This window comes from Taudactylus pleione, unplaced genomic scaffold (assembly GCF_031769625.1).
Source record: "Taudactylus pleione unplaced genomic scaffold, aTauple2 ptg000195l, whole genome shotgun sequence".
In the NCBI taxonomy this organism is placed as follows: domain Eukaryota; kingdom Metazoa; phylum Chordata; class Amphibia; order Anura; family Myobatrachidae; genus Taudactylus; species Taudactylus pleione.
The window spans coordinates 3,046,897-3,335,254 of NW_028284597.1; the positions used below are offsets into that span (position 1 = coordinate 3,046,897).

Below are 288,358 nucleotides of genomic sequence, written 5' to 3' on the forward strand. Positions count from 1 at the left end.
TGTAGTCTCGTCATTTACATTTGTAATCAATCAGATTTTCTAATGTTTTCCAGATTAAACAAGACCACCTCCACTGGCTTATTATCAGCAATCAGTTTCATGCTGTGGACAGGGAACAGCAGAAGTGCACAACTCTCTAAAAATAGTCATCTTTTATTAATATGATGAACAGAACACATAGATAGAATGGGCTGTGATTCCGCAATCTCCAGTCTAATCATGAAAGTGGCAAAAGAGTTTGGCTTCAAATAAATAGTAACTCCTTCACTGTGCGGAGAGATGATAAACTGGGGCCCAGTATGTGTATTCCCGCAGTATTAGTTATTTATTCCACGCCATTCATAAGGGAAACAAAACTAGGTCTAATCATAGTGTTAGATTTAATAACATTATCAGCGCAATAATAGAAGTTGGTCCAGTGCCTAGTATACTGTATGTTCTTATTCAGTCACTGCAGGTCTGGCAGATATTAAATAAATAAATGAATAAATAATAGGAATACAATGCTCAGAGATGTGTTTTAACTGTGAGTAAAAGCCTGTTTGTATTTAAATATATAAACCTACTTAGTATAAAAGTGTACAAGTAACCAATATATTAGAAGACTCAGAGGGTGATTCAGCATCCGACAGAATTGCGAAGCTGCACGCAGACAGTTTTGCAATTCCATCCTTGCAAATATACAAATACAGCAGGAGGTGTATGACACCCCCTGCTGCATTTGCGATCCCAGCACTGCGACCGAGGTCACAGGCTGGGATCACCATTGCGACTATCGGTGGTCGATGGTCGTGATAATTTACGGCGCCGGGCCAACGGTAACTGAGTAAGCCTCAGCTTACTCATGCTGGCCGGTTTGAGAGGCCAGGAAATTGCATCCGTCGACGCAGACCCTGGCCTTGCCACTCCCAGAAAACAGGTTGGACACGCCCCCGTTTCCGGGAATGCCGGCTGCCCCCGCACACGCAGATTCTTGATAATCGGGAATCTGTGTTCAGCAGTGCACTTTCTGCAATGCTGAATCAGTCCCTCAGTTTATGCAGAAAAGTTTATTTTAAAGCCGATGATGCAAGTGAAGGGTTGTTACAGGGCGAGTGTATTTGTAAGTCAGTTACTTACATTTATATACCAACAAAATGCAACCTATCAGTAATTAGCTTTGATTGACACAGAGAGATTGATGCAATTCCACCGTATATGCTCCCGCATTGCATGCATGTAAATAAATGTGCATACTGTATTTGACCATATACAGTGTTGTACAGATTTTTGTGATGCAACATCCAAGGTCTTGACAGTGAGACAGGAGTCTTGGTCATGGTGAAATTAAATTATTTTAATATTTTTTTTAAATAACAATTTTATACTGCTTGCTGTGGAGACACCTGCCTCTGCAGCATGCGAAACTGCATCACCTCCCAACCCCCTTGTGATTAGGGACAAACATCCTGCCCGCAGACAGTCCTCCAAAATCGGGACAGTCCTGGGAAAAGCAGGACAGTCGGGAGGTACAGTATGCATGCACATTCCCAGAAGAACACGGGCCCTGATTCAGAGCCGCTCGCAAAAAGCGAGTGCTCGCTCTGAATCAGGGCGGCCGCTTTTTTAAAAAAAACGGTGATGAAAAGGAGATATTTGCGATGGTCGCGACCATCGTGACCATCGGGCTTGCGATGAGACCCTTGTGGTAGGGTCTCGTTCCCGCAAGCCCCAGTGAGCTTCCTGCTCTAATAGAGCAGGAAGCTCAACTATTGACATCACGAGTGATGACAGTAGGGCCGCCCCCAAATGCCAAGGGTTCCTTCGGGATAGCCTCCGTTTGGCCAGCCACCCCCCCCGACCCGCCTACAAAACGGGGCGAGCTGTCGATCAACATCGACAGCCAACTTGTTTGTAGTGAGCCCCGGAGCGAGTGAATTTCTCACTTGCTCAGGGGCTTGCGCACGCCGCGCGTGCGCATCGCCCCACCATTGACCCGCTTGCGAGCACATAGCGCTCGCAAGCGGGTCTGAATCAGGCCCACGGTAGGAACTGACCCCCACATTCACTACAAATCAGTGACATATGTGTGGAACACTTAGGAGGCGGCCATTTTGCAGGTTTAACCAATTTTGAGATGGCAGTCAGAAACGAAAATCATCAGTGAGGCATGAGGCACTATGAAAACCCTAATATATATTGGTTCAACCCACAAAACTATCAGAAGTGGAGGAAAATATTGACAGAGAAATCAACTTTCTCAAGGTATCTTTATTTTTCGGTTTGTGAAATGTCATTTTTTCTTATATTGTATTATTGTACCATTACCTACTGATTTTTTTTTTTCCCTGAATGAAACAGTTAACCTGTCTGTAGCTTTCTTACACTCTTTGTCAATGTCTCCTCAGAAACTGAGAGTAGCGACTAAAGCAGGTGACACTCACACCTCACAGTATTCTAAGCATATCACAGTACAATCTCGCAGCTCAGTGTGACAACAATTGTATCTGCTTTATTGCCTGTGGAGATTATAATGCCACATACTTAGGAGAAAATGGAAAAAAAGATATTTGTTTGATGGTCACATTTCACATAGAAAGAAAAGGACAATTGCACTATAGTTTAATATAACACTGTGTATGACCCAGAAGGAACCATTTGAATGCAATCTTCTTCAAGCTCGTACATAAATTCTGCACCATGCATATTATACAGTAATTGTATACAGCACTCCCTGGAAATAAAGCGTTATATTTTAGTTTTTAGTTTTTGGAAATGTAATTACCCTTTGAGACATAATTGAGTTCATGCTGCTTCTACAATTTTTTTTTTAATGTACAAATATACAATTGTCTTATTTATATTCGCACAATTGTATGATTCTGTGGGCAGACATCTCCACTTTAAATAAAGGAAAGGTTGGATACTATTCTTTCTCTTTGTTAATAGAGCCACCAATAGCAAACATTAAAGTACAGTAATATGAACCATGGGGCTGATTCACAGATGTACGCTATGCACACAGCAGCCGCCATTGGCTGCATTTTAGCCCGCCTCCTCCCGACGGACCCACGTTTTCTCCCCATCCTGCCCACTTGAGGCCAGCAAATCTGTGCGGCAGACACTGGCCACTGTTGCCCAGGCCTTCCTCTCCATGCCTCCAAATGGCCGCAGCCTGTCAATCAGGGGGCAGACACAGCACCCCCACCATCAGAGATTTACGCAAACAATCAGGTTTGCGTACATCTCTGAATCAGGCCATATGTTTACAATATGAAGTGTGATCTGTGCATGCTTCTGAGTGTAATAAAGGTATTAAATGATTAAAAAAAAAAAATGGGGTTCCCCCCCCTAAAGCATCACCAGCACTGAACTCTTTGAGCTGGCCCTGGTTCTATAAATATGGGGAAACATTTGTGTAGGGGTCCCCTGTATTTTAAGAAACAGCACTGGGCTCTTTGAACCGGTTCTGGTTCTAAAAATACAGAGAAAAAATTGTGATGGGGTCCATCATATTTTAAGAACCAGCACCAGGCTCAACTAGCAGGGGGGTAATGCCACAGCCAGGGGACACACTTGACGGGGTCACCCTGGCCAAAGCATTAACCCCCCAACTAGTCAGCCCAGGCAGGGAATTCCTCCGAAAGTGGGGACCTCCCCAGTAAAGGGGTCCCCCCTCCTGAGTTGAAGTCTGGGGCTATCCCCCGTACCCCTGGGCGGTGGGTGCGGGGTTGATCTATGTCAAGAATAGATTTGAACTAATATCGTCCTTTAGAGTAGGACTACAGTTCCCAGAAAGCCTGCCCCGCTTGCTGGCACTTGGAGAACCACATGTGCCAGCAAGCTTGGGCATTAAGTGCCTGCTGGTATCTATAATCCCCCTGTAAAGGAAATATTAAAACAATGACAGTGAACACACCATTCCTTTACCAATCCTTTTCCGATTGGTTGACAAAGCAAAATTTCCCAGTATATAAGGGGTGAGGTGTATCGTATTAGGGATGAGGTTTTTTGGATCGGGGAGTGGTCTAGACTGATCATGAGGCACTCAATGTTGCACCAATTTTAAAAATACTTGTCTTCTTTTTGGAGGGTGCAGCTCTCTTCGATTGAAGGGGGTGTGGTGCCGCATTTGAGTCATTGTAATCCCACCCTCCACTGTTCAAAGTCGCAATTTGCAGCATTTTAAATTGGGTAGCGGGGCTACATGCCATCATGGTCCCATCTCCCGCTGTTCAAAACCACGATTTGTGCATATTACAGCAGTGAGGTGGGGCTACTGTAGGATGATGCAATTCATCCAACCTCTGGGGCACTCAGATTAGCTGTGAAGTGGGGTGGGCAGTAGCTGAGACAACTCTGTCGGGCAACCGGGAGAACCCCCTACATTCGGGACTCTCACGGATTATCTGGGAGAGTTGGAGAGTATGATTTTAAATATAGGCAATGTTGGGAGGTATAGTAAAATATGTACCCATAATGTGGCAAAACAGCTGTAGACACCACAAACCTGCCTTGAAAAAATTGAACCATGCACTCTATTTTCGTCACATTAGTGTTTGGAACTCATGACGATTGTGCTATTATATACTGTAGGAAAATCGACTTCCTTAAGAGCTATTCATTTTCTAATACATCTTCTAGGATTAGCTTTAAATTACATTCAGTTTACCGTCTCTTTTATCTAATGCTCTGTATTTATTTATTATAATTCTCCAGTATACATTCTGTAATGAAGTTACTATACGTGCTCTTCTAGCCTCCGACACCATCTGGAAGTGACCTTTTTCAGCGATTTATAATGGAGGTAAAATGAACACATATTACACTTGCTGAAAGCACGATTTCAAATTATACAGTCAGGCACTTTCAGTTTTATCTACGGAACTGAAACATAATATAAAGTAACAAACAATGATTTTACCAGCAATGAAAGTTTTGTGGAAAAGAGGAAAGCAACAATTAGACTTACAATGTGTGATGATTACATTGATATTGACTGAATTACTAGCGTGCGGACTCTCTGGGGCCTGCCGTTGTGTGGTAGGTTATGAAACAATAATGAACTAGTGAGAGGCCTTTGGAGAGTAAAGAAAAAATGTGTTGTGTTTGCCTCTCTGCTGCAAAACGGCCAGTTGTAAACTAAAAAGGGAAATATTAAATGAATATATAGCCTCTGTGGTTCAGGCAGGGAAATCTCTTTGAAATTGGTTCACAAAGAATTATTAACAGGGGTATTTCTTTTACAATGCAATTTTCCAAACTTTGCAGGTTTGCAGCTTGGCCTTTGATCAAACAAACATTAAAGCAAAATAATGTGTTAAATGTTAGGCGCATTCATTTGCATAATTTATTTTATTCACTACTTACGATATTTATGACAGTTTTACCAATAGGGAAATAAATACTTTTCGGGTGGAAAATCATGGAAGTGGGATAGCATTTTGGTGTAAACATATCATATAAGCCACTTATTGGTGTTCATGTCATGCAGTACATTGCTAATCAGAAAATTCAGGGACTGCAGCTAGCGTTCCATTTTTGCTCCATTCTGTACGATTCTAGCTACTAATGAGGCTGGGAAGTTATGTTTGCAATCACCGTGTGTGCCAGCAAGGATGAATTAAACCATAAGAAGACAGTTTTATATGTGGCATAGACAGAAGAATATACTGTCCAACCACACCCCGTCTCTTATTTTGCAATGTAGCTCACTTAAGATAGCGGCCTCTGTATAAGCCAAGAGTATAACTACAGACAGAATGCATAGGACTAGAACCCCGGTCTTGTGAGCAGTGTTGCTGTCTTCTGAGCCACTGTAGCAGCTGTTTATTTCAGTTGTTACGCTAGAGAACATCTGAATACCTACTGTCTGCATTCTGGGGGTATATAAATCTATTAAAGTAGCAATCAAACAGCCAGCTTGTTGTTCTAGCCATCCATGATCCAGCATTTCTCAGTATTCTGATTCTTTGTGCAAGACGTTAGTTATCCCTGACTACAGATATGTCCACATACATCTATCCTTCATACGCTACAAGTCGCGTTATACATAACATGTGAGAGCCGCATTACTTTGTAGCAACGAGCGTCTTTTCATGCAACTTTCTACCTTCTAAAGTGACATATTCACACAGCGATGTGAATGGGATGCACAAGCAGCTTCTGCTGATTAAAATGATATGCTGCATGCCCAGGGCCGGCTCTAGGGGTGTTCGACCAGTGCTGTTGAACAGGGGCGCCACCCAAAGAGGGCGCACCCCTCCCCAAAATCCCAATTTCAGTGGGACAGTACTGTCCCGCTGTTCCACCCGTGGGCCGAAGTGGCCTGAGGGTGGTCGAATCGGGAGGTTGGTGACCCCCACCACCACAGCTGTGTCGCGGTGCCGGACCCCCGGAGTGTGAATGGATGCCACATGCATGTGCGGGGCATCCATTCCTTGGTGGGAGAGGATTGGGGGAAGCCCATCCAGTGACGGAGGGCTGGGCTTTACCCCCAGCCTGATGTCATTTGGAGGCGTGTCATGTGGGCACGCTTCCAAATAACGTCACTTAGGGGACATGGCCTATGGTAATGAGGCCACGCCCCCAATTTCGAGCGTGCGTGACTTCGCCGTGCCCGATTGTAGCGAGCAACGTACCAGACCGACAGAGGGTGCTCAGACTCCTGGAGCCGACCCTGTGCATGCCTATATTCTGTGTGCGACAACATCTACATGCGAATTGCTATGTTACAGTGTTAGCGGCTATAGGCATGCTGCATATGATTTTAATCAGCAGAATCTGCTTGTGCTATCTATTCACATCACTCTGTGAATAAGATGCATTTGAAGGTAAACAAGTTGCACGAAAAACTACTGCATGGCGCGACTAGACGGGACGTTTAATGCAAAAGGAGGCTAGATGTATGAGGACACATCTGTACCTTCCTGGCTACCTCTGATCCTCACCTTGGCTGCAGACTTCTCTGTCCTGTGGACATTGCCGACTACATCTGTGACATAACTCGCAGAGCTCTCAGCATAGGAAATCATATTTCAGTCCTTCACGACCAAAGTTCCCTTGTATCCAGGATGTATCTGACACGCTGGTCCACAACAAGTTAGTTAAAAAATTCTAATGTGTAGTTATGCCCATATCATAGTAAAATAGCTACAGTAAATCTAACTTCCACATCTCTTAGTCACGAAATATAAGGTTTATAATAATTGTTTATAGAGGACAAAAAGTGCAAATGACAAAGCAAAGTATGTCAGTTATGACTCCGGTGACATCACTGCCTGCCATGATTTAACATACAGTGGGCCTGATTCAGACCCGCTCGCGAGCGCTGAGCGCTCGCAAGCGGGTCGATGTTGGCCTAGTGCGCATGCACACGACGGAGCCGGCTCCGTCGTGCGCATGCGCGAGACCCGGATAGCGACGGGCAAATCGTCGCTCCGGGTCTCGTACCAAAGGGGGCGTGCTGTCGATGTTGAGTGACAGCACGCCCCCTTTGGTGGGCGTGCCTGGGGGGTGGCTGCCCAGACAGAGGTGTTCCCATGGGATGTCAGTGGGAGTGCTTTCGGCTCTGTTTGAGCTGAAAGCACTCCAGGGCTTGTGGCAATGAGACCCTACCACAAGGGTCTTGTCGCAAGCCTGATGGTCGCGATGGTCTTGACCATTGCGACCATCTTCCTGGCTGCTCGCTATAGCTGTTGGTGGTCACCCACAGCTATTCGAGCGGCCAGGAGGCCGCTCTTAAAAATCAAGAAAGACGGCCCTGATTCAGAGCGAGCGCTCTGTCAGAGCGTCCGGCTCTGAATCAGGGCCAGTATCTGTACAGAGTATTCATGTTATCTAGGAAAATGTAAGCACGCCATTGAGATTTGCTTCTGCAGTGTTCATAGGTAATAGATGATGGAGAAGCACCACCCTCATAAACAGACATAATTTGGACAAATTAGACACTTCATTAAATCTGGTGTGTGATGGAGAAGAGTTTTTTAAACTCCCGAATTCCAAAATAAACATGTATAGACTGAGCCCTGGTGGAAGATCAAGGGAAGGAATGTAAGTAGTGCTATTAGTATATAAGACAAAAAAAGATGTACTAAGCTCTGGAAAGTGATACATTGGAGAGTGATAAACTACCAACCAATCAGCTCCCGTCATTTTTCAAACACAGCCTGTAACATGGCAGTTAGGAGCTGATTGGTTGGTAGTACAACCAGAGCATAGTACATCTCCCCCAGACTGTTTTTCTCTTGATAAAGAACTGAAAATAAATACAACATTTTAATAAAGAAATGTAACTAATTGTTAAAATTGTTATTACCCAACTGCCGTTGTTTGCTCTTTGTACTCACACCTGTCATTTATTAATCTGCAGTAGGGCACTTTGGATACATTAAAATCCATTAGAGGTTTCTCCCACACTCAGGATAATTTTCAGTTACATAGTTGTTGATTTGCTCTAAAAACTAATAACGTTTTATTACTTTAGTGTACCAAAATTTATTTTAAACTAATCTTGAAAAAGGTGTAATTCCAAAATATGACTTCAGAGACGGTGGAACAAAATGGCTGCTTCAACACATGGAGATTATAAAATGCATGATCCTGAAGTAGAAATAAAATTTACTTTTTGGAGCTGCTTGTAATGTGTAAAAAAAAATCAGTATTATAAATCAAAATTAAAGGATGTACTTGAGCAATTCCACTTTGGTTTGTTTAAAGCATTCTCCAATTTAAATTATAAATTGCAAGATTTCCTCCTCCAAACCTCAAATGCTACCATACTGTCAGGCTAAATGGCAACCAATGGACATTATATTAATTCAGTGCTTTATATTAGATGGCTCAAACCACTGAATTTCACTGAAGCCAATGGTTTCTAATGAAAAGGCATTTTTCATGTCTGTTACATTTGACTTAGCACTAAGTTGGTTAATGAATTGCATTTCAGATTCACTTTCAGGCTCATTAAGGATTTACCTACCAACATTTTTAAATGATACAGCAAAAGATGAATTATGGGATTGGGACTGGGAGGTGACTCTTCTCACATCATTGGCAGACATTGGCGAGCGGGTTTTGACTTCCTGTGCATTGGTCAGTGTTACATTATGTACCACAATATTAAGCCACTTGTAGATTTTCAGACATAACCCCAAAGTCCCCAGAGAAATAGTGTCTCATTATTACTTTTTGTACATATCAACAGCTCCTCAACAGCTTTGAAATATGTTCAACAAGAAACTTTACTTAGGTAGGGTTTCCTGTTGACCAAACCCCCCCACTGTCCTCTCCACGATTTCACTCCAGACAAGCCTCATACATGACTCTAATCTGGCTGAAGCATTTCTCTGACATTATGGCGAGTTGTAAAAACATGCTTGAATGTTTTTGGATGAAATGCATCAAAGCTGTGGTCAAACGTCTGAAAATGAAGTTTCCGCAGCTTGGACTGAAGGGCACAGGTCCGTAACGAGGGTGGTGCAACCTGTGCCATGGCACAGGGCACCGCAGGACAAGGGGCGCTGTTCGGGCCTGTCAATTTTCTGTTTATCATCATTCTCACTTGTAGCTTCCTCTTATTTTATCCCCAGCATCTCATGGCTTCCCCTATCTCTTCCCCGGCCCTTCCCCATGAGGCCATGTCCCTTTTTTCTGTGCATTATGTCCCTTTGAAAAATGAGGGGGCGCCAATGCTCTTTCTGGCACAGGGCACCAAAAAGTCTAGTTACGGTTCTGGGAGGGCAACACTATCTTCAGATGGTGCTGCCCAATAGAAGCCTAAGCTTTAATGGAGTGTGCTGTGAGAGGGATCCTCCCAGCACCCCCAGCAGCGCGCGCTTCATATGACGCATGCACAAAGGGACTTATGGGTCCCAAAACTAGAAGTCCTTCTATCGCAAAGGACAGCTCTTATCAGCAGCGTGATGCAGCAAAGTCAGAAATGCCGTCAAACCCCCGAAAATGCCATTTTTGGGGGCTTGATCGCATTTCTCATATGCACCAAATCCTGGAGTGCGATACATTCCCGGGTCTTGGATGCAGTGGGCGATGCCATCTTTAGATGCCGTTGCCCAATAGAAACCTATGGGCTTCTATTCACGGGCTTCCCCCCTGGGAGGGATCCAACAATATTAGGATGGCACTGGGTATTACTATGATAAACACATCTAATAAAATACAATATAAAAGTACAATACTAGTCGAAAATATCAAAGCTTCTAATATAAAGTATCACATTAAAACCAAATTGCATATGCATATATCATAATCAGGCTCTGTATACCAAAAAATAGCACAAATTAACAACTCTCAAATTACATAAAAACACTTTGGGATCTGTTCATTATCGGGAGCTGTATAGCCCCCAATGATGAAGTATCCACCTAGCTGCGGGGTATACTTAAATATGCACCTCACCGCTGCGGGGACAGCTGCTCCGAAAAGCAGCTGTCTCAGCGATCAGTAACACTGTTACTTCTGTAGCAACGTTACTCACCAGTTCAAACCCCCAAAAATGCAGTTTTCAGCTTTCTGCAGCCTGGACCCAGTGGGCAACGCCATCTTCAGATGGCGTTGTCCAATAGAAGCTATGGGCTTCTTTTTGCATTCTGACCCAAGAGGAATCCAATTGACTCCCTGCCAGCACCCCCCGCAGCGTGTACATCATAAGACGCATACCGGTGTTATCTACACCGGCATGCATGCGATGAGTGGCGGGATGCATTGCATGCAAAATGCGATGCTTGATGGTTTCTGCTGATCTGTAGCCCATAGGCTACAGCAGCTAACTCCATCTGTCATAACGCATTCCTGAGCTTGTTACATCCGACAGCCTAACAGCCCCCATACAAACCTACAGAGGCTGCTTCTGCTGTCGAAAATTGATGGACAGTGGCAGATATCGGAGCTGTCTGCTGCAGTTCCTCCATGTTACATTAAGGGGATACTTAATCATTTTGAGTAGGCCCCCAAAATTACTGTTTTAGGGAGATAGACTGCAAATATAATTTGATAAATAGGCCCCAGTGTGTGCACAGGCCCCTCAATGTACATTCTACAAGCCAGACTTTCTATATTCTTTGTAATATTCTGTAATTGTACATGACTCCTCATGATACCCATCAGTGACGTGCGGTGACGTCAATAGCTAGGCAGGCACACATGGAGATGGGTCTGAGTGCTGGGAGCCTCTCTCACCCCCTACTCACTGTAATTCTCCCCTCACTACACTAAGCTTCAGTGTCCACTGATTCTCCTACATGCATCACTGTCTTTTCTTACTGCTGCTGACTGAGCTCTGATCTCTAAACACTGCAGTGCACTTCCTGGTCACATGACACATCCAAGGTGTCCATCAGTGCTCAAGGCATGTCCCGATACTCAGAGGCATGCCTCTATTAGCTCTCTTTCTGTGCAGCTTACTGCCCGTGGTGTGGCCGCGCCCCCAGCTCTGAAAGCAGTGCCTGACTATACACAAGCTGTTGCTGCCTCATCTCAGTCCCAGGGATCTCCACAAAGCTGGCTAGTGTTAACTATAAAAAAAAATGATTACAATAATAAACAAAGATGTTTATACTGTAAATTATAAATATATTTTTGTATTATTCTAATCATTTTTATATCAAATCTCAGGAGTATGACAGGCTCCATATCCAGACTTCACATCCCATTAAACAGCACTGTGGAACTAGATGTTTGTAAAACATAAAATAAAGATAATAATGATCAAGTTTGTCAGTTATAATCTTGCAGAAACTTTCCGTGAAATTTAAATTCCCAAGTCAATGCCACTATGTCTACACTTTTCACTTTTACTTTTAAAAATCTGTATGTGGGATGAATAGGCTTTTTAACAAGATAAACAGCATAAATACAGATCAGTAGGAAAGTGTAGACTGTTGAAAGGGGTGATAAAAAATAGCTTCAGGCTTCGTATTCACACATCGGAGCCTGAGTACCAGACTTTACGTATGACATCCCCTCTCCTGCTGGCATCCTTATAGTCTCTATTACATTATTTACTGTACTTCTTATGACATAGCACTCCATTAATACGCCTTCAGGTCACGCTGCTTTTAAGACTTCAAGGGGAGAAAAAAAATAAAAAATAATAAAAGTTTTGCTGCAGCAGAAACCTCTGTTAGCGACTCGTTAATACTGCTTGGTAGAGATCATTATAAAAAGGCTTCATGTAGCTATTACTCCATGCCTCATTTTCTGCCTCAGCGCCTGGATTTCTGGGGTATTGGTCTCCAGTGAAATTAGCAGTACAGACGGCATTGATATTTCCTTCTAAAGAAGAGTTTGCTCCCCACTGTCATTTTACAGTTTATGTCTCTCAGCCACAGTAACGGTAGCAAAACAGCTCTTGTTGTGCAGATGGCTTTTTAATCTGATCGTTGCTTCCAACGGGGTCTTTGTGCATGGAAAATGGATCAAGCAGGGTTAACAGAAGCAAGATCACTAGAACATACTGTATTTAAATTGGCCTGGGCACTTCTCATAGCAATCAAAGAACCGTAGACCACAGTTACGTCTGTATTCTGTTTAAACTTGTTCTGTAAAAATAGCTTTTAACACATGTTCTGGGCTCGGGCATTGGATTTCTGAGAGTGTCAGCCTCCAGTCTAACCAATATACAAGTTTAGTTTTGTACATCAGAAAAATAATGAAGTCTTGAGAGACCGTCGCCTGCCAGGGTGTTTTATGGCATAGAGCAAACACTGTATCCTGTGTTGCATCTGTAGAACAGTGAATGCTCTAAGAGAAAATAATCCCACTTAATGTCAATTATTTGAGGGGCTATTAAAAGTGCTTTCATTACACGGACTGGGGGTGAGACTGGTGACTTTTTAAAATGTATGTCCACCTTCAGATTACTTGGTATGTATTCATGTCGCCAATTTTGTTATTAATGTCGAAAAGGGCATAATGTCAACATGCAACATGTTTCATACATGTTAAAAATGTCGACATTATGCATGTCTACAATATGAACAGATCAGCGTTAGGGTTAGGGGATAGGGTAAGGCTGCAGTTAGGGTGTTGTTGACGTCTCTCCCATCACCCGCTGCGGGGGGAGCCGAAAGGCAGAGCTCATGAGTGAGCTCCAGCAGGCCCTCTCCGTGGACACAGCAGCCAATGAGAGACTGTCTGACTGTCATTGACTGCTAAAATAAACATACCACCGCCGGGTAGTACGAGCTTACTACCCGGTGCCGGCGGAGGTGTGTTTGCTAGTGTCTAGTGTGGTCCTCACTCACTGCGGTCCACACTACACTCAGTGATCGGCGGGCAGGGGGGGTTTCTGGGTAAGCGTGTAGGGCTCCTCAGCAAGCCTGGGCCATAGATGGAGCCCTGGAGCAGCCCTCCCCCTACCCTGTGTAGGTGTCAGGTCCACTTTAGCATCCCAAAACATTATGCAGAAAATAAGTTAGCATATTCATATCACAACTTAATGTCATTTAACAGGAAGAGTTAAAATACAAATGAAAAAAGCTTGAAGTTTTATTAATATTCCATATTTATTTGCCATTTTAAAGTCTACTAATGAATGATCGTGCCACCAGCACACCCCTAACGAGGGTCGAGCGAGATCTAGACAAGTGTTGTGCATATGCAGGTATGAAAAGTCCATTATTTCCTTAATTAAGTGCCCTAATTGCATTTTTTTCCAGAAAGAAACCCAAAACACTTTCCTCAGAAGCGGGCGGTTTAATAACACAGCTGATCTCTCATGATGCACTGACCCAGATGTAGCGTGCAATCCGCTCCCATGATGAGCCTTTGAAAATATGTAACCTGTAAGCAGAGATGAAAAACATTAATATAACAGTATTTTACTTCTGTGAGATCAGAGGTGATAAAAGAGCTGAACGCTCACATACGTTCTTGAATATTATCACTTCAAAGGAGGTCTGGTTGTTTGCCTGGAAAAAAATGTCTGGCAACAGGACATTAAAAATGAAAATATACTGACAAAACTAGTATGGTAATGGGAATACTCTGTGACGTTGCATGTATTTTGTACAGGGATTTCACACAGGATTACCAGGCACACATGAAAAAACAAGGCTGCGTGGTGTTATTGCAATTACGGTAGTTTATACGCTATACTACAGTACACTGATACGGGTTGGGTCTGGGATGCCAATGCCAGCATAACGACAGGGTTAGAATACCGACACCTGCCGCAAGTACCATACCCCTAAATCTAACCCTCCTTCCCTACAGCCTGAACCTGACCATCCCCCCGTAGCCTAAACCTAAACAGCCTAACCCTACCCCTACCCCTAGTGCCTATCCCTGATCCTAACCCACCCCTAACCCCAATACTTACCACTGGTGTCAGCATTCCGGCGTCGGCATTCTGAGCACCAGAATCCCAACAGTGGGGATCTCAACTACATACTTATTGAGACATAGGAGTATATTTACTTAAATGAGACTTTTTAGAAATGGAGATGTTGTCCATAGCAACCAATCAGATTCTAATTCTCTACTTCTAAAACTCTCACTTTAGTAAATATACCCTAATGTGTTAACTTTATATGCTATTATTTATGTTTATATGTGGTATGTAGTAAAAATTATGACATTCAGAATGTCGACACCAGAACGTCGATTTAGGCCGATATTCAATTAGTTTTGCGTACGCGATAAAGTTTCGCCTGCCGGACTTTTCGCCTACATCTCGTATTTTAGCAGCAGAAACTTATCACGCGCGTACCAGCTATTCGCCCTATTCAATTCCAATAGACGCGAAAACAGAGATACGAGAAGTCAGACATGGATCCTTGCCTCTCATCGTCTTCCCAGCTGTCTGTGCAGCACGTTCTACCTCACCATTTGCCTATGGATGGTGAGGACTAATAACATGGTGGAAATCATATGCTTGTGAAAAAGTTTGATCTCAGATAATTTGTTATTGTGGCTGGATGACCATTACAAGCTCCTCTGGAATATCAAAGAAAGCAAGTATACTCATCAGTCTTGTTCTAACACTGCTACAGCTGGTGCCATCCAAAGAGAAAACAAGACCACTAGGACTAAAGAGTGCAGATCTTCCCAAGGTTTGATCAGTAATGTTGTAGTGAGTAACGGCTCTTACAGGGTTGGGTGCGGGTTGCAGGCACTCGGGATCTCGGGGGTTAGAATCCTGACACCGGAATCCCGACAGGGTTAGGATACCGACACTTTTCGGAAAGTATCCTAACCCTACCCGTAACCCTAACCCTCCGTCCCCGTACCCTAAACCTAACCACCCCACTAGTGCCTAACCCTAAAGCTGGGTACACACTAAACAATGTGTGAACCCAGCGATGTCGCTGACGATCCCAGCGCCGATGGCCCGTACACACTGGGGGATTTGGTGCCTGACCGCCCAATATGCCGCCCCCCCCCCCACATTGCACTGCATGGGATAATCAGCTGCATCACCTGATCTTACATGCTGCACATACAGTAAGATCAGGCGATGAGGCTGACGACCTCACGGGAGCACGCACTACACGATTTAGTGCATACACACTACAGATTTTTAACAATTTCTCGTTCCGATGTATCGGAATCGGCCAACTTGTTAAAGATATTGTGCAGTGTGTAGGGGCCTTAACCCCCCCCTGGTGCCTAACCCTAATCCTCCCCCAAACCAGGGGTGCCGAGAGGGAGAGGGAGTGGGTACAAATTACCCAGGCCAGGGCTTGCTGGAGGGGCCCGGCACTGCCCCCCCCCTTCTACATCACAGCAGCCCAGCACACGCTGCTGTGTGCTGGGCTGCAGTGGGAGACTGCTCGCAGCTGCTAAGCAGCAGCTGGAGCAGTCTCCTATGCCTATGGGGGAGCGATCATGCTGTTCACACCCCCCATTGGATGTGCACCGGGCTGAGGGGCTCACAGCGCCCCAATCCCAGTGCGCAGCGCCTGTTTTTTCTGTGTGTTTTTTTCCTAAGGGGGCGCGACCACGCCTCCCGCAATTAAGCCACGCCCCCTGTCACCCAGGCCCGTCACTGCTCTTGGCGGCCCTGCCCTTAACCCCACTATTTACTGTCGGGATGCTGGCTCCGGGATTCTGACTGGTGTTTGTATTATAAAATTGTAGAATTGGCAAACTAGTAAGTAGATCTTGATTTAAAAACTGGCCACAAAACTCAAAATATTGGATCTTGATAGTTGGCGCTTAGGATTGGCTACTGCTGATAGGTCTCTCAAATATTGCGACAAGCAAGTGACATTTCCTAAGTTCTGTAGTATTAGTTTCCCTTTTAGCACTTCTAGTAGATTGCACCATTTAATGGCATGGTTTTATTCTCTGTCCCAAAACCACTATTATATAATGAGGTCTGCCCCCCAAAAACTAGAACACAAGCATGTGTCCCAAAAATGGTTATCGTTTACTTTTTGATAATTACTGGCCTGTGAGTTTAGCTGTATCTGAGATATCTGGCCTGTAAGTTTAGCTGTATCTGAAATAGCTGGCCTGTGAGTTTAGCTATATCTGATATATCTGGCCTGTGAGTTTAGCTGTATCTGAGATATCTGGCCTGTGAGTTTAGCTGTATCTGAGATATCTGGCCTGTGAATTTAGCTGTATCTGAGATATCTGGCCTGTGAGTTTAGCTGTATCTGAGATATCTGGCCTGTGAGTTTAGCTGTATCTGAGATACCTGGCCTGTGAGTTTAGCTGTATCTGAGATATCTGGCCTGTGAGTTTAGCTGTATCTGATAATTACTGGCCTGTGAGTTTAGCTGTATCTGATATATCTGGCCTGTGAGTTTAGCTGTATCTGAGATACCTGGCCTGTTAGTTTAGCTGTATCTGAGATACCTGGCCTGTGAGTTTAGCTGTATCTGAGATATCTGGCCTGTGAGTTTAGCTGTATCTGAGATATCTGGTCTGTGAGTTTAGCTGTATCTGAGATATCTGGTCTGTGAGTTTAGCTGTATCTGAGATATCTGGTCTGTGAGTTTAGCTGTATCTGATAATTACTGGCCTGTGAGTTTAGCTGTATCTGAGATATCTGGTCTGTGAGTTTAGCTGTATCTGAGATATCTGGTCTGTGAGTTTAGCTGTATCTGAGATATCTGGCCTGTGAGTTTAGCTGTATCTGAGATATCTGGCCTGTGAGTTTAGCTGTATCTGAGATATCTGGCCTGTGAGTTTAGCTGTATCTGAGATATCTGGCCTGTGAGTTTAGCTGTATCTGAGATATCTGGCCTGTGAGTTTAGCTGTATCTGAGATATCTGGCCTGTGAGTTTAGCTGTATCTGAGATATCTGGCCTGTGAGTTTAGCTGTATCTGAGATATCTGGCCTGTGAGTTTAGCTGTATCTGAGATATCTGGCCTGTGAGTTTAGCTGTATCTGAGATACCTGGCCTGTGAGTTTAGCTGTATCTGAGATACCTGGCCTGTGAGTTTAGCTGTATCTGAGATATCTGGTCTGTGAGTTTAGCTGTATCTGAGATATCTGGCCTGTGAGTTTAGCTGTATCTGAGATATCTGGCCTGTGAGTTTAGCTGTATCTGAGATATCTGGCCTGTGAGTTTAGCTGTATCTGAGATATCTGGATTGTGAGTTTAGCTGTATCTGAGATATCTGGCCTGTGAGTTTAGCTGTATCTGAGATATCTGGCCTGTGAGTTTAGCTGTATCTGAGATATCTGGATTGTGAGTTTAGCTGTATCTGAGATATCTGGCCTGTGAGTTTAGCTGTATCTGAGATATCTGGATTGTGAGTTTAGCTGTATCTGAGATATCTGGCCTGTGAGTTTAGCTGTATCTGAGATATCTGGCCTGTGAGTTTAGCTGTATCTGAGATATCTGGTCTGGCACTAGAAAAAGAAAAATTACGTCTTCCACTTTATTTTCTATCTGTCTCTGTTCCCTGATGTGAGTTTTTAATCAGCTGGTGATTACAGATGCCGTGTAACGTGTTTTCTCTCAGTTGCATTATTCCAGCAAGGACTTATCTAGGATTCCCAGCACCAACCTGTCCTGGAAGGGCCGTCCTTTTTCCCTACAAATGAATATCGGCTTAGTATACAGCACTCTGCAGTTTCTCCTAGCGGTTGAGACCTTTGATAGAGAATAATAAACTCTATAAAGCACATTTCTTTGTGGGGTATAGTGTTCACCAAACTTAGGGCCTGATTCACTACAGATTACAACTATGCACGCAGCCTGACTGCGATGATTTGCTAAACCATTGTAAGCGCTATGCCATCGCAGCACTACATAAGGACACCCACCTTACCTTACACACATCCGTATTGTTTAGCAAGACTGCAAAATCATCGGTAACATTGATTACCATCGCAGCCTCACGCACACTTGCACACGGCCTGACGTTACTCAGAAATTGCTAACCTCGTCGCACGCTGTGAGTACTAGAGCTGCGTATGGCATCGCAGTGGATAATTTATGCACGCCCCTGCAACGGCGTTCGAACGCACTGGCACACCTGCATTTCGCCGACACCCCCCCCCCGTCACCACCCCCAAATGGTACTTCCTGTCAATCACTCTGCGATGGGTCTGTGTAGTCACTGCAATTGCAGTCCCGACCACAGTGGCCGGTTTGCGCATGTACACTACGATGCATACGCAGAACAATCGGGCGATTGCGTGCGGAATCGCAGTTGCGATCAGTAGTGAATCAGGCCCTTAGACAGCACTGCTTCCTAATCCTACTATGCTTTCTTTAGTAAATTTATAGATATGGTTGGTCTCTTGTCCCATAGCATAAAGATGTGAACTCACGTGCATCAGTTTATCTTCTCTCTATGGGGCCTATTCATCATCGATAAATGGACCGGTAACCATGAGTTTCGACAGGACCACTGATATTCAACAAACTCCGAAAACTAAAAGTTTTCGGAGTTTGCTCGCGAGAACAAGCGCCATCTTCAGACGGTGCTTGCTCCCGTAGCCCCGCTCCTTCCTATGGGAAAGAGTTCTGGGATGCGAAGAGGGATCTGAGCAGATCCCTCCGCTACCTTCTGACGGACTCCCCAGTGACTGCGCCGACGGCGGGGAGGTAAGTAACGCTGCTACATCTGTAGCTGTGATACCAACCAAGGGGACAGCTGCTTTTTGGAGCAGATGTCCCCGCACCGGAGCAATGATGAATTGCTCCAGGTAAACTATCCCTCGAAGAGAGTACAATACTTAATCATCAAAGGCCATACGGCCTCTGATGATGAATAGGCCCCTATATCCCAGTACCCTTATCTCCGCCAATTCAGGCCATGCTGCAGTATTATAGTACATATGATTCAGGTGCTGGAACCCACGCCATACCAGATATGAAAGAGCAATATGGTGGCTGCAGGGCCGGTGCTGCTATTAGGCAGCTGCATTAGGGGGGCACTGAGGCTGCTGTCAAAGAGCCCCTTCATTTTACTTAACACTGGCGGTGAATCCTACAAACCGCTGTCTGGCTGAGACTGCAGTGCAGACATCTCACAGTCTGACATGTCTAATACAGCATAGCCAGCAGCAGTGCCCGACGCCCGCCCCCTTCCCTCTCTGCATTGTGGCTGCTCCCTCCCCCCCAGACCAGCCACCAGTACTTCTGTCTATCTGTCCCTTCTCTCGCCCCTCCCGAGGCTCCACCCCCTCCCCCATGGCTCTGCCCATTTCTGCTTCTGTTTCTATAATCTTTTCCCAGCCCAGACAGCTTCCAGTAATCATTTATCAAGTATGTTCTATAAAACAGTAGGTAGAAGATTGCCAATAGCAACTTCTCCACCTGTCCTCTAAAGAAGATTTGATACATCTCCACCTATATGTAATGTGTCTGCGTGATCCCCTGAATGTACAGCACTGCTTAGTATTGCTCCTTTCACACTGCCAGCAATAACCCAGGTTATTTTACATGAACACCCAGCAAACTGGGATATTGCACAGTGTGAAAGGTCCCAGATGAAATAACCCGGGTAACGAGCAGGGATGAACACGGGTTCGACCTGGCTCGCGGTGCAGTGTGAATGGCAATAATATTAAGTGATATAAAATAGTGGCTTCTCAGATTAACTTAATGGTCTTTCCCAGGTGCCTGAAAGGGAGGGGTTTAATCTAAACAGGAAAAAAAAAGAGCAAAAATGTCCCACAGCACACTGCAAGAGACCAGCAATAAGATTTGAATATGATAATAGAAATCCAGAGATCTGTGTTGCATAAATTTGCAAAGATATGTTTAAGCCATCCGGGCCACATCAAGGCTTCTCTGTACTGGAGGTCCCTAACACTACATGATAATAACACCCACTTTGGGTCATATAATTGCATACTGTTATGCCACATGATAATAGCACAAACATTAATATATCTTATTTAAGAGACAGCTCACCTAGAGGTACTCCAAAATCCTCCAATTGGCAATACAGGAACCAGGACACCCTTCAAATGCTGGTCCCATCCGTGCCTCTCAGAACAGTTATATAAAATCGTGGCTGCTCAGATCAACTTAATGGTTTTTCACAGGTGCATGAAGTGCATGAAATAATATTGAGTGCAAAGCGCAGCGTGTTTCGCACATGAAGCTATTGTCGCTTTAACTGTCCAGGTCAAACCTGCCGAGAAGCAGCGGCTTACTAAAACTGCCGCTTCGTAAATCAGCCCCCAACTTTGTGATTGGTTGCTGTGTTTTTGTGCAAATTGTGTCTACGTGATAAATTGCTAAATTGAGGCTAGTGCTGGGAATGAATGCAGCAGATTATCCTTGCAGAGCCACACACGAGTCACAAGTATAAGGGAACAATGAAACATAATTTGAATCCCTACAGAAGAGATATTATACCGTTGTTCTCCAAAATGTATACATAAACACTCTGGATTTCTGCTGTGCTGTGTGTCCTTATTTCAGGAAGTTTTCTGCGAGTACTAAACTAAAAGACATAGGGTAGATGTATGTACTAAGCCTAGGGAAGATATAAAGTGGAGAGAGATAAAAGTACCAACCAATCAGAGTTTGGGAACCTCTATACTGCACTGTGTGTTCATTTGAACTTAGGGTCTCATTCAGACCCGCTCGCGAGTGCTGAGCGCTCACAAGCGGGTCGATGTTTCCCAAATGCGCATGCGCACGACGAAGGCGCCTCCGTCGTGCGCATGCGCGAGACCCGAATGACGACGGGGTAGCCGTCGTTATGGGTCTCGCACCAAAGGGGGCGTGCTGTCGATGCTGGGCGTGCCAGGGGCGTGGCTGCCAGACGGAGGCGTTCCCATGGGAACGCCTACCGTCTGGGTCTGTCCCCTCTGACATCACTAGTGATGTCAGTGGGAGTGATTTTGGCTCTGATAGAGCCAAAATCACTCCAGGGCTTGCGGCAACAAGACCCTACCGCAAGGGTCTCGTCGCAAGCCCGATGGTCACGATGGTCTTGACCATCGCGGCCATCATCATAGACGCTTGCATAAGCTGTGGGTGGTAACCCACAGCTATGCAAGCATCCAAGAGGCCGCCTCGCAAAAAAAAAACACGCCCTGATTCAAAGCGGGCGCTCGTTCAGAGCGTCCGGCTCTGAATCAGGCCCTTAGTTTGAAGCACTGGCATGCAATGCAAAGCCTGTATATAGAGTTTATTTTCATTCACTAGCCTTGGAGAAAGATAAGGTGGAGAGAGATAAAGTACCAATCAATCAGCTCCTAACTGTTACTTTTCAAACATAGGGGTATATGTACTAAGCCTTGGAAAGAGATAAAGTACCAGCCAATCAGCTTCTAGCTGTGATTTTTCAAACACAGCCTGTAACATGACATTTAGAAGCTGATAGGTTGGTACTTTACCTCTGTCCACTTTATCTCTCTCCAAGGGTTAGTACATATCCCCCACAATTTTTTATTTTTTTACAGGAATACAGATGCGCTCAGAAGGGAACAGTTGTACATAACAGGAATCCCATGTTCCCTGCTTACATAACCAACATAGCTAATGGTAAACAGGTGCAGATTCACCTAGTGATCAGGTAAAAAAGTCCTTTAAATTATTATGAATTTCAAAGACAATTGTTGATGTTATTCTTCAGTTATATTAATAGATTATCTTTAAAAAAATAAACCTTTTCATTTACATACGTATTACTCAGTTCAGTCTCCGAGTGCCCCCAGCAGGTCAGATCAGTTACTAAGATCTCACGGTGTTTGAAACAGGGATTTGTGGAACATTCCATCTAAATCAACTGCTCCGGACATTGATGTAAGATAGAGGCTGTGGAGTATTGTATTAAAGAGACCAGGCTTTGTTTTGATTCAAGATACCTATGATAAAATATATAATTTTATGATACGTTACTTAATATAAAAAAATACGTATTTAATGTTTACATGAATCACAAAAGTGCAAGAAGTTATTTTAAAATAATGTTCATTGACAGGGATCGGTATGATTTATCAACATTTACAATGTCGAAAATTACATTGTCAGCAGCATAATATTGAGCACAGTATGCCGACACAGTAGTACATTTAAAGAATTGTAACTGTGTTGGCACTTTAACTTAAAACAAGATCCTTTATTATCATGCTTAAAGTTATAGTGCCGACACAGTTACAATGCTTTAACTTATACCTCTTTTCCACCAAAAACATGGATCCGACCTGGGTTTACAGACATGGTTCTAACCCAGATCAGACCCAGATCAGTCACCCTTTACACAGCACAATCGATCTGGGTTATTCTCAGGTCAGCCCCGTTCACACTGAACCTGGGTCTGCCCTGCTAAACTTGTGAGGTCATAAAATGTGGGAGGTGACTGCTCCACAACCACCAATCAGCTCATTTTAGGCATGACCCAGGTCGGATAACCCAGGTTGCGCCGTTTACGCGGCACCATTACCCAGGTCCATCCAGGGTCTGACCCTGGTAGCTACCTGGGTTGGATTGCAGGGTCACTTGACCCGGGTTATTTTTCGGGGACCCTTTTACACTGAGCTGCAACCCGGGTAGACCCAGTAATAACCCAGGTTTTTGCTCTGGTGTAAAAGGGGTATAACATTACTACAGTGTCGGCATCTTGTGCTCGACATCACACTGTTGAAAATACCATTGAATGTCGGCAAATGTACTCCCTCTCAACTAGCCGTATGTAGTAGTGTATACCTATCAGTAAGAATGGTAACGTTGGTGATCGGCTTATTAATCTACTGTTGTTCCAGATGGGCAACATTACTTACCTCCCAGGATAGGTATTCAGATATAGAGCTGTTCTGGTGAAGTACTGAGTTCCTAGTTTATGACACGGGAGTCCTATTGTGCATACGCAGCCGTCAGCCAGCGCTTGCGCAATCCTCGGGGGGAAAGGAGAGAGAACCTCTCAATCCTTGGGCATGCCCTGGCCAGCAATGAATGACTGCCTGCTGTAATGGGGTTACTGCATCTGTTATCTGTAAACAGCATAATGTATAAGAATAGATGTGTGAAACTGTGAATAGATACTGTACTTGTAAAAACGTTCCATCAATAGTGTTTGTTTCCAATGTAGTTGGGTGAGGTATATAAAACCAATCACAGCCAGCTCTTTGTATATGTAAGCATGCATCTGTGCGTAGTGCTCTACCACCAGCCAACATATCTGTTTCATACATGTTTGGTTTTATTATATGGGTGAAAATGTGTTACTCAGAGATTTCAGCATTATATCATGATTGCTGAATAGCGGGAGGGATTATACCATCAATATATATATAACAGCACCTGGTATGGGGTGAACGACGCCAGGGCCGTAGCTAGGGTAGTGCTGCCGGTGCCATCGCACAGGGCACCGCAGGGCAGGGGGCGCTGTTTGGGCCTGTCAAATTTCTGATTATTATCAATCTTGCTTGTAGCTTCCTCTTATTTCATCCCCAGCATCTCCTGGCCTCTCCAATCTCTTCCCTGGCCCTACCCCATGAAGCCATGGCCCTTTATTGGGTGCATTATGTCCCTTTGAAAAATGAGGGGGGCGCCAATGCTCTTTCTGGCACAGGGCACCAAAAAGTCTAGTTATGGCTCTGATCGACGCCATGTTGCTACTTGCAGCATGGAACGATATATAGCGGGGTTGTACCCCGGAAGGTGTAGTGTGTGCGGCTGGTGTGATATATTGTTCTATCGTATAGTGTGTACCCAGCTTAAGAAGCTGATTGGTTAGTACATTATCTCTCTCCACTTTATATCTCTCCAAGCTTTGATAAATCTCCCCCAAAGTTTATAACCCTACTGTAGGAAGGATGCTTTCGCAGAATAAAAGTGGCGCGCTCTAATCATAAAAATTAGGGATCTGAGGGCCTCATTCAGACCCGCTCGCGAGCGCAGGACGCTCGCAAGGGGTCGATGGTACCCAAATGCGCATGCGCATGACCCGTCGTGCGCATGCGCGAGACCCGCATAGCGACAGCCAAGCTGTCGATCCGGGTCTCGCACCAAAGGGGGCGTGCTGTCGATGGTGATTGACAGCACGCCCCCTTTGGTGGGCGTGCCGGGGGCGTGGCTGCCAGACGGAGGCGTTCCCATGGGAACGCCTACCGTCTGCGGCCGGCCCCACTGACATCACTAGTGATGTCAGTGGGAGTGATTTTGGCTCTGATAGAGCCAGAATCACTCCAGGGCTTGCGGTCACCGAGACCCTACCGCAAGGGTCTCGTCGCAAGCCTGATGGTCGCGATGGTCTTGACCATCGCGACCATAATCATGGACGCTCGCATAAGCTGTGGGTGGTAACCCACAGCTATGCGAGCGACCAAAAGGCCGCTCCAAATTTAAATAGGACGGCCCTGATTCAGAGCGAGCGCTCTGGTCAGAGCTTCCGGCTCTGAATCAGGGCCTGAGTGAGCCATGTTGTCACCAGTATGAGCAACAACAAGGCGGCATTGCTACTAATGAACATAGACTAAGCACTTCACTAATGAAATCATCGGCACAACATCCCGTTTGGATATATGTGGAATGACAGCACATGAGCTAATTCTGCAGACTGCAGTAATTATAGCATTAATGTTCCTTAGCAACAATGTACCATATCTTCTGTTGGGTTACAATGGTCAGGAAGCAGCTACTGTAGCTATTATGCAATTCTAAAGCTCTCCTGTTGTGTATATGTCCTTAATGATTTTCAGGCCATGTGTTTATTACCAGTAGAGATTACAGATAATCATGTATATAAATAAATATTTAAATGTTTATCCTTTACAGCTTGTTGCAAATTAAAGGTATATAAAAAAATAGTACCAACGGTACTCAGAGATATAAAGGATATACCATGTCTAGAATAATTAATGGTACCCAATGCTTCCAGAAAATTTCAATCCCAACAATATAGGGAAGTTTCTAAGGGGTCTATGTTCTAAGCCTATGGGGTAGATGTACTAAACCATGGACAGTGATAAATTGGAGAGATATAGTACCAACCAAACAGCTCCTAACTGTTATGTTACAGGATATGGGGATATGTACTAAGAGGATGTGTTTTCGGCATCCCAGCGGTCAGGATGCCGACACTTACATTACCGTCGCCAGAATACCGACGCCGGTCAGAATCCCAGCGCCAGCATCCTGACCGCCAGGATGCCGACGGTAAGTAGCGGGGTTGGGGGTTCAGGGAGGGGGAGGGTTAGGGTCAGGCACTAGGGGGGGGAGGTCAGGGTTAGCCACCAAAGAGGGAGGGTTAGGGAAGGGAAAGGGGGACGGTTAGCATACGGACCAACAAGTGTCGGTATGTTAACCCTGTCAGGATCCCAGCATCAGGATTCTGACCGCCAGGATCCCAACTGTCGGTATTTCATACCGATCCCGTGCTAAACATTGGAAATAGTAAAAATTGTGGGGGAAATGTACTAAGCCTTGGAAAGAGATAAAGTGGGGAGAGATAAAGTACCAACTTCCATTTTTCAAACATAGGGGTATATGTACTAAGCTTTGGTGAGAGATAAAGTACCAACCAATCAGCTCCTAACTGCCATTTTACAGCCTGTCTTCGAAAAATGACAGGAAGTGATTGGTTGGTACTTTATCTCTCTCCAAGACTAGACCCCTTAATTTACAAGTGACTGGAAATAAACTCTATAGACAGGCTTTGCATGCCAGTGCTTTAAGCTAAGTTCACATTAACACATACTGCAGTATAGAGGTTCCCAAACGCCGCCAGTCCAGGTTTTAAGGCTATCCATGCTTGAGCCCAGATGGTTAAATCAAATTGACTGATATACTATTTAAGTCACCTGTGCTTAAGCATGGATAGCCTTAAAACCTGGAATGTATCGGCGGTGATTGGGAACCTCAATGAAACTTTGCTTTGTCAGCACATTACAAAACACTTTGGGGAGATTTTACGAAGCAGCGGCTTCTGTAAGCCGCTGCTTCCCGACGGGCTTTACACTGACTCCGGGTGCCGTTTTCAATATAGACCCGCAACCTTCAGGGAAACACTGGCTTCTCAACTTCTCCCCTTTGTTAAATTAAAGTGGTTTTAAATTCTAAAAGAACATTTATCCAAAGCCTAAAATTTCCGAATGGAACTGCAAATACTTTGGCAAACAGAATTGCTTAGCATCACTGCAGAGGATAGCTCGTGGATGATTTAAAAATGCCTTGACGTACGGCTAAAAGGCCTGCTTATAATGTACAGAATATAGTTGTGTTTAGTATATAGGTATAATAAACCAATACTGACTCTTTATGCCCCAAGCAGGAACATACAGCGAAGAATCTTCCAGCACCACAGAAGTTAACGCCTCAATGCAGCTCCGCGGGCAGCAGATTATATCGCGCTTGAAAACGACACACTTCAGGATATTTGGCTGTAAGCCAGCCTCATTGTCCAGCCGCAGATTTTACCCATGATTAATAACAATATGTGCAGCTTTGTTCCTTAAAGAAAAGATAATACATGGTGTAAGAGAGAAGGAAAAGAGAAAAGAAAAAAGAAAACGAAAATAAGACACAATGGCAGCAACTGCAATTTATGGATTTTCTGGCTTAAAAGCTTATATTTATATCTGTCGCTTTGGCACCTAACGACAAGTAAATCCTTTTCTTTGCAGCACTGTTCGTTTCTACAAAGAGGTAAAAGCTTGGAGTCACACCAGTTCACAGTATGAGTTTATTACTTTACATTTCATTCCTTGAAATAGTAACTCTTAGCTTGCGTTATGCTGATTGCAGCTGTTAGCCCTCTGACTCCCCCCCTCCCCTCCCCTAAAAATGTTTCCTACATGCATTCAATACTCACAAGTGTAATATATGCAAATTAGATGAGCGTTTAACCCTCTCGCTTCCACGGGATTAAATCAAACGGCTACAAGCAGAGTCACGAGACGTACAAAGGAGAATGATGAGATGACGTTAATGACTAATGTAATCCCCATAACCCCATTTTTCTTTGTAGCAACTTTCCAGCTCTATACTTGTAAAATAAGTACTGTGTGATGTTGAAAAATTCCTTTGTTTCTCATCATTATTACCTTTTTTCTCAATTGTTACCGTTCACACTTAAAAAAAAAAAATTCTCAATTTTAAACTAGAGCTTAATATTTCAAATGACAATTTGAAAGTTGGATAACTGTATTGGAATTTTTGTACTGTCCAATGTTGCCCCCTACTGGATGGTTTGCTAAACTGCAGCCAATTGTTCTATAATACATTATGCCAAATTATATAGAGGGCTTTGTTCTGAAATGACTTCTATACTTTGTTGTTCACCTACCAGCCCCCTGTGAAAATCCTTTCTCTTTCAGAACAGTTTTCTGTGCTTGAACTCGCAAGTAAACACATTTTCTTATCCTCGTTTGACTTCTATTAGCTATGCACTGTATGCTAATAGACCTGATTATACACGCTCGCTTAAAAGCCGAGCAGGGGAAGGTTAAAATCAAAAACAATTTAGCAGTTTTTGTTTCAGAGTTGTAAACATACACTCTTATTACTGACACATGCCAGGCTGAAATAAAGCCAAATAAACAGCTTGGGCATTATATAATGGCTTAATTCTGGTGAGCGTGAGTCCGTCCGTATTTTTAAAGCGGCAATAATTTAAAAGGCAAAACCAGGTTAGTTTTGCCTTTGAAATTCTTTGCAGTTTAAAAATACGCGTAGACTCGTCGGAATCTCACACGTCCCTGTATCTCACGGGCTACTACATAATGACAGTGGAGATTTTTTATGAGCTGTGAGTTCTATGTTTATATTTGTTTCTGTTGAAAAATTCCAATATGGTACTAGCTCTCGTTCATGTTGTCAATGAAAATGTACAGAAAGTAGTAAATATTTTAAATGCTGTGAAGATTATATAGTTTTTGTTATAAAATGTTCTTTGAGTTTTAGGAACTCTGTTGTAACTTTTACTAAAGGGTTGGGTATGAGATCCTGGATATCAGGGTGCCACTGGTCACAATCCTGACACCCATAAGGAAATAAGGTAATACTAACCCTTACCCCTAACCCTCCCTGCCCAGTGCCTAAACCTAACCTCCCCCTCCCCACACCCTAAACCTAACACTCCCTCCCCGATGCCTAAACCTAACCTCCCCCCTAGTGCCTAGCCCTAACCCTCTCCCTAATGCCTAACCCTAACCTCATACCCAAACCTCGCACCCTAACCCTTCCCGTAATGCCTGATACTTTCCTTCGGGATGTCGGCGGTTGGGATTCTGGTGCCGGTATTTTGGCCGTTGGCATCCCACATGCTGACTACATCCATTACTAAATATGCTGTCTTATGCTTTTAGCATCATTCTGTGCTTTTCATCAGTGTCTTCAACTTTTAGCTTGAGATTCTTACTTTTGTTTTATGACACACCCTGAGTGAGTCTGTGTGCCAGTCATTGTCATAGAGAGTCTGTGTGCCAGTCATTGTCCGAAAGCGAGTATGTGTGCCAGTCACCGTCATAGTGAGTCTGTATGCCAGTCATTGTCCGAAAGCGAGTATGTGTGCCAGTCACCGTCATAGTGAGTCTGTATGCCAGTCATTGTCATAGAGTGAGCCTGTATGCCAGTCATTGTCGGATAGCAAGTCTGTGTGCCAATCTTTGTTATAGAGTGAGTCTGTGTGCCAGTCATTGTCATAGAGCGTCTGTGTGCCAGTTATTGTCATAGAGTGCATCTGTATGCCAGTCATCGTCATAGTGAGTCTGTGTGCCAGTCATTATTATAGAGTGAGACTGTGTGCCATTCATTGTCATAGAGTCTGTGCGCCAGTCATTGTTATAGAGTGAGTCTGTGTGCCAGTCATTGTCATAGAGTGAATCTGTATGCCAGTCATCATCATAGTGAGTATGTGTGCCAGTCATTATTATAGAGTGAGACTGTGTGCCACTCACTATCATAGAGTCTGTGTGCCAGTCATTGTTATAGAGTGAGTCTGTGTGCCAATCATTGTTATAGAGTGAGTCTGTGTGCCAGTCATTGTTATAGAGTGAGTCTGTGTGCCAGTCATTGTCTTAGAGTGAGTATGTGTGCCAGTCATTGTCATAGAGTGAGTATGTGTGCCAGTCATTGTTATAGAGTGAGTCTGTGTGCCAGTCATTGTCATAGAGTGAGTATGTGTGCCAATCATTGTCATAGAGTGAGTATGTGTGCCAGTCATTGTTATAGAGTGAGTATGTGTGCCAGTCTTTGTTACAGAGTGAGTATGTGTGCCAATTATTGTTATAGAGTCAGTCTGTGTGCCAGTCACTGTTATAGAGTATGTGTGCCAGTCTTTGTTATAGAGTCAGTCTGTGTGCCAGTCATTATTATAGAGTGAGTAAGTGTGCCAGTCTTTGTTATAGAGTATGTGTGCCAGTCATTGTTATAGAGTGAGTCTGTATGCCACTCATTAATATAAAGCATGTCTGTATGCCAGTCATTAATATAAAGCGTGTCTGTATGCCAGTTATTAATATAGAGCGTGTCTGTTTGCATAGGCATTGGAATCGGGGGGGCACACATTACACCTCATCCTGCTCCTCCTCCTTCGTGCAGTGCAGAGGCTGTGCAGCCTATTGCTATAATGCACAGCCCCTGACCATCCGCGGCCTCCGCTCCAGGCAGGGACTGGAGCGGAGGCTGCGGATGGTCAGGGGCTGTGCCTGCTTGTAAAAGGAATACACTATATCAGTGCTTCCCAAAACTTATATGAATCACGGCGCCCTAGAGTATCACCATTGGTTTCACGGCACCCCTAAGCCAAACGTTTGTTATTGAGAAATTCTGAAAAAATTGTAGTGAAGTAGTACAGTGATGTAATTGTGCTCCTGTCATGCTTAGGTTTGGTTATATAGTGGTGGACAGGTTTGTGCTTCTGTTTGTGCACATATTTACATTACATTGACCATAAAGAATTTGATTTGGTGCTGGACCACCAACCTGAGGCACCCCTGCAAGTGTTCCGAGGCACCCCAGGGTGCCACGGCGCACAGTTTGGGAACCACTGCACTATATTGTAGATTATTATGGATTGTAGTAGCCGCCTTTGAGTTACTGTACGTGTAATGTTTTTGTTCAGTCACAGAACTCCTTGGTAGAACCTATAACCTTATAATTTGCAGTCGGGTGTATGTTATGATTGTTATCCCATATTATATACAGTAGCAGGGCCGCAACTAGGGAGGGGCTAGAGGTGCACGTGCACTGGGTGCCGGAATGCAGGGGATGAAAAAGGGATGACTCACGGTGGCTTGGGGGCTGCAGATTCAGAAAACGGCCATCCAAAAATGGCCACCGCCAAGGAGGAGACAGACACTACTACTACTGGACCTCTAGTGTCTGTTAGGCCAGCGCAAGTGCCGGGAGAAGATGCTGAAAGCTGCATCTTCTCCCGTGAAACCCCCTGGCAATGAGCATAAACCCCATAGCAACGAGCATGTAAACCCCTGGCAACGAGCATGTAACCCCCTGGCAACGAGCATGTAACCTACTGGCAACGCGCATGAAACCCCCTGGCAACGAGCATGAAACCACCTGGCAACGAGCAGGTAATTTTAAAGTAATTAGAAGCCGTACTGTGGGGCATAAAATGGTGTCGGGCAAATATGCAAGTGGCACTTTGGTAATAGGCATTACAGTGTGTGGCTTAATGTGTAATGCGCTTTATGGTGTGTGGAATAATGTAAGTCACTATACCAGGGACGTTTGACTAGTGCTGTACCTTATGGAGGAGTAAGGACAAAATCCAGGTACGGGAAGGGAGGGGGCACAAAATTGCTGCCTTTCACCGGGTGAAAGATATCGTAGTTTCGGCCCTGACAGTAGTATTCAAGTTGGGGGAGGGGGAGGGGGGTCTATGTTTGCCTAAGTTCTAAATTGTTCCACCTCATGATGTGTTTAAATTCACCATCCTTCCTGCAATTGTCCCTGGAATCCATGTATCCTCCAACACTGACAGGAGCAGCAATAATCATCCCACAATGAGTGTGAAACAGTCACAAAGTGCAGTAAGAGGCGAATAACACAGTGAAACAAATTCCCATGATGCTGTAGGAGTGCAGAAACAGAGATCTATCACCATAGAGCATCCAGTCAGCTGCTGTCTGACCTCTCTCTCTCCTGCACAGTACAGACTCCTCATCCATAGTCTGTAGCACCATAGTCTGTAGTGTCCAAGGCATAAGGTAAAAGTTTTACAGACTTTGCTGCAAATAATCCTCTCACTGGCCAAATTATTTATCCAATTCTAAGGAGAGCTGTAAAGTATCAGCAGATGGTGGCAGGAATGAGCGTTTCCATTGTACACTACTCATTGTATTCCACAACCTGCTTGTTTTTCCAGTCTTATAAATCAGCAAGTCCTAATATGAATTGTGCAGGCTATTAGCACCAATATGTAGTGCAGCTGTTGTTCTTTAATAACTTGTTGCCAGTCCTTAATGTGGTCTTACTGGCACAGACGAACAAAAGGAGGATATTGAAATATTAGCAAGGTACTAGAATTATGCGGGTCTGTACAACTGGAAGAATGAGCCTAATGAGGGGAAAAGAGCAACACTGACATCTAGTGGCTGATTATGGGAACGATTTCCATTTTTTTCCTTTTAAAGCAGTGGTATTCAACTCCAGTCCACAAGTAACTCCAAGCAGGTCATGTTATAAGGATTTCTGTTTGTGGAAACAGGAAGGGGTAATTACTGACCAAGCAAAACAGATGAACTGACCTGTGCATGATTAAAGAAATCCTGAAAACATTACCTGCTGTGTGTACTTGAAGTTGAGAACCACTGCTTTAACTTATGTACACATCCAAGATAGCAGATAGAGATGAGCAAAGTTGTGCAGATTATCACATGGCAATGCTACGGAATAGGTCGTTTCACATTGTTCAATTTTGCTGCTGTGTTCCACAGTTCGAGCCTGATTCAGGATTGTACGCTATTAGCATTGCTGCTGTATATTTGGATGCAGCAGCAATGCTAAAACATGCTAATACCACAGGAGCTGTCTGAGGACAATAGACGCCTCCTTCCGGCTTGTTGCATCCGAGTGCTGCATCCGAACACGCAGCCATCAGATCACCATCACAACCATCTGAGTAAGCCTTAGGCTACTTTGATGGGTCGCCTCATCTGTGCTGTTGAAGCCAGTAAATCTGCGATGGAAGACACAGACACTAGTGTCGATATTCCCAGGAATCTGGGACGTCACGCACTCGTTTTCAGGAATGCTGCCCAGCGCCGGCCTCTCCCCTGCCCCTAAACAGCCGCAGCCTGTCAATCAGACTGCAACTTAGGGGCCACTGCATGCGGCAATGCATGCAGTGCAGAACGGGTCATGTGCATGCACTGTCCAACCACTATTGGACTTGTAGGCAAGCCATCGAGTTTGTGTACATGTCTGAATCATGCCCTTCCTTTAGCTGTCTTTACTATTTTGCCATGCAGATAAAGCATCACATATGCACATGCCTATAGTAGTTACAGTTATAAGTATTTTGTTTTCATTTAAAAAATATATATATGTCATTAGTACTATTAATATTCCTCTAAAATAAGCTTAGATATCATAGATGATGTACAGAAAATATTATACTATCTAATATCATCTAATGAGCATAATCCTTAAAGATTACATAGCAGATAACGCCTACATAACTTTGCTTGTCTACATTTTCTTTATAACTACAGATATGTAGATTTACTACAGATAAGTAACGGTGATCTGACAGTAACAAATCTTGCAAGGAATTATTTCCTTTAAGAGCCGCAGTTGTTAGAGAAGTCAGTAAAATAATTACATTTTAATGCTTTCCAAGAATGAGATGCTTGGCAAAATATATCTTTATCTCTTGTGGGGTGGTGTTAACTCTGCAAATCTCCAGGCAGTGTAATAGTCTGTAAGATGCATGGTTTGGAAACTGAAAACCGGCTTCAGTCGGAAACAAATAATTCCACCTTTTCATTCTATTTCCACAGATTCTTTGGATTCTCTCAAAATCAATTTTTCCTAAATATTGAAAATGTTTTTTTTTTGCCTGTGAACCTAGATTCCAATCACATATGTCCTTTCCTCTGTGTCTGGGATATATGACTGCAATACATTTCTTATTATACAGTGATACAAAAGCTTTGTCCCCTAAATCACTGAATAGTAATTACAAACATTGCTATGCATTCCATTGAGGCCAAAATCATTCACTTGGTGAATTAAGGCTTAATGGTCAATCCAACATTAAGATGAAGAAATTTCATGAAGATATTTATTCCAACAGAAAATATAGTGGCTGTATACCCTGAGTGCACTAAGGAACTCATTCAGACTCGCTCGCAAGATGCAATCACTCGCTGGCAAAAAGGGGCCGGATATTTAAATGAAGCGCTCGCACTGCGTCGCGTAAGGACGCCCACTATGTTTTATCAAACTACGGCAAAGTGTGCTCGCAAATGTCTGAAGACGCCCCCTTGCCTCTCGCAGCACACGTCATCTCCGGGAAATGAAGGATTAATCGAGACCATCGTGAGCCATCGGAGCTGCTCACAGCCCTTGGGGTTGCCTTGGCCTTCCGCAAGCACAGCGATCAGCGCTGGCTGAAATACATGCAGGTGACGTGTACAATGACGCTACTTTGCTAATTATGCACGCCCTTTAAACGCCGTTTTGGCGGCCAGGCATGCCTGCGTTCGCACATCCACTCCCCCGTTTACAAGCACCGTCCCCTGTTACCACCCACAAACGGCACATTCTGTCACTCAAAGTAGCGACCTGATAGTGGCTTACGAGCTACCAAAATCAGATCGCAACGAATGGCTTGTGCACGCGCACTGCGAATTATACGCATGCGCAGATGGGAGAAAATCGCTCAGAGCGAGCGATCGCGTCTTAGCAAGCGGGTCTGAATCAGGTCCTAGGTCCCTTTGCTAAAAGTCATGGATGTATTTAACAAGCCTTTGTTTACATTTATGTTAGTATTTATTTCAAATTATTTAATTCATTGGGGGTAATGTATCAAACCTTTGATAGAGATAAAGTTGAGAATATGCACACAGCAAACAGTCAGCTTCAAGCTGTCATGAAGGGACAAGCTAATGTCTGCACCTGTCCTCAAGCACCTTCAAGTAATACACATATGTCGGATGCTGACGGACTAAACACTGGCGCCGAAATCCCGACAGGTCGGGATCCCGGCACAAGTATTCTGACCATTGGCATCCCGAAGGTAAGTATCGAGGTGTTAGGGGGAGGTTAGGGTGTGAGGATAGGGTTAGGCACTAGGGGAAGGGTTAGGTTTAGGCACCTGGGAGGGGGGGTGTTAGGTTTAGGGTGAGGAGAGGGGGAGGTTAGGCTTAGGCACTAGGGGGGAGGTTAGGGTTAGTCACCAGGGACGGAGGGTTAGGGTAAGGGTTAGGAAAACACTTACCGTTAGTTCCTATGGGTGTGGGGATTTTGGCTGTCGAGGTGCCGCTGTCGGTATTCTGACAAGTGGCATCCCGATAGCTGGGATTTCATACCCAACCCCATATGAACAGGTGAATCTGCACCTCCGTGGCCATCCTACTGTCCTCAGCCTCCTACCCCCTGTCCCACATTCCATTTGCAAAAAGGTGCCAGTGTAGGATGTAGGCAACTCTGAATAAACACATATGTGTGTGGTTTGTTTTGTGGGTATCCGCGGTACAATTTACACTATGAGGTTGTATGTCCAAACCTGCATCATCCCCATCACGTTTATTTTATATTGTTACCACACTTGAGCTACTTACTAGTGTCTTTAGAATCTCCGCAAGTTTTGTTATTTTTGTGTCACTTGTAGTAAGAAAAGCAAATATAACCTATACTGAACATGAATGGGGAATCAGGAGTTTGAGGGTGTCAATCAAACCAGAAAGTTCCCAATGCCACTTGTTTTTACAGCTGTTTGCCAGCAACAAGACAAGACCAGTAATGTCCTGGAAAAATGTGAACATAAGCGAGCCCTATGCAATTGTTCCAGGGCTCTTATATATAATCAATCATATTTCTGATGAATTAGGAAAGATGCCACTTAAACGTGAAAGTGTAGTAATATAAGGATACAGTCAAAGAGATGGTTCTTAGCTATACACTGGAGGATTGTTTCATGGAAGCCATTAAATTTCCTTCAGGTGGACTATAGGCTTCCAAGGATTAATGCATGCTTTATCCAGATAAGTGTATTTTATCACTTATGACGTTTTTTCAACGTTATACTATTTAGTGGTCCAATAGATAGCTAGATAGATAGATAGATAGATAGATAGAGTAGATGATAGACAGACAGACAGACAATAGACAGATAAATAGATAGATAGATAGATAGATAGATAGATAGATAGATAAGTAGATAGATAGATAGACAGACAGACAGACAGACAGACAGACAGACAGACAGACAGACAGACAGACAGACAGATAGATAGATAGATAGATAGATAGATAGATAGATAGATAGATAGATAGATAGATAGATAGCTCACAACTCCTGTGCAGAGGCTACCAGTCCAGTTCTAAATTAAAACTTTATCAAACCAGTGCTCCCAGTATAATAGGCAGAGAACCCTAACAATGAAAATCTTCTCAGTGACCTCATCCATAATACTGGAACCACTGCTGTGACTGTTGGATCGCAATCTTCTTATCCACCACGGCCATTGCCCCTCAAGGTAGTTGAAAAAGGCCATAGCCCTATGTCCGTGATGGGCTGTTCTTTGTATCCACCAGACACCAGCCCTGTCCTGACCAGTATGTGCCTGATTCTCTGACCCTTTGCTCCTAGTATACCGGGTATAGTGGAAATCAGGCATTCTATCTAGAAGTTCAGCCTCTTGAGACTTATATGGGGGTGGAGATGATGTTCTTTTATGAAAAATTGAATTTATTTTAAACAGTGCATTGTCTATAGGGACTGACCTTATTAAAGGTGGCAATTTTACACGTAAAGTGTTATTGCATCACTTCTAGTGATCCTTGAAGTCCTCTTTCAACCCACACAGATCCCATCTCCACCAGCCACCAAGCTGGATAATAATAATTATTAAAAAAAAAAACAGAACAAAAAACTGTCATCGTGATATCTTGAAACAACATAAATGCATAAGGATAGAAAATAGAGTTTCAAAAAAGCTGGAAAAATTTAAACCATCTCCTACAGTAATTTATATAAATATTCTGTAGTGGTGTACAAAGAGAGAACGTTATTTGGACATCCTGTGTCAGACATGAGCAGTGAGAGAAGTGGAACGTCTGACTTGGGACAGACTCAAGATGTCTCACCCACCCAACCACCCACCACCACCAACACTACGCTATCAGCTCCCATTTCTGGGGGATGGAGTGAAGGGACTGCGAGAAAGTGTATGGGGAGGGGAAGAGTCGCCCCTCAACCCGACCAGCTCCAATACACTATATATACATAAATTTCAGGCAGTAGTACCCTGGTCAGAATCAAACCCAAGGCCTGAGACCTGCAGCACTAACCACCATGGGACGTCCCAACTCATCACTCATATGGGCCCTCATTCAAACTGAACCCCAGCAATTTTCAAGTCTCAAAATATCAGGAAGTCTGTCAATTAATAAACTATTCAAATCCAAAATGTAGCAGAGGCTGAGGCTGCCAGAGTATTAACTTTCATGTGGTGCAAAGATACAATTTTCTTTCTTCTCTTGCAGGTATATAATAAGCCCATAGAGATAGGGATGTCTCCCAAGGCTTTTTGTTTTAGAAAATCTCCCTCATTCTTCTCTTATCATCTTTACCTTTGTCTCTAATTTTCTTTCTTTCATAAAAACTCTTATCCGGGATGCTGGATGGAGCTAATATCAGACCTGCTCTCAGTAATTTGTTCATTACAATTGGAAGCAGGGGAAGATCTTATCGTATTGAGAGCAGGATTGTGCAATCATACAGATAGGAGGAAACAGAGCATGAAACCAAACAAAATACAGTTGTGTTTACTGATGTAGTTTTGCATTATCCCTGCACACAAGAAAAAAATCATTTCAATGCACCATAAAACTGGACTCTCGCGGCGCCTCCATCAGTGTTTTCCCCCCAGGCTAATGGACTTCTAAAAAACATCCTGGCAAGGACCATTAATTGCATGTGAATTATTGAGCAATGGCTATTGTAAGGCAATACAGCATTTCAGAGTTCTGATAAACCAATTATTTTAACTGTGAACTTTTCTTAATTAGAAGAGCACAGCGAGGAGAGAGGACCAATGTGAGGTATAGAAGACATTCCTTAGGAAAATATAACAGTGCTCTATTAGGCATTAAATCAACAGGATAGAGGGGATTAAGTGCTGAAATTTACCAGGGCGCAAAGGGCAACAGTTTATGGTGACATGATGTAGATAGTAGTTTTGTAGCAGCTTACGACAAAGGTTGCTAATGCAGTTTTGTACGTACGTAGGTTTATGTAGCATATCTTACGCATGTGCCAGAACTGAGTACTGAATAGTACATGCACTGCAGAGTCATACACTTTTCGATCGTATCTACACTTACTTACTGAAGAGGTGTAACTGGGTTCCAACGGGGCGTTCTCACGTAGACAAAGACTTGTCAGCTCAACTTTGGGATATGCAGTGTTGGACATTTTTGAAAACGAGAGATACTGAAAAAGGATTCTGTCACCAATGGTGCCTTAACTATATCAAACAAACTATTGATGTACAGTACAGTGCAGCTACCAACTAGAAGAACACTGTTTTTTGCCCGATTAGTCATTAAGGAGGGTGTCCCAGTGGTTCTGAACCAAGTACCGGCATGTTTAGCCGAAAATAAGGGGTTTTGCACAACTTCTCACCTACTAAGGAGGTGGTGAAAACGTTTCCTGGCAAATGGTATGGAGAATTCGCACCCGTTAAAAGTCACGGCTAATACTGTAGGATTGCACAATAAGTACAAATTCACGCGATAAGCTGTTTTTGACGGAATAATGGCTTAGCGCGGCTAATTGAATTCCCCCCTATGCAGGGAGATGGTTTCAGGTTATCAGGTGTCTCTTCACTCGCATCGCAGGGACAGGTTCCGTTCTGAGCCCCTGTTCCTGCATGTGCAATTTGATACATGCCGGTGCTATCATCGCATCCTGTAATTATTATTATTATTATTATTATTATTATTTATTTATATGGCGCCACAACTGTTCCGCAGCGGCTTACAAGGTACATAAACAAATAAGTGACCAGCAACTTACAATACAATACAATACACGGACAAGGATAATAAACATTGCTATATTAGCGACCTTTACACCCACATAAGCAGCCAAGTGTTAGTTGCCCTAATGGGGAGTAAGAGATAAATGAAAATACAGTTGAGAGAAACAGAAGAGGGTAGAGGGCCCTGCTCAAAAGAGCTTACATTCTAAAACGCAATGTGATAATGGGCGCTAATATTGCGCCCAGATCGCATTGTAATGCCATTATTGATACATGAGCCCCTTAGAAGGGTACCTTTTTCTAGTGTTTTTATCAGGAGATGCAGCTTTGCAAATTGGCTGCATATTTATAAATCATACATATTTATAAATCATATGCAATATATAAATCATAAATAGTGAAAGCATCAATGTCCAGTCTCATATAAAGAACTGTAATAAGTTCAATTAGATACCTGGCGAGTTACAAACAACTATATGTTATAGTGAATAAATCGCCAGAAAAAGAGCGTAGCCCACCCTCCCTTTCTATAACAGGTCCATGCTATTCAGAATCACGTCCAGTCCTCTAGAGGGAGCTGGTCAAATCCTAGTACCCGTGGGCTGTGTTTACCAGAGTAATTATAAATAACATTGTACAGCCATTATATAATAATTACTAATTTATTGTGCCCTTATAGTAGTATAAATAATAAACTAATTCCCACTTTATAAAAAGGATAAAGAACTGCCCCTTTCCAGGTAATAATGAATAGAGATAAGCCGTTCGGTCTTTACTCGGTTCTTCGCCAAATTAGCACAAGTTCGAATTAGTTCTGGTTAATCTCATTGGCTATACAAAACACGTGAGAGCCAGATAGCCAATATGATGCTGTTTTTGAGATCTGAACATAACCAAGTAAAACCAAACTGCTCATCTCTATAATGAAATATTGGACCTTTATAATATAATTCAATATTGCTATCTTAATGATTAAATAAAAAAAAGTTGTTAAGTTTTGCTAAGCAAAAATGCTACCTTTGTAAAAAAAAATAATAAATAATTCCCCAAGTCAGGGTTTCCCAGACTTGGTCCTCAAGGCACCCTAGCAGTCCAGGTTTTAAGGATATCCATGCTTGTGCACAGATGGTATAATCAAACTGACTGAGATACTGAATAAGTCACTGCTTGGGCGTTGATATTCTTAAAACCTGCAGTTAGGGTGTCTTCAGGACCGAGTTTGGGAACCCCTGCCATAACTTAAGGTGGGTCGACTGATCTGCTGATGTATCTGCAGACTGAGCAGAACATGTGTTTTGCATACAGACAGCCCGATTCGTCATGACTGATGTCACAACTGGGCAAAATTTACATGGGCCCGCCTAGTTGAACTGTCAGTCACCGCCAGCACGTGCAGAAAGTGTACGGGCAATCGGCTGTCCCGTAAACACAGCACGATGCACCAATATATCTGCATATATACTACCCATCGGCTGTGCAGCACAGCCGTCGCGATATGTCTGTGAACAACGTCATTCACAGACATATCGCTGGTACACACTGGCTGACGCACACACAATATATCGGCCGTTCAATTGAACGACCGATATGTAGGCCAGTGTGTACCCAGCCTTAGGGTCTGAATCTGATGTGGACGGAGACAGCTACTGCGTCTTCAGATGCTGCAGTGATGCTGACATATGCAAAAGCAGGAGGAGGCATCTGTAGTAAAAGACACCTCCTTCATGTTTCAGTGATCTGCTACTGAATCTGAGGATGCAGCCATTGGATCACTTGCGTGACCGTTGCCCATCAGTGTACCCCTCAGGTTACTTAGGATGGTCGGTAGTTGCACACTGTCGGGGCCATGAAGTCTGCGTCGAAAAACGCAGTCCCTGGCCTCAGCACTCCCACTAAACGGAGGCAACATGCCTCCATATTGTGGAATGGAACCAGTCGCTGCCACCAAATGGCCGCAGCATGTCATTTAGGCTGCTGCTCAGGGGACACCGCAAGCTTAATTGCAGGACCCGTTTTGCACATGTGCAGTCACCCCACCATCGGGTTTGAATGGAAACCATCGACTTTGCGTACAAATCCGAATCAGGCCCTTAATACTTAACTATTCAACTATTCGATTATTCCTGGCTTGATCCAATGTAGTTCATGTTAATTGAAAAAAAAAAACAACTTACTGTATGTTCCATACACAACTTACTCCGAAGGGATTATAGCCAGACAGCCAATCAGGAGCTTTGTCAAGATAAGGTCACCGGTATTCAGGAGCTCGGGGGGCCCTGATTGGCTTTGTCTTATCTTGAACATAAAATAAAACTCCTGATTGGGTGTCAAGCTATTTATTTACACTGTTCTTACTAACGAGCACACTGGCATCTATAAGCCTTGCTATGGAAATGTGAATTTGTACCGGCAGGTTCACTTCATGATTTAAAAACAGATCTGAAAAAGATTCTTTAGGTCTCCTCTCTTTCCCCTCTTCCCCTCAGTCTATCTTGTACCAGTACTTATATTTCCCTCTGTATACTATAAGCGTGTAGACGTTACCTAGTTTTTGTAGGTGTTATGCACTCTATGTTTATGACTTTGGTGACCTCAATAAAAACTTTTATTTGTAAAAAAAAAATCAAAAAGAAAAAAAATTAAAAGTCTTCCAACATTGAATTTCTTTGAGTATTCTTTTTTTTTTTTTTAAAGACTTTCTTCTGTTATCACTGTCCTGAGATAAAACCACAAAAGTGCTTGTTAAATAGGTTTCTTAATCTCCGTAACTACATTTGAAATGTTTGAGTAAGTTGGGTAAACACCTAAAAGATATATCTGCAGATGATTGTTGTTCATACTCAATTAAAAACCATCATCTGACCGCGGGTTCCGCTGGCCGGGGGTCGCGCCGCGCCACCATATTCGTGACCTCTGCAGCAGGTGCGCTGGCGGTCATGTGACCACCCGTATACACAGCACGATGAGCAGATATATCTGTCATCGGCTGTGCTGCACGGCCGACGCGATATGTCTGTGAACGACATCGTTCACAGACATGTCGTCTGTAAACACTGGCCGACGCACCCACGATATATCGGCCGGTGTGTACCCAGCATTAGATTGAATTTTGTCACGTTAAACTATACTTTGATTTCTGTCATCTTTTGAATCATAATTTAAAAAAAAACACACACAGAGTTAGTGTAAGATTTGCTAATATGGGCGGGATGTACTAAGCATCGCATCCACGTCCCGCCTCTCATTGGCTACATACCGTGGTTGATTACGGCGGTATGTACCTAGAATATTGCAAAGGACAGCTCTCCCGATAAGAGCTGTCCTTTGCAATCCCCCGGGAGAGAGGGTTCTTCCGAGTTTAACACCCAGAAGTTCCTCTGGCAACCTTCTGCGTCAGAAGGTGGCGGGCGCGGGGGCGTGATAGGAGGGAACCAATTGGATCCCTCTCGGGGGAGCATCCTGAAAATAAACCCCATAGGCTTCTATTGGGTAACGCCACCCGAAGATGGGAAGAAGATCCGGTGCTTAGTACATATGAGGTATGCGGTAAAATCCCCGAAAACTGTATTTTGGGGGATTTTACCGCATTTTCCCCTTTAGTACATCCCGTTATTTATGTGAAATTAAAGAAAAATAAGGCATTGCTATGAATAAATATGATGCTGCCCTATAGTTTGCAATATTTTACTTGAATGCTCTGCATTGCAACAGAAACCTGTAATCTCAGCCAAAGCAATTAGCAATACATTGTCTGATGCTACAGTATGTACCAATAATGAATTAAAACACACAGGCACCTCCCCACAACATGATGAGGGACCATTGCTAATCTAATCATTCATGTCACTCCACTCATACTGATCAAAACTACAGCAGATTTTAAGCCCCATTTCACAGACACGAGCTGCTGAAACTGCATTTTAATTTTTACACAGCCCCCTTGTGCCCTTTTCCTATAGAATTAATTCCTTTTTAGTATCCAAATGACGTCCCCCAGAGGAGTTTTGCATACACCGGCCACTGATCAGCACAGAATTTGGTTATTAAACATGCAAGATAATTTTGCTCCACTGTACATCCCCCAGGGCAAAGCTCTCTGCGATATTCCATGGAATAATGCTTCTACTTTTCTACACTTTAAAATGAATAAAATATTATACAACTAACAATGCACAATTGTCTTTTTGCTGCATTATAGTAAGAAGAATCATAAAACGATTGGTATTTTTGAAGAACCACAGTGGAAAACACGTATGCACTTCAATGTGCCATTTTATCCATTTTCGGCTTTAGCCTGCGTCAGGTTGGAAGGCAGAACAACAGCTCCCCCCCCTAGGCGCACATTCTTTACAGGGCACTGTGTACAGAGTGGGGGTGTGGCAATGTGCACCAAATTTGGGCATTATCTCAAAGGTCAGTAACATGTTAAAATAATATCACAAGAACAGTATAAGATGTTAAACCCGATTTTGTTACCAACGATTTTATGAAAGATTTTATGAACGATTTTCTGTCAGATTATCTGTCAGATTTTTTAAAGTGTAATGAACGATTTTGAACTACAAACGATTTTTGCATATTCCCTTAATGAAAATTGTTGAGTTGACAAGTCTGACTGAACTACAAACTACAAACGTGAACCCACATGAACGATAATCGTTCATCGTTTGACTCAGAAAGTGAACGATTTTTTCAAACGATTATAGTTAAACGATATCGTTTAACGATAATCGTTCAAAAAATCATTGTGTGTGTATGCAGCTTTATTGTAACATTGGTATATCACCATATAAACAAACTGTACTTTATTCTATTATACATTTTTAATGTATGAATGTTATGAATATTTTATTAATGAATATTCTGCAGTGCTTTACAGTAGGGAACAAACACAGTGATAATACAAGACTTTGGGGCAGTGGCGTAAGTTCATCCTAGGAGCCCGGAGGCAAGTTATAATTGGTGTGTGTCCCCCAAAAAATGGAAAATAAATATGTTGCATATCTATCTATCTAAGGAAGAAGTGACATGTATTGGGCAGCCGTGACGGTACACTCCGGGTACATATTTACAGCCCTAAGTAGGGTGAGGGTAAGTAGGGTGAATATATTGTGGGCAATGGAGGAGGTGCCCCTTCAATGCTGGCGCCCGGCGGCAGCCGTCTCCATTGCCTCCCATAGTTCTGCCCCCGCGAGAATCCGACAGCGGGAGGATGATGTATTGCCTCGTTTTGAGATCCGAGTCAGGCGGGAAAACCCGAGCCGAGCCGGTTCTCGTCTCAGATCTGGAAGTTCGGGTGCTTCCGGTTCTCTGAGAACCGGACCCGCTCATCTCCAATAAAAAGTAACATACAACAAGCAGTTCTTAGTCTGCCATCCACATAGAGGTAAGACTGAAAGCCGAAGGAGTTTGTTATCCTGTGTGGTGGCCGCACAATGGGCCTGATTCATTACTGATCGCAACTGCGATCACGCACAGAATCGGCCGATTGTGGCATTCTGCGCATGCGTATGTATCGCAGTGTGTGCACGAAGACTTCACTGCGATCGGACTGCAATCGCAGTGACTACACAGAGTGATGGACAGGAAGTGAGCGTTTGGGGGTGCTGACGGAGGGGGGTCGGCGAAACGCAGGCATGCCAGTGCATTTGAACGCCATTACAGAGGCATACATAAATTAACCATTGCGATGCCATACGCAGTTTGGTTAGCAATTTCTGATTAAGGGCTGACCGTGTGCAAGTGTGTGTGAGGCTGCGATGGTACCCGATGTTACCGATGGTTTTGCAGACTTGCAAAGTATTACAGATGTGTGTAAGGTAAGGGAGGCATTCTTATGTCAGGCTGCGACGGCATTGCAATTGCAATCATTAGCACATTTTCGCAGTGAGACTGCGTGCGTAATTGCAGTTGCGATTGCAATAACGATCCGTAATGAATCAGGCAGAGGAGTAACTAGACTTTTTGATGCCCTGTGCCAGAAAGAGCATTGGCGCCCCCCTCATTTTTCAAAGGGACATAATGCACCCAAAAAAGGGGAATGGCTTCGTGGGGAAGGGCCAGGGAAGAGATATGGGAGGCCAGGAGATGCTGGGGATGAAATTAGAGGAAGCTACAAGTGAGAATAATAATAAACAGAAATTTCACAGGTCCAAACAGCGCCCCCTGCCCTGTGGTGCCCTGTGCGATGGCATCGGCCGCACTACCCTAGCTACGGCCCTGGAATCAGGCCCAATGTTCTTTAATGTGATATTCCATATCTTTCACATTGCATAGATGGCATTCTATATATACTAATGATGTGGAATACCTTTACATCTAGTAGTAAGGGACATGGGGCATTACTGGCCATTAAATAGAATATTGCTGAGATTCATCAAATCTCACATTTTCACCTGCAAAAGTGATTTAAACTATTTGTAAATCAGCTAATAAAATATTTTTTAATCCTAAGTAATCAGTGTATAACTGTGCAGTACAGTGACATTATTGTGTCTCTACAGTCCTACTCAGGGACATGCGGTCAGGGGAGGCAGAGCCTCCCCTGTCACTGCCTGTCAGGCTGCAGAGTCTGACTGTAAAAATTAATAGAATATTACAAAGAAGATATTTATAACTTATAAACATCTTTGTATTATTCTGGTCGTTTTTATTGGCAAAACCCACCAAAATTGCATCACTCCCTGGAAATACAGGGAGAGATGAAGCAGTAAAGAGCTCAGCCTCACCTCTGATAGTTCAGTCACTGCCTGGAGCTGGGGGCTGGGCCACAAAGTCCCTGGTCCTACTGTGTATGTAACCAGTAATATAACCTCAGCCATGCTGTAAAAGAACATCACTACAAAATGATGTGTTTTCACTGTAGCCACTAGGTGTCAGCATATGTCTTCCCGCAGTCTCACATGTCTTCCCGCAGTCTCACATGTCTTCCCGCAGTCTCTGCACCACAAAAGTAGATTATTAGTTTTTTTGTGGCAATGTGGAATAAAAAAATGCCTAAGAATAATTATATTATACACAAATATATCGAGCTCACTTCTCTTTATAATTATTCTGAGCTAAATTAGCTATTAAGTAACGTCGCTGATTTGGGTTATGTTATCATCATTGCACAGGTAGCTTTTCACCATGGGCATTTAGGTGCATTTTAATGTTTGCAATGAAAAGCTGTGTTGCAGATGCTGGAATACAGGTATTGGATTCTAGAATGTAAGGGGTCTATGTACTAAGCCTTGGATGGAGACAAAGTGGACGGAGCTAAAGTACCAGCCAACCAGCTCCTAACTGTCACTTTTCAAACACAGCCTGTGACATGACAGTTAGGAGCTGATTGGCTGGTACTTGATCACCGTTCACTTTGTCTCCATCCAAGGCTAAGTAAATAGACCCCTAAGTGATTATTCCGTATGACTTGCTTTGTAACATTTGGATGCTATTGGACACTGAGGGTGTAGGGATTAGTAAGGATTGGTCTCCAAGGTGCCACCAGAAGGAGAGAGTACCATTTTAAACACTGATCCTCATTTTAAGATTATCATCCATAATTCCATGTTTCCTGGATACCTAGCTTTGGTCGAAAGTGGGAGGGGTCTGATGCCAAAACCAGCAGTGGAGAGTTCAGTCCATGTCATTTTCCACCACTTATGGGGAAAGTGGAGAGAGGTAAAGTACCAACCAATCAGCTCCTAACTGTCATGTTGCCGGATGTGTTTGAAAAATGAAAGTAAGGAGCTGATTGGTTGGTACTTTTTTCTCTCTCCACATTATCTCTCTCCAAGCTTTTATAAATCTCATACTAAGACATGTTTGCAGAGAGCCTAAGAGCGGGATGTATCAAGTATCGCATTTTGAATGCGATACTGCATGCATAGCGCCGTTTATTAACGCCATATGCATGAAGATTTGCAATTAATTACGTAAAGGACATCTCTTCCAATAAGAGCTGTACATTGCAGTATTAGGACGTCTATGACCCAGGAGTCCTACTGCACATGTGCGGCGTCGGCCAGTGCATGCCTGAACTGTGGGGGGCTGCCTTCAGACGGTGCTTGTTCTTGTAGCCCCGCTACTTTCTATGGGATGGAGTTTCAGGGATGCAAAGAGGGATCCAATCAGATCCCTCCGCCACGTCCTCACTGTCTCCCCGGCGGCTTTGCGCATGTGTGACCTCATGTCACGTATATGTGTAGAAGCGGCAAAGAGGGACAGATAAGTAACGCAGCGCTACTGATTGCGGGGACAGCTGCTTTCCAGAGCAGCTATCATCGTGCCGGAACAATGATGAATTGCTCTGGTGATAAATATCCCCATCTGCGAGGGGGATACTTAAGGTCATATGGCCCCCGATGATGAAAAGGGCCATCTATCTATTGAACTGTCATATATATTATCTGCTACTTTTTCCATTCGTACTCAAGTAGGGAGCCAAGCAAGGCAAGGAAAAGGGGACGTGGGACCCCTGTACTGCATATTATCATAGCACATAAATAAAGATAAAAGCCCACAAAGAGTCCAGACATATCAAAACATATTTGTTTTATAAGACAGCAAAGTCACAAATTATAGCAATAGCAAATAGCCCCAGCAATGAAACATTGACCTCGATGCCTTAATGTGTACACACAAGTTTCCCCGGTTCAATATAAAAGTGCATTGTCTCATCACACTGACTGAAACAAATCTGAATCCAAGGGTCTTCCCCTATCTTGTACCTAGTGAAGCATAAGTGGAACAATTACTGCATTGATGAGATGTCGGAGCAGGCCTACAGATGGCACCTCATTACCTGTGAGATGAAATGGTGCCCGCAGCGAGCCCAGGTGTGCTCTGTGAATAGCTGCCTGTCTGCTCTCTTACTAAGCCTTACTGCTACTACTGCTTTCATCGCCGCTAAGCATGACACAACAAATATCCTAGCAAAGAATTTAAGAGAAACAGCATATTAATACCACATCCTATGGTCGCGAAGCGAATCGTTTGTCATGCACAGGAGGGGAGGCCGTGAGAGCAGCCATGTGCTGCTGATGAGCCACAAAGGTTTTCTCTCACTGGTAAGCTGATTAACCTATCTAGGGCTCTGGTCCTTCTGCAAGAATTGATATTGATCGTGTGTGAAAATTAATGACTATTACCTGACTCTACCAATAATATCACAAGTATGTCATAGCTAAGGGCCACATGTGTCCATTTATTAGATGTCAGGCCCAGGCGATTTCATTAACACGAGGAGCAGTGCTGCACCCGTTCCTGTCTCTAACAGTACCACATACAAACACACAAACACACACCACCTTTGCTTACAGTTCTTGATACATATTTACTATATTTCTCATAAAATGAGCGCAGGAGGAAGAGCATGATGTTATCTGTCACTTTATGCTTCCTCCTGCAGTCAGTGTATGAATATCGTGGTTACAGCGGTAGCGTGTATACAACAATGGTTGTATACTTCCTCCTACTGCACTCACTGTCCCATTTAGAACTGAACTCAAAATTGAGACTTGGCAAAGATTACGGTATACAAGTTACTTGCATAACTGCAGATTGCAAATTCACTTACAGTTTGTTTAATTCTGAGGCCTTATATGAGGAATGCAGTGAGAGCTTCCAGATTGCACTACAGAGACAGCTCACAGGACTCTCGTTGTTATTTTACATCACATTTTAGTGTTTGCAGGTCTTTGTTACATTGATTGACGTACTACGGATATAAACGCGTATTCTGCCAAATGCATATCATTTATAAGTACTGGATAAGAAAGGGTTTACACCAGTTCTCAGTGGCCAGAAAAATCACCCATGCAGACACCGCCATTTTGCCTGCATATTCCAATAAAATCAGGAGAACTCAAGGAAAAGTAGGCTCATAATGGCACAAAAGTATTTCTGCTGCAAATACTGTTGAAAGATGAGCACGCTACTGCACAGATTCCAACTTCCTGTCCATCCAGGACAGCTTCATTCCCTGTACCAAGATTGCCGCCAAGATTACTATTGAACATGTGCAGGGGCCATCTTAACTTAATTGTGTAAGACTGACATGGTGTGAGACAGAAGTCTCCTACTTAGCTCCTATACAGAAACTGGGTAATACCTGCATAAAGCTGTTCCAATTTCCTGCTCCACTACCCATAAGCAGCATACACTCACAGCTGGTGAGCTGTATGGAATCCCCCTTCGCTTAACCTCGCTCTATCACAAGTGTACATGTAACGGTGAGTACAGCTGTACCTGCTAACTCTCAATAAACCAACAGAACTAGTTAAGAACTGGGCTGTGCATAGTTTGAGTTAGACATGTGCGGTTTGGTTTTCCTGAAATACAAACACACCCGAACTTAGGGGTCCCGAGTCGAATCGAGTCCGGAATCACTTTGGGGTTCTGAATCATACCGGGTTCTGAAGTCAGTTTGGAACTCGGATTTAAAAAACGAACTTGGGTTTTGGCTTGCATGTAAACAGGTCCAAATTACATGATTTAGCTGTTTTATTTTCGATTATTTTATCGATTTTCAGCGATTCTTTAAGGAATCCAAACCAAAACTGAGGGCCTGATTCAGACCCATTTGCAAGCGCTGAGCGCTCGCAACCGGGTTGATGGTGGCCCAGAGCGCATGCGCACGACGGAGCCGGCTCCATCGTGCGCATGCGCGAGACCCGGATAGCGACGGGCAATCCATCGCTCTGGGTCTCGTACCAAAGGGGGCGTGCGGTCGATGTTGGTGGGCGGGCCGGGGGGTGGCTGCCCAAACGGAGGCGTTCCCATGTGAACGCCTCCGTTTGGGGCTGGCCCCACTGACATCATGAGTGTTAGAGCCGAAATCTCTGTTAGAGCCGAAATCTCTCTGGTGCTTGCGGCAACGAGACCCTACCACAAGGGTCTCGTCGCAAGCCCATGGTCGTGATGGTCTTGACCATCGCGCCCATCTTCCTGGCCGCTCGCTATAGCTGTGGGTGGTCACCCACAGCTATGCGAGCGGCCAGGAGGCCGCTCTAAAAATAAAATAGCCCGGCCCTGATTCAGAGCGAGCGCTCTGTCAGATTGTCCGGCTCTGAATCCGAACCAAAACACTTGGCGGTGTTGCCAAAACCTAAACCAAAACACGATGATGAATTAGAACCAAAACCATAATATGGGAGTCAGCGCACATCTCTAGTTTGAGTCATCTGCTAGTGGGTGCCTGTATAACTCTGCAAAAACAAAACTGCACACACATCATTTTAAACAAATATGGGGGTACTGTAGATTTACCCCATAGCAACCAACCAGATTATGGCTATCAATACATTCTAGAAAATTGTAGTTAGAATCTGGTTGGTTGGTGTGGGGCAACGCCTGCACTTTTACTTTTTAGAAGTTTTAGTAAGTCTATCCCTTGGACTTTTGCATGGTGGTACATGAGCCTTACCTATAGTGCATCTATAGTAAATGTCACCAAATACTTGTCCTAGGTCGCTAGGACATTGCATAGCGACACAGGAGTTTCAAAGTAGCCTTATCATCATATAAACGTTATATTATTATTTTAGAACTAATTAACATTCAGAACTGTATTATAGCAATATGCAACATTTTACGATCTTTTACACATGTCACACTTAATATTTTATTTTTTTTCATTTTAACTGGGATTCATCTGAGGTAATGGCGGGAGGGTTGTTTGTAGACCAGGATTAGAGAGGACCTGTCTGGTGCATGTCAATGGAATTTTGGCCTTGAGATGTGCATATAGGGCTGGTGCAAATGTGCCCTGACAATGATGATAGGTATTATACAAAGTGTATGAAGATGGGTGATACAGTTGCACAGATGCGTTTAATTCAGCATACATTAATTATCTGAATTTTTCTTGCAATCAACTTTGCATCAGCCTCAAAGCTTTACTCATGTACATCACGACCTCTCCTAATGCAGCTAACAGTCCAAATTCTCTACCACACAAACATTAAAATTATCCCACTAATGCTCAAGGTGCCCTGGTTGAATTAGAACTCTCTGTGTGGCAACATACAGTGACACTGTCACACTTGCAGAGATTAAAAGTTCAATGCAGAAGCCATTACTCGTACATAGTTCTGCCACAAAAGTCCAGTTTTGTGACATTTCACTTTAGCTGTGTTTGTCTTTAGTTTCAGCCCCTTTTTCATACTGCAGGCCTATGTACCATTTTATATAAATCGGTATGTTACTGTAATAATGGTAGTCTGCATGTTCACACACTAATGTGCTTGTGTGCACATAAACCCATCGGCCATAACATTAAAGCCACTGACTGGTGAAGTGAATAACATTGATTATCATGTTACAATGGTGCCTGTCAAAGGGTGGGATATATTAGGCAGCAAGTGAACACTCCGTTCTTGAAGTTTGATATGTTGGAAGCAGGAAAAATGGGCGAACGTAAGGATCTGAGCGACTTTGACAAGGGACAAATTGTGATGGCTAGACGACTTGATCAGAGCATCTCCAAAACGGCAGGTCTTGTGGGGCGTTCCTGGTATGCAACGATTAGTACCAACCAAACGTGGTCCAAGGAAGTACAACCAGTGAACCAGCGACAAGGTCATGGACGCCCAAGGTGTGTGGGGAACGAAGGCTAGTCCATCTGGTCTGAGCCCTCAGAATGCTGGCTATGATAGAATCGTGTCAGAAGTCAGAACACACAGTTCATTGCAGCTTGTTGTGTAGGGGGCTGCGTAACCGCACACCGGCAAGAGTCCACCACCGAAAGTGCCTACAATGGACACATGAGCTTCAGAACTGGACCATGGAGTTATGGAATAAAGTGGCCTGGTCTGATTAATCATGTTTTCTTTTACACCATGTGGATAGCCGGGTGCGTCATTTACCTGGGGAAGATGTGATGTTCTGCTGGGAAACTTTGGGTCCTGGCATCCATGTGGATGTAACTTTGATACATATCAGCTATACATTGTTACAGATCAAGTACACCCCTTCATGACAACGGTATTCCCTGATGGCAGTGGCTTCTTTAAGTCGGATAATGCACCCTGCCACACTGCAAAACTTGTTCAAGAATGGTTTGAGGAACATGACAAAGAGTTCAAGGTGTTAACTTGGCCTCCAGGTTCACCAGATCTCAATCTGATATGCTGGAAAAACAAGTCTAAGCCATGGAGGCCCCACCTTGCAATTTACAGGATGCTGCTAACATCTTGGACATCTTGGTACCAGATACCACAGGACACCTCTAGAGGTCTTGTGTAGTTCATGCCTCAACTGGTCAGAGCTGTTTTGATGGGACAAGGGGGACCTACACAGTTTTAGGCAGGTGGTTGTAATATTATGGCTGCTGGGTGTATGTGTGTGGGGTTTTTTTCATTGTTTTTATAAGGTGTGTGACAATGGTCAGAGCACGTTGTCATTCTTCATGTATCCCCAGTTGTGACGTGGGTGGAAATAGAGCAACATGTCGGTTAATTTGAATGTTTATGGCACCATAGACTTTTTCAAATAAGCAAATTGACCTCGTGGGAAGCAGTAAACTATCCACCATGTGAATGAGGAAATGAGGACAGGGCTTTATGTGACGGGATAGTGTTATGAGGTGTTATGTTATGAGGTGAGGTGTAACATGGAGGCAAGCAGGTTACCACAGGCTGAGGGTAATGCACACACGGTATGATTTAAATGAACGATATGAACAATAACGATATCGTTCATCGTTAAATCGTTCATATCGTTCATTTTTATGCTGCCAACAATTGACCAACGACCAATGATGCGCGTTCCCGCATGGACGGTAACGATATTGTTAATTGTCCATGCATGCTGGCCAACCTGGACAATATATATCAGTGCCTGTAGGAGGGAATGGTCGTTGGTCGTGGGTGATATTGTTTGTGTGTGGATGAACTATATCCTTCATCCAAAACACCGGGAAATTCAAGGGAGATCGTTCAGCGATATCGATCGCTGAACAGATCGTCCCGTGTGTATGCAGATTAAGAGAGGGGAAGAAAGCAGGGTCCTGCTTTAGCAGTGTAGCGATGTGACTCCTCTATCCAACCAATGCAGAAAGAATTGTGGGATCAAATGCACACAATGTAACCCAAAGATCATCCAGCCATCTTATATATTTTACTTTTTTTTTCTTTCTTTTTTTTTGTGATTATCTGTGACTCTTGTAACAAGATAGTAGAGTACATCCTGTTGGGGCATATAGCCAAGGGAGGTTTTACACCTGCCGAGAATTTACAAACAAAATGGAGCCAAGTCAGTTGGGGGTTTGGAACCATTTCAGCAAATACAGATGTATTCCACGTAGCGTTCTACTGACAGTGTGTGTACATGTTTAAAATTTGCATACCTCAAAGTGAGTAAAGTATGTTTATGGGAAAACCAGTAACCTTATAATTACACAACAGCATGGTGCCAGGATCCCAGAAGTCACAAAAATAGGCACTAGGAGGAAACATCAAATAAAGCCACAGTAGACGAAATGCAAGAACATTTTGGTTCCTTAAAATCATAAGCTGTATGTACTTATAATTGTGCTAAATTAAGCACTTTGGTAGTTCCTGTTGATATGCGTGTACTATTCTGCAGTATACTTTATAGACAAGGTGAGCAGTAGTAAGCACCGGCAGGATCTGTATCGAGGCACACCAGGCAGTGAGACTTAACTAGGAGTATAAGTGAATTGCAGGACAGAGTTTTGTACAGGCGTATTCACAGTAACACCAGCAGACAGCGGAGATGGAGCGGAGAATACAGCTGACCGTATGGTCATGTATGATGATAGCGATATATACAGGATACATTACAGTCTTCCCCGAAGCTATGTAATAGACGTCTGTGTAGAACTGTGCCGCTCGAAGACAGTGACAAGATGGCGCCACGCATACGCAATAGCACTGTCAGCGGCCATCTTAGTAAAGGACTGATGCTTCACTAAAAGAGCATCAGGGAGATCCATTCAACAACATTTACTTCATATGTTTACTGGGGAAATGTATTAAACGTTGGAAAGTGATAAAGTGGAGAAGTTACCCATCTATCTAGCATAGTCTATGAAATGGCAGTTGTAAGCTGATTGGTTGCTAAGAGCAACTTCTCCACTTCATCTCTCTCTAAAGGTGCGTACACACGGGAAGATGCTCCCTGAACGAACATCGTCCCACGTGTCCCCAGCAGTTTTTGCTCAGTGTCGTTAACGACACTGAGCACAAAACACTGTACTAAATCAAGAACGATTTCGTTCAGTGCCGGGTTCCCTCCCTCATCCCCGAACATGTCCAACATGACAATATCGTCAGGTTGTACAGGAAGTTCCGACGATGAACGAAAACTACAAACTACAAACGGGAGCGCGCATTTGTAGTTTCGTTCATCATTATACCTCAGAAAGTGAACGATTTTGTGAACGATTTGTTGTTAATGATAAATGTGCACCATAAGGTTTGATATATCTCCACCTAGGTAACTGGATGCAGGATGGCTGGAAGGAATCACCAGGCTAGCTATAGATCAAGTGGTAAAATACATTATTATAGCTAAAACATACATAAGGCGTCCATTATTTATTGTGAAACCATAACAGCCATCTTATGCTAAGTTAATCTCTAAAATAAAGACACCGACAACCATATCTTTGGTTCAAATTAATGTATTTATTAATTGCAAGACCTTATTTTATTTTAATAAAGGGTGGTGAAAAATGGAGGCAACTAAAACACCCCCCTTTCTATATGTGTAACCTGCGCTGTGATGGACTCACCACCCCTTACTATGGCACAGTCCGGATGCCTCGGCAAAGTACAGTGCCCAAAAGGGGCAAGTGCCCCACAACGACCACTTATGCAACATGTGGCCACTGTCCAGTATCGCCTTCCTGCCCAACTGCACCATAAGTGATTAGTAACAGACAAACAGAACACAAACACACGGTTTTAGGGAAGGGAGAACGGGCCTTCCTACTGGCAAAGAGGCTGGACCAATTTCAAATTCAGCCCTAAATAGCTAACTAATCATGCACGCCCCCATGGCGTCTAACTGGCCCATTGTAAGCGAATAAAAAACCTCCACACAGATAAGGCTGCCCAGCAACAGATTACATGATACCGACCAATCACAAAATGTAGGGCTCTTATATAGCTTCTTGCCTGTGCAGCCCTCAGCTAGCCTATCTACAGTATGCACTTACTGTACATAAGGCACTGTATATAAGGCACTTTGAGGCTGAGGGTAGCTCCTGACTATGTAGAGAAATGGTGACCTGCAGTCAATTATGTGCCTTGTAATTAGTTTCTTTCTCTTGCTCTTGCTGCTGCACTGGTGCTTCTCTGTGTCCTGCCACCAGGCCCGGTGACAGGGGGGGACTAGAGGCACAGCTATACCCGGCCCCCGAGATTCTGGGGGCCCCGGCGGGGCCCAGAGACAAACCCAGCTGTAAGTGCATATGGGCTCAGTGCAGGGGTGTTTCTAGAGAGGAGGGGGCCCATGTGCACTCTCCGTCACGGGCCCCCTACTCTACTCTCCGCCCGGCGGCCGACAGCGCACTGAGCTGTGCGCGGCCAGCATCGGAGTTATAGACTCTGGGCACTAGAGTGTGCCCAGAGTCTATAGTGTCTGCACAGGTTACGGGGAAAATGGCCATGGCGGCCATTTTCCCTGTACTGCGCATGCGCAAACGACGGGAAAATGGCTGCGGCGGCCATTTTCCAGTCGTTTTACAGCGTAGGACGCCCAGGCCGACATCGGACTCCGGAGAGGAAAGTAACATTATGGGTGCCGGGCGTGTGGTGCGGGGCCCCCCTGGACCCAGGGGCCCGTGTTCCCCGCACACCCTGCACCCATTATAGCTACGCCCCTAGCTCAGTGGCGTAATGTCCGGCGGGTGGGGTTGTAATGAGGGTGCCAAGCCGACCCCCCTCTTCCCCTCCTGTCTCCTCCTCTTGCCTTGAAGCTTCTCCTCTCTGACTTGCTGTTGCCAGGGGCCTGACGTCACACTCTAGTGACTGACCCCGGCGCAAGAAGCAGATGCAATAATGCGAGGAGTCTGGCCTATCTATGTTCCTGTCTCCTCCATCACTCATAGGGCTCTGGCTTTGCCGTGCTGGCCAGGAGAAGATGCCATTTTTTCTCCCTCTCTCTCTCTCTCTCTCTCTCTCTATCTCTCTCTTTCTCTCTCTAACCCTCTCTCCCCATACCACCCCATAAGCTCTGCCAACCCAATTAACCCCCTGTACACCCTCCTACAGAGACCTCACTTACCCCCTACCCTTCACCCACTGCCTCTCACCCGGGAATGGGGGTGGGGGCCTCAACAAATGTGTGTACCGGGTCCGGTGATTTCTGTTGCTGGCCCTGCCTGCCGCCACGTCTAAGGAGCAGGCGCAGCGAGGCAAATAGAAGCCAAATACTGCTGGGCACAGACAATGACAGCAGGCAGCAGCAAGTTCCACCACCACTGTAGCATCTCCAACTCCACTGCCCCTATTTTGGTGAAGGATGTGTGGGTTGTGTGGGGGAGAAATTGAGGGGGGTTGAAGAGGGGGGGTAGAGATATCATTGTAATGGGCCCCAAGATATCTGTAGCTGGCCTTGCCTAAGGGACCTATTCATTATCTCTTAAGTTCTACAAAAGTAGGTGAAAATTAAAATGTTCACCTGCTTTTGTAGAAACTAAGTAGAAACTAAGTATCAGACCATTCATTACTACAAAGGTGATACAGGAGATATCATGGATATCTCCTGCTTACCTTTCAGTTCCAATCTGTCTCGGCGACCCCATACTGTACATCAACCTCCGAAAACACTAAATTTTTGGAGCTTGACAGCAGGAGCCAGATGTCATTATTTCCCAGACGCCCGCTCTTGCCTATGGGAAGGAGATACAGGTGGCAAATAGGGATCCTTCCAGATTCTACCTCCCCATACAGATCCCTCCGCAGGGCGTCGGGTATCTTTGTAGGCACGTGTGCACTCGGTTTGCACATGGGCACTGATCAGAGACAGCAGTGCAAAGTTTCAGAGTTAGAGTTGATTTTCGGATCAGCTGTCCCGGCGCCGAAGCAATGTAGAATTGCTCCGGTAATTTAGGATCTACCGCTGCAACTCTGCTGGCAGTGATGAATAGACCCTTCAATGTCTACACCTTGTACACAGATATTTGTAAAACCTGGTAATTAAAATCACATTGTTTAAATTGATTAAGTAATTATTTAATTAAGAACAATGTAATTGATAAAAAAACACTATGGGCTCCAATAACTCTCTAAATAAATCAATTAATTCTATGGCGTTTGTGAATCACCTAAAGACCCATTATACTCATCTTTCATTGATAGTAAGTAAAGAGCTTAATTAGCAAATTGATTGCTTAAAAAGCTAGCAGTGGCCACCCGGAAAAGGAAACATTGCTGACTGGCATCTCACATACATTACCAAAGACCTTCATTACTTTTGCCTACCTGCTGTTTACACCACAGCACTGGTTAAGCACTAGGCTGTTTCTCGGACTTTGAGGGATCTGAAGGTGTATACTATTACTTTGCTATCACCATCAACAATAGTACACACATGTTCAACAGGATTAATATGGGAAACATGGGGGAGTTAATAGTAGAGTCATGTAGAAAATATATAGGTGATTCGGAGGGGGTGGGGAATCTATAATATGAAGGTAAATTTAGATTTGGGAGGGTGGCACGTCCTTGCTCTAAGCTGCAGTGTTACAGAAGGCCAGTATTTGTGTGCTATATGGAAGGGCAGGCGGTATTTTCTCTGCATGCAAATAAAAAATTGCCCTTGTACCCTCTGCATCTAAACATAGGTTGTCCTATATTCTACTTCACTTGTGTACTTTTTACTGGATTTGTTCCTAACCCCTAATTCTAAATGATGCCCAAAGTCAGTACCCATTTCTTCGCAACCCACACCACTATCTTTCCATTTTCTCTTCTCTCACTAATCATTATTACATCTTATCTAAAAATAAAAAGTAATTAAGAGGTTTCCCTATACTCATATCTTTGGTGGGATGTACTAAGTATCGCATCCACGATGCCGTACGACCTGATACTTTTCTGGTACATACCCATAGGCGTCTTTATAATGGGTGCAAGGTGTGCGGTGCACATGGGCCACTGGGTCCAGGGAAGGCCACACCTCACATCCTGCACCCATAGGTAATTATACTTACCTCTCCGACCGATCCCGATGTGCTGCTCCACAGCGCCGGACCAGCGATGCAGAGCAGCAAATACTCACTGGGAAAATGGCAGTGACCATTTTCCCAGTGATCTGCGCATGCGCAAAAAAGATCTCCCCGCCGGGAAAGTAGGCGCGGGCGCCATTTTCCTGGAGACCCGAGCATGCGCAGTAGATTCTGGCATGAAATCAGAATCTGCTGTTGAGCCGCTTACAGAAAGGAGGGGGCCCAAACTGAGGCTGCACACAGGCCCTCTCCTCTCTTAAAACTCCCTGTACATACCGGCATTAATTACGCCGGTATGTACCTAGATTTGCAATTCAAATCACAAAGGACAGCTCTCCCAAGCTGTCCTTTGCAATAGAGAGACGTCCAGATTTATGAGCCAAAAGTTCCTTTGGCGTCCTTTCCGCGCCTGCGAAGAATGACGCACACTCTTCCAGGAGAGCTGGGAGGAATCCGATTGTATCTCTCTCACTTAGGAATGCAGATATAAGCCTATAGGCTTCTATTCATTAACACCATGTAAAGGTGGTGTAATCCACCGGCTCAAAGCTTTTGAAATGTATCGCATTCCGGAGCTTGGTACATATGAGAAATGCGGTCAAACCCCCCCCCCCCCAACTTAATTTTCAGGAGTTTGATTGCATTTTTGACAATAGTACATCCTGCCACCTATGTTTCCTTTTCTCCTAACAACATCTGGACCCTATTCAGTTAATTCCCCAAACTCGGATGTTGCACTAAGGTGATTAATGATTAGGTCAATCTACTGTCCACCTCTCAAATTTAATGTTCTGTGACTTCTCTGTCACAATTACTTCTCAATAGCTGCATTCTCTGGTTCTCCTGGGGTACTATCATTGGTTCTTCTACTGCCTAGTACATTTTTCCTTCAATGGTTCTCTCTCTAGATCCACCTTCTCTCCATCCTAGACCTTGTGCTTTTCTCTATACTGTGGGTTTCAATGTTACCGCTATATGGATGACACCCACATTTATATATCATCTCTAGACATTTCAATATCTTTTTTTGGCCTATATTACTGAATATCCCTCTTAAATTTCATCATGGATGTCCTATTGCCTCACATCTGCTCTCATGTCCGATGGATTCGGTATGATACACCGCCGGCCGCATGGTTCAAATCCCGGCAGCGCCAGCCCGACATGGAAGGAAATCCCGATTGTCTAGAAGGTAAGCACTTACGAACCTAACTCTACCCCCTAACCCTCCTTTAGGGTGCGTAACCCTAACCCCCCCATGCCTAACCCTAATCCCCCCTCTAAGTGCCTAAACCTAACCCCCCCTTTCCCCGCCGCCTAAACCTAAGTCCCCCGGGGGGGTGCCTAACCCTAACTTTCCCCCGGGGGTGCCTAACCCTCCCTCCTCCTAGCCTAAACTTAACCTCCCGGGGGGGTGGCTAACCCAAACTGATCAACAACTCAAGGAGGGGGACTACATCAGGAACGGATGGTGGCCAACTGCCTACCCCACCCATCCCTTACTTGAGGTGCCCTGTCAACCTGTCACCCTGCGATATCAAGGAGCCCACCTGTGATGCCTCATCCACTCACAAGGCAATCGTCTACCCTCACGTTGACAGTCCCCCGAACACCTCAGGGTACTTACAAACTGAATACATGCCAACCAGGCCGTCCTACGCGCAAAGTTGACACCAAATCTAGGGATGAGGGGGTGAGTCAATGTCTTTAAGCAAAAGGAGCCACCCAACTCAGAGTCCTTAAATAGAATGAGCAAGGACCCCCTCATCACAGCATAATCCCTCACACCTCATTGGCCAATGCAATAAAACTGAGTTATAAGCTCCTCCCCTTTTACCGCAGTGCTCATTCCACACAGACCCATGCCCTAGAGTTTTATGACACTATGATCAAATAAAATCCCCTCCGTTAACTTTCTGGCTGCACCCACAGAGCCTTCGTCAGTGTTGGACATATATGCAAGTTGCCGCTTTTTTTCGGCTGCAACTTGCTTTACTTTTAAGTACTGTGCATATACTTCTCATTTCACACAATACCCTGTCACAATCTGTTGCAGTACTACTCTCCTACCAGTGGTGCTGCTCTTCCCTGTGGTGCTTGCCCAACATTTTCCTACTTGTTTCACCCCATGGCTTTCTGTGATTCTGGGATAATTGCCTATTAAGCAGATGTGGGATACACATGCAGACCCTCCAACTATACCGATTTGGCCGGTACAGTACCGTTTTTTTATGGTCTGCACCGGCTAACAGGGTCTATACCAATTGTACCTGATGAGTAGTACAATCTCCTGAATTCTATAGCAGCACTGCGGGGACATAGACTCCCGCAGCGCTGCTGACTAAGAGGCGGCTCCGTCATCTGTATGCTGAGTCAGCCCTTAGTCTCAGCTGTTTCTTGGGAGCTTCTCCCATCAAAGTCTTGTGAGATGATGACATCATCCCACGAGACAAGGACAGAGAGCAGTGAGGTTGAGCTAGGGATTCTGCATGATCACAAACCCGCCCCCTTTATCATTTGCCAAGCCCCCTTTATTTATGGCCACGCCCCCTTTACCGGATTCTATATTTGAAATGTTGGAGGGTATGCACATGTGTCTCACAGATTTATATCTGCCTCACAGTGCTTTCCTTGCCATTCATCGTGTCAGAACTTCCAAGTCTTGTGTTTAAACTGTCCTCTGGCTAAAGGCATTACCGGCCCTGCATCATACTACTCCCTGCTTCATAGCAAGTATTCATCATTTATCTCTGTGACTGTTTCTCAGGAACATTCACTAAGTGACTGTTCCCCTGCAATTGCTCTACTGTACCAAGTGCCTGTCTATCTACAGTAACTGTGTATCACAACCAGTGATCTGCATTCATCAGTGACTCATTTAGTGCATCTCCTACTCCATTGTGCTATCTTCAACATCTGCTTCAGTTATTGCCCAGTTCTTACCAAGTACCTGGTTATCAACTGTACTCTGCTAGTATACAGGGCCGAAACTAGGGTAGTGTGACCTGTGCCATAGCACAGGGCACCGCAGGGCAGGAGGCGCTGTTTGGGCCTGTCAATTTTCCTATTTATTATCATTCTCACTTGTAGCTTCCTCTTCTTTTATCCCCAACATCTCCTGGCCGCCCCTATCTCTTCCCTGGCCCTTCCCATGTAGCCATGGTCCTTTTTCAGGTGCACTATCTTATGTCCTTAATTAAAAAAAGGGGAGGGGGGGCGCCAATGCTCTATCTGGCACAGGACACCAAAAAGATCTAAATTGTACAGAAACACTCAAATGCGCTCTAAACATCAATGAAAAAGAAGCAGGTATACTCTCCTTATGGTATAGGCCCCAGTAGGTAGTAATCCATACCTCCCAACATTTGAGAATCCCTAGTCGGGACATAAGTGCGCCGAAGGCGCGCACATCCCCGAAAAGGGGTGTGGCCTACACGTAAAGGGGGTGTGGTCTAGCGGCACGCCCCGTTTACATTACTAAGGGGCGTGCCCAGCATCTCCGAGATGCTGGACTGCCCCCGGGGTTCCCCCCGTACTCTGAATAGACACTGTGCACATGCACAGCATCTGTTCTATCTCTGCATACATGCTGCTCTGCTATGCGGAGCAGTGGTGTATGTTTCCCCCAACTTCCCCACCACCGCGGGACACTGCGGCCCGCGGGTGGGACAGCGGGACAGTCCCATAAAAAACAGGACTGTCCCGCTGAATGCGGGACAGTTGGGAGGTATGGTAATCCTTTCAATCTCAGAAGGGCATTCAGAAGGTTCAAAACATGTGTGGAAAAACAAATGTAGAGTTGGGAATAGAGAGAGAGAGATAGCACTTAACTGTGTACCTGGACAAACCATGTTGCAATGCAAGGGGTGTAAATACATATTTAACATGGTTTAACCAAGATGATCAGTTGAGATAGATATCTCTCTCTATTCCCAACTCTGAATCAGGCCCATAGTGCAATAAAACACAAAATGTAATGTTTTCACATACATAAAATCCAATTCCCAACTAATATGGGTAAACCACACAGATAGACACACACAATTATACACAGAATGATTTTTTGCAAGGTGGATGTTTACCAGAAGTCCAGAAATAATGGGCATGTAGTAATAACGCAGTAGGTTTCCGGATACCCCAACGTAAGACTACTTCCTCTCTACCACCCAGGTTACTGCACCACAATCCGACTGTACAAAGCCTCCACACTCCAGAGCCGCTAACTTCCATTAGATGGAATGCACGTGAGCCAGGCGTACTTCCGTTCCTGTCTTTATTGATGTCCCTTGGAAACAAAGCGGACTCTACTACGGTTCCTAATTCTTTTCAAAGCAATTCAATATCAACCAAGAGACGGGCTAGCAAATGGTGGAGTTACCTAGTCCAGTCAATATGACATGACAGCTTATCCTGCAGTGTATGGCAGTGAGGGTATAGTTGTTATGCCAGAATTACACCTTACATTAAGCAATCTCCGTATTTAGCTAAGTTGTGCCATTACCCATATATTCTTCTGCACCAAAAGGTCTAGTTACGGCTCTGCTAGTATACCATAGGTTACAGGTGTCTGGTCTCTCTGCTCTGGGTTCATGGTAGTGAGGGCTAATGCTAAGTTTAGGTTCTTGTTCCAGTTCTGTCTTCATTGTGCAGGTTCCAGGCCTGTGTGTCTGTATGTCAGTGCACAGTCCTTAGTTCCTCATTTCTGGCTTCAGAGCTGAGTCCTAAGTTCCTGCTTCTAGCTGTAGTTTATCCAGGCCTGTGTTTCCTGAGGTCTTGTGTCCTTGAGATCCCAGTAGTGGGTGCCAGCTCCACATTCCTGGAATCAGGATCTGGGGTTGACTTCACCATGATCAGTTCCAGGTCACTCTACCCCGGATTCCAGTCCTGTACTCTGGGCCAGTTCCTGGTCTGGTGACCAGCCCCTTTACCTGTAGTTACCGAGTGCTCGGTCTCTGTTTACCGCACAATTAGGCTACACTATTCTATGTTATCCTGGACCTTTCTTTTACCGTGGATTCTGTGATTCTCGACAGCTGCCTGTTACTCTGATTTCTGTACTACACCCTGGGTGTTTCGCTATACTGGCAGTGGCGCTAACATTATTTCGGGCAACCACACATACACAAGGGTAACTCCCGTAAGAAACATATGTGTATTTTTTTTACTTGAAAGTTGGGCTTGTGACTACTTATGAAAATGGGTCCAGGACAGGTGTTGAGGGGAAATGTATATGTGTCTAAAGTACAGTAAGGACGAGTTACAGTAAAGTGAATTGCAGCCAAGATGCTCGGCGAAAAGTCACAGATGTGCCTGCCTTGAGTGACCTGATTTGCGTATGTTCACACCCTGGTGCAAGATTATATATACGGCACACATGTACGAGCAGAACATGAAGATAGAATACAATAAGCTTCTCAGAATATAATAAAAACACCTTAAAATGTGTAACTACAGGTAATAGTGAGTAAGCCCACTCCCTTCTCTGTGAAGCAACCCCACAAATGAATGGTCTCTGGATGCTTTACAGTTGGCATGACACAGGACTGATGGCAGCGCTCATCTTTCCTTCTCCGGACAAGCGTTTTTCCAGATGCCCCAAACAATCTGAAAGGGGATTCATTAGAAAAAATAACTTTACCCCAGTCCTCAGTAGTCCAATCCCTGTACCTTTTGAAGAAAATCAATCTGTCCCTGAAGTTGCTTCTTTGCTGCCCTTCTTGACACCAGGCCATCCTCCAAAAGTCTTCGTCCTGTGTCATGCCAACAGTAAAGCATCCTGAGACCATTTATGTGTGGGGTTGCTTCTCAGCCAAGGGAGTGGGTTCACTCACAATTTTGCCTAAGAACACAGCCATGAATAAAGAATGGTACCAAAACATCCTCCAAGAGCAACTTCTCCCAACCATCCAAGAACAGTTTGGTGTCGAACAATGCCTTTTCCAGCATGATGGAGCACCTTGCCATAAGGCAAAAGTGATAACTAAGTGGCTTGGGGAACAAAACATCAACATTTTGGGTCCATGGCCAGGAAACTCCCCAGACCTTAATCCCATTGAGAACTTGTGGTCAATCCTCAAGAGGCAGGTGGACAAACAAAAACCCACAAATTCTGACAAACTTCAAGCATTGATTAGGCAAGAATGAGCGGCCATCAGTCAGTATGTGGCCCAGAAGTTGATTGACAGCATGCTGGGGCGTATTGCGGAGGTCTTGAAAAAAAAGGGTCACCACTGCAAATATTGACTCTTTGCATAAACAATGTAATTGCCAATAAAAGCCTTTGACACTTATGAAATGCTTGTAATGTTACATCAGTATACCATAGTAGCATCTGGCAAAAAGGTCTAAAAACACTGAAGCAGCAAACTTTGTGAAAACCAATACTTGTGTCATTCTCAAAACTGTTGGCCATGGCTGTAGTACATAAGGGAAAAACTGTATTAAGATTTTACAATCTAATCTTCCTGTCACATAAAAAATGCACCTGCTACCCATCCACCTTTCAGTTCCAAATGAGTCAAAAGCCAATTCACCTGCCAGTAGGATTTTGGACTATTGAAGGAGAAATGCACCTAGGACACACAAATGAACATTGAGAGAACACACCGATCTCCCCAGTTCAACAAGGTAGCAATGCACCAAGTAGCAATACACCAGTCAGCAATACATCAAACAGCAATGCACCAGGCAGCAAAACACCAGGCATACCACTATACCATGATGCTCCAGTTAATAAATTAAAATACTGTAATTTATTTTCAAGGCTAACAATGTTACTAAAAAAATATACATAGAATTTCAGTAGCATTTAAGATATTTTATTGAAAAATGTACAACATGATAAAACAAAAGGCATTTATTATAAAACAGAAAATAAATATTACATCAATTTATGTTATAATACATCATATAATAAGTCTAACATTTTTTTTCTCCACTTCAAACATTCGAAGAACTGACCTCCTTTAGTGCCACAGGAGGTGAAACACACATTCTTATATAAAATAACAAAACAAATATTATACATTTTTTTGATTAATTTTTTTATCCGTTCACTAGAGGTGAAAAAAAATCAGACTGGTCTGAATACTTTATTTTATTTTTGTTTTAATGTTAATGTATAATACACAAGTGATGCTAATATATGTTTAAACTTCAGAAAACAATATCAATATAAAAGATGATTTTTGATGTCATCACTTTATTGTTCATTAGTAAAACTTGTGCATTATAAATAGAAATGTAATCCCTACTGTAAATGATTATGGCGATTAGAAGTCACCTTGGGGTTCTGCGAGCTGTATATTAGAACTCGGTGAAGAGCCCTGCACTTTTCCACCACCATAGAACTCCTTGTGACTTCCTTGTTACTTACAGTAGGGATCGCACTCTTCCTTTTTTTTTTTTTATCAAGCCCTTCGTACATTTTCTGGAGGGATTGAGTAAAGTATTTCAATAGAAACTATCAAAAATAAATATATTTAAACATTATACCACTTGAGAAAGAAAAATGTGAATGTTTATATTTATTGTTTTGTTGCAACTTCCCTCTTTTTTTTTTTTTATTGTATAGTATGTTTTTGTAAGCTGTAATTATCACTATGGGACATTTATGCATGCAAGTGGGCCTAATTCTCCTCCAAGTGCATATTAAGTGATCGCTCACTAGTCTTTGGAATCACGCCCCATTAAATTAATGTATGCCTTGATTTGCAGTATGGTGGAAGCTCCTGGAAAATGCCCAGGGTCAAAATAATAAAAATATTACATCGAAGACTATTACTACATTACTAAGACAACTACTAGATTACTATTGCTAAGACTAAGTGGCCTAGTAATTAACATTATTTTTACAAAAATAATGTGAAAACGTGTTTTTGCACCCTTTTCACATTGTTTTAGTATCACATAAATTTATTAAAGGACAATTGGAATAGATTTTGTAAAAAACTACCCCAATCCCTTCAATTCACATATTTTTAGTAAACAGATCGCATTTCCCATACTTGTAATGGGAAATGTGATCTGCACAGATTTGCTAAAAATATATTGTGAAAAAATACCGGGGGAATCCCTGTGATAATAACACTACCTTTAGATGGCGTTATTAGGGCATTCCCCCGGTCCCCCGACTCCTGGAGCCAGCCCCTGTGATCAGCTGTGTGGTCTAAATAGACCACAAACTGATCACTTTAAAAAAAAAAAAAAAGTTAAAAAAAAACCCCCACTTAGCTGCATCCAGGGACCAGTGACCGGTGCTTCGGTGAGGTCCTCTGGGGCTCTGGTCAGCTGGTTTCTGGGTTCCTGTACTGTGGCCCTGGTCAGCTGCTGCATAGAGCACCAATTACCAGGGAGGTTAGTGTAAGTTAGGCCAGTAAGGGGATCGCAGTGAGATGGGGACGATTGTGGGGGGGGTTGGTCCTGGAGGGGGGGTCGATCATGGGGGGGTAGCCGTTGCACATGCGCGGACACAAGGACATACTATATTTTTTTGCAAAAACTACAGTAAAAAGTGTGTGCAGTGGATTCGCAGGATCAGAGCTTGCTCACGAGCACTACCCTTGCATGTGATTTTTGATACATCCTTGTGATGCGATATTGAGCAAATTTATCACAGACAATCCTCATCTGAGATGTGGATAGTGATAAATATGCCCCCAAGACTACTACTACTTATAGGGGGAGATTTCTCAAACTTTATACGGGAAAAACTGACAACCAATCAGATTCTACAGTAGTTTTCATTTTATAGAATGTACTAGATAGAGAATAGCCAGAATCAGATTGGTTGCTATGGGAAACACCAACACTTGTCCTCTTTAAAAGGTTTTACAAGTCTCCCTACAACTCATTTAGGTTTTCAGTTTTACTTTAAAAATATAGCTTGAAGGGCACTTCAAGCAGCAGAGTAACTAAGGGTGTGCAATTGGTGCCACCGCTCAGGGTGCAAGGCCAAAGGGACAGCACTGGCGCTGCCCCATGGCACCTGTATTTGGCTTGTAGAGTAAATCACCCTGCAGATCTGATGAACACCTGCACTGTCCTTCCTGGTAACGGCGGTGGCCCGGTGCCCTCCCCAGATGTCATGACACCACATGTGCATTGGGTGGGGCCGGCCCAGGGGGCATTATTGCCCTGCTACGACTCTGACATGAAATCTGCGTTTATTGCCTGTGCAGTTTTTAAAATAACATCAACTGGATCTAACAGGTGCAAACTGCGACCCTTTATAAGATCTAAGTCAAGACCCAATCGACAGGAACTCAGAGGTGGTGAAAACTTCAATAGACATAGGCAAACTACATTACATTGCCAAAGAGACTTTGCACTGAGTTTTTCTCTTTTGTGGTTCATAAATAACCATCTCTGTGCAGTTCATGCACAGCTTTAGGTTGTGATCAAAGTATTTCCACTATTAGAAACATGATGTGATGATTGCCAGAGTAGACCCCTAAGTAAAATAAAAATTATACACATTTTTCTAAATAAAAAAATGTTAATTTAAAAAAACAATTATACATAACATTTATAAATAAATTGTTCGGCACAAGCTATCATTTAAATAGCTATTTCTGTGCCTGGTACCTTGTACATAATGTAAAGGGTCTAGATGCAGGAGATAAGTATAGACCAGTTTTCTCAAAAATAATTAATACAATTTAAAAAAAAAACTTGGGTTTTTCCAAGATGGTTTATTTTAAATGACCGCTGTGTTATTGAGATATCCTAGTTTTAAATGTTACATTTAGTGCTGTAGCTAAACTAAACTTCACTCGCTGAGGATAACTTGTGGGATTAAGCAGAAGTCCATAAATATAAGTTGCCACGCCTCGTAAAATTATAGTAGGACACAACCATGTCTGAGCCCTTCTGGTTTTGGCAATTCAGTGAACATTTTTAGTAAAGAGATGTTGAATTTAAAGGAACAAGGCGAGAATTCAGTGCTGGACATAGGCCATCACAGGATAAGAAAAGTTCTCCATCCAGAAATTCTGGGTCTTCTCTTTATACGGTAGGTGACCTTCGTCTACTGTAGAATTCTCCAATCAACACTGCCAAGAGAACTCAACTTTTGAAAATCTAGGGCTTGGAAATACTGAAAAATCTAGAGGAACTTCAATGCTTCCTTACTCAGTGGAATGGCTTTCAAAAGCCTGTCTTATCCATATCCCCTCTACATTGTCAAACAATATAGTCATGATACGAAACATCTCTAAAACATGTAAAATAGTTAGCAGCCAGTTTATGTGATTCGTTATTTATATATAGCACCATTTTTTTATTTTTAGAAAAATTGGATGTAGTTTAATTTAAGATTTACAGTACAGTATCTAAAATTATCCTCAATTGTACCTTAATTCACCACAGGAAAGTAGGTGAGCGATACAACACATAATAGTAGATGACAACCTTACTTTTCCAGCAGCAAGGTACAAAAAGCACCATATCTTGATAATAATATCATTATCATTATTTTAAATTAGCAAGGAAATTTAATATTGACCAAAGAATCAAATCACCAGGGTGAAAGCACCACGCAGGACTATCTATACATCCCTGTTCAGGCTCAATGCACATTTGTAGTGTTTTCACTATCAAACTATATCAATCTCGATCTCAAAATCACTTGGGAAGCAATCTGCTTGATCAGCCGAAGTACACCATCATGGGTGAATATCTTCAGCTTTGTATGTCCAACATTCGGACCATTGTTTCGTTTCAGTCGAGTAAATTACTCCATATATGGCTCATTGTTTGGAAAATATATGGCTTTAATTTATATATTTTTAAGATACTGTCCATGTTAGTCTCACCAACTGTTAGCCACCAAAGATGGACACCCGCAAATTGTTGACTGGCTATAAATTTTGATAGTCTTTCTTCCCGCATGCGGCCCACCAGTAGTATAAAAGTCTTGTCTCATTTTTACAGCCACCTTCTTTAATTCTGAAATTTGAAAAAGGTTCCTAATAAACGTTTCAGCTGACAAGTGCTGCAGTGCACCAACACTTTTAGGCACACATTCCCTCTCGGTGTACCTACTGGCGATCATGTTAGTTTCCTTAAAGTTCTCTCGGAATGCAAATTCCTTCTGCTATGTTCATTGCAGGAATGCATCTGGGAGCATTACTTTTTAGAAAAATCTGATGACCTGGAACTTTACTGTTAACTTAAAACTTTAAAGTTTACAGCAAGATCAAACAATGTTTTTGAGATGATTAACTTTTTGATTGTATAAATTTCGGTACAGAGGAAATTGTGCCTCGACCCAAAATTTAAAAAAAAAACACCACTGTTGAAAAGTCACCCAGTGTCACCGAAGTGTTTCTTTCTAGTGCACGATTTACAGCACTGCTTGCCATATAATTTGTGGTTGCAGACTCCATGTTGAGGGACAAGGGAGCACCAGCTGAAATAGTCCACACATGACGGATCTTCTGTAAAGCAAGACAACATGTTAAATTGCTGGTAATGTCTTCTTACATATTGTAGTTAATGCAGTGTCCTGGGCTTGTAAGCCAGCCAGTTTGAGTAAGCTGAGGCTTACTCAGCTTCCTGGAGGCCCGGCACCATCCACCATCGCGACCATTGAACATCGATGGTCGCGATGGTAATCTCAGCCTCCGTCTCTGTCGCAGTGCTGGGATCGCAAATGCAGCAAGGGGTGTCAGACACCTCCTGCTGCATTTGCATAATAGCAGGGATGGAATTGCAAAGCTGTCTGTGTGCGGCTTTACAATTGTGATCTTTGCTGAATCAGGCCCTCTGTTGTCCAAGATATGCTATATTCTTTTTTAAAACTACCATGTGTGTGTGCCACTGCTCTGTCACTTAGTTTAGCCAGTCACCTTGCTGCAGCCTTTGACCAATATGGGTGACCTGTTCCTTACATACATTGAAAATATCATATATGGAGGCTTACGACATTTGTGGGATTATATAGCATACATAGGGCAGGATGTACTAAAGGGAAATATGTACCCAATATGTACAAAGCACCGGAATGCATCTCCCCGGTGGGTAACGACATCTTCAGGTGGTGTTACCCAATAGAGGCTTATGGCATTCCCATCACCCCCCGCGTCCTTTTGCGACTTCTGGGTGTTAAACCTCCAAGCCCCTCTGTCCGGGGGCATCGCAAAGGAAAGCGCTTATCGGGAGCGCTATTCTCTGCGATGCACAGTGCATTTCTAGGTACATACCGTAGTAATCAACTGCGGTATGTACCCAAAGAGAGGCGGGATGTACCGCAGCACGGATGCGATGCTTAGAACATCCTACCCATAGACAGTTAGTGGTGTCAGCCCCGTCATTGCTGTCAACTTAATACAGTACCTTGTGTTCCTGAAGAAGGGCAGAAGTTTATGTTACAAGCTTGAGAGGTTGGTGGCTTCTGATGGGGCAAACAGCCCACTGCAGGTCTACCCTGATGAAGACACTGGACACTTCGTACTTGAACACCCCCACCACATGTCACTGTACACTGAATAGAAAGGAGCTTTATATTTATACATTGTTATATTAACTTATATATATCCTAATGCACCTAGTTCTGGCACATCTTTTCGGAACTTTAGAAGGTATGCAGGGACTAGTACAATAAGTTAGGAACAATGGGGGGGCAATTTAATACTTGGCAATATGCAACCGGACATCCCCACAATGTCCGGCTGCGCACATTACCGCTTAATATGGTAAGCAATCTTTGCTCATTTTCCTTTAAACCTCTGTAGGGTGTATGGTAAAGTGACCAAAGAGACACATCAACATGGTGTACTTTTGGGACCGTTCCGGAGGCATTCTGTGGCACATCCCAGAGGACTGAATCACTCTCAACGACCAACAACTAAAAATAAAAAGACTATAGTGGTAATTCGGTTCTCTGTAATGTGCCGCAGACTGCCTCTATTGTGGTCCAGAAGGCATTTGAGGTCATGTGTCTTCATTCAATTTTAACACTCATTCACACCTCCCAGAGCTGTGCAGGAAAGTTATCGAAGAATGCTTACCATAATAAGTGTAATGTGCACAGCCAGACATCGCTGTAGCAAAGAATTACCCCCCCATTGAGTTGTTTCATTGTAGCACAAATGCCTGCATAAATAAATAAATAAATGACTGGCACCATTGCTCCTGTATAGAGCTTTTTATGTATTCAAAATCAACCTGGGGTCTCTTGCTGGGATCGGTATGAAATACCGACGCCGGAAAACCGGCAACAGAAGATCCCGATGGGTAAGTATTTTGACTATTACTAACCCTATATCCCCCTAAACCTCCCTTAGGGGTGCCTAACCCTCCCTTAGGGGTGCCTAACCCTAACCTCCCCCCCAAGTGCCTAACTCTAACCCCCCCTGTAAGTGCCTAAACCTAACCCCCCCTTCCCCGCAGCCTAAACCGAAGTCTCTCAGGGGGGTGCCTAACCCTAACCTTCCCCCGGGGGTGCCTATCCCTAACCCCCCCTTACCCTAGCCTAACCCTCCCAGGGGGGTGTCTTACCCTAAGTCCCAGGAGCCCCTAACCTAAGCCGCGGCTGTCCACATCTGCCGCCCCGGCTTACTTTCATTCGATATGCCAGGTGTCGGGCTCCCAGCGGGATTTCGACTCCTGTCATTAGACCACCTGCCGGCATTAGACAGTCGGGAAGCCAGCGGTCGGCATTTCGACCGTCGGCTTCCTGACTGCATCCCACTCTTGCTTTCATGATGGCTGGTAAAAAAAATAGAGATGGAGCCTATTTTATTTAACCAAATGGCACAAAGGCATCTCATAGATTTGCGGGATGTGGGCAATCGCACATTGCTAAAATCCCAATCAACATCCAAACTGTTAAAATGCAGCACAGGCAGAAACGCAAACCAACTGGTACACAATGACAGTGACTGGCCCAGTAAACTGCAATTACCGCTCCCAGTCCAGCATCATTGGTGCAGAAGAGTAACAATTTTTTGCCAATAATTTCTTAATAAATGTGATAAAAAAAATTATTTACAGCTGTGATTGTTAGAATTGTAATAAACAAGTCTCAAAGAGATTGCCCAGACAAGCCTAATAAAGTAAAATAGAACACTTTGTTCCTGGAATTTAATATGTTAAATAGTTGACTACTAGCATCCTGGCTACTGATAGCATTGATCTAATCAGCTAAGTGCTAAGCTGTATGTTTATAAATGATTTACCGGTTGCCATGGAGAAGTGTGCCATCCGGAATAGACAATGTATGGCGTGTGCACAGGGCATGGCTTGTTATTGCATGGCTGCTCCAGGGGTACGTCTACTTTGCGGACACTGCGACATCTTCTCTGAGGCACAGTGACGAGCCTGTCATCGGTACCCTTCTCTCCACACTTCAGTTCACGCTTTCTTACACCAGGGCCACATGTTGTTGAGCACTGTGCAGAAAAATATCAAAATATGTGAATAACACAATAGTAAAAAGTGGATAAGGTTATATCTTGGGAAGTGATCAATTAAGAAAGTTGAAAGATACAGTGTAAATGCTATTTTGTGATGTCATGTGTCCACTTTTGCGCAAATAAAATCATTTAACATGGAAGAGCATGGATTTGCAGGCCAAAATATCAGGGTTTGCAGGGGTGAGAAAATTTGCATCAGCCAATGGAAGAGCAGAATGGTGGGTGATCCTTGGTCAGTGCAGATTAGGTGAACGAGTGTACCTAGTTTTGCACCTAAGTAAAAAAATGTATCCCAGCTGGATTCTACCAATCTGACTTATTATCTGCTTTACTATAAAGCAGAGAGTTATACCCCTTTAATACACTGCCTAAATACCTGAGTTTTTGTTGGTGCACACGCACCGACCCGGGTCTAGATTATGCATGAAAGAGGCTGTCCTGGGTCGGCAAGGGCGTAACTACCAAAAGTGCAAGGGGTGCAGCTGCTATGGGACCTAGAGTTGAGGTTAAGTTTCATATGTTGTATACATTTTTCACCATTGGGTGGTACATAATGGCCCTTACACACTTTTGCTATGGAGCCTTCAAATACCTAGTTACACCTCTGCTATTCGGAGTCCTGGGCCCGCGACCCTGCTCTGTACCAAGGATGGGAAATTTGTCGGTCTGAAAGGGGTATAGGAAAGACTGGAAGCAGCAATATTCCCCATATCTTGACCTCCTCTGCACAATGCAAGAAAAATGCTCTCACTAAGGCCCTCATTTATCAACAAGTTTTTTCACTCATGAGTCACAACAAGTGATAAAACTCGTTGCGTATGATAAATGGTGCTCCAGCCAATCAGCTCCCAACTGTCATTTTTCAAACAGATGACAGTTGGGAGCTGAGTGGCTGGAGCACCATTATCATACACAGCGAGTTTTATCACTCGTTGTGAATAAGACTCAATGATAAATGAGGCCCTCTATATTCTGTGGGTTCCAGCTGTAAAGCTACAGTAAGTGGTGATCATGTGAGAAGGCATATGGGGACGGTGTGAGATGGGGTCCTGATGGGCATGTTGGAGAGAAATAATGGACATGTTCCAAGATCTGCTGGGCATTTAAGGGGCATGTGTGAAGGTCTGATGGTATATGGATAGATTTAATGAGCATATAAGGGGCATATGGAGAAACCTTGGAGTCATGTGCGGAGGTCTGAGGGTTATGTAAGTGGCATGTGTGGAGATCTGAGGTCTTGTGGGGAGGTCTGAGGGTCTCTTAATGGGCATGTACCCTGTCTGGGGCCATGTGGAGAGGTCCAATGGACATGTAAGGGTCACATGAGTGGGGATGTCTTGGGAGCATGTGGAGAGGTCCAATGGACATGTAAGGGGCACATGAGAGGAGAGGTCCAATGGACATGTAATGGGCACATGAGAGGAGAGGTCCAATGGACATGTAATGGGCACATGAGTGGGGATGTCTTGGAAGCATGTGGAGAGGTCCGATGGATATGTAAGGGGCACATGAGTGGGGATGTCTTGGAAGCATGTGGAGAGGTCCGATGGATATGTAAGGGGCACATGAGTGGGGATGTCTTGGGAGCATGTGGAAAGGTTTGATGGTGAACTAAAAGTAATGTAAGTTGAATATGAGAGCTTACTTACATAAAAAGACATATTTGAAACAGCATTTTTACAAATCTGCCGGAATTCAATGCTCTAATGGTGACATATGTGCAGATGTATAGTAATTGTGTAGGTTACCTCAGTCCATGCAGATATCACCCATTGCAGTTTGTAATTTTTCTGGCAGCGTGCTAATGTACAGATCTCCGTGGACTCTGGCTTCAAGCTGGCTGTACACAGGTTGTCTGAGAGTATTTTGTATTTCTCTGAGTTGACACTTCGGCAATAAACCTCTCGTTTCTTAACTCCCTTGCCACAAGATCGGGAACACTGGAATAGACAGATAATGCACGCTGTCAGGCGCTAAAAAAACATAGCTCATGGACCATGTTTATATCAACATGACATTAACATGGCTTACTTAGATGAATACACACCAGAGATGAAACCCCCAGGCCTCAGGGCTGGTATCAAGCCAAGATTCAGTTTTCTCAAGTTTAATACATACAATATATTCATTCAACGTCTTAGACATCAAATCAGTCAGCTTGGATGTTACACCTGTACTTAAGCAGTGACAGCTATAATATCTGGCTTATTGCAGCACTGTGAGGATTGGAGTTTGAGCTGCTCTTGTGTATGATATTAAATCAACCATATTACTCATGAACATTGGCTGGGTTTGTTTATTGGGTCAGGTTTCCATCCACTGGGTGCTTGATTAAAAAGCCACTTAACGAAAACACCAATGTAAGCAAACAATTTCTAATGGTCACTTTTTAAAGAGGTTTTGCACTAAATATATTTCTATCACTATAATATCCCTTTGGCAAATGTCCATCCCGTGGGACCCCCACAACTGACTAGTTTTAATGATGGTTCTCCTGGGGGTCCCAGGAGAACATGGAGCAGTACCAATAGTGACCAGCAGAGGTCCTGGCTGTAAGTTAGTGAATACAGCCATTGGTGGGCGTCCAGGGGAGACACACCCTCCAAAATAATATATAGGGAAAGAAGGTTCTTTGAAATGTACATAAAGTGGAAAAAAATTAAACTTAGCATCTGTGACCTGACCTGGCACATTATATACTTTTTTTTAAATTATATGCCTCATTTGGGGATGGCACTGTATTTAGTAGCATAGGACTACAGTATATGCACACATATTCGGTACCCTTTAGGAACCAATCAGATGTTAGCTTTGATTTTCTAACCTCTACTAGAAAAATAACAGAAACTGATTGGTTTATGGATAGATTTAATGAGCATATAAGGGGCATATGGAGATTTCATATATTTATTTCCACATGGAATAATCAAGAGTAATTTACAAATAATGTAAAATAAGTTAATGGTAAACTGTTTCCTTACGTAGGAATGGTATCCGGTCAGAATGCCGACATGGTCTGAATGTCAACAGTCCATTTGACCATGTCGACTTTTGTGAATGTCCAAATTTTTCCTTTCGACCTAATATCCATGTCGACATTCAGAACAAGTCGACATTTTGGTGTACACATTCAGCCTGTCCACATTCTGAATGTCTACTTTTTAAACCACTCCCGGTAGCAATGATTCTCAAGCTGCCAACACTGGAAGCTGTGACAGTGACGAGCCAGCAAAGACCTCACCAATCCAGAATTATCATTAAAATAACTGTAACTAAAGCAAAAGCGAGACCCATCCAACCTTAGAACATCCTCCTCTGCAGAGCAGAAGCTAAGATTCCATTCATACCTGAGCCCATGGCCCTGTGCTCCATTCTGCTGGACAATCCTGCACATTGCATTTTTGGACTTGGATGGGAGTGCTCACTGGACAGTGTGAGTGCCCCACCAATTCTTCCCCTTGCATGGTCTTCTTCTGGACACACTGCATTGTTCTTGTCTGCTGGCCACCACCACATGAGGCACTACAGAGACTCCAGTCACTCGTTGACCAACTGCAAAGAAAAACACCGTCTTAGGACATACTGTAGCACTATATCCAGTATAGGCTATTTATATTTATAGTAAGAATCTTGCAGTGTCCCATCAGAAGCTCAGTCTAATTCATTAAAAAAATGTATTGCACTTATTCATATACTGTGAGGTTCCATCCCATCTTTGGTCTATATATTTATTTTAATTGGATTCATGAAGTGCGAGTTCTCCATCTTTTGGTTATGTTGGATCAGTAGCGCTTACAGTTACCCAGGTTTGGGTCTGGGTGCCCTGCCAAGGATAAATCCACAGTTCTGTAACATTCAACATTGCCAAAAGGCAACAACTGTCACAGGATTCCTTCAGATATTTCAGTAAACATGAAAATTTATTACATACACAAATAATACTGTATATCTAACTTTCCGTACCCTAAAGGACCATTATTAAAACAATGGTGCTGATACAGACTTGCACACAAGTCCATCCTGTGGACGGATTTTGCCATTTTAAACATTGGGCATGCTCCATAGCCAAGCACAGGCATCTACTGGCGTTTACAAGTCATACCCATCTCAGTGGCAGGTGCTGAATGGCTGTAACTGAGTGGGTATGGGGCGTTTGCATGTAGGCTAACTTTAGTGATGGCTTTTGAGAGGAAGTTAGGCCGCAGTGCAGGTGGTGCTGAGTTGACCATTCGCAGAGATCTGGCTCATTTCAGATGGATTGCTTGCACCAGGTGCCAGGCTGGAGCAAATGTGCCCTGATAATGATGGTAGCTATTTGAACAAGCGTATAGAAAGGGACAGTGCCACTTTGGTCTGGATTTATCAAACTTTCAAAATTGGACAAGGCCCTTGTCCTATTTAGGTTTGATAAATCTGGAGCACCAACATGACTCCTTCCGCCAGGTACACATACAAAAAACATAATTAAGTGGGAACTCCAGGAGCAGGGAGCGGTATATTTTGTCGACATTCATTACGTCGACATTCATATCAGTGTCAAAGGCAGGATTTTGAATGGGGGGGTTTCCAAATCCTTGGTTACCGAACTAATGAAAAAACATCTATGACGGGGTACACACACCCCTATGACTGGTTACACACACACTGACTGACACTTATACAGTGCCCCCAATAGTGCCCCTTATACAGTGCCCCCATTAGTGCCTATTATACAGTGCCCCCAGTAGTACCCCTTATACAGTGCCCCCAGTAGTATCTCTTATACAGTGCCCCCAGTAGTACCCCTTACACAGTGCCCCCAGTAGTACCCCTTATACAGTGCCCCCAGTAGTGCCTCTTATACAGTGCCCCCAGTAGTGCCCCTTATACAGTGCCCCTAGTAGTGGTCCGCCCTATGCAGTGCTCCCAGTAGTGCCCCTTGTACAGTGCCCCCAGTAGTGGTCCGCCCTTTGCAGTGCTCCCAGTAGTGCCCCCAGTAGTGGTCTGCCCTATGCAGTGCCCCTTACATATACAACACAAGACACACACAACATACTTAACTGAATCCCCGCTTCTGCTACTGCCACCATCCGCTCCTCTGTCCTCCCACTTGGCACTATGGGAGAGATATCATGAAATCTCTCCCATCACCCACTGCAGGAGCCGTAAGGTGGAGCTCATGAGTGGATGCAGCAGCCAATGAGAGTCTGCCTGACTCTCATTGGCTGCTAAAACAAACACACCGCCGCCGGGTAGTACACTCGTACTACCCAGCGGCGGTGTGTTTGTTCATGTGTAGTGCAGACCGCACTCACTGCGGTCCGCACTACACTTACTGAAACCAACAGCGCTGCACCACTGATCGGCGGACATGGGGGGTTTTCTGGGTACTCGGAAACTTCCCTGTGTGCGCGCATGCATATTGTCGACACAATAACATCAATATGTCAACATTTCTGAAATGTTGACATGGTTAGAATGTTAGCAAAATGTCCCTTGTTTTCTAGCGGTGACTTACCTGGTGTGGATCCAGCGATGTCTTCCTGATGATGACTTCCAGTGGTTCCAGCGGCACTTGCAGTAGTGAGTATGCCTAATCTCTAACCTTCCCCCTAGTGCCTCATCCTAACCTCCTTTCCTGCAGCCTAATCCTAACAGTCACAGCGCGCCAGACACTGGCATGCACTTACTGGGTCCGGTGGCGCTGGTCAGCGGGCTGGGAGTCCCCAGCATTCTCTGCTGTGTAGACCTCCTCTTTCCGGAGGCATGGTGCGAGCAGCCGCGGCTCCCCTGGGGACGCGTGCCGACCTTCTGTAAATTAAATTTAAAGCACCAGACCCCCCATTATGACATCAGAGGGGTGCCTAATTCAAGCTCATGCCTATATAAAGGAAGTCCCTTGGAGCAGTCCTGTGCCAGAGTATAGGCTCCCAAACCTTACTCCAGCGTTCCCAGTGATACCTTCTGCTTGTTCCTGACCTTGGCTTTGTTTGTGACATGTTTCAGTCTCTTCCCTGGTACTTTGCTTGGTATTCCGGTTTTGACCTTGGCTATCCTCTGTGACCTGCTTATGTCTGCTCCCTGGTACCGTCTTGTCCGTTCAGTTCTGACCCAGTTTGTCGACTTTGGTGTACGTCTTTATCGTACTCCGCTCCATCCAGAGTACACCAACACCAGTATTAGGGAACCTAATCTCAGGGCCGTGACCTACGTGTCGGCCGCAGCTAATTCCATACCTCCTTGCGGGGGTTCCTGGTGAATACCTCCAGCACATTAGACTCCGCGCCTCAGTAATAAGTCTCGCCAAGCCAAAAATACAGGTTTGCATCCACTACGTGAGTTGTGACACTAACCTCCCCTCATGCAGCCTATTCCTAAACTCTCCTCCTGCAGCCTAATCCTAACTTCCCCTCCCACAGCCTAAACCTACCTCTCCACTGCCGGTACGTGTAGAATGTCAGCGTTTCATGTTTCAAAACTTCACATGTCAACATTGCAAACATGTCAACATGACACTGACATGGTCAATGTTGACATTTTAACAATGTTGACATCATAACACTAGACACTAACTATCAACATTTTGACTACATCCCCGGAAGCAGTACATTTTGAAACCTGGTGGAAGTGGTCATGTTGAAGGGTCTGTAAGTCTACCATTATGTGACGGATTCTATCGAGCGGTTGGGATCATAGCAACCAATCAGATTCTAGTCATCATTTTATGTAATACATTCTATGTAATTATAGATAGTCTCTTCACAGGCCAATGCTGAATCCATGCAGTAGTTACAGATTTGCAGAACACTTACTAGGCTGGACAGAGTTGAGTATTGCACGGTTTTGGTTCAGGAAGAGGTTTGCTCAGGGAACCACACAAGCTGGAGTTTACTTGAATCTGAAGGTCTCGTAGGCACAGAAACTCTGCAGTCATTTGACCTTAAAAATAACAAGTAATACAAAGTAAAAAAATAAAACTGTTAGTTTTAAGAAAAGCAATGTCATTAATTTCTTGCGAGAAAATGAAAAACTATTCACCCCATCAAATGGCTGCGCCCACCATGAGTAGGTGATGGGTCTACTTTAATTTTATTTTTACAATATTTGTTTTATTAAGTTTCATCTATATCCCTCATTTTAGGACAGTGAGGAAGACTGTTGACGGAAAATATATACATCAGTCACATAATAATAATTCTGGACTCTACAGGGCTCTGGGCACACTCCTCCTGTCCTAATAATATTTCAGCAAATACGGTAATAAAAAAAAAATCGGGTGAATAAAATAAAACTTCCGCTCACCACCGCCACATGTGGCAGAGCATTCCGTATACACGGGAACCCAGAAGAAACTTGTTTTCATCACAGGTGTCTCTTCATATGGAGAAGTAGGTAATGTATACTCCCATGAAAACCCCCCAGTCTTTCCTTGGTAAAGGATCTATAACAAATAAAGGAAAAACACATTCAGGATACATAGCATAAAATGCACAACATCGCTCAGCACATGCCCAGAAAACAGGGCACACGTCTATGCACATAGGGCCTAATTCAGCATCGGACGCAACAGCAATGGCACCTGCAGTCATCTAGGTGCTAAAATATGTTTCTGCTTGCCACAGTCGACATAAAGACTCTCACTGCTGCCTTCTCATATCCGTTCAATGTCGCTTTTCTGCATAAACATCGGTACCATCGTCCTACATCTGGCAGCCCGCAGCATTTACAACAAGTCTGACCAGCTGCAAACTCTGCAAGTCTTGTCGCAGGCAGGGAGCTCTCATGCTGCGTATGCATTCACAGTGGCTAATTTATGCACGCCCATGAGACGGCGTCAAACGGACAGACATGCCTGCATTTTTCTGACTAACCGACGCCACCTCCAAATGTCGACAGCCTGTCAACTCACTTTACGATGGATTCCTCTGTGTCCATAATCGCAATGCAATCGCTGCGCATGTGCAGTGCAGCTTATACGCATGCGCAATGGCAAACAATCGCTCATAATCCGCTGCTGAATCAGGCTCATACAGATTGGCATGAATCTGACACTCACACCTGTTGGCACATGGAGAAACAGGAATTGGAGGGAAGGGGGCGGACTAATGTCATAGGCCAAATACATCAGGGTGTATTTGTGTAATTGCGAGCTGATGCAGATGAGCCCACAGATGCTTATAGGCCTATCCTAGTCATATTATCTGTGCGTGCCAAAGGCAGGTGCAAACACACAATGATAATGACGATCGCCAGCACTAGCGAACCACCTCTGATTGGTTGACACTGATAGGTGCTTTTCCTCATGGCATAGATGATATTGTCTGTGAGTGTGTCAGCCATTTTGTCATACACAAGTAGTATTTAAGTTCTGTTGAAGCCTAAAAAATGTGTATTGTGCAATACAATGTGCAAGCAAAGCAAATTATTTGATCGGGATGAGTAACGGGTCAAAAAATCGGCAAATTGAAAGCCCCAAATATCTGTGCTACACATTATGCATTTTTTTCTTAGAAGGATGACATAGTGACAGGAGAACATAGGGAATATGGGAAGATTGTCGAGAATGCACACACACTGCTCCATATCGGGAAATTGAGGCCGAGATTTCCTTCTTGACCAACAGATCGGATAATCGAAAAAATACGTTTGTGGATGTTTTCTAATCGTTTTATTGGTGAAGCGCTGAAACTATACAATAAATGAGGGCGATCACCCGATTATTCGCAAATCGGCCCTATAATTGTATAAGGTGTAGCTAGCTTAAGTGTACATGGCATCTGTGTAAATATGTAAATCTTGCAAATATGTTCCCTGCGCAGACGAGAATTTAGCTTGTGACAGCTGCTACGTGAGACTTTTTAGTGAATTAAAAATACACCTGCAATTTGGGGTGCAACTGCGTTCAAACTCCACGCTAGCCCCTCCGTGACTTCACCAGCTGTACTAAACAGGGAGCGTCTCAATAAATGGGATCTCATTGCCATCTGGCAAAACAAAATGTCAATTTTGCATGTGTGCACAATACAAGGTGCATGGGGGGGGAAGGGATGTGGTCATGGCATCACAGAGGGGTTTCATGGTTACCTCTCCCCTGCTGTCCTGGGCCTGAATAGAAGCCTGCGAAATTTGTAGCCACCTCTCCGCTTGGCGCCCTGCATTAGTTTGCCTGACCCACATTATAGCAACAAGACCCTGAGCAATCAAGTTTTACCCATCATATAAAAGATTATAGATTTGTCACTTAAAATATCAATATAATTTGCAGAGGTGAATATATTATTTCTTACTTATCAAATTACTTGGTACTTGTGTACTTTACGGACTCATTGCAGGAGAGAACCCAATGAATGAATGAAGTACCGAAAGTAGTCCCCACCTAAAGAAGAAAGTTGTCCCCTCGTGGGTTGTCCCCACCTAAAGAAGAAAGTTGTCCCCTCGTGGGTTGTCCCCACCTAAAGAAGAAAGTTGTCAACTCGCGGGCTCGCTGCGCTCGCCATGCTTTGGGCTCGGTGGCTGGCTACGCTCGCCACAAGGTTATATTCCCCCTCTATGCCCACTTGGATGGTAGGGAATGATGCTGGACACTGGCTGTTGATGTCAGGGTCCTCTCCGTGAAGGGGATTTAGATATTCCCATGATTGATAATAATAATGAGTGTAGGACATTGGGTTCTCTCTGCAATGAGTCCGTAAAGTAAACACGTACCAATTACTCTATTGGTGATTCGACAATTATTTCAAAATATACATTGTTATAAATCTTCAATCACATCACATTTTATAAATATTCAACATGCCATCCAGGCTAAAATGTGTTTTCATAGATCCGTTTGGTCACAAGTGAAAAACCCAATCAACTCTAAATTCATATAGTACAGCAAATCATAGCAGACTTACAAAACATCCCAAAAATAATTATATTTAAAAAGAAAAAATAACAAAAAAACCCCCACTAAAACAAAGAGTTAACATGCTAAAAATATATTCAAATATTCTTTTGAAAGAAACATATTTATTCAAAGTAACTACATATATACTGTACTGTGATAATACAATGGAATTTGTAAGCTGTGTAGGTGGAATGTCATATCTATTTTCCAGCTTGTTGTGTTGTCAAAAATGGGATTTCAGCCCATGTCAAACCTTAGGACAGATATTTTGTGTACTTACTTCCGAATTATATAAATCCCATTGGTAGCCAATGAGACAGCCTAAGGCTTCTAAACTGGCTAACACCATGTGCTGCTATGTTTTATGATTGAGAAAATAGGATATAACTTTTTAATTTATCCAACTGGGAATACAAGAATGTGGAAAATGTTCTTGATGAATAATAAATGGGGTTTATAAGCAACACTACAGGAAAAAGTAACATTTTTGACTCCATATATATGTCAGGGTCAATAACCCTGTGTTTAAAACATTACTTTTTAACATTTTTACCTTTAAAATATTTTTTGTTTTCTTTTGGATTACTTACTATATGCTGATCATTAGTCAGGAATTTGTCTTAGAAGGCGCACCCGCGCGTCTAGCATGCATTATCTGACCGTCTCCGAAGGATTGAAAAAGCATTTTTCACCACCTTTTTGCATTTTTAGAAAAATGTGTTGACTTAAAGATGTGCGTAAAAAAGCATTTATTTAGGTTGTGGCGGGTTAAATGTAAGTTATCCCTACCAAAAATTTCTTGGTAAAACTTTTTTACTCTATATTCGCTAGATCTTCGTGGAAATGCTGGACCTCTATTGACTCTAAAAATGTGGTTCTTACAGAAATAAAAAAGAGGTTGAATGAACAACAACACTCATTTTATTAAAATTTAAGTAAGTCACATTCCCATTAAAGCTTACTTTTTCTCTACACAGCTGAGTCGGCCATTTTGTGTGATACACCAATATTTATGAGAATGCAGGAAGTGAATTTACTAAGAACTAGTGATACTACTGAAACTTGGGGTATTAGGCCTCAGCGACATCACTAAACCTGAATTGCCGTTGGGCCTACAAAGTGTTCACCTAAATTCTGTGAAGGTGTCAGTCACACTTGGGGTATATTTACTAAAGTGAGAGTTTTTAGAAAAGGAGATGTTGCCCATAGCAACCAATCAGATTCTACAACAGTTAACTAGCACCTTCTAGAAGATAATAGCTAGAATCTGTTTGGTTGCAATGGGCAACATCTCCACTTCTAAAAACTCTCACTTTAGTAAATATACCCCTAGGAAGGGGATTTACAAATCATTACATTTTATGCTGCCTTATGGAGAAAATAGAGCACATAGTAATGCTGATTTAAACACATCTACTTCTCTAAGCAAAAATATAGTAAGTCGCTCAACACTTGCTTTCACAGATCATGCTGGGTACAGAGCATACTTGCCGACATTCAGCTCCCTCCTTCCGGGACTGTATTCTGTGGGGGGCGTGGCCGGACTGTGATGCCGTTTTGGGGGCCCCCTCTTCACCACGCCGTTTTGGGGGCCCCCTGTAAAGCAGGGGGCGGAGCCTCGATGACGCGATTCAGCGCGAATTGCGTCATCGGGCCCCCCGGCAGCGGGGGCTTTTACTAGTAGTCTGGGGGGGTAGGCAGCAGCCGGGAGGCTTGCCTGCCTTTCCGGGGGGTCGGGAGCGGCACCCGATATTCGGGAGGCTCCCGACCAAATCGGGAGGGTAGGCAAGCCTGGTACAGAGCATATGATAAGAAGCATGGTTTGACGACTGATCTGTCAGCTATATTCAATAATTACCAATCGTCTGCTCTATGTGTCTCAGCTAACTTCACAACTGGGCGGATTAGATTTGCCAGTTGAGATGTCAGTGTAGGCGGTCCCTGCAGCAAGTGTAAGAGCGGTCGGCAGGTCGCCCGTACACACAGCTGGATGCATCGATATACCTTTGAAGTATATCGGCATCGACTGTGCTGCAGGGCGACCTGGTATGTCTGTAAACTACGTCTTTCACAGACATACCGGGTGTACACACCCGCCGATGCACTCTCGATATAAAGCTCTTCGATAGAACGAGCGATATATCGCCAAGTGTGTACCCACCTTAACTTTCGGGCAGACTACAGGCCTTGTAATACAATCTTCCAGTTCTGCTTTTGCTTTGCCTTTCTGCAGAATGCTGTTTGGCACTTTACTTATAAATGACTTATTTTGCGGAATAAATACAATTGGGAAGAAGCCAGTCGATTTATTTGACCGTCTTGTGTGGTTGAGTTAGGACTAGGAGTGGGAAAATGTAAGGCCAAATTATGTCTGCGAAACGCATAAATGAACAGACGCAGAGCAAGGCAAATTTTTGACTGAACAGTTTTTAAAATTTGAGTCATCCCTGCCATAAAGTGATGAAAACTACTAACAGAGGCTACGGTACAATATCTATTTTTACATTTTATGTGGAATAAGTCCAACAGTAATTTAAAAATGTCCGAAGTCATAAATGAAGCCATTTCCTAACAACTCCACATTAAAAGTCTGGACAAGCCAGTAATATCAACCCTTTAAGTTGGAAGGACCTCCAGGGCTACAGCCTACTTAATTGGCCAAGACCCAGAACATACTCAGCCAAGTGGAAATAACTTCTAGATTTAAAATTGGTAATCAAGGATAGTTCAGAACTGAGTTTTTAGGCCTACCACGGTAACATCAGCCACCTGACTTCAGACACAGAACTCAGCAAGCCTGACCGCAGGGCAAAGACTTATAAAATTTACAGTTTCTCCATTTCAAAACCACAGACTCCCTGCCGGAGACTTGCCAGATTCACTAAATGAAACACAAAGTTGTATTATACAACGGATACCCAACATAATTCTCTGTATTTTGTTAAACTGTTCTTGCTGAATAATAGCATTGCCTGGCAACAGTTACGTGTCATTGGATTAATATATCAGATTTATCAGTTTTTTATTACTCTAAAAGCATAATGAAACCCACAATTGGTATTATATACAACCGCTTGTGGGAGTACGATTGTTCATTTAGTACAGAAGATAAAATAGTATAAAGAAAAATACTATGCCTATTTCATAACTGGAGTATAGGTTTGCAATGGTTTTCTTATCTAGAGACTGGCGTATAAACTCAAATGCAGTACTGGCAAAGGAGAACCATGTAAGTCTAATAAGAAATATTCAGATCTCTTTCTGACCCTGTGACTTTGGAAAGAGAAAAACTGTCAGGTTATTTACTAAAGTGTGGGTTTACAGAAGTGGAGATGTTGCCCAAAGCAACCATTCAGATTCTACTTATCATCTATCTAGCACATTCTAGAAGATAATAGCTAGAATCTGATTGGTTACATCTCCAAGTCTATAAACCTGCACTTTAGTAAATACTGTGGGTTGGGGACGGGATGCCAGTGCTCAGGATGCTGACTGTTGTCGGGTTTACGGCACCAGCATTCTAAACTGCCAGCATCCCAAAAGCCGGGATATAAACCACATCCCCTTACTGTACATCTCTGGCACATGTAGGCACAGGGAATGGGCAGCGGCAGCCCGACAGGAGCAGAGTGCAAAGCAGCGGAAGCCCGACAGCGCTGGAAATCCCGATCGTGGATAGGTGAGTATCCACTAACCTAACCTAACACCCCTAACCCTCCTTAGGGATGCCTAACCCTAACTTCCCCCCCTAGTGCCTAACCCTAATCCCCCCTCTAAGTGCCTAACCCTAACCACCCCCTTCCCCACTGCCTAAACCTAAGTCCCCCGGGGGAGTGCCTAACCCTAAGTCCCCCGGGGGAGTGCCTAACCCTAAGTCCCCCCCGGGGGTGCCTAACCCTAACCCTCCCTCCCCCTAGCCTAACCCTAACCCTCCCGGGGGGGTGCCTAACCCTAAGTCCCCCCCGGGAGCCCTAAACCTAACCCTCCCCCCCGTGGCTGTCCGCTCGCGGCGCCTGGCATCACTACGATCGTGATGCCGGGCGCCCGGTCTCCCGGCGTCGGGGAAATGCGGGCGTCTACATCTAGATGCCCGGCATTTCACCCTTGCCGGGATAAGACAGTCGGGAAGCCGGCTGCCGGTATTTAGGCAGTCGGCTTCCCGATTGCTTCCCAGGCACAGCACTATTGACAAGTACCATTTTGCAAACCTCTTTCAACAGCTATAGGAATTCTCAGAAAATAATATTCTTATCTTACTGTCAATTGTTTAACCTTCTTGGTGCAAAGCTTTGTATTGTATATGTACAATAGATGCAAGTATACACAAATGTTGTGGACATTTTTTATGGGCTTTATTTGTTACTGTGCAGTATTTTCCATCCAACTCACCCTGTGCTAGACAACAGCAGCATACAGTGCGATAATAACCTAATTACTCTGGAAGGTGGTTGGCATGCAAGCACATTTGTCAACCCAAGTGCCACCTGCCATCTGAATACTTGTATGGCTCTTGCAAAAACATGTCACTGGCTCTTGAAACCTTAGATTGTTTCCTTAAAAGTGTAACGCATGTACCACAGCATGTGCCCCTCTGTACAATATATGTCGCGCTGAGAGCAAAGTTAACTAAGGACACATCATTATAATAACTACACCATGGTGGTGAGTGTTCAGTGCATATTTCATTCACCAGAGTACAATACATACAGGGCCGTAACTGGGATCGGTATGAAATACCACCGGACGCACGTCTGGCACTTCGAATACCGACACTGGAACACCGGCAGTGAAGATCCCGACAGACAGGGCCGGATCTAGGGGTGTTCGACCAGTGCGGTCGCACAGGGACGCCACCCATAGAGGGCGGCACCCCACCCAAGCATCCCGATTTCAGCGGGTGGTCAAATCGGGAGGCTGGGGACCCCCACCGCCGCAGCTGTGCGGCGGTGCCGGACCCCCGGAGAGTGAATGGATGCCGCGTGCATGCAGCGGCAACCATTCACTGACGGGAGAGGGCTGGGGGAAGCCCAGCCAGTGACGGAGTGCTGGGCTTTACCCCCAGCCTGACATTATTTGGAGGTGTGCCATGCGAGCACGCCTCCATATAACGTCACACAGGGGGCGTGGCCTATGGTAATTAGACCACGCCCCCAAATTTGCCCGCGCGCGGCCTTCTCAAGAGCCGGCACAGGGTGCTCAGAACTCTGGAGCCGGCCCTGCCAACAGATAAGTATTTTCTCTATTTTGCTAACCTAACCCCCCCTAACCCTAACTCTCCCTTAGGATTGCCTAACCCTAACCTCCTCCTCAAGTGCCTAACCCTAACCCCCTCCCTGTAAGTGTCTAAACCCCAGGGGGGTGCCTAACCCTAACCTCCCCCCGGGGGTGCCTACCCCTAACCCCCCCTTCCCCCCTAGCCTAAGCCTAACCCTAAGGCTGTCCCCCCCCCCGGGAGCCCCTAACCTAACCCCCCCCGCAGCTGTCCACACCCGCCGCCCTGCTTACCTTTAGTCGGTATGCTGGGCGTCGGGCTCCCAGCATAGGTAAGATGATAGGCGTCGGGATCTCAACGCCTGTCATTAGACCCCTGCCGGGATTAGATAGCCGGGAAGCCGGCGGTCGGCATTTCGTCCTTCGGCTTCCTGACTGCATCCCCCGTAACTAGAGGTCTGTGAGAATAGCCAACACACAGAGCACAGTAGGCCTGTGGGTGGCACCTTCCCTGCCCCAAGGCCCTTGCTACTGGCTAGCAGAGTGTCTGTGATGACACCCTGTAGCCAGTATTGCTGCTGCAGTGCGGCGCTCCAGAGCGTCCTTTGGACGTTCCGGGCATGCACCCTGCAGCCTGTACAGCAGCTCGGGGGGCTTCCTAAGGACACTTCCGGCAGTGCTGTATTTCCTTGTGCTAGTGACCCTGCCCCACGTCATTCGTTCAGGAAGTGGAACGGCACAGGGTGGACTGCTGCCCTGTTATGGTGCTGAATATTCTCTTACTACTGGCCGTTGGTTAACAGAGGCAGCGTGGAGTGTGCCTCTAACACCCTCTTCCCCTTTCTATTTAACACCATCTTCCCCTACATGAGCCAGTGTTTTTATTACCATATGTTGTCTTTGTACGATAGCACTACACGGTTGGATAATAAAACAGCCAGAAACTGCATTTGCAAAGGGCATCTCCATAACCCGTCAGTAAGGACACTTTAAAAGGAAGTAGAAGATCAGAGCAACCATTAAGAGAGTGCACAAATGATTCAGCAAATGGACATTCATGCACTGATCTATGATCTCCCCTGTGTGAGGTGTGTCAGCGTAGTGTGGGGATAGTGAGGAATCTGGAAGCCCTGAAAGCTCTACCACCTACAGGCCCATGTCCAGCCCTGTACATGGGCTACTTGTGTCTTCTGCTGTCACATAATGAATGCAGAGGCCAAGCTATAGCATCTGTAAAGTTTGTACATGAGATGTTACTGGCCCCTTTAACACTTGTAGACGTTAATTCCAACCATTAATATGTATAGGTCGGGCAGGGGTGTGGTGGGGGATGCTGGAATAGATGGGGAAGTTGTAAATAGAAGCCTATTGGCATTGTTAAATTTCCATCACCTCCAGCACCGTTGCTTGTTTCTCGCCACTGGATCCCTAACCCAAAGATATGATTAAACACAGAGTATTTCTATTAAAAGCTTGCGTACAGCAGTGAGGAGCTGTTAACAACATAACTCATTCATTAAGCATTTCCCTGGTGGGATCCAGTCTGCCCAGACTATAATTAAGTGTTTATATTAGGTCAGATATGTCTGGCTACTCGTAGTTAGAGCTTTGATCACGAGAAAACCACACATCTTCTTAACCAGCTTGACTAAAGGTTCCTTGCAGCTGAAGCAGTGACTCATATCAGCACCATATAAAGGTCACCTACCAGCATCTCTAAGTCAATATATTGTTAACCTCAAATTTATAGCTGGGGTCGCTCGGCAAGGTTACGGCTAAGTGTGTATTTAAGTTGTACAAATGCTGATGATGGCTACTAGAGATGGTTTTCTGGTTGTATTATTTCACGTAATGCCGCTGCATAAACATGTTCTGCACAGGATTAATGAAAGAGTGGGAAGAACATTTGACCTTCAAGGGGAGCTTCCAAAGATTAATATTAGGAGGTATATTTACTAAAGTGAGAGTTTTTAGAAGTGGAGATGTTGCCCATAGCAACCAATCAGATTCTACATAACATTTAATTAGCACCTTTTGGAAAATAATAGCTAGAATCTCCACTACTAAAAACTCTAAAATTTACCCCATAGTATCTTATACTAATACAATATTTTATAATGAAAACTGAAAACATCACGATATAAATCACTGTAATTGCAGATTGCTATTATTATTTCTATAGCGCCACGAATTATGCAGTTCCCTCCATTGTCCATCGAATCATTGTAAGTACAAAATTTTGATTTGTGTGTACTATTTGGTGGTAATAATACGCAGAGTAAATAGTATACACCAACGGATTCACCAATTGCACCAAACAACTCAGGACTTTGGTTTATTGTATAGTGGTATAGTGTTATGTTTGTACAACCGTACGCACAGTTATATACAGTCAGAGTTCTGGATTGAGCGGAGCTGGAATGGAGCATACAGATCACCAGTCAGTGATTGTATTTGGGTAGCGGTGAAATGATAAACAGGCATAAATTACATGATCTCTCTGGAGTTATGTGGAACACTTCTGCGTTCCACTGTGACACTCTTACACAGTAACAAGATGGCGCTGTGCATGGGCAGAAGACCAAACGGTGGCCATCTTGGTAAAGGGAAAGCTAGTTCCCTGAAGGAACAACATGGAGCCTGCACAGTAACACACTCCTTATTTCAACACAAACTACCTTTTGTAGTCTATGTACCTTAAAGATCTGTGGACATGCGATATAAGAACAACTGGTAATAATAAATAATCTATTGCCTACTCCAGGCCTGATCCTTTATTAAGATGAGAGGAAGGATTTAATGATAAATGGAAGTTTTTCACAAGATGTTTTCATCATTGCTGTTCACCAGTGAAACGCAGACTCGTTACAAAGTCTTGCCAAATTCACAAAAGTCAAGAAATTCCTTTTGCATTCTCATCATCGATCTGTTAAACAATACTAATCAGACACCTACTTCTATGCAAAGAGTGCATCCTGTGGCAAAAATCAAATAGTCCCAATTGTTGTATATTAAATAGCTGGTTCATTTTGGGTATCTTAAAAAAAAAAAGTCAACATTTATGGAGATATAAAAGTTTTGCAGCATATCCCTTCCTTATATTTCCAAAATAAGTAAATTCTTACTTCCAAGACTAGTGTTTCATTTGTCGGTCCAGCCGTGTAAAGACTCTCCAGCTGCTGAAATGACCTTTTATAGGTAAAAGTAGTCCCGGCAAAGGAGAACTTTCCAGGCCAATCAATGGTCCAGTCGCTGGTCAAGTAGTACTTCCTGCTTAGGTTTCTCACAGCGAGGTAGCTGGTAGAAGGCTGAAGCTCCTGAAAATGGATACTTCTCGCACCAACCGGAACAGTCACCACTGGATAGTAGTCTGGATAGAATAGAGAATTATGAGCATCTGGCATTTATATCTTGCAAATAAATGATTAACATGTTGGATGTGTGACTTATTTCATAATAAGGTGTGATGGACACCACAGAACTCCTGCATCAATTTTACGAGTTACACTCTGCTGGGGGCCGTGCACCTTCTGCTGTCAGACTCTCGGGCTGTAGCTTCCTGCTTTTTATTCCCATTCTCATATTATGACACTGTCCCTGTCACCTGTAGACCTGTTATCATGTGTAGAGATCACTCTCTCCCACCAAAACCAGCACACTAATCTCCTGAAATACTCTGCACTGCTGCAAGACCTGATTAATCTATCCCTGTCTACATAAGAGAAAAAAACTCCTGAAATAATTTGCACTACTGTGAGAAGAGCTTGCTATTCCTGCAAACTTAAAAATTTTAGAAGAATAAATCCAAAATAGGGCCACTATGGGGCATACAGTGACTCAAACGCCATCCCTCTCCTTCTACTACTTTCCTTTGTCCTATCCTACCTTGATGTGATCATTTAACAGCTCCCAGTGCAATATAATTCAATTGGCAGATTATTTAGTGTAGGGGCAACTTGCAGGAAGGACAAAGACTGTGATAATCAAAATTACCTAGTACAGATAATGGACAGAAATCTCTGATTCAGATTGTCTAATTCTGTTAGGAAAAGCGTATTTCTAATGCTGGGTACACACTGACAGATATATTTGGCGATCAATTGATCGGCCAATATATCTGCTGCCCATTGGCCAGTGTGTACCAGCAATATGTCTGTGAATGGCGTCGTTCACAGACATATCGCATTGGCTGCGCTGCACAGCCGATGGACAGATACATCTGCAGATATATCTGTCCATCGGCAGGTGAGGGTCAGTAGGCCTGTACACATACAGCGGCAGCCGCGGGGTGGGGGTGGGACACGCCCCCCGTCCCCTGGGACATGCCCCCAACACACCCCCTGGCCGCTGGGACCCGCTGCAGCATGCAGATGATGGTCGTTCAGTGTGTATGAATGACCATCAACTGCAGATCACTCGATCTGCAGATATATTGCTTAGGTGTGTACCCACCTTAGGTTAAGATGCCCCTCCTGGCCTTTAGTTATTGAATCGCATCCAGTGGTCTATAGCTGAGTTCAAATGGTCATGTCACTAACAGAGATCATAATACTAATCAACTTTTTTCGGACTGCACTCACTCTGTGGAATGCCTTCCCACACACAATAAGACTTTCCTCTAGTATCCAAACCTTCAAGCGTTCCCTGAAAACTCAATTCTTCAGACAAGCTTAAAAAATTCCAGAACCACATGCATAACCTCCATAAGCTTTCCTACCCAATTACATCCAAACTATACAGTCCACACATAAACATCTATATCTACTTTCATACACCGATAATAAAAAGTTTTCAGCAAATAAATGGTTTTAGCGACATTTAATGCACAGAAAGATCACTTGGTAATTAAACAGTGATGGAATATTGTGCCATATGGTATATTTGATATTCTATCCCCCCCTGAAAACAATGGAAATCTGCTGTGAGCTCGGGGAAGTGTTAAGGAAAATATATCCTTATTCAAGAGAATGACAAAATGCTTACCGTTAGTTTTGTGATGGTTCAGATACTGTCCTCTGTAAAACTTGCATGTTGAATTATCACCTTTACAAACCCCACAGGCATCCAAAGTTGCTTTTGATCCAAGAACATAATCACACCCTACAAGCTGGCACCGGAATTACAGAAATGAAACCTGTGTTAGGAAATTGTGAATGTCGGAAAGTATCATATCACAGGATGTAGGGAGATCATTTCATACTGCAGCTGAGCCAAACTGAAATTAAAATCCGCTCGCTCGCTTGTACGGTACATTCCGTAAGATGATATTTTACACCATTACAGATAATAGAAAACTAAATGCAAGCAATTAATTAAACACTTAGTTAAAAGCTGTTCTGTGGTTAATGTGATTTTTTTTGATGGCTTACAGTAGTTTTGTGATTCAGTGTTGGATAAAGTTGGTGTTTCTGTGAAATCATTGCAATGATGTTATTACAAGGCTGAGGAATGTTCAGCTCAACGGACTGAGATGCAGTCAGGGAAAAACGAAAGTTCATATCAGCACTTGGAAATAGGAACAAATATACTGAATTCTGGGGATGAGCTTTTAATGACATTATAAAATGAAGGAAAAAAAAGTTTAGCTATAGAAAGCTGCTAAATGTGAGCATTGTGCAAACAACTAACACACACTAACTCAGAGGTGCACGCAATACCGATGGTCACTTAGTATTTGCCGCCGCGTCTGTGCACAAAGTACTGAATTGTACAATATGGGTTTGTACTGCTGAGTGCGGGCATATTACTTTTCTGTTTTCTTTCAAAATCTTTCCTAGTGATATCATGGCTGCTTTCAATCAAGGCTATAAAAGGCCTAGTTGGGTGTGGATCACAAGCCAGCCCTTGTCTAGATGTTACCTTCTGTACCTGAGAGGTAAGTGCAGTTAGTTGCAATTTAATGGTGTGTTGGGCATATGTGGCAGATTTAGGGTCCCTTAATGGGAGGGACGTAGTTGGCATCCCGACACACAGAATGTTGGCGCTGAGAATCCCGGTGCCAGAATACCAACAGGAATCATAATCCCGGCTCCAGAATCCCGGCATCTGCGAATCCAGATGGTAAGTATTAGGATTAGGCACTAGGGAGGAGTGTTAGGGTTAGGCTGCAGGAGCGGAGGGCTAGGTTTAGGCTGCAGGGGGAAAGGGTTATGGTTAGGTTGCAGAGGGGAGGAGGGTTAGGTTTCAGATGGGGGAGTTAGGGTTAGGCTGCGGGAGGGGAGGGTTAAGGTTAGGCTGCAGAGGGCGGGAGGGTTAGAGTTAGGCTGTGGGAGAACTATGCGAGACAATGGAGGCGCTTGCCGCCGGGCTCCAGCTCTGAAGGGGCACCTCCTCCATTTTCCACAACATATTCACCCCACTTAGTAACTATGTACTCGGAGAGTACCACCACGGCCGCCCAATACATGGCACCCCTTTCCGGCACCTGAGAAGTTACCATACACTAGTGGAGAACTCCATGTCACACCATCAGCTGCTGCTGGGGGGGGAGGCACCAAGTTATAACTTGCCTCCGGGCGTCTGGGATGAACTTACGCCACTGGCGGGAGGGGAGGGTTAGGGTTAGGCTGCAGAAAGGGGGAGGGGCACCGAGAGGGGGGGAGAGTGGGTACTAAGTACTCGGGCTTGCTGGAGGGGCCCGGCACCGCCACCCCCTCCCTCTTACATAAGAGCGGCCCAGCACACGCTGCTGTGTGCTGGGATGCACTGGGAGATTGCTCGCGGCTGCAGCAGTATCCTATTTCTGTGGGAGGAGCGATCACTGATGGCTATGCACCGGGCTGAGGGGGCTCACAGCGCCCCCCTTCACGGCGCTGAAAAAATTTAATCTTTAATATCTTTTATTCCCGAAGGGGGTGTGGCCACACCTCTCGCAATTAGGCCACACCCCTTTACCCGGACAAGCTTAAATGTTTTGCTCAAAATAGTAAAAGTCTTTCTGTGTTGTGTATATATTATATATATATATATATATATATATTTCACCTAATTGTGAAGCACAACATTGACAAATAAAGGGATCAGCGTAGAAGCACGCCTACCAGAATATATTAATTTATAAGCATATAAATCATTTAAGGTGACCCCTTTATCTTGAAACTGGAAAAGCTGTAGTTCAAGAGCAAGATATCAGCATTCAGCAGGAGCTAGTTTATTAAACTCTCCATCACCAGATGTATGTCCTCCCACTCCCAGTGTAGTGCAAACCAGTAGCCATAACAATATTGAAATAGTGACACTGAGACTTGCTATTATTTATTTTCCTATTTAAAACTATAAATGGCTATTTAAAACTAGCAGATACTAAAAAATGTTTACAATGCTAAATGACTAAGAAGAGGAAAGGACAGATAAAGAATGGTGACACCGAAAGAACGGCCCCACAATGCATGATCCACCAACTGTCACTCCATACTTGACCAGTACCAAAATGGGAGGCGGCCAGCCAGCCCATTATCACGCCCAAGGTATCCACCTCCCGCCCCAATGACCCAACATGAGCTCACCTGGAGCGATGGTACCGCTGATCCCAGTAGGGAAGAATCAGCCTAAGCCATGTATTGGGGAGGGAGAGCACTTTAAGCTCCATAGACAGATGGCGACTGCAACCGTTCTTTCCCACCAAACGCCAAAGGTGACACCACTCAGAAATCGAAAAAACAGGGATGGTGGGCGGGGAACAAACCAAAGGAAGATGACCTAAAATGGCTGCTAGACAATCTCCCTGAAATGTCCCTGAAACCCCACCCCCCAGCATCCTTCATATAGGCTGTCCCAACTCACCTTATCCTCTATAACTGCCTCGTAACAAAACATAACCCTCTATAGCCCGTAGTCAGACATACTGGCTCGGGTGTTTAATTTTTACTTCCTGCATATAAAATGCACTCCGTCTTAAATCACACAGATAAGTGCCAGCGCTTACAACCTAATTAGCTGTGGTCTGATCAGAGCCAAATTCAGATCCCAAGGGACCAGGGGCGGATTAACACCCAAGGGAGCCTGTGCGTACTGGGTCCTCTACTCTGAGAAGCAGCCCCCTCACCCAAGCCCCACATCTTACTTGCTCCAGCAAGCAGGTCCCTCCTCCTCCAGTGATATTCGGGTGCCAGGGTCTTTGCTTTCACTGCACAACAACATTGTCCGAATATGTCAATGCGAAGATGGCTCAGCAGAGGAGGAGGAACCCGTTTTCCGGAGCAATGTAAGTATACTTTGGGTGCAAATTGTTTGACCCCTGGCTCGTGTGCACCACACACCCTGGCTGCACCCATTCTAAATATGCTTATGTATTATGTATAGGGCCCTTGGCAAGATACTGGTTTGCCCATACTTACCGACTTCTCTGGAATCCTTTCTGGGAGCAGCCGGAGAGGAACTGCTGCTCTCAGCTTCTCGGGGGCGGGGCCAGACTATAGCCGTCATTAGGCCCTGTCCCCTTTACAGGAAAAGCCTGTGATTTGTGGGTCTGTGAGCAGGGGGTGGGGCTAAATGATGACATTTGAGTAATTTAGCTCCGCCTCCTTCCTAATTACCCGCAAATTTCTCTGAAAATCTCCCCATCGGGCCCACTTCACTAGGAAGTGGGCGGTATACAGAAGATCTGCCTACTTTACCGGGGATGCGGGGGGGTTACCCGAAAAATTGGGACCTTCCCGGGAGAGTAGGCAAGTATGGGTTTGCCTCAATCCTCATCCCACCAATAAAACATTCAGCGCTTCACTAAAATGTCACCCAGGACCTGTGATCACCAATGTTGCCGAAGTTCTTAAGAACAAAACACGTTGGGTTGCCTAATGCATGTCGCTCTTTAATGTTGTTTGTGTTCGTCCATTGGATCTCTGCTCCACATCAAACAGCAGGGATGTGGATACCGTGGATATTGTTGATTACTGGTCCTGGTTGAAATTTTTATAAAGCGATTATTTTTTTCCACATGTTTGTTCAGACCCTATAGTAAATTATCTGTCTCATTAATGATTTACACATGTGACTCGTAGTGATCATTACAGATTTTCACCACACTTGGATGAGGAAGTTTACTATCCACTATGTGGAGTCTGTGAGATCAGATAAGCATTACTATTATTTACTCAAGAACAGAGACTTTGGGGGTATATTTACTAAAAAGAGAGTTTTTAGAAGTGGAGATGTTGCCCATAGCAACCAATATGATCTACTTAATATTTAACTAGCACATTCTAGAAGATAATAGCTAGAAACTGATTGGTTGCTATGGGCAACATCTCCACTTCTAAAAACTCTCACTTTAGTAAATATACCCCTTTGTGGCTTATGTAATAGGGTGCGATCTGGTGCTGCTGCAGGAACTCCTGCGTGTCCTGTTGTATTTTTAAAGCAGCAATCATTTTAAAGGCAAAAGCACCTTGGGTTTGCCTCTAAAATGATTGCCGCTTTAAAAATGCAGAAAAACTCGCAGGTGTTCCTGCAGCGGCACCAGATCGCACTCTTTTACATAAGCCCCTTTATCTGCTTTTTATTGCAATTGTAGAAATTTGGTTTCACACCATGAGTGCTTCTTGTTTTTGTCCACAAGCCAAGGTGTTGGCTTCTTTGTGCCCACTGGCAACTTTTACTGCAACCATTTCCTTCCCATTTTTCTTAAGTGCTTTCATCCAAGTCTTTATATCAGTCAAATTAGTTGTTTTATTTTTGCCCTGAAATAAGATACAAAACCACTTTCTGGGTGCAATTGTTTTCCGTGCAGAGCATAGCAGAACTGTTGGGTCATAGGGCAATGGGAACCAACAACTCTGCTTGATGCTATAAAGACCGAAGCTGAAAAGCACAGACCTAAGCTACAACAGATAAAGCAGTGCTACTTAGCAAAATCTGAAGAAGCACACCAAATAATTACATTTATCTGAAAGAGTACAATTTCTTTAACCTCATAGGGTGTTACCTCACAATTGCCATCGATACAAATGTCGAATCCATTCGCAGAGCATGGAGTTCCGTCTTTTACTTTATTTGATAAGGCAAAGAAAAAGTCAAAGTCTTCAGCTGTACAGTACAGTTTGCAGATGTTCTCCTCTGGAAAACACAAAAGACTATTGATGTCTATATAAAATGGATTAATGCATAATACCAATGATTTCAACAGTGGGAAAAACTGATGGCAGGCTTCAATTCCATGTGAGCTGCTCTCTGCATTATTTGGCCAGTTACAGTAGGCTGATTCTGCACGCACCTAAATCAGCCTTCAGAGACGTAACAATGGCTAAACAAATTTGGCCCTGATTAAAATCAGGCAGGTTTGTAATGTATGCTGTCTGATGTGCGGATTGTAAACCACAAGATTTACTGAAGGCAAAAGGACCCATCAAATAGCATCAAATAAATCTGCAGAGTCTCAAAACATGGTTTGAAATCTTCCTTGGATACAAGCGGTCCCATTTATCAAGCAGTGGTTTGCCAAACTGCATGGTAAGATGTGGTTCTGCCAGGTGGGCTCAAATTGCATGCTTTTTCAGGTGTCTCTGAGACAGTAACGTGAGGGTCCCCTGCTAGTGGCTAAACATATACAGGCAGTTTAATACTATAAATACTATAAACAGGGAGACAATGCCGCTGCTCTCTATTTGAGGCAGGTATTTATATATCGTAAATTGGCAGTAATTTCAGATGCTATGGACCAGACACTGTGGGTCAGACCCTGAGTCGCAAGCAATCCGCACACAATGCTCATGTTTATGTAGCTGAGCGAGTTTTCGCAAATGCGCACAAACAGGGTCGTTGAGAGCAGGGACGAGCACGGTACTGGGGGCGTGGCAAAATCCGGAAGGTGAGGCCACACCACCACCCAAAAAAAAACCAATACTATGTGGATTGCCATGAGCTGCAAAGGAGGTCGTGTGTGGCACAGAGCCGGGTATCTGTGGGAGTGGTGGACCCCGTTGTGTTCTCTCTCTATGGGGTTTTCCTTAGATCACTGCTCTCACTCACATGGCGTATCAGGTCTTTGGGGGAGGGGGCAAACTGCGCTGCAAAGGGGGACAATGTGAATATCCCCCTCAGCAGCTCACCATACTATTGGCGGGCCGTGAAACGGCATCGCCCACTGCAGCACTGCTGATTGGGATAAATGTGCCCCCACAGGGCCCCTCCAACATGCCTGGTCATTGGTTAAACAGTGCCCGACCTCCCCCTGTTGCAGTTGATTCAGAACGGTATCAGAAATGTTCTGGAAAAGTGATCGGTGCTTCTAGGAGGTGACTAGAAATGAATACAAAAATTGTCCGTTCAGCAGGGGTATTATGAGAGTGTTGCGGGCATGTCAATACAAGCAGCTGCATTCACAGATGCACAGTCGCAGGCATAGGAGGCCGTGGTCAGACAGAAAAACTACACCTGCTACTGCTATAGGGCTGGTGCAAGTTTCAATGCTGCGACCGATGGTGGCGTATAAAGATGCACCAATCGGTATAACAGCGTGCACGGATGCTAAAAGTTGGCGTCTCATTCCTTGCACATTCGGCCACACGGATGTACACAAGAGAGTTTGTAGTTTGCATAAACACCCAGATGGATGACCGGGAATAGACGCTGCTCTGTGCGCTTTTACATGTGACTCAGCATCAGTATGTATTGATTATAGAAAAAGAAATGATTCCACCGCATATACAATGCAAGCTTTCTTTCCCATTTGTACGGCTCACCTTCCACTTTAGTGTACGGCTTCCACTTGTAGTACCACCCTCTGAATGGCTTGCTGTTGTATTCAGCACATTGCTGGCCGCGGAAGTCCACAGCGTTAGGCGGACAAGCTTGGACATTACAGATCTGATAAATGCGGCTTGAGCCCTGGCAGTATTTCCCTCCATACTGAGGTCTAGAACATAAGCAAAGTTTTATCAATGTCTAGAATTACTGAATTAGTGCTGTAATTAATCCTAAAATGAAGTTTATTAATGTAGACAGAAAGTTGGACCCTTACAGTGGGTTGTTGCAGAACCTCTCCTGATACATCACCCCGGCACCGCAGTCTCTGGAACACTCTGACCAGTCTGACCAATCTGACCACCCTCCAGTAACTGGTCTTGGTCCGTGGTCTCCAAATCTCACGCACTGTCCCCTTCGACACCACTGTGTTCATTCAAGTGTAGGGAAATAGATTATAATATTATTGCTCATCAAAAATAAATTTAAAGATATTTGTAGAAGACAAATCAGACATGCAAAATCAATGGCTACGGCAATAGAATCCATCACCAAACACTCAATCTAGAACATATAGAGGGTTGTGTCCGGACTGTAGCGTTGCCATGTAAATTTGTATTGTCTCTAGTTGTAATCCATTGAGATGTAGGATTAAAATAATAATAATAATAATAATACTATTCCTTTGAAGGTGCTAAGAGTCTTGTAAAAAAAAATCCTATAACAAATGAATATTATCTTACCATATTTAGGCCACAGACCGTGCCCTCTGCTGCTGGCATGAACTTTGTCTCACACCTATGGCTGGATTTGTGACACCACAGAGACTTGCATATGTCCTATGAAGAATATACAGTTAGGTTAGTACTATACTAATAACATCTGTAAACTAGCTACAAAAATAGCTGTAACAATACAATTGTAGCAACTACAATTATATATTAACCACTTAACAGGATTTCTGACCCATTAAGATGTGTTTGACTGAGGTCTGAGCAGTTTGTGTTATTCTGTTCCTTGGACTGATTATGATAAGGTGGTTTTATATATGAAAAATTATGTCATAGACCGGTAAGCAAATACAACATCTACCAGCCCCATCTGACCAGTAGTTAATGTATAGATAATTCTAGTAACTGCTGTACAATACAGAGAGCATTCTAGTGATATCTATACAATACAGAGAGCATTCTAGTGACCTCTATACAATACTGATCGCATTCTAGTGGTCTCTTTGTAATACAGAGAGCATTCTAGTGACCTCTACACAATACTGATGACATTTTAGTGATCTCAATGTTAAACAGCATTAGGCAGACAAGCGCATTCTAGTGACCTCTATAAAATACAGACTGTATTCTGTTGGCCGCTATATAATACAGAGAGCATTCTAGTGCCTCTATAAAATACAGAGGGCATTCTGGTGGCTGCTATATAATAAAGAGAGGATTCTAGTTGCTGCACATTTTCTAATTGCTGAAACTGAATACAGAGAGTATTCTTGGTACTCCTACACAATATACTGTAGTCTCTGTATAATACATAGAGTTATAGTGACCTGTATACTATATAGAGAGCATTCTATTGACCTCTATACAATACATATAGCATTCTAGTGGTATCTATATAATACAGATATCATTCTAGTGATCTCTATACCTTACAGAGAGCATTCTAGTGGTCTCTTTATAACACAGCGAGCATTCTAGTGTCCTCTATACAGAGAATATTCTAGTTACTTCCATATGATACATAGAACATCTTAATTACTGAAACACAATTCAGTCTAGTGACAGCCATACAATACAGGGGGCTTTCTAGTGACCAATAAACAATACAGAAACAATTCCCCCAACCTCCCCTTGTAATACATTATGACTCCCAAATCCAACTCAAACCTTCCTTGTGCTACTCCAACCCTCCCATTATCAGACATTGTGGCCCCCAAATCAACCCCTTGTTATGTATTTTGCAGCCCAAAATTTGTCATAAAATGTAATCACTTGTTATAGTATGAGTGATATAAGACTCCTGTGAATCAATGATGAAACTTTGTGGTGTCAAACACATCTCTTTATGAAATAGATTTTATACATTCAGCTCGCTCTATTTAGAACTTACATCTGTTTCTCTTTGAAACAGTTATCTATTCGTTCACTCTATACAAATTTTGTATTGTCCTTTTTTTCGGAACAGAAAGTGCTTTAATTTGGTAGCACATGAATAAATCAATTTTTCTATACTACTTACTGGTTTTATGCGAAGAAAAAGTAACAGAATAAAAAACAAATTTCTTCTCAATGTTACTTTCTAGAAATGAGTGCAACTCTAGCAATTTATCCACTTTGTTATTCTAATATATGATTACCAAATATATATGTAAGTTCTGATGTAATTGCGGGCTCTTGAAACTTAGGGCCTGATTCAGAGCCGCTCGCTATTTGCGGTCGTTCGTTCAGAAAAAAGGGGTGGCTATTCAAAATGAACCGTTCGCTCTTTGCGGTCTGTTCACGCCTCTAAGTCTGAACGAGCGATCAAAACTTGCCATCGAAATTTTGATAAAAACGCCCCCTGGCCGCTCGCATCATACGTCATGTCCGCTATTTATTAGATTAATCGAGTACATCGAACAGCGTATGAACTGCTCGCTATTCTTGTAGTTGGTTTTTCCTACCACTATATTGCGAGCAGTTCTGACTAAAAAACAACCAGGTGACGTGGTCAATGACGCTGCTGTTTTAATTATGCACACCCTTAAAACACCCGTTTTGACCTTTAAGCACGCCTTCGTTCTGAATTCCACTCCCCGTTTTCAAACACCTTCCCCTGTTACCACCCACATACGCCTCCCTCTGTCACTCAAAGTAGCAGGCATTCGCTATATAGCGAACAAACGATTTTCGGCCGAACAGACTGGTTCGCGCATGCGTATTACAATCCGTACGCATGCGCAGATGAGCGAACATCGGTCAGAACGAACGAGCGGCCGCTTACGAGCAGCTCTGAATCAGGCCCTTAGTCATACATTTTGGCTTTAGACGTTTCTTTCCCAATTGAAGACATGACTGGAGATGAATGCAAACCACACATATATAAATCCTGATAGTGAGAGCACGTGGGTGTAGGGCCAAGAGAGGGCAGATAAAATATTGAGGTGATGGACAGATAAAAATGTATGTGGTGTTTTTTGTTTTATTTTTGTAGCATAGGGACCACACACATTCTGTGTGACATTCACTGTATTTCTCGTATGACTGCGTAATACTCATGCAAACTATGCATAATGTACTAACATCAAGAAAAATAAGTGATCCATATGAATAGCACTATAAGGATAAAGTGGTCTCTTTACTAAGCCTTGGAGAAAGATAAAGTGGAGAGAGATAAAGTACCAACCAATCAGCTCCTAACTGTCACTTTACAGGCTGTCTTTGAAAAATGACAGTTTAAGAACTCAGTGGTTGGTACTTTATTTTCATCCACTTTATGGGTGGGATGTACTTTCCGCCAGTCACCACACCGATACTAATCACATATGTGATAACATATGCGATTAGTATCACAAAGGACAGCTCTTACGATAAGAGCTGCCTTTGGGAAGCTGCCGGGTGAGGTGGTCTCCGCGGGTCTCCTCCCCCTACTAGCCCCGGGAGCTTCCTGCTGGTGACCTGTGCAGGAAGTCCCGGGCTCCTCCTCCTCCTCCTCGCTGCACCCGGAAGAAGAAGAAGAGGAGAATTTGGCGGAGGACCCAGGAGGAGCACGCAGGAGGCTGAGGTGAGGGGGGGGCATTAGTGAGAGGTGCTGGGCAACTGCGGGGCGGCAGCAAAGCAGCGTGGAGCAGGATGCGGAAGGAAGCCCATAGGCTTCTGTAGGGTAACGCCAGAAAAACCTGATGTTACCCTCCGCATCGAAAATCGTGCGGCCGGGGCCTTAGTACATATGAAAACGCAGTCAAAACCTCAAAAACAGAGTTTTTACCACATTTTCCTTTAGTACATCCCAGCCTATCTCTCTCCAAGGCTTAGTGAATAGACCCCAAAGGGCCTGAATCAGAGATGTATGCTAATGCCACTGTAAATTTGTACGAAGCGGTTGTACAATGCGACTGCATACAAGGATGCAGCATCGGTCACAGATCCTTCGATAACCGACCTTATGAGAAACTCAATGTTTGTGCAGAATTTTCGGAGACACCTGAGCCATTTGCATACAGGATCGCAGACTCCTCCATTTTTGCTGCCACCCTCCTGTTACCTCCCCCAAATGCTCCCTGACTGTCAAACACACTGCAGGAAAATAGTCACTGCGAGCAATGGCGATAATGTACCTTGTTGCATGCGCCGTGAGATTTAGATGCATGCACAGCTTACCGATAAATCGCATAACTGCATGAATATCGGCATTGCGTACTTCTCTGAATCAGGCCCAAAGTCTCCTATTTCTGTATCCTGTCACAGTGCACGCACCTTAACAAAACTCAGGCCGCACTGTTTAGCTTTTGGTCCAAACTGCCATTTACACTGAGTGTCAGCGTCGTAGATCTGTCCAGGCAGCTTCTCAGGATACTGAAAATGTCCTAATTGTTTTGGCTCATCAACAAGGCAGGAGGACTGAGCTGTGCTGTGAAGGAATTCAGAGTGAATGATTTTCTTACAGAGACATGGTCACTGGTTTATATTCAGAGTCATGCTTGATTAAGTGACAATTCAGTCAAATTGATTTAATTTTAACAAATTTGTCTACAAATGCTTTTTATCATTGAGACTTTACCTCAAAATAGTGTGATTTAGACAACTTGTAATAATCCACTTACACTTTTACCACAGAAAGGGCTTTTCCTGGCCGCAATGAGCATTTTTTCTTAATGCGCAATTCTTGCGATGCGCATCTTGTTTATGCATACTCTTGACACATGGTTGTGTACAACTAGGTGGCCCGGGACCGTGGCTGGAATGGGCAGGCAGTGTGAGTGTAGAGGCGAGCCAAGGTATAGTAAGGCACGATATGGTCGTGCAGATGCAAAGAACGACTAAAATGGCCTGTGAAAAGTCGCCAACATCGCTGTCTGGAGGGACCGGAGCCTGGTGTACGTTGCACACTGATGATGATGCTTCATTCTCAGGGGTACATTTACTAAAGTGCGCGTTTTTCGAAGTGGAGATTTTGCCCATAGCAATCAATCAGACTTTAGCTATTATCTACTAGAAGTGTTAGATAAATGTTAAGAAGAATCTGATTGGTTGCTATGTGCAACATCCCCACTTTGAAAAACTAGCACATTAGTAAATATACCCCCCAGTTGGGGAAGGAAAAGCCTATAAATAATAAATATACAGTATTTTTAAGTGTTGCACAGTAGATAAAAAAGTTAAATATTAAATTTGCATCTGCTTTGCATTTCAGGTACTCCAAGTGACTTGGGTACTTTTTATTTTCCCAATCCAGCCATTAACTGTACTTTGTTTCGATTGTTTATTGCAATATTTAACAATTTCACTACATCATAGTGAAACTATGCCTCCAGTCGTAATCCAGCCACATCAGACCTGGGCCGTAATTACAGACTTGCAAATACAACTGACTCTGTAATGCAACTTTTTTTGCAGACACATTACGTTTAGTTGCTACTCTGAATAAGGCCCAAAATGCCTATTATGCAGGCAAGGCCACGTGAAATTCAAATATTGGGCTAAATGTAATAGACTGCGAGCCGGCAACTCTTATAGCCCTTTGTCTTCATAAACATTCCAACATTCCATGTCACAATGATGATACATAATTCCTTTACAATGTATGAGAATGCAAAATGCAAATGCAAAAGAAAAAAGCATTCTGGTGAATACTCCTAACTGAGTTTTAAGACATGAAGCTGACATGACTGTTACAGCCTTTTTGGGTTCATCAGTGAGGAAAAGGCTGTTGTGGTTACCGTTCAATTCTGGTCTATCAAATTAAACTGAACAAATTGAGGCCTCCTGATGTGTAAATTGCTGCATCTGATTAGCTACGCGGTTGGTTACTAATTTCAGGTAAAGTCTAGGGTCCGACGTGAAATCCTCACCTACATGCTGCATAAGGGGGGGTGTCCAAAAGGGAACAATACATGTGTCCTCACTCGTCTTTACTGCAGTTACGCCAAACAGCCCCTCTGAGTGCGCCTGGCCGAAAATGCGTCTAAGCTGCAATGCGATGCGACTAGGCAGCACACAGATATACAAGTGTCACATATCAAATGAATCATCACAGTCTCCTGGTGCTTCCTAGTCCCATCCTATTGCGACTTATGGTGCATACACACGGTCAGATTTTTCCTTCAGATCTGAACGATAACGATTTAAAAATCGTTCAGTCGTTCATATCTGAAAGAAAATCTGACATATCTGACATGCCTGAACGATGGACGATGAACGATGCGCGTTCCCGTTTGTCAGATAACGATATCTGACATCTGATGTGTTTGCAGTCAGACTTGGATGACTCCATTCATTTTAATGCAGTCAAAAATCGTTCAATCGTTCAAATCGTTCAAAACTTTGGTCAAATCGTTCAAATCGTTCACAACTTTGGAAAAATCGTTCAAATCGTTCATCTGACAAATCTGACCGTGTGTATGCTCCATTACTGTAGATGCAAGTTCAACAAAAAAAGACGCCTGACCTTAGCAGATATGCACGGGACCTGACTGCTCACGCACGCCAGGCATATCGTGCTGCATGGCATATTGAGGCTAGGGGGTCTATTTACTAAGCAGTGTTAGGAAAACAGAGTGAAAAGTGATAAGAAAGTGATAAGGTGCCAGCCAATCAGCTCCCAACTGTCATTTTTCAAACAGCCTGTGACATGACAGTTGGGAGCTGATTGGCTGGCACCTTATCACTTTCTTATCACTTTTCACTCTGTCTCCTAACACTGCTTAGTAAATAGACCCCTAGATGAGCAAGGACAAAGCTGTATCTTTAACTGAAAGCAACTGCAAGGGGGAAATTAGTTAGTGATCTTGCATGTTGGATTGTGTAGACTAGAGCGTTCCACAGTGTGGGAGCAGTGAAGCAAATAGTGCCTTTTTATTTACATTATATTAACTTAATTTTACTTTTTTTTTTGGTTATTATAATATTGTATATTAGGTACAGTGCGACCAAAACAGAAATCACCTGAATTAAATGACGTTTTCTTTTAACTAATTATTCGATTTTTAATTGATATATATGTTGCCAATGATGATCAAATTTGTACTATTTGTTTGGTAAATTTGGTGTGTTTAGGAAAAATAAGTGACATTCCTGCCTGTCAGTAACACAATCATACAGTAAAAACATCTTGACACTACAAAGCTAATGCACATATAACATCAACACATTAATCTGTTCTTTATTTGCAATCATTGCCCTCTGCTGTCTTTCATTACTGTTACTGTTTCATTATATATTTTAGAGCTATGTTTAAAAAAAAAAAAAGTGTCAGTAAGAAAATTATCTGTCAGTAAAAACTTATAAGAATTGGTAACATTGTAGAATTAGTGGGGTAATCTTAGGCTGAAGGAGGGGAGAAAGAATGCCAGACAGTTACTGTGGACAGTGTAACACTTCTGAGTAATACATTAGAGCTCTGATTTACAGCAATGCAAGATGCAATATGCTAGGTTGGGCTGGAGCTTTGAATTAAAAGAAAACATATGGTAGTACGGGTCAGGGGAATTCTCCAAGTTCATGCCAACATTCTCTTATGAAGGTACTGAGTCCAGTCATCCGCAATGTTTCAACATGTACGGAGAGTCGCTAACAGGAAACAGAAGCAGAAGAGAAGGTATTGGTTAACAGCAACACCTGGAGAATGAAACAAAAGGTCAATTTTGGAAATGCTCGGGCATCGGGAAACAAGAGGAACATCTGGTCTGCTCTTCTTCAGGGTAAACATAACATTGGCTTGGAAGCAACTTTGAAAGAAGTGACAGATATAACAACTAATAAAGCTGCCAGTAAAAATCCTATAAGGATTCTTGGAAGTATTATTATCACATGCAAAAGAATGAAACACAAGACAGTACTTAAAATATAGAAATGCACATTCTTCATTTGGTCATTCCAAATATCAACGGATGGTCTCTAATCCTCACCTGAGGAACTCCTTCAGATATTGTCTGCTACATGCCGACCAGGAAAATACACCATTGTTTCCAGACAGGGTAGGGGACATGATGTTACCCTCAGCCTTCCTGCACGGGTTCCCTTCTCCATCGTGAACCATTCCAAAACTGTGATAAAGAACAAGCAGCTGATTTTTATTCTAGGCACTTAGTCTATGAAAGCCACTGTACTGTAGTAACACAGGGCCTGATGGTTACTGCTGGGGGACACGGGTCAGAATTTCATGGAGATCAATGCAGTTCGGATAGGTTTTTCTGTGTGGTAACTTGGGATTAACTTTCATCAGTGGGCATGTCGGTGGGTGTTTTGGGGGCATTCCAGTGTCAGGGACTGCGTTGGACGACGCAGGTGCACTGTCAGCGGCGGCCATGAGCCGTCGGATATTTTGAGCAACATAGGGCTGCACTAATGTCCGATGGTGCAGCGGATGTCTGCTCAGTGGTGCGACTATTTGGGCACCGCCACGGATTACAGCCGCAGCCGGTGAGCGTCTCAGTAGACAGCCCGTCAGCTGAGGCATTAGCACAAATTTGCAGTAACGGCTGCGACTTGTAGCATCCACCTCTAAATCAGGCCCACAGTTATATACTAAGACTGCTCAAACAAGCAAATTTGCACTAATACCTTAATAGCCTATGAGCGACAAGCTTGTATAACAGTATCTATCAAATACTTGTCAGACCATGAAAGGAAATGTCTGATTGGATGCCATGGTTTTAGTGCAGATTTACACTTTTGTTCAGTATTAATAAACATCCCCTATTACAAAACTGGCAAAAGTCACACATTTTTCATAGATTAATCTACAGGGTAACTTTACATCAGTCACATGATCAATGAGTTACGGTAACTGACCTAATTTAGCTATCAGGAGGGGTTACCTACCTGTGCACATGTTACTGATAAAAAGCAGACAAAAATAAGTTGACAAAAAAACAACAACTTAGTAATTAAATTATTTATGTGATATGAACAGTTATAAAAATGAAATGAGCAAAGTAGATAATAACTGTAAGTATGAGGTCCGCAAATCAACTAATGACAGCAGTGTTGCTCCTAGGATGGCCTTACGCGTTATCTATGCTGAAGTTGGACCTGGCCTTTAGGGTTGGGGGAAGATGTACTAAGCCTTGAAAAGGGGATACAATCGGGAAACCGGCTGACGTAATCCCGACAGCCGGCTTCCCGACTGCTTTATCCCAGCGTGGGTTAAATGACAGGCGTCTATATCTAGACGCCTGTCATTTTCCCGACGCCGGGAGGCAAGCGCCCGGCATCCCGATCGAAGGGATGCTGGGTGCCGCAAGCAGACAGCCGCGGGGGGGGAGGGTTTAGTTTAGCACACCCGGGGGTACTTAGGGTTAGGCACCCCCCCCCCAAGAGGGTTAGGGCTAGGCTAGGGGGAGGGAGGGTTAGGGTTAGGCACCCCCCGGAGGACTTAGGTTTAGGCAGCGGGGAAGGGGGTGGGTTAGGGTTAGGCACTTGGGGGGGGGGTTGTTGATATTAATACAAAAGGCGGTCAGCGCTCCTGAAGGGGGAATTGGATGACACCACTAGCTGCTACCTCAGGGAATGTCCTATAATTCCTGAAATATATATAATAGCATAAAAAGGGGGGGGGAGGAGAAACAGCGCTCTGTGGTGAATAATATAAAAAAAAAAATAATAATATATATGTCTGTCTGGAAATGTCAATATGAATATTTTATAAAATTCTGGTCGGCAAAAACTTGGGGCTGGGAATTCGTGGTAATTAATATATTGTCCCGAATTGAGAGAAAATATAATATGTGGAAAACTGGTGGGCAATAACTTTCGGCTGAGTGTTCGATGTGTATCCCAAGTTCCTATTATGACTTGGTGTATAATGATGTTTATGCTTGTCAGTCACGTTACAGCTGGGTGGGCAAAAACTTTTGGCTGGGTGTTCAGTACCAGTGAAGATGCTTGGGGGGGGGTTAGGGTTAGGCACCCCTAAGGAGGGTTATAGGGTTAGGTTAGTTATTACTTACCTGAGAACGATCGGGATTTCCAGCGCTGTCAGGCTGCCCCTGTCGGTATCTGTTCATCTGTCGGGCTTCCGCTGCAGGGAATCGATACCGATTCCTTGAAAGGTGATAAAAGGAGCATGATAAAGTACCAACCAATCAGCTCCTAACTGCCATTTTAAAAACAACCTGTAAAGTGACAGTTAGGAGCTGATTGGTTGGTACTTCATCACTCTCCACTTTATCATTTTTCAAGGCTTAGTACATCTCCCCGCTGGTGCTCTGCTTGCCAATGGCTGGTCCCTCCCCTAGAACCAGCAAACAATGCTGTAATGTGATGTGCTATTCCTTTCCCCACCCTTTCCTTCAACTCCCCTGTGTATTAATGTTATCTGTGGGGTGTTTTAATGTTTTTAAGGAGCAGGGGGTGTATTCATGCAATCAAGGAGCAGGGGGTGTAGTCATGTAATCAAGGAGCAGGGGGTGTATTCATGTAATCTAGGAGCAGGGGGGTGTATTCATGTAATCTAGGAGCAGGGGGGTGTATTCATGTAATCTAGGAGCAGGGGGTGTATTCATGTAATCTAGGAGCAGGGGGTGTATTCATGTAATCAAGGAGCAGGGGGTGTATTCATGTAATCTAGGAGCAGGGGGGTGTATTCATGTAATCTAGGAGCAGGGGGGTGTATTCATGTAATCAAGGAGCAGGGGGGTGTATTCATGTAATCAAGGAGCAGGGGGTGTATTCATGTAATCAAGGAGCAGGGGGTGTATTCATGTAATCTAGGAGCAGGGGGTGTATTCATGTAATCTAGGAGCAGGGGGTGTATTCATGTAATCAAGGAGCAGGGGGTGTATTCATGTAATCAAGGAGCAGGGGGTGTATTCATGTAATCAAGGAGCGGGGGGTGTATTCATGTAATCAAGGAACAGGGGGTGTATTCATGTAATCTAGGAGCAGGGGGGTGTATTCATGTAATCTAGGAGCAGGGGGTGTATTCATGTAATCAAGGAGCAGGGGGTGTATTCATGTAATCTAGGAGCAGGGGGTGTATTCATGTAATCTAGGAGCAGGGGGTGTATTCATGTAATCAGTGGAGTGTGTCTCACTCTTTTCTTCCTATGACATACAAGGATATTAAAAAAGATTCACAATACTCGCACAAGAGCAAAAGACAACAGGACTTCTACAGTAGTAAACTTATATCACAAATTAGAGGTATATTAACCAAAAATTAATTTTAATAAAGTAATAAATTAAACATTTCATATTTTAGCTGCCATGCTATTAATATCAGAGCCGTAACTAGATTTTTCGGTGCCCTGTGCCAGAGAGAGCATTGGCGCCTCCCCCATTTTTTAAATAGGGACATAAGATAGTGCACCTAAAAAAGGGCCATGACCTCATGGGGAAAGGCCAGGGAAGAGATAGGGGCGGCCAGGAGATGCTGGGGATAAAAGAAGAGGAAGCTACAAGTGTTAATGATAATAAACAGGAAAATTGACAGGCCCAAACAGCGCCCCCTGCCCTGCGGTGCCCTGTGCCATGGCACTGGTCGCACTACCCTAGTTACAGATTAATATGTATTTGCTTACTTATATCTACGTTACAGATAAAACTTACTTGTGACCAGACTCGTGAGCAATTGTGAAAGCCAGGCCCAAACCTGTGTCTTCATTAATTGTACAGCTCCGATACTTGCTGCACATACCGTTAATTGGTGCAAAGCCTAAAGCATAAAAAATTAAAGTTGGTCAATTGCAGAAATAATTTGTCAGTTGCTAATTTCTAACACCAATGAAAGCATGGAAATGGGAACTGGGATGGAACTATTGGTTCTACCGACCTTATATCTAACATCCCCATTCACATGCAGTCTGGTGCAGCAGCTAGGTGACATGGTTTTTATGTCATTGCATGCTCTATTCACTTGCGTGCATTGATGTGACCGCAAGAAGATCAAAGTATTGTGCTCTACTGACATCCCCACCCATGGCCACAGGTGTAAGTGCTGGTCACGTGCCGCAAATCGAAGACGATTGCATGTGACATGCGGTGTCACTGGTGTTTCTTAATGCCAGTGGATGACCAGCATAAAAATAATCAACAATAATAAGAATAGTAATTATAATAGTAATGCTTCGAATAAACATACGGATAGGTGTGTTACTGCTCTATAGATGCATTTGGGTGATTGTCCAGATTTAGTTCCCTGCACTCGCCAGGGGTAATGGGGGGGTGTAGTATACCAACTTCCACAATGGATAAACTGTGATTCTAATAGAACTTCAACTAGATAGGGCGGCAAATATACATTTGCCGAATGCATTGACATGCTGGGGCTGATGCTGACTTTTTGCACGGCGCACCCTTGAGCGCCTGCAATCGAATTTACGCTTACAACTGAAGGGGCGTAAGTGGGTTGTAATGAAGCGTTTCCACCCAGAATTCAGTGAGGGCGTGTCGATAACTGCGGGCTACGCACGCCTTCACTTAAATGTAATCACGCCTATTTTCAGACTTATTTTTACACCTAGATTAGGCTAGGTGTAACAGCGCACTGATATTGGTGACTATCAGCAAACCAGGCGTACAAATAGGGACCCTCACATCGAAAGATGTATTCATCTCTGCATGCTGGCGAATAGGCGCATTTCTACCATGCACGCAGTTCGGGCCCAACATATGCCCAATTTCTGCACATCAACAGTAGAATTGTTCTACATCTGGATTTGTTATTTTTGACCTTACATTATTTTTCACCCTTATTTATACCTCTATTGATATTTTTTTTTTTAGATTTTCACTAAACTTTTACTATACGTAAAATTGAACTTTTAAACAATGTTATATGAAAACAATGGCATGAATCAATATGTTTATCAAAAATGTACCTAAAGTATCGCAAGGTTCATTTTTCCATGAACAAATATCTAATCCCGTCAGCAAGATGGCGTGATCGTGTCTTTTCCCGTTCTTTCCCATGATAGCGGATTGCCACTGACAGAAATTGTTTAAGGACTGATCAGCGTGGTGATTGATTGTGAGCCCATCCTGCAAGACAAAAGGGAAAAGTGATTCATTATTATACATGCCATTAAGACAAAGGATTGTTTGCAGTAGGAATAATTTGGGGTAAATTTTCAACACACTGTAGCTCCCGTCTATGGGCCGCATACAATTCGGAGCGAAAAGCAGAGATCCGCAAAAAAGTATCGCCAATTGCGACTTTTTGCCAGTCGGAAACTTATCTCCGTATTCAATTGCAAACTCTTTTCGCGTACGCGAAAACGCGATGCAATGTAATAGGCGAAAAAGATTCACCTCTGAATAGGAGGAGAAAAAAATTGCAAAATCGCTATTTAGGAGTGCAAAGGTGGGGAAACCACTCAGTACCCTTGGAACAGACCCCCAAAGGTTAACTGCATCCAAAATCCCCTAAAAAAAGTGAGGAACACTCCAAAAAAGCACTCTGAAAATGGGGTCGAAAAGTGCAAAGTGGGGGTACAAACATAAAAAGTAGTGAAATAGACTTTTGGGGGGTCTGCAAGTATGGGTGAGGTGTTTTTTTGATTGCAGGTGTTTGCACAAGGTCCGTTTTTTACGTTTCTTATAACTTAACTTTAGCAACTTTTAAATATGCTTGCACCCATTTTCAAGTACCCCAAATTTGCCAGGAATACTTATTTTCTCCTAAAAAGTACTGCTTAATGCCATTCTTCACCACTGCAAAGACGCTAATTAGAGGCAGTTGTACAAACTTTAGTACCCCAAATTGTTTCCTTTGGGGCTAATTGGGCATTACTACATTGATCCCTAATGTTTCCACATCTTATCGCTCCCAATAAGTTTCCGCGGCTAAAAGACGCGATGTAGGCGAAAACTCCGGCAGGCGAAACTTTAATACGTATGTGAAACTAATTGAATACGGGCCTATGTATGTGCATGACAGATATGTAGGCGCAGGTAGAACAAAGAAGAAACATATTTTTTGTTGTTGTTCTAAATGACCCCCATATGTTTTATATATCTCTAGTTACAGTACCAATCAGACAAGAATATTCCTACATGTATATGGTCTCTGTGGGAGAACTATTATTACTATGTCTACTGATGGTTCTTTGATCCCTGTTTTATAAACAAAAATATGGAGAAAATCAAGTTTTCTACACAGAACATTATATGCTATCATGTTTTACTGAACAGTTCTAGTAAACTCACTCACTGCCTAGAAGACCCCTAGAGAGTCGAAATGCGTTGCAGCCTTCCACACCTTCATTATATTCTACGGAGAGTGACCAGGAGCCATCTATCAGTGCGCGCACCCCCCCCCCACCACAGCGTTCATCACTAACCAGCTGAAGACAGCTCACGTGACCCGGAAGCACCAGCCACAGACGAGAGGACTTCAATCAAGCTGAGGCCGGCAAGGGGACACAGAGGCACCGTCGAGACGACAGGGAGGTAAGTCTCCTTAACGGAGGAGGAGTGCGGTCCCTGGTGTCACGAACCTACACCGCTACACCTCCTCCCCCAAGGCACACGCAGCCCGCCATCGTGCGTCGGTGGTGCTCGTCCGCTCACCCGGACGGGCGTCGCCATTCCGCACCACCACCGGACTGTTCAGCCAGGAGACCCCTATCCCTAGCATCTCCGGCACCCCATCGGTCACCACTCAGAACACTGCATCTCGGGCACCGCCATCTTTACCCATTTCCAGCAGGCACTGTCATACTGACTAAGCGGGACGCCGCAGTCAGCATCATTATTCACCTATTGACTGAGCTACGTTGCTCCCTCCTACCCTGGTCACACACTCCCAATATATCTATAAGACTATTATTCATCACCATGTGCTCATTGTGACATTCACAACTCTGCACAATCATTCCTTTTCATCCTACGAACTGGGTTTCACAGGTCCTCTGCACTGTGACACTATTGATTTTTATTTTAATTTTATGTTGCCAATAAACTACCTCAATACAACATTGATACTGAATCGACATTCATTCACTATAGAAGGGGGTCATTTGAGCGCACTTACCATCCTTAAATCATTGATTAAACACACACACAAGCCAAGCATTGGTGATCAACTCTCCTTTAGCTTCAACCACCGGTCCAGGTGGTATAGCCATCTCCCGTCCAGGACAATTGGCTGTCGCCTTACTCCACTTTAAAGAGAGCGCACCCACTAAGCCTACCTATTAACATAAACTAACTCCGTCGTTCCTTTCCGCCAAGCGAGGCCTAAACCGATGTGCCGCCACCATAACTCAACCCTGTAACAAGAAACACCTAAACCAGCAGAAAATTAGCCAATCCTGCAGGACTAAAATGCACGCCATCTCCACGAAACAAATGTGCATCGCGGAATTGAATAAACACCTGCTCCACTACACCACCACCATTCTCTACTACACCACCACCATTCTCCAACATGTACCTCACCACTGAAGTATTTACCTTCCTCCTAGCCACATCCAACCAGGCACCAGAACCAGCACACCTCCAAACACTCCTGTGGACAATGAAAGACCACAACACTTGCAAGAAGGCAGGGCTTTTGCTATCAAATGGATCTAATGACAATAGAGCACAAATCCAAAGCAGTTCAAATCCAAAGCATTCCCAATGATGGTAGAGAGGGAAAGAGTTGTCTGCAATTGTTGCACCGAATTAAATATAACTTTTATTAGTCTTTAAAGTATGTATGTATATCAATGATACAGTCCATGAAATTTTAAAAGAAAGAAATTAAAGTGTTATATAGGTAAGAAAAAGTATAATTAAAATAGATTCTCGGTATCAATACAGGCCTGTTTTTTTATATTTTTCCGAAATATATGGTAGTATCCTGGATATCTATATATTATTATTTATTTAATCTATAGCAATAAATAATTATTTAAACCAAATACCACTCTGTCAGTATTATTTCAAGCAATTATAGCACTGCATTGATTAAAGTACATATATGTCCACAGAACATAACATAAGTAGATATGTTCATTCACACACAGATGCAGCACATTATAATGCAGAAAGAAAAAACACAAACAAAGCAGCTGAACCACATACACACCATACCGACAAGACATGGCAAAAAACGTAACAAAGAGGGGGGAAGGGGGAGGGGAACAACGTAGCTAACCAGACTTGAGGCAAAAAACCTAAAAAACCCCTGGAGTAAACTAACCATCACGCCATATCATATAATTCAGAAGCCAATTGGGCCCCCGGGGGAAAAATAAAAAATTCCTCATAGACTCCCGTAGTAGGTCGGCTAGTATTTAGGCCTCCGGTGAGCTACATTGGAGCAAAAATAGCTAAGCCTGGACGAATATAACGTCGGAACGCAGCAGAACGCCACCGACCAAGGGACTGGATATCCCTGTCGGATAAGCCAGCAAATGCCGCAGATGTAGCAACTCCTATTCTAAATGAGTGATTACCGAACTCTCCCGACTCGAGCTCTGAAAAAACTACAAAACGCTGCAAAAACATGACAAAACTGGTATTTCGTAACCGGGGATACATCCTTATGCATCAGCCATGCCCCATCCAATCGTCATGGACTGCAATACGTACTGGAGCACTTTATAAGGCCTAGCATCGCTTCTGGGCATACAAATTACGTCCGCAAAAGTGAGTGGTGGGCCAGCCCTCTTAAAGGGGGCAACTAATTTGCAGACCCAAAACGCTGCATGAAGTGTTATGGCAAAAACTTAATTGAAACAGCAAGCATTCAAAGCTGAAAAATAAAAACAAACTGAAGGGACCAGAGCCACCAAGTAAAGAAACATGGACATATCAATGGGACACCTGCAGTCAACCGCTTTAGGGGTCGAGCTGGACCAACCCCTGCTGGCCCCTGAAATTATGAAGGACTTGAAGGCGCTAGGCCTGTCATATAACGCAGAGAAAATAGACATGCCTGCTAAAATATGCCGTACCACAGCAAGCGAGCGCCCTTGCAAATACAGGTCCCAAATAAATGTCAGCATGACTCTCTGCAAGCTCTTACATGCCTGAGCCACCAAAATCAGAAGAAACGCTCCCATTCCAGCCAAGCTGCCTGATAACAGCGCAAAGTCCTGGGGGGCAATGGCCCTCAAAGCTAATTCCTAAATGCCGGCCTGATGATATGCCAAACATAAGGACATGGGTCACCTGCCAGAGAGGTAATTCCCCAATTTTTACTTGAAACAAGAGGCAGTGGCCCTTGGATTTTATATTGTGTACGCATATATGCTCATATTATAAAATTTCTGGCGTATTGTGTATTGCGCTTATGAATAAGTTTATGTGGTGCACTATGGAAGTTGCACCAGTTGTTCATTAATTTTGTATTGTTCAATAAATTGATTACTTTAATGCACTATGTCTACATGATATTTATTTTTTACATGTAAATTAGAGTACCATCGACTGGGACTGACCGACGTATATACGGGACCCCAATATCAGCATAATTGGGAAGTATTCCATAATTCTTAAATTGGCACCGTGCGCACTTGAAATGTCACAGTAATATTTTCGCTTCATATATTTTGAGTATTTTGGAGTGGTACTTTTTCGACATTTTATCTGCAGCCATATCCAAGTGCCATAGGTGCCCAGGATCACTGCTAATCATATTTTGTATACCTGGCACATGCCTGGACACATATTGGACATTATACAGCAGGCAACACAGAACAATTCATGCTAGCAAACAAACAAACGGAAGAAAGGACGAATTCCGAGGTCAAGCGCCTGCAATGCGGCCAGGTTGTCGTAATAAAATCATACTCACGTTACCCAAGCATTCCCCCAAGAGTTCTAGAGCAACCACAATGGGGAACAGCTCAAGCAACAGCATGTTCTTAGTGAGCCCCTACGCAACCCACGTCAACTGCCAAAGTGAAACGCACCACGAACCATTGAGGTAAACTTAAAAAGCCAGTTGTGACAGCAGCGTCAGTAAAATTGGAGCTGAGTGTTACTGCAGGAGTACTCAGCCACTTCCCTATGGGGATATAGCCATAGCCAGTGCCACATACGACCGAGGCGTGCAGGGGATGCCGTCTTACAGATATCCGCCACTGATAGCTAGACGGCTGGGGGCGGTACCAGATACGGCACAGAAGCAAGCCTCTTCAGGGTGAGGCCTTCTTTTTTTTTTGTAGATATTCAATGACATTGGCGGGTTACAGGGTAGCACACTGCAAATATAAAGTACAACCGCCTGCCAATTATGGAAACTGCACTCACGAAAGTCAGCAACGACCCCCTTGCTGCCAAATCCAAGGGCCACTACTCTCTGCTCATTCACCTTGACCTTTCTGCTGCATTTGACACTGTAGACCACCCTCTCCTCCTGCAAATCCTTTACTCTCTCGGTGTACGTGGAATTGCCCTCTCCTGGCTGTCCTCCTACCTCACTGATCGCTCCTTCTCTGTCTCCTCTCATGACTCCTCTTCCCCCCCACTTCCACTAACAGTAGGAGTTCCCCAAGGTTCTGTTCTTGGACCTCTCCTTTTCTCCCTATATACGTCCTCTTTAGGTGAACTCATAAACGCCTTTGACCTCCAATATCAACTCTATGCTGATGATACTCAAATTTACCTTTCCACCCCTGAGCTCTCCCCTGAGCTCCTTACCCGTATCTCTGCTGTCTCTTCATGGATGTCCCAGCACTTTCTTAACATGTCTAAGACTGAGCTGATCATCTTCCCACCCTCTTCCACCACATCACTTCCCACAATTTCATAATCTATTGATGGCACAACTATCTCCTCTAGCCCCAAAGTGCGCTATCTTGGAGTTATCCTAGACTCCTCATTCTCCTTTAAACCACACATTCAGCACCTTTCGCAGTCCAGCCGTCTCCACCTAAAATTATCTCCAGGATTAGACCCTTCCTCATCCAGGATGCCACTAAAACCCTCATCCACTCACTGGTCATCTCCAAATTGGACTACTGTAACCTTTTCCTAGCTGGCCTACCAGTCTCTCACCTCTCTCCACTACAGTCGGTTCTCAATGCTGCTACTCGGCTCATCTTCCTCTCCAGACGTACTACATCTGCTTCCCCTCTCCTTCAAGCCCTATACTGGCTCCCCTTCCCCTTCAGATGCCAATTCAAGGTTCTTACACTCACCTACAAAGCCCTCACCAAATCCTCTCCCGCATACATTTCTGACCTTCTCTCCCCTCACACTCCCGCCGTCCACTTCGCTCAACAAATGCACGCCGCCTCTCTTGCCAACTGATTACTTCCTCCCACTCCCGCATCCAAGATTTTGCCCGTGCTGCTCCCTACCTTTGGAATGCTCTCCCTCTCCCTATCAGACTCTCCACCTCTCTACAAATCTTCAAACGGGCTCTCAAGACCCACTACTTCATCAAGGCCTTCCAGCACTCATCCTAACCCACCTCATGCTCTTTCCTCCCTATATTCCCCTTCTGTGTCACGCCTGTCTGTCTGCCCCTCCCCTTTAGAATGTAAGCTCTCACGAGCAGGGACCTCTTCCCTCATGTGCTTCTCTTTACATTTTCTTCTACTCTTTACTCCCCATAAGGGCACCTAACAGGTGACTGCCAACTCCCGGCTGCTTATTGTGAGTGCTTTAATTGCTATGGCAGCAATGTATATAAATCGTGTCCTTGTCCTGCACTGTAATGTACTGTAAGTTACTTGTTTCTTGTTCACTTATTAGTTCTATGTACTATTTAAGGCGCTGCGAACACTTGTGGCACCATATAAATAAAGGATAATAATAATAATAATGGTAGGAGCAATAGGCCTCCTCACCTGTGCCCCCTCCCCCTCCCAGAGCAGCAAGACGCTAGCCAGCCAACCAGCCCAGCTGCGTCTAAACATGAGAAGGCAATGGGGAAGCAGCAACTGCTGATGACTGATCAGATGATGACCCAGGCATGGAAGACTAGGATGCTAGCAAAGGTGTCAAAAACCGCTGGCCCAAGTGACTGCGTTTGGAGGGCAGCAATAGCAGGAGCTGGGTCAGGGCCACAGCCACGGGAGACAATGCACCCGGCACAGGTGTAACAACCAGGGGAGTAGCAAGGGTGGTTCCAGAGGAGCATGAAAGGGCACCATCCAGAGTTCCAGAATTCATGGGGCACTACATAGTATGATGGCCGCCTGTTAGTTTTATCTCTGTTAGTTTACACTATACCCTAAATAAGTTACAGATATTTTTTATTTATTAGGAGACCTGGAATAATAATAATGGTGGTAGACAGTACACGGTTAGTAATAATATAGGTGCAATATATGTTTGCAAAGTAGGAGCATAGCTGAGAAGGGAGCTTCCCATAGGTGTTCCCCCTCCAGTGACAGCTGCTTGGGGCAGTGATTGCAATAATAATAAGCTATGCACCCTGTAGAATCTCACTGTAGCACATGTATTCTGTCAATTTTCAGTTAAATGCTCAGAATACAGTATATAATACAATTTCCTCTATTGACTGATAACAATGATTCAAAGGAGATAAAAGTCAGATCGTAGGTGCTATACATAAATAAAGCAGTGCCAAAGCAGCTACCCATTAATGTCAGATAACGCATCACTAAAGCGTTCTATTCCTCCAATGGGACCTCAATGCCCAGCATAAAACTGCCACTGTTTGCTGCAACTGTTTTCTACCAGTAAGAGGGCATAATCAGCACTTAAACCAGCTATAAAATACATCATACGAATGTACTGAATGAAATAATTCTGGCATATACAGGACCAGCAAACACAGTAAGCAATTATATGTAGAGGTAGAGCCATCCTGTCTGAGCTGAATCTTTTTATTTCATATGTGAGCTCCATTACCGATCATCTGAGCAAGTTGGGGAATCTGGGGGAGGACAGAAAAAGAAACCGTGCACTGCCCTGGACATAGATGTACACATTGGTCCCCTTATGTACTGAATGGTGTATTATCCAGTATTAATAATTGATCCTATAGATGGTCTATATCAGTGCACCCCGAACAGTACATGTTTTCCAGAACTCCTAGTTGGTGCACAACTATATTCATTACTGGCTTTTTAATTTTTACTACTGGGTGACACATTTTAAAAGATCAATAGGGACTGTAGTGCTAGTTATTTCATTGTGACACTAAGGAGATCCTAAAGAACATGCAACTCTAGTATTATATGCTATTTCTATTGTGGTCATCATGGTGGTGGGTGGGGGAGAGGGTTTCAGACAAGGCAACCATAAATCTCTCCTGAGTTTGCCTATGGTGCTGGCCACTGCAGCCACACAGATGACACTGACCAGGGGCATTATGGACTGAGGGGGAGCACCCCTCCTACGCACTGGCACACCTTCCACAAAGCTGCTGCAGCAGCACAGGGCCGGTGCTACCTTTAGGCAGCTTTAGGCAGCTGCCTAAGGGCACCGGCCACTGGAGGGCGCCGCTGAGTACACAACATAAAAGAAGGATGTCTCTTTCAGTCCTGGCTGGGTCTACTGATGACCAAGGCTGATGCAGGTGTGTGTTAATGAGTGCAGACAGGCTAAAGCTGGCCACACATCTAAAGATTATCTGTCCAAACAGCCAACTAGTTGATTGGTTGGAATGATAATCTGGTAAAGTATGAAAGCAAATGACAATCAGCAATTTGCTCCCAAATGCCGGAAAATGGACAAAAACTGTTGTTTGAACAAATTGTTTAGCTCAAACATTTAACAAACTTGTCTGAACGTCCATTTTCATCTGTTTTCTGGCATTTAGGAGCAAAATGCTGATCATGATTTACGCCCATACATTACCAGATTTTCATTCCAACCAATCAACTAGTTGGCTGGTTGGATAGATAATCTTTAGATTTTCAGTTATGGCGGCCTATCTTTAGCCAGATTTAGTGTGTGTGTGGGGGTTACTGAGTGCTGACAGGGTGAGTGTGGGGGAGGGGAGGTTGATGACATATATTGGGGCACAGATGTGTGGCATAAATATATATTGGGGCATGGATGTGTAGAAAAATGTATCGGGGGCACAGCTGTATGGCATATAAACAATTTGGGCCACCTGTGTGGCATAAGTATTGTAGGCATTGATGTATAGAAAAAATATGAATTGGAGATACAGCTGTGTGGCATATAATGAATTTGTGGCACAGATGTGTGGTATATTATTAATTGGGGCAGTGTCATGAGGCACAGTATGATTTTGGGGCTCTTCTGTGTGGCATATTGGTTGGGGCATTTCTATATAGTATATTATGAATTTGGGACACAGCTGTGTGGCATATTATAAATTGGTGTCACTAATGTGTGGCATAGTATTGGAGGGAGCAGAGGCGGTAGATGAAATGTTGCCTAGGGCACCCAGACACCTTGCACCGGCCCTGCAGCAGCAGCATGAGGGGGGATTGAACTATCAATAGGGGAACCACCCCTGCAGCCCCTAATAACAAGGGGGCACTGTGGAGTCAGGGACCAGGGTCTGGGAAAGCTGATTACTAGGCAGGACATAGCCACCCCACCCCCAGCAGAACAAGAAACCAGTGATAGGACAGTGACTGAGGACAGAAAGGAAATGTAAAAGCAATGACAGGAAGGAAGTAAATTAAAAGAATTACTAAAAAAAATAAAGAACAGGAGGAGAGAAGGAGAAGGGGAGGAAAGCACTAAGAGAGTTTTACTAAGGAAAATGATAATTGACAAATGCACTTCCCTGCCCTGGAAAAAAGCTATAACAAAGAGGCAGATTTACATGCATCACTCCATTCTAAACTCTTAGACCACTCCCCATGAAACATTCATTGGCTGCATAAGACCAGCTAAACTTAAAGGGGCAATATCCAACAGGTTATTAAGCTGGCAACACTCAAAACACTTGTGGTTTAATGTCCCTCATGCTTAAATGTCAGCTTTGGACCTTACTAATCATTCAAAGGTCAGATGCCCGAGCTTGTTAACAATAGTTAAAATTCACAATTATACAATGAAGATTGTAAAGCTTTAACAAAAATTACAGCGCAATATTAATAATAATGAGGTAGCATATTTCTCTTTGTATTACAAATAAACTTAAACAGTATAGAAAAGAGATGTGTATTGCTGTACAATAACTTGGAACCAAATGCAACACAATTCGCCACAAAACTATATGTACATGAATGACAACAACTATCAAGATAGATTGTACTCAGAGCCCGCCTCCTCTTCTCCAGACCTCCCCCTTGTCAGCACGACCCCCATGTTGTTATCAGGCCCGCCCCCACTTGACCCACAGTTATTTCATGCTTTCTCTGTATCTAATGCACTGTACATAGGTTACTGCATAACTTTTGGGAAGAACTACAATTCTACAAAACTGACTTCAAGAGATTCGATTGCCATTATTAGATTTTTATAGAACAATTCGTGCACTGTAGTTCGAAGGATTCTTTGTTCTATAATGCAGCAGGCTCTAATTCTGCAGGATTCTACAGATTTCTGATAGATCAGGCTGTCCAAGTGTTTTATGTAAATGATAACATAATTTATTTCTCCAAATCTGCCTAAATTCATACACATATCCCCACACATAGTTATGCCGGTCACACATGGATCGTAATATTGCACTTTGATTAGTTCTAGGCGCAAATTGGTCACATATCTGGAGTGTCAAATTGCACCAATCCAATCAGATTACAATGGTGAAAACCAGGGGGGGATTTTGGATTGACAACCTGTTTACAAAAATGGCTCAATAATTATGGAAAGTCATGCATTACTTATCTGGGCCTAATGTATAACAGAAATCTGATCACCTACTGCACAATAGGGGCAGCCTATCAACTCCCTACCTGCAGACATTGCACATTTTCCTAGACTTTCCTGACTGCCTTGTCAGAAATGGCTGGGTGGCTGGGTAACTTGGGCAGATCTGGGCATGGTTAAAGTGGACTGTGTGTGTGATTTATTTGTAAGCAGCTGTCCGATTGGTAATGATGACAGGTATGCAATTCCCTTTCGGTGAAATCAATGAGGCAGGATGCACAAATATAATGTCCAAAAAATGCATTATTGGTCTGCACTGTGCCAGTCAGTATGTCACTGTAGAAGCTGGTGCACATGTCATAAATACAAGATTTTACGAACTTACTGGTTCCTCTTCCAAAAGCAAAAGACTCACAACAACCATATTTATGTCAGTTCCAATTGTCCCATCCTTGAAAAGACTGGACACCTAGATGGACACAGAAAAAGTTTTCATATTCAGTCAAATGCAAAATATCAAAAATCCAAGTGGCTTGATATAAAAGAACCGGTAACAGAATTCACAAATACAGGTATCTCTGTAATACATTTTAACAATTATGTTATATTAAATGAATTTGTAACTTTTTATTATAGCGCTCCCTTGTGTGTGTATATTTTCCGCTGTGTATTTAGTGTTTCCAGAACCTTTTTGGGAGCTACAATATGGTTAACAATGAATTATTAATATATATAAATTTTTGCGCCTGATCTAGATATTTAGTTTTATCAGTGTTCCAATATCTCTGTAATGTACCCATATGTTCACAGTTTTTGAGATATTTTTAAACTGTATTTATATACGGCACTCTGGACACTTTTTGGCGTATTATAAATAATGTATAATAATAATATATGCAGTGCAAACTACTGTTCTCTGCTATCAGGTAACCATAAATAGTTCTTTTTTTGCCGACAGTTCCTTTCTAATGCCGGAGGTAATTTCTACTAAGGTCCACAAAGTCGCGAGCCTTATTAATCAACAAGTTTTACAACTCGCTGTGTATGATAATTTTGCTCCAGTCAATTAACTCCCAACTGTCATCTGTTTGAATAATGACAGTTGGGGGCTGATTGGCTGGAGCAGCATTTATCATACACAACAGGTTTTATCATTGTTTGTAAATGATAACACTCATTGATATATGAGTCCCCAAATCTGCTGTGACCTATGCCAGCTCCATAAAACCCACTATAAGCACAGCATGTAAACAGAACATTTAGCAATTCTGTAATATACAGAGGAAACGGCTAATGACTTACCATGTTCATCACAGTCAGTATGTACGTGGTGACGCTTTCCTTGCCGTGTTTTTCCACCATCTTTTTATCTGCCACGACAAGGGTTTCAACGACCAAACTGCCGGCACTGTGGGATTTAGCTGCAGCACGCTTTGACCGTGGGGAACGTGCATATTTATTTTGTTTTGATTTGGGGTCTTTTGGGGGAAACCTAGGCAAATCTATAAAAATAAATAGATAAATAAGTACAGTTCTCAATCTAGTTTAGCAAACAACTGTCATTTTAAATAATTACCCATAATTCCCATTGCTTTACAACTGGCAGTGGTGTCCTATGTGTATGATCTGGTTATCATCTCTATCTCTTAGCTCTACATTATGCTGCCCTTCATGTCTTCCGTGCCCACTCTCCTGTGCCCAGATGTATTACTCTGCAAGTGCCTCCTGGTAATTTATCAGAGCATGGCCTAATTTTTGGCACATCCTCTGGTGGAGCAGTGAATGACAGCACTGATAAAACTGGAGTTTCCAGCTGTCCTGCTTTATAAGCGGACACCATGTACTGTGGGAGGGTAGCAAGGCCGGACCTCAACGATTCAATGTTTTTAATGTGCGCATGAGCAGAAGCTTCCGGGGCTTTGCACATTAGCAGAGAAGAAGCTAGTCATCAGATGGGCATCGTAAAGCTCCACCGATGTCTGACAACCATCAAATACCCGCAGTTGGATGGGAAAAATACTTCCATCGAATTGGGAACATCGATGGTCGCTAACCATCGGCTTACGATGTCCATCTCTAGAATATTTACAAGTTGACAGGTCAGTGTATGAAATACCTCCCAACTACATGGCTGTTACAATGAATGCAATAAAAGAAAAAAAAAGTGAAAAACTATTTGCAGAGCATTTCCTGTAAAGGTCCGAATGGCATATAGATTATATTAGTAACTGATTATTTTCCACTCACATTTCTTGCGTTTTCCACAAAAATGTTGCTTTTGTGCAGTGTTGTGTGACTGGTTTGCGGAGCTGGACAAGGACGGTCCACTGCGGAGGACCACTTCATTTTCCACTGACCGTTTATATAGTACATGTGGGTGATGTCCTTCCGGGGAGGTGAAATTGTGCTTCTCTGCAAGGTGCTGCGGCAACGGCGATATAAAAAACTCACTTGCGCGCGTCCTTAAGAAACCTGACTGAAAAAAAGATATTTTGTTAGCGTAGTTCCATAAAGCGCACCTGCATTCATTATTTCATTCAACTATGGGCCTGATTCAGAGCAGGCTGCCATGATGTATGTATTATGAGTTGTACGCATTTTAAGAACTACAAGCACCAGGATGCCCATGGCTGCCAATAGCTGCCGTGCATGCAGGTTTATGTGGAACTAGAAGCAGCAGAATGCCCGAGCAGGCTGGGCATGCTGGAATAAGTAGTTGCAATAAAAAAAAAAAAACGTATAATTTTATTTTAATTAGATTCTCCCCCGAATCCCAACTTTATTATTGTGCATATGCAGTACAACAGAGCACATGCTTGTGGCCTGCACATACTGTTCAGCCATGGCCAATAGTTTTGAGAATGACACAAGTATTGGTTATCACAAAGTTTGCTGCTTCAGTGTTTTTAGACCTTTTTGTCAGATGTTACTATGGTATACTGAAGTAAAATTACAAGCATTTCATAAGTGTCAAAGGCTTTATGCAAAGAGTCAATATTTGCAGTGTTGACTCTTCTTTTTCAAGACCTCTGCAATTCGCGCCGGCATGCTGTCAATCAAGTTCTGGGCCACATACTGACTGATGGCCGCCCATTCTTGCCTAATCAATGCTTGGAGTTTGTCAGAATTTGGGGGTCTTTGTTTGTCCACCCGCTTCTTGAGGATTGACCACAAGTTCTCAATGGGATTAAGGTCTGGGGAGTTTCCTGGCCATGGACCCAACATTTTGATGTTTTGTCCCCCGAACCACTTAGTTATCACTTTTGCCTTATGGCAAGGTGCTCCATCATGCTGGAAAAGGCATTGTTCATCACCAAACTGTTCTTGGATGGTTATGAGAAGTTGCTCTTGGAGGATGTTTTGGTACCATTCTTTATTCATGGCTGCGTTCTTAGGCAAAATTGTAAGTGGGTCCACTCCCTTGGCTGAGAAGCAAACCCACACATGAATGGTCTCAGGATGCATTGGTGACATGTCACAGGACTGATGGTTGCGCTCACCTTTCCTTCTCCGGACAAGCGTTTTTCCAGATGCCCCAAACAATCAGAAAGGGGATTCTTCAGAGAAAATAACCCAGTCCTCAGCAGTCCAATCCCTGTACCTTTTGCAGAATATCGTCTGTCCCTGATGTTTTTCCTGGTGAGAAGTGGCTCTTTTGCTGCCCTTCTTGACACCAGGCCATCCTCCAAAGTCTTCACCTCACTGTGCGTGAAGATGCACTCATACCTGCTTGCTGCCATTCCTGAGCAAGCTCTGCACTGGTGGTAGCCCCGATCCCTCAGCTGAATCCACTTTAGGAGACGGTCCTGGCGCTTGGTGGACGTTCTTGGGCATCCTGAAGCCTTCTTCACAACTATTGAACCTCTCTCTATGAAGTTCTTGATGATCTGACAAATAGTTGATAGTGCAATCTTACTAGCAGCAATATCCTTGCCTGTGAAGCCCTTTTTGTGCAAAGCAAAGCAATGACTGCACGTGTTTCCTTGCAGGCAACCATGGTTAACAGGGGAAGAACAATGATTTCAAGCTCCACCCTCCTTTTAAAGCTTCCAGTCTATTATTCTAACTCAATCAGCATGACAGAGTGATCTCCAGCCTTGTCCTCATCAACACTTTCACCTGTGTTTACGAGAGAATCGCTGACATGATGTCAGCTGGTCCTTTTGTGGCAGGGCTGAAATGCAGTGGAAATGTTTTTCTTGGGATTAAGGGCTTGATTCAGACCCGCTCGCTAGATGCGTACGCTCGTTTCCAGCGTATGCAGATTCGGCACACAACCAGCAAGGCAGGCAATCGCACTGCAAGGCATAAGCACGCCCACTATGTCTTGGTGTGCGATCACTTTGTGTATGCAGATGCCCACCAGCCTGTCTTAAGATGCCCACTTGCGCATGTCATCTCCAGGAAGTGTATGCAGCCATCGGTATATCGGGTACCATCAGAAGCGACCGCAGCGCTTGAGGTTGACTATACCCTACCTCAAGCACTGCGAGCACTTCAGTGTAAAATTCAACCAGGTGATGTGTACTCTGACGCTGCATATTAATTATGCATGCCTCTGAAACGGCGTTAAGATGCTCAGGCATGCCTGCGTTCGCACCTCCACTCCCTCATTTCTTGTGGCCAGCCCATGTTACCACCCACAAACGACATCTACTGTCACTCATTCAGCCGGGTTGTTTAAGCTCGGCGAGCATACGCTTCCTGATCGCTCAGACTAGTTTGCGCACGTGCACTGCGATGCATACGCACAATGTGAACCATCGGCAGCTACAAGCGAACGCTTCCTAGCGTCCGGGTCTGAATCGGGCCCTAAGTTCATTGTCATGGCAAAGAGGGACTTTGCAATTAATTGCAATTCATCTGATCACTGTACTCCATACATTCTGGAGTATATGCAAATTGCCATCATAAACACTGAAGCAGCAGACTTTGTGAAAACCAATACTTGTGTCATTCTCAAAACTTATCACCATGGCTGTATGTCCTATGAGTTCTACTTCAGGAATGGGAACTATTTATTATTATCCCTCTTTTACAAAAATAAAAAAAACTCCCTCCACCTTCTATTACTGCCAATGGCTCTAATATGCAAATACGAGCCTTGGATGCAGGGCTTACATTAAGCAAGATAAAGTGTAGAGAAGGTAATTACAAAATATTTAGGTTTTTGCATTTTTAAACACAGTCACTAATGGACTATGGACCTGATTCAGACCCGCTCGCTAAGGCGCGATTGCTCGCTGTGAGCGATTTTCGCCCATCTGCGCATGCGTATAATTCGCAGTGCGCGTGCGCAAGCCATCCATTGCGATCTGATTTTGGTAGCTCGTAAGCCAATAGCAGGTCGCTGCTTTAAGTTACAGATAGCGCCGTTTGCTGGTGGTAACAGGGGAAGGTGCTTGTAAACGGGGAGTGGTGTTTTGCGAACGCAGGCGTGTCTGTCCGCCAGAACGCCGTTTAAAGAGCGTACATAATTAGCAAAGTAACGTCATTGTACACGTCACCTGCATGTATTTCAGCCCGCACTGATCGCTGTGCTTGCGGTGGGGAAAGGCAACCCCAAGGGCTGCGAGCAGCTCCGATGGCTCACGATGGTCCCAATTAATCCTTCATTTCCCGGAGATGACGTGTGTTGCGAGTGGCAAGGGGGTGTCTTCAGACACTTACGAGCGCACTTTGCCGTAGCTCGCTAACACACAGTGGGCGTCCATACACGACGCAGTGCGAACGCTTCATTTACATATCTGGCCCCTTTTGCCAGCGAGTGATCACATCTTGTGAGTGGGTCTGAATCAGGTCCAATGAGTAATCATCCCATAAAACAATACGTAAGCCACATTGTAAAGAAATTATATTATCTTAGTAGATTTAAATGCACAAGATAGAGATAGAATATGGGGTAAGGGTATTGAAATGCATTGTGGGACTAAAAGTTTTGCTATCTTTTGCCATTTTTATATGAAATTAGCTAATTGTCTTTATTATGCTAGAAATTGTTTTAATGGAAACATCTTTGTGTTGCATTAGATGATCATCTACGCTGTCTTCTGACTTGTTACTTGTTTTTTGGTTTCTGATCTTTGGAATAAAAGCTGTGATTGAAGACTGCAGTCCTGAGGAGGCCTTCTTGTACACCTTGTGCTGGGATGTGGTCCCAGGCGTCTAGCAGGAATCAGTATATCATTACACCCCTGCCGGGATTAGACAGTCGGGAAGCCAGCTGTCGGCATTTACACCGCCGGATTCCTGACTGCATCACGTCTAGCAGTCACCTAGACAAAATATAGGCCCTGATTCAGAGCCGGACGCTCTGACCAGAGCGCTCGCTCTGAATCAGGGCCCACCTCCATTAATATGGAGCGTCCTCCTGGACGCTCGTATAGCTGTGGGTCACCACCCACAGCATATACGAGCGTGCAGGATGATGGTCGCGATGGTCTTGACCATCGCGACCATCGAAACTGCGAGCAAAAGCCTGCGGTTGGTTTTTCAACCGCAAGGCCAGGAGTGATTTTGGCTCTATCAGAGCCAAAATCACTCCCACCGACATCACTAGTGATGTCAGTGGGGCCGGCTTCAGACGGTAGGCGTTCCCTTGGGAACGCCTCCGTCTGGCAGGCACGCCCCCGGCACGCCCACCAAAGGGGGCGTGCTGTCAGTCACCATCGACAGCACGCCCCCTTTGATGAGACACTCCGAGCGAAGAAAAGTCCTTCGCTCGTCGGGTCTCGCGCATGCGCACGGCGGAGCTCCCTCCATCGTGCGCATGCGCAGTGGGGACCATCGACCCACTTGCGAGCGGACAGCCGCTCGCGAGTGGGTCTGAATGAGGGCCATAGTTTCATCTTATAAAGACACCAGCATATGGTTATATAGGGATCACAGGTCCGCTTTGAACTCCTTCACAGTGCTGGGTCCTGGAGTGTGGATCTGACCCAGGGTGTTGTGGCGAGGTTGTATGTTCTCCTCGTGTGTGCTAGTTTTCTGTGGGTGCTATAGGTTAAATTGATATTTAATCATTAGGTCGACATTTACAATGTTGGCACCACAATGTAGACATTTTTGTATGTCGACATTGTCAGAAGGTCGTCATCAGTGTAAGCTGTGGCCAAGAGGATTAAGCGGCTGGAGGGAGGTTTGGGTTAGACACTAGAGCAGGGGTCTTCAACCCGTTGCACGTGGAGCTGTTCCCCATGCCCCCCCCCGATGGTTAATGTAGTGCGGACCGCAGTGAGTGCGGTCTGCTCTACACAGAAACAAACGCTGGCGCCGGGTAGTACGAATGGTGTGTTTGTTTTAGCAGCCAATGAGAGTCAGACAGACTCTCATTGGCTGCTGCACCCACGGCCGGAGCCGGGCTGGAACTCACTCATGAGCTCCACCTTCCGGCTCCCACAATGGGTGATGGGACAGACGTAATGACGTCTCTCCCATAGTGCAGAGCAGGCTGTGAGGACTGAGGAGCTGACAGCGGCAGGCGCGGGGATTCAGGTAAGTGTGTTTTGAGTTTTTGTTTTGCACTGCATAGGGGGGACTACTACTGGGGGCACTGCATGGAGGACTACTACTGGGGGGCACTGTATAAGGGGAACTGCATAGGGGGACTACTACTGGGGGCAATGCATAGGGGACAGTTATGGGTCAGAATTGTTTGAGGATGGGGGCAATAATCTGACATAATTAATTGAGAAGGAACAGTTATGGGGCATAATTATAATTGTGGGAGGAGGGGGGTTGTTCTGGGACCTAATTAAAATTGTAGGAGGGGACTGTTATGGGACATAATTGTGTGAGGAAAGGGCAGAGTCTAAATACCGCAGTATAGCTTAGTGGCCCTCGGGCTTAGTTGAATTTGTTAATGTGGCCCACACTGTCTTAAAGGTTGAAGACCCCTGCACTTGAGGGTTAGGACTAGGGATTAGGGTTAGGGATAGGGGAAGAATATATCCTGGAACACTGGAGGATCACATGTCTGACCCCGAAGTGACAGTCACATGACCGCTGTGACCCAAAAGCCTCACTAAAGCCACTGCAGCCTTCAGGAGCAGGTAGTCACCGCTGGGCCACCAGGGCCATTATGTCGACATTCTAACATGTAGACATTCCATCAGTGTCTACATGATGAATGGTTCATTTCTACATTATGAGCATGTCGAAATACTCATGTCGTCGCAATGAAAGTCGACATTATGACTGTTGACATATCATACCCACACCCATAAAATTTACAATAGCCAACTCCTTCATTAGTGTGGTTCTTAGGTTTCCAAAGGTCTACAGTATTGGAGTGTTTTGGGTGTTGACATCCAGGTTTTTGAAAAACACAAAATTGCAAACCTGCCCTTAATTAAATAAAATGAACTGAAATGTTCTGCAAACATGACAGAATTTATTAAAGCAGCACATAAAAAAAACATATAATATAGCAATATGAATGATTCTGACAGATGGAGCACACTTTAAACGGATAGCGTCAAATCTCTGTGCACTAGCTGAGTCCCATCCTTATCCTCTCAGTATATTGGAATGGTCAGGTAAAGCATATAGCATGTCAGTTTAAAGAAACAGTCTCAGAGCAGTAGTACAGCGAGATCACAAAAAGTTCTCCAATGGGAAATGATGTTAGAAGTATGTAAAATGAATAAATGTAACGATCTGTGAAAGATATTCTTACAGAACTCTGCAGCTCAGTGGTGAGTCTCTCCTGTATATCTGGTTCATAGATGCAAGGTTGCACCGTCACCGAACATCCAAAGTCGTTTACAGGTAAATTTTTTCCCAAGGGACAGGTTAACATGAAAGTTGCAGGTAGATACATCGCTGATAGATGAAACGGTAGCACAGGTGTCCCTGACGCGTTTCATCTCACAGGAAATAGCAGTCATGTGTTTGTACTGCAGTATAAAGTGAATGGTGCTAGAGACATCTTTAGCCAGTTAGTGAATTTGAATCATTACAACCTCACTTAAGTCAACCAATAGCCAATCAGTTGATTAGTTTAACTGACAGTGCTGGGCTCAAGTTCTATACACACTTGGTTGACCAGATGACCCGGCGATGCTATGTAACAATATACTGCATTGCTGGACACACTGCACGATCTGCTGTATGACAGTGCGTTATATCGCTACATGTCTAAAGTAACTATACCGCGTAGTACACGGCTTTGTCTCATCTGATGTGCGGCAGATCCGATGGGAAGATGCGACCACCCAATTCACTGTATAACGAATTTGGTTGGTTCACAGGCTACAAACTATACGATGGTCATTCCGATCCGTCGCGGATGATATATCGGACGATATATGATATAGAGTCAAGTGTACCCAGCTTAATCTATTGCTAATCACGGCATTAAAAGATAGACTAACACCTATCCAATCAAAGCATTAGGATATTGACAGGTCTAGACCAGTTTGTAGTTTGTGGCGGTGAATTAATTTTGTTTTGTGGTTAGTATAGGAGTAGGAAAACGTCCAAAGGTTTATGGTCAATTGCAGAACAATTACAAAATTTCACAAAACTATTAGGGCCTGATTCAGACCCGCTCGCGAGCGCATAGCGCTCGCAAGCGGGTCGATGGTGGGCCAGTGCGCACGCGCTCAGTGCACAAGCCCCATAGCGAGTGAGAAATCACTCACTCCGGGGCTCGCATCAAAACGGGGCGGCTGTCGATGTTGATCGACAGCTCGGCCCGTTTTGTAGGCAGGGAGGGGGGGATTGGCTGACCAAACAGAGGCGTTCCCGAAGGCCCTACTGACATCACGAGTGATGTCAGTAGTGGACTTCCTGCTCTATTAGAGCATGAAGTCCACTTGGGCTTGCGAGACCTGAGACCCTACCACAGGGTCTCCTCGCAAGCCCGATTGTCGCGATAATCGCGACCATCTCCTGCTCGCTCGCACTAACTGTGGGTGGGCAGCGGACAGGACAAAAAAAAAAAAATCCTCCCCGCCCTGATTCAGAGCTTGCGCTCGCAAATAGCGAGCACCTCTGAATAAGGCAATTAGTTTCTAGAATAGACCAACTTGTGCATTCACAGTACAAGGGTTAGCAGACTTATCTGCAGAGTGTAACAGAAACAGTTACAAAATATAAGTATGAAGCAATACATCCAGTTTGTTTATATATTTCCTTTTGAAGTTAAATTATATGTTATATGGATTTGTCAATTTACAATGCTGAAATATTTGGCACTAAACCAAAAAGTAATACTACACCGTATGTCACCTTCGAGATCAGTATAACTACTTGCGTAGGGATGCATCAATGTCAAAACTGACTTGTTTTTTTTTCTTTTATAAAAAAAATATATAGAATGTGTTTAAATGAATGTATTTAAAAAAAGATACATTTTAGCATTTTTTTCTTCCGGGCGATATTTTATTTATACTAATAGAATTCCTGCAGAATATGCAGCCATCTCCGCTTATATATAAAATTTAACTAGCATTGAGACAGGGAGAAGACAGGTAAAAATATAAATAACAGCAAAACAGATAGTAACCTAGCGCAACTCTTAGGATAGAGATCAAACACTTATTTCATATATAGTACATATCTTTCCATCTCTCTGTATTCAGTCCAACAACTTCCAATCCGTGATTAAAATTTGTTTGTAAAATATAAATACATATGTAAGCCATTCCGATAGAGATGGATAGCTGTACACATACAGTATGTATTTTATATCATTCTGTAAGGAGAAGTAAAAGGTACTTTAATATAAGTAGTTGTTTTTTGGAAAGATGTTTTATTACTTAGCATGTCGTCATTCATCATGTCGACACTCATGGAGTGCCTAACCCTGACCCTCCACTCCCGCAGCCTAACCCTAACCTTCCCACAGCCTAACCATAACCCTTCCACTTCCAGTGCCTAACCCTCCCCTCCCACAGCCTAACCATAACCCTCCACTCCCACTGCCTAACCCTAACCCTCCCCTCCGGTATCCTAACCCTCCCCTTCCACAGCCTAAACATAACCCTCCACTCCAACAGCCTAACTCTAACTCTCTCCTCCTGTATCTCCACATTCTAACCCTAAACCCCCTAGGGCATAGCCCTAACCCTCACCTTCCGTACCCTCACCCTAATCCTCCCATCCCGTATCCTAACTATAACCCTCCACTCCCACAGCCTAGCCCTAATCTCAGCTCCTGCATCCTAACCATAACTCTCCACTCCCACATCCTAACCATAATCCTCCCCCTAGTGCATAACCCTAACCCTCCCCTCCCGCAGCCTAACCCTAATCCTCCCCTCCTGTTTCCTAACCATAACCCTCCACTCCCACATCCTAACCATAATCCTCCCCCTAGTGCATAACCCTAACCCTCCCCTCCCGCAGCCTAACCCTAATCCTCCCCTCCTGTTTCCTAACCATAACCCTCCACTCCAACAGCCTAACTCTCCACTCCTGCATCTTAACCCTAGCCCTCCTCTTCCACATCCTAACCCTAAACCCCCTAGTGCATAGCCCTAACCCTCACCTTCCGTACCCTCACCCTAACCCTCCCCTCCCGCAGCCTAACCCTAATCTTCCCCTCCCGTATCCTAACCATAACCCTCCACTCCCACATCCTAACCATAATCCTCCCCCTAGTGCATAACCCTAACTCTCACCTTCCATACCCTCACCCTAACCCTCCCCTCCCGCAGCCTAACCCTAATCTTCCCCTCCCGTATCCTAACCATAACCCTCCACTCCCACATCCTAACCATAATCCTCCCCCTAGTGCATAACCCTAACCCTCCCCTCCCGCAGCCTAACCCTAATCCTCCCCTCCTGTTTCCTAACCATAACCCTCCACTCCAACAGCCTAACCCTAACTCTCCATTCCTGCATCTTAACCCTAGCCCTCCTCTTCCACATCCTAACCCTAAACCCCCTAGTGCATAGCCCTAACCCTCACCTTCCGTACCCTCACCCTAATCCTCCCATCCCGTATCCTAACTATAACCCTCCACTCCCACAGCCTAGCCCTAACCTCAGCTCCTGCATCCTAACCATAACTCTCCACTCCCACATCCTAACCATAACTGTCCCCCAAGTGCATAACCCTTACCCTTCCCTCCTGCAGCCTAACCATAACTCTCTACTCCCACATCCTTACCATAATCCTTCCCTCCTGCATCCTAGCCCTCCCACAGCCTAACCCTAACCCTCCCCCTAGTGCATAAACCCTAACCCTCCCCTCCCAGAGCATAACCCTAATCCTCCCCCTTTATCCTAACCCTCACCTACTGCAGCTTAACCCTAACCCTCAGCTCCTGCATCCTAACCATAACCCTCCCCTCCCGTATCCTAACATTAACCCTTCACTCCTGCAGCCTAACCGTAACCTCCTGCATTCTAATCATAACTTTCCACTTCCACATCCTAACCATAACCTTCCACTCCCACATCCTTACCATAGCCCTCCCCTCCCACATCCTCACCATAACCCTCCACTCCCACATCCTCACCATAATCCTATGCTCCCGCATCCTAACCATAGCCCTCCACTCCCACATCCTCTACTCCCACATCCTAACCATAACCCTCCCCTCCCGTATCCTAACCATAACTCTCCACTCCTGCAGCCTAACCCTAACCTCCTGCATTCTAACCATAACCCTCCACTCCCACATCCTTAGCATAGCCCTCCCCTCCCACATCCTCACCATAACCCTCCACTCCCATATCCTCACCATAACCATCCACTCCCACATCTTAACCATAATCCTCCACTCCCACTTCCTCACCAAAACCCTCCACTCCCACATCCTCACCATAACCCTCCACTCCCACATCCTCACCCTAACCCACCGCTCCTGCATCCTCACCATAACCCTCCACTCCCACATCCTCACCCTAACCCTCCACTCCCACATCCTCACCTTAAACCCCCTGCTCCTACATCCTCACCATAACCCTCCACTCCCACATCCTCACCATAACCCTCCACTCCCATATCCTCACCATAACCCTCCTCTCCCACATCCTCACCATAACCCTCCACTCCCACATCCTCACCATAACCCTCCACTCCCTCATCCTCACCATAACCCTCCGCTCCTGCATCCTCACCATAACCCCCCGCTCAATCATCCTAACCCTAACATTGGCATTGTGAACATGTCAACATTGTGCAGAGTTTTCTACAATGTTGACATCATAACTGTCAACATTATGGGGTGGACATTATGATTGTGGCCATTTTGAATGTCAATATGGTGACTGCATCACGTTTCTTTAAATATAAATAGTAGAAGGGACAACATACTAAGGGTGGGATGTACTAAAGGGGAAAATGCTGTTTTCGGGGGTTTTACCGCATTTCCATATGTACAAAGCAGGGAATGCTTCGTCCCTATGAGTAACGCCATCTTCAAGTGGTGTTACCCACCCAGTAGAAGCCTATGGGCTTCTTATCGGGACGCCTTCCCTGAGAGGGATCCAATTGGATCCCTCCCATTACCCCCGCTGCCCGCAGCCTTCTGCGCATGCGTAGAAGGGTGTTAGAGGGACTTCTGGTTGTTAAACCCGGAAGTTCCTCTAGCCGGGAGCATCACAAAGAACACCTTTAATCGGGTAATCAACCGCGGTGTGTACCCGAAGAGAGACGGAATATACCGCATTGCGGATGCGATGCTTAGTACATCCCGCTCTATATGTTATACCTAATTTTATGTCTCTCTGTACATACTGTTCTGAGACTGACTAAATCCAAATTAATACAAAGCGTGAACTTAAACATTGTCAGCATCACCTCATTATTCCAAAAGGATTACAAAGCATGAATTAGACTCTAAGGATTTGGAATGAAATAAGGAGATCATAGGACATATACATCTGTAATAGAAAAAAAAAAGATAAAAGGAACACAATGGTAATTGCCCAAATAACCATGATATTTGGTATTTTTACCTTTGTAGTGCTTTATCCTTTTTTATTTTTTTGCAAGACATAAATAATAGTTCTATAGGCAAGCTAAATCTTGCAGGAAGACTTAGTAATATTTGTAAAAAAAAAAAAAAAAGCAGGGAAAATCCCTAAGATGTGAATATTATTACATATTTATCTTATAATGTTACGAATATGAATACAAAAAAAAGCTATTCATGTTTTCCATTTGTGGCAGCTTGTCCACGTTAGCCAGATAGGGCCTTATCCAGAGTCACTTAGGGCCTTATCCAAATTCACATAGGGCCTTATCCAGAGTCACATTGGTCCTTATTCAGAGTCACATAGGGTCTTATTTAGAGTCACATAGGGTCTTATTCAGAGTCACATAGTGCCTTATCCAGAGTCACATAGGGCCTTATTCAGAATCACATAGGGCCTTATCCAGAGTCACATAGGGCCTTATTCAGAGTCACATAGGGCATTATTCAGAGTCACATAGGACCTTATCCAGAGTCACATAGTGACTTATCCAGAGTCACATAGGGTCTTATTCAGAGTCACATAGTGCCTTATCCAGAGTCACATGGGGCCTTATCCAGAGTCACATGGGGCCTTATCCAGAGTCACATACGGTCTTATCTCAGAGTCACATAGGGCCTTGTTCAGAGTCACATAGGGCCTTATCCAGAGCCACATAGGGCCGTATTCAGAGTCACATGGGCATTATTCAGAGTCACATAGGGCCTTATCCAGAGTCACAAAGGACCTTATTCAGAGTCACATAGGGCATTATTCAGAGTCACGTAGGACCTTATTCAGAGTCACATAGGGCCTTATTCAGAGTCACATAGGGCTTTATTCAGAGTCACATAGTACCTTATCCAGAGTCACATAGGTTCTTATTCAGTCACATAGGGCGTTGTTCAGAGTCACATAGGCCCTTATTCAGAGTCACATAGGCCTTATCCAGAGTCACATAGGGCCTTATTCAGAGTTGGATTCACAAAATGCACCTGAAAAAAAGATGCATCTCTGCGACCTTCAGAGTTAGTCTCAGACACGAATCGCTAGCTGCGGCTCCCTACCCTTGGCTGTTGCTCCCTCAGATAAGTGTACCCAAGTGGATGGCTGCATCTGCAATGCTTAGCGGAAACATTATTTACTTATGCAAAATGAATGTGTATTGCATTATAAAATAAAATGTAAAACTATGCTGCATCAGTTTTAGAGGTTTTGCATAAATAAGAGTGATTTCACCATTTGCAACCAATCACATACAGTCATCACTATCAACCACACTTACACCCAGGTTCAGAGCTGAAACCAGTCAGGCTCCTCCAGGAGGCAGAGTTTCAGATTTTTGGCGACCATCTTTGTCTTAACTTCAGACCACACACCCAGAAGACGCCCTTAGGACCTCATTCAGAGCCGCTCGCAAAAAGCGAGCGCTCACTCTGAATGAGGGCGGACGCTTTTCTTTTGAAAGACGGCCTCTTGACCGCTCGCTAAGCTGTGGGTTACCACTCACAGCTTTAGTGAGTGACTAGGTGATGGTTGCGATGGTCGAGCCTAGCGCTTGCGAGCAAGTCTGAATGAGGTCCTTAGTGTATTCTTGTTGCGACTGCATGCCCACAGTGCTCCCACTACAGTCTCATTCACGCCCACTTCCTGCAATTCCACGCCCACTGCAGCCCTGGTCTCAGGCCTCTTGTCACAGAAAGTCTGAAGTCAGACTTGGGACAGGAAAAGGACATGGATTGCAAAAAGTGAAAAAAAAGTAGAAAAAAAAACAGAACTTGAGACTGAAAAAAGTCTTAACTAATTAAGACCAACAATGAATAAGGCCCATAATCACTGTTCCTCAATTCAAAAATATTATATTTTTTACGAGTCATCTTTATGGTTCTTGGATGCAACAGGTGACTTTCTGAATCATGTTAGGTTTATAGTACATTTCATTTTTTTTTTTTTTTAAATGAAAGGCAGGTGAATTGCAATGCACATATCATGAATATATCTGACACCACCTGGCCTCTAAAATTACTCAAACAAGTTGAGACAAAATTCAGTATGTTTATCCTCCAAATTACCCCGTTTCACTTATACACACCAACCCTTCCTCCTTATAATATTCCAACCACAGAGGTTAGATTGCTGCTAACAGCAGTTTTAACTGAAACCTCTTAATGCAGAACAACAGATTTTGTTGGTGCAACAGCGGCCATGTTGTAAGAGGGTGGATCCAAAAGTTTGTGTCCTGACGTAGTAGTAGATGTCACTCCGTATTGATTTTCTGTATGTATGTACTAGAGGTCTTAGAGGAAAACTGTGAAAAATTGCAGCACAATTCTTTTATTTTTGCAGATATTGAATAATAAACAGAACATCATCTCTAAAAGTTGAAAAGTGGAGAATACTGTAAAATGGAGAATACTGAAGTTCGAGCACTAAATATCTGCAACTGAAGAAGATGACACCTAAGTAAATTCATACGGACTTGCAAAACACATTAGGGGAGTCTGCTCCGTCGTACAGTGCAGTGAAAAAGTGGTGCCGTGAATTCAAATGTGGAAGGTAGTTATGTGAAGATGGTGCCAGAAGTGAAAGACCTGTGGAAGTGAGCCCTCCAGGAAAATGTCAAAGTGACCATCGACTTACTATTAGACATTTAAAAGAGGTTACTGGCATCTAATATACCCGAATTCAAGCCATATTGACTGAAAAATTGGGGCTGCACAAGGTGTCAGCAAGATGGGTTCCGAGAATGTTGACGCCTGATCAGAAGCGAATGAGGTTGACATGTTGACATTTGGCCACCTATCATGCAAATTCAACCAGGTTTTTGGAACGATTCTTGACAATGGACGAGACATGGATTCACCTTTCGAACCAGAGTTGAAAAGACAAAGCATACAGTGGAAACACTCAACCTCACCTCCACCAAAGAAATTTTGGGTTCAGCCATCGGCTGGCAAAATCATGGCCTCAGTTTTTTGGGATGAAATTGTGTTCGTTGATTATTTGGGTCGTGGAGCCACTATAACTTGTGACTACTACACACAACTGATTCCAAAAGTTCACGAGGCAATCAAGGAGAAGAGGTGGGGGAAACTGCAACGTGGGATCCTGTTCCACCAAGACAATGTGCCAGGTCATGAGAGATGCGTTTTGATTTGATCCTATTGAGGACTCTTAAAAGTTCTGTGTGAACAACTATATACAGACTGCATACTTATTGCTTTTAAAAGTTTTATTTAGAAGCGTCTTTTTTCTTTTTGTTGGATTTGTTTGTTGTATTTTTTATTCCCAATGTATGGGTATCTTTCTCTGTGCTAATAAATCAGATGTGGATTTGAATCCTTCTTCAGACCATTTTTAATTTTTTCCTGGATATTCACAAAAGAAACCTACATGCTTGAAACCATCCATACTTACCGTGAGTGGGGTACACCTATTTTATTCATACAGCTCCCTTAAAGAAACCTTGATGTGTTTAACAACTATATTTTAATAGTGAGTGGGGTACGCCATCTTATTTCTATTTGTGAAATTTTCAGTATGGGACATATATCCCTTTAACATAGTGGTGGAATAAAGAAACTTTGATGCATGGGAAAGTACACTATTTAGTGTGAGTTGGGGTACTCCTTTTGAACCTACTACACTTAGAGGATCATTCCGACTACATTTTGTTGTCCATATTGGAGTGATAAACTTTATTACACATATGTACATATTTTTTTCTGTTTTATGTTATCACGCATATATTGGAGGACTTCGACAGGAAAGACACTTCAGATCTTCCTCCGTGGTCACCAGCACCTTCCATTTAGGAACGTAATATTATTTAAGCGCCTATTCTTTTGAGTCACATTTCTATCTTTTCTATTGATGCTGCAGGATTTGAACTGGATGACCATCGCCCCCATTCATCAGACCTGGCCTCTAGTGACTTCTTCCTCTTTCCAAAGCTCAAGGAACACATTTGGGGAAAGACAACTAATGCCTTGTAAACAGGTTGGGGCACTGTTCACAACACTGATCCTGGATTAAATAAAGTGTGTTTGATATAACATTGTCAAATGGCTGTGTGAACGGTATGCAGTTGGGAAGCCGGCAGACGTAATCCCGACAGCTGGCTTCCCGACTGTCATATCCCGGCGCAGGTTAAATGACCGGCGTCTAAATATAGACGCCTGTCATTTTACCGAAACCGGGAGACCGGCGCCCGGCACCCCGATCGAAGGGATACTGGACGCCGCTGCGGACAGCCGCGGGGGGGGAGGGTTAGGTTTAGGGCTCCCGGCAGAGGCTTAGGTTTAGGCACCCCCCCGGGGGACTTAGGTTTAGGTGGCGGGGAAGGGGGGGTTAGGTTTAGACACTTAGAGGGGGGATTAGGGTTAGGCACTGGGGAGGACGGTTAGGGTTAGGCACCCTAAAGGAGGGTTAGGGTTGGGGGGTTAGAATTAGGTTAGTATATACTTACCTACGACGATTGGGATTTCCTCCTCTGCCGGCCTCCTGCTGTCGGGATTCCAACCGCCGGGCACAGGTCCGGCGGTAAATCATACCGATTCAGTTTGATATTCTATACTCTATTTAGGAATCAGTATGATATACCGCTGAACAGGATGCCGGCGGTCAGAAGACAGACAGCGGCATCCCAATCTTCAATATCCTGACAGGGGCCGGTAAGTACCATAACCCTCCACCTCTCGCCCCCATCCCTAACCTCCCCCGGTGGTGCCCAACTCTAACCTCCCCCTGGTGGTGCCGAACCCTAACCCCCCCTTCCCGCACCCTTAACCTAACCCTCCCGGGGTGGTGCCTAACCCTAACCTCCCATCGGTGGTGCCTAACCCTAACCCCCCTCCCACCAGCCTACCCCTAATATTCTCCTAACCCTAACCCACCCCGGGGGGTCCCTAATCCTAAACCCCATCCACGGGCTAACACTAGTATACTTACCTTCGGGATGTTAGCGTTCGGGATGCCGACGTCGGTATCTTGATCCCTTCGGGATCGCGGTGTCGGCTTCCTGATGGGCGTCAGGATTTCGGCGTGGTATACTGATGTCCGGCATCCCGTCCGCCGGAATCTTAACCGCATCCCCTCTATTTATTATGTATTCATAAAACCTGTGCTCACACAGAGTTAACAATGTATGAACAGTATCACGCAGTATCTTTATAGGAGTCATTTTCTGCATCATTGTACACGTGCAAGAGAACAGAAACGCTGTTTAAACCAATATATGCCAGTTCGTCGTGTAAATATACTTATTCACTCTATGAGCGGGAAGGAATAATCCCTCCTTTACAAATCTACACACTTATCATTGCTTGACTTGCAGATAAAGATTTTAAGTGGAATTGACAGTGCAAAACTGCAGTAGGATGGCAACTTCCTTGAAAATATTGTTGGTAGGGCAGTGCCAGCTGTGTGCTTTGCCATTACATAAACCGCAAACGTATTACTAGGTAATGTGAGCCATTTATAAAAACCAGCACGCATAAAATGTGTTGTGCCATCCATAGCAACCAATCACAATGCTGCTACTATTTATCTATGAAAAAAATAATGAAAACAAATGTTACATTGATTTATAAGGGATACAGGGCATAGCGCTCGCAAGCAGGTCGATGGTGGCCCAGTGCGCGAGCCCCGGAGCAAGTGAGACCTTCACTCTCTCCGGAGCTCGCAGCAAAACGGGACGGCTGTCGATGTTGATCGACAGCACGCCCCGTTTTGTAGGCGGCTGAACAAACTGAGGCGTTCCCGAAGGAACGCCTGCCGTTTGTGGGTGGCCCTACTGACATCACTCGTGATGTCAGTAGTGGACTTCTGGCTCTATTAGAGCTGGAAGTCCACTTGGCATTGCGAGTGCTGAGACCCTACCACAAGGGTCTCCTCGCAATGCCGATGGTTGCGATAATCGCGACCATCGCCAGGCCGCTCGCATGAGCTGTGTGAGCGGCCTGGAGGCCAGATTTTAAAAACATAGGGACGCCCTGATTCAGAGCGCACAGTTTCCCTGCGTACTAGCCTTTATATACAGGCATCTGTATCAGCATCATTTTGTCAGAAAACACCTACAAGCATATATTAGGAATGCTAAATATTACTGTGTTTTGTGTTTTTTGCATTAGTAAATACTTATTAATATAAGAAAATTAATTCTTTCTCACCAGAATGTTAAAAAGGAGCATATTTTATATTTTAGTTGTAGGTTTTTATTTAATGTACCGTGATCGTTGTTAAATAGAGTTACATAGAGGGGATGTAGTCGGCATCCTGGTGGTCGACATGCTGATGGCGGTCAGAATACCAGCGCTGGAATCGCGGCAGCAGTTGGAATCCTGGCTCCAGAATCCCAACCGCTGATATCCTGATGATAAGTATTTGGCTTATGAGGAGGGTTAGGTTTAGGATTGGACACTAGGGGGAGGTTTGGGTTAGGCTTCGGGGGGGGGGGGGTTAGGCTGTGGGGAGAAAGCTATTGTTAGGCTGCGGGAAAGGTGGGTTAGGGTTAGGATACTTACCTAATCTTGTTGGTATTCTGACTGTCGGGATGCCGCTGTCGGTATTCTGAGCATCGGCATCCCGACTGCCAGGATCCCATACCCAACCCAACAGTAGTTACCTACTCTCCTGGATTGTCCAGTAGATTCCGGACTCTTGGCTGGCTCTCCCGGACGCCCAGGAGTTCAGAAAAGTCTCCCAGTAGTCCCTCGCTGCCGCCCACTTCCCAAGTGAAGCAGGAGGACCGGGCAGCTTGATTTAGCAATTTGCATCATCGTGGGCCTTTAAATTGCTAAAGCAGAGAGCTTTACATTGCAGAGAATCACACCTTTGTATAGCGGAGGGCAAGGCTGCAATGATAATATCACAACCCCGCAGCATCTACCTTGCTCTACCACACCACCTGGACCTCCCCTCTGTCTGCCTAGTGCAGCAGGGCCACATTAGTACATATCGGCAGAGACAGATTAAGACCACAGGACAGGGGCATTTCTAGAGAGGAGGGAGCCCATGTGCAGTCTCCGACACGTCTGGCTGCTGGCAGCACCCTGAGAGGTGTGCGGCCAGCGCCACACTTACAGACTCTGGGCACTAGAGTGTGCCCAGAGTCTATAGTGCATACACAGGTCACCAGGAAAATGGCTGCGGTGGCCATTTTCCCTGTACTGCGCATTCGCAAATGATGGGAAAATGGCTGTGGTGGCCATTTTCCAGACGTTTTTACAGACTCCAGGCACAGGGGCGTTTTAAGAGAGGAGGGGGCCCGTGTGCAGATTCAAGCCCTCTCATCTCTCCGGCTGTCCTGCAGTGAAGTAGACCACAGCACACTGCCCACTTCACCTTGCTCTGCACTGGTGACCGTGGCTGCGGCGCTCCCTTCCCTGGACCCTTCCCCAATCCTGGCTTGTCCTTGGTGGCACTGGCATTTTGAAATCAGCGCCGGCCATGAGCAAATGACAGCTTGTGGACCGGCTGCCAATCAGGGGCGGCCACGTGATTGGCTCGCGGCCGGAGCCAAATTTAAACATGCAACTGCTTGGTGACTGGCACTGGGACAGTGATAGTCCCAGCGCTGGATGAGTGTCAATATGTTGCCGGTTTCCCCTGATTGGCTGCCGGTCCGTGAGCCAATCATGGCCGGAGCCAAACCAAATTTAAACAAGCAGCCACTTGTTGACCATCACTGGGTCCCAGCGCCGGATGGGTGCCGAAGAGAAGTGCCGGTATGACATACCGTTTTATACCGGCACACTTCGAGCACTGGTGCAGGGTGGGCGGTGTGGGCCCTTGTGCACTGTACGCCCTGCACCCATTAAAGATACGCCCTGTCCGGGGACACTCTAGTGCCTGGAGTCTATTGCTGTTGTCACTTTACTGATGGCAGCCGGGGAGAGAAGAGGGGACCCTGACGACGTGCCTATATTCTGTCTGCAACTGCGGTTATATCTGCATGTGAAAAGCTATGTTACCTAGCAACCCACCTCATCCCCTAGGCAATGTTAGTATACAGTACAACAGTGCTAGATACATTACTACACCCCCAACCCACCTCATACCCCCAGATAATATTAACATACACCCCCACCTGCCAGACAACATGAAAAAGCACAACACCAAAACCAGGTGTTTACTTTGCCTGCAGGAGGCTCTGGTCTCCTCTCGCATAGCGGAGACCAGAACCTCCTGACCAGAAGGGAGAAGGGCAGGGTAGAGCATGGGAGAGCAAAGGGGCGGGGACTCTGGAAGGTGCAAAATCTTGAGGAGGGGATGAGGAATTTACTGATGGGGAGGAGCCAACCAATAGCAGTGCTCAAGCTGAAAATGATCAAGTGGACGACCTTGAGTTGAAAATGATCAAGAACCTTTTGGCGAGAAGCAGAGGAGCTGTGACCAGTGCTGTGAGGGTGTGACCAGTGCTCTGTTGGCATGTACACCCCCTAGGCTAGCAGGCTCCAATGTCTCCATAAATACAAATGGAAAAATTGCATAATTTTGAAAGGAGAACAGAAATACAATTTTGACACAAAAAATGTATAATTATCTATTTGAGCCACGGTGTGGCAAGCTGGCCAGTTGGTCATCACGGTGTCATGGTGAAGGACCTACGCAGAGGCCAAGAGCTGCAGTCCCATCCACCACACTGTTAATCTGGCCAAGACAGCGCTGCACAAGCAGAACGGCCCCTTTATGGCCATCCCTATCCCTGCTGTGTGATTCCACTGCTTGAGCCCCGGTCACTAGATAGGGGTCTGTGAGTGATGCTGCCACAAATCACTAAATGGGAATCTAGGCTGGGGTGCACATGCTCCACCCCTACACACACCCAGTGGCAGGTAGCAAGTGTAATGGCAGAGCACATAGAATTATTGCAAAAAAAGCAAATTTTAAAAACCCAGTGATGGTAGGTGGAAGGTGGGTGCCCTAAGTAACGGCCTGTTCCCTTTGTCCAGAATCCAGCCCTGCATATACTATAGGAGCTATCGTGGAACGTATGTGGGCACATATACTCTACCACCTGATACCACTCTGCATGTTCTGCCAGCCCCAGTTGGATGCCAACTTTGTCTGCACCTCCTTCTTCAACCTTGTTCTCTTTATGTGCTATTGTATTTTGTATGATTCACATGTTTGATTATCTGGAGCTGCAGAGACTTGTGTAGCCTTATAAATAAACAATGATAATGATGATAATACAGACCCACAAGTACTATAAATTAAATACAACAAAATAAAAATTCCAAAACTCAAAATTCTCCACTTGCCCCTGAAATCTGCTAGAAACCCAATGACTATGGTTTAGAACTAGCACTGTACAATGAGAATTTAGCAATAATATGATTGTCATAAATGTGATTATTTGTATCAGCGATGAAGAAAGTACATTCATAAGGACAGATCAAAGTTTACATTTCTGTGCATTTGTTACTGTACAATCCATAATGAAACATGTTTTAAGTTGTCGAACATCTGGCTCGATAAGCTCTGATCTCCTAAATAGATTTTAATGGTGTTATTTATGAAGACTGGCAGCTAGGAGCACCTGGGGAAGGAAATCAGTAGGTTCAAAGCATCGGCAGTCATGGAGAGATTTTAGAAAACGTCATATATCATTTGCAAAAAATGTCAATAGAAGAAAGCAGATGATTTATATTTTACATAGCCGGAAAATTACTGTGTGACATAAAAGTAAAATGATTTAAAGTGTTAGAAAATACATGCACCATCCATCTAATATGCAATATTTATAGACAAACATTGCTGAAACTACCCCCTATTAATAATTAATAGCAGATTATTTTTACAACTCACTGTCCACCAAGGATACATTAATTTCCCTACGCAATGATTGATACCACATTACCCAAATTATTCAAATCCCTTTTGCATTGTTACTTCCAAATTGTCCCTATTTTTTGGTACATTGTACAGGTCTATATGGATAAACACCTCCGCTAGCTTACTTTCCGTGTCTGTCCGGTACATACTGTACATTTATTATAGCAGTCATCCTGTATAATAGTAGGTGTTTTAGACAAAAAAAAAAACATTTTACATGTTTAATAATAATTTGTAACTCAAACTATACTTCCCAACATTTATTTATTTATTAACAGTTACATATATGGGGCCAATATATTCAGTTATTATTATTATCATTTATTTATATGGCGCCACAAGTGTTCCGCAGCGCCTTACAAAGCACATAAACAAATAAGTAACCAGCGACTTAAGGTGCATACACACATAAAGATTTTTGTTACCAATGATTTTCGGTCACATTTTCCCTTGAAAAAGTGAACTATTTTGTAATATGTAATGAACGATTTTTTCAACGATTTCCTGAACGATGAACGAAATTAGATGTAAAATGAATTTGAAATAGAAAACCAGTTCAGGGAGTGGCCTTCATTCATCGTTCATTCTGTCACACATGAACGATTTTCTGAACGAAAATTGTCCTGTTGGACAGTCAGAAGGGAAGATGAACGATCAGGAATACATACGAATTACCGCTGGACTTGTTCAAATCCCGGCAGCGGCAGGCCGACACGGCTGAAAATCCCGATCGTCCGCAGGTAAGTATGTTCTAACCTAACCCCCCTAACCCTAACCCTCCTTAGGGGTGCCTAACCCTAACCTTCCCCCCAGTGCCTAACCCTAATCCCCCCTCTAAGTGCCTAAACCTAACCCCCCTTCCCCGCCACCTAAACCTAAGTCTCCCCCGGGGGTGCCTAACCCTAACCCTCCCTCCCCCTAGCCTAAACCTAACCTCTCCCGGGGGGGTGCCTAACCCTAAGTCCCCCACGGGAGTCCTAAACCTAACCCCCCCCGCGCGGCTGTCCGCAGCGGCGCCCGGCATCTCTTCGATCGGGATGCCGGGCGCCGGTCTTGCGGCGTCGGGAAAATGACAGGCATCTAGAATTAGGTGCCCATCAATTAACCAGCGGTATTTTATACCGATTCCAGCACAAGAGGGTGGAGAGCCATACTCGAAAGAGCTTACATTCTAAAAGGGAGGGGCAGACGAACTTTACAATTAGGAACAAAACAGTAGCAAAAAAAAGATAATAACAGAAACTGAACAGAAACAGAAATACAAATAGATAAGAGGGCCCTGCTCGCAAGCTTCCAATCTGGAGATTAAGGAATTGGACAGGGGCATAGCTGTGGCACACTGGGGCCGTGACAGCATCTAAGTAGGTGTGTTTATACTCCACACAGCCCCCCCAATTGGCATGCTTGCTGGAAAATAAATTCTTAGTATATACATATTTGGAGATTTGGCAACATGAGCATACTTGCCTGATGGATATTGAAACTATACATTCTCTGTCATATCTTCCCGAATATGGAGGCTGCATTTATGCATGAGCAAAGTTTGAACCGGTTGATAGGGGCAGTTGGGTGGAGTGGGGACATTGTAACATAAATGGATATATCCGGAAGATGTTCCTAAAGAGCAGCCCATCCTACATAATGGGACCAATACAATTCCCACATAGCACGATAGACAAAATGCTGAATAAATATAGCGACGCTCTATTGGGCATTTTCTTGAGAACATTGGCCCCGATTCAGACCCTAAGCCACGAACGCACGCTATGGGCGATAGTCACTGCGTCCGGGAATCGAGCGCTCGTAGTACACAGACTGGATGCTACTTTGAGTGACAGAATGTGCCATTTGTGGGTGGTAACAGGGGAAGGTGCTTGTGAATGGGGGAGTGGTGCTGCGAACGCCGGCGTGTCTGGGCATCAAAACGGCGTCTTAAGTGTGTGCATAATTAGCATGGAATCATCATTGTACACGTCACTTGGTTGTATTTCAGCCTGCAGTGATCGCAGTGCTTGCGGTGGGGTAGGGTCAACCACAAGGGCTACGTGCAGCTCCAATGGCTCTCGATGGTTCTGATTAATCACACACTTCCTGGAGATGACATGTGTTAAGAAAGAAAAGTGGGCGTCTTTATTCTGGCGTGTGCCCACTCTGCCGTCGCTCTCTAAGACATAGAAGGAGTCCTTACACCAAACAGTGCAATCATGGTATTTGCATACCCGGCCCCTTTTGGCTGTGAGAGAGTGTAGCTTAGCGTCCGGGTCTGAATCAACCCCATTCTTCCTTACTAAGTACGTGTTACACAGCTCGGTGCACCAAGATTTGCTGAAACATGAAAGATCTGGATTTATTACTATGGAGAGATAATTAAAATCAGATAAAGTGGTGGAGGGTTACATTGTTACTGTTAGGAGTGCTCATTGCCCTGTGGAAGGACACCTAGGGCCGGATTCAGTGTTGGGCATAGCTCCAGCCGTGAATGCATCCTGTTACGCAGCCGTGACTGCGTCTTTATGCTAATGCTTCAGTTGATGATTTTCCTACTGAGACGCCCATCGGGTGTGTCGCTAATCCGTCACTGTGCATATTAAGACGCACCACCGGTCGCACCATCATAGATTGCACCGTCCCTATGGTGGTGCAGAAACTCCATCTGGACATGGCCGTCTGTGTCTTAAGACAGAGTCGCCGACTGCGACATGCCAGTGACCTACCCGCACCTGGCCAGCCTCCCCCCTGTTACCACCGAGAAATGCCCACTGAAATTCCATCTGAGCAATTTCGATCTGCGCCTTAGAAGGAAATTCAATTAGCCACGGCAATTTACGTGGCCTAATCACGTGGTCACGCCTCCCTTAGAAACAAAAACAACTACAGCGGCGCTGCGTGCCCACGAGGGAGTGTGATCACTCCCCCCTCACCCTCTCTAATATAAAGGAGAGGAGACTGCTGCTGCTGCTCAGCGGCAGCAGTCTCCTTGGTCCCACTGCATCCCAGCACACAGCAGCGTGTGCTGGGCTGCTGGCAGGTAAGGGGGAGAGGGGGCCCCCGCCGGACCCCTCCAACAAGCCCATACTTGGATAATTAGTTCCCTCCCCCCTTTCGGTGCTTTTGCATACTGAAGGGAGTTTTTAAAATGTGCGCATGCCTACGATCGTATCTGAGTCCGATGGTTTCTCTGCCGGATCTCTCTTTGCGTAAATGGACTGAAACTGGGCGGCAACACACGAGAGATCTGTCTTGTTGGAGTGTCATAGAAGTGCTAATGGAGAACGGAGGCCTGCTTCTGATAGATCTCATGCAGCTAGCATAGGGCTGGAACCAGTGCCAATAGTAATTATGACGGTTGCAGTGAAAAATTAGTGCTTGGCCCGGCTTCCCACTGCTATGGCTATTGTTATACCCCTGTGAGCACCGTGAAGTGTGCTGGCCATCTACGGACAACAGTGATTTGTCGTGTTCATCCAGTGCAGTTAGTAAATTAGCCCCAGTGTGTATCGGTGACTGGTGCACATCAATGGCCATATTGTGGAAAATGGTCTAGAACTGTAATTCCCTTGGCCTTGGCTTCTGTGACCCTTGTGTGATCTCTACTCTTAGTTTATGTACATAGTATCATACACAGAAGTGCAACACCCTTCACAGGCTTAACTTGAGTGACAGCGTTGTAAACATTTCAAGTGCAGTGATGTCATATTTCAGTTTGTCAGATGATTAAATCATAAATGTGTTTTGTTTGGCATCCTTTCTAAAATTTGTGACCTACACCTAAACATCAAAGTGAGTTATATCAACACACATTATACAGCACTTGCTGGAGTACAACCCATTAGCAAAACTTTGAAAGTGTTTCAAACATCTACAATCTCACCAAGATCAGACAAGACGAGGTGCGGTTCTTACAGGCAAGGAGAATTCGCGATTTGTCTATAATGAGAAAAAACAAGTATCGTACATGCCCATGAGAGCCCACTGAAGAAGGATGGATGATTGAAGTTAATAAAAAATACTGTACAAGTTGTCTTATGAAAGAACTAATAATTAATTACATGTATACAAATCCTTAATGGCTAATAAGTTACAATATTAAAAAAAAGTTGAAGATAAGGGACAAGTTGGACCCGTGTGAAAGGTGCAGATTTTGGGGAATGCCAGAAATGGAAGGTCATACTTACCTCGCCCCCCGTCCGGGAGACAGACAAATTCTGTGAACTCCCAACAGACTCCCAACAGACTCCTGGAATAGACACCCTCTCACATTCCATGCACTTTCCAGTGAAATAGGCTGGGCTGGGGGTGTGATAATGGGATTCTCATCATTGTGTCATGGTAGCCCCACACCTATGATGCAGTGATTCACGGCATAGCACAGCGTAGGGTGGGGTCATGATGATGCTATTTTCGCTGTCACAATTACCAGACTGGCCAGCTGCACCTCCATTATGAAATCTCCCGGCATGGTAATGAATAAAGCGAGCAAGTAAGGACCAAGTAAGTGTGATGTACTTTGTGTTTGCGTAAGTGGTGGTGGTAATACAGCAGCTACTGCCTGAGATAGCTAATGTCGGGAATACTTTTGATAAATATGATCAGTGCTATAACAAGGCTCCGGAGCGCCCTGTGCCGGCCCCGCCCCCTAAGCGCATGACTTCAAGATGTCACGTAGAGGGGCCACAAGCACCAGGAAGTGCGGAGCTGCCTGGAGCATCCTCAGGACTCAGTACAGACAGCAGGGTGCATGCCCAGAGCATCAAAAAGACTCAGAAATATTGGCTGCAGGAGGCCATTCAAGGTACGCTGAAAGCCAGAAGCAAGGGCCTGGGGCAGCAACTGTGACGCTCACAGGTTCCTGCTCCTGAACGAGAATGGCCATTTTCACCATAGATTGGGCATTCTGGGGCATCGTAATAGGCCCTTACTGTAAATCAGCCACATTAATTGACATGCCTCTGGCATTTGGGTGGGCGATGGGTAGCGTACCTGAAAACAGAGGCATGTTGGCCCCGTTTTCTGGGAGCGCTGCAGTCCTTGGCTGCAGTTTCACTGGTCCCAGCAGTGTGACTTTGCTGGACATCAATGACTAACCGGAAGGTTACTCAGATGTCCAATGGCTGCTCGATGGTCACATAGTAGCAACGCCGGTGCTAGCTTACTCGGCACCCAGCACTGTCCTGTGCTCCCCCGGGATTCCGGTGCCGATATTCTGATAAGTGTCGGGATTCCGCCGTCGGCATTCTGAGCACCGGATTATGACCACATCCCTATGCAAAGACACAGCAGCGCTGCCTTTAGGGTCCACCTCTGAATCACGCCCTCTAACACTGCCTGCACTTCTGAAATTGGTGCAAAATTGGAACTTCTTCGCTAGATTTATTCCTAACAATAAATGAGGTCCATGGTGTGTAGCGCTTCTGCAAACACAATTGCACTTGGTGGCTCTTTACAAATAGGTGATAACAATACGCAACCAGACCATAAAACTCATAAATGCCAGCATGATATATATGGTTTTTACACCTAGGAGTAAATTTACCAAGATGGGAGTTCTATTAAGAAGTGATGTTACCCATAGCAACCAATCAGATTCCAGGTATTATCTTCTAGAAGCTGCTAGATAAATTGAGAAGTAGAATCCGAATGGTTGCTATGGGCAACATCACTTCTTAAATAGAACTTCCATCCAATACCCCTTTTACACCGGAGCTAAAACCCGGGTTATTGAAGGGTTAACCTGGGCAGATCCCTGGTGTAAAAAGGGAGAGGGTTGGATCGCTGGGTCGAGTGACCCAGCAGTCCAACCCAGGTAACTAGCAGGGTTTAACACGGGCGTAGCCCGTGAAACCCCGCTGCGAGAACAGCGCAGTCTGGGTCACGATGACCTGGAGTGAGCTGCTAGCCGGCCGATTGGTCCGGCTTCAGTGGCGCTTGGAGATGACGTCATCTCCAAGCGACCACTTTCACTCTGGAAAAGCCGGGTCTATGCAGACCCGACTCCGGTGTGAGCGGCGCTGACTCGGGAATATTCTGTGTCGGCGCCGGCCAAATTCCGGGTCTGATCCGGATAGGAACTTTGTTCCAACTCCGGGTCAGACCCGGAATTTAGGTGGAAAAGGGGTATTAGTAAATTTACCCCCTAAAATGACTCCCTATTGTATTACGCTGTTTGGATTTATACCATTACAACATATGGTATTAAGCAGAATTTGTAGAGAATGAAAGCTTCAATGTAATGGAATGTGTACTGGGCTGATAATAAAATAGCGTTAATCAATTCACATTGTCAAGAGTTTATTTAATGCTTTAGTGTAATAAGCCTGCTTATTGCTTAACGAACCACACAATCACCTGCATTCATCTTTATTTTCTTTTTGGTGGAGGTATATGCTACTTAGATAATGACTTAAAGTAAATAAACTATTATACCATGCTCTGTTTTATCTTGTTTAAAAGAGCAGAAGTAAGTTATTGTGCAGCTTATTTAAATGATTTACAGATGTTCATTGAAGACAATTGAGAAAATTACCCCATTAGCATCAAAGCATATTGGGATCAGCTTGTGCCTTCAATAGAAATAGCTGGTGTAAATGTACACAGGTGGGACAGCACAACTGCATTAAAGCTAAATATATTACAATTATTAAGAGGATTCTTCACTTTATTATTATGTACATATTCGCTTTAATAACACCGGGCCATAGGTTATTATGCCTGGAAAATAGCAATACTTTGTAATTTTATGATTGGAAGCCGTCAGACAGATTATTCTATTGAAATAAAATTAAGTGCTGCATTATGAGTAGACATGAATGGAACGGTGACTTCAAAGCTCAAATTATCTTAAAATGGTAAATAAACTCCTATTCATATGTAGTAAAAAAAATACTTTTGTTATTTCCTTTACATTGCAGCCTTCTGAGTCACTATTTTACCATTGGGATAAACTAGGGGTTCTCAAACTCGGTCCTCAGGACCCCACACAGGTCACGTTTTCCAGGTCACCCAGCAGGTGCACAGGTGTATTCATTACTCACTGACACATTTTAAAAGATCCACAGGTTGAGCTAATTATTTCACTTGTGATTCTGTGAGAAGACCTGGAAAACATTCACTGTTTGGGGTCCTGAGGACCGAGTTCGAGAACCTGTGGGTTAAACAATATATTCAAAGCATTTTTGACACATGGCTAAATCCTCAAAGGGCAAAAGCGTTTTCTACATACAGGACTTACCTAATACACATCTGGGGGTTCTGGGAAGGGGAGGTCTAGTGGGGAGGAATGGTGACAAAGTTAACGTGATGTCATTGGAATGCGGTCATTATCCCGACTGCAGGGATTCCGGTGGTCAGAATGCAGATGCCGGAATCTCGACACTAGCCAGAATACCGACACTGGCATCCTGACTGCCAGGATCCCGAATGTAAGTGCTGGGGTTAGGGCAGGGGCGTCTTAAGAGAGGAGGGGGCCCGTGCGTTCTCTGTGCAGAGCCCCCTCCTCTCTCCCCGGGGGCCAGCAGCCGACTAACGTGGCTGGCCGGCCACCGCAGAAGCAGTAGACTCTGGGCACTTGAGTGTGCCCGGATTCTACTGTGCATGCGCAGAACGCTAGAAAGATGGCCACGGCGGCCATTTTCCGGTGTTCTGTGCAGCGCTGACACCAGACGTGGGACCATGGACAGGTGAGATTTAAATTACATGGGTGCAGGGTGTGTGGTGCGGGACCCCCCTGGACCCGGGGGCCTGTGTGCCCCATACACCCTGCACCCATTACAGATACGCCCCGGGGTTAGGGGGAGGGGGAGAGTTAGGGGCTAGGGTTAGGCACTAAGGGGAGAGAGTTAAGTTTAGGGTGCGGGGAGGTTTGGTTTAGACACTAGGGTGGAAGGGTTAGGTTCAGGCACCGGGGAGGGAGGGCTAGGGTTAGGGTAGGGAGAGTGTTAGAATACTGACAAACAAGTGTCGGTTTTATAACCCTGTCAGGATGCCAGTGTTGGGATTCTGACCGCCAGGATCCCGAGTGCCTGCATCCCGTACCCATCCCCATGTCAGCCCTGCCCCATGATATAATGCTGGGATTTGTAGTGCTGTCACAAGGGGCAAGTTATGATGAGGGTATTCATAGCAAATGACATCATGATGCCCCTGCCCACGTCATGGGAGTAATAGGCAGGGTCTGGGAGGATAGACTATTTTCCCAGTATCCAGAAGTTCAGGATAAGTTCCCCCAAAATAGTTAGTCTAGAGGAAATCCTGGGAGAGTAGGCAGTATGGCTTTCTACCATGTCACATTAGTAACTACTGGTAAAGTCAGAACTAGCTTTTGCTACTGTATAAAGGCACAACTTCCATAGGATCAGGAAATGTAGCTGCTACTGGGCCAACGCCCTATATGTTTTTGTGTATGTGAGGGATAAAATTTTGTGTATGTGAGGTATAAAATTTTATGTATGTGAGGTGTAAAATTTTATGTATGTGAGGTATAAAATTTTGTGTATGTGAGGTATAAAATTTTATGTATGTGAGGTGTAAAATTTTATGTATGTGAGGTGTAAAATTTTGTGTATGTGAGGTAGAAAATTTTGTGTATGTGAGGTATAAAATTTTGTGTATGTGAAGTAGAACATTTTGCTTTGGGGCCCACAAATTTATATTTACCATAGGCATATCTGTAATGGGCGCAGGGTGGGTGGTGAGGCCCGCTCTGCACACCCTGCGCCAATAGACTATCATTATACTTACCACATAAATCACTGGGAAAATGGCTTCGGAGTCATTTTCCCGGAGATCTGTGAATGCACAGTACAGAAATCACACAAAAAGAAAAAATCAGGGCGCTGGTCTTACTGGTGACAATATAAAGCTAGTCAGGCTGCTGCTTTCTAGAATGTACAATAAAAAAATTTCCTTATGAAGCAAAAAACTTCTTAAGCGAGAAAGCGCTGTTCAGCTGATAGGAATTGAAATATTCCATTTATTAAAAATGGCACATTCAATAAAACACACATACAATAAACTACAAATAAACTAATCATAAAATATGTTAATTAGCATTAGCTGAGTTGGCCATTTAGTTCAGCATGTAAGTAATGAACAACAAAGTCCAGCATAGATGGGCATTTAGAAAAACATATAACAGCACTTTTCCAAACTTATTTCCCATAATCCTGAAAACATGCTGGTCAGTAAAAACTTTTCAAGGCCTATTGTTAGTTGGTAATGACTGTTACATGCTATTGTCTGGCACCTAGTCTTGGGGCACCACAGTTGCGAGGCAGCCATTAATGGCAAACATTACCCAATAAAACCTGGCACCTCAGGTGACCATCTACTTTAGATGAGTGGTAGCAAGGTACTTTTTTTTTTTTGGACTATCAGCATCAAAGGCTTTAAGCACAGTGAAAACCTAATATTACAGTACACAGGTATTATAATGTATTATCTTATCTAACAAGCCCCCTTTTTAACTGATTATGAAGATTTTACCTACCGGAATCCCCTTAATGAGTTCGGTGAACATATGAATATCTTGAATATTGCACAGTGTGCAGAGAACGTGTCATGACAATCTCTTTTTACCTTTACAAAAACATATGTCACTTTAACATAGAACTCAATCTGATTAGTAGCACTAAAACACAATTTCCTATCAGTAATGAAGATCTTTAGGTGATGCATTAGAGTGGAAGATCCACTCTTTGCAAGACAATTACCATGAAAATAGGTATTAAACAGAATGATCTAACTCATGACATAATATTGTCAGTTCTGTGCACTTCAAAAAGTTTTGTGAGTTGGGCCAACTTAAAGACATGAAGAAACAAGTTTTGGAGACAGTTGAAAGTACCTTGTGAATGAAAGCAGCCATATAGTAAAAACATTTCTAGATAAAGCTATACTTTACTTCCTCTGTCATAAGCCTGCTTATGATACAATCTCCTTTCCGGTACTATATAATAACCATATTATTGTCATGGAACAGGAATTGTTACCATTAGCCTTTACAGCACCTACCGTAGAACATAAAACAGAATACTGAAATAAGGATAAGCAGGCAGTTTGATAAGGGTCAGAGCACATTTTTGCCATCAATTAATCTCTGTCTTATCCATGTGACCCTATTTTTGAAGTGGACGGGGAAGGTAGCCAATCAAATTCTGAGAATGCTCATAACAGGAGGGAGGCAGAGGGCCTGATTCAGAGCTGAACGCTCTGACCAGAGCGCTCGCTCTGAATCAGGGCCCTCCTACCTTCTTTTGGAGCGTCCTCATGGACGCTCGCATAGCTGTGGGTTACCACCCACAGCTATAGTGAGCGTCCATGATGATGGTCGCGAAGGTCTTGACCATTGCGACCATCGGGCTTGCGACAGAGACCCTGCGGTAGGGTCTCGCTTCCGCAAGCCCTGGAGTGATTTTGGCTCTATCAAAGCCAAAATCACTCACACTGACATCACTAGTGATGTCAGTGGGGCCGGCTTGAGATGGAAGGCGTTCCCATGGGAACGCCTCCGTCTGGCAGGCACGCCCCCGGCACGCCCACCAAAGGGGGCGTGCTGTCAATCAACATCGACAGCAGGCCCCCTTTGGTGCGAGACCCAAAGCGATGGTGAGCCCGTCGCTCGCTGGGTATCGCGCATGCGCACGACGGAGCTCCCTCCGTCGTGCGCATGTGCAGTGGGGAACATCGACACCCTTGCGAACATCCTGCCGCTCGCGAGCGGGTCTGAATGACCCCCAGAGACTTGTCCATCTGTTAGTGAGGACAGGACCATTGTGCACAGGAGCGGGCAGTAGTCACATTATACAGGCCATAACCACGTCATGCTGGGGCATGCCACACTCTCTTGAAGGAAGGACCAGCACTAAAGTGTTGGGCCAGTGCCTTCACCTACACCAAACACCACCCTGTTAGTGTCGTGTTCACATCGCCCAAACATTCTGTGATTGGGACTGTTCCATCAATACTGTGGAGGTTAAGGTGAGATGTGTGAGTTTGCATAATATATACACCAAAAATTGTCTTGCAAAATCATGGAGCCTATTTATTAAGAACAAAATGCTGTCAATCCTTTGAACATGGCTGTTTTTGGAGAGTTATCTAATTTTAGAGTATCAGGGCCATTTAAAAAGTGGGTATGAAAGCAGATATCACAGATTTATGCAGCAGTCCTCCACTTTATATGCAAATGCATATAAAAAGCTTGGTAAAAATCCCAATTTACCAAACTCTGAAAAGCTTAGCTTCAGATGGCGCTATCAATTGTAGACTATAGGCTATATTTACGCATTTGTTTCCACTTTAAAATAGCAGAGTCCAAATCAGAAAGTAATGTGAACAATCAGAGGCGTCATCGGGTGTGGTGACACCCAGTGCGGCACTCACTGGACCCTTGCGTGCATCGCAGACACGCGCCCCCAAGCCTCCCTCAGCACAGTGTGGATGACGCGCCTTCACCCCGCGCTGCGCTATTCGGTGACATCATCTGAAGGAGTGATACCAAAATAGCAGAACAGCTCCGTCATTTTGGTGTCACCCCCTCAGATGATGTCAACCGGTGTAGCTTTAACCCACCGCACCCCCCGGTAGTGACGCCATTGTGACCAATTTACTTTTAAGCCTCGGAGGCCAAGTCTTGGCTTCTGACTAATAATAGCCCCAAATTCAAAATCGCCACAATATGTGTCAGTATTGGTGGCACAATTTTATAAATAATAAACCTGCTCCTATGGGTGGGATGTATTAAGCATCACATCCCGCCTGTCTTTGGATACATAACGCGGTTCTTACCGCAGTATGTACCTAGAATATCACAAAGGACAGCTCTCCCTATTGAGATGGCTCCGGACAGAGGTACTTCCGGGTCTAACACTCAGAAGTTCCTTTGGCGTCCTTCTGCACATGCGCAGAAGGCCGCCGGCCGCGGGGGCTGTTGGGAAAGATTGTCCCGATAAGAAACCCATGGGATCCTATTGCATAACGCCACTTGAAGATGGCGTTACCCATTGGGACGATGCATTCTCGTGCTTTGTACATAAGGGGAATGCAGTAAAATCCCCAAAAACTGCATTTTTTGGGGGGTTTACCGGATTTTCCCCTTTAGTACATCCCGCCCTGTATGTGTATATTCCCTGAGAAACGGACCCTGAGAACCGGACCCACCCGAATTTCGGGGATCCGGGGCGATCCGAGTGCAGCTCGGATCTCCCTGCCTTCCCCGGATCCCTGACCCGAGGCAAAACCTTGCGACCCCTCTGTTGAGTCGCAAGGTTTTGTTTTCAGACGGCTTAACGCTGATTGGCTGAGAGAGCCGTCTGTTACGGTTCTCAGGCAATCAGCGTTAAGCCCATTGAAAATACTACAAAGGAGGAAAAAAAGATGGCGCCCGCCATCCCCCGCCACCTGACACCGCCGGCACCCCCCGCTGCCAACACCACCAGCACCCACACTGGCAGCATCCGCCACCGCTGCCGACACACCTGCACTGCTGCCCAAAGTACTGCGACCCCCACACTGCCGACAATGCCGACACTCCCACAGTGAGGACACCACCAGCACCCCTGCACTGCCAACACAGTCAGCAAACCTGCACTGAGGACACCGCTGGCACCCCCGCTCTGCCGACACCGCAGGCACCCTGAATTGAGAACACCCCTGCACTGCCGACACAGTCAGCAAACCTGCAATGAGGACACCACTGGCACCCCCGCTCTGCCAACATCGCCGCTACCCTTCACTGAGAACACTGCCAGTACTGCCATTCCATGTACTGAGGACACCGCCAGCCACCCCCGCACTGCCGACACAGCCAGCAAACCTGCACTAAGACACCGCTGGCACCCCAGTACTGCCAACACAGCCAGCAAACCTGCACTAAAGACACCGCTGGCACCCCCGCACTGCCGACACAGCCAGCAAACCTGCACTAAGACACCGCTGGCACCCCAGCACTGCCAACACAGCCAGCAAACCTGCACTAAAGACACCGCTGGCACCCCCGCACTGCCGACACAGCCAGCAAACCTGCACTAAAGACACCACTGGCACCCCCGCACTGCCGACACAGCCAGCAAACCTGCACTAAAGACACAGCTGGCAGCCTCGCACTGCCGACACAGCCAGCAAACCTGCACTAAAGACACCGCTGGCAGCCTCGCACTGCCGACACAGCTAGCAAACCTGCACTAAAGACACTGCTGGCACCCCCGCACTGCTGACACAGCCAGCAAACCTGCACTAAAGACACCACTGGCACCCCTGCACTGCCGACACAGCCAGCAAACCTGCACTAAAGACACTGCTGCACCCCCGCACTGCTGTCACAGCCAGCAAACCTGCACTAAAGACACCACTGGCACCCTCGCACTGCTGACATCACCGGTACCCTTCACTGAGGACACTGCCAGTACCGCAGCACTGCCATTCCATGTACTGAGGACACCGTCAGCAACCCCGCTCTGCCGACACTGCTGTCACAGTAAGTGCACTATTGGTGTATCCAACCCACACTGTATAACACACTGTATCCGTGTTGGAAATTAGAAACTGCCACATGTTCGTGCCGCCCACTGTGTCACTTAGCTTAGTCAGCCAGCTAGCTGGATGCAGCCTTTTGGCTTTAACTCATGCTTGCCGACTATCTGGCTGCTCCCTCCAGGAGGGAGCAGCCAGATCGGCTTGACTGGGGGGGCGTGGCCAGCAAACGGGGGCGGGGGCGGTCAGACTACAAGAGTTTGCAGGCGGAGCGGGGGCGGAGCCACGCAATCGCATAATTTTGGCCCCGCCCCCGCATACTTGCCTGCCTTCCAGGGAGGTCGGGAGCGGCACCCGATTTTTGGGAGGCTCCCGACCAAATCGGGAGGGTAGGCAAGTATGCTTTAACTAGATTAAGCAAATAATATTTTGCTTAATCTAAAACACCAAAACAAAACACAGAGGTGAGGTTTTGGCAAAACCAATCCAGATCCAGAACCAGGGGAGATCCAGATCCAAAACCAAAACACGAGGGTCGGTGAACATCTCTGCTTAACAGTAACATGCACTCCCTCCAAAATACATCAGTTGGATTATGTGTCTCTCATACGATTAGGGCCTATTTACCAATGTTTCATTTACAGCATAAACCACAACTACCAGTCAGACATTTGCTTCCATTGTCTAACTTGCACAAGATGGATAAAAGCTAATTGATGATGGTTTAAATACAATGCAAGTAAATGGGCCCTACTTTACTGAGACTAATGTCAGGGACTGGTGTGAGAAATTCATACAGGTTGGTGATCATGCTTTTCTTATCCAGTACTTTATCTCTGTGCAGATTCCTCCAGTATTGATGCTTTGGCACAGAGGAAAACACATTTAATCCCCTGTTAGGGAACAGAGTGTCACCTAATTGCTGAATGATTGTTTTTATGTCCCTACAGGCACTATTGCTGCCATTCAAGTGTTATCAGTTATCACCCTTTGTCATTATCAGTGAGTGATGTCATTTATCACCAATCAATGATTTTAATCTGAGGTCATTTTACACTCACTTTTGCAGTCAGCAGCTCGATAAAGACTCTCCATCTTCTAAACTGGGTACACATCTTGCTGACGCCCGGCGTCCTATCTAACGATTGGTAAGTGCATTCACACTTACTGTACCAGTCATTCGGCCGATATGTGTGCACTGACATCACAACTGACAGTTGAGATGTCAGTCACCGCCAGGTCCCTGCAGCAAGTGTACGGGCAAGCGGCGGCTCCAAAACCAAAACCACACAGTCTGAGCACTCTGCAAAAGTGCCCTCGCTTTCCCTCTATCCAGTACAAATACTAAATAGGCCAGGAGAGGAGAATCTTGCAGTGCCAGCGCAGGGCAAGCATAGAGGGGCAAGGACAAAATAGAGCATTATGGTTCAGGTAAAAAAAAATCGTAGCATGTATGCCACTTGATATCTTTCTCCTATTAAACACCTGACCACATTACAAAATATATTACAATTGGCTGAGGCACTTGGCAATAGCAGGGTTGTACAATACTGGAGAAGGAGGTACAGGATTGGATGCAAATGTCGCACGTTTGGCTGCTGCCGAGTTCCTCATCCAATCATGACATTACAATACAGTTGGCATTTCCATCATGTTAATAATAGCTACTACACCTACAAACACATAATATACCCATATACACTAGTGATGGCCATTGAAAGCTGCCATTGATGGTCAATGGTTTTAAATCATCAGTAGTAAACCATCGATGGTTTAGTCATTGATGGCTGAGTGTTGCACATGCGCAGACTTCAACCATGATAATAACATCACCATTGATGGTGCGGCATCAGTACCACGCCATTCATGGCAAAATCGCTTGCCACCAGTTGTAGACCATTGATGGTGGCAAACCATCAATGGTCGATGGCCATTCTTATATTATACAACACATCAACTACACATTCCTTTATCCATTAAATCACTGGTACTGCTGAAACACCAACATGGCCTTTTTACTAAATAATGTAGACTTTTATTGCGCAGTGGTATCACCACACATTGCTGCTTCCTAAAAACTGTAAAACCCACTGCGCTCGTACATTACATAGTGGGGGAGGGAGCACAAGGGATCGATATGTGGTTTTATATCTATGAAATGTTGCTAACCTTTTGCTTTTTCAATAGTTGTCATTCAAACTAAATACTCTGCAATCATGTCTGACTATACATTCAAACGTAATTGATTTTGCTTCCTAAATATAGAAGCCCTGCATTAGGTAAATTAATAAAGTCCTATGGCTAGTTTTCCCAAGAACAGCCAGATCGTAAGGTACCCAATGGTGTCTGGTCAGTACTGTACATAGCTGCTCACACATTGTCAAATTTATATCAGCTGCAAATAATAACTTGTCCAATCAAATCAGGTCATAGTGCATCGGGTAGGATCCAGGAATTCATTGGTTCAGGTATACTTGTTGTAAATAGAAAATAAAACAAGACACTTGTACTTATAAACTAAAAGAACATACACTTGACTACAAACTAAAACTACAAGCTAAAACAAGATACACTTGTACAGTAACTATAAATGAAACAAACACACTTGTAAATATAAAATGCATATTTGAAAATATAAAGTAACATACTCTGAACTATAAAACAAAAATAAACAGTTTGGTTATTATAACATAATTTTATTTTTCTGCAATACAATTTATTGCAGAACACTTATAATTGCGGCATAGGGCTAAATTAGCCAGAGCAACATTAAACCACAAAATTGTTAGTGCGGGGCCCTTTTAAGAAGTTAGTGGTTTCCCTTTTATAGGTTAATGTGGTGATGAGGTTGTGGACTGGCAGCCTATCACAGGCTAGGGCGTGGATTATGCTGGGTTATATTAGTGATCACTGTCAGTAATTATTCCTTAGTTGGGTGCGCTCTCTCCGCAGCCAATGAAATACGATGATTGTCCCGTCAGGGCATTTAAATGTGCCCATCCAGGTGTGTGTAATATCGGAGAGTTGTACACCAATGAATAAGCTTGGAATGCACAACTGTTTTGTTTTATGTTGTCCGTTCTTGTTATCCACCACCATACTAACTTTAATCATTTGAAACAAACTTAATTTATACTAATGAAAGAACGTTGTGTCTGTCTGTTTATTCCAAGCTAGCACAAAAACTACTGAACCGATTTTGATGAAAACTGCATCACTTTGTAGAGGAAACGCCTAGAAATAATCTGCATTTTGTTTAATCTTAATCCATCAAGATAAAATTGAGTAATAACAAAAACAAAATGTATTGACATCATCAATGCAAGAGATAGGTGTGGCACCATGTGCACTGTCGGTAAGGGATGGGGGAAGAGGTGCTTTGGGCCCACGGTCACATGAATAGGATAGGCTACATAGCAGTCTGTGCACAGGGCACACAGTGACATTGGTGTGAGTGGTGGGTGAATAGGATAGGCTACATAGGAGTCTGTGCACAGGGCACACAGTGACATTGGTGTGAGTGGTGGGTGAATAGGAGAGGCTACATAGCAGTCTGTGCACAGGGCACACAGTGACATTGCTGTGAGTGGTGGATGAATAGGATAGGCTACATAGCAGTCTGTACACAGAGCACACAGTGACATTGGTGTCAGTGGTGGATGAATAGGATAGGCTACATGGCAGTCTGTACACAGAGCACACAGTGACATTGGTGTGAGTGTTGGGTGAATAGGATAGGCTACACAGCAGTCTGTACACAGAGCACACAGTGACATTGGTGTGAGTGGTGGGTGAATAGGAGAGGTTACATAGCAGTCTGTGCACAGGGCACACAGTGACATTGCTGTGAGTGGTGGGTGACTAGGATAGGCTACATAGCAGTCTGTGCACAGGGCACACAGTGACATTGGTGTGAGTGGTGGGTGAATAGGAGAGGCTACATAGCAGTCTGTGCACAGGGCACACAGTGACATTGCTGTGAGTGGTGGATGAATAGGATAGGCTACATGGCAGTCTGTACACAGAGCACACAGTGACATTGCTGTGAGTGGTGGATGAATAGGATAGGCTACATGGCAGTCTGTACACAGAGCATACAGTGACATTGGTGTGAGTGGTGGGTGAATAGGATAGGCTACACAGCAGTCTGTACACAGAGCTCACAGTGACATTGGTGTGAGTGGTGGGTGAATAGGAGAGGTTACATAGCAGTCTGTGCACAGGGCACACAGTGACATTGCTGTGAGTGGTGGGTGACTAGGATAGGCTACATAGCAGTCTGTGCACAGGGCACACAGTGACATTGCTGTGAGTGGTGGGTGACTAGGATAGGCTACATAGCAGTCTGTGCACAGGGCACACAGTGACATTGGTGTGAGTGGTGGGTGAATAGGATAGGCTACACAGCAGTCTGTGCACAGAGCACACAGTGACATTGGTGTGAGTGGTGGGTGAATAGGAGAGGTTACATAGCAGTCTGTGCACAGGGCACACAGTGACATTGCTGTGAGTGGTGGGTGACTAGGATAGGCTACATAGCAGTCTGTGCACAGGGCACACAGTGACATTGGTGTGAGTGTTGGTTGAATGGCAGAGGCTACATAGCAGTCTGTGCACAGGGCACACAGTGACATTGCTGTGAGTGGTGGATGAATAGGATAGGCTACATGGCAGTCTGTACACAGAGCACACAGTGACATTGCTGTGAGTGGTGGATGAATAGGATAGGCTACATGGCAGTCTGTACACAGAGCACACAGTGACATTGGTGTGAGTGGTGAGTGAATAGGATAGGCTACACAGCAGTCTGTACACAGAGCTCACAGTGACATTGGTGTGAGTGGTGGGTGAATAGGAGAGGTTACATAGCAGTCTGTGCACAGGGCACACAGTGACATTGCTGTGAGTGGTGGGTGACTAGGATAGGCTACATAGCAGTCTGTGCACAGGGCACACAGTGACATTGCTGTGAGTGGTGGGTGACTAGGATAGGCTACATAGCAGTCTGTGCACAGGGCACACAGTGACATTGGTGTGAGTGGTGGGTGAATAGGAGAGGCTACATAGCAGTCTGTGCACAGGGCACACAGTGACATTGCTGTGAGTGGTGGATGAATAGGATAGGCTACATGGCAGTCTGTACACAGAGCACACAGTGACATTGCTGTGAGTGGTGGATGAATAGGATAGGCTACATGGCAGTCTGTACACAGAGCATACAGTGACATTGGTGTGAGTGGTGGGTGAATAGGATAGGCTACACAGCAGTCTGTACACAGAGCTCACAGTGACATTGGTGTGAGTGGTGGGTGAATAGGAGAGGTTACATAGCAGTCTGTGCACAGGGCACACAGTGACATTGCTGTGAGTGGTGGGTGACTAGGATAGGCTACATAGCAGTCTGTGCACAGGGCACACAGTGACATTGCTGTGAGTGGTGGGTGACTAGGATAGGCTACATAGCAGTCTGTGCACAGGGCACACAGTGACATTGGTGTGAGTGGTGGGTGAATAGGATAGGCTACACAGCAGTCTGTACACAGAGCACACAGTGACATTGGTGTGAGTGGTGGGTGAATAGGAGAGGTTACATAGCAGTCTGTGCACAGGGCACACAGTGACATTGCTGTGAGTGGTGGGTGACTAGGATAGGCTACATAGCAGTCTGTGCACAGGGCACACAGTGACATTGGTGTGAGTGGTGGGTGAATAGGAGAGGCTACATAGCAGTCTGTGCACAGGGCACACAGTGACATTGCTGTGAGTGGTGGATGAATAGGATAGGCTACATGGCAGTCTGTACACAGAGCACACAGTGACATTGCTGTGAGTGGTGGATGAATAGGATAGGCTACATGGCAGTCTGTACACAGAGCACACAGTGACATTGGTGTGAGTGGTGGGTGAATAGGATAGGCTACACAGCAGTCTGTACACAGAGCTCATAGTGACATTGGTGTGAGTGGTGGGTGAATAGGAGAGGTTACATAGCAGTCTGTGCACAGGGCACACAGTGACATTGCTGTGAGTGGTGGGTGACTAGGATAGGCTACATAGCAGTCTGTGCACAGGGCACACAGTGACATTGCTGTGAGTGGTGGGTGACTAGGATAGGCTACATAGCAGTCTGTGCACAGGGCACACAGTGACATTGGTGTGAGTGGTGGGTGAATAGGATAGGCTACATAGCAGTCTGTGCACAGGGGACACAGTGACATGTCCCCTGTGGTGGGTGAGTGGTGGGTGAATAGGATAGGCTACATAGCAGTCTGTACACAGAGCACACAGTGACATTGATGTGAGTGGTGGGTGAATAGGATAGGCTACATAGCAGTCTGTGCACACTGCACACAGTGACATTGGTGTGAGTGGTGTGAGTGGTGGGTGAATAGGATAGGCTACATAGCAGTCTGTGCACAGGGGACACAGTGACATGTCCCCTGTGGTGGGTGAGTGGTGGGTGAATAGGATAGGCTACATAGCAGTCTGTACACAGAGCACACAGTGACATTGATGTGAGTGGTGGGTGAATAGGATAGGCTACATAGCAGTCTGTGCACACTGCACACAGTGACATTGGTGTGAGTGGTGGGTGAATAGGAGAGGTTACATAGCAGTCTGTGCACAGGGCACACAGTGACATTGCTGTGAGTGGTGGGTGAATAGGATAGGCTACATAGCAGTCTGTGCGCAGGGCACACAGTGACATTGGTGTGAGAGATGGGTGAATAGGATGGGCTACATAGCAGTCTGTGCACAGGGCACACAGTGACATTGGTGTGAGTGGTGGGTGAATAGGATAGGCTACATAACAGTCTGTGCACAGGGCACACAGTGACATTGGTGTGAGTGGTGGGTGAAGGCGGTACTGCCACCATCTGTATAGCGCTGTAAGTGGGCCACTCCCGTGACAGGGTCCCTATGCAAAGCAATACTCCTAGAACACCTCAAATAAAAAAAAATGTTCGCATAAGCAATTTCAGTGTGGGCGAGGCCGCTGGCTTTTTCAAATAAAATTTGAAACAAAATTTCGGCCATCTCTTGTTGTCATGTGTTTTATTTCAGTAGATAAGTATGTTGTATGTGTTTAAGAGGTATAACCGCGCTAATATCATCCGGTAGTGTGTTATATCATAAGGACAAACAGATGGGTCAGGCAAGTTTAATTGTTCCATCCTCTTTATGGATAACCCAACTTAACATTTTTTCAAAAAGTTTGTATCAATAAAGGTATATAAAAGTAGGTACAGTTCTATTTCAGTTGCCCACAATATGTGGCATCAATATGTATTAAGGGAGCTATTTACTAAAATTACACTTATCACAATTTTGTTTTACAAATAAATAAATAATAATATAGTAATAGCGGTAGATATAATATATGTGATGTTATATATGCTTCCCCATAAAATAACATTTATTTTCTTGGGGCTGGGAATTTGGCAAATTAATTTTGAACAAATACAAGCGGCAAAAAATTATTGACTTAATTATTTGTTTCTTTCAAAGGTCTCGTATTTTCACACTGTCCGTAGATGGTTTCTAGAGAACAGACATAACGGCGGCGAAGGTGCTTCCACATTACTTGATAACTAGGCTCTCCCGTGAAAAAGCGCGTGGGAACATTCACAGCAAGACCCGGCTATTGCTAATGTGTTTCATCCAGCAATAGGGCTCTGTGGCGTTTGATAAATTGGCCCTTAAAATGTAAAGATATAAAATGATGTTCAAATTTTAAAGGTGCTATGCATATTTTGGGGATTTGTTGTAAACATAAGTCCTTCTACCTGTCAGGACCTGCATATTGAAGATGGCTTACCCCACTTTGGGCCTGATTCCATGTTAACGCAAGTTTGAGATGTGCACATGCGCACGTGCAGATCTCGTTCTGTGACATCACTCGCAGTGCACTGGATTATATAGCCTGATTGACAGGTTGTGGCCTTTTGGGGCAGGGCAGGGGGTATGAATCGGGAAGCCGACTGCCTAAATACCGGCAGCCGGCTTCCCGACTGTCATATCTCGGCAAGGGTGAAATGCCGGGCGTCTAGATGTAGACGCCCGGCATTTCCCCGACGCCGGGAGACCGGCGCCCAGCATTCCGATCGTAGTGATGCCGGGCGCCGAGAGCGGACAGCCGCGGGGGCGGGGAGGGTTAGGTTTAGGGCTCCCGGGGGGGACAGGGTTAGGCACCCCCCCGGGAGGGTTAGACTAGGGCGAAGGAGGATTAGGCCCCCCGGGTGGGGGGCTTAGGGTTAGGCACCCCCCCGGGGGACTTTGGTTTAGGCAGCGGGGAAGGGGGTGGTTAGGGTTAGGCACTTAGAGGGGGGATTAGGGTTAGGCATTTGGGGGGGAGGTTAGGGTTAGGCACCCCTAAGGAGGGTTACGGGAGTTAGGTTAGACAATACTTACCTATCCATGATCGGGATTTCCAGCGCTGTCGGGCTTCCGCTGCCGGGATCTCTGCTGATGTCGGGCTGCATGCGGCCGGCGGTATTTCATACCAATTCCGGGCAGGGGTGGCGACGGAGAGTGATTGACCATACGGGGGCGTGTCAGCCCTGTTTTGTATGTCTGCCGGAGCCAGGGTCTGCGTCTTTCGACGCACCTTCACTGGCCAAAGCAGCGTGACATCACTGGACATCCTGTGTAACATGAGGGTTACTCAGCTATCCGATGGTCACACCTGCAGTGGGCGTCTATGTGGCTATTGCATGTATTAGCTCAGCCGCTATGCTAACTGCGTCCATCTCTGAATCCGGCTCTTTATGACATGTAAAAAATAATGTCATAATACTGTAGGTCAGATTCATTAAATATCTTTTCACAATCATCTCTATGCTCTATTAAGAGATTATCATTACAAACATGTTGTAGCTTTGGATAGGTTCCACTGAAATTAAAATATTTCAAGCAGTGAAACACAAACCTTGTTGCAGTGCCATTGGTGTAACTTTTCCAAGGTGCAAATTGCTCTTTTTTCTTATATGCTCCTAACTCTGACTCAGGTCCTTGATATTTTACACTTTTACTTCTAAATATGGCCCCATATCTCAGTATCTTTGATTTTCTTACCTTAAAGCCTAAAGGCAAACTAGTAAAGAGAAGCAAAAGTTGTGAGTGTCTCTTTAATGTTCCGATCACTTTTATCACAAACCAAATGGTATTCATCACCAGCTATGTAAGGGAGGGTAGGGGGAATTAGCAGAGGGGAACAGATTTAATGATTCATGGCAATTGAGCTATCGAGGAAAATGGAAAACTTCATACACAATGAGTTTCCTTGATGCCACACATTGTAAATCTGCACGGTTCCCAAGCTCCTTTATATGTCAGAGCTTGTAAAACAGCTTTAGAGAATCTGTGAACCTCCTCTTACAGCACTCTCTCATATTCACAACACTCCTTACACCAGCTTGTCACTTGTCATAGGACCTATAAACCTCTTCCTACAGGTGCAAGAGACAAGACCCCTCCGGAATTTTTCAGGAAAATACCAAAAATCTTCCCTAAAACATAGTCTACGGGGTCTATGTACTAAGCAGTGATAAGAGACAGAGTGAAAAGTGATAAGTCTGTGGTAAGGTGCCAGCCAATCAGCTCCCAACTGTCATTTTTCAAATACAGCCTGTGAGATGACAGTTGGGAGCTGATTGGCTGGCACCTTATCACTTTCTTATAACTTTTCACTCTGTCTCTTATCACTGCTTAGTACATGGACCCCTACATCTTGTAATATTGTCTATCTAAGGTTTTTAGATATGATGAACAACTATTATATTGAGATTAACTATGTTAATATACTGTTCTATCAAATGTGATCTACCCATACAATATTTTTATTGCTTATATCAGAATTATTTTTAAAGTCACTTAAATGTTTAAAAAAATAAAATAAATCACTGATCATCTCTCTTTTCAATCTCACATGTACTTTGACCATACAAGGTTACTGTACAGTTTATAAGTCTTGTAGAATATGGCGATGGCAGAAGAACATACTTGGGAACCTGTGTGGATATAAAATCATAAAGCCCCCAAAAAATAAATGACATACTGTATATACTGATGAAGAATGACGAAACATGTTGAGGCGCGGCTTGTGACGTGGACGCTGTAGCGACATCTGCCTGTGTCCAGAGCCGGCGTTACTCGTGGAAGAAGTCTCTTTTCTGGAGCTGCTATTATTTGCCAGGAATTCGGTGACTGCTGAAATTTCATGTTTGCTGTTTTAAACTTTAATGTATGTGGATATTTACACAAGTAAAAAGTGTGTTTTACTTTATTACTGAGTGTGCTCTCCTGTATACTTTTCCACTCTGGTGGCAAGGAATTTTTGGATTGAGCGATGCCATATGATTATATATCCACGATCTGGATTATACTGAGGAATCCAAAGTGCGCATAATTGACTATTGTTATATATATATATATATATATATATATATACATAATATGTATATGTATATACATAATATGTATATGTATAATATATATATATATATATATATATATGGAATTTCTGGCACTCACTGCATTCTGCGGAGATATATGTATATATATATATATATATATATATATATATATGTGTGTGTGTACGGTGTGAAAACACCAGTGATGACTTACTGTACAACCAAAGAGATTAGTGATGTACCTATTAATCAGTCAAGTGCTGAACCATACATTTCCTTGGGAATTGCTGTTTAGGTGATTAATGCCTTCTTAAAGTTGTGAAATTATCAAAAATTATAAAAAAAATAAATTATAGTGTTCTCTGTGCTGTACATGTGAGTCGATTGTTAATTCACCACTCACAAGAAATTTACATATGTTACAAATAGATATGTGCGCGCCTCGGACCCCCATGTTTTGGTTTTGGAAAAACCATCCTCAAATGTTTTGGTTCTGATCAGGGTTTGTATTTCTTTAAAAATTTATAAAAAAAAGCTAAAATCATGTAAATTGGACCTGTTTTTGTTTCTGTAGTTTTATTAACATCAACAACATTAATTTCCAGTCATTTCCAGTTAATTGTGTCCACCTCACAGCCCATGAAATCACAAGGGTCTTAAATGTAATACAAAATACACGAGATCCAGTTTTTAGATCTGAATTGTGAGAAGACCCGAGTTAGGACTCGGTTCTACTTGGAACCCCAAAGTGATTCCGAATCGGGACTCGGTTCGACTCGGAACCCCTAAACTCGGGTGTGTTCCTTTTTTAGGTGACCACCCACAGCTTTAGTGAGTGGCCAGGTTGATGGTCGCGATGGTCAAGACCATCACGACCATCGGGGCTTGCGACGAGACCCTTGTGGTAGGGTCTCGTCTACCGCAAGCCCCAGTGAGCTTTCGGCTCTATTAGAGCTGGAAGCTCACCACTGACATCACAAGTGATGTCAGTGGGGCCACGCACAAACGGCAGGCGTTCCGTCGGGAACACCTCCATTTGTGTAGCCACCCCCCCGCCCCGCCTACAAAACGGGGCAAGCTGTCAATCACCATTGACAGCTGTCCCTTTTGTAGTGAGTCCCAGAGCGAGAGAATTTCTCTCTCGCTCCGGGGCTTGTGCACGCGCAGTGCGGCCGCTGCCCGTGCGCAGGGCCTGAACATCGACCCGCTTGCGAGTGCATAGGCGCTTGCGAGCGGGTCTGAATGAGACCCAGAATGTACTGTCAGTACACATAGAGCATATAAGATGCAAAACTGTGCTTATACTTATTTTGTGCTACTTTTTACAACTTGATGGACTGTTTTTGAGGAACATTTAACCGCCAGGTGTCACTGTTCTACTTTTGTAAAATATATATGAGATATCTTTGATATAATAACTGCACTTATGCAATCAAAAAAATTGTTGTGTGGAATTTCTTATGTCCGTATGTTTACAATAACAAAAAAAAAAGTCTACTGGTACAGATGAGTAAGTTTTTCAAAATGGCACCATATTCATCTCATTCTGCTTTCGCCCACATAATATTGCATGTTTTTCGAAAGCATAAGGTATAAATTGTTCAACGTGGCATTCCTCCCTGCACTTTTTGTTCTAACCATACTTTTCCTATCATTTTTGTTTGACCGTATTATACCGCAACAAAAAATATTAATCGTCCCTTTAAATTCAGCAGAATGCCAGCTTTATATACACAGCGCGAACTTGGTGATGCAAATATGGAACACGAAGATTTAATCACCAGATCATCACTCATCTCTGATTCCTAGAAAGCACCACTTCCGTGCGTGGTTCCCGAGCTTACATAACATGTGTCATTGTACTGCGGTGAACAATGAGAAGAGCCTCTCGCCATAGCCAGCAGTTGATCGATGTGTGAGCGATTATGTGTGGTTCCTCTGCCGGTCTAAGATCACTCAACCTAGCAACTCCTTCTAAATGAGTTCTTTCAGTGAACTGCATTGAATACAAGTATTAGGAGACAGCGGAGAACTGAATGGCTTAATCATTTGGGCCATCCAAAAATAACATCAAAGAGAACCTAGCAGTCTATTGAAATGCAATTTCTCCCAAGTCCCATTGTGGAGACTGAAGGCTTGAAAGAACAGGGTCATTGCGGTTTTATTGTTGTGAAGCTACTGCTAATGAAAGCCACAATGAACAGATAAGAGCTGCCAACTGTATAAAAGAACCAGCACTTTCACGTTATTTGCATTGAACAAAGGAAGCTGGGAAGAGGGGCATCCAAGTGACACAAGTAATTGGTGTAAAAAGGATATTGAGGCAATTCAGTCCTGGAGATATTGTTCAGACTGACAGTGTGATGCCTAAACTTGGCCTCTGATGGGAAAGACCGCTGCACTGGTCATATTCCTGATGCCAAACATACACTTTTAACTATTGAGCCACCAGCCGTGTCGGGAGATAATCCGCAGATAAGGTTTAAATAGGGGAAGAGTAACTCGCAGTAAGGTGAGAACACAGGATGCTTTTAATTACACTTCATTCAAATTACCATGGAAGTCCCATTATTAGGTAATTAGCAAATGTGCGCTGATGCATCCTCTGAAGAGGGTTCCTGGGATCACATGATGGATTAGGCAGACAATTATCAATTCCTTAGATTAAGATACAGTACCTGGGGGTAAACTTACTAAGGATCAATTTTCAGTTCCATTTTATTTTGTGGTGATTCTGGCAATTAGGTATTTACTAAAGGCACAACCGTCTCAAAATCCCTAGAAATTCGATTTTACACGCAAATAGAACTTCACATAGACCATTGGTACTTCTCCATAGTCATCAGTAGAAAAAGCTTATTTACTAACAGTCCATTTGAAAATAGAACAAAAAAAGACAAAAAAACTACCCAAAATCACAATTTTCAAATAGATAAACCATCAGAAACAGTTCTATTTGATTTTAAATCATGTGGAATTGTCTGAAAACTCAATATGATGGAATAACATGGGAGAGAAACATGTGGGGCACTTTGGCTGTATAAATCAGGCATTTAAATGTATAATTAACAATGACTTTTTAAAAATCGTGGATATACAAATTAGCTCTGGGATGAAGGTGTTTGTGGTTAATAGAGTACATGTGACATGTGTTGACCAATAAGAATGCTTTTGTATAATTTTGTGTCTATTTTGGGTCGATTTTGGGTTCTATTGAGGGTGAATAGAACACATTTAGAACTTCAAATAGGACTGCAAATAGAGCTTCAAACAGAAACCAATGCACCATCGAAATTAGAATGGAACCCAAATTCGACTGTGATCTATTTTGAATAGAAACACTGTGGTCGATTCTGGAGGATTTTACATGGAACCAAAATCGACTTTTAGTAAATTTACTCACTGCTCTCTTTACTGTGCTGTCACTCCTGGGACCAAAGGACCTGATTCTGAGTTAGGAGCAAATAAAAAAAAGGAGCAATTTGCAACTTTGTTAAAACCCTTATTGCAATGCAGATGGGGCAGATATAAAATGTGCAGAGAGATTTAACGTTTTGAAATACTGTGTCCGAGTTTACCAGAAATTAAGTGTAAGCGGGTTCCATATAGCATTACATCGCATCGGCCCTGTTACAAGGTTGCTGGATAGTTCAGATGTGTACACAACTATAGTTGCGAAGGAATTTGTTTGTGACATGCAAAAGCAACCTGTATTTTCCCTGCATGCAAAAAAAAAAATGTACTTGCACCCCTTGTATTGCTACATGGTTTGTTCCAGGAGCAATTTGCTCCTTGTTTGCTCCTTTCTTTTATTTGCTCTGTTCTTTTACATGTTAGTGAAAGAAAATACAGAGGATATAAGTATAACTACTTATTTCATGCAATATGTACCCAAGCAATGCACTGCCGTAAATGTATATATATATATATATATATATATTGTATATATATATATATATATATATATATATATATACATATATATATATGTATATATACAGATAGCAGGAAGGGCGCACTCGTGAAAATGGGCTTGGTCTAAACTGATGTGAGACGCTGAAGTCATCTGCTATCTCCAGAAGTAGCGCTGACCCGGAGGCTCCTATAGTGTTGGCAACTAAGAGATCTGCCAGCTGAGAAGATGTATGTGAGCATTATTACAAGGAAAATTATACTTTTTATACTATTCTCACGAGTGCGCTATTCCTGCTATCTGCATCTTTTAGAAATTCTGGGATCCTCCTGTCAAGAGGAAATTTAAGGATAAAGCAGCAAACATCTTGAAATTTTATCTGAAGGTCTATGGGATTATTACCTGCGCTGAAGGGCATTGCTGTGTATGTGAGAGATATAAATAAATATATATATATATATATATATATATGTGAGTCAAAAATTATCCGCACTCTGGCTGTAGAATTTTTTTCTAGTCGACTTTCAGTAAAGACAAATAAATAATTTTTCGACATAATCTCCCTGCTTTTCAATACACTTTGCCCATCTGTCAAAAAGCTTTCGTATTCCATCATTAAAAAATGTTTTAGGCTGAGCTGCAAGCCACGAATGCACCACTGTCTTCACCTCTTCATCAGATGTGAATCTTCGTCCTCTTAGGGCTTCTTTCAGGGGACCAAACAGGTGATAGTCCAATGGGGAAAGATCAGGACTATAGAGATGATGCTTTAACACCTCAAAACAAAGTTTTTGGAGAGTATCGACAGTATGAACAGCAGTGTGTGAATGTCCATTGTCATGCAACAACACAGCACCCTTGGATAGCAGTCCTCTGCGTTTTCTTTGAATTTTATGCTTCAGCTCTTCAGTGAGCATCTCACTATAATGAGCACTGTTGATTGATGAATCTTTTTCCTGATAATGTTCCAATACTGACCCTTGAGAATCCCAGAAAACTGTGAGCATCAATTTTCCTGCTGATGGCTGACTTTTGAACTTAATTTTGGTTGGCGATTGAGGATGTTGCCATTCCATACTCTGCCGTTTACTCTGAGGCTCGTAGTGATGAATCCATGTCTCTTCACCAGTAATGATACTTTTTAAGAAACTTTCATCTTCCTTAGAGTGTCGGTCTAAATTTAGTTTGCAGATATACAAACGCTTCTGTTTGTGCTCTTCTGTGAGTTGTTTTGGTACCCATCTCACACAAACCTTTCAGAGCCCAAGTCTGTCATGGATTATTGCATAGGCAGAGCCATGGCTGATTTGCAAATGATTTTCAACATAATCCACTGTCACTCGTCTATCCAACAGAATCAGTTCACGTGAACGCTCAATGTTCTCATCAGTCGTGCACGTGGATGGGCGTCCGGCTCCTTCTTCATGGCTGACACTTGTGCGCCCTTCTTTGAACATCTCTATTCATTCATACACACTTCTTCACGACAAAACACTTTCTCCATACTGTGCACAAAGGGCCTGATTCAGCTTGGATCACTATTGCAATCGCAGCTGCGATTACGCACGTAGTTCAACTACCATAGTATGCTAATCCTTGCTAATACATTGCGATAGCAATGCCCTCACAGCACAGCACAGGGACGCCCACTTTACCTTACACATATCAGTAATACTGATATGCAGAAAACCATCGGTGCAATCGAGTACCATCGTAGCCTCACGTACAGTTGCACAAGCCCTGACCTTACTCAGAAATTGCTAACAACCACGCACGCTATGAGACCTCAGGCTGCGTAGGCTGTCGCTTTGGATAATTTATGCATGCACCTGAAATGGTGAGCGAACGCACTGACACACCTGCGTTCAGCCGATCACCACCCACAAATGGCACTTCCTGTCAGTCACTCTTCGATGGGTCTACTTAGCCCTGCGATCGCAGTCCTGATATCGGTGGCCAGTTCCTGTATGCGCACTGCGATGCATACGCATGCACAGAACGCAACAATCGCCCAATTTTAGCAACTGCGATCCAAGCTGAATCAGGCCCAAAGTCTTCAATATATATCGTCACCAGACATACCCTCAGGCCACAAAAAACAAATCACTGCACGCTGCTCTTCTTTCCTGCAAATCACAAGTGGGGCAGCCATTTTTTCTTGCACTCACTCTTGTGTGTATATAGACAGACAGACAGACAGACAGACAGACAGACAGACAGACAGACAGACAGATAGATAGATAGATAGATAGATAGATAGATAGATAGATAGATAGATAGATAGATAGATAAGATAGATAGACAGATAGATAGATAATGTGAAATAGTGGCTTTATTTAAACTCCCTATGGTTGATATGTAGACTTTACCTCACAGACTTAACCCAACTAAAAACGTTATCTAAAAATAAACACACGGACAACAGGAGTTGGATTTAAAATTAAAGGTCAAATTTATTTGACATCAGATTATTAATAATTAACTTATAATTAATAAAATATTGAATTTGAGCTATCGAATTAGATAATTAGATGTTACCAATTGAAATTGATTGTGAGCTGAAAGTTAGCATGGTGGCGGACAACAAAGAACGGACACTCCCACAAAAACACACGCAGACCAAACACATCACTCGTTGGTGTTCAACTCTCCAACAAAAAGCACGCCCGGACAGGCTGTGCCATTTCCCTGAAGGGACGTTTTGGCCTATCATTGAACAAGGAGAGCGCACCTATCTAATTTGTGTACTAAAAGCACACTACCGTTCTTTCCACCACAACACACCTAGCAAACAACACACAACAAACAGGGACGGAGGGTGGGATTTCCAGGAATAAAGAGGCTGAGTCTTTGGATAACAGACCTAATATACCAGCAAGGCCAAACCCCCAAGGAAGGATATAAAAGTCTAAGGGCCTGATTCAGAGCCGCTCGTAAGCGGCCACTCGTTCGCTCCGAGCGATGTTTGCCCAACTGCGCATGCGTACGGATCATTATACGCATGCGCAAACCAGTCAGTGCCGTCGAAATTAATGTGCTCGCAAAATAGCGAATGCCTGATAATTTGAGTGACAGAAAGAGGCGTATGTGGGTGGTAACAGGGGAAGGTGCTTGAAAACGGGGAGTGGAGATCCAAACGCAGGCGTGCTTAAAGGTCAAAACGGGTATTTTATGGGTGTGCATAATTAAAACAGCAGCATCATTGACCACGTCACTGGGTTATTTTATAGCCAGAACTGCTCGCAAAATTGTGGTAGCAAAAACCAACCACAAGAATAGCGAGCAGTTCATACCCTGGTCGATGTACTCGATTAATCTAATAAATAGCGGACATGATGTAGGATGCGAGCGGCCAGCGGGCGTAGTTTCCCAAAAAACGACCGCAAGTTTTGTTCGCTCGTTCAGACCTAGAGGCGTGAACAGACCGCAAAGAGCGAACGGTTCATTTGAATAGCCACCCCTATTTTCTGGACGAGCGAGCGCTAATTGCGTCCGGCTCTGAATCAGGCCCTAAGCACTGGGTGGTGCTATTAAATATGCATAAAGAGTAGTAAGTTGCTGCCTCCCTGAAAAGAGGAATGCCAATCCTCAATGCAAACAAACAGAGTATCAAATATATAAACAGGTGGCGATGTGTAGGAAACAAAACATGAAATATAAATATATAAATTTAATAAAAATAAACTCCACAACATGTATTCTCCCGGGAGTATAAAAATAACATGAATAATATGTAAAAATATATACACCAATCACCATATTTGAATATGGTGATTGGTGTATACTGTATATATCACGTTTTGTTTCCTACACATAGCAGCGCCATCTGTTTATATATTTCAAACCCCCAAGGAACCCTATAGGCTAACACTAATGACTGACACTAACATCATAATTCTTAAAGGTATACTGCTCCCACAACCACAGGGCTTAAACTGGCTCAAGCAGATTGCACCTGCCTTACGCTGTCCTACTATTTGAAAAATGACTAGATTACATTTTTTATGTATTTACATTTTATATTTCATTTTGTTTGACATTTTTAGTTTAATTCAACTGGCTGAAGCACTTCTTAAATCTTTTTGAGGCAACCCTGCTTTATAGAATATATTGGGATGTCTTGTTATAATAAAATAAAGGATAAAACACAGTCTTGCGCTTCACTTTATATGTTTCAGTCAATGTTTATTTATTAACAGTTTCTTATATAGCGCAACAAATTCCGTCGCGCTTTACAATTTGAATTAACATTATACTGGGTTGTAAAAGACATACATACATACATAAAAGACATACGTAACGGTAAGAGGACCCTGCTTGCAAGCTTACAATCAATGTTAATAATATTTAAGTATGTTAATAATACTGAACCAAATAATGCAGCATTTTCAACCTAACATGCCTTCAGCACAGACTGTTTCATCCAGTACACAATGGAATACTTTAGATTTTCTAACTTTGCAGCTACCAATATCACATAGTACCCTATGATGAACTAATTAATTATTAAATATTCTGGTTGACAGGTGCTTTGATTTATAACAGTAGTATAGCATGAGGGGTGGCATCAGAAGCAACTACACTGTGGGCCCAGGGGTTGAGTATAGCATGAGGGGTGGCATCAGAAGCAACTACACTGTGGGCCCAGGGGTTGAGTATAGCATGAGGGGTGGCATCAGAAGCAACTACACTGTGGGCCCAGGGGTTGAGTATAGCATGAGGGGTGGCATCAGAAGCAACTACACTGTGGGCCCAGGGGTTGAGTATAGCATGAGGGGTGGCATCAGAAGCAACTACACTGTGGGCCCATGGGTTGAGTATAGCATGAGGGGTGGCATCAGAAGCAACTACACTGTGGCCCCAGGGGTTGGGGGCCCAGTTGTGACACCAGTATGCTAAAGTGGCTCAGGGCTGGTTCACTCACTCCTCTATCGTTAACTCATAAGCACAGACTTTTTAGAAATTGAAGGCTTTACAATTGGGAGTAACGTACCCTACAAGAATTTGGAACTAGAAAATCTCCTGGCAACAATGGTGTTTCTGAATGCTCCAGGACCTATGGACCTATAACTATTGAATCAAACCCAGATGAACTAGTTTTATACTGCCACGAAACGCATTGGTTGTAATCATAAGAACATTACCAGTAATAATCTCGATTGAGCTCTGCAACTTCATTCTTTATTAATGTGTGCTAGAAGTACTACAATCACTGTGAATATGGGTGTCAGGAGTACATGTCTGAATGCTAGTACTATGGGAAATGTCACACAGTTGTGCCTGAATACTGCACATTTCCAGCTAGAAAAAGGAATTCAGCTCAGAAGGCACAATCCCCTGTTTTTAAGAGGGAAGGGGCAAATAAATGTAAGTGTTTAACATTTGTGCAACAGTTTCAGCCCAGTTACACTTCCACAGTTGCACGTGGAGATGGGATGGAGATGTATATGACTCAGCATCACGCGTACTTCCATATGCTCAGTTCCAAAGCATGTGTACCACAAATTCACGCACGACGAGCTCCATAAACCTACGTACATTATACTCAGGTCTTTATCAGCCCCAGCATGAGTAAGATTCCAAGAACACAGATGGTGCACGCAGTCGCCACCGTGGCGGCATTAATATGCGAATGCTAGTTTCAGCCTCCCCCTTGTGTACTAGCGTGCATGCCCTGAGACGCCCACTTGCAGTTTCCTGTGTACTCAGGGCCGGCAACAGAAACCATGGGGCCCGGTACACAAATTTTTTAGGGGCCCTCCATCCCTGCAGCCAGCCGCCTGCGAGTGTCCCTCCGGTGGCCAGCCCCCTGCGAGTGTCCCTCCTGTGGCCAGCCACCTGCGAGTGTCCCTCCGGCAGCCAGCCCCCTGTGAGTGTCCCTCCGATGGGCAGCCCCGTCAGTGTCAGTGTAGTACTAACACTGACCATGCCGCCACGGCTCCTCTGCTGGTGGTAGTGCGAGTGCGGCGCTGGCTGACGTTATGACGTCACGCACTGCACCGCGATAAATAAAAAAGACTTTAGTGCACTGGCCACTGCCGGTGCAATGAAGCTACATTACTTCACAGACCCGCCATACGGACCCTGCCGGTACCTGCCTGCTGTGCCCTTCAGATCATGCAGCAGTGCAGGTAGTGATGAAGGGAAAAATTATGTGTGGGGCCCTCCTGGGCCCCCTACAACCTCGGACCTATCACACCTGCACCCCTAGTCCCCCCCTGTTGCCAGGCCTGTGTGTACTCTGCAACAGCTCCGGTGGTTCTGGATAATCCACCATTGGTGCACCATCAACTCTTGCACCAGCTCTACGGCAAGTGCAATGTCTCTGTCTGAACATGGCCTCTGTGGCTGCGGCACTGCATCTGAGATCACCCTGGGGTGCCTCAGGACACTTGGAGGGGTGCCTCGGGTTGGTGGTCCAGTACCCAATAAAATAATTTTTAGTCAGCGTGATAGGCAAAACCAGTGCTAATGACAGCCAATCAAAAAATATGTGGACAAAAAGAAGCGCAGCCCTGTCAGCCACCACATAACTGACCCTAAGGATGACATATAAGCACAATTTACTTCATTTAATTGTTGCTGAATTTCTCAATAAGAAACTCTTGGCCCAGGGGTGCCATGGAAAAAATGCTAATACTCTAGGGCGCTGTGTTTCAAAAAAGTTTGGGAACCACTGCCACCTCCCAGTCATCACCCAAGAACGCCCATGGTTTTTCCTCTCCAGTTCTAATACCAGCGGTCACGTACACAACAGCACAATTGTGTGTACACTAAGGGCAGGGTTCACCAGCTTCAAACTATCTGGCTACGGAAGTCTGCAGGGAGAGACCTGCACTGCTGCTCGCAGTGTAGGAGTTGCACGGCGTCGAAGAGCCCCGCCCTCCATCCATCCCATGACGGAAATGGTATGCGCTCAGGGGAGGGAAGGGGTGGCCGGGCGGCATTGCGGTCAAATTCAAAGTGCAATATTTTGTGCACGCACAATAGCAAATAATCGCTCAGCCATGTGAACATTGCCATTGTGTGCAGTTAGCCAGCACCTACAACCCGGGCCTAGAATGTGTACTTCCCAGCTCTACAACAATAACACTTTCCCCTTAGAGCTTTTTGATGCTGTTCAGCGACATAGGGGTCTATTTACTAAGCAGTGTTAGGAGACAGAGTGAAAAGTGATAAGAAAGTGATAAGGTGCCAGCCAATCAGCTCCCAACTGTCATCTCACGGGCTGTGTTTGAAAAATGACAGTTGGGAGCTGATTGGCTGGCACCTTATCACTTTCTTATCACTTTTCACTTTGTCTCCTAACACTGCTTAGTAAATAGACCCCACAGTCTGTGTTTCACCATACTTCTACCCTTTATGGTTGTGCAGTCAGGAAATTGTCTTGTCTCCACATATGCTTCAAAGTAACAGGATTAAAGCAATAGGTTTAAAATCAAAGGCTCTCCAGTGATATTTGCCATAGCAGCAACAAGCTGGAGAGAATAAGCCTGCACTTGGTGATACAAAAGAATCAATCAGGCTTTGTAAATGTGCAATAGGTGGGCTCCGTCCGGATCATGTTTATTCTTTCAATCCACAATCCATCGTCCTGTGTTACCGCCTGTAACTGGATATTATTATGAGTCTCCTGTTTTCTTTTCCATGTTAACCAGGTCATAACTATGTTACATGATGTTATTAAATTGGTAGCAGAAGAATTGCACAATAAAAGTATTGAATTGAACAAAAATGTGTGTTTTACCCTGACGATGAAGCGATCTGTCTGTAGAGGGCATTCTGAGCCTGTGGCACCCTGTACTCAGTAGTGCACTGACACAAGGAGCCAATATATAATAGTAATTCCCAGAAGAGGCTGCTTGGGAACAGGAGTTGACTGTGATCTCACTATTAGAAGTTTTTTTTTATTATATTTTCCAATAAATATATTTTTAGTTTGACAAATTTCAATTAATAGCAATATTTTGTAGAAATGAAAGTTGATTTTTTTTTTCTAAAGTACCAATGAGAACAACAGTGTAGTAGGAAAAAAAATAACAATTATGCATTAATGTATTGTTAAATGCTGTCAATTAAGGGGAAGTAATCAGTATGTTGAAGGTCAATATGCTGCCGGGAGAATGTTCCCGATGACATATTAACAGTTGACATATTCACTGCAGACAAAACATATGTACAGCATTCCCATTTAAGGTGATTTCTTAGCACAATCAATGTGTGTGGTACATTTGAGCAAGCGTATTTTGCCCATATGGCATACCAGCCAACAGTGGCGTAAATTCATCCCAGACACCCGGAGGCATGTTATAACTTGGTGCCCCCCGTCACAGCTGCTGACACTGTAATGTAGAAATTCGCATGCAGACAGGCTATAGATAGATGGAGGCAGCAGCTGATGGTCTGACATGGAGCTATTCTCAGGTGCTGGGAGGGGGTGCCATGTATTGGGCAGCCATGCACCTCCATTGTCTCCCATAGTTCTGCCCCTGCCAGCCAACCTGACTTCTTTTCACATTATAATAAAACCACAGTAACCAATCAGAAATGAGTTCTTATCTTAGAAGTGCAAATAAGAGAATAAAAGGGAATGTCTGATTGGCTGCTATGGTATGAACAAAGTTAGCAATCTCTTCATTGGTTATCCACTAAACAAAATGTACCTGTTCAATTAATGCATTTAAAAGTGGCTTACAGACACTTTCAAATAGTAACTTTTTACTTATACAGTATAGGTTATAGCATTTTACATATATTTCAACAGATTTGGACTTCATGCAGCTAGATGATAATGCTACAGATTAGTAATGGGCAGATGGGTCTCCAGCCATAGGCCTCCACATAAAAAGAGAACTATCACCATGACAGCAGGATGACGATCAGTAGCCCAGTTGGTCAGTCACAAATTGTGAATGTTAAAATTGTATTTCTGTTTTCCCCACAAAATGGTGCAATTTTTCTATATTGGGGCTGATAGTGTAGGGAGTGTACACGCCCACATGGCACTGCCCACACCCACACAGCACTGGTCACACCCATACAGCACTGGTCACACCTCCTCTGCTTCTCACAATAGGACCCTAACCATTTTCAGCCCCAGGCCTTCAATGGTTTGGAAACAACTATTGTAGCTCAGATGGATATGAGACTGTAGATATAAACAGCAGATATCTGTTTTTTTACAGACACATACAGATGTGTCCACATACATCTACCCCCTTGTGCGTTAAGCAGTCCGTCTAGTTGTGCCATGCCGTGGTGTGACTCGGTAGGGCAGATCAACTATTCATGCGACTTTCTACCTTCCAATGCGTCTTATTCCCACAGCAATGCAAATGGGATGCACAAGCAGCTTCTGCTGATTAAAATGATACGTGGCACGTCTATATTCTGTGTGCGACTGCGGGTCAGGGCCGTAGCTAGGGTAGTGCGGCCGGTGCCATCGCACAGGGCACCACACATCAGGAGGCGCTGTTTGGGCCTGTTAAATTTCTATTTATTATCATTCTTGCTTGCAGCTTCCTCTTATTTCATCCCCAGCATATCCTGACCTCTCCTATCTCTTCCCTGGCCCTTCCCCGTGAAGGGCCTGGGTGCATTATGTCCCTTTGAAAAATGAGGAGGGCGCTAATGCTCTTTTTGCTCTGCTGTGGGTGCATCTATATGTGAACTGCTACGTTACAGTGTTAGAGCCACTGACACTGTAACGTAGCATTTCGCACGCAGATACACCCCCGCAGAGTATATAGGTATGCAGCATATCATTTTAATCAGCAGAAGCTGCTGTGCGAATAAAACGCATTGGAAAGCGAAAAGTCGCACAAAAAGACACGTGGTGCTACCGAGGCACATGCCGCTCACACATTATCTGTAACGTGACTTGTAGTGCAAGGAGGATAGATGCTCGTATGTAGAAGTAAAACCTTACTTCCAAAATGTAGATATGACACCAGTCAAACGAACATGTATTTTAGGTTCAAATTGCCACTGTACTTTTTATTTAAGTTATTTTATATATATAAAAAAAAAGGCAATTTGTCAACTTTTCAATAAGAAAAAGTCAATTAGAAACAGTGTAAAGTCCATATTAAAGATGTTTAAAATGACTTACCATGCCCACACACGTAGATATGGCCACGGAGGAATTCTCATAGTTCCTGATAAATCCCTGATAAAAACACGGCTCAACATTTTGTTCCACATCTGCTAGGAATCCATCTTTACCAAGAACGTGTACGGCAAACTGGCTGGAGAGCAGAGAAGAGGGCTGGAGTTCCAAGTGTAGTTCCTGTCCAAATGCTGAAAATCTGTAGTGTAAGGAAATCTTTGAACCCCGCGTTGATCTCTTCTTCCTACTGTTGTGCATGATATCGTGTGAGATGTAAGCTCCGCTGGAGTCCACTACCACCGGCGTAACAAAGACATATTCTGGAGAGAATAGGACAGCAGGATGTAAAGTAAAAACACATTTGTCATTTTAAAAATCTTTAATATGAGTAACATATTTTTTTTCTTGCTGGTAAATTGAAGGCTGTACTATAACTTGAGCAAAACAGTTAAGCGTGACCTCTTACTTATTCTGTTGGGTCAATTGGGGGAGACTTATCAAGAGCTTACTTATCTTTGCTTATGGCAGCCATACTAGAAGTCATACTAGTAGCACAGCAATGTATTACTCATTCAGGTTCCAAAGTGAAATAAAAGCTTGGTGTAAATAGTATACAGTCAGGTGCATAAATATAGGGACATTGACAGAATTTTCATATTTTGGCCTCTATTCACCACCACAATGGTTTTGAAATGAAGCAAACAAGATGTGCTTTAACTGCAGACTTTCAGATTTAATTTGAGGGTAATTACATCCAAATCAGGTGAACGGTATAGGAATTACAACGGTTTCTATATGTGCCTCCCACTTTTTAAGGGGCCAAAAGTAATGGTACTATCAACTCAAAAGCTATTTCATGGACAGGTGTGGGCTATTCCCTTGTTATTTCATTATCAATTAAGCAGGTAAAAGGTCTGGAGTTGATTCTAGGTGTGACATTTGCATTTGGAATCAGTTGCTGTCGACTCTCAATATGAGATCCAAAGAGCTGTCACTATCAGTGAAGCAAGCCATCATTAGGGTGAAAAATCAAAACAAACCCATCAGAGAGATGGCAAAAACATTAGGTGTGGCCAAATCAACTGTTTGGAACATTCTTAAATAGAAAGAACGCACCGGAGAGCTCAGCAACACCAAAAGACCCCGGAAGACCACGGAAAACAACTGTGGTGGATGACAGAAGAATTATTTCCCTGGTGAAGAAAAACCCCTTCACAACAGTTGGCCAAATCAAGAACACTCTCCAGGAGGTAGGTGTATATGTGTTAAAGTCAACAATCAAGAGAAGACTTCACAAGAGTGAATATAGAGGGTTCACCACAAGATATAAACCATTGGTGAGCCTCAAAAACAGGAAGACCAGATTAGAGTTTGACAAACAACATCTAAAAAAGCCATTACAGTTCTGGTACAACATCCTATGGACAGATGAGACAAATATCAACTTGTACCAGAGTGATGGGAAGAGAAGAGTATGGAGAAGGAAAGGAACTGCTCATGATCCAAAACATACCACCTCATCAGTGAAGCATGGTGGTGGTAGTGTCATGGCGTGGGCATGTATGGCTGACAATGGAACTGGTTTCCTTGTTTTTATTGATGATGTGACTGCTGACAAAAGCAGCAGAATGAATTCTGAAGTGTTTCGGGCAATATTATATGCTCATGTTCAGTCAAATGCTTCAGAACTCATTGGACGGCGCTTCACAGTGCAGATGGACAATGACCCGAAGCATACTGCAAAAGCAACCAAAGAGTTTTTTAAGGCTAAAAAGTGGAATGTTATGCAATGGCCAAGTCAATCCCCTGACCTGAATCTGATTGAGCATGCATTTCACTTGATGAAGACAAAACTGAAAGGAAAATGCCCCAAGAACAAGCAGGAACTGAAGACATTTGCAGTAGAGGCCTGGCAGAGCATCACCAGGGATGAAACCCAGCGTCTGGTGATGTCTATGCGTTCCAGACTTCAGGCTGTAATTGCCTGCAAAGGATTTGCAACAAAGTATTAAAAAGTGAAAGTTAGATTTAGGATTGTTTAGTGTGTCCCATTACTTTTGGCCCCTTAAAAAGTGGGAGGCACATATAGAGACCGTTGTAATTCCTACACCGTTCACCTGATTTGGATGTAATTGCTCTCAAATTAAATCTGAAAGTCTGCAGTTACAGCACATCTTGTTTGTTTCATTTCAAAGCCATTGTGGTGGTGAATAGAGGCCAAAATATGAAAATTCTGTCAATGTCCCAATATTTATGCACCTGACTGTATGTCCATTGGTGGAGTACACACACACATACACACGGAAAAGCGAGGGTGCTAAATGTTTACGCTATGTATGATCTTAGTATAGTGGTGGCGAAATGACACCAAATGTTTATTGCCGCTGGCGAATTCTCTTATTTCTCCATGGAATGCATCTTGTTACTTTATGAGTAACAATAAAATCCCCTTTATCAGTGAATATGGAGAAAAGTGGTTCATACTGCAACTCTATCTACTCTTATGACACAGTTGACAGACAATTGGCAGCTATTGTCTAGAAGACCGCAAGCCAACCATTGAGCAGGAAGGAAGAAAAAAAAAAACATTGATAAAGTTTTCCTTTCCACCATATGAAACAAGTATTCCTGCGATACAACAATAAAACAGTTCAAGCGATTCTGATGCCAGTGTCGCTTTAAATGCACATTTCACAACTGAATAGAGACAATAGAGGTCAACAAGGGATTCCATCATTATGCTTTGGTACTTGCATAAAAAGAGGATTAGTCAAACTTAGCCTTAAGAGAGAGAGATGACAATAGGTTCTTTAGAAACAACATTTGTCACCAACAGGGGGTTCTGCTGATTACCCATTCAGCACACTCAAGAGTCAGCAAATAAATGATTTAAGACACAGTTTAAAGAGTTTATTCTGTTCATGCTCTGCCTGTCAAATATATTAGCCACGCTCATAATAATCCTGTGTAACAGACATCAAGCACGCTGATTGATCTGTTGCTCTACTGACTGTGTGATTCATTCAACTGCAACCGAACAAATTTGTAAATACAACATAACATTTCCCAGCATCCCTTGGCTTTCTGTGGTACCACGAACAATCAAATTCTGTAGATTCAACATAACGTTTCCCAGAACCCATTTGGTTTCCTTTGGGTGGTCCATTTGAGCTTAGCTGTCCATGCTAGTTTCCCTATACCAGAGATAGGCAACCTGATAAAGTTGAGGGGACACACTGAGCGTTCTTCTAACCGCCAAAGTGGCCGCATATTGCTCTTAATCTCAATAGCAAGTTAAATGATTGCATTTAATAAATAATATCTGCTCATATCAGTAGAGATGAACGGGTTCGGATCTCAGTGATCCGAACCCACCTGAATTTCGTGGATCCTTGGTGATCCGAGCGCAGCGACCCCCGCACTGCCGACACTCCCACACTGAGGACACCACCATCACCGCTGCACTGCCGACACAGTCAGCAAACCTGCACTGAGGACACCGCTGGCACCCCCGCTCTGGCGACACCGCCAGCACCCTGCATTGAGAACACCCCTGCACTGCCGACACAGTCAGCAAACCTGCACTGAGGACACCGCTGGCATCCCCACTCTGCTGACACCGCCGGCACCCTTCACTGAGGACACTGCCAGCACCGCACACTGCCATTCCATGTACTGAGGACACTGCCAGCAACCCCCACACTGCCGACACAGCCAGTAAACCTGCACTAAAGACACCGCTGGCACCTCTGCACTGCCGACACAGCCAGCAAACCCGCACTAAAGACACCGCTGGCACCCCCGCACTGCCGACATCACAGGTACCCTTCAGTGAGGACACTGCCAGCACCGCAGCACTGCCATTCCATGTACTGAGGACACCGTCAGCAACCCCGCTCTGCCGACACTGCTGTCATAGTAAGTGCACTATTGGTGTATCCAACCCACACTGTATAACACACTGTATCCGTGTTGGAAATTAGAAGCTGAACTGCCACATGTTAGTGCCGGCCACTGTGTCACTTAGCTTAGTCAGCCAGCTAGCTGGATGCAACCTTCTGGCCTTAACTATAAGCAAATAATATTGTGAGGTGGTCAAAATTGATTGGAAATTACTGGAAATAAATGTTATTGAGGTTAATTATACTGTAGGAACAAAGACAGGCCCATTTTATGTGATTTTAGCTGAGTTTATGATTTTTTAAGAAAAAAATCCAGATCCAAAACCAAAACACGAAAACAAAACACGGAGGTGAGGTTTTGGCAAAACCAATCCAGATCCAAAATCATGGGAGATCCAGATCCAAAACCAAAACACGAGGGTCGGCGCACATCTCTGCATATCAGTAGCCTTTTGAACAAACAATTATGACACAGAGTAGGTAGGACATGGAGGCTGCTAGTGAAGGGCTGGAGGGCCACATGTGTCCCCAGGGCTGCCTTTTGCCCATCTCTGCTTTATACTGTCTGACACCCACCTGGGCCCATCTGCTTTGTGATATAATTGATTAATACACATTAAACTGTCAAACATTTAAATCTTCTCTATGTTAAATCTACTGACATGTTTATGACTTCCCATATCATTTTTATTAGTAGCGAAATGTATTATACCGTATCGACGTCTTGTATCTTTATTTGTATTATGTGATGAGTTCCTGGGGCAACACTTTTCGGGAAAGCCTATGTATACAAAGGAGCAGCACATCTATACATAAAAAGAAGCCTCAGAACTGAACAGATGGCCTAATTCTTAAACATGTACCGTATAGCATTATATTATCAATATTCATACGCAATGAAAGAGAGAACACATAAAACACAACATAGAGTTGGTCAGGTTTAGTGGCAGAAAGTCTAGAGATAAAACCTGGTACTCTTTTTGGAAAATAGGGACATTATTCTAATATGCAAATAGCGTTATTGGTAACTGATGTTACCAGTGACTAGAGCCCAGGCAGCAAATCCAAAAACACCAGGGTGGTCAGATGCTACAAGATCATCCATTCCGTTACCAGGCTGAGCAGCCAGATCAATTCTATCTTCACTAAGGCCTGCGCACCTGGGCAGAAGACAACTGCACATCGACTTTAAATTTGTGGCCTCATGGGTGATAACGCAGTTGTGAGGCTACCCTTAGGGGTCTATGGGGTCTATTTACTAAGCAGTGTTAGGAGACAGAGTGAAAAGTGATAAGAAAGTGATAAGGTGCCAGCCAATCAGCTCCCAACTGTCATTTTTCAAACACAGCCTGTGAGATGGCAGGCGAGAGCTGATTGGCTGGCACCTTATCACTTACTTATCACTTTTCACTCTGTCTCCTAACACTGCCTAGTAACTAGACCCCTATATATTAATACTCAGGGCTAAATAACAATCCGTATCACCGCTTCTTGGAGCCATAGCAAAAACCCTGCACCTCTGCCAGGCTCTTCAGACTAACACTGCTGGAGAAGGGTCAAAATAAAATGCTTCTACGTGATCATAATTCAAGCAAAGCATTTCTGACTTTGTACTGTAGGTTCCATCAGAGTTACCCAGCAAAGCTTTGCATCATTTGATTAGTTTCCTTAAGCCTCTGCCTATTTCAGATCAATGGAGACGGAGGTAAGAAGCGCTAAATTGGTAAGACTCACTGATTTCTCCAGGGTTACGCTAGATAAATTGAGAAAAGACCGTTCTCTGGTGAAAACACTGGAGAAAGTGCTTTTTTTCAGTTTCACTATAGACCCCTTAGTCAGTTTCAAGACTTTGCCACCCTAGGCAATAGGTACATAAACCCTATATACTGTAAAGTGCTAAGTATAAGCCTAGTTGTCCTAATTTAGCCCTTCTGCAGCACCCTCTGTCTGACATATGGTAGCTGCTTACCCCTGTATAATGTGCGGAGAGATACTGACTGCTTACTGTGTAACGACCAATCAGTCAGCAGCAAAAACAGCTGTGTAAGAACTGGGGGCACATGTGGCTTCTAGATATGTAGCATCTTTAGCAGTGAATATGTGACTAGTAATAATTTCTGAGCAGTACATCAAGGCTCTGGCAAATGCTGGAATGAATAGCAGAGGTTCCCAGACTGGGTCTGCAGGAAGCAACATCTGCTGGAGAAGGGAATTCCTTAGCAACACTGAAAGGCAATGCGCATAGTATGCACTAGACCTGTCATTAATTCATTATATCACAGAGAGAGCAGGGTTTTACAGCCCCACCAAGAGGCCTAGTCATTAAACTTGACAGTAAATTAATCCTGTCAGCACAAGGAAGGCATGAAAAGCCCTGAAAGGGTTACACGAGAAAACATGTTCTCTTCACTGTATTACCCAAAGCACAACTTTTTGGGGGGGGGGTTTATTCCCTCTATGTGCGTTCTACAGAAGCCATCCTGTTAGCTCTTTTGAATAAACCTTTAAATAGGTTTACTAACACGTGGACAATATAAACCTAAAGCTTTAACCGTGACAGCTACAACTTAATTAACACTGCAAAAAAAAAAACACAACACAGTATAAAACATGCTACAAGAAAAAAAAATACAGTTTAGCAGACAAGCAAAATAGAACTATTTAAAGAGTTACAATAGAAAATGCTCCCTTTATATCTTGTTTTTAATGCACTTAGATATATTAATCACTGCGTTTGCTACACGTGTTATCCTTTTGCAATCTGTCATTATACCAGGTAGTTAATATAAAAACAATACCTATATAGAGTAACAAGGAAACATGTATGATGGAATCGGAAAAAAACATTTGCAAATAACTATGTGAAAACTATTTAATAACACGAATTTTAAAAGTTTTAATAAATAATCCGGTATTTTAAAAAAAAAAAATTTATTTTTAAAACTTAATAGACAATCTGCTTGTTACTTCCATGTAACTTTCGTGCTGTATTTTTACACCTGCAGCATTTAATAATATTTCACCGGTAAAAAATGTTTTAATAATGCAATTATTATCATTTTAAAATTTGTAATTACATTTTAAAAACGACTTACAGACACTAAAAGTTATGTTTAAAAATAAAAAAAAACATCCAGCATACAAACCCTGATTTATTCCTCCAAATCCACTGTCACTGGCTAAGGAGGCTGCGAATGACACACAGCAAAAGCAGTAGAGCTGAAGTGTCTGGAAGACAAGAACAGAGCATGTAAGTGACAGATGTGTGAGAGTCCTATGTAAATGTTAGGTGCACAGAAAGTGAACCTGCCTTGTCTAGGCTTCCAATCCACAGGATTGTCAGGAACGGCATAGAAGTGCATTTCAGGAGGGTGACAGGTAATGTCCAAAGGATGAGTACAAAATAATCCATCTTCTGCAAAACATGCAAGCCTGTATCCGCTCCAAGGGGCATGCAGAGCAATAGACTGGATATTCTCATCATGTTGAAGCAGATGGCATTTTTGTATTCAGTGCATGGAAAGTGCCTGTGCTTGCTGATATCCTCAGGTATTGCCAGAGTGACTTAGTGCAGGAAGAGTCAATGCACTGATCATTTTAGGATAACCCCAGACTCAGCTTCATGCAGCAACATTCCCAATAATACAATGCACTCTAAACCCGGCATAGGATTTCTCCTCTGTCCCCTCCCATGTTCACGCCTCCCTGTGTCACTCAAGTGCATTCCATGAAAATTTGAATATAGATTCAGTGTGTGATATGATCATGTTCTTCCCACTATGGATGAATATAGCAAATATCAAGTCTGGAGTTAACTATTCCACTGCCAAAAATGCTTTGGGAATTCCATACACTGTGGAAGGGAGATTTAGTAGCACAAATGATATGATCCAATAGGTGAGTGCGAATATAGGATTGGAAAGAGTGGGACCCTAATACACATTAGTACTGTAAGGGGTAAATTTAGAAGTTTGGTGTTTTTTGGAGATTTTGGTGCAATTTTGCAAATCTGGGATTTACAAACTAAATTCACACCCAAATCGCACCTCGAACACGACTAAACACACCAAATCGACACAATGATCCATCGGACCAAACCTCGAACCCTTAACATTGGCACACATACAAATCATGGATTTACTAAGAATTGTGTTGTCAAATCACATATAAATAGCTTATCAAATCGCAAAATCAATAGATGACCAAATCAATAGTGTTTTGGATGTGGAAAGGTTTTTATATTCGTCTAGCCTGAATCATGATGCTTTTAAAAGCAGACAAAAGAAGCTGCATTACTGTCTGCGATTTATACATGGCAGAAACTGGCTATTATGCACCATCTGATTAAAAGGATCCAGGAGCAATAGGAATAATTGTGAAAACAAATTGGGATTACAATCGCATTGGTTAATTTTCGTTTGAACTCACAAATCCACAAATCGCCTGAAACTGATTCCATTATGAGATGAATCGGTTTCAGGAGAATTGCTGCATTTGCGAAAAAAAGACCAATTGGATTTAATTCACACACACCACAATTCGCAGAGGATCACCATTGCATCAAAACCGACAGGCAAACATGGTAAATTTGAGATGTGGGGCGCAAAACGTCCGGCGATGTTCAGTGAATCGTGTTTGATGGCAAACACGATTCTTAGTAAATTTACCCCTAAGAGACCAAAGTTTGCTGCAAGCAAGGATGCTTTTCGTAAAATTTGAGGCTCTGGGTCAATTTACTAACAATTATCTATGGTTGTGGACTTGCTATTAAAGAATATGCCCAGTTAGACATTTATTTATAATAATTATGTCCCCCCAATATAATAAGAATCACACCATCCCATCGCAGTTAACTATTGGCAGATCTGTTCCTTTCATAGGTGAGGTAATAACCTTGTGGCACAATCCCATGGGTAGCAAATACAAGGTTACTTATTACCTCCCCTTCTGTTAACTTAATTCCACTACCACCCCAGAAAACTCGCTAGCTGCAGGAGTCACCTGTGAGCCTTGAAAGTATTTTTGTAATAGCGCAGTGACTGAAACCGTGAGTGAAATAAGGGTTCACCCTCTCTCATGATGTCAGTCACTGTAGAGGAAACAACAGAGGAGACTAGTGTCACCTTGTGCTTCCTCCTGCACTCAAATATTGCTGAGAGTTGGTATCTGGGAATCTACAAGCCGAACATGGCATTATAAATGGCGACATAATGGGGTGAGATATTCTGGTACCGGGACATTCAGGTCTAATTATGATGAGGGGGTGAAGTGACAAGATAATGTGTTGGGTTCATTTGTTTGGTCCATTGTGTAATTGTTCTTGTGGAGGAGTCGGTTCTTTATTGGCAATTTGGCACCCCATTGTAAAAGAAGGAGGGGCTCCAATAATCCAGGTAAGGTGGTCGGGCACGCTCAGACATCCTCTAAGTAAAAGTATATACTGCTCTGTCCAGGTGGCTCTCTGGGACTAGTTGCCCAAGGCAGACGTGCTGCATAACATAACAGCTGCTCAATCTGAGGAGCACTTTCATGGTGAAGTCATTATCTCTGAAGGCTGCAGCAATGTTTGCTTGGTAGAGCTGTCGCTGCTGAACAAAACAAGAATGTTTTCATATTAACAAGATATTTGTTCAAAAGTTATTTCTCAGTAAATCTAAATACCATATTCTAAAATAATTTGCCCCCCTGCGGGCTCGGTTATATTGGCTCTTGTGGCTGATATGTAATTTTATCGCATTAAAGTAAGCAACATGGTAGAACGAAATCATTTTATAAATCACTGTTTAGAAATAACATTCTTTGTGCAGAATCTCTGTATAGTACATTATTATGAATAGATCGTAATTTCCTTTTAAAGCAACAATTTATGTTGAAAGATGATTGAATTGAATGCTTATAATATAAGTTGGATAACTAATTTTCGTTTCATACCAAGTTTCATTACATTTATCTATTATGTACCACCATATGAAGCAAAGTAAATTCATGAACTATATCCATTTTTTAAAAAAACATTCAAAAACACCTAAATCTCAATAAATATGCATATGCTCTTTTGAAGTGTTTTTGGAACACATTTGAATTTTTTGGTGTTTTTCTTTTAGGGTTTTATTTAAAAAGTGTCCATCCCTGCAAATGTGAGGTTGGACTTGTAGCACAATAGGAGTTGAAACCCCTAACGTGACGAGCCTGAAAAAGAAAGAAGCAAAACTAAACACTCACTAGTTAAAAAATGCATAATCCACAAAATAATCTTTTGTTGAATGTAAAAATAACATACAGCAAACATTGGTTTGCCCACTAAACCCATCAACCCTGTATAATATTCTTAAAGCATTAAAGTGCAAAGAACCTCATTAAATTGTAAAAGTATATAATTAATTTGAAGTTTAGTTTCCTATAAAGGCTGCCGTGGCACTTAAACAAATATTTACCATCATATGTTTGTTGGTTCAAAGTTACAATAACTAACTGGTAAACCTATGCTTATATCATACCTTAAAATAATCCGGGAAGGTGGGATCTTGGAAAAAAAAAAGTCATAACGGCAAGTAAACCATCCATGTCTCAACCCAACCACCTACCATAATGATAACAGAACCACAACACAAAACTGCAAATCCCAACCCTATTTGTATGCAAAAATCAGGACTGATTGGGGGGTATGTTACATGCAGGGAATCAGTATGAAATACCGACTGCTGAATAGCCGCCGGTTCTCATACTGATCCCGGAAGCCTGATAAAGACATATCCCGACAGGGTCACGTAAGTACCTTAACCCTCCCCTATCCCCCCCTAACCCTAACACTTACTTGGTGGTGCCTAACCCTTACCTCCCTGGGGGGTGTATAACCCTAACCATCCCCCACTGGTGCCTAACCCTAACTCCCCCTCCCCGCACCCTAAACCTAACCCTCCCGGGGGATGCCTAACCCTAAACTCCCCCACGGGGGTGCCTAAACCTAACCCTCCCCCCCCCCGTCCAGCTAAGAGTTAACAATCCCTGCTTACCTTCTTTCAAGATGCTGGCCGTCAGGATTTCGTCGTTGGGCTAAAGATAGGTGTTGGGATTTTGATGCCTATCTTTAGTCCCGGGTCGGCCTTCCAATGTCACATCCCACATGCAGACATGCTACAACAGCACAACACATGATCAACAATACATTCCACCAGAAATAATTCCCATAATAATTTAATATGAAATAAGTCAGAAAAAAATCACAACAGTAAGTAACTAACTGTTTCTGTTATAATTAACAAATCAATTAATGATTAACCTTACCCGATTCATCAAATAAGACTTTAAAACGATTAAAGGTACATACTGTGTATTCAACTTTGTTTACTATTGGCAGAATGTAAAACTATCCACTTTACAAAACTTCAAACAGTCCTTAAGTCCTAGATAAATTATTTAATGTGTCAGTATTAGGGATGTTAGGTACCCACCTTATGAGGTTCACCGTGACGTGGTAGGTGGGCAGACATCTTTGGCCAAACATGAACTAAGAAACTTTACTTAAAAAACCATGTTAATTGAGTTTATTATAAATATTTTGCTCATTAGTGCTTATAGTGTGCACCTGCTTCTCCCCCTTTTTTCTGCTGTAAAACTTACCGTACATACATTGAAATTAATACAGAAACACTATTGAAACAATGGAAATACCAGTTTACAAGCAGAAACAATTAACAAATACTATTTAACAGCATTACTTCTGTATATACTGTATTCTTAATCTTAAATTGTATGTAATACATTAATGACGTAACGTGCTTCTTATAATATTCCTACAGCATAGTTTTCAATATCTTACGTAATACTAACAGTATAACAAAACAAGGGAACATAGCAATAGTTATACAGTGGATACCTTATTCTTTACTTTCTGTCTACTGAGAACTGTGGGGCTGATTCAGACCCGCTCGCGAGCGCAGGACGCTCGCAAGCGGGTCGATCAAGCCAAATTGCATATGCGCACGATGGAGGGAGCTCCGTCGCGCGCATGCGCGAGACCCGACTAACAACGGCCAAGCCGTCGTTATGGGTCTCGCACCAAAGGGGGCGTGCTGTCGATGGTGACTGACAGCACGCCCCCTTTGGTGGGCGTGCCGGGGGCGTGGCTGCCAGACGGAGGCGTTCCCATGGGAACGCCTACCGTCTGAGTCTGGCCCCACTGACATCACTAGTGATGTCAGTGGGAGTGATTTTGGCTCTGATAGAGCCAAAATCACTCCAGGGCTTGCGGTCACCGAGACCCTACCACAGGGTCTCGTCGCAAGCCCGATGGTCGCGATGGTCTTGACCATCGCGACCATCATCATGGACGCTCGCTATAGCTGTGGGTGGTAACCCATAGCTATGCGAGCGTCCATGAGGCTGCTCCAAGTTGAGGGAGGAGGGCCCTGATTCAGAGCGAGCGCTCTGGTCAGAGCGTTCGGCTCTGAATCAGGCCCTGTATTCCTTCCCCAAATAGCCTCATCTCCCCCTCTCATTACTTAAAGCTTACTGGCAGCAGGATGTGGAGATGACAGTCAGGTAAAGACTAGACCATAGGAAACCGAAGAGACATCTGACAGCACAGTGTGAAGATCACCACACTGTGCTTATTGCCTATACCTAACAAAGTGTAAAAACTACTTGGTATAATATATGTGGCCACAGCGGGGTATAATGTATATGGGCACAGTCTGCATGGAGAACAGTTGCGTAACGTGGGGGGGTCGAGCGAGGCACATGCAGTCCACGACACTGCAGACTGAAACAAACACACCAACAAAGGTGATGTGTTTGTTTTAGCACTGCAGCCAGGCAGACTCTTATACGCTGCTGCACCCAGTGCCACAGCCAGGCAGGAGCCTTACGGCTCCCGCACTGGTTGAATCGAGAGACGTCATGACGTCTCTCCTATAGTGCCCACTACCGAGCGGAACGGAAGCCGTGCAGCGGACAGTGGCGGGTGGGCACGGCAGGAGCGGGGATTCAGGTAAGAGTATTGGTCTGTCTGTGTGTCTATGTTTTATGTGTGAAAGGCATATGAGGCATAATATAAGGGGCACTGTATAATTAGCACGGCATAGGGGGCACTATATATTGGGCATTACTGGGGGCACTACTGGGGGTAGTGTATAAGGGGCACAATATATTTGGTACTACTAGGAGGACGCATAAGGGGCACAGGGCCACTACTGGAAGCACTACATAAGGGGGACTACAGGGAGCACTATATAAGGGGCACTACTGTGGGCACTGTAAAATTGGCAATGCATAGGGGGCACTATATAAGGGGCACTACTGGGGGCACCGTATCGGGGCACTACTGGGAGAACTATATAAGGGGCACTACTGGGGACTGCATATGGGGCACTGCATAAGGGGTACTACTGGGGGCACTATATAAGGGTCACTGTATAAGGGGCACTATATAAGGGTCACTATATAAGGGGCACTATATATTGGACTGTACTGTGGGTACTGCATAAGGGGCACTGTATAATATGTACTACAACAGTGAGCATTGCATAAGGGGCACTACTATTGGAGGCCCTGCATAAGGGGCACTACTACTGGGGGCACTGCATAATTGGCACTACTACTGGGGCACTGCTACTGGGGATATTGCATGAGGGGCACTACTACTAGGGGCATCGCATAATGGGCACTGCAATAGGGGGCACTGCATAAGGGGATATACTACTGGGGGCATGAAGGTGCATATGGAATGGTAAGGAATGTTTCCAGAGTGACTAGAAATGGTGGTGTGTCATGTTGACATGTCCCCATTTTTTCATTGGCCACGCCCATTTTTTTCTGCACGCACACCGGGGGGGGGGGGGTTTGGATGCTCCATTTTTCATCTTGCCCTGGGATCCAAATACCCTAGTGACGCCACTAATAGAGAATGATCATTTGAAGTGTTTGAGGGTGTTGCAGCCCCACCTCTGGAGCTGCCACTGATTTCCACTGTTTGCCTGTTAGGATTTCTTTCACATGCCACCACCTGCCCACTAGATTTTCTCCCAAGTGCTCCCTACTGCCAACCAGTTTTTATCATACATGCCCCCTGCCCCCAGCTTTTTTTCTCAGATGCCCCTCTTGCCACCAGCCTTTATTTTACATTAACTCTGCCTAACAGATTTTCCCTCCAATGTCCCTATGCCCACCAGTGTTTTTATTGGTCCTTCTAATTACCTGCTTCTCCATCATCATGGCTACACAGGAGGGCACCCCATGCAATCTGACAGTGTGTCATGTGACTGAGGCAAATACTGTGCAGTGGGAGGGAAGGGAGCACCTCTTCTCCTCTGCCCTGTACTCACTATAGCTGTCAGTACCGGCCTCAATTAGTTGACTTCTCCGGATGCCAGCCTGATCAATTAACTGGCGAGATCTTCCTGCTTGGGAAGGGGGGTGGGAGAGACCCACTCTGGGGCACCCCCTAATCTAGTATCCTAGGCAACTGCCTAATGGTAGCGTTGGGCCTGGCAGCAATTGGCCTTACACTGCTGTTAGCTTGCATATTAAAACAATATTCAATTAAAATAACCCAGTCTTAAAATTAAGGGAAAACAATAAAAAAAGTTATGTTGGACACATAGGTTATATGAGATAGCACATGCAGTGCTTTCTGTGTGACCAGCGCTGTGACAAGTCTCACAACACTAATCTATTGAAAACAAGGCAGCTGATCATGGGTGGCCCTATGACCATGAACACAGAGCCTGAAATAGAAGATAGCCTGGATGTGCAAACAGGCTGTGTCAGGTATGCTCAGTCACACTTACACCCTAACGTCGCCTCTGTGCTTATCAGATGAGCTGGCAGAGCCTGTCAGTGACACACAAGACATAGCGTCGCCCTCCCCTTCAGTTTGTATTCTGATTATCTCCACCTACAGAGAAGCTGAGGATGAAGCAGTACTGAGCACTTAACATGTAATATATAAAATACACCAAGCTGCAGGCACTACTGTTTGGAATAATGTGAACTGGAGTCACTTCTATTTGACATAATATGAATTGGAGTCACTTCTATTTAACATAATATGAACTGGGGGCACTTCTATTTGACATAATATGAACTGGTGTCACTTTTATTTTACATAATATGAACTGGGGCACTTCTGTTTGACATAATATGAACTAGGGACACTTCTGTTTGACATAATATGAACTTGGGGCACTTCTGTTTGATGCAATATGAACTGGGGGCACTTTCTGTTTGACATAATATGAACTAGGGGAACTTCTGTTTGACATAAAATGAACTGGGGGCACTTCTGTTTGACATAATATAAACTGGGGGGACTTCTGTTTCACATAATATAAACTGCTGGCACTTTCTGTTTGACATAATATGAACTAGGGGAACTTCTGTTTGACATAAAATGAACTGGGGGCACTTCTGTTTGACATAATATAAACTGGGGGGACTTCTGTTTCACATAATATGAACTGGGGGCACTTTCTGTTTGACATAATATGAACTGGGGGGACTTCTGTTTGACATAATATGAACTGGGGGCACTTCTGTTTGACATAATGTGATCTGGGGGCACTTCTGTTTCACATAATATGAACTGGGGGCACTTCTGTTTCACATAATATGAACTGGGGGCAATTCTGTTTGACATGTGAACTGGGGGGAACTGTTATGTGCCATAATAATGTATGAACTGGGGACACTTCTGTATGGTAGATTAGGTATTAGGACATTACTGAGTGGCATGATATGCTGTTACAAAGTTCATATCAGCTCAGAGAGGAAGGGAATGTGATGTTCCCTTCTTCCCTGAGTAGGATGTAGCACAGCGTGATCAGCAGAAGAAAGCTGGAGATGATAGCAGAAGCCCTCTGACCAGTTCATAGGTAATTGGGGGGATTAATGGGATTAGATGATATGATGAGAGAATAGGTGGGACATGATAGGGGGGGATATTGGGAGGACATGAAGAGTCTGGGAATCGATTACATGAATATTGTGCTAGAAACGGCCCCCATGGTAATGTTAGATACACCCCTCCAGCAGCACGCCGAGGCACAGAGTATCCCTCTTTGGGTGCACACCCTAATAAAATGTGCTGCACTTGTCTCTTCCTTGCTATGATAATTTGATAGAGTTTTACACTTTGTTTAAGAAATTTATAAATTCCCTCTCTGTGCCAAAATTATGCATCTACATTTTATTCCATTCATAGCTTACATTTAGTGGGTTCCATTAACAGTATAATTAGTAGGGGTGTGCACCGGCCACTTTTCGTGTTTTGTGTTTTGGTTTTGGATCTGGATCTTTCTTCGTGTTTTGGATCTGGATTGGTTTTGCCAAAACCACCCTTCCGTGTTTTGGGTTCTGGGTTTTGTGTTTTGGATCTGTATTTTTTTGAAAAAAAGCATAAAAACAGCTAAAATCACAGAATTTGTAGGTTTTTCTGCTCCTATGCTATTATTAACCTCAATAACCTTAATTTCCACTCATTTCCAGTCTATTCTGAACACCTCACACCTCACAATAGTGTTTTTATGTCCAAAAGGTTGCACCGAGGTAGCTGGATGACTATGCTAAGCGACACGAGTGGGCGGCACAAACACGTGACCCATCTAGGAGTGACACTGCAGTGGCAGACAGGATGGCAGTTAGAAAAACTAGGCCCCAAACTGTACATAATGCAAAGAAAAAAAGAGGTGCAAGATGGAATTGTCCTTGGGCCCTCCCACCCACCCTTATGTTGTATAAACAGGACATGCACACTTTAACAAATCAATCATTTCAGCGCCAGGGTCTGCCACACAACTGTGGCTGAAATGATTGGTTCGTTTGGGCCCCCACAAAACAAGCTGGCAATTAATGTGTCCCTGCACAAACTGGCTCTACGGAGGCAAGATGTCATCCTCATCCTCCTCATCCACCGATTCCTCACCCTCTTCAGTGTGTACATCCTCATCCTCACAAAGTATTAACTCGTCCCCACTTGAATCCACCACCACAGGTCCCTCTGTACGTTCTGGAGGCTGGTCTCCCTGGAAGAGCTGATAATTCATTTTGATGAACATCATCTTCTCCACATTCTGTGGAAGCAACCTCCTACGCCTTTCGCTGACAAGGTTCCCGGCTGCACTAAACACTCTTTCGGAGTACACACTGGAGGGGGGGCAACTCAGGTAAAATAGAGCCAGTTTGTACAGGGGCCTCCAAATTGCCTCTTTTTCCTGCCAGTACAGGTATGGACTGTCTGACATGCCTACTTGGATGCTGTCACCGATGTAATCCTCCACCATTCTGTCAATGGTGACAGTATCATATGCAGTGACAGTAGACATGTCAGAAATTGTTGCCAGGTCCTTCAGTCCGGACCAGATGTCCAAACTTGGTCCTGCCTGCCCTGCATCACCGCCAGCGGGTTGCTTAGGATACCTAAGTTTTTTCCTGGCAGCCCCAGTTGCGGGAGAAAATGAAGAAGGAGCCGTTGACGTGTCACGTTCCGCTTCAGCTGACAGTGTGTTCACCAGCAGGTCTTTGCACCTCTGCAGGCTTGTGTCGGCCGGAAAGAGAGACACCACATAGGCTTTAAACCTAGGATCGAGCACGGTGGCCAAAATGTAGTGGTCTGATTTCAACAGATTGACCACCCTGGAATCCTGGCAAAGCGAATGAAGGGCTTCATCCACAAGTCCCACATGCCGAGCGGAATCGCTCCGTCTTAGCTCCTCCTTCACTTTCTCCAGCTGCTTCTGCAAAAGCCTGATGAGGGGAATGACCTGACTCAAGCTGGCAGTGTCTGAACTGACTTCACGAACCTTGCACAACACGGAAATCATTCTCCACTGCGCTTGAGTCAGGTGCATACCCCCTCCTTTGCCTATGTCATAGGTGGATGTATAGGCTTGTATGGCCTTTTGCTGCTCCTCCATCCTCTGAAGCATATAGAGGGTTGAGTTCCACCGCGTCACAACCTCTTGCTTCAGGTGATGGCGGGGCAGGTTCAAGAGTGTTTGCTGGCGCTCCAGTCTTCGGCACGCAGTCGCTGAATGGCGAAAGTGGCCAGAAATTTTTCGGGCCACCCAAAGCGTCTCCTGCACGCCCCTGTCGCTTTTCAGAAAATTCTGCACCACCAAGTTTATTGTGTGAGCAAAACATGGGACGTGCTGGAATTTGCCCAGATGTAATGCCCGCACAATATTGGTGGCGTTGTCAGATATCACAAATCCCCAGGAGAGTCTAAGTGGGGTAAGCCACTGGGCGATGATTTCCCTCAGTTTCTCTAAGAGGTTGTCGGCGGTGTGCCTCTTACTGAAACCGGTGATACACAGCGTAGCCTGCCTTGTAACGAGCTGGCGTTTCTGAGATGCTGCTACTGGTGACGCTGCTGCTGTTGCTGCGTAAGGTGATACATCTACCCAGTGGGCTGTCACAGTCATATAGTCCTTAGTCTGCCCTGTTCCACTTGTCCACATGTCCGTGGTTAAGTGGACATTGTGTACAACGGCATTTTTCAGGACACTGAGGACACTTTTTCTGACGTTTCTGTACAGTCTCGGTATCGCCTGCCTAGTGAAGTGGAATCTAGACGGGATTTGGAACCGGGGACACACTACCTCCATCAATTGTCTAAATCCCACTGCACTAATGGCGGATACCGGACGCACGTCTAACACCAACATAGCAGTCAAGGCCTCAGTTATACGTTTTGCTTCAGGATGACTGCTGTCGTACTTCATCCTCCTCGCTAAGGACTGTTGGAGGGTCAATTGTTTAGTAAAAGTAGTGGTGTTCCTACTTCCTCTCTGGGATGATGAACGACTCCCAGCAGCAGCAGCAACAGCAGCAGCGGCAGCAGTAGGCGTAGCAATGCAGGATCCTCCGGAGGAATCCCGGATAGGAGAGTCAGTCATGCCAGTGATATGGCCTGCAGGACTACTTCCGATCCTGACTAAGGAGGAAATTGACGAGGAGGGAGTTGACGGTGTGGTTTGCAGGCGCTTGGATACAACAGGACAACGGGATTTAGGTGTCCCTGGACTGCTTACGGTCTGAGCCAAAGTTTCTGAACTTGACAGTAACTTTTTATGAACGCGCTGCAGGTGCCGTATAAGGGAGGATGTTCCTAGGTGGTTGACGTCCCTACCCCTACTTATTTCACCTTTACATATGGTACATATGGCAAGACAGTTGTTGTCCGGATTTGGATAGAAATATTGCCAGACCAAAGAGGTGGAATGTTTGGTCTTCTGCCCAGGCATGACCGTGATGGGCTTTTTCATCCCACGGACAACAACTGTCTCCCCCGGAGCCTGATTTAAACAAACCACATCACCATCAGAATCCTCCTCGCCAACTTCCTCCTCAGCGCCAGCTACACCAGTATCCTCATCCTGTTGTACTTCAACAGTGACATCTTCAATTTGCATATCAGCAAGTGGACTGTGGGTGCTCCTTTCAGCACTTGCAGGGGGCGTGCAAATGGTGGAAAGAGCCACCTCTTCCCGTCCAGTGCTGGGAAGGTCAGGCATCGCAACCACCACCACACTTGGACTCTCCTTGGGGATTTGTGATATCTTCTTAGAAAGCACAGTTCTTCGCTGTGCTTTTGCCAGCTTAACTCTTTTGATTTTTTTAGTGGGAGGAGTGCTTCCATCGTCATGTGAAGCTGAACCACTAGTCATGAACATACTAGGGATCGACCTTAGCCGTTCCTTGCCACTCCGTGTCGTAAATGGCATATTGGCAAGTTTACGTTTCTCTTCAGCTGATTTAAATGTCTTTTTCAAGGTCATTTTCCTGAACTTTGCCATTTGGGATTGTATGTGCCCTCTACTATGACATTGGGCATCGGCCTTGGCAGACGACGTTGATGGCATGTTATCGTCTATGTCATGACTAGTGGCAGCAGCTTCAGCACTAGGAGGAAGTGGTTCTTGATCTTTCTCTATTTTATTTTTATCGGAGAAAGTTTGGTCCTCCATTTATGTTATATCGATTTGATATATACGTGCGGCTAAACACAGAAAATAATTTTTTTTTTGGTTTGGACTGGAGTGTACTTTGTGGGTTACAGCACCCTTTAACGGTCAAGCCAGCCGGCCCTTTACTTATGACACAGGCGCACTCTTGGCACTACTTTGTTGATGCACGTGCGGCTACTGCGCACACAATTCACAAACACAGAAAATAATTTTTTTTTGGTTTGGACTGGAGTGTACTTTGGGGGTTACAGCACCCTTTAACGGTCAAGCCAGCCGGCCCTTTACTTATGACACAGGCGCACGCTTGGCACTACTTTGTTGATGCACGTGCGGCTACTGCGCACACAATTCACAAACACAGAAAATAATTTTTTTTTGGTTTGGACTGGAGTGTACTTTCGGGGGTTACAGCACCCTTTAACGGTCAAGCCAGCCGGCCCTTTACTTATGACACAGGCGCACGCTTGGCACTACTTTGTTGATGCACGTGCGGCTACTGCGCACACAATTCACAAACACAGAAAATAATTTTTTTTTGGTTTGGACTGGAGTGTACTTTCGGGGGTTACAGCACCCTTTAACGGTCAAGCCAGCCGGCCCTTTACTTATGACACAGGCGCACGCTTGGCACTACTTTGTTGATGCACGTGCGGCTACTGCGCACACAATTCACAAACACAGAAAATAATTTTTTTTTAGGTTTGGACTGGAGTGTACTTTCGGGGGTTACAGCACCCTTTAACGGTCAAGCCAGCCGGCCCTTTACTTATGACACAGGCGCACGCTTGGCACTACTTTGTTGATGCACGTGCGGCTACTGCGCACACAATTCACAAACACAGAAAATAATTTTTTTTTGGTTTGGACTGGAGTGTACTTTCGGGGGTTACAGCACCCTTTAACGGTCAAGCCAGCCGGCCCTTTACTTATGACACAGGCGCACGCTTGGCACTACTTTGTTGATGCACGTGCGGCTACTGCGCACACAATTCACAAACACAGAAAATAATTTTTTTTTGGTTTGGACTGGAGTGTACTTTCGGGGGTTACAGCACCCTTTAACGGTCAAGCCAGCCGGCCCTTTACTTATGACACAGGCGCACGCTTGGCACTACTTTGTTGATGCACGTGCGGCTACTGCGCACACAATTCACAAACACAGAAAATAATTTTTTTTTGGTTTGGACTGGAGTGTACTTTCGGGGGTTACAGCACCCTTTAACGGTCAAGCCAGCCGGCCCTTTACTTATGACACAGGCGCACTCTTGGCACTACTTTGTTGATGCACGTGCGGCTACTGCGCACACAATTCACAAACACAGAAAATAATTTTTTTTTAGGTTTGGACTGGAGTGTACTTTCGGGGGTTACAGCACCCTTAACGGTCAAGCCAGCCGGCCCTTTACTTATGACACAGGCGCACGCTTGGCACTACTTTGTTGATGCACGTGCGGCTACTGCGCACACAATTCACAAACACAGAAAATAATTTTTTTTTGGTTTGGACTGGAGTGTACTTTCGGAGGTTACAGCACCCTTTAACGGTCAAGCCAGCCGGCCCTTTACTTATGACACAGGCGCACGCTTGGCACTACTTTGTTGATGCACGTGCGGCTACTGCGCACACAATTCACAAACACAGAAAATAATTTTTTTTTAGGTTTGGACTGGAGTGTACTTTCGGGGGTTACAGCACCCTTAACGGTCAAGCCAGCCGGCCCTTTACTTATGACACAGGCGCACGCTTGGCACTACTTTGTTGATGCACGTGCGGCTACTGCGCACACAATTCACAAACACAGAAAATAATTTTTTTTTGGTTTGGACTGGAGTGTACTTTCGGGGGTTACAGCACCCTTAACGGTCAAGCCAGCCGGCCCTTTACTTATGACACAGGCGCACGCTTGGCACTACTTTGTTGATGCACGTGCGGCTACTGCGCACACAATTCACAAACACAGAAAATAATTTTTTTTTAGGTTTGGACTGGAGTGTACTTTCAGGGGTTACAGCACCCTTAACGGTCAAGCCAGCCGGCCCTTTACTTATGACACAGGCGCACGCTTGGCACTACTTTGTTGATGCACGTGCGGCTACTGCGCACACAATTCACAAACACAGAAAATAATTTTTTTTTGGTTTGGACTGGAGTGTACTTTCGGGGGTTACAGCACCCTTTAACGGTCAAGCCAGCTGGCCCTTTACTTATGACACAGGCGCACGCTTGGCACTACTTTGTTGATGCACATGCGGCTACTGCGCACACAATTCACAAACACAGAAAATAATTTTTTTTTAGGTTTGGACTGGAGTGTACTTTCGGGGGTTACAGCACCCTTAACGGTCAAGCCAGCCGGCCCTTTACTTATGACACAGGCGCACGCTTGGCACTACTTTGTTGATGCACGTGCGGCTACTGCGCACACAATTCACAAACACAGAAAATAATTTTTTTTTTGGTTTGGACTGGAGTGTACTTTCGGGGGTTACAGCACCCTTAACGGTCAAGCCAGCCGGCCCTTTACTTATGACACAGGCGCACGCTTGGCACTACTTTGTTGATGCACGTGCGGCTACTGCGCACACAATTCACAAACACAGAAAATAATTTTTTTTTGGGTTTGGACTGGAGTGTACTTTCGGGGGTTACAGCACCCTTAACGGTCAAGCCAGCCGGCCCTTTACTTATGACACAGGCGCACGTTTGGCACTACTTTGTTGATGCACGTGCGGCTACTGCGCACACAATTCACAAACACAGAAAATAATTTTTTTTTGGGTTTGGACTGGAGTGTACTTTCGGGGGTTACAGCACCCTTAACGGTCAAGCCAGCCGGCCCTTTACTTATGACACAGGCGCACGTTTGGCACTACTTTGTTGATGCACGTGCGGCTACTGCGCACACAATTCACAAACACAGAAAATAATTTTTTTTTTGGTTTGGACTGGAGTGTACTTTCGGGGGTTACAGCACCCTTAACGATCAAGCCAGCCGGCCCTTTACTTATGACACAGGCGCACGCTTGGCACTACTTTGTTGATGCACGTGCGGCTACTGCGCACACAATTCACAAACACAGAAAATAATTTTTTTTTGGTTTGGACTGGAGTGTACTTTCGGGGGTTACAGCACCCTTTAACGGTCAAGCCAGCCGGCCCTTTACTTATGACACAGGCGCACGCTTGGCACTACTTTGTTGATGCACGTGCGGCTACTGCGCACACAATTCACAAACACAGAAAATATATTATTTTTTTAGCACTTGGGGGGAGCACCCCTGATGGACAGAGCACCCCCTGGACAACACTACAGCACCCCTTTAGGACTGGGACACTGCACAGGACTTTGGAGTGGACACAGCCCCTATGGAGAACTGACTGCACAACACAGTCCAGCCAGCCCCTATGGACTTTGAAGTAGTGGACACAGCCCCTATTAACAACAGCAGCACAGCACAACACAGCCAGCCCCTATGGACTTTGAAGTAGTGGACAACAGCAGCACTACACTACACTACACTACACAGCACTAACTCCCACCCTCCCTCTTCACTGTCCACAGCCGAGTGAGAAAATGGTGCCGACGTGGGTACCTTATATAGGATCCAAAACCCGCGAGACTCGGAAGGCGGGATGATGACGTTTTGCCTCGATGTCAGATCCGAGTCAGGCGGGAAAAGTCGAGCCTGACTCGGATCGGACTCGGATCGGGGGGGCTCGGGGGGGTTCGGATTTCAGAAATCCGAACCCGCTCACCCCTAATAATTAGTAGCCTTAGGTGAAGATTCCTATAAACCTACACTGATGTAATGTATTCATAATAGAACTATACAAATTTCATATGAGCCTTATACAGTAAGTCTCTAGTTGTGGAACCATTCATATACAGTAAATACATTACTTCTATTCATCTGGAGGATCTGACTCACTGGGGAGGTTGATGATTGCCATTAACAAAATAGTAATGGATTGGCACAGATAACAGAGACATCTACTGGTTATATTGGTGAGGAAGCCTTTTATATTCATAAATCCATTCTACCCATGTCTAGCCTGTGGTGAGGAGACAATCCATAACTGTTTATGTGATTCTAAAGACTATGTGCACTAGAAATACCCACAGTGGAGAGACATACACAAGTTGTGTGAATTTGCCAGAATATAATAACATCTTTAATCTGCCTAACCAGGATTACTGGCTTTGCACACTCATTTTCTTCAATGCACAGTGCAAAAAAATATCTTTTAATAGGCAAATATATTTTATTTTCTTACCAAAAGCTAAATGTGTATAAGGCACAATGCCCACATCTTGTAAACATCAGGGTCATCTTAACGTATGGTCACACTGGGCAGCTGCCCAGGGCCCCATGATTCTAGGGGCCTTCATCCGCCTAGGCTCCCCAATACTTTAATCACAGCCGCAGTGCAGATGAGGAGCTGCACTGCTAGCTGGAGAAGAGCAGAAAGATGTGGAGTCCGTAATCCTCGCTTTGCAGGGGTTTTATATGTTTAAACATTGATTTTGTTGAAAGTACCAATAAATGTAAAGGTTTAATTTTATTGACCGTTTAAATTTTTATTCCCATGAATGGGTGCGTAGGGGCCCCAGTGCATTATTTTGCCTAGGTAATAGAATGCTGAACATTTTTTGTATCTCAAAGATTTTTTTTCTAACTTACTGACTTTAACTTACTCCAGGAGGGAGCAGCTAGAGTGGCACAGCAGGGGTGCACGCAGGTTTAGGATTGGCGCGGCAATGGGGGCTGTGCGGGGGATGTGATGGCACAATCACATCGTCGTAGCCCATCCCCCGAGATTACCGGCATTGTAAAGTGGGGGTGTGGCTACAATGACACAATTCAGCATGAATCACATTATCACAACCCCAGACCGCCCAGTTTACTTGGAGAGTGGGCATAGCCGGGTGGACGCGGCAGGGTACACTGCGGCCTCCAGGAGGCTCTAATGCCTTTCTGTGTGCCCAGGAGCAGCACATGAAATTCAGGAGTCTACCAGCCGTTCCAGGAGAGTAGACAAGTATGATACAGACTGAGTACAGTAAGGGCATGTTCACGTATCTGCAAACTGCACAAACCTACTTGGGACACAGAGACACCTGTCAGTAGCTGTACACTGTTACACAAATACTTGCCACCCACAATACTAGCCCTCCCATTGGTCTCGCTCTGCTTCTGGTGTAAAGTCACATTTTCTCATTTTTTTTCCTAAACAAACCCACATAATGACGCTCCCCATTTTTCTCCTTATCTCTCATTTCTGTTCATAGTTAGGTATCTGGGTGATAGTGTGGCTGTGTGGGCTTGTTTGCAGTAGACATGGCAGTGAGTGCTGCGGGAGGAGAGGGTTGTACACAGAGAGCGTGCACATGTCTTCATTGACTTTCATTGTTTTTCAGTGCATGGTAAGTGGCAGTGGCATCACTAGGAGCCTGAGGGTACACACCGCACCAGGTGTCAGTGTGTAGCGCCCAGCTCCCAGTCACTGAGGAGGAGCAAGCAGTGCAGGGAGAGTCTCTGGGGCAAACCGGCATCTCCAGGAGTGCTGGGCACGGCCTCAGGGACTACATGCAAGGGATATACATGGTGCTCTGGGGGCTATTTTTATCAAAGTTCGGTTTTCCATTCGATTTTATAGAACATAAAGCTCACCTGAAATCGAATTGAATCAAATCAAATGTAGATATCACTGTCAAAACACCACATTTACAAAAATTTGATTTTATAAACCTTTTCTAAATCGAATTCGATGTGGTTTGATTTTGACTAGTGATTTCTTGTTCGATTTTGGATGCCCATGTCCAAATCGAACATAAAATCTAATTTAAAATCCCCCAAATAATAGACCTGCTTCATGCTGGCAATTTTAACATGAACAGGTGCCTGTTACACAGAAACATGCACAGATCTGTGAGATCCGTGCATGCTTCCGTGTAAAAAAACAAACAAACATGTGGGTTCCACGTATAAATGCAAAACCAGCACTGGCTTTTCTGAGCCGGTCCTGGTTGTGAAAATAGGAAGGGGGGAGAAAACATAGGGTGCCCCAGTATTTTCTACAACCAGCAGCAGGTTTTGGAAATACAGGCGACAAAATGAGTAGGGGTCCCCAGTATTTTCCATATGCCGGCGATAGCTTTGGGCTATCAGCCCAGGCATGGGGTGCCCTTGGAAGGGAGAACCCCTTTTTTGGGGGGTGCTCCCCTCCATAGGGATCCTCGGCCTGGGCTGACTAGTGGTCAGGTATAATGAATTGGCCGGGGGACCCGGTGAAAGGGTACCCCGGCTGTAGCATTACACACCCGCTAGAAAGATTCAGGTGCTGGTTTTGGAAAATATGGCGGTACCCCCTCTAATTTTGTCCCCCCGTATTTCCAAAACCAGGACTGGCTCACTGAGCCTGGTGCTGCTAGGGAACCCTATGTCTTTTTCCCCTTGTATTTTCACAACCAGGGCCAGCGCAGAAAAGCCCTGTGCTGGTTGTGCATTTAGGGGGGGGGACCCCATGTAATTTTTTACTGATGTTTCTGTGTAACTTGCACCTGCTCATGCTAAAATCTCCAGCATGACACAGGTCTATTATTTTGGGGGTTTTATGTTCGATTTGTAATTTGAGTTGGTGTTCGATTTCAAATCGAATATTAGTAAATCAGCGATTTCTATGTTGGTCTATGTAAAAGTACCGATGTTTAGACGATATTCAATTTTGAGTGGGATTCAACTGGAATTTGGTTTTATGTTCAATTTTACATTCGATTTTGCCTTCAGTAAATCTCCAAAGGCAAAATCAAATTAAAATCGAATGCAAATCGAATGTAAAATCACTCAAAACCGAACTTTGATAAATTTACCTCTAGGTGTCACCGACCCCAATGATCTACTGATGGAGGGGAGGAGATCTCTGAGGAGGTGCTAGATGGACTTTTAAGCCAATTATATTGTGGGTTTTCATAATTATTTATTGATAAAGTGCCAACATATTATCTAACACCGTACACTGACTTGATCATTATACAAATTATCTACAACGACATGAAATAAAAGATAAGGATGACACTGCCAAACTTAACTTGCAATCTAAGAGGGGTTTTAAAACTTTAAACATCAGGAAGCAGAATAACAATACATTAATCACACATCAACATTACAGCAGCCTTTTATTGTACAGGAGAACTCAGATTATACAAATCCAAATATGGTCTACGAAAAGAAAAAAAATGTTTAGTTATACTTTAATATTTATTTATGCTGTACAGTTAAAGGTTTTGTGTCCTTATTTTCTGTTTGATTTGTTGTTGAAATTATTTATTTGAAGGTGAATTAGAAAATAACATTTATTGTAAAATTATGGAAATGGTTCGGAGGTGCCCGCTAACTGCTCACAATGTCAATGGTGCACCATTGGTGGAATGTCAAGAATCACCAGCGGCATTACAGCATTCAGAGATGCCAAAAATGGCCGTTACAGTGCTTGCACATTCAGGTTCAAGGGGTTGGGTGAAACTAGGGTTTGCATATAATCACCACTCCGCAAACGTATGCGCCAGCAACTGTGTGCGCCTCTAATTGTCCAATTATCAGAACAAACTGAATCTCTAAACTACTATACATTTGGACCCAATTTGTTTGGATAACTGGAAATCTACTATACGATTAACACATAAGCATAGTCATTTACCAATATACACCTTTTACACTCATTTCTGTCATTTATGAGTTATAGCATAAACACACAGACATATAATAATTACTTAGCATTGTACACAAAATTATCTATATAATAAGAAAGTGTGTGTCCGTTTGTCCTTTATGCACGGCAAGAGTTTTGTACTTAGCTCCACCAAATTTGGCATGGTGGTGTACTGTAGTTTGACCAAGATTAAGTTTTTGCCTACGTTTGAACTCAATCAGACCACACACTGTCACATAATCCCATAAAACCGGGACACTCTTAAATTACACAGGTCCTGGGGCTGAGGGGCTGGCTTCATACACACCATTCCCCCCAATGGCAGCCCTGCTAGACATGGTCTTCAATGTTGGTCTGCAGTGTGATTTTAGGGGTTGATTCAGCTGTGGACGCAGTGACAGGGATCATGCAGATTCCCGATTATCGGGAATATGTGCATGTGCCTGACCCGTACTGCTCATGTGCAGTACAGGTACGTGATCCCGTATGCAGTCCGGCAGCAGACAGTCAGCGATTGGCAGTCTGCTGCCATTTCTAGGCGGGGAGGGGGCGGCGACAACCTCTGTTTCCCAAAACAGTGCCGTGTCGCCGTCTTTGGTAGGGGTGTGGAGAGGCTAAGATATCTGTCGGCTGATGGAAATTTCCTGGCCTCTTTTACTTATCTGCGGGGGCCAATTTGCGTGACCCCATGGCCTTTCAGCCAGTCGTAGGGATCGCAGATGATCTAATGCTGCGTCCATGGTTGCAGCCAGCAGTATTGCATGCAGAAAGTGTGATACTGTCGCAGCTGCTAACATGTTACCCCTAATTTGCATAGTTATCCAGGTTGTAGGTGAGGACAATGTAAAAAAATGAAGGTTGCAGGTGTACTTCAGGGTCCGGTCTTCAACCCAGGCAATGCCGGGTATCCCAACTAGTATGAAATATAATGAATATAGTTGGTGCTTAGTAAAGACAGATTAATAAAATGCTAACCGTGTCTCCTGGCACACAAATAATCCTTTTAACACTGTGATCATTTAAAGAGTATAAATGAAAGTTCTAATGGGTTATAATAACCAAACACATTACTCTGTCATATACAAATCTGTACTGTGAAAGTCCCAGAACAAAAGCTGTCGGTTGGTTATCAATGATGCCTGAACAAAAGGAAACAGCACACTGTAATATTCATTATTCACAATTGATTCCTGCTGTTCATAACTGTTTCCATTGCATCTGGAAGATACAACAGCTGACCTGCCAAGCTGAAGATGTTTTTTACAGCATGCTTGCCATGATTAATTAAGACACTTCCATTTTGCATTACCGAGCTCCACAAAATTACTGTGTTAAATCTGTGCTAATTTTTTTTACATTTACTAGGCATCAGAACAAAATAATACGTTCAGGGGCTCTGTCAGATCGAGAATGACAACAGTTGTTGGACCATAAATTGTGCAAATTTGCCCTGCGCACGTCAGAACTGAGTGTGCATGTGTATTATGTACCCATGCAGATTTATGCCATGTGCGCCAAGGAGGGTAAAGTGTGTTTATGCCACCAGCTATTAGTGAAACTGCAAGCTCATACTCACTTCTGGTTACAGTATGTGACTCACAGAAGTCACCACATGGCCGGAATACATGAACTGTCCCCACAAGGCACTGAGATGTCTATCTTTTGTGTTGGGCCAAATTGAAATTCTCATTTGATCTTTGTGGTCACAAACCGCTCCTAAACACATCTATTGGATTGACTTGATGATAAGTTATTAGGAAAGGGATGACTCCATGAGGCACAGTCCCTGCATGGCTCCTCACTCATAATAACAACTATGGGTCTCATTCAGACCTGGTCGCAAGCACCGATGTGCTCGCAACCGGGTCGATAGTTAGCCCTAAGCAATGCGCAGCGGCCGCACTGCGTGTGCGCAAGCCCCGAAGCGAGAGAGAAACTCTCTTGCTCCGGAGCTCTCTACAAAAGGGGTCGCTGTTGATGTTAATCGACAGCTCGCCCCGTTTTGTAGGCGGGCCGGGGGGGTGGTTTCCAAAACGAAGGCGTTCTTTAACGAACGTCTACTGTTTTGTGGGCGGCCGCACTGACATCATCAGTGATGTCAGTGGGGAGTTTCCTGCTCTTAAAGAGCAGGAAGCTCCCTGGTGTTATGTTCTGGGTTGTTTGTGGACCCGGGGTGGTAGCAGGAGCGATCACAGAAGCAGATTTGAAAATAAAACTAGGTTCTTTAATAAGTGCTTGAGTAGACATATAATGTGGCAGTAAATAAAAGTCCAGGAATATATAAATGTGCACAAGAGTTCTGTGGTGGGAGCAAAAGGGTTAATGTCCAAGTAGAAACAATTAGAGCTGTCCAGGTGTGCAGGTAGTGAAACTGAAAATAATCAAGCCAGGTTTGCAGATAGTGAACTGAAAATAAACAAGCCAGGTTTGCAGGTAGTGAACTGAAGCGCAGGATGTCAGCAGGCTCAGGCACTCAGGTATGGGCAAGGGTGATGGAGGAAGCGGGGTAGTCCAGTGGGAGCTAGGAGCTGACAGGCAGACTGGCAGACAGCGAATTCACAGGAACAGGAAAGCACAGAGAACTCCCTCTCAGCTAGGCTGAGATACACGTTGCACTGGCAAAGAAGGAAGGCACTGACCCTTCCTAAATACCCCATGTCGTGCTGTTACTGGCCGGAGGGAACATGTGACTCACCAGGATTGGCCAGCCGCATCACATGGCCAGAAGGCAAGATGGCGGCGCCCATGCCAAATGGAACGGAGACGCCGCCAGGCCTTACCAGCGCAGAGTGACAATAGGCCCGCACAACAACGCGCGCAGCCAAAGCCCCCCGCCAGACACCAGCTCCGCCACCAGACAGCCCGCGCCACAATTACCTCACAGGTAACACTCGCCTAGCGCCATGCTGAAATACCGTGGCCGTGACACCTGGGGCTTGCGGCTGCCGAGACCCAACCTTAGGGTCTCGTCGCAAGCCCCAATGGTCGCGGTGGTGTTCACCATCGCGACCATCAACCTGGTCGGTCGTTAAGCTGTGGGTGGTAAGATTGGTAAGGGTGCAGATTGTAAGGGTGTGGTTACTGTTGTCCCATACAAAACAGACCATTAAAACTGGCAAACATTAAAACTACTTATCGGGTGTGAGCCACACTTCACGGGCTGTTAACAAAACATAACATCTAAAATAATGGCACGGACAAGTATTGGTGAGGAAAAGAGTTAGCTTTATTTATTTAAAATTAGTTAATGAAAAATAGGATAGTATGGTGGTAAAGATAAAAACGTCCCTACTCATAGGCAATAATAAACCAAACTCGTCAATCACAACACATCAGCCTAGAAGGGGGCCTTTTGCCTTCCCATCATTCTCCACCAAAATTTGCCTCCAGAAGAAAAGAAAAATAATGACCAAGCTTAATACTTACCCGTTGCCTAATTGCAGGCTGGATTTTAAGTACTCCAATGGGATTTGAAAAACAAACAAACCATAGTCTGAAGTCTGAACACAAACTTGGTCTGACGTGCTCAGCAACCCGATAAGTTAAAATTAAGCAGTAGAGTTAGTTCATAGACCAATAGTCAACCAGGGGATGTTTTATCTTAAAAATAAGACATAGCTAATCAAGGCCTCCCTAGCTATGATAAGGACATTGTTACACAGAAATATCAAGGATGACTCAAAAAACCAGCATTCCAATGATGCTTCCGACCATTGATAATATACATTAGCAAAGGACAACTGCCACTCACTCGTCTAGCAGAAAAGATAGTGATAAAACCCCATCAACATGTAACCATCAATGGTGGCAAACCATTATCTTCACCCCATCGATGGTCGAGAAACATTGAACATTCATAGACAGCCCTGCTCAGAGTTGGGGATCAGTGTAGGAAATACGTGATGGTGTATACTGGAAAATATCACGGTGATAGGTCCAGTTTATGTTGGGAGTGATAGATGTTGAAATGGGGGTATTTGTATATTACAAAATTGGATTATGTTTGTTGTTTTATAATGGCTTCCTATCGGTGCCATCACTAATACCATTATATGGCTGCCATATCGGGAGGCAGTGGCGAATTTAGCGCTAGGCAACACAAGCGGTCGCCTAGGGCCTGGCAGGTCCCAGGGGGCCTAATGACAGGGCTATATAATGGACAGCATTTTTTATTTTGCGCTGGATTTGTTAAATACTTCCGGCCCCCGGCAGGCTGTCAGCACATTGATTGGACAGCTGCCGGCTCTCTAACTCACACCGCTCTGTGGGAGGGTATCCACATTGCTGCCTTCAGTGGGGTGTTTGGTGTGGGCAGAGCTATCTGCAATGGTGGGGAGTTAGGGGCGGGTGCAGTTACAGTGATGCCCGCACGGATGCTAATGACTTAGGTGATCTCATCTCCATCTCTGCCCTAACCCGTGCCCTGACCCCGGTGCCCACTCACTGCTGCCTGAGACTGAACGGTAATACTGCCTGGCACTGAAGCAGTGCTTGGCGGCAGGTGCCGTGCTGCTCTGCCATTATTCTGGTGTCAGCACAGCTCAAGGTATGTGACCTGCTCCTCTGCTGCCCCCAGCGCTCCCCAAGTCCCGCCAGCACCAGTCCCCTCCCCTGTGGTTCATGTCTGTTATCCTCCCTGGCGCAGTGTGTGATGCTGCTGTGATAGCACTGCTGCCAGATGTTTGCAGGAGTGTCTGCCAGTCCTTATTATGTGCCCTTATCACTGTATCCGTCCCCTCTGCAACTATATCTGCTCCTTCCATATTTTCTCCCTCCACGCCATTATCAGTGTATCCCCAAACACACTCCACTAGTGGCCCAACACACCACATATTTGTTTTCTCTTGTCTTCTTCCAGAGCTATTCCTTTCTGCCTGTCTCTATGGGAAGAGAGGAAAGCTTACTTCCTAGCTGTCTCTCCCTGGGGACTCACTTCCTATTTCTCTAAATGTTCTATTCCTAACTGTCTCTCCTTGGGGAGTCCCTTCCTAGCTGTCTTAATATGGGGGCTCTCTTCCAAGCTGTTTGTCCCTGGGAGGCTCTCCCTCTCTCTCTCTCTCTCTCTCTCTCTCTCTCTCTGGGGGATACCTTCTTCTGAGCTTTCTCTGTGGGGGCTTAGGGCCTGATTCAGACCTGCTCACTAGGATGCGTTCGCACGCAGCCATCAGCAGTCTGAGTATGCAAATCTCACAATCGCTAGCAAGACATTAGCACGCCCACTATGTCTTACCGTGCGATCATGGTGTATTTTTAGACGCCCACCAGCCTGTCACAAGAAGCCCACTTTCCCTTAGTAACACACGTCATCTCCAGGAAGTGTATGAAACAATCGGTAACATCGAGAAACATCGGACCCATAAGCAGCACTTGTGGCTGACCATACCCTACCGCAAGCTCTGCGAGTGCTTCAATGTGTAATTTAGCCGTGTGATGTGTGTGCAGACGATGCGTCTTAATTATGCACAACCCTGAAATGGCGTTCAGATGCACAGACACGCCTGCGTTCGCACCACCACACCCCCGTTTCCATCGACCACTGTCATTCCTGCCCTGTGCCCTCATCTTTACTGAACCCCCGTGTCATGTAATTTTTGTGTTGCATCCCCTTATTTCATAATTACTGCTCTGATCCCCATGTCTTTTGATTGCTGGACGCTCAGATTATCTAATTATCAACCGCCATTTGCTCCATATGCAGAGAAAGGGAGTCCGCAGCATACACCTTGATTTATAACAGCAGCTACACCATAATTATAATTGCATTCTTACAAGTTTGGGGCTGTAATTTATACCGTGATTATGGAGCTCTAAGTAATGCTGGCCATACACTCTGCAATTATCGTGACGATCCACCCGATATCGGCGGATCGCCGCGATAATTGCAGCGTGTATGCGGGCGACCGAGGGTTAAATATTGCTCGGTCGGGCATGCTGGATTGTCCAGCATGCCCGTCCGATGCGATATTTACCCAGGAAACTGTCGGCCGCATCGGGCAGTGTATGCCCAGCGTGGCCGACAGATAGACATTTCCTGTGTTCCTTCCTACGGAAGGAACAGGGAAATGTCTCCTCCCCCGGGGGCGGAGCGCGGATGTCGGGCTATACACTGTGAGATTTCTCTCACAGTGTATGCCGCGGACATCTGCGGCTGGCAGCCAGCCAGATAAAATGTCTGTCGGTCTGACAGACATTTTATCTGGCAGTGTATGCCCAGCATATCTGGGCATATTATTAAACGCTCTCCTGATGGGGGACCCGGTTCCCCTTTGAATGTTGCTTTTGGAACGCAGATAACACTTGCTATTTTAACGAATGACTTTTACTTTTGGATCAACAGATGACCGTTTGATCCATCTCAGGTTAATTAAGAACTTTTAATATCTCATCCATGAACGGAGTTCACATTCTGTTGGCCTTAAAGCAGGTTTTTATATATAGGGAGCATTTCTTGGAGAGATTTTTTCTTGATGTGTAACCTCTGACTATTATCCACCTCGGCAGAGTCACTATATTGATACTATTTGGACTCAAGTCATTGAGACATTGTTTCTTTTTATATTGTGTTTAGTAACATTGGTGTATTGTTTACATTTTATTTAGTAAATGTTATTTGAAATTAATTAGTATTGTCCTCTTTCAGTTCGCAGTTCTGGGTGAGTTAAGTCTTGTGATTGCTGCCCTGCACCTTCACTGAATATATATGAACATGCATCCTCATTCTTTGACATTTCAGCAGTTCCTTTGCAACGTTAGGCTACTGCCAAACCCTCATCTATTACAGTATCACTAAGGCAATGTATGACCAAATATTAATGAGGCACTACAGTAGTTCTTAGTGAATTGATAGACTTCAACATCATGAAAACAAAATGATTGCCTCCACTGCCTATAGGTAAACTATAATTTTAGGAAATATATTCCTCTCAAGCTCCCAGGTACATTTTATGGTGTTTAATAGAGACATTTATATACATAACAGGAAAATATGTAATTAAATTGTGAAACAAATTAATAAATTTTAAAGATGAGAAGTGTGGCATCATTATTTTACATATATTTTCAGGGTCGGACTGGCCCACTGGCGTACAGGGGAAACCCCCGGTGGGCCATACTGCCTGAGGGCCCACCCCCTGCTCTAGGGATCGGTTCTATACTGTCCACTTGAATTATACATTATACTTATGTTACATTATACTGCACAGGACTATGGTGTATTTTCTAGACTGCATGGCTGTTAGTAATCTGGAACATTAACATGCATGCACGAACAGTATTTACTGGCCTAAACCCCCATTGGAGACTGGCCACACCCGTAAGTATGTGCCCCTATCACTGCATTAACCTCAGGGCCGGCTCCAGGGGTCAGAGCACCCTGTGCTGGCTCTTAAGCTGGTACCCATACATCGAAAAATGGGGGCGTGGCCCAATTGACATAGGCCACGCACCCTGTGTGACATTATTTGGAGGCGTGCCCACAGGGCAGCTCACTACCTGGGCTTCCCCCAGCACTCCCCCGTCACACCTGGGCTTCCCCCAGCCCTCCCCGTCACAGCTGCGGTGGTGGGGGTCCTCAACCTCCCGATTTGACCACCCGCGGGCCACTTTGGCCCATGGGTGGAACAGCGGGATAGTACTGTCCCGTTGAAATCGGGATGTGGGGGAGGGGTGCGCCCTCTAGGGGTGGCGCCCCTGTGCGACCGCACTGGTCGAACACCCCTAGAGCCGGCCCTAGTTAACCTGGTGGGCCCTTCATGGCCCAGTCAGACCCCGTATATTTTAATGTTGTTTGTGCACTAGGTCACCTGAGGTTACCAGTCTAATTTTAAAGAAATAGTCACCTACCGCATACACCATTTTATCTATTAAATCCAGACACATACTACAATACAATAAAAGAGGGTTCATGCAGGATGCAACAAATCACAAGAATGAATGCAGACACTGAGAGAATCATTTTGAAGGAGCTCAGTCCAGTTTAAAAGAAACTTGGATTAGTTGGACTCACATCCCGCAATCCCTTCCTCGCCAGGACAAATATCTGGATTCATGAATAATGCCAAGTCATTGTAATGCCCAGTGCTACTTTTCATCATGTCATATCTTTCTAGCCAACCTGACTTCAGGAGGATGAAGTGATGCGATGTAATAACATTTGGAGAGGTGCTAGCCATCTGGAAAAGCTTCACAAGTACCTGAAATTCATCTACACTGAAGCACATTGAGGTGAACAGAATCCAGATTCTACGTACTCTACCTGAAGTCTCTGTAGGTGGCCTCAGGCTACTTGAATCTAATCCAGCAGATCCACCTGGTTCCCCTGGAACGCTGCCAAGCCAGTCTAACACAGACTATCTCAAAAGTTGTGGAGTGTCAGTAGATCATAAGCACGCCGAGGAGGTGGTTTAAAAAACAGAAGTTCTCCGTATAACTCTTTGATTTGCATTAATAACAGAAAAGACCAATATTCTACATTTTTTACATCTTGTCAGCAGAAAGTAGCAAGTTATATGTCAAAGCAAAGGAATTTCATATTTGATTTGCAGACATTTATTTCTTAGAGTTATTTTTACATGCAGCGAAGTAAGGGCCTGATTTAGAGATGGACGGAATTTGCAGAGCTGCACACAAGCGGTTGTGCAAATCCACCCATCTCATATGTAAATGCAGAAGAAAGTGTCAGACACCTCCATGCTTCATTTGCCATCCCAACACTGCGACCGACGTCGCAGCTGGGATCACCATCGCGACCAATGGAAGCTGAAGCTTCCTGCAGCCTGGCTGGTGCCCGGTCATGCAAGAAGTCAGGAATACTGCGTCCGACGATGCAGACCCTGGCCCCGTCCCTCCCAGAAAACGGGGGCGATACGCAGGGCGCGTTCTGCACATGTGCAGGGCAGGTCACGTTCTGCACGGCGCAGACCCCTAACCATTGGAGACGTGCGTTCATCCTCGGATCCCTAACCATTGGAGACATGCGTTCATCCTCAGACCCCTAACCATTGGAGACGTGCGTTCATCCTCGGACCCCTAACCATTGGAGACATGCGTTCATCCTCAGACCCCTAACCATCGGAGATGTGCGTTAATCCTCGGATGAACGTACATCTCTGAATCAGGCCTTATATTGCAGTAATGTAAGAAGAGGAACCGAAGACAGAATATGCATGGAGTGGCTTAAACCACAAGGCTTGGGGAGGGCCCTGGTGACGGTAGCATGGTTGTGCCAGCCTGTCCTAGGGTTAGGGGTAGGGTTGCCACCTATCCTGTATAATACAGGTTCGATTTGAAAGACACAAAGAGTTTGTCCAGTATTAGGTCTGCAGAGTTGAGAAGTGCACTGTGCAAGACTATTTTGTGGTGCGATGCCACCGGTGACAGTGAGCGGGATCCATGACGCATTGCATTTGGGATTCGATGCATCCCGCCACCCTTCGCATATATGCCGGCGTTAGTGCATACGCAGAATGACACACACGCCGTGTGGGGTGGTGGGAAGGATCCTATTGGAGGCCACAGGTGGAGAGTTCCGGGCGGGTGAGGAGCAGGTGTACACCATGGCTGTGGCTGTCACACACGTCCACCACACACTTACTTTTACCTAGTCCTAGTTTTTCCTGTTCTAATCCTCACTTTCAATGTTAAATAACATCTTGTTTACTTCCTTTATATGTATCACACATGTTTGTTAATTTACAATTATTTTCTTAATAATCATGTGAACACTTACACGATAGCGGATTAGGGAACAAGGCAACATCTAATATACAGTACTGTGCAAAAGTTTTAGGCAGGGGTGGAAAAAATGCTGCAAAGTGAGAATGCTTTCAAAAATAGAAGTGTTTATTTTTATCAATTAACAAAATGCAAAGTGAATGAACTGAAGAGAAATTTAAATCAAATTAATATTTGGTGTGACCACCCTTTGCCTTCAAAACAGCATCAATTCTTCAATTCTTCTAGGTATACTTGCACACAGTTTTTGAAGGAACTCGGCAGGGAGGTTGTTCCATACATCTTGGAAAACTAACTACAGATCTTCTGTGGATGTCGGCTTGCTCAAATCCTTCTGTGTCCTCACGTAATCCCAGACAGACTCAGACAGATCAGGGCTCTGTGGGGGCCATATCAGCACTTCCAGGAATCCTTGTTCTTCTTTACGCTGAAGATAGTCCTTAATGACATTGGCTGTATGTTTGGGGTCGTTGTCCTGCTGCAGAATACATTTGGAGCCAATCAGACACCTCCCTGATGGTATTGCCTGATGGATAAGCACCTGCTTGTATCTCCCAACATTGAGGACACCATTAATCCTGACTATGAGCCCTATTTACAACAATCCGCATTTAGGGCCATATTCAATTTGAGGCAAAAAGTCAGAGGTCAGACTTTTCGCCATCATCAGCATTTTTTGCAGGGATAAAGTATCAGGCACGTGTCCGCTTATCCCCACATTCAATTAGGATCCGGCGAAAACGGGACCCGGCGGAAAGGTAAGTATCGAAAAGTCCTGTCAGTTTTTGGAGAAATCATGCTGTCATCCCCCAAAAGATGTCCTGACATGGGGGATCACTATGGGTACCCCAAATTTGGCCCGCTGAAGGTAGTCAGGGTTTTTAAATAGCCGCGGCAGATGCATAAATGCGGCTTTAGAAGAAGTGGTGAAAAATAGCACTTAGGTTTTTTTTGGGGGGGGGGGAATCAATCCCATCAAATTTGGGGTACATGAAAATGGGTGCAAGCATATTTTTAAGTCCTTAAATTAATTTATTAAAAGTCTTCAAAAATCCACCTGCCTCCACCCGCATTCTAGAAAACACCTGCCGCATACTTGGGGACTCCCCTGAGTCAATTTAACTAGTTTTAAAGTTTGTAACCCTACATTTTTTTTCACCCCAAAAAAAGTATCTTTTTTTGGGTGTCCTAAAAAATGTATTGACATAGATTACATTAAGGGGACATTCCAAAGGCTGCAGGCTATTTTTTTTATTCTGCATCCCATAACCCCAATTCTGCACTTTTTTTCGCCATGTATTACATAGTGAAAACTTATCCCTGTTTTTTAACAGAGACTTTAGTGTGAATTTATAAAAAATCCCTTTCAGGGACAGAGCTTGCGATAAAGCTCTGTCCCTGCAAATCCCGTCCGCACACTTCTCCCTATATTTTTTGGAAAAATTACCGGGAGAATGTTTCTGAGCATGCGCCGCCGGCTACCGCCAACCCCCCCCCCCTCGCCTAACGACCGCCCAACACCCCTCCTCGCAATGCCAGGGATAAAAGAAAAGGATGCTACAAATGAGAATGATTATAAACAGAAAATTGACAGGCCTGAGGAGCCCCCCCTGCCCTGTGCCGTGGCACATGTCGCACCACCCTAGTTACGGCCCTGGCAGCAGGGGCTGTTATTCCTGCTGCAATGTCTCTATTGGCTCAGCCTCAACCACAAGTTCAATTACAGGCCAAGGCCTGATCCAGAGGGGGATACAGACACGGCCAGGCTGCGTCGTCGCCAGTCTACGACACACTATGCAAATGCCTCTACAAAGCCATTCCCTGGTGCTGTTGCAATCAGGACAGTTAGTGTCAGAAATTTTGCAGAAAAGTGATGAGCGTCCTGGGCAGTGACTGGGAGGTGGTCCGTTCATTGTGTGTGCTATGGGAGTGTCGCGGGCATGTCAATGCAAACCGTAGGCATAGGGGGCCATAGTCAGACAGAGAAACTGCTCCTACCATGGAGCTGGTGCAAGTTTCGATGGTGCGACCGATGTTGGCGCATAAGGATGCACCAGTCAGTATTACAGCGTCCAGGGCAGCTAAAAGTGGGCGTCTCAGTCCTTGCACATTCAGCCGACCAGATGTACACAAGGGAAGGAGTTTGTAGCAGCATTTGCATAAAGTCGCAGAGCGGCGACTACCAATAGGCACTCCTGTGTGCGCTTTGTGTGCAACTTAGAATCAGCATCCTAGTGTGTATATGTGGTAGGGAATATAGGGGCCCATTTATCAAAAAGTTTTATCATGCGCAATAAGCTTTAAAACTCGTTGCGTATGAAAAATGGTGCTCCAGCCAATTACCTCCCAACTGTCACTTTTTAAACAGATGACAGTTGGAAGCTGATAGTTGAAGCATCATTATTATATGCAACAAGTTTTAAAACTCGTTGCGTATGCTAAAACTCGTTTATAAATGAGGCCCATAGATTGTAAGATCCACTAGGGCATAAAATCTAAAATATTTCCATGTAAAGTGCGGAGTAATATGAGAGAGGTATATAAAAACGGTTATTAAATAAAATAAATTCTATGCTACAGTATGCAGTGAATAAACCCCAGCATGTGCGAATCAGCTTGCCTTTCCTAGAACCTTGAGTGTGAACATTTCCAGCACATTTTGAAATTTAAAACTAATTTGACAACTCAGTTCAAGAACACTTTTAATCAATTTTGATCATTTCTATTTGTGACTAATTTGCCAACTCAGTTCGAGAACACTTTTAATCAATTTTGATCATTTCTGTTTGTGAGGTTATCCCAGTCCAGTTTGTAAGGGACAGTGCTTACATTTTTGTTAACCACATAGTTTCCTAAAGTTACAGAACTTTGGGCCTGATTCAGCAAGGAACACAGTTGCAAATACGCACGCAATTGGTCGATAGTTGCGTTCAGCGCATGTGTATGCATCGCAGTGCGCATCCGCGAACTAGCAATTGCGATGGGAACTGCGTTTGCAGAGGCTACTCAGACCCAGAGCACAGTGATTGACAGGAAGTGCCGTTTTGTGTGGTGACGGGGGGGGGGTGGTCGGGCAAACACAGGCGTGCCAGTGTGTTTCAACGCAGTTGCAGGGCGTGCATAAATTATCTACTGCATGGCCATAAGCAGTCATAGCACTAATAGCGTGCGTGGCTGGTAGCAATTCCTGAGTAAGGTCAAGGCTTGTGCAAGTGTTACCTTCCCCAAACGTCCGTTAACTGTCAAGCACTGTACAAATAATATGTCACTGCCTACGACTACGGTAATGGACTTTGACACATGAGCAGTGAGACTCAGACACATGCACAGATGACCGATAATCGGTCAACTGCAAAAACATTGGCTACCATATAGATCTGAATCAGGCCCATAGAGTGTAAGCTCTACTGGTTTAGGTACTGGTGTTAACAAATAAAGTTTCTGTCATTGTACAGCACCGTGTAATACTGTATGTTGGCTCTATGTAAGTAAAGGATAATAATAATATAGAAGCTTTTGAGCATTAACACTTCAAAAGGTTTTCTCTCAAGGGTTTGGCATCCTGTACTCTACTATTAGTAAAAGTGAATCTGCTTTCAACAGCTCCAGCTTTCAGATAATCAGAACAAAGGCCTTCAGGGTTTTTTTTTTTCCCCCTATCCAAGGTTGCGTTCAACAGGATGTCATTTCTACACAGGTCAACCAAAGAGACAGGTTTAATTACCTTCCATTCATAAAAACTGATCTGTTTTGCTCAAACGCAAAAAACAATGTAAAAAAAATAAATCATACAATATGTACAGCAGAGTAAAAATATAATAAAGGAATATCAAAAAGATTATAGATGCCCTTTAATTATTGCTGTAATAATCATAAACTGAGGTCACTAGAGGGCAATAGAGAGTTTGGAGGTGTTGCAGACACCAGCATGTGGCATAAAACAAATTATTTATTTTCTTTTTCTTTATTTAATTCTTTTTTTTTTTTAACCACGACCACGTTCCCTGTACTGACATCAAAATATTCAATGTTTGGTGATATGTAAAGATACTGTAGTGCTATTCACAAAAATATATAATGTATTTCATTTATTTAGTTAAAGCCTCTTCTATAGGCTTGTACTTTATTCAGGCACATCAGTTCTTGCCCCACTAGAACTTGCAATCAAATAGTACTACCACAAGAACACACCAGCCAATCAGAAACCAATTACCCGAGCGGGGGCTTGTTGGATTTGCACGGGTGGGGGCCCAGTATGGGTCCAGTTCAGCTGTTAAGGGGTGTCCCGTGTGTGGTCGCCCTGGAAAAACCCATTACCCGGGCTTGCGGCAGCGCTTGACACCTCTGTGTGCTGTGTATTTTTCTTCTTGAATGGAATATTCCCAGGCATTTATCTAGTTTGCCTATCTAAATAATAAATAGCTGTTCCCTCTCTGTCATGCGCAGTGTGAGCCGGGGTGCACACCCTGTACTGTGTACACAATATATGATGGTGTGACCCAGTGACGTAATGAAACGATACATCGTGTCACAGTACACACGACACAATCGGGCCTATCACAGCGCGATGTATCGTTGCATGCTGCATGTAACAACACCATGTCGGCAGGGCCGGTGCAAGGTTTCTCGGCACCCTAGGCAAAACTGCAGCCCACTGAGCCGCCCCCCCCCCCCCACCGCCACCGCCACCAATACCCACTTTCCAACCCATCAGGTGAAAGTGAGAAGGCATCATCCTAGTGCCACAGCCGCCACCTGCATTTAGTACAACAAAAATGTCTCTCTCAGACACATCCTTAATAGTTTGATGGGCAGACACTTTGGCGCCCTCCAGATCCTGGCGCCCCTAGGCAGCTGCCTAAAGCTGCCTTATGGTAGAGCCGGCCCTGCATGTCGGCAATGAACAACGGATTGGGCATTCACACTCTATATGTGTACGATATATTGTTTTGATCCATGTCGGAATGGTATATAGGACGATATATCAATATCATGTAGTACGTAATCAACATTAGGCTCTCACGATTCCCGCTAATGGCTCCCACTACTGAGACAAATGGCCCAGGACCAGAACGTGCAGCCGGGTGAGAGAGAGAGAGATAGACTAGCCAGCCAGCAAATGACGGACCACAAATACTAGCATGGAAAATACAACGCTGCTCCAATCATCCGTAATCTTTGGCATGAAGTATTTGTTTTAGCATATAAGGTTCTAACTGCTCAGGTTCAGGAGTCACCTTCCATAGCCCTTTTTCATATATACCCTCCAGAGATGTCTAATCCTGACAAATACATTCTAGGTCATATATTGATTACCACTAGAGCAGCTATAGCACAAATTGGAAGAGTCCGTTTCCACCACCCTTACAAAAATTTTTAGGTAAAATTCACTATGCTTTCCAAATGGAAACTCCTCAGCGGCCTCCTCCCCTTGGTCAAATGGCTCAAATGGCAGGAATTTGTCACGAATGGAGAGGTCGCCACGCTGCTTCTTGATGCTAACTGAATTCCATGTACGAGCTGTTTTTTATTTTTTATGCTGTGTGTGTTAATATTATCCTTATACAGGGTAAAGTTTTTTTGTCTTTTGTTTGTTTGTTTTTTGTTTTCTGTATCCCTCCCTTTCCATATTGTTAATGGAACAAAACTTTAATAAAAACTATCGATGTTAAAAAAAAGAAAAAAGAAAATACAACGCTGTATATACATATACAGTATTATGACAATTACTTCATTTTAACATTTAAACAGAAATGAGAACCCTGTTGAAAAGAGTGGGTTACTTCAATGTATTAGGAATGATAGGTGCGTTATTTATCTATATACACACAGAGAATATTAAAGTTTTACACTATCTTTCTGAATATGAAAATCCCATTCATTTAATGCAAGCAGTCCAAAGTAAATATGCAAAGTATGAAATAAAGGTTTGCTTGGGTTTGGAAGCCTGACTCTCAAATTATCCTGTTGGGGGATATTTATAGTATTTCATATTTTAAAATATGTATCTTTATAGTAAAAGCATATGTATGAAAACAGAAGCCAACATGCATCCTAAAAAAGTACACTCTCAACATAGTGAAAATGCAAATGCAAGACTAAGAAATTCACAAGTGATTAAAACGCTACATTTTTGGAGACAAATTCAGCTGTGTGACCAGAAAATAGATTCCACACAAAGACGGGGATTATATTGCAGTGTAACGATATAAATCATCAGTGTAATACTGTATAGTTAAAGTTTTGTTTTATTATCAAGTACCCAAGTTTCCTTCTGTGCAAATGCATAGGCAGAATATTGCTTCATTTACTGCAGAGAAAGCAATAAACAGACCTGTTTCATTTCAGTGTTTTCAGGACGGCCAGGATAAATATAACAGTATTGGGAATACAGTGCGTAACTATAATTTTTACATATTTTTATTTTCCTCTAGATATGCCCGAGTTCCTACCAGTGAAAACACCAGTCTACTTAAATTGGGATCTCCATAACCTTTGTGGTATTTCCTCTAGTCTTCTACTGAGGGAGTTTGCATTCCTTGAGATATGTCACTTTGTAAGTCATATCTATAGGTAGCCTGTGTAGGGGAAAATCCAGCAACTCCACGCAAGCACTGGACAGTTGGTCATGTGTCCAATTTAGCTGTACAAGTGTGATTGGCCAAACTGCATTTGTCCTCATTCCCTCGTAGTATCCATTATAATTATTGTAATTTGCGGGCAATTACTGAAGGCCTAAAATTACTTAATTTGCCAATGAAATAACAGCTTGTACAGGCACCTTTAAAGACCCAATGCAGATGATTGGAGGATAATCTAAAGGACATTTTACTGTGGTGGTATCAGCAAACATCTCCATTTCGGCATCCCGGCGGTCGGGCGCTTACATTACCGCCGCCCAAATTCTGATGCTGGTCAGAATCCCGACGCTGGCATTCCGACCGCCGACTTACCGAAGGTAAGTTGCCGGGTTGGGGGGAGGGTTAGGCACTAGGGGGGGGGTTAGGGTTAGGCACTAGGGGGAGGGTTAGGCACTAAGAGGGAGTGGTTAGGTTTAGGGTGCGGGGAGGGGAAGGTTAGAGTTAGGCACTGGGTGGAGGGCAGGGTTAGGCACCTGGCAGAGAGGGTTAGGTTAGGGAGGGGGGAGGGTTACCATACCGACCAACAAGTGTCGGTATGCTAACCCTGTCGGGATGTCGGTGTCGGGATTCTGACCGCCGGCATCCTGTACCCAACACCCCTGCACTGCTCCCAGCTCCGGCACTAACACACAGTGCAGCACTGTCAGAGATTAGAAAAAAAAAAAAAAACGGCCAGCGGCTACCATCGATGTCAGGAAACCACCTGGATCTCTGCCATCCATGGTAAAACTATTTAACATCGACGGGCGACCATCGATGATTTCTGATCATCAATGTTCGATGGCCATCCCTACTCTGAAGTACAACTGAGACTGGATTTCATCTGAAGGAGAGCAGACATTTATGACATTCCCCTATCTGTCTGCCACCCTCCCATTTAGACTGTAAACTCTTACGACATTGCCCTCTTTCCTCATATGCTTTTTCTTCCGTCACTTCTACCACCCAATCCTCCCCACTGCCTACAACGGCACCCAACCATTGGGTTCTGCCACCCTGCTGCTTATTTGAGCATTATGACAGCTGATGCAGCAATGTTTATAAACCATGTCCACGTTCTGCAGTGTTCTGTATTTTATATTGCTTTCTTTCCTGTTTTTGTTCACACTGTTTCTGTTTTTGTACTCTGTAAGGCGCTGTGGATCCCTTGTGGCGCCATATAAATAAAGAATGTTAATATTAATTCATGAAGAAAATATAATTGTTGTACATAGGTATCTTAAAATCTGTGCTAGCTAATGCTCAGACTGTTCCCCATACTAGCACAATATTACAAGCCAGGAGCTGCTATTCGCAATAGTGTGGGAGAAAACTTACGCAAAACTTTGTATGTTGAGAACATACAAACTCCACACAAGGTAGAACCTAGGTAAGAATTGAACCCAATACCCCAGTGGTGAGAGGCAGTAATACTAACCACTGCACCAACAATGGTGCTCTGCAAACTTGTGTATAGAGCTGCCACTATATTCTGCTTTGTGGTAGGCGAAGCTGTAGCATGTACTGTAAGTGGATTGAACAGATGTCTAAGATTATTCACCAAAAGGCACCAATTATGTAAATGTGACTCTACTGTGCATAATCTACCAACTGGCTCCGTTTGTTACCATTGGAAAACAACTGACCACTTAAATCTACATTCTACACTGCTGGTAGCATTGTGCAGAGGGTGCAGCCATTCCCCAACATTCTGCGACACTGATATAGGACGGGTGGGAAAAAAATTAATTATGATTTATTTTACCTTTAAGGTATTGCTAAATCATATAATTGACTGTATGTATCTTTTAAGTGCTTTCTCTACTCATTTCCCACCCACTGCTACTTAGTTCCTGATTACCCACAAGTATGAGCACATTTTTCTCAATGATTAATTCCTATATTTGGAAAGTAAAAATATGTTGTTCTGCTCATCATTTGAACTATCTGCCAGCAGCAGCCATGTTTTTGCCCTGAGTGCTGAACTGATATAAATATCTTATCTCACTATTGGCTGCAAGTTTTGTTTTCGAATATTAGCTTTATATTCGGTTGACATACTATACATGTGATGTCAGATTAATCGTTTTACTTGTATTTATTACATTCTTGATAGTATTCTTGATAGTATTCAAAACAGTAGGCTCCCATTACAGTCCGGGTTTTAAGGCTATCCATGCTTGAGTCCAAATGGTTAAATAAAATTGACTGAGGTACTAATTAAGTCACCTGGGCTCAAGTATTGATATCCTTAAAACCTGGACAGTAATAGCGGAGTTTGGTAACTTCTGGGTTAGTGCATTTCCAGACAAGTGCTTCATCATGAAGATCAAAGAACTTTCAAAGCAAATCCAAAAAAACATTATTAAAAAGCACCAATCAGTGTAATTGTTTAAGAACCATTCAGATATGTTTAATGTCCTCCAAAACTGAGTCTGGATGCAAGAAGGACACTTAAGGGAATAATTAGAGAGACCAACAACAGGCATATGGCAACTATGATGGAATTATAGTCTTTCATGGCATAGACGGAATAAGCTGCCCATTGAATACCCACCTGGGCACTCCACAAATGTGTGCTTTATTGGAGGGTGGCAAAACAAAGTAAACCATTGAAATCTGAAGATTGCCAGGTTTATAGGGAAACCTACATACTGAGAGAAAATGCCATGGTGTGATGAGACCAGATTTACCCTTTATAGCTTCAACTTTAGGTACAGTGTTTGATGGCAACCTAACACTACACATTATGCCAAGAACACTATCCCTATCATCAATTACACTTGTTTAAAAACCCGTGAAGATATGTATGGAGTATGATATAGACTAATTTTGGAGATACACTGTATATACTCTATTACTCAGAGCTAGCTGCCTAGATACAGACTTCAACTAAACTTGCCAGTGAAAAGAACAAAGGCCCTCATTCAGAGCCGTACGCTCTGAGCAGAGCGCACGCTCTGCATGAGGGCCGGGCTCCATTTTCATGGAGCGTCCTCCTGGACGCTCGTATAGCTGTGGGTCACCACCCACAGGCTATACGAGCGTGCATTTTGATGGCCGCGATGGTCGTGACCATCGCGACCATCGAAATTGCGAGCCGGAGCCTGCGGTTGAGGTTTTCAACCGCAAGCTCCAGAGTGATTTTGGCTCTATCAGAGCCAAAATCACTCCCACTGACATCACTAGTGATGTCAGTGGGCCGGCTTCTGACGGGAGGCGTTCCCGTGGGAACGCCCCCGTCAGGGAGGCACGCCCCCGGCACGCCCACCAAAGGGGGCGTGCTGTCAATCAACATTGACAGCACGCCCCCTTTGATCGGACACAACGAGCGAAGGAAAGTCCTTCGCTCGTCGTGTCTGGCGCATGCGCACGACGGAGCTCCCTCCGTCGTGCGCATGCTCAGTGCAGACCATCGACCCACTTGCGAGCGGACAGCCGCTCGCGAGTGGGTCTGAATCAGGCCCAAAGTACTTAGGGCTCTATTTATTAACATTATTTTTACAATCATGTGAAAAAGGGTGTTTTCACACCCTTTTCACATTATTTTAGTTTCACTTACAGTTACTAAAGGGCAATTGGAGTAGAATTCGTAAAAATTTATATTCCAAATTACTTTTAGTAAGCAGATCGCATTTCCCATAATTGTAATGGGAAATGTGATCTGACCAAAGTTACTAAAAATAAAATGTGAAAAAATACCAGGGAAAGCCCTGTGATAATTATCCAGGGTCTCCCCCAGTTACCGGGTCTCCCCCAGTTACCGGACTCCTGCTCTGCTATAACAGGCAGAGCAGAGCCGGGAGCCGGCCCCAGTAATCAGCTGTGTGGTCTAAACAGACCACACGCTGATTCACTGTAAAAAAAAGTTTAAAAACAAAGTAAAAAAAAAACAAACTTACCTGAGTCCAGGGACCGGAGTTCGGTGCTCCGGTGATGTCCTCCCTCCAGTCAGCTGGTCTCCCATGTTGCACTGGGGCCCGGTCATCACCTGACAGGGTCCTAGTGCAGTATGGGATGTCTGCTGACCGGAGCGACAGAGGACAGCACCGGAGGCCCGATAACTGCAGGTAAGTGTAATTAAGGGAGGGGGAGTCGCGGGAGGTTGCGGGGGTCAGCGATCATGGGGGCGGGGCTTAGCGATGGGGGAGGGGCTTGGCAACAGGGGAGGATAGCAGTGGCAGCCGGTCGGCGCATGCGCAGGGCACTTGTCACGGTATTTTTTGTGAAAATATAGTGATAAGGCTCCGGAGGGAATTCGCAGGGACAGAGCTTTCTCGCAAGCTCTGTCCCTGCAAGGGTAGTAAATCCCTGTGATGCGAGTTCAGTCGGTAGTATCACACTACAATCTGCATTACAAATGCGGATTGTAGTAAATAGAACCCATAGTACTGTAGAGAATAGCACAGTACATAATACGACAATGTGAGAGGTGAAAAGGAACCCCTACCACCTGTCCAGATCTCCAAATAATCTTTACTTATGGGTGAAAGTAAGTATCCACACAATGGCCCTCATTCAGAGTCGATCGCAAGAAGCGATCGCTCACTGTGAATGAGGGCGGGCACTTCTTGTTTTGAAGTGCTGCCTACAGGTCGCAAGCTAAGCTGTGGGTTACCACACACAGCTTAGCTTGCGATCAGGGTGATGGTCGCGATGGTCTTCACCATCGCGACCATCGGGGCTTACGACCAGACCCTAAGGTTGGGTCTGGGCACTCGTAAGCCCCAGGGAACTTTCTGCTCTGTTTGAGCAGGAAGTTCCCCACTGACATCATCAATGATGTCAGTGGGGCCGCCCCCAAACGGCAAGCGTTCTGACTGGAACGCCTCCGTTTGGCCGGGCACGCCCCGGCCCGCCCAGCAAACGGGGCGAGCTGTCACTCAACATCGACAACTCGACCCGTCTGCTACGAGACCCCTAGCGACGGAGCGCCCGTCGCTAGCCGGGTCTCACGCATGCGCACGACGGAGACGGCTCCGTCGTGCGCATGCTCTGTGGGGAACATCGACCCGGTTGCGAGCGCATCGGCGCTTGCGACCGGGTCTGAATGAGACCCAATGTTTGTTGAGTTAGATCACTTGTCAAAATGAAAAATATTATAATTTGGTATTAGTAGTGCTTACCTTGTTAAACTCAAATTTAAAATCTGATTTACAATAGATTATTTTCTTTATTAACTGCAAATATTGTATATTGATGCAGTTCTCACTATACAGCAATCTTAAAATATAGTCCTATCCACAGTTATAGCATGGGTGACATTAGAAAGATTAGTAATATAATAAAGTTAATGCACTTTGTTATACATTTGTGTACATCGATGATAATATTTGTACTAATACCGTAAGTGAGAGTTATTATAAAACACTGAGGGCCTGATTCAGAGCCGGAAGCTCTGACAGAGCGCTCGCTCAGAATCAGGGCCAGCCCTCTTGTTTTTAGAGCGGCCTCCTGGCCGCTCGCATAGCTGTGGGTGACTATCGCGACCATCAGGCTTGCGACGAGACCCTTGTGGTAGGGTCTCGTTGCCGCAAGCCCTGGAGTGCTTTCGGCTCAAACAGAGCCGAAAGCACTCCCACTGACATCACTTGTGATGTCAGTGGGGCCGGCCCCAGACGGTAGCCATGGGAACGCCTCCGACTGGGCAGCACGCTCAACATTGACAGCACGCCCCCTTTGGTACGAGACCCGGAGCGACGGTTTGCCCGTCGCTATACGGGTCTCACGCATGCGCACGACGGAGACGGCTCCGTAGTGCGCATGCGCACTGGGCCACCATCAACCCGCTTGCGAGCGCTCAGCGCTCACGAGCGGGTCTGAATCAGGCCCAGAGCGTAGTATTATTATTATCACCTTGACCTGCTCAGATGTATCAATGGTAAGGCTGCAGGCACGAGATGCATTAAAGCAATAGCATTCCAGAATCCAAATACATCCCTAAAATAACGTCACAGACTCCATTAGAACTTGGGGGGTCATTCAGACCCGCTCGTGAGCGGCAGTACGCTTGCAAGCGGGTCGATGTTCCCCCACTGCACATGCGCACGACGGAGGGAGCTCCGTCATGCGCATGCGCGAGACCCGGCGAGCGACGGGCTCTCCATCGCTCCGGGTCTTGCACCAAAGGGGGCGTGCTGTCAATGTTGATTGACAGCACGCCCCCTTTGGTGGGCGTTCCGGGGGCGTGCCTGCCAGACGGAGGCGTTCCCATGGGAACGCCTACCGTCTGAGTCCGACCCCACTGACATCACTAGTGATGTCAGTGGGAGTGATTTTGGCTCTGATAGAGCCAAAATCACTCCAGGGCTTGCGGCAGCGAGACCCTACCGCAGGGTCTCCGTCGCAAGCCCGATGGTAGCAATGGTCTTGACCATCGCGACCATCATCATGGACGCTCGCTATAGCTGTGGGTGGTAACCCACAGCTATGCGAGCGTCCATGAGGACGCTCCAAAAAAAGGTAGGAGGGCCCTGATTCAGAGCGAGCGCTCTGGTCAGAGCATTCAGCTCTGAATCAGGCCCTTGGTGTATACAACAGCCGTTGCAGTGGCCTCTTACAGCCTAATATCACAACCATCCTTGAGGGGATGCAGTCAGGAAGCCAAAGGTCGAAATGCCGACCGAGAAACCATTGGAACTACACCAGCTAACGGTCAACATTTGGATTAGGGAGACACTTCAAGAAGGAAGAAACAAGGTACCCCAAAATGTATTTAATGGTCAACACCTATAACACATGGGTCTATGGGTCTGATTCAGTGGAGGATGCTTAGCAGTAGCAGCTACCACAACATTTTGCTAATGCTGCTGCCGATGGGTGGTCTATTAAGAGCTGCATCTTCCAACACAGGGGCAAGGGCACTGCTGAACGCAGAGTCACGATTATCGGGAATCTGCGCATGTGCTGGACCCATTCTGCGAGTGTGCAGAATGGGTCCTGCTAATACGCACGCTAACCCTTGAATGACTCTTCATGACTGACAGGCAGAGGCATTTATGGGGCTGGTGCGGGGGCAGGGGCGGCTGGCGTTCCCGGAAACGTGGTGTGTCCGCCCCATTTTCCAGGAGTGGCCAGCCCAGAGACTGCATGGATGCACACAGTCTGCTGGGCTCGCAAGCTGTCCACCCTGAGTAAGCTTAGGCTTACTAAGCTGGCTGGCTGCCCAGTGCCATCCACCATCACGACCATCAACCACGGATGGACGCGATGGTGATCCCTGCACAGCGAAGCAGTAGGGGGTGTGTCATACACCTGCTGCATTTGCATAATAGCAATGCCTGCGTGCAGCTTTGCAAATGCCATCCTTGCTGAATCAGGCCCACAGTCCCTGACACTGACATGCCCCCAAAACTCCCTGCTGTCATGTCTGCCTACTCAAGCCACGCCCCCTGACACTGCCCAGGAATGCCTGTCTGAACTGCATGGATCTCTACATGCAGTCCCAATCTGCGGCCGATGTCGGCAACCATCGGAATACATGCGCAGTGCGTCTCGTACGCCAGCTCATAAATAAAACATTTTACTTGCTTCCACCTCTGAATCGGGCCCCATGTCTCTTTGGTGATTAACAAAATATGTACCCAACATGCATTGCTGCTTATTTATTCAATTGTGTGACAGACAATTACTGTTTCTGTTTTCCAGCAAATTTCATGAAACCAATTCCAGGTATCTCCTCCTTGTTCTGATCAGGATAGAGGAAATAGGCTTCCACTTTACAACAGAGACATTAAGAGAAGTCGTCATCTTAGTTGGATCTCTTTGTGATTGAGGCTTACGGCTGGTTGTTTTCATGTCTTTAAGGTCAAAGTGAGAGAATGTAACTTGGTTCAGAGGTGAAATAATTATTTCATTCCAGCTGAATGTGGTTTGCAAAAATAATTAGTAGTCATCTGTGTTCAAGAGAATTATTTTTATGTAAAATATTAATTATCACAAATCATCTCAGAAATCTTTATTTTTTTGCAATGAAATAACAATGTACCTAGTTTCACTGAAGAAGTTGTAGACATGGGGCTGATGCATCAATGCATATTTTGATGTTTTCGGAGGTTTGGCCACTAACCGCATGTGCACCAAGCTCCACAATGCGATATATTCCAGGGCTTGGATGCGGTGGGTAATGCCATCTTTAAATGGTGTTACCCAATAGAAGCCTACGGGCTTCTTTTCGTATTTCCCCTTGAGATGGATCCCATTGATCCCGCACAACACCCCGAGCAGCAGGTGCGTCACTCAACGCATGGCTAGAAGGACTCCCAGGTTCTAAACCCGGAAAATCTTCTATTGCAAATGACAGCTCTAACCGGGAGAGCTGTCCTTCGTGATTTTCTTCAAGTATACAGCGTTAGTAAACTCCATTATGCTTATGATGAGTGGCGGGATGCAGGGCCTTAAGACGCAGTTGCGAGCGATTGCGACTTAGCGAGCGGGTCTGAATCAGGCCCTAAGAGCACAGATAGGAGCCATTTGGCCACACAGATGCATACAGAAAAAATACATATTTACTTTATTGAGTGCGATGTGGGATCAATTGCATCTGGCTTGCGTTCACAGGCCTAGTCTACATAGCGAGAATTTAGCGGCAATATCGGTAATGAAATGTTTTATCAACCAAAATAGAATAGTTGTGCAAATGATTCAATGAAAATAGAACTATTTGGACAATTTTAGATCCAAGTTTGTACTTTTGTCTGGAATGTAAGCTCACCTGAGCAGGGCCCTCCTTCCACTCATTTCATCCCTCCCCTTATGCTTACTAACTCTGGGCCTGATTCAGACCCACTCGCGAGTGCTGAGCGCTCGCAAGCGGGTCGATGGTGGCCCAGTGCGCATGCGCACGACGGAGCCGGCTCCGTCGTGCGCATACACGAGACCCGGATAACAACGGGCAAGCCGTCGCTCCGGGTCTCGTACCAAAGGGTGCGTGCTGTCGATGTTGGTGGGCGTGCCGGGGGCGTGGCTGCCTAGACGGAGGCGTTCCCATGGGAACGCCTACCGTCTGGGGCCGGCCCCACTGACATCACAAGTGATGTCAGTGGGAGTGCTTTCGGCTCTGTTACAGCCGAAAGCACTCTAGGGCTTGCGGCAATGAGACCCTACCACAAGGGTCTCGTCGCAAGCCCGATGGTCGCGATGGTCTTGACTCTTGACCATCGCGACCATCTTCCTGGCCACTCGCTATAGCTGTGGGTGGTCACCTACAGCTATGCGAGCGGCCAGGTGGCCATTCAAAAAAAAAAAATAGCCTGGCCCTGATTCAGAGCGAGTGCTCTGTCAGAGCGTCCGGCTCTGAATCAGGCCCTCAGTCAGTAGGTATACGCTGCAAGTATGCCTGGACATGTAATTATTTTGTTACTTTGATTACCCTTCTTAGTATCTTTGCTTTGTACGGCGGTAAGGAAATTTGTGGTAGGTTATAAATGAAGAACAGGGCCGGCTCTAGGGGTGTTCGACCAGTGCAGTCGCACAGGGGCGCCACCCGTAGAGGGCGCACCCCTCCCCAGCATCCCGATTTCAGCGGGACAGTACTGTCCCGCTGTTCCACCCGCGGGCTAAAGTGGCCAGAGGGTGGTCAAATCAGGAGGCTGGGGACATGCACCAGCGCAGCTGTGGGGCGGTGCCAGACCCCCGAAGTGTGAATGGATGCCGCGCACATGCGCGCGGCAGCCAGTCACTGACGGGAGAGAGCTGGGTGAAGCCCAGCCAGTGACGGAGTGCTGGGCTTTATTCCCAGCCTGACGTTATTTGGCGGCGTGCCATGCAGGCACGCCTCCAAATAACGTCACGTAGGGGGCGTTACCTATGGTAATTAGGCCATGCCCCCAAATTCGGTCGCGATATGTACAGAAATGGTAATACCATGAAAATGAGTGCAATGCTATTTTGCTCTAGCTGGCCAAATTTCAAACACCACTTTGGCCGGGATGCACCATTGCAGATATTACAAGAAAATTATTTCCGAGGCTTGGCCAATCACCGCATATGCCTCAAGCTCCGCAATGCGATACAGTCCGGGGCTTGGATGCGGTGGGCAACCCCATCTGAGAGGGACCCACCCGATTGCCCCCTCGGCATGTGCATCACTCAACGCACTCACAGAAGGACATCTGGGTATGCATGAATAAATCATAAAGGACAGCTCTTACCGGGATGCATGTGATGATAGGTAGTTTATGTTTCTGGGGCCGGGGGTAGAGTGAGTAGTGTAAGACTCTGGGCATGGGGGGGTAGGGTCAGGGGCGCTGAGAGGGGGGGGAGTGGGTACTAATTACCTTGGCCCGGGCTTGCAGGAGAGGCCCAGGTCCGGCACCGCTCCCCCTCCCTCTTACATCACAGCAGCTGGGCTGCACTGGGAGACTGCTCGCAGCTGCTAAAGCAGCAGCCGGAGCAGTCTCCTATGCCTATGGGGGGAGCGATCACACTGATCATGCCCCCAATTGGCTGTGCACCGGGCTGAGGGGAACACAGTGCCCCCCTCCCCAGTGCAAGCGGCGCTGCAAAAATATTGTTTTTCTAAGGGAGTGTGGCCACGTCTCCCGCGATTAGGCCATGCCCACTGTCACCTGGGCCCGTCGCGGCTGTCGGCGGCCCTGGGTAGGGTGGGTAGTGTAGGGGTCAGGGGGTTGGGTAGGAAGTGTATGTCCCACAGGAGGGTTAGTGTATGTCCCTGGGGCAGGGGAAAAGGTATGTTCCGGATACCAGGGTGGTGGTTAGGCTAGTACTGTACTGTCAGGCCAGGCGGAAGGATTAGTTAGTCTATCTGCCACACTGGAGCCAGTGCCTGCATGTATCCTGCGGTGACATGGAGATAGTCGGTGGCAGGGGAAGTCAGAGGGTGACAGAGAAGCAGTGGATGACAGCGAGAGGTAGAGGGTGATATATAGATAGTGGGTGACTGGGTAGGCATGGATGACTGCTGTGAGGTGGCTGCAGGCTTAAGGGCCCATTTATCAAAGTGTATTTGAGGTAAAATCCCCCAAAACACCCGTTTTCGGGGGTTTACCTCAATTACTAAGTATCCCCCGTATGTATGAAGGAGGGACCACAGTAGGTATCACTGATAGCAGCCGCTTCCCCAATACAGTAGGTTTCTATGGGGGAAGCAATGCTGCCAAAATGACCAATATCCATTTTGCGATGCATTCCAGATATTGGCCCCCGCAGCTAATGCCATCTGAACAGGGCGAGCCACTGTAGCCTATGGGTTACACCACGTACTATTAGCCAGCGGAAGGATCCACCGGAACACTCCCCAGCTATGGCAGATGTGCATCCACGGGACTGCGCATGCGCATCACCACCCTGCAGTGGCCAGCAGTTCTCCGGAGACATCGCAGGGACGAGCTCCTTTAAGAGCCCCGTGTCCCTACATATCCCGGATGATACATCTGGCCTATAGGATCGCTTTTTGCAAAGCAATTATGGGCGTTACTGATATGCCCTGATCGCTTTGCAAAAGAGATCCTTGATAAATGGGCCCCTCAGACATTCATAGTTGTACTTACTGCTGTAAACTAAAAAAAAATGCTCTGGACCAAATGTTCTACCCCCGTCCTTTCCCTCTTTACTGGGTCAAGCTGCTCGCTCCCCCACCTCTCCAACGTCTGTGTCCCACTCCTCAGGGATTGCTCCAGGGGATGCTGGCCTTCAGCCCTTCCTCCTACTGCCGCAACAACATTCCCGGCTCCTGGGATCCATATTCCTGGTGAGTCTGCTGATATCTGTGGCTCCCCCCTCCTCCTGCATTAGTGGGCCGGTGTGACCATATCTTCCAGGTTGCGCCCAGACTCGCTCCCACTCTGCCAATGGGTATAGGCTATGGGGGGATATAGGTGAATATAGATGTAGGGGTACAGGGATGGGTACTGTGTGACTGATGGTTGTAGCGCTGATACTGTACATACATTGATATTGCCAGAGAATACATCGGCTGATATGCAGCGCTGCTCTGTACGATGTGATCCTACTATACAGCTATATGGGTGGGCTCCTTGGCGTGTGCCGGCTGATTTTGGCTATGTGACCGGTCGATGTGAGTGGTTCCCCTGCTGTGCTCTGCCCTCCTCTGACAAGTGTCGGCTTACAGTTGGCTGTTATCAGCCAGGCGCAGAGCCCGGAGAGGGGATGGCTGCCGGGTGGGCAGGACAGGTGCAGAGCCTGGGGGGGGTTGGCTGCCGGGGAGGGGGCAGTACAGATGCAGAGCCCTTGTAGGGGATGGCTGCCAGGGGCGGCACTACAGGCGCAGAGCCTGGGGAGAGGATGGCTGGTGGGGGGAAGCCAGGTGACTGCTGCTGGTGTATAGGAGAGGTCCATTACATTGCCGGCCGTGGCCCCAGCAACAGCTGCAATATGGCGGCAAAGAGCAGCTCCTGCTCCAGCTAACGGCACCTGGAAGTACCTGCTAGCTATAGCAGGAGACAGATTCCGGTTTGCATTCCACAAATCGCTGCATATGATTCAGCCCGAGCCGGCAGGCAGTGTGAGCCGGCCCGGCAGATGTAGGATGGGACCGGCCCAGCGGGAAACTTCCTGCTTACCCGGTGGCCCAATCCACCCCTGTCCTCTACTGATACCCTCTATACACTGCAGCCATATGAAAGGGACCCAGGAGTGGCTAACTGCAGGCACTTTCAATAGTCCTAAATATAGGAAACATGGTATGCATCTGACAAAGTCTTTCACTACAATCACTACCTCATGTCACATATTATAATTAGTGAGGTGTTACTGAGGTATATTTCATATATATGTAATTGTAAATGCATATCTCCCAACATCATCCTCTCCAGGAGGGATGGACTTCCCTGGTAAGAGGTGGGGCTACAGCGCAGTTCAAAAGTCAAATAGGGGAGTCACACCAACTGTCATTTCACACACTGCCAACATCACTGACTGGGACACACTGGCAGTTGGTGCACCTCCCGTGTCTGAATTTTGGACTGTACTGCAGCCCCACCTCTAGAGCCTCCACCAATCATAAATTACCAGGGAAGTCCAGGACCAGAGCATTGTGTCCCTCCTGGAGAGGGTCAGGTTGGGAGGTATGTAAATGTCACTATTAGTTGCCTTATGTAATTCAGCAAGTGAGCTGTAGTGGCCCTATAAGTCTGGTGGTCGCCATGGCAACGTCAGTTGGTTATTTTCAAACTGGCCATGAGCTCTGACGCCTGATGGTGACTGATGGTGACGCATCTGCCTGACCACTGAGGAGCTGCACTACTGGCTAATTATCTCCATTTATGACTATATTTATCTATTTCTCTTATCTATTTTTACATTTTACTATATAACTTTTCATTACACAACTAGTTTTATTAATATCAAATTTTTCTATAATATACGGTATACTGCTGTTTAGCTAGGTATAGTACTTTACCAGCTAAACAGATTTTATATATTATATATTTTTGATCATAATTTATTATTTAAGATTTAAGTACATTTAAGTAAACTGCACAGTGTAAATCAATTTAAAATATTGAGATTTACACTGTATTTGTTGATTTTACATTTACGTCTCTATTTATTGTTAGTTGTTACCTAAGCCTTTTTTTTAAAATACATTTCTTCTGTTTGGAGCCGTTCTGTTAGGTGTGAAGGAGGACAGAAGCAGAGAACTGGACAGCGGGTGAGTGCAATAAGCCAGTCACTACGTGTAGTAAGTTATAGGGTTCTGTGAAGAGTAGTGGGGGGGGGGGTAACGCATGTAAGGGGCTAAGGGTTCTATTTACTAAGCCTTGGAATTTGATAAAGTGAACAGAGTTATGGTGCGTACACACTGGGCGATTAAAGTGGACGACTGAACGATAACGATATCGTTATCGTTCAGTCGTCCACTTTATCGTCCATGTTTAACACAAAAAAGATGAACGATGACGACGACGTGCGTTCCCGCGTGTCGTTCGTCATCCTCGTTCATCGGGCTGACATGCAGGCCAACCTGACGACCTCGTCAGGTTGCTGCATGTCAGGGAATGGGTGAGAGAGCCCGGCGCTGAACGATATCGCTAATGATATCGTTCAGCGGCTGTGCTCAATGTCATGAACGACATTGAGCACAGCCTGCCGGGGACACACTAGACGATATCGCTCAGGGAGCATATCGTCTAGTGTGTATGCACCTTTAGTCTGTGACATGGCAGTTAGGAGCTGATTGGCTGGTACGATAACTCCCTTCACTTTATCTCCATCCAAGGCTTAGTAAATAGACCTCAAATATCACAAATAGTGAAATGTAGGGCCTGATTCCAGTATTTACGCAATGCTGAAATTTACCTAGATTGAGCACAGAGGATTCACTCACAAAGTGAGGGGCAGTAAGTCAGCGTTTGGGGGGAGGTAACAGGGGGTGGCTAGGCAAAAGCAGGTGTGTCAGGACCATTTAAACTCTGTATCATGGGTGTGCATATATAAGAAATTGCCATCTCCTTCCCAGCATGAGAGCTCCCTGCGTGTCAGGAGAGCTGCAGTGTGTCAGGCAGGTCAGACGTGATTTACAAGCTGCATGGCTGCCCAATCTGCGTTTATGCTGTCATATACGTCGTGGGAACGGATATGAGAAGGCAGCAGTGGGCGTCCCTATGCTCGGCTAAGCTTTGGAAGCATTAGCGTATTATAGCAACTGTGATCTGTAAGAAGTTGCAATTGCATTAGCATAAATCTTGGAATCAGGCTAATAGTGTTAGATTTGGACCTAACCTTGCTATAGATATATATCTATCATTTGTTAGAAAAACACATGCCACTGATGCTTTATGTTTGTTTAGTGAGGTGGTTTCTGGCCAGATGGTGATGGGTGGGTTTTTGGGTACCGGGACACCCCCCTACCCATGAGTGCACCACTGCCATTATAAATATAGTCACACAGAGATAGAGGACACATGATATACACAGTCTGCTGCCCTCTCATTCTCATAGTTACTGTAACACATAAATCAGGCTGGAGCATGTAGGATATTGGGAGGAAAAGATAATATGAGAGAAGTATATACATGCATGCCTACTCTCCCGATTTGGCCGGGAGCCTCCCGAAAATCGGGTGCCGCTCCCGCCCCCCCGGAAAAGTAGGCAGTTCTCCCGACTTCTTCAGTCCCCCGCAATGTAGCGCTAAACCCCCGCTGCGGAGGGGCTGATGATATCGGCATTGTGTGGCGGGGGCGGAGCCTAAATGACGTGATCATGTGGCTCCGCCCCAACCCCGCCCCTAAACACTGGTAATGTGTCCGGCCACGCCCCCTCTATACAGGCCCCGCCCCCCTGCTAAACCGACCTGGCTGCTTCCTCCCGGAGGAAGCAGCCAGGATGTAGGCAAGTATGAGTATATAGCTATAAAGTGTTAGGAGGAGGATATTGAAGTTACATTATTACTCTCTTCCCTCTGCGTGTAGTCAGCTCGGCCTGTAGTCCTGCAAACGTAGCTGTATCCCCATGTTATAGCGGCAGTTCCCCCAGCAGTATGTGGCCTCATGTGCTAGGAGAACATGTCGCTGCATTTCCACATTAGACTATGAATTGCAGGCGTACATTTATGGATGACAGATCACTTATCTAATCCTTCATTTATAAATAAGTGCTTAGTATCACCATATATAAAACAAAGAGAATCATTTATCACCGCAGGACGAGTGCAGAGATGAATCCAGCAAAGAGGAGAAGACTGGACATCGGTGGAGAGGACCAAGGCCGACAGTTTCCTACACCAACACCAGAGGAGAAAGCGGCCTTTTATGAACTGCTGGGTACGGCTTATTGCTTTACCATTTATTCACACCACAGACATCGCCTACTGTATAAAAGACCTTACTGTTACAGTGACTTTACTAATCACCGCTGTACAGATGTAGGGACCCCCCCTCATACCTGCTCCCCCACATCTCAGCCAGAGTGTCCAGCAATGGGGCTAGGGAGAGGTCTGTCCTATTCCTGGCCCTGTGGTCTGTACAAATAGCATTCCCATGTGAGTGTTGTATCTACAGTACACAAGCATCAGGCCCTATAATTCATGGTGGCAGAGTACGCCCATCCCAGAACAATATGATTTTACCTTTAATATGATAACATTCCCTTGTACAGTTTTGCCTAATATGTCACATTACTACATTTATGGCATAAGGGATAATACTCTCTGTGTAACTGTGTAGAAAGGTCAGTGTCCATTTCATCCAATGAGATTCTTTCATTTTCTAGTAGTATATAAATGAAAGCAAATGCCTGATTGGATGCTGTGGGCAACACCAACTCTACTTCACAGTTACCTGCAGAAAAGTCTGTATAAATATTGCCCACTATATCATATAACATGTCACCATTACGGCTTCTCATTGCAGAGGAAGATTGCACCAAGAGGTTCCTGGAGTTAGACAGCTGCAAGGAAATGTCAGACAAGGTTTTCATGTTACTGTTACTTATCTATTACTGTTACCTTATATTCATACTCAGAAGTGTAGCATGTAGCCAGGGTGCCCGGAGCACGAACGTGCTACCGTGCCCCCCCCCCCAAACAAAAAAAATTGTGTGTGCTATATAATATAACCGCTACATATATACACATACATACATGGCAGGGTCACACATACATACAAACGTATACACATACAGGAATGCTCCCACAAACATACAGACAGGGTCACACATTCATACATACATAGACACACACATCTAGGCAAGGTCACACATTCATACATACATAGACACACACATACAGGGTCACATACATGCACATACATACATACAGGGTCACACATTCATACATACATAGACACACACATACAGGCAGGGTCACATACATACACACAAATACATATACATACACACAAATACATACAGGAAGGGACACATACATACATACACACATACAGTACATACAGGCACGAAGGGTCGCACATACACACATACAGTACATACAGGCAGGAAGGGTCACACATACAGTACATACAGGCAGGAAGGGACACACATACATACACACATACAGTACATACAGGCAGGAAGGGTCACACATACTGTACATGCACACATACAGACAGGAAGGGTCACACATACATACAGGCAGGAAAGGGTCACACATACAGTACATACATACAGGCAGGAAGGGTCACACGTACATACACACATACAATACATACAGGCAGAAAGGGTCACACATACATACACATACAGTACATATAGGCAGGAAGGGCCACACATACACACATACAGTACATACAGGCAGGAAGGGTCACACATACACACATACAATACATACAGGCAGGAAGGATCACACATACACACATACAGTACATACAGGCAGGAAGGGACACACATACATACAGTACATACAGGCAGGGAGGGACACACATACAGTACATACAGGCAGGAGGGTGACAGACATAACTGGGATATAACCTCTCCTACCTTAATGTAGATCCTGCAGCTTCTTCCTGGACATGCTGCTGTAGCCCCGCCCCCTGCTGGGGTCAGATGAACATGTACTGAGCTCCACCAATCAGGGCTCAGCACAAGCTCCTCTAGTGACCAGTAATTTCTCATTAGAGCAGGAAGGCAGGAAAGGAGCTACTGTTGCTGCTGCGGACGCGGCACAGGCTGTCAGCTTCTTGACAGCTGCTCTGGAGTCCGACTGCAGGGTGCCCTCTGGTAACTAAGGTGCCTGGAGCTCACACTAGAGTGGAACCACCCTCCCTACGCCCCTGTTCATACTCAGTAGTGTGTAATAGGTGGGAAATAGGACTGCTGAGGTATGTACATACACACGCGTTTCTCCATTCTGACTATATAACTGCTATATCTATCCTAGTACCTGCTGGCCATGGTGTTGGTGTATTTCCAGAGATCCGGCCTGACTGTCAGTGAATACACCTAGCTCAATTTTTACAGCGCACTGTAAGTATTTCCCTCTGTGATTGGTCAGATACAGCTGGAGATATATCCCCGGAAAACTTATTAGCCAAGTTATAGGTTATTTACTCACATAAGTACTAGTTACTATCCACATAATAAAGGAGACAGGGCCAAATGTAATAGGATGTGATTTGTCAAAAGTGCAGATTTTCTGTCAATATAGCGGTTGGATTTAAAGCAGAAATGTATTAAGAAAACCTATTCCAGGTTGGTTTTGCCTTTAATAAGATTGCCGCTTTAAGTCTAGTGGCAAAATGAAAAATCTGCACTTTAGACAATTTGCACACTATTACATTTAGCCCAGTGTGTTCTAATACCTTGGGTTCTATTTACTTCAATACGCATTAAAATGCAGATTGTAGTGTGATATTACCGACTGAATTCGCATTGTGATAGCGACGGGCAAGCCGTCGCTATGGGTCTCGCTACAAAGGTGAGAGACAGCACGCCCCCTTTGGTGGGCGTGCCGGGGGCTTGGCTGGCCAGACGGAGGCGTTCCCATGGGAACATCTACCGTCTGGGGCCGGCCCCACTGACATCACAAGTGATGTCAGTGGGAGTGCCTTTGGCTCTGATAGATAGAGCCAAAAGCACTCCAGGGCTTGCGGCAACGAGACCCTACCACAAGGGTCTCATCGCAAGCCCGATGGTCGCGATGGTCTTGACCATCGCAACCATCTTTTTGGCTGCTCGCTATAGCTGTGGGTGGTCACCCACAGCTATGCGAGCGGCCAGGAGGCCACTCTAAAAAAAGAGAGGGAGGGCACTGATTCAGAGCAAGCGCTCTGAAAGAGCGTCCGCCCCTGAATCAGGGCCAGCCTAACCCAAACCTTCCCCCAGCAGCCTAACCCTAACCTTCCCCCAGCAGCCTAATCCTAACCTTCCCCCAGCATCCTAACCCTAACCTTCCCCCAGCAGCCTAACCCTAACCTTCCCCTAGTCCCTACCTCTAACCCTCCTGTCCACAGCCTAACTTTAATTGTTGCCTGTTGACAGTTTAAAAATGTCTACATAAAAACCGTTGCTACAGTATTGTGGTGTTGACATTCAGAATGTCGACATTATAAATTGCAACCTACATTGACAACATCCCGTCTGTGACTTCTGCTATATCTCAGGCTCTGGTATAAGCAGAAATACGCTATTTTTGCACATGCCTTTTATAATAGTAACACTCTAATTTTGCAGCCAACTCTGCATAAGCCCCAGACAATCATATCTGGCAGTCAGGGGCCAGAAAACAGATTCTGGGCCCCACAAGATGTGTATCATTATTCTACAGCTGAGTATGACCCTCAAAATCACTTGTGTGGCCTCATCTGAGTATTAGTATCAGTATTATTATACTAGGTGATGCGAGTGATGGAGGAGAGAGCGCAAAATCCACCATGGCTGGGCAATAAGGGAATATCCTGGGCGTCCAATCCCAGCATGTCATCTGTGTGACCCTTCTCTTCAGCAGCCCGGAGTTCCCTCCTGCTCACTGCTCTAGAGCTGCTACATCTGGAGGAGGAAGAAAACATCCTAAGAGCAACACGTGGAGAAGTATAGTGTGACGGGGAGAGGCAGCGGGTGACAGTGGGTGATAATGAGTGGCAGAGGGTGACAGTGAGAGGCAGAGGGTGATAATGAGTGGCAGAGAGTGACAGTGAGAGGCAGAGGGTGGCAGTGGGTGACAATGAGTGGCAAAGGGTGACAGTGAGAGGCAGAGGGTGGCAGTGAGTGCCTGGAGAGGCAGAGAGTGGTAGGGCTAGGTAATTGGTGTCAGTAGATGCAGTGGGTGTCAGGTGGTGACTGAGTAGACAGTGGGTGGCAGGGGGAGGCTGTGGGTGACAGGGAGAAGCAATGGGGGGCAGATAGAGGAAATAGGTGGCAGGGAGAGGAAGAGGGAGGCAGAGAGAGTGATGGAGAGGTAGAGGGTGGTAGGGAGAGGCTGAAGGTGGCAGGGAGAGGGTGATGGAATGGCAGTGGGTGACAGGGAGAGGAAGAGGGTGTCAGGAAGAGACAGAGACTGGCAGGGAGAGGCAGTGTGTGGTAGAGAGAGAGAGGGTGACATGGAGAGGTAGAGGATGACAGGAGGAGACAGAGACTGGCAGGGAGAGGTAGAGGATGACATGGAGAGGTAGAGGTTGACAGGAGGAGACAGAGACTGGCAGGGAGAGGTAGAGGGTGACATGGAGAGGTAGAGGGTGACAGAAGGAGACAGAGACTGGCAGGGAGAGGAAGAGGGTGACAGGGAGAGGTAGAGGGTGACATGGAGAGGTAGAGGGTGACAGGGAGAGGTAGAGGATAACAGGGAGAGGTAGAGGATAACCAGGAGGGGCAGGGGGTGATTACTATGTCTTTGTTGTCTTGTGTGTCTCGCTCCCCCTTGTCTACCCTACTTGGGGACTAGCTACTTGTCGCTGTTGGCAGCGGAAGTCTGGAGGGATTTGGCCTTTTTTTTGCCTGAACTGACAGATTTAATTCGGCTTAATTCGGCTAATTGGCAATAATAATAATAATAATTAGAATTCTTTTGTCCCTCAGCAGGTTTTTGGTTTTACCTCCGGTCGAGTTTACTTGTGTTATCCTTTCTTTTCTCTCATACCCACCCCTCCCCCACTCTCCTACTCTTTTCCTCTCCTTGTTCCTCCTTTACCCGCATGTGTCTATGTTGCTTCTAATTGGCACTGAAGCTTGTCTTAATTCGGGTTGGCATCTAATTATGCAAAATATTTTTTTTTGGCAGATTCTCCTTTCCATTTCAAAATGAGTTAGGCCCCTATTTACTATAATATGCTTTTAAAATGCGTTTGTAGTGTAATATTGCAAATTGCGTATTTAGAAAATATCACATGGATGTACTAACATCCGCATGCAGGGTTAGTGCTTGTGATAAAGCTCTGTCCCTGCGAATCCCGTCCGCACACTTTTCTCTATATTTTTTTGAAAAATACAGGGAGAATGTGTCTGCACAGTGACCCCCCCAGTTTATTTAAATATATATTTTTAATAAATAACTAACAAATGATTCTGCCAAATTTATGTCTCCGAGTCTTTATTTATATTATGGTTTACTTGAGAATGCTTTATAATTATATGGTGTATGCATGGGACACCCCTCAGATGATTGAATGTTTATAAGAATTCAGGTGGTAAAACAGAATGTCATGTGAGTGACCCTTGTCTGTTCATAGTGGGCTCTCGGGAATAATTCAGAACAACTTCTAATGTGTAATGTTAATGACAGATCTCAAATCAAAGCTGTTTTGGACAGAGAGATTTTCTAATCAAGCACCTAATAATTTTACTTTGGAAAATGTGCTTCATATACATAGATTGGATGTAGAATCTGCCACCAGCTCTGCAGTAAGATTGTATAAACAGTCTGATCTGGAGTCTGATCTCCTGAGGATTGGGCAAGTGTGTACCCAGCTTTAGACGCTGTCAGTAACACTTCATTACACCACTCTGGCTATCTCTCTATAATGTAGGGATGGCCAACCCGGAGATCCCTTATCCATATTCTGGAAAGTTTCGGGATCTACAATATCACAATATCATGGGAATAATACTGATATCTAATGCAGCTCATGTGCAGTTGCAATCAAAACCAGGTCTGAGGGCTGGAGCTGCTGCTCTAAGAATCTCTGAGAGGCTGATAGATCCTGTCAGAAAAACCAGGGTTGGACTGGCCATCTGACAGTTCTGGCAAATGCCTGAAGGGCTGATGGCCAGATGGGCCAGTCCGGCCAGTGCCGACTAGGCGGGACCATTGTGACAGCCGCAGGCACCACCGGCCACTGCTGCTATACATTGATTGGCTGTGTGCTGCCTATTGCCATAGTGAGGCAGCGCGCGGCCATATTATGTTACCTATCAGCACAACGCTCAGCCTCTGACTTCAATCACTGCTGCGGTTCGCCCCACCACTATTTCCCTTTTGCTGTCCAGCCAGTGACTCCTCCTCTATTCTCTCTCATTGGTTGGACAGAATATCACATGCAGGGAAGTCAGTGTTACTTCCAAGTTCGTTGGGGATAGATCCCCTGCAGCATACAACCCTTCCAAGTTCCAGCTGCCTGCCCTGCATTCTGCACTGCCAGGGACCGCACAGTACAGGAGGAGGTGTTGCCAGCAGCTAAAGAAGTACAGTAAGTGACTAATCCACATCTGCTCCAAGCCCAGCCTGGTCACACATGGTTCCAACTGACCTGACCCATTCCTTCCCAGCCCTGCAAGCTTGTCTGTCTAAAAATGGTCTGTCTGCTTCTCGCTGACCCCTCCCCACTCCCAGAGTGCCTGTCGTCAACCACTGTCTCCTCTTTCCCTTTGTTTTAACCCTTTATCGCCAAGTTTGTGTGTAATAAGTCACTAGTGGTAGGGTGTTGGTAGGTGAGTCGTACCTGTTTCCCTGCAGAAGTCGTCAATCCCTGCCTTTCAAATAGTCTTTGACCTGCTGCTGCTCTTGGATTCTGTAGTGGTTAGGCAGAGAGATGGGAACCCCCCAAAAACCCCTGACAAGTCACTACACGTGTGGACAGTGACAAAATGTTTTATTTTGCCTGAATGGTAGATCAATGTTAATTCAATATACACAGTTTAGCAATATGACTTTGTTAACAGTAAACTCAGTTTCACGCACAGTATAGTTTAACCTTTCATAATAAGTTATAGCAATATTACAAAGAACAATACAATGACGATAAACGCTCTAATATCTCACAAATAATCTAACAATCTGTCATTACCATTAGGAAATAACAGGAAGTTCTGCAACAGATAGTTGTTTTCCCTTAATGTAGTCTCGCTCAATAACACCTATTGCACCAAAGTCTTAATGGCTACAGGCAGAAAGCAAAAGAGTTCTCTCCACACTTTTTACTGGGAATGTCAATGTATTACTATTATCCACAAGGTGGTGGCACTGAGATAATATCTTAAATGTATTCAGACTAATGGTCACGTTGCTTTCAATGACTTCCGGATGGTAGAATATATATATGTATAACTGTTCTGTCCTTCATAACTGTATGCAAAGGGAGTAACACCCTGTTCTCTTGATTGTCTGCTAACAGAATGTATATATCACAGTTCTGTTCTTGGATTGAGTTAACAGAGGTAAAGTATTTCAATTAGGTTAACTGTGTACTATGCAGGCTGTTATTGTGACCAGTTCATTAAACAGCATGAATCCCAAGTCACATACAATGCACATCACTGGTTACTATAGACTGGTAGCTGGTTGCTTTGCTTTCTTAAGGTAAATATCCCTTGGTAGCAAAGGAAGGGAAAATAAATCTTGGATAAAGTTCAGTTTATAGTGCTGTAAGGGTTGTTACTCACTGTGCCTTACTGAGTCTTTCATAATAGATAATGGGAGCCACAGTACACTTTAGGATATCACTGTGCCTGCGATCACTGCACCTGCTCCTTCTTCATTTGTCTCACTGGGAGTCTCTTACTTCATATTGCTGGCTACTTGCTGCCCACTGCGTCCTCTGACCTGGCAGTGCAGCTTCTTCACTTTCCTGGCTTGGCTTCTGGTCACAGCCCTGCAAACAATCCCAGGTGCTGCACTCCTCACAGCCTACTTCTCAGTTCCCTCACACACCAGACATGTGCTTTCTCAGCCAGTTTCAGGGTCCTTCTCTCTCCTCCCCTTTTTGTTACAGTTTTTAGTCTGAGCTCACTAGTGAAGCACACTCTTCCAGATTTCCTGGGTCCTAGTGCACCTCCTCACTTCAGTTCCAGAACATTCTCCAGCTCAGGGCAACATACAAATGTCCACATATATGGGGGTCTTTACAGGGTATCAAAACACTCCCCCCCGCTAGAACTATGCATGTCCTCACGCAACTTTGTATCTACTCAAAAGTCCTGAACAATCTAACTTTGTCATAGGGCAATTATACGTACAGGTTACAATAGTTCACATTCGGTATCTTACAGGCATTATACCTTTGGTGCTTCGTTCTGACCTTCTGACTTCTAGGTCAGGTACATGACTCTCTAACTGATCAAGGGCAGGAAGGGGGTCAGCTTCGCCTTCCATAGACCTTACTGTTAAAGGTTCTGGGGCTGTACCCCCTACTGTATTCAATGGAACCGGGCCGCACATGAATGTGAGCAACTCTATGGGGTCATTAAGAGGGACGTCCCCAGAAGATCCCCATCTCTCTGCCATAGGGGAGTCCTCCTGCTGTATCAAGGAAGCTTCAGCAGTGCATAACTTTAACTGGTCACGTGGTACTGTGCTGAGTTGGCCATCTTTCTTCCTCTGGATTAGGTAGGCGTACCAGCCATCAACGGGGACACCAACAATGGTATAAGGGACATCCTCCCACATGGCATCCAACTTGCTTGATCTGTGGTTTTTCTTCTTCCAGACTTTGTCTTCCATTTGTAAGGGCAGCGCTCTGGCATCTGAATTGTAATTCCTCTCCTGACGTTGATGCACAGTCTCCATCCTCTTCTCAACTATCTCTCGGGCATTCTCTATCCGGTGCTGATGTTCACGAACCCAATTAGTCTGTGTGGTAACAGGATCCATTAGCTCGGGAGCCAAGTCCAGATCCTTGGGCAGCTTGCCATGCCGTCCGAACATGAGGTAGAAGGGCATGAATCCTGTGGAACAGTGTTCTGTGTTATTATACAGATACACAAGGTCAGGCAGGAGGGTAGGCCACTGAGAGCGCTTCTCGGCTGAAAGACTTCTTAGCATTCCAATCATAGTCTGGTTTGCTCTCTCACACGAGCCATTGTATTGAGGATGATAGGCGGTCGTCCTCATCTTCTTGCATCCATACAAAGAGCAAAGTTCATGAAACAGCTGTGACTCGAATGCGGGTCCTTGATCTGTCAAGATCCGATCAGGGTACCCATAGGGGCGGACAAAGTTCCTTAGAAAGACCTCCGCTGTAGTCCTGGCTGTCAGATCACGTACTGGGACAACTACTAGGAATTTGCTGTAGTGGTCAGTGATGGTCAGTGTGTATTGGAATCCACTTGGGCTGGGCTCAAGTTTGACATGATCCAAGGCAACAATCTCCAATGGACAATGACTCTTTATTGGATGTAGTGGGTCTCTTTGGCTGGTTTCAGGATTCCTTTTAAGGCTGCAGGCTATACAGTCTCGACACCATTCCTCAATGTCAGTCCTCATCCCTATCCAGAAGAATCTTTTCCGTAATACGGCTTCCGTCTTTTGGGTTCTGAAGTGTCCAGATTTGTTGTGATAAGCAGTAAGAAGGAAGCTGGCCTGTTGTCTCGGTACAACTATTTGGGTTACATTTTGGTGAGTTGCTGGATCAAGGCTTATTCGGACCATGAGTCCCTGTTTGAGTTTAATACGGTCTCTGTGTCTTAACAGTTTGACAAACTCTGGATTGGCATCCACCCTCTGCAGCTTAGTCAGCCGGCATTCATGTTGGATGAAATCCATCAACTCCTGCAGCACCGGGCTCTCCCTCTGCACTTGTTCCCAATCAGATTCAGATGTGTCAGGCTGAGGACTATTAGATTTTGGGTTGGCAGTGAGAGACACAGGGTCAGAGGTGACGACACTTTGTTTGCTCCTCGGCATCTTGAATAAGGGAGTCTCAATATCTTCGGCCCAATCTCTATCTTCTTCCGAGACATCCACAGTGGGTAGGCGGGATAAGGCATCGGCATTTCCATTCAACTTCCCACTTCTGTAGGTAACAGTATAATTGAAATTGGCCAGGCGAGACATCCACCTCTGTTCAAGTGCTCCCAGGCGAGCGGTAGAGAGATGTGCCAGGGGATTGTTGTCAGTGACAATTACAAATGATGTGACAGCCAGATAATTCTTAAATTTCTCTGTGATGGCCCAGACGAGAGCAAGGAGTTAAAGTTTAAAGGTGCTGTAATTCTCATTATTTCTCTCGGTCTTTCGCAGGCCCCGGCTGGCATAAGCTATCACTCTCTCGTGTCCATCTTGTACTTGTGACAATACAGCTCCCAGACCATGGTGACTGGCATCTGTGTAGACTTGGAAAGGCTTCTCATAATCTGGGTAAACCAGAAGGGGAGCCTCTATCAGCGATGACTTCAGTTGCTTGAAGGATATTTGTTGTTCCTCAGCCCATGCAACCAAGGAAGTGCTCCGTCTCTCTTGACCTGACTTGCCTCGCAGGAGCTCATGCAGTGGTGCAGCCACTCTTGCAAAGTTCTCAATGAATCGTCTGTAGTAGCCAACGAAACCTAGGAAGCTTCGGACCTCTTTTACTGTTCTAGGTACGGGCCAGTCTCGCACTACCTGAATTTTTTCTGGATCCGGCTTTACCCCTTCAGCACTGACGATGTGTCCTAGGTACTGTACCCTGGGCTTTAACAGATGACATTTTGATGGTTTTAACTTCAAGCCGCACTTGGTCATTTGTACAAATTCCTCATCTAGGTGTTTCAAGTGCTCTTCATAGCTTCTGGAATAAATGATGACATCGTCCAAGTACAGGAGAACCATTTCAAAGTTGTGTTGGCCAAGGCAGTTCTCCATGACCCTTTGGAAGGTGGCTGGTGCATTGCAGAGTCCAAACGGCATCCGGTCAAATTCAAAGAGTCCCATCGGGGTAGTGAAGGCCGTCTTCTCCCGATCCTCCAGGGCCATCGGGATTTGCCAGTACCCGCTTGTTAGATCCAGAGTGGAAAAGTAGGTAGCTGTCTTCAGTGCCGTTAATGACTCCTCAATCCTAGGTAGCGGGTAGGCATCTTTATGTGTCACTGCATTCAGCTTCCTGTAATCAACGCAAAACCGGAGGCTGCCGTCCTTTTTCCTGACAATCACCAGCGGTGCCGCCCATGGGCTGTGGCTCTCACGAATTACACCAGCTTCCTTCATCTCACTGATCATATTCCTCACAGGTTGGTACATGGCCGGTGGTAGAGGTCTGTGTCTTTCCTTAATTGGGGGGTTACTCCCAGTGGGGATGTGGTGATGGACACCTTCAGCTTTCCCGAAGTCGGATGGATGTTGACTGAATGCCTCAGCATTCTTCCACACTACCTGGAGCGCTCCTTGGCGTTTCTCCTCAGGGGTGTCTGAGTCTCCAATCTCTATCTCATTCCACCACAGAGCCTCGCCGTTCATAACCATCAGCTGTCCAGTTACTGTTCTTTGTTGAGCTGCCGGCACACTTTCTCCGAACACATCTTGGAAGTCAATTTGAATAATCTTCGTCACCGGGCAATGTCTGAAAAGTCTGATTGGGTAGTTTATGTGGATTCAATACGCGGACTGGTACCTTCCCCTGCTCCACTCTCGCCAGGGTTCTAGCCACCGCGAATGGATGTCGTCCATCAGAGTCACAAGATTCAATTATAGCCTCGTAGTCCCGCCCACCGGGTCCAATTCTGGCTTTGCACCAAACTACGTGTTCCGAATTGGGTTGCAAGAGTATAGGCTGGCGATCAGCAATCCTGGCTTTACCCACTTCTCCCCTTGCATTTGTAAATTTCTTTTGCCCCTCAAGCAGCCGCACCGTTTGCTGTAGAGTTCTTCGTTCCTTAGGGGCTGCTATCCGCATTTCCATCCTAAGAGCCTCTACCAATTCGTCAGGACAATTCTTTAAGACATTCATGCCGAGGATCACAACTAAGGATGTGGAAATATGATCACCCAAGGTGTTCATTCTCTGAGTTCAAAGAAACAATGCTAAAGATTCTTGGACTTAATCAAATCATTGACACGGAGTACAGTACATCTGCGGAGCAGTTAGAAAATAGAAACTTTGGAGGTGTCAATCAGCACATGAGCCTGGAACCTCTGGTACCTAAGGGAACAGTCACACAGCAGACACAGGGACAGTCGAAGTTCCCTTAACTCCCGTCCCATCTCGGATAGGTTCTGTGCAAATTCTGTTATTTTGTTATTAATGGCCCCGATTGGATCATGAGCAGACTGTCCCTGTGTCTGCTGTGTGACTGTTCCCTTAGGTACCAGAGGTTCCAGGCTCATGTGCTGATTGACACCTCCAAAGTTTCTATTTTCTAACTGCTCCGCAGATGTACTGTACTCCGTGTCAATGATTTGATTAAGTCCAAGAATCTTTAGCATTGTTTCTTTGAACTCAGAGAATGAACACCTTGGGTGATCATATTTACACATCCTTAGTTGCGTGTGTATTGCCTCTCCTCGTGCCCCCTCGATAAACAAGTTAATAAGGGTTTCGTCTTCATGTTGTACTTCTTGCGGATCTAGGGTTTGGATTGCCTGCAGCGCCTCTTGCAAACCTAGAGCAAACTCCCTCAGTGACTCATGGGGTTGCTGTTTCCTGGCATAAAGACGGCCTTTCAGTTCTGAAATAGTCCGCGAATCAAAGATGTCTACTAATCTCTTGAAAATGTTTTCGACCGTCTTCCGCTGGTCATCCTTCCACGCCTTAACTTCTCGTAATGCCGGACCTTTTAGCTGTCCAATCAGAATTTCTACCTTCTGCGCGTCATTAAGTGGGTATAGCCGAAACATCGACTGCAGCTTGTCTTTGAATTCTCTAAAGGTACTCGTGCCCGGTGTGTGTGTATCTCCAGAATATGTTGGTAGCCATGGGGCCCCAAAATAGTATGGCATCGTGATTGGGGAAGCGTTCGCTATGGGCGAAATTCCTTGGTTGGGATCTCCTCTTTCATTTGGAGCTGCTACAGAAGGCTGGGGTTCTGACATCCTGCAAAATCTGCTTCGATCCTGTTCGTAGACGCCAAGTTGTAATAAGTCACTAGTGGTGGGGTGTTGGTAGGTGAGTCGTACCTGTTTCCCTGCAGAAGTCGTCAATCCCGGCCTTTCAAATAGTCTTTGACCTGCTGCTGCTCTTGGATTCTGTAGTGGTTAGGCAGAGAGATGGGAACCCCCCAAAAACCCCTGACAAGTCACTACACGTGTGGACAGTGACAAAATGTTTTATTTTGCCTGAATGGTAGATCACTGTAATGTTAATTCAATATACACAGTTTAGCAATATGACTTTGTTAACAGTAAACTCAGTTTCACGCACAGTATAGTTTAACCTTTCATAATAAGTTATAGCAATATTACAAAGAACAATACAATGACGATAAATGCTCTAATATCTCACAAATAATCTAACAATCTGGCATTACCATTAGGAAATAACAGGAAGTTCTGCAACAGATAGTTTTCCCTTAATGTAGTCTCGCTCAAATAACACCTATTGCACCAAAGTCTTAATGGCTACAGGCAGAAAGCAAAAGAGTTCTCTCCACACTTTGGACTGTCAATGTCAATGTATTACTATTATCCACAAGGTGGTGGCACTGAGATAATATCTTAAATGTATCCAGACTAATGGTCACGTTGCTTTCAATGACTTCCGGATGGTAGAATATATATATGTATAACTGTTCTGTCCTTCATAACTGTATGCAAAGGGAGTAACACCCTGTTCTCTTGATTGTCTGCTAACAGAATGTATATATCACAGTTCTGTTCTTGGATTGAGTTAACAGAGGTAAAGTATTTCAATTAGGTTAACTGTGTACTATGCAGGCTGTTATTGTGACCAGTTCATTAAACAGCATGAATCCCAAGTCACATACAATGCACATCACTGGTTACTATAGACTGGTAGCTGGTTGCTTTGCTTTCTTAAGGTAAATATCCCTTGGTAGCAAAGGGAGGGAAAATAAATCTTGGATAAAGTTCAGTTTATAGTGCTGTAAGGGTTGTTACTCACTGTGCCTTACTGAGTCTTTCATAATAGATAATGGGAGCCACAGTACACTTTAGGATATCACTGTGCCTGCGATCACTGCACCTGCTCCTTCTTCATTTGTCTCACTGGGAGTCTCTTACTTCATATTGCTGGCTACTTGCTGCCCACTGCATCCTCTGACCTGGCAGTGCAGCTTCTTCACTTTCCTGGCTTGGCTTCTGGTCACAGCCCTGCAAACAATCCCAGGTGCTGCACTCCTCACAGCCTACTTCTCAGTCCCCTCACACACCAGACATGTGCTTTCTCAGCCAGTTTCAGGGTCCTTCTCTCTCCTCCCCTTTTTGTTACAGTTTTTAGTCTGAGCTCACTAGTGAAGCACACTCTTCCAGATTTCCTGGGTCCTAGTGCACCTCCTCACTTCAGTTCCAGAACATTCTCCAGCTCAGGGCAACATACAAATGTCCACATATATGGGGGTCTTTACAGGGTATCACATGTGTATCCATCTGACCCTACCCATGTGTGCCTCTGCCCTTACCCATGTGTGCCTCTGCCCGTACCAATGTGTGCTACTGCCCCTAGTCAAAGGGGTAATTACCATAGGTGCAGTGGCTGCAGTTGCTTCAGAGCCCGAGTCTCACTGTCAGGCCCGTCTTCCCTGGCACCCAGCACTCACTTTACGCGCCGTACTAGAACAGTGGTCCTGATTCAGAGCCACACGCTCTTTAAGAGCTCTGAATCAGGGCGTTTTTTTTTTACTTTTGTTGCGGACTCCTGGCCGCTCGCTAAGCTGTGAGTGACCATCCACAGCTTTTGCAAGCGGCCAGGTGATGGTCGCGACCATCGGGGCTTCCGTCAAAACCCTTGTGGTAGGGTCTCGTCCGTCGCAAGCCCCAGAGAGCTTCCTGCTCTAACAGAGCAGGAAGCTCTCCACTGACATCACTGGTGATGTCAGTGGTGCCTTCCACAAACGGCAGGCGTTCCCCCCTCCCCGCCTACAAAACGGGGCGAGCTGTTGATCAACATCGACAGCCGCCCCTTTTGTAGTGAGGCCCGGAGCGAGAGAATTTCTCGCAGTACCCCACCATGGACACGCTTGCGAGCGCTATGCGCTCGCGAGCGGGTCTGAATCAGGCCCAGTGTTCCTTATGTCAGAGGAGCACTCTGCTCAGCCTCTGTTTACAACTGTGGCTCATGGACACTAGTACCCAGAGCCACTTGCACATGCGTCACGCGTGGCTCCCTGACGCGTCTTCCAAGTTCCTCTCCATCCACAGCATCAGACGTGCCCAGTTTTACAGTACAATGGGAGGTACTATCTAACCCCATATTCCACTGTGCCACCAGGGAGGCTGGGCTGGGGCAGAAGGAGAGCAGGATGGCATGTTCCCACCAGGCTGGTCCAGTATTGTGCAGGACACCTAATATACTTCAGTGGTTGGCAGGCCCAGTCTTCCTGGCACAAATAAGGTATGGCCACAGTTGGCTGCATGCTCCCTGCACCTCTAAATACAGCACGTGGCCATTTAAATGGGGGGGGGGCTTGCTAACTGTGCCTGCGTGCCCCCTGACCCCTCATCTGTGTTCCCTCTGTATGGCATGTTACTGTGCTTAGATCTGACCTGGGCAGCTTTCCTCTTTGCCCTGCTGTGGCTGAGCTGTAGTCTAATAGAAGCATCTTATCAGTGCTAAGGATGTATTCTAAGTAAGTGAAGAAGATAAAGGTGCTCATTGCACCTTATTTGAATTTAGCTACACAACATACATAGGTGCAGTGGCATATCTATAATGGGTGCAGTGTGTGCGGGACATACGGGCCCCCGGGTCCAAGGGGGCCCCGCACCGCACACACTGCACCAATATTATTTTAGACTTACCTGTCCGTGGTACTACCTCACACCAAGTTCCGTTTTTCATTCATTTGTGGCTTTGTAAAAGCAATATCTTTGCCATTAAAGTCGCAGTCTAGCATCTATAGTGTACAGTGAGTGACTTTTCTCTACCACTGTCATGTGACTAAGGGGTCTATTTACTAAGCCTTGGATGGAGATAAAGTGAATGGAGATAAAGGACCTGATTCAGACCTGCTCGCTAAGCTGCGGCCGCTCGCACTGAGCGATAGTCGCCCGTCTGCACATGCATATAATTCACAATGCGCGTGCGCAAGCCAGTCTTAGCGATGGGGAATCGTGCACTCAATGTACACAGACTGCCCGCTACTTTGAGTGACAGTGCCATTTGTGGGTGGTAACAGGGGAAGGTGCTTGTGAACGGGGCGTGGATGTGCGAACGCAAGCATGTCTGGCCGTCAGAACGGAGTTTAATGGGTGTGCATAATTAGCAAAGTAGCGTCATTGAACACGTCACTTGGTTGTTTTTTAGCCTGAACTGCTCGCAGTGCTTGCAGGAGGGTAGAGTCAACCACAAGCACTGCGATTACTTCTGATGGTCTTCGATGTATAAATGTTTTAAGACACTTTCTGGAGATGACATGTGCTAGTGGGCTTGTAAAGACACGCTAATGGGCGTCTACATTGACTAAGTGATCGCTCGCCAAGACATAGTGGGAGTGCTTATGCCTTGCCGAGTGAGCAGTTGCCTTGATGTCACTTTGCAAAATTTAATTTACGCTGGGAGCGAGCGGCCGCAATTAGCGAACGGGTCTGAATGAGTTCCAAAGTCCCAACCAATCAGCTCCTAACTGTCATTTTTCAAACACAGCCTGTGCAATATCAGTTAGGAGCTGATTGGTTTGGGCCTTTATCTCCATTCACTTTATCTCCATTCAAGGCTTTGTAAATAGACCCCTAAAACACAAAATTTCAAGAAAAATTTGGAGCATCTCAGTGGCGTCTGGCATCTCGCTTCATATGACGTACGGACAACCAGTAAGTGAGGACACATCTGTAAAGTCAGATTTATCAAAGGGCAAAAAGACCTTTTACCACAACGTGGCTTGCTTTTTTTCACTCAATACACCAAAGGTTAATCCATTATTTATAGAGATAACAGATTAAAAAAGTCTTTGGGGCCTGATGAGTGATGGGATGTATCGCCTGTAAAAGGCCATGAGTGATGCAACCCGCCCTTAGAATGAAAAGCATGTAGATATGTGCTGAATAAAAGTGACACCTTTTGGAAAACCCTTACAAAGAGAAAGACAGATTAGCCCTAGCGCAGTGACAGTGAAAGAAGCTCCGAAACCTTAGAGCACAAACAACTGGAACCCAGGGTGAGTAAGCGCACAGACATTGGCCTTTTTATCTCAAGACATAGTTGCAGACAAAATATTTCTCCAGAGAAGCCTGGAGAGGAGATGCAGCTGACCACTTCAAGGGCAGGTCCAGGCTCTTCACGTCATTAGGTCATGGAGAAGAGGTGGGGCTAAAACAATGCAATTTGTAGCATTTTAGCCCCACCTCATCTATACAGACCTGCCAATCCCGGTACTATCTCCTCATCCTCCGAGAGATCCACCCACTTTTACAGGGGTCTGGGTGACAACCTAAAAAATCAGGAGTATCTGGAACCCTCCGGGAGAATAAGCTAGTATGGCTCAAGATATTCATATTAACAATGTTGGGGTCAAACTTGTTACTTTGTGAAAATTCTATTAATAATAATATAATTATCATATACAATGAATACTGCTTGGTAATTAATAGTTTGGTCCACTATGACAATTTTGAGGCCCTTCATCTTGGATGTAATATCATTATATGTATCTAACATAATTGTTATATTTGTTGACGATTTCTGAGGCTCCACATGGCTCTGCAGCACCAGACAGTGGGAAAAGCAGAACATACATGAAACAGACATATAAGGTAGACAAAATAAGTGCCACCGTGAAAATACAAGTTATGGTGCTTTGAATGTCTGGAGCAGTCTGATCAGGAACGGTTGTGAATTCCATAGGTTGTTGGATGTATTGTGAGTGTGAGTGAGACAAGGTTATTAGAGAGGAGGTGAGGTGAATGTCAGAAGCAGATCTAAGAAGGCATGAGGATGATTATTTCAAGATGTATGAAGGGGTGGTGTTGTGAAGGGCTTCGCAGTTGAGTAGTTTGAATTGGATTATGGACGCTATATGGAAGCCATTGTATGGATTTGCAGAGTGGTGCAGAAAAGTGAAACTGCAAGAAAGGAAGATCAGACTTATTAAAGAGAGAACAGATGGGTGAGGGAAAGGTAGGAGATGATTAGAGAATGGTTAAGATTTTTGGTGGCATCTTCGTAAAGAGAAGGTTGGAGTCTAGAAATATTTTGAAGGCAGAGGTGCCAGGACTGCGAGAAAAGCTTGATGTAGGGAATAAAGCAGAGGACAGATTCATTGGTGACACCAAGGTTATGGGCTTGGGAGAAAAATTATGGTGTTTTAGACGGTGAGGGAATTTTTCTCTGAGATGAGAAGATGAGAAGATCTGTTTTTGATATGTTGAGCTTTAGGTAGCACTTAGACATCCATGGGCAAGAAGCAGAGAGACAGTTGATCACTTAAGACCAAGTAGAGACCTAGCAGAGCAGTGAAGAGCCCAGGGAAGGGAAGGAGAGGTACAGGAGCTTTTTGTGTCATCGGCTTAGATGTGGTACTGGAGGCCGACGTAGTGAATTAGGTCAGCAAGTGTAGAAGTATGTGGTATGAATAGCAGGGCCCAGAGAACAGAGACCTGTGGGGCCTCCAGAAGAGAGATGTTAAATGAATGGTTGGATAGTTAAGAAATCAACTGAGAGAACTGTTCCAAAAGATCAAAAGAACAAAGAGTGTGCAGGAAAAGGGGGTTTCCAACAATGTCGAAAATGTCAGAGAGGCCCTTAAGGTTGAGTGTTGAGAAGTGAACCTTAGACTTTGCTGTAAGTTGATCATTAATCACTTTTGCCTCAGGGGAATTTAACATTAGCATCTATTTTGTCTGATCCTGATCAACATATGGAATAAATGTAAATGGACACTTTGGTGTTTTATAATAGCTATCCTAGCTCATACACTGCTTGCATAGTAACCTAAAATAAAATAAATAAAAAAAATTAAAATTAAACTATGGATGCCAATGCAAACAGACCCTTTTTCATCTCTTCCATTAAATAATATGTGGGATTTAAACCATTAAACTAAATGCAGATCTGACATCATCTATTTGTGTTCTTCAATCAGGTGTGGAACAGTAGCAGTGGGTTCCAGTTACGCCATATGTAACGGGGGTTAACGCATGCAGTCCTGCCATTCACCAGTGCAGGTTATAGCATGATCCAGGCTGGAAGTGTAAAGTGAGCACTATCAGATTTACCTGTAATTCTTCTGCAAATAACAACTTCAAAAGAGATAAGGAAATCGTGTCTAGTGCACTCAGGAGAAACCAAGCTGTCTACATCCAAATGTTTATCTTACATAAAAGACAAGAGCCTTGTCATCTCTCTCTCTCTCTTCTTTTAATTGCATCAAAATGCATAAAAAGAACAATTCATCTCTAATCTAACAGCACAAAATAAAGTGTTTGATGGCAAAAATGAAACGGTTTTAACAGAAGCAAAACAATCTGTTAGGGTTACTCGTCATCCGTTAAACGCTACTTGATCTCCATAGAACACATAATTACTATCATCTTTGGGAATGGGTATGAAATACCGCGGTAGGATTCCCGTCAGCGGCAGCCCGACAAGAGCAGAGTTAGAAGCAGCGGAAGCCCGACAGCGCTGGAAATCCCGATCGTAGATAGGTAAGTATCTACTAATCTAACCTAATCCCCCTAACCCTAACCCTCCTTAGGGGTGCCTAACCCTAACTCCCCCCCCCAAGTGCCTAACCCTAACCACCCCCTTCCCCGCTGCCTAAACCTAAGTCCCCCGGGGGGGTGCCTAACCCTAAGTCCCCCCCGGGGGTGCCTAACCCTAACACTCCCTCCCCCTAGCCTAACCCTAACCCTCCCGGGGGGGTGCCTAACCCTAAGTTCCCCCCGGGAGCCCTAAACCTAACCCTCCCCCCCCGCGGCTGTCCGCTCGCTGCACCCGGCATCACTACAATCGGGATGCCGGGTGCCGGTCTCCCGGCGTCGGGGAAATGCGGGCGTCTACATCTAGATGCCCGGCATTTCACCCTTGCCGGGATATGACAGTCGGGAAGCCGGCTGCCGGTATTTAGGCAGTCGGCTTCCCGATTGCTTCCCCATCTTTGACCTTATATTGTATTACATTAGATATTGCTATTTGTTGTGTTTTACTTCTTGTCCGTTGCTATAGTCACATATATTTTAATAAGATTTCTAAATGATTGTTCTTACATTTGTCATTTTTATATAGTATTGCAAAGTTTACAGATTGTTTTCAGTACACATTATGTAATGGGAAATGGAACTATGATGGTGAATGGGCAGTATGTAACTATATATATATATATATATATATATATATACATATATATACACATATATATATATATACATATATATATATATATATACATATATATATATATATATATATATAAATCTCTGCTGAGTACCTAATGAGGGCACCGGGGCAATTGCTGCTATTGACGTGAGTGCTGCCTGACTGACTATATAAAATATATGTAAGTCCGATGATTGGCACTCTCGCAACTGTAAAGTGACTGCCCAGGTGCCAGTCCAAAACAGTAATTACATAAAGTGAATGAGGCGGCTCTCCTGCGACTCCAAATAAAAGTCAACAAAAGAGAAAACTTTATATACCAACATTTCGGGTCTTTATTTACACCTTTTCGAGTTCCTTGTGTATATACATAGTATAAAATAAAGTCCCTGGTAGGCGTCTGTCTGTTCGTTGGGGCTAATCTCGAGAACCACCGCAGGGATTTTGATTTTTCACTATTCTATAGAGCATTTGTGGAGGAAGGTTTAGGTGTATGATGATACATTAATGTATGACGAAAGGGAGCTGAGCAGTGATGATTTTAGAGAATCAAGTGAATGAATAAATGGATGTCAAAGCGCTTTCTTGGCTGACACTACATAAACCATTACTGTTACTTGATGCAGAACAGTGTCCATGCTTTGCTGATGTTCTGGGGAAAACAAATTAATTTACAGAAGCAAGCAAAAATATATATATATTTTCATAATAATCCAGGAACAGACATTTTTACAATTATCTCTTTGGGCTTGATATTTTCAAGTAAAGTTTTATCAAAATCTTCAGTTTGTTGTGTTTTCATCGGAGACTTACAAACATGCGGCTTTATTACAGGCAAAACCATTGGGAAATCAATGAAAAACCTATCTAATAAAGCTAACAGTTTGTAGTAATTCACAGAAAAAAATCACAAAGAAAACAATAATTTTGAAATATCACTAATTGATAAATCAGGCCCCTTATCTATGTACTATGCCTGTGCACCTGCACATTACATTAATTGTGTATATTAAGTGAGGGGAAAAAAAATTAAATCTCTACCAGCATTTTCCAACACATGCTCCTCTGTCCACAATATTTGCCCTCACATAACCCCTCTGCCCACCAGTCTTTCCCTCACATGCCACTCTGCCCACCAGCTTTAGCCACACTTGTCCTCTGCACGCCAGATTTTCTTCCATATATTTCCTTGCCTTCGAGCTTTCTCACATGCCGCTCTACCCACCAGCTTTTTCCTACATGCCCCTCTGCCCACCAGCTTTGCCTTCACATGTTACTCTGGCCACCAGCTTTACCCTTGTGTCCCTCCAGCAACCAGCATTTCCCTCACATGCCACTGTGCCAACCAGCTTTACCCTCACTTGCCACCCTGTACACTAGCTTTTTTCCATATGTCCCCTGACTACCAATTTTTTTTCACATATCACTTTACCAACCAGCTTTTTTCTACTTGCTCTCTACCCACCATCTTTCACCTACATGCTCCTCTGCCCACCAGCTTGACCCTCACATGTTACTCTGTCCTCCAGCTTTACCCTCACATGCCCCCTGCCCACTAGCTTTTCTCCCACATGCCTCCTGCCTACCAACTTTTCTCTCACATGCCCTAATACAAACCAGCTTCTCCCTCTCATACCCCTCTACCCACCAGCTTTTTCCTTATTGCCCCTCTGCCCACCAGATTTTGTCACATGCCGCCATACACAATGTATTTCCTCACATGCTCCTTTTCCCTCAGCTTTTTCCTCAGATGACTTCTTCCCACCAGCATTTCTCTCACATGCCCCATGTACCCACCAATTAAGCTCACATATGCCTTTCTGTTTATCAGTTTTCCTCATATACCCCTCGGTTTGCTAACTCTTCCATTACATGCTATGCCCACTATAATTTCTCTCACATGCCATTACCTGCTAACTAAACTTTCTCCCAATTTTTTTTTTATCACACAGGTCCCTCTCCCCACAGATTTTTTAACAAATACCCCCCTGCCCACCAGCCATTTTCTTACATGCCATGACCACCTGCTCAATAGTGTCCCCCACTTACCTGATTCTTCATCCAAATAGCTGCACAGGAACCCCTGTGCAGTTTGATAGCTTATCATGTAGCAGCAGCCCCTGTTCCTCTGTCCTCCTCAGTGACTGTAGCTGTCAGTCTCAGCCTCTATTAGCTGAGCCCACCAGGTGCCCACCCAATCTACTAACTCTTTAGGCATTCACCCAATCAATTAGCTGGCCCGATCTTCCTGCTTGGGGTGGGAGAGACACACTCAGTGGTGGCAGTGACGTGCAGTGAGGTCAATGGCTGGGGAGGCACATAAAACACAGTTTTTATATCAAAACTCTGGAGCATGACATGAAAGAGTATGACAGGGGAGGCTCTGCCTCAGTGTCTAAACATCACTGATCATACAGTTTGGGGCTGATCCTGGGTCAAATGCAGCGGTGTGTGTGTGCGTGTGTGTGTCTATTGGTGGATACTGGATGCAGTCAACAACACGGCGTGCGGGATGCCGACGGTATACATACCGGCGCCGAAATCCCGACAGGTCAGGATCCTGGCACCAGTATCCCGACCGTCGGCATCCTGAAGGTAAGTATTTGAGTGTTAGGGGGAGGTTAGCGTTAGCTAGTGGGGTTGAGGTTAGGCATTAGGGGGAGATTTAGGGTTAGGCAACGGGGAGGGAGTAATAGGATTAGGGTGCGGGAAGGTTAGGGTTAGGCACTAGGGGGGAGGTTAGGTTTAGGCACCAGGGAGGGAGGGTTAGGTGTAGGCACCAGGGAGGGAGGGTTAGGTGTAGACACCAGGGAGGGAGGGTTAGGTCTAGGCACTAGGGAGGGAGGTTAGGTTTAGGCACTAGGGAGGGGGGGTTAGGTTTAAGCACCAGGGAGGGAGGGTTAGGTGTAGGCACCAGGGAGGGAGGGTTAGGTGTAGGCACTAGGGAGGGAGGTTAGGTTAGGCACTGGGGAGGGGGAGGTTAGGTTTAGGCACTAGGGAGGGGGGGTTAGGTTTAGGCACCAGGGAGGGAGGGTTAGGTGTAGGCACCATGGAGGGAGGGTTAGGTGTAGGCACTAGGGAGGGAGGTTAGGTTTAGGCACTGGGGAGGGGGAGGTTAGGTTTAGGCACTAGGGAGGAGGGGTTAGGTTTAGGCACCAGGGAGGGAGGGTTAGGTGTAGGCACTAGGGAGGGAGGATTAGGGTAGGGGTAGGGAAAATACTTACCATGCATTCCTATGGGAGTCGGGATTCTGGCTGTCGGGATGTCACTGTTGGTATTCTGAACAGCGGCATCCCGACAGCCGGGTTTTCATACCCAAACCGGCGGATACACCTCTGTGACTTTTTGGAGTACAACCTTGCATATGACTCTGCACAAAGTGAGACTTGGTGCATTTTTATACGCCACCACCAGTCGCACCATCAACACCTGCACAAGCCCTATGCTAGGTGCAGATTCTCAATTCCAGTATGGCCTCCAATGTGAGCGGTAAAGCCTCTGTGTATGCAACCGCTTCAGCAACACGCCCACGAGACTCCCAGAACACACCCATAAGACGGACCATCTCCGTGCGTCCGCTAAGCCGCCTCCCTGTCACCCCCAGCAACGCCCAATACATTTTTCATACACTTCTCCGTGCGAGCATCTGAAATCGCAACTGTGACTTAGAATCAGGCCCCTTGTGTGATAGGAGGTATTTGTGATGGAGACATTTCCTGGGTGCAGTTGCATCAACCGGTTCTTTTGGCAGAAATCATTAGGATTGGATTCCACTCCAGGGCATCCCCCCAATCTTACAGGTACAACATGTCCAAGTTCCACCGAATGCATCGAGTGTGATTGAATCCTTGGGATAGAAATGTGCAGAAAGAGGAAGTTTATTTAAATGTTTACACCAAAATATTCAAGGACATAAAATAAAAACTACAGTTTAGAAGACATACGTGATTTTTATAGGTGCACGCGGAACCAGGTTTACAAGAAGGCACACGGCAGGACAAAGACTTCTAAGTGGAAATTTGTAAAATAACAGACACATTTTGCACAAATTGGGGCTTATGTAATAGGGTGTGACTTGCAGCCGCTGCGGGAACTCCTGCAAGTCTTTTTAAAGCCGCAATCAATTTAAAGGGAAAATCCAATGACTTTGATGGTGCCCAGGGTGATACTCTCAAAGGTCTATAGAGATTAAAAAATGCGGAAGAAGGGGATCCCGTGCTAAATGAAAGAGTAAAGGGGAGAGAGGGTAGCCTTGATAGGAGCCCCTGTACATAATAACATCACCGCCTAATGATCCATTGACAGTGGAGTGGGAAGCAACATACAAATATTGGATAAATCGAGAGAAGTCAGGGCTAAATGCTCATGAACAGAGTGTCTGCCATGGGTGAAGTCAAATTTCACATCATCCTGACATTTGGCCGACATTCCTGTGTGACTGGATCATGCAGCCCACTAAGAAACTCTGCATTCTGGCTGGAGCAAATTGCAATATATAACACCTATCCTTGTGTACCAATGCCTATTTCCCTATAGATTGTAAGCTTGCGAGCAGGGCCTTCCTATATATCTGTCTGTTATTACCCAGTTTTGTTCTATTAATGTTCCAATTGTAAAGCGCAATGGAATATGCTGCGCTATATAAGAAACTGTTAATAAATAAATAAAAATAAATTGGATAGAGGTGAGAAGGAAGGGGATGATTGTTTGAAGCCTATTAGCAAACATCTTGGCCATGATTTTCTAGTCTTTGGGTTTGGGTTCCTTTTTGAACTTTGGAGGAAAAATTGTATGGGCATCATTAAAAATGGGATAGGGAGTATTAGCATGTAAGTTTTTAAATAGGGTAGTAAGAAAGTGTGTAATATGAGGATTCATCATTTTATAAAATCTGGGGCAAGGGGTTTTATTACTAAGAAGGGAAGAGATTGCCTCTTGAACCTCATGTTCTGAGATATACGCATTAAACGCATGGCATTGTGCTGAAGAAAGCTTGGGTGAATTCACCTGAGACATCAATAGGGAGCATAAGTGAGAGGAATATGGGAGGACTGCATACAAGATTCATAAAATCATAGAAATTCCGCAGCTGTATCCTGTGATTTGGTAATTTTTACATGTGAGAAGGGATGATGACCAGCCAGAATCAGTCTCTTCCCAGATCTAGTCTTGGACATAGAGGTCAAAATCTTGCCTGCAAAGAATAATCCACATTCTGTTGGGCCACTGATAGAAGAAAGCTTTCCAAAAGTTGTCTAACAGAATTGTAATAGTGTAAATTGGCGTCAGTAGGAGAAGCCCAACATATAATGTATTGAAAATGCAGCAGACATGGCAGTATGAAGGGAAGGATATTTCTCCTTATATTTTCTCTGACACTTGGCCTGGTAGGAAAGCTCATGGCCCCTCATTACTACCTTAGTAGTTTCTCAAAACAGAATACAGTCATCCCAATGAGCCAGATTGTCAACTACATATTCAAGCCAATGAGAAGACAAGAGTTCTCAAAAAGCGTTAGATTGGGAGAGGCATGATGGAAATCACAAAAAGCCGGGACTAGGCGAGGGTGTTCACGCCAAGTGTCGCAGAGATAGGAGCATGGTCAGAAAGGAGGATACCATGTATCCTCCTCTCCTGAAGACAGGGGAATAGGGTGTAAGCAAGCAGCGGGTAATTGATTTGGGGGAACGTGCGGTGTATGGGCGAGTGAAATGTTTAAGACCTATCAGTAAGATTAAGCAGGCACCAAGGGTCAGATACATCATGCCTATATTTACGAAGGTGATTTTTTTTTCCCACTAGGAGAAAGAATAGGGGGGAAGGGAGAGTAGGAGAAGATTTGTCCAGAGAGAAGTTATTCTCAGTATTGTAATTCCACTCCAATTATTAAATTAGGGGTGGATCTTCGCAACAGCAATGTGGAAAGGGAAGTAGTAAAAGAGAGATTATGAAGATTAGGGGCATATACTGTGTATTCACTAGGGTGAAGGCTTCGCCACCTAAAGTGATGCCAAGGAGTATATAGCGACTCCCAGGATCCCAAATTATATTTTGTATTGTGTATTGCAACTGTTTGCGGAAGACTATACTGTAGCTACTCCCTGCCTGTTTCTTAGATAAGAAAGCTGAAATGCGTTCTCCAATTCAAGAGTCTTTGAGTGACATACTTTGAGCTAAACAGCAATGGGTTTCTTGTAGATAAGAAATATCAGGATTTAGGAATTTTAAATGAAAGGACAGCTGTTACCAGTTGAAAGGTGAGTTGAGGTTACCTATGTTTCATGACACAATTGTAAGTGTGGTAGGGGGAGCAAATACATGGGAAAAGCATGGAATAGGGGTGGTGGATTTACTCATCCAATACCCACACAGGGAAACATCCAGCCCATAACCAAGAAAATTTAGGAAGGGGACACAACTCCGTCCCAGCCAGAGAGTGGTAGGAGATTGGGACAGTAGAAAGGGACAGGGAACAGCACCCGGGAAACCCACCAAAGAGCAAGAGGATTACAAAAGTAAGGTAAATAAATAGTCCCATAATATATCATTGTGATTAAGGACAACAGAGAACTATAAGAAAACACATAACAGAGCAACACAGCATAAAAACTACAGCTCAACAATAAACATTCCAATTCACCAACATTTTGACAGTTTCCACTAGACAATGTTTAGCAAAGCCTGCGTGAAGGCAGACCACATACTTTACAATGTCAGCATTTTGATAAAGATCAAAGAAAAATCCAAAGAAAAAATAAAAAATAGAAAAATTATTTCTCATAAGGAAGCAAATACAGTACACATATATACTTCATGACAATTAATCATAAATGGCACACAGTACAATTACCTTTAACTACCCACACTGGGAGAGCGCCCGTTGGAGAGAAAGAGTGGATAAAATCCTTAGTAGATGGAACATATGTGGGTTTGACCATTGTGGCTCATATTCAATTTAGCTAGGTACATACAGTAAGGGTAGAATGGATAAGGTTGTCAAATAGATGGGTACACAGGGGAGAAAATGAATGTCTTTTTTGAGAGACTTGTAATGCCTAGGGCGGCGGTAAAGTCAACCTGGAGGAAGGTGAAAAGGTTTGGACCCATCACCGATTCTGGAATACCAAGAAAACAGAGATTGTTTCTCCTATTATGGTTTTCGAGATCATCCAATTTATCAACCATATCATGCGCTGTTTTAGATAATGAGAGTATAGTGTTCTGGGCAACAACTAGGAAATCTTCTGCATCACATATGGTGCGTACACACTACACGATATGCTCCCTGAGCGATATCGTGTAGTGTGTCCCCGGCAGGCTGTGCTCAGTGTCGTTCATGACATTGAGCACAGCCGCTGAACGATATCATTAACGATATCGTTCAGCGCCGGCCTCTCTCCCCCATTCCCCAACATGCGGCAACCTGACGAGGTCGTCAGATTGTGCTGCATGTTCAGGAGATGGACAATGTCGGAAACGACCAGCGGGAGTGCGCATTGCTGGTCGTTTCCGACATAAAAGTGCACGATTACTGAGCGATTGCACGATTACGATGTCGTAATCGTGCAGTCGCTCAGTAATATCGCCCAGTGTGTACTCACCATAAGTCTTTGTTCTAAGTGAGTGACTTGCTGTACAGTAGAATTTAAACGGAAACTATAGAGGTAATGACCAAATGGGCATAATAATAAGTGAAATCCCCTTGGCTGCATCAATAACTGACAAAGCCACAAGAGCAGAAGGTAGAGGGGATCTGACGGGAGAAATCGAAGGCGCAGAACCAGAAGTAAATGAGAGGCAGCTGGGGGCAGCGAGAAAATAGGGAGAGTAGGGACAGGGGTAGGGAAACTTACACCATGGGGCAGTAGTATTTGTTTACTGTACTCCAGGATTTGCAGGTGGGTCCAGAATGAACAGAAGACCCACACTGGTCGCAACAGACTTAAGTGAGAGTAGCAGGTGAGGCAAACAGAGGATCCAGCAGGAAGTGGCATGGTAGTAGGAGGGTCTAGAGCAGTCTAGAGCAGTGGTTCTCAAACTCGATCCTCAGAACCCCACACAGGTAACATTTTCCAGGTCTCCTGGCAAGTGCACAGGTGTATTTATAACTCACTGACACATTTAAAATCCACAGGTGCAGCTAATTATTTCACTTGTGATTCTGTGAGGAGATCTGGAAAACATGCACTGTTTGGGGTCCTGAGAACCGAGTTTGAGAACCTGTGGTCTAGAGGGTTCAACTCACCAAGTAAAGATTCCAGGCAGGATATATCTCAGTCCATGGGCTTGTAGGAAGGAATATGCTCACTGCAGAAATGGAGAGGAATGGCAGATACAGATGGGCAGCTCAGCTAAAGCACATCTACTAGTGTTGCCCGCCTACTAGTAGTTCCCCCTCGCGTGGTAATCCTACATGGTATGTCCTGGGGAACTGCACAAAAAAAGTGGGGAAACCGTCGTGTGCATGTGCGAGATCCGGATAGCGACGGGCAAACCGTCGATCCAGGTCTCGTACCAAAGGGGGTGTGCTGTCGATGTTGACTGACAGCACGCCCCCTTTGGTGGCCGGGCTGGGGGCGTGGCTGCCCAGACGGAGGCGTTCCCATGGGAATGCCTACCGTCTGGGGCCGGCCCCACTGACATCACAAGTTATGTCAGTGGGAGTGCTTTCGGCTCTGTTAGAGCCGAAAGCACTCTTGGGCTTGCGGCAACGAGACCCTACCACAAGGGTCTCTTTGCAAGCCCGATTGTTGCGATGGTCTTGGCCATCGTGACCATCTTCCTGGCCTCTCGCTATAGCTGTGGGTGGTCACCCACCGCTATGCCAGCAGCCAGGAGGCTGGTCTAAAAAAACAGAAGGCCGTCCCTGATTCAGAGCGAGCGCTCTGTCAGAGCGTCGAGCTCTGAATCAGGCCCTGAGACCCCAAAAAGTGACACCTAATATTGGATAAAAGCATAGAAGGCTATTAGTGGCCATAAGCAAAGTATCTGATGTTCTTAAAAGGTGTCATATGGCTGATTTTAACTTTTTATTAACAATGGCATAATCATGGAAAGCAAGTGTTTTTACCAAATTAAGGGCCTGATTCACTACAGAGCACTATTCTGCTTATACGCACGCAACACAGTTGGTAATATCAGCGGTGATATGTAAATGTTTGCATTCGCATTGCGATCGCAGTCTGACATAAGGATTAAACTATCTGAGGAAGCCGCCGACGGGCCTGAGAGGCGGAGAAACACGTTATTAATACATTACTGCCCATCTGTGGAGAGACTGAAGGAGAAACGGGCTGCTGTTTGATGAGATTGCCTGGTTTAATGAGACACATTGTTATCAGCTATTACCACTGCTGGACTAAGGGCCTGATTCAGAGGCACATGCTATTTGCGTGCGCTCGCTCTGGATCAGAGCTTTTTTTTTTTAGTTTTGGCCTCCAGGCCGCTCGCAAAGCTGTGGGTGACCACCCACAGCTAGTGCGCCCGCCCTGGTGATGGTCGCGATTATCGTGACCATCGGCATTGCGAGGAGACCCTAAAGTAGGGTCTCAGCACTCGCTATGCCGAGTGGACTTCCTGCTCTAATAGAGCAGGAAGTCCACTACTGACATCACGAGTGATGTCAGTAGGGCCGCCCACAAACGGCAGGCGTTCCTTCGGGAACGCCTCCATATGTGCAGCCACCCCCCCTCCCCGCCTACAAAACATGGCGAGCTGGCGATCAACATCGACAGCCGCCCCATCTTGTAGTGAGCCACGGAGCGAAAGAGCTGCCGTCGCTCGCTGGGGCTCGGACATGCGTACGCCGGAGGCGGCGCAGGAGCCAGACATTGACTTACTTGCGAGCGCTATGCGCTCACGAGCGGGTCTGAATCAGACCCTAAGAACATTGAGACCGGGTAAACAGCTTGTGTTTTTTAGACCAAAAAAGACAATACAAGGGATACCATCGGGGATTGAGTTTGCGGGATTTAAATATATTATGCATGCATGCTGTTCATACTCTCCCTGCAACCCATGTCTAATTAAATTCACAGTAAATACTTCCAAACTGGAATAATTGATACAATCTTCTGTTGGAACTGCTTTTCGAGCTACCTCAAAGCAACATACTAACCATACTTGTTTTGAATTTTTATTTTTACTGCTGTAAGCAGATTGTGATACTGCTACATGCACAAAAAAATGATTCAAATCATAATATCCTCTATAAATGGAGCCACACTGGGACACTCTGACATTGTGAACATTTTGACATCTTTATTTTTATTTTGGGATTTAGTATATGTTATTTTTCCATTGAGTTCTGTGTGTTGCTATGTGAAGTTATACACGCTATTCATATAGTACTTATGTAAATATCCAGAGATTATGTGGTACATGCTGGCTATTTAGGTTTTTTTGTTTTCTCTGTCACTTGATATTTTTGGTTTAATCTTTTTTATGTGTTATTATTATCATTATTGTTTATCAAGTATTTAAGCATTACTAACTATCAATTTTTATAATTAAAGAGTTCTTATTATTGATTAGCGCCTCACACTTTTTCCTTTTCTGACATAAGGACGCTCACTTCCCCTTACTCACATCCGTATACTTGGCCAACATAAAGAAACAATCGGTAACATCGAGTAACATGGGACCCATACGCACAGTTATAGGCAGGTTCCCTACTCAGGAATTGCTTACTTCAGCGCACGCTATGAGGCCTCAGGCTGTGTCTGGTATCGCAGTGGCTAATTTATGCTCGCCCATGCAACGCCATTGAAAAGCACTGGCATGCCTGCATTTGCCCGGCCACCTCCCTGTCACCACCCGCAAACGGCACCTCCTGTCAATCACTATGTCATAGGTCTACGTATCCTGTGCGATCACAGGCCCTGATTCAGAGCCGGACCGCTCTGACAGAGTGCTCGATCTGAATCAGGGCCCTCCTTCTTAATTTTAGAGCAGCCTCCTGGCCGCTCGTTTAGCTGTGGGTTACCACCCACAGCTATAGCGAGCGGCCAGGAAGATGGTCGCGATGGTCAAGACCATCACGACCATCGGGCTTGCAACGAGACCCTTGTGGTAGGGTCTCGTTGCAGCAAGCCCTGGAGTGCTTTTGGCTCTATCAGAGCTGAAAGCACTCCCACTGACATCACCTGTGATGTCAGTGGGGCCGGCCCCAGACGGTAGGCGTTCCCATGGGAATGCCTCCATCTGGGCAGCCACGCCCTTTGGTGGGCGTGACGTCACTCACCATCGACAGCACGCCCCCTTTGTAGCGAGACCCATAGCGACGACTTGCCCGTCGCTATCCGGGTCTCGCACATGCGCACTGGGCCAACATCGACCCACTAGCGAGTGCTCAGCGCTTGCGAGCGGGTCTGAATTAGGCCCACAGTCCCGATCGCAATAGCTAGTTCGTGCACATGCACTGTGATGCATACGCAAGCGCAGAACGCAACAATCGGCAGATTTCGTGCATATAAGCAACTGCGTTCCTTGCTGAATCAGGCTCTAAAGCCTGTAGATTATTATGAGGTACAGAAAAATGTATGTAATGTGGTTTTTTTTAATTGTTTTAAAGCAAGTTTTAAAAATATTGGGAATAAACACTTGTAACTCCCATCTGCAAGTTTAAAAATTAATTTCCCATCTATACAACATCTCTAAATACATATGGCCAAATGATGCTATTTAATACCTCTAACTGAATTATTATTCATTGGGACAGGTGTACCAGAGGTTCTGCAACAAGTCCCAACATTTCTATCTTAAAATAATAATTTTCCCTAGTTTTCATCTATTAAGGGGCTGCAAAATAAATTCAGCACTAACTGCATTAATGTAAGTTTGCCTTTTAATTGATTGCCCCTTTAAAACATCGAGTAGACTCGCCGGGATCTTGCCGATGTCTGCAATTTGCAAGCTATTGTATTTACCCCAATGTCAGGGGCATATTTATAATGGGTGCAGGGTGTGCTGTGCACACGGGCCCCTAGGTCCATGGGGGCCCACACCGCACACCCATATTATGCTTACCACTCCGGAGTCCCACGTCAGCACCAGTGCTGTAAAAACCACCTGAAAAATGTCCTTCTTGGCGCTTTGCGCAGTATGGAAAACACCGGGATAATGGCTGCCACGCCATTTTCCCCGTGACCTCACATGTGCTGTAGACTCTGGGCACAGACTAGTGGCCAGACTGTACTGCTGCGGCGCTTCGCTCAGTGTGCTGCCAGCCGCCAGAGAGGAGACTGCACACGGCCCCCTACTCTCTTGAAACGCCCCCGCCCAATGTGTTTTCTAGTCATGAACCACTGCAGGGTTTTTTTTTCTGAACCTAATCTGTAACTAAATTCAATTGAACACAAATAGAACAAACTAGTTTTAAACATTCTAAACTTAAAGGAAGAGGGTTGATAAGACATTCTGAAACTCTTAGCTTCTTAACATTTGAGATAGGCATTTCTCATTGAACAGACCCACTTCAGATATCTCGGTTATTTGAGATTTTGAAAATATCTTTAAGCAAGGTGACTGCTTAAAGATACTAACACATGAGTCTGTCACATTGTCAGGGGCCCCTATAGGTATCTCTGTTTAGCTCGGACTTGGGCAGAGCCAATAGCCATATCACCCTGACTGGCACTACACTAGGGTCAAGACTGCGATCACGCAGATCCCCAATCCTGATGCAGCGAAGGTAGAGTTTGAGACAATTACAGTATCCCAAAATCAAGATCTGAGGGGATCCTGGGATTGGGTTCTCTGGTTATAGTGGACTCTATGCAAATGCTCTTTTTGCCCATGCATTAACACTTCTCTATTTCCCAGCTATGAAGATATAATACAGACATGGGTAGTAATCATTTAGGATTATCTATATAATCTCTAGCTCGTAATAACACTTCTTTATAGTTTATATGCACAAGTGAGTCTACTAGTATCTTAGTTAATTTCAAGCTACATGTTCACTTCATGGCCTTAGAATTTGTCCTCAGGAAATCAATCTGTTCTTAGAGTAGCTTTGTGGATACAACGTAAAAGATGCATGACGAAAAGGGAGAAACGACCCATTAAGCTTCACCCTTTATTTATTACCAGTTATTTATATAGCGCACACATAGGGCCTGATTCAGACCCGGACGCAAGTGGCCGTTCGCTCGTCTGCCGTACGAGCGAAAAAATTTAAATTTAAGCGCTCGCTCGTATGTTTGCTCGTAGCTAACCTTCTGCCCCATATTCTCCCAACCCCTCCTCTAGCTAGCGAGCATTCAAAATAGCGAACGTCCGTCTCCTCTCCTCCTTACGCATGTCACTGCATCAAGCCTATCATAACTCACATTATATTTGTGAGGGTGTAGGTCACATATAACCAATAAAATTGTTCCTGTTAATTTACAAAGTACATTAGCCAATCAAATTTTTTCTAGGACCTTTATTAAAACTGGTTTGTGTAAAAAAAATCATTGCCATCATGAGAGCCGCCGCTTTTTGTCGCCGTGAACTCCTGGTCCTCACTGAAGTGATGGACCAGAGAATCACAAATTACCCGCGTCTCATCACTAACCTCCGCAAGCGGCTGGCCTGCGCGGAGATGCGGCGCCGCCTGCGTTCGATCGGCTACCGCAGAAATATCGGCCAACTTGAAAGTAGGTGGTCCGATCTGAGGCGCAGATCCCCACACCTGCTGGCCCGTTTGCGTCTCCAAATAGTTCATAGTAAGTGTTTCTGTGTATGGTTATTTTTTTATTTGTGTTTTTGTATTCTCATACCTGCGTGTGCATGTTTACAGTATAGCCCTGTTTGTTTTTGGATTTTCATACTTGCGTGTGCATGTTTACAGTATAGCCCTGTTTGTTTTATTTGGATATACTTGCGTGTGCTTGTTTACAGTATAGCCCTGTTTGTGTACAAATTTTTGGGTTAAAATCAAAAGACTAAAAGGCAAATTGTAATTACTCATGTTTTTAACCATCATTTAGGGGCAGAGCGGAGACTCACACGGCGCAGACGTGTGTCTCGACCCCTATCACCCACTCCCACCCAAATATCCTCTGCCCACTCTGCCCCAAATTCCCCCTCCACCCCAGACCTTGCCGCCCGTCAGTCCCCTCCCTCTTCTCACATTAATATCCCTCCAACTTCCCCCTCCACTCCAACCCCCCCTCTATTTTCCTCACCCTCCACTTTATCCCACATTACCCCTCCTCCTTCCCTCAGCCACTGGCCCACCTCTGATGAGGCGGAATTCGGGGCTCCAGGCCCAGTCAGCAATGTTCCCGGTATGTTTACCTTTTAAACTATGGTTTTTGGTTATGTTTCTGTTATTTTGGTTGATGTTGTCCTTTTGCCTGTGCAGTTCAAAATAGTAAAGTAGTTCCAAAGTTTTTTAAATATATCTTTGTGAAAAAATGTCAAGGATGTTTTCCCCATTAATGATTTTCTTTAGTCTTTTTGGGACCTTATTTGTTTTAAAGCTTTTCTTTTTGCATTCCTTTTGTTTTGGACATGTTTTGGTAACTGTTTTATTTTTTTGGTATAGTCTGAAATTTTCGTTGGTTGTTATAATCTAAATGAAGGTGTCATTTTAGTAATCCGCACATTTTTCAAACCCACAGAGGAACAGAGGCGTAACGAGGCCATTGTGCAGGATTAATCGAGATACGGGGGCATGTCATTGCCATGCTGGTGGCAATAGACCATCTTTTGGCCATCCTGCGCCACTAATTTTTTTCACTTTACCCAAAAAAACCCCATAAAAATAAAGTTTATTTTGATTTATTTAAGTCTCACTCCTTGTCTGTAAATCTTAGATTGTTGAACCTTACATAAGTCTACTATTTGTCCCTGAGTTTTTAAGTAATGTACATTTGTTTGAAGAAAGCTCAAGTAAGTATGTAAGCTTGCACATTAAACACATAACAATACCAATAGGTTTGTAGAATTAACCTTCAAAAGAGATTATTTTTTTGGGGGGGTAATGTAAAAATTAAAGCTACCTGCTTAGGCCTAGAATGTACAACATACTGATTCAGCATAATACCTTTGGGGTTTGTTTTGAGCAACAAAGCAGGGTACTAAAGATTACAAATTAAGAAATTACAGTATTAGGCATTAAGCAACTTTGCATTTTTTGAAACAGGTTACACTTGGTTGTAATTGACGATGGAAATGGTTGGGTAACGTAAAAAATAATTTTAATGCACACAAATAATAAACACCAAGTGAATTTACACAATAAATTCAAACATTGCAAACACACACACAAAAGTCCAAAAATCACCCAAAACCACAAAAAAAAATAATCAGTAACTGTTTGAAGAAGTAGCATGCCAACATGAATCCACAAATGAGGAGAAGAAATCAGTGTTCCCAAAGTTGTATCCAATGTGTCCACATAAAGTAATTTTTGTGGATCAAGTAGTATGCATGGATTTGTATGGTCATTTTAGGGAATAAAACAAACAAACAAAAAAAACAAGTTAAAAGTGTACATTAAAATATTACATGTCTACATTGTGTCAATTAAATAAATTTGTTGAAATAATTACCTAAAAAATCTTGCAACAACTTGATCGCGTATGGCCCCCCCACATACTGACCTCCGACCAACCTCGGGGGGGCCGTCCTCAGGCAAGGCATCCTCTGGCTGCATTGGGACACCACTCCTTACGGCGATGTTGTAAAATATCCCACACAGGACCACAATTTTGGAAACCATAGCCGGCAAATACATGAGGTCGCCACCAGAGCGGTGGAGGCATCTGAATCGGCATTTTAAAAGGCCGATACAGCGCTCCACCACCTGCCTGGTGGCTGTAAGTGTGGAATTATACTGACTTTGTGGCCCTGGTGTGGGAACCAAATAAGGAGTGAGCAGCCAGGGCGTGCAAGGGTAACCACTGTCTCCTGTGAAAAAATATAAAAAACCATCAGGACCATTGTGTACCAAGCTTTGCATTGGTTTCAACAGAAGGTGTCAACTTACCCAGAAGCCACGCATCACCAGCTTGTAGGTTGTTTAATTTGTGCCAAATCCCTGATTGCCGGATGACGAAGGAATCATGTGCACTGCCTAGGAATTTGGCATTCAGGGACAGGATCTGGAGGGAGGCATCACATACCACCATTACATTCATCGAGTGAAAGTGCTTTTGGTTCCTAAATATAGCCTCCAGCCTTGCTGGAGGCTGAAGTGGCATGTGAGTGCCATCCACAACCCCTATGATATGTGGGAAGCCAGCAATTTGGTAAAAATTAGCCTTCACCACATTAAGGGAACCCATATCCAATGGCATTTTAATAAAATGATGGAGGTGTTTAAAAAGTGCCTCCATCACTGCCCTCAGGATCCTTGAAAAGGAGGATTGGGATATTACTGCCACTATTCCGATGGTGGTTTGAAAGGATCCTGAAGCACAAAAATGTAACACCAACATTAATTGCGTAAGTGGTGGTTTTGCTGTAGGACTGTCAATTTGCCATTCAAGATCACTCTCTATTAATGAGAGAGTGTCTATGATGATTTGTGGTGGAAGACGGTATCGCCTTAACACCTCATCATCTGGCATTCCAAAAAGGGTGACACGTGTTCTATATATCTGGGGCCTTGCACGCCTACGAGGCCTACGCCTGGGACGAAGTTGAGGTTGGTCGGGTTCTGGAACCATGGCCAATATAATATGACCAACATCAACCTGAAATGTTAAGCCAGGTAGTTATTGTTTTAGACAAATGTGTTCAGAAAAAATATACTTATCTTTTCAAAGCAAACCAAAGATTCTTACAGGCCTGGGTCGTGTCATGTGAAAAGAAACCTACATTACAAAAGAAGAAAATATTTTTTAGATTAATTTAAAAAACTAGGAATTAAGCCAAATCTAGTTGTGGAAAATTTAGAGAAGGGAACACACATTAGTTCGCAAAATAGTACGCTACATATAGAGTTAAGACATGATTTTGCACTGAAAAGAACACACATTAGTTCGCAAAATAGTACGCTACATATAGAGTTAAGACATGATTTTACACTGAAAAGAACACACATTAGTTTGCAAAATAGTATGCTACATATAGAGTTAAGACATGATTTTACACTGAAAAGAACACACATTAGTTCGCAAAATAGTACGCTACATATAGAGTTAAGACATGATTTTACATTGAAAAGAACACACATTAGTTCGCAAAATAGTACGCTACATATAGAGTTAAGACATGATTTTACACTGAAATGAACACACATTACTTAACGAAACATATGCTAAGACCAACACATCGAATTTGTTAATTCTTAAAACCAAAAACACTTACCAAAAACAGACAAATATCCCAAAGTTAGAAAAGGTCACTTGGTCACTGCCAAAATAACTGAAAAAAAAAAAACATTTAAAAAATTAAATGTAAACTATTTATTATTACATATTTAGGGGAATTGTGGAAATACTTACTGAAAAATATAACTAAAAAGAGTAAAAAAAAACTGCAAAAATGCTAACGGAAATAAACAAAGTAAGAAAAAAACCAAACGTCAAAAAAATACAAACTACTCCTTCCAGAAACCAGCAAAGAACTAACAAAGCACTACACCGAAAAACCTCCAACAATCCAAAAATGCCACCTCGAATGGAGTCACACCAAGCAATAAATAGGCTTTATTTTCCCGCTCAAATTAAGGACGGACAATAGGAGCGCACAAGGAATGATGCGGCCGAATAATGCTGATGCATGTCTAAAAACGTCACTGACGACCTAAATCTGTCTGCTACATTGCGAAAACACAATGAGTACAGAGCAGCAAAGTACTAGCCAAGAGGCGCCATGTAAGTATTTACAAAATTATGTGAAAATGCCTATGTTTAACATTACATTTGGAAACATTTAACTTTTTAATATTTTCTGCCATTTTAAAAAAAGGTGTGGAGGATGTCATGGAAGAGGCTGCTGGACCTAGTAGGCAAACTAGGGCCAAAAAGAAAAGACAGCCACAATTCACAAGGAAGGAGATGGAGGTTTTGGTCCAAATGTGCAATGACAACCTGGCACAGGCACCAAGGAATATGGGTGCAACCCAGAGATGGAAACTGTGGGACGACATAGCCTGTGCTGTCAATGGTGTGGGTGAGTTTGAACGTTCAACCCGGGAGGTCAAACGCCTGTACATCAAAACTACATTTGATTCAAAAATGGTTACAGGTCCAAATACTGCAGTAATAATGCCTACTTTTTAACCAACAGATGGAGCGACTTCAAATATCGGCTTAAACAAAAACTGGCTGATAGGGCTAGGCATGCAGGGGGAACAGGTGGGGGTCCCACCCCTGTGTCACTTGAGCTCTCAGATTTGGAGGAGCTGGCCCAGGGGTGTGTGCAGGATGAGGAGGTGTTTGTCGTGTCGAACATGGATACCGACATGCCAGACTTTGCGGCTCCTCATGTTGCCCCAGGTAAATGTTGTAATGTTAACAACTCAGAAATGTGTTTAGTAAAATATCTAGATTATAATTTTACTCTTTTCTCTTTTTCTCACAGAGACACAGGCGGATGAGTCTGCTCCAGAGGTGAGCTTTGGCCGCAGAAGTTCTTCTGGCTCTGCAGGGGAGGAAGCAGTAGATCCAGCTGGGGACCCTGTGGCAGACAGTCCAGGGCATTCCCCCTCGCAGGCAGTGGCCCTCCTCACTGATCTCAATTTTAAATCGGATCAGCACACCGAGATTCTGCTGAGGATGGACGCCAATCTGCTACGGGTGGCGGACGCCCTGGAGCAAAGTGCTGCGGCCAACTTGACCATTGCTAAGGCCCTGGCGGAAAATACTGGGGCCAACGTGCGAATAGCAAATGCCCTGGAGCAGCTCATTCGCCAGCACATGTTAGAGCTGGCCTCCCTTCCTGCCAGAACATCAGGACCCTCCACCTCTGGCACAACAACAGCCATCCCTCCAAATGTGCCTAGCCCTAGGCCTAGTCCAGAGGCCACAACATCTGCCTCTGGCCAGGCCAGCCAAAGGACTTCCCAGACCCGTTCAGGCTCCCTCCAACCCCCGGCCAAACGGCCTAAAAGGCGATGACAGCACTGGCTAATTTCCCCACAATCCATCTCTGTGTTTGCCCCATATTCCTGCATGCCAAAACCTCCCTCTCCTTTCTTGTGAATTGTTTTTATTTGTTTTATTTGTGTTCAAATGCCACTTATTTTGTTGGTGTGTGGCCAAAATGATTTCTACATTTTGTTCCCTGAAAAAAAATGTTTACTTTAAAAAAAACTTTAAAAAAAAAATTAGTAAACTTAGGAAGCAAATTTGCAAAATTCTATTGTTGATTTATTCACAAACTGGTTAAAAGGTAATCCCTCTAACAAACTTACAAACAATACAACAGAAATAGAAACATTTAATATTTTGTTAAAAAAACAAGGGTTAAAAACAATTTATGAGTTTCAATTAACAATTATCCAAAAACAAAAGGACGATTGGTTTCTTGGTCAAAAAATAAAAATGATAAAAACCAAACATGCGTACAATATTGTTTGCCTAAAAAATAAACACTTACAAATATGTAAAAAGCACACAAAAAACACAAACATTTGTTAGCTAATTGATTGTATGTCCCAGAAATTAGCAGCTGAGTAGTTCACCTGCGTTCGGTTTTTCGCTACTAAAAAAGGTCTATTTGCTAAACACCTTACAAGCTGTTTAGCAATTAAAAGTTAATTGTTTTTGTTGCCTCACTTGATTAATCGCAACACCATCGATGAGTCCAGGGAAGTACGAAGAGACCATCATCACTGCGGTAGACTATACCAGACCACAAGCTGAGCGACCAGTCTTAATGGAAATTGGATCACACAGTGACGTGTACAAAATAGCGTCCACATTGGACGTTCGCACAAGATAATACATGTACACCCAAAAAACGCCATTGCCACGCCTGCGTTTTCTCATCTCCACCCCCGTTACCACCCATAAACTGAACATTCTGTCAATCAAATGACATAGGTCACTTCCTGTTCGCTGTGTATACGAGCGAACAAAAAATGACCGCAATGATCCGGCCGCACATGCGCAATGAGAACCGGACGCATGCGTGGTTTAAAACAATCGAATGCGTACGAGCGAACGGCTGATAGCGTCCGTCTCTGAATGAGGTCCATATTCCACAGCACTTTAAAGAGAATATTTGGCCATTCACATTAGTCCCTGCCCCAGTGGAGCTTACAATCTATATTCTATATCACATGTTCACACACATACACACTAGGGTTAATTTATGTTTGGAGCCAATTAACCGACCAATATATTTTTGGAGTGTGGGAGGAAACCGGAGGAAACCCACGCAAGCACAGGGAGAATATACAAACTCCACACAGTTAGGGCCGTGGTGGGAATCGAACCCACGATCTCAGGACCTCATTCAGAGCCGGTCGCACAGAGCGTGCGGTCGGTCTGAATGAGGGGAGGACCTCTTGAATTTTCAAGACGTCCTCCTTTGCGGTGGTAAGGCTGTGGGTTAACACCCACAGCCTTACGACCGCCTAAGGTGATGGTCGCGATGGTCAAGACCATCGCGACCATTGGGGCTTACCACGAGACCCTAGGGTAGGGTCTCCCTTGTCGTAAGCCACGGAGAGCTTTCGGCTCTGTCTGAGCCGGAAGCTCTCCACTGACATCACTAGTGATGTCAGTGGGGCCGCCCCAAACAGTAGGCGTTCCCATGGGAACGCCCCCGTTTGGGCTGCCACCCCCCGGCCCACCTTCCAAACGGGGTGAGCTGTCAATCAACATCGACAGCTCGCCCCCTTTGGATCGAGACCCGCTACGACCGGTGCTGTCATCGTAGCGGGTCTCACGCCGTCGTGCGCATGCTCTGTGGGGGGCCATCGACCCGGTCCGAGCGCATCGGCGCTAACGACCGGATCTGAATGACCCCCTCAGTGCTGTGAAGCAGTAACGCTAACCACTACACTGTCTGTGCTGCCCGACCCTGCAACACTTAAGGAGGACGGCTCCTTTAATTAATTTAAACTTTTCAGTTTACTTTGGAAAATCCTGTTTGCATTAAAGTCTTAAATTAGTCATGAGACTGAAGAGATATACAGTGGGCAGATGTATGAAGGGGTGATATGTGTAATTTCGGTAACTGCACAGATTATGTGCTACAGTTACTGCTTTCCTGCATGTAAAAATGCAGGGAAGTTTTCAGAATGACAGGGGCGCTATGCGCCCGTCATTATCGCCTCTCAATAAATGGATAGGGTGCTGAAGTGGTGTGGCAATGTATGAACGGTCAGTGGCACTAAATGTTTAGAGAACTGCAGCTATCTAATACGACAGCTGCAGCTGTCATTTCCACATGCACAGCACTGTCCCTGGCTGTCGGAATATGTGCTTACCAAAATACAACACGTTTCTTTTTGTACAACAGCGGCGCGGGTGCCGCTGGGGATTTCTGACCAGCGCATGCGCAGAGGGAGTGTACGATTTGGCGGAGAGGTAAGCTAACACTTCCATGTACAATAGTTTGCAATTGCACAACAGTAGGTGCATGATGTCACCTACACCATACTTACACGCCCCCCCCGCCGCCTTTCACGGTGGGGGGGGCGTGTCACTGCAAAAAGGGGCGTGATACAGTAATGAATCATCATTGGGGCGGAGCATGGGGCATGACCACGCGTTCTCATCATTGGCATTGCGAAGCAGGGGGCAGGGCCATGATGACACGATTCAGCGCGAATCGCATCACCGCCTCCCCCGCTGCCGGGGGTTTATATTGTAATCGAAGGGAGGAGGTGCAGATGGGTCACCTTTTCCAGGGGGGGGGGCCGGGAGTGGCACCCGATTTTTGGGAGGCTCCCGGCCGAATTGTGAGGGTAGGCACTGGCAGGTATGACCTACACTAGAAGCATTTGTGCACTTTTGTGGTTCACGCAGTCAATATACTTTAACACAGCCCACACCATATCCCATTTCACATAGTAAAAGTACACTGACGCTACAAGTGTTTCATTGAGAGCTCATAATATCCTTTAAAATTCTTATAAGGGAGAAACAGAATATCAATAAATATGTATTAATATTGGCAACAAGACAAAACTGTACCAGACACACTTACAGAAAAAATTACTATTATTTTGATTTGAAACTAATTGCTGACATTGCTGTTCCACTGTTTTTCTATCAAGCATAAAAGATGAAAATTCATATACTGTATATATGATTTCCTGCACAATGGACCTACATCATAATCTCATATGGCGCAGTTGTTAAAGTCACTGGGCGGTATGGTGGAAAAGCAATTTACAATTTGACAGGACGGAAAGTACAGGTAATAAAAATAAACTTTATCCATGAAGGGGAAATATCACCTTGATTGCTTTTGTCATCTCATAGGGTGGGATTTGTGTTGTTAAAAGGCAAAATATTTCAAAGACTCGGAAGCCAGAGACTGCTACGGACAAGTAACTTGCGAAAGGACTGAGCACCACAATACAGGCCTCTGTACTTGAAAGCAGGTGAGATATTTCTTACAAACGTCCTGTGCAGAGGTTCTCATTTTGTTATCTTAGAATCCCTGATTCTGAGAAAGCTTTATGGAGCATGAACTGTCTGTAAAGCCTGAATTGTTGGTTTAATGCTTATACATAAAGGGATTTAAGATGAAATCTAAAGATCTGTAAATTGAATCTTATTCAAACAAGTCCATTTAAACATTAGGAAGTGCAGTAACTTCCTCTAAAGGTCCTTGACTGAGAAAGTCATCATATATTATTACCAGTAGGACTGAGTAACTATTGATAACAAGGTGCTGTGACAGTGTTTCATTCTTTTCACTTTCATAAATGCGTGAAGGCTTAGCAAGACACAAGGGCTCTCCCTGCTGCATGTTATACATACAGAGATATGAACCCCAGATAGTGTGGGGGAAAACATTCTAATTCCAAACAACAGTTGGGGGTTTATTTACTAATTAAAGGGACTATACTATTATTAATAGGAAAACAAACTTTTAAATTTCAGGCTTAAACACGATGTGAAGCGGCAGCTTTTAGACGCAGCTTAGTAAATAAACCCCTTGGTCAGTTTTGGTTCAGTATAGTTGACGGTGAGCATAAATACCTCACATCAACCACTAGCTCCATTTCCCCACCACCACCAGTAACTGTTTTAGGGGTCTATTTACTAAGCAGTGTTAGGAGACAGAGTGAAAAGTGATAAGGTGCCAACCAATCAGCTCCCAACTGTCATTTTTCAAACACAGCCTGTGAGATGGCAGGTGGGAGCTGATTGGCTGGCACCTTATCACTTCCTTATCACTTTTCACTCTGTCTCCCAGTCCTAACACTGCTTAGTAAATAGACCCCATAGGATGCTATGCATACCCATCAACAAAATACCTCCATTTTGGATAATCTAGCTGAGATGCCTTATCCAGGAAACAGGCAGATAATTCCAGAGCCTCCTTCATAATGGCAGCATCCAGATCAGTTCTTAATGTAGTTCAATTACAAAATTATACTGTGTATAAACTATAAATTTAGAACACATGGTGACAACTGGTTATTCAGCTGACTGCAGAATGGACCAGTCTGTAGGTTGGATGTACTAAAGCTGAAAATGAGGCTAAAACTCAGAATATGCAGTTTTTGGAGTTTTAGCTCCATTCCCATATGTACTAAGCTCCGGAATGCGATACAAACTGGGGCTTGGATCCGGTGGGCAACGCCATCTTTAGATTCCCGGATCATAAGGTCCTTCTATCGTAAAGGACAGCTCTTATCGGGAGAGCTGTCCTTTGCCATTTTAATCACATTTCTATGTACATACCGGCGTTATTATTATTAACGCAGGTATGTACCCGATAAGTAGCGGAATGTTTCCCGCCCTGTGTCTAATTTGACTACATACGTGGGAGACAAAAGACAACAGATCATTTGGTCATTTACTGTAGCAGTTGTGTTGAAATATTAGATTCCAGGGGGAGCAAATAGTGCAGGTAACGGATGACCACACCACGATGACTAAAATCAGCTGATCACATTCGGCCAGGAATGATTCAAATCCGTCATTGCTTTAGTCAT

General features: G+C 44.7%; 1 protein-coding gene across 1 annotated transcript; it reads right to left on the minus strand.

Annotated features, from left to right (window-relative positions):
• Positions 1-69,027: 69,027 nt before the first annotated feature.
• Positions 69,028-191,793, minus strand: ADAMTS18 (ADAM metallopeptidase with thrombospondin type 1 motif 18). Its single transcript, XM_088476811.1, has 23 exons — positions 191,620-191,793; positions 191,456-191,537; positions 184,411-184,727; positions 125,004-125,232; positions 124,059-124,258; positions 123,142-123,225; positions 111,929-112,088; positions 110,658-110,763; positions 107,015-107,152; positions 103,365-103,518; positions 99,642-99,737; positions 99,176-99,324; positions 98,898-99,070; positions 97,142-97,272; positions 92,203-92,326; positions 90,345-90,589; positions 79,422-79,560; positions 78,932-79,058; positions 75,488-75,692; positions 73,889-74,080; positions 71,904-72,116; positions 70,060-70,207; positions 69,028-69,161 (listed from the first exon to the last, which is right to left on the minus strand). Exons 1-23 carry the CDS (start codon positions 191,791-191,793, stop codon positions 69,028-69,030), a joined length of 3,720 nt encoding a protein of 1,239 aa, XP_088332937.1.
• Positions 191,794-288,358: the final 96,565 nt, after the last annotated feature.

What these genes read in the sequence shown, in the direction of transcription:
- ADAMTS18 (XM_088476811.1), bottom strand. Translation starts at nt 191,793, where the DNA reads ATGATGAGAATATCCAGTCTATTGCTCTGCATGCCCCTTGGAGCGGAT. An exon ending in AGGTTCTGCAACAACCCACT is followed by an intron (nt 99,071 to 99,175) that starts GTAAGGGTCCAA and finishes CTTATGTTCTAG; the next exon opens with ACCTCAGTATGGAGGGAAAT. An exon ending in ATGAAACACTAGTCTTGGAA is followed by an intron (nt 79,561 to 90,344) that starts GTAAGAATTTAC and finishes TATTTGTTATAG; the next exon opens with ATCCTTTACCAAGGAAAGAC.